The 250,392-nt window shown below is 43.2% G+C and overlaps 3 protein-coding genes across 21 annotated transcripts; 1 reads left to right on the top strand and 2 right to left on the bottom strand.

Moving 5' to 3' along the window:
• Positions 1–29,539: 29,539 nt before the first annotated feature.
• Positions 29,540–176,206, top strand: WDFY2 (WD repeat and FYVE domain containing 2). Of its 8 annotated transcripts, none has more exons than XM_075128284.1 (14): positions 29,542–29,824; positions 93,851–93,918; positions 101,689–101,762; positions 110,824–110,878; positions 114,937–115,087; positions 116,927–117,039; positions 118,223–118,349; positions 120,243–120,348; positions 125,171–125,272; positions 127,156–127,286; positions 128,596–128,704; positions 138,757–138,828; positions 140,547–140,612; positions 175,595–175,616. In XM_075128284.1, exons 1-13 carry the CDS (start codon positions 29,688–29,690, stop codon positions 140,568–140,570), a joined length of 1,269 nt encoding a protein of 422 aa, XP_074984385.1. In that variant the 5' UTR covers positions 29,542–29,687; the 3' UTR covers positions 140,571–140,612; positions 175,595–175,616. The 8 variants fall into 8 exon arrangements, 7 of the variants coding, with proteins under 7 accessions (XP_048704875.1, XP_048704918.1, XP_074984385.1 ...); XM_048848938.2 differs by lacking the exon at positions 175,595–175,616 and adding an exon at positions 143,032–151,586; XM_048848918.2 differs by lacking the exon at positions 140,547–140,612 and having other exon boundaries at positions 29,540–29,824; positions 175,595–176,206.
• DHRS12 (dehydrogenase/reductase 12) lies at positions 151,811–195,402 on the bottom strand. 9 transcript variants are annotated; one of them, XM_048848994.2, is made up of 10 exons: positions 195,104–195,392; positions 192,368–192,501; positions 187,837–187,919; positions 183,580–183,672; positions 180,806–180,887; positions 162,207–162,268; positions 161,229–161,333; positions 160,338–160,428; positions 159,061–159,198; positions 151,811–155,961 (listed from the first exon to the last, which is right to left on the bottom strand). In XM_048848994.2, exons 1-10 carry the CDS (start codon positions 195,157–195,159, stop codon positions 155,846–155,848), a joined length of 960 nt encoding a protein of 319 aa, XP_048704951.1. In that variant the 5' UTR covers positions 195,160–195,392; the 3' UTR covers positions 151,811–155,845. The 9 variants fall into 9 exon arrangements, 5 of the variants coding, with proteins under 5 accessions (XP_048704951.1, XP_048704970.1, XP_048704979.1 ...); XM_048849013.2 differs by lacking the exon at positions 195,104–195,392 and adding an exon at positions 194,861–194,994; XM_048849022.2 differs by lacking the exon at positions 195,104–195,392 and adding an exon at positions 194,613–194,817.
• A 10,145-nt stretch (positions 195,403–205,547) lies between these two features.
• Positions 205,548–248,095, bottom strand: TMEM272 (transmembrane protein 272). Of its 4 annotated transcripts, XM_048848887.2 has the most exons (7): positions 247,682–248,095; positions 246,562–246,613; positions 244,145–244,226; positions 219,285–219,395; positions 219,002–219,061; positions 214,454–214,536; positions 205,548–210,942 (listed from the first exon to the last, which is right to left on the bottom strand). In XM_048848887.2, exons 3-7 carry the CDS (start codon positions 244,200–244,202, stop codon positions 210,580–210,582), a joined length of 675 nt encoding a protein of 224 aa, XP_048704844.1. In that variant the 5' UTR covers positions 244,203–244,226; positions 246,562–246,613; positions 247,682–248,095; the 3' UTR covers positions 205,548–210,579. The 4 variants fall into 4 exon arrangements, with proteins under 4 accessions (XP_048704844.1, XP_048704835.1, XP_048704854.1 ...); XM_048848878.2 differs by lacking the exon at positions 246,562–246,613 and having other exon boundaries at positions 247,682–248,038; XM_048848897.2 differs by lacking the exons at positions 219,285–219,395; positions 246,562–246,613 and having other exon boundaries at positions 247,682–248,026.
• Between the last annotated feature and the right edge of the window lie 2,297 nt (positions 248,096–250,392).

The raw sequence follows: 250,392 nt of genomic DNA, 5'->3' as shown, positions 1-250,392 counted from the left end.
CAGTAGAGCAGCAACCAGGAGAGGCTGGTGTTAGAAGTGGCTCCCTCCCACTCCCTGCCTGGGTTTCCTCCCTCCGGGGAGAGTGGCAGAATGTGCCGGGGGTGGGGTGGGGAAGGTGCAGTTGCAGGACAGAGCGTCCCCCCGCATGTAACATGCAGCCGGGAGAGTGCAGTGGTGCGGGGGGGCTGGCCCAGGGGGACATGTGACCTCCCCTTTAGATCATGGCCCCCCAGTATGGGGAGGCACCAGTTGTCTATGGGGTGCCCTTGGGGGAGAGGGCGGGAAGGGGTGAGGGTGGGGCCTTGGAGGAAGGGGTGGAGTGGGGTGGGGCCTGGGATGGAGAGGGGGTCGAGCATCCTCCGGGAAATCAGGAAGTCAGTGCCTATGGGCCAGGGTGTAGGATTACACCATGATTCTCAAACAATGTCCAGAAATCTGGAAGAGTAATGGGCAGCTGAATTTATAGATGCATCAATTCTCTGTACCAGAACTAATGTGCCCATGCTGGTGCTGACAGTATTAATGGGGCTTTGTCCTGTCATACTTTTCCGAGGATTCTGGAAATTAATGGAATTGATAGGAGTAGACATCAGGTTTCTGTTCCACTGGATCATAAATGTATCCAAAAATGAGCCTGGGTTTATGCCTTGGTGGGATTAAAACTTGATACTTCTCCAGGTTGGTGGCAAAAATGTCTCTTGTAGGAACACGCTCTTTTAGGAAGACTTGACTGAGGTCCAGATCTTCAAAGGTATTTAGGCTTCTGACTCCCATTGATTTCAATGAATCTCTACAAACCCAGTCTTGACTAAATGAGCACTTTCTGCTGAGTTGATCTGCTAAGTGATTCTGAAAGCCTGGTATATGTACAGCTATGAGATTGATCTGATGTTGAATATACCAGTCACAAATAGTCCTGATGGAGAGGAAGATGATCTCACTTCCCCTTGTCTCTTGACATAGAGCAGCACTGTAGTGTTGTCTGTCAGGACTTGAATTGTTGCCCTTTGGAGGGGGGGGTAGGAACGCTCTACATGGTAAATGTATGGCTATAAGATCTAGAACGTTTATATGTAGATGAGTCTGTTAAAGAACCAGAGACCTTATGTCTGAAGGTGGTCTGGGTGTGTTCTCCATCCCTTTTTAGCGACACCCATTACAGGAGCCGTGATAGGAGATGGGTGAAGTGAATAGGATGCCTTGACATATTTTTCATGTGTCATTCCACCAGAGAAGAGAGGATAAGGCTTCTGAGGAAACTGCATCCTGTAAATTCATGCTGTGTTTTCTTGATAAACTGATTTTTAATTGCCCCATAAGAGGTTGAAGGTGAAGTCTGGCACATGGCATCAAAGATGCAGATAGCTATGTGGTCCAACAGCCTGAGATGGGACGTCACCAAAGTCCTTGGTTGAATATGTATAGGGCCCTACCAAATTCACAACCCGTTTTGGTCAATTTCATGGTCATAGGATTTTAAAAATCATAAATTTCATGGTTTCAGATATTTAAATCTGAAATTTCACAGTATAGTAACCGTGAGGGACCCGAGTCAAAAAGGGGTCATGGGGGTGTCACAAGGATCTTGTTGGGGGATCATGGCATTGCCACCCTTACTTGTGTGCTGCTGCCTTCAGAGCTGGCCAACCGGAGGGCAGCAGCTGGCCGGGTGCCCAGCTCTGAATGCAGTTCCACCGCCAGCAGCAAGGCAGAAATGAGGTTTCACTGCTGGTGGAGGCAGCGCTGCCTTCAGAGCTGGACTCCCAGCCTGCCGTGGTGGAGCTTCCTGCAGCTGAGGGAGGTTCCCGGAGATGGGTCTGACCCAGCCAAGGGAGCAGCCCATGCAGAGGAAGAGGAAGTCCTAGCCCACCCCAACCTGTCCAGGACTAGCAGCTAGTGGCCCTAGCTGGGGCACCCTCAGCCCTGCCCTCAAACCTAGTGCTTGGTAGTTAAAGGGGCCTTGGACTGGCTGTGTGTAGAGGGGGTTGACCACAGCACCCCCCTGACTATGGCGCCCTGGGCAGTCACCCACCTGTAAGGCCAGCCCTGCCCTCCCCCAAAAAATTGATGACCCCCCCTTACCATCCCACCCTCACTTCTGCATTGCTGCTGGTGGGGACCACAGCCTTCAGAACTGAGCTCCTGGCCAGCAGCCACTGCTCTCTGGTCGCCCAACTCTGTGAAATAGTCTCCCCTATAATAGCCAGATTTCACAGGGGAAATCAGATTTCATGGTCCATGATGCATTTTTCATGGCCATGAATTTGGTAGGGCCCTAGATACATATATTTAAGAATTGGTGGAGTGTAGTACAAAATCTGGCCTCTGGGAAATAAGCTCTTGCTGACCCCAAGCTGAGAAGTTAATTTTATTGTTTGAGTGGGAGTGAGAGTGGATGTGTCGTGATTGATTCTGAGGCCAACCAAGAAGAGGTGGCGAACCAGTTATACTGCATCAGTGACCTATTTTGGAGATATGCCTCAAATCAGCTAATTGCTGAGGTATGGGTGAATGTGGAGTCCATAGAGTCAATCAGGGACCTTACAGAGGAGCTGCAATGAATAAGAGGCATTTGGAAAACACACTTGGTGCTGTGGAAAGACTGAACAGTACCACACTGAACTAATAATACCTGTGTGCCACAATAAAATAAGTACCGGTACTTTCTGTGAGGTGGGTGGCTGGACAGATGGAAGCAAGCATCCTTAACTCAAGAGTTCTGAACAAATCTTGGGGGATCTAGGGAAGGAATTATGAATGCTAGAGAGACCAGCCTTGACCCTAAAGTGATGGATGAATGTGTTGAGTCATCTGATATCTAGAATGGGACACCATCCTCCTTTCTGTTTTGGGATAAGGAATTAATAGTAGTAAAACCCCTTGTTGTTGGGGAGAAGAGGGTACCCTCTCCATTGCACCACGTTGTAGAAGGATATCTGCCTCTTGCTTTAGTAGTATCTTGTGAGAGGAATATCTGAAAAGGGACAGGAATGGAGGAGTTGGCAAGGACTGAAATTGAACTGAATAACCCTTGTGTAACAGCAGTTCTAGTTCAGGCATCAAAGAAAGAAAGAGGCGATAACCAAATGGTGGAAGGAAAGGATATAGGTCCTTGTAGATCAGTCTATGTCTTTCGATTGTGGTATCAAACTTTCTAATAGAGCTGTCAAGTGATAAATCGCGCAATTAAAAAACTGTGTGATTAAACAAAATAGATTACCATTTATTTAAATATTTTATATGTTTTCTGCATTTTCCAATATTCATTTAAATTACAACACAGAATACAAAGTGTGTACAGTGCTCACTTTATATTGTTTTTATTACAGATATTTGCACTGTAAAAAAGAAACAAAAGAAACAGTATTTTTCAATTCACCAAATACAAGTACTGTAGTAGTGCAATCTCTTTATCATGAAAGTTGAATTTACAAATGTAGAATTAAGTACCAAAAAAAAAACAACCCTGCACTCAGAAATAAAACAATGTAAAACTTTACAGCCTACAAGTCCACTCGCTCCTACTTCTTGTTCAGCCAATTACTCAGACAAACAAGTTTGTTTACTTTTGTAGGAGATAATGCTGCCTGCTTGTTTACAATATCACCTGACAGTGAGAACAGGCATTCACATGCCACTGTTGGAGCTGGCATTGCAAGATACTCATGTGCCAAAAATGCGCTAATGATATCCCTTTGTGCTTTGTCCGCCATGCCAGAGGACATGCGTCCATGTTGATGATGGGTTCTGCTCGATACAATCCAAAGCGGGCTGATGCACATTCATTTTCATCATCTGAGTCAGATGCCACCAGCAGGAGGTTGATTTTCTTTTTTGGTGGTTCGGGTTCTGTAGTTTTGGAGTGTTGCTCTTTTAAGACTTCTGAAACATACTCCACACCTCATCCCTCTCAGATTTTGAAAGGCACGTCAGATTCTTAAATGTTGGGGTCAAGTGCTGTAGCTATCTTTAGAAATCTCACATTGGTACCTTCATTGCTTTGTCAAATCTGCAGTGAAAGTGTTCTTAAAATGAACAACATCTGCTTAGTCATCATCCAAGACTGCTATAACATGAAATATATGGCAGAGTGCGGGTAAAACACAGAGCAGGAGACATACAATTCTCCCCCAAGGAGTTGAGTCACAAATTTGATTAACGCATTATTTTTTTAACGAGCGTCATCAGCATGGAAGCATGTCCTCCGGAATGGTGACCCAAGCATGAAGGGGCATACGAATGTTTAGGATATCTGGCCCGTAAATACCCTGCAATACCGGCTACAAAAGTGTCATGTGAATGCCTGTTCTCACTTTCAGGTGACATTGTGAATAAGAAGAGGGCAGCATTATCTCCCGTAAATATAAACAAACCTGTTTGTCTTAGAGATTGGCTGAACACGAAGTAGGACTGAGTAGGCTCTAAAGTTTTACATTGTTTTATTTTTGAATGCAGTCATGTTACAAATGAAGATTTTTTTGGTAAGTTGCACTTTCATGACCAAGAGAGTTCACTCCAGTATTTGTATGAAGTGAATTGAAAAATACTATTTCTTTTATCATTTTTACAGTACAACTATTTGTAATAAAAAATATAAAGTGAGCGCTTTACACTTTGTGGGCTGGGGCTGGGGTGCAGGCTCTGGGCTGGGGCTGAGGAGTTCGGAGTCTGGGAAGGGGCTCCAGGATGAGCCTGGGGCATGGATTTTGGGTGCAGGAAGGGACTCCGGGCTGGGGAAGAGTGTTGGGGTGCAGGAGGGGTCTCAGGGCTGGGGCAGGGCGTTGGGGTGCAGGAGGGGGTACGGGGTGCTGGCTCCAGAAGAGAGCTCAGGGCTGGGGCAGGGGGTTGGAGTGCAGGAGGGGGTTTAGGGTGCTGGCTCTGGGAAGGGCTCAGAACTGGGGTGCAGGAGGATTGAGGGCTCCCGCCGAGCGGCACTTACCTTGGGCGGCTCCCAGTCGGCAGTGCAGCAGGGCTAAGGCAGGCTGCCTGCCTGCTGTGGCCCTGCACCACTCCCATAAACAGCCAGCACGCCCCTACGGGCCGTCGGGGGGGAACTTGGCGCCATGCGCTGCCCCTTCCCTGCAGGCACCACCCTCGCAGCACCCATTGGTTGCAGTTTCCCGTTCCCGGCCAATGGGAGCTGCAGGGGCGGTGCTTGCAGGCAAGAGCAGTGCACGGAGACCCCTGCTCTCCCCTCTAACCCCACAGCCTGCAGGGGTGTGCTGGCTGTTTTCAGGAGTGGCGCGGGGCCAGGGCAGGCAGGAAGCCTGCCTTAGCCCCGCTGTGCCACCAGACTTTTAATGGCCGGAGATTGCAATCAGCTGTCAGAGGCTCCTGGATTGACTAGTCGATCACGATCTACTAGTTGGTGACCACTGCTCTAAAGCCTGCCAGAAGCACTCCCTCCTTGGCAATGATGCTCATGGGATCTGCCCACTGCAGCCGAGTCCCATCAACATGTGGCAGAAGGGGAGGGGAGTCATGTCTCCAGGGGCTTCCTCCCCCACGTAGGCCCTGCTCAGAACACAGCTGGGTGAACTCCGGGGCTTATGTGGGTGAAGTGTGTCCAAAGGCGGGTGAAGCTCCTCCAGGCATGTGACCATCAGGGAAGTACAATGAAGAGGACTCCTCCTCCCCCAATCACTGCCTGTCTGATTAGAGAAAGGCGCTGATCATCCTCATCTTGGGTGCAAGTGCCCGCCCCCAACACTGTTTTGCTAGTTTTCTCTTGTTCTGAATTCTGAGTAGTTCCATCTGAATTTACGTACATGTAGCATACAAAATGAGATTTATTTTTTCATTAGCAGTTTATCACTTCTGTGAACATTGTTTCTTCTTGCAATAAATATAGCATTGCCTGTACTCTGAAGTTTGGGAGGAACCAACATGCAATGAAAGAAAGACAGATGTATAAATGAGGCATACATACAACCAGCTGAAGCCTGGCTGAAGTTTCGGGAGGGAAAAAAGGAATCACATCAAAGTGACACTCCAGCAAGAGTTGCATGTAAAAGGCACTGATGAAACATTAAATTTTCTGTTAAGTGCTTTTTGTCTCACATAGCACACCACACCACATAGCCGTGCGTGAAGTTTTTATATAATATGCAAACAACAGTCATGGATCACAAAGGGAGCAATCACTTTTGAGTGAAAGTTGAACATCCTAGTCCAGCTTATTCAGTAAACACTAATAAAATGTTGAAATTAACCTTTTAAAGTTTTAACTTAGAATCAAATAATTAAATGGACCTATCTAAAACTGAGACAAGCTAAAATGGATATTCGGAAGATTTTTCTGACAAGTGACTCTTGAACCATCAGTGGCTGATTCACTGCAGGATTTTACAACACCTCCAGACTGGGCCCTGCCACTGCCTGATTCGGGTTGTTACCTGCACAAATTCTCTGTCACTTGCACACTCTAGGACATCCAATCTCTACCTAGTTCCTAGGGCACAAGGCTTCGACGTCTACCTAGTTCCTAGGGCTCCAGGCGTAACCCGGTTAATTTAGGCACCCGCACTCTTTCCCAGTTTCTTGGGCTTGAGGTGAAAGGCACCTAACTTAACCCCTCTGTGGGCTCCGGGCTCTATTCTGGGTTCCAGGCTCTACTCCGAGCTCCAGGTAAACACCCATTTCACGTGGACTCAGGGCTTAATTTTTTGCGGGTTTACAGGGTCTTTTACCAGTGAAAGAGCCTTACACAGTAATATCGTACTTAACCTCTATTTATTAACAGTCACCAAAACAAAATGCACACGCTACACATACAATGCTCACCACTCCCAATAAGACGGATGAACTTTTCTTGATGGCCAATCAGGATCAGGTCATACGGGGAGGGGGGGGGGGGACGACACGGACGGACTGACTCCAGTTTCTGCCTGAAGTCATTGGCAGGATGTTGAAGTCTGGCAGCTCTGATCTTTGGGCTGTGTCCTGGAGTTGGTTCCCAAAAAACTTCCTTTTGGACCCCAGTTTATATAGTAAAACCTGAGTCCTGCTTAGCTGTACCTTAACCAATCATTTTACTAAAATTTTACTAACCAATCCTAACATATTGTAACAAAATTCTCTAACCTAATCATCCCACCACCTTACATAATTAATTTTGCTAGGCGTATATTATGTAACAGACAGAAACAATCAAAGAACCAGACAGATCATACAGACAAACAATAGAGAAGTAGGGACCATAAAGATAAAACAATAAAGAAATGAGGATTTCACAACCACAACTATTGTTAAGTGATTTCTTGCCAGACAGAATGTTATCAAACTAAGTTTTCTTTAACCATCTTAAGATCTGTTTCTTTATCTGGTGATAGTGGGTGCTATTACCTTAAAAGCAAGATATTGGCTTCTTAACAGCCTGATATTACATTGCTTTAATGTAGTTTAGATGGAATGTGAGGATGTGACTTCCTGCTTCTTAGCTCATGGCTGCTGCTCTCTTAATATGGGTGCAGGCAAAGGCCTTACAATATGGCTACAGGAAAAGGCTGTATCCTTACAGAGTCTGAACACCTTATCATTGCAAGCAGAACAAAAGGATCTCGAATGTTTGCATGCAGTGAGTACAGGTTCTGTCAGCATAGATACGACTGAAGTATGATGTGAGAAGCGTAACTGTTCCTACAGATCTTGGAGAAAAAGCAATGGGCCTAATTAACCACATCTGTCTGATTTTCCAAGGAGAATGTTTGGGAAACACAATAGTTCTTTTCCAGTTTTCTATTACAGTACATTTCCTTGGGATGAATATTCTGTTCAACAAGATGTTATATTCTGCTTTCCCTGCTATCACTTCCACTCTGAAACAGCCTATGTGGATGATACCTTAATCAAAAAGGGTGTGAGGGATTGGATGACAATCTCTGAAAAATTGTCTAAACATGCTGTTTCCCAGGTTCATGTGAAATGTATGAAAAAGTGGCAATGCTTCAAACATAGCAAAGGAACTGGATCAGTAGCAGTGAAGCTTTCAGCAAGTCATAAAAGTACCAATGAGAGAAACTGGGATTACCTTACTAAGGTTTGTGATATTGTCAAATTACTTTTGAAACGTGGTTTACCATTTCAAGGTCACGATAAGGGAAAGGAATCTAAATTGAAAGAGAATTTCCATGAATGTTGTGATTTCTTTTCAAAGTATGATGAAACTTTCAAGAAACTGCAGGCAAGTTAATTTAATTACACAAGCCCTGAATTTCAAAATAAAGTACTGCAGATTTGGTTTGCAAATAAATTATACAGTAGTGAATAAGACCTTTATTTTTTTTTGTAATTGTACATTAGGCCAGGTCATTTAAGACAGAGCAGCTTCCAGTTCATATCAGATACTCAGAAAATCTAGAGATTAAAGAAAGTTTCCTGTGCTTAATCAATTACTTGTCTTCCTGAAATGCAAATGTCATTCATATTGCCATAAAGACAGCTTTGAAGCAGATTGCAGAATGTGCCGATAGTAGTTCAATCTTACGATGGTGCTTCTGTGATGTCAGGATACATTGCTGGGGTTCAGCAGTGAATGAAGAAAGACCATCTGATTGCATGGAACACAAATTCAACCTCGTCCTCATGGTGTACTATAAAGTAAATTGTAGTGCTGTGGTCTTTCTAAATGTACTTGAGAAATTGCGTTCAGTGTTTGTGGAGCCAACCAACCATCAGATGTTTCTTGACGTGCAGACAGCTTTGGGTCTCAAGCATCAAGAGATTGTGCAGCCCACTGATATGCACTGAGCATGTAAGTGGAGAAGTGTGTTTGCAGTAAAAACACAGTACACTGCCATCATGCGGGTGTCTAAAATATCTGAGTGAACAAGGCGAAAAGTGGTCTGTGGAGGCAAATGGCCTTTATTATCACATAACTAGAGTTTCATTCATTGCATGCTTAATTATCTTTCAACATTTTATGAAAGTTGTTCATTTTGCTCACAAAGGACTTCAAGGCATCGATACCACAGTTTCAAGAGCTTCCCTATCATAGAGAAAACGAAAATTACTTTGAGAAATGCAGAAGTGAAGAAGGCTGGAATGATATGTGGAAAAAAATAATGGAGTTCTGTTAAGACCATAACATTGCAGTGTCAGATGAAGACTCACTTCATTCACCAAAAAGAAAAAAAGTAGTAAAAGCCTCGGCAGCTCTTATGGACTTCAGTGTCCCAATAACTCTGGGTCAAAGAAAGTGTGTAGAAGAGGCAAAAATGTATCAGAAACCACCAAGACTGTAACTGTGTCTGAAAAAAAAAAGCAGGTGGCATCAGCAGTTGAACCTTCCTGTTTTGGATGGCATAATTGCAGAGTTAGAGAGACGATTCTCAAAAGAATCAATGGAAATTGCTGAAGCATGTGGCTCACTCATAAGTTTTGATAGAATTGGCATTCATCCACTCTTGCAGAAATATGCAGACCTACTCAACGTAAATCCTCACCTTGCAGCTGGAGAAATGGACATTTTTACCAGTATGGAATCTCCTGTTACTTTTCAAATACTTCAAGAAGAAATGTCTCAGATTATGTACCAAAACTATTACAAACTCATTCAGTTAGCTCTCACATTGCCAGTCAGGATGGCCACATTGGAAGAAAGCTTTTCTGCAATGAGACAGATTAGAAACTGGTTGTATTCAACCATGGGAGAAGAAAGATTTTCTTCACTTAGAAGCTGGTTTAACTGCAAAGCTGATTCCAGAGAACATTGTGGACATTTACGCTAATCAAAGGGAAAGACGATTGCATCTACATTAAGGTAAATACAGTATTTCTATATTAAGACACTGTTTATGTAGCCCTAAAAGATATAGTATTTCTATATTAAGACAATGTTTATTTAGCTCTAAAACCAAAGAGACGTGATTCATAGTTACATGAAAGTGCTCAGTTCTGTTTATTCAAGAATTTGTTTTTATGCTAATGTTGATTTTTAAGTGGTAGCTGGTAAAGATGTCAAATAATTAAGTTAAAATAAAAAATTAAGGGTGATGAACTTAAACTCTATTTGTGATTTCAAGTACATAGTAATTTCAGTACTACTAACAGTTGGTAAATCCAGAAGTTAGACCTATACCTATTATTAATAGTATTAAGACCCTCTAGTCCCCCAAATATAGAAATCAAACCATATCTATAGGGAATAGGTACACCAGCTGATTTCTGTGCAACTAACTCCAAATGCTGATATCACAACACATACATCGGAGGAAGGGGTTACCTTGACATCATCACTGAAACAGATGTAGCTCTTTTTGGCCTCTCAGCTTTTTTACATAATAGGCATATTTATATCTAATATACAGTTTAAATTAGCTAGTGTGATAGTCACTTGTTTTATTTGCAACATAAAGGAACAATTTTAATTTAAAAATCACATTTCTGTCTGAAAAAATATTTTTATACTGTGACATCCTGTACCCCATGTTCACCACTTTAATAAAATTTGATGTATTTTGTACAAAGTATGCCTTATGAGGTATCATTTGAAAACTCACAATCTGCTGAACATCATTGTCCTGTCAAAATGTGTGTAACAACACGGTGTGTAAAGATATGGGATTTAACTGTAAGATGTTATTAAAGTATGTCATAATTCTGGGGAATGCCCATAATTAGTTCCTCAGAGACAACAAAGGACAGACCAACACCCAGCACGGAGAAAGGATAAACAAGAAATATACATTTCATCACTGGGATAATCCAAACCTCACTTACACAAGAGACTGCTTGTCACCTCCACCCAAGCTAGGGTAATCCTCAAAGTGGGGAGAGGGGTATAAAAACTGTGGCCTTCACCTCCTCTCTTCCCGTCTCTCTGCTCATGATATCAACGAACACCTGAAGGACTCTGAACTGGGGGAGGAGTCCCAGGCTGGAAGGAAACCCAGCCTTTGAAATTTACTGCAGCTTCTGGTGATACAGACCTCTTTATTTTTAATTATACTTAGCTTCGTCAGTTAGGTATTAGCTTTCATGTTTATCTTTTCTTTGTAACCAATTTTTAGTTTTATGCCTTATTACTTGTAATCACTTAAAATCTATCTTTCTGTAGTTAATAAACTTGTTTTATCTATACCAGTGTGTGTTTAGATTGAAATGTTTGGGGACCTCCGCTTGAGATAACAAAGCTGGTGCATACACATTTTCCTTTGATGAGATGACAGACTTTCTATGAGCTTGTACTGTTCAGGAGGGTACTGAGCAATACAAGATGCACATTTTTGGGGAACAAGGCTGTAACTAAGAATTTGCTGGTGTTGCCCCGGATGTAATTCATGAGTGGCTAACTAGTAGAACTCAGTACTGTATAGTTTGGATCAAGTTTTGTGCTAATGTCTGCAAATGAGCAGAACTAGGGAGTGGCGGCTCTTACAGCAAAGCAGTGTAAAAGCATCTTAGACTAAAGAATAATGGGACACAGCTGTTGAACAGTCCAGATTGTACCTAGAGAATGTCACACCTACTATTGTGACAAGTAATACCTATTTTATAACTGAACGACGAGAGAAAGAAATCCATTTTTTTCTGTTTTGTTTACTGTATACATTTGAGAGCATATTGCATATAATCATTATCACTATATAGTGAGCCATTTTCCCCATTTGTTTCTGTGGCTTTCACACAACAGCAAGGGAGGAAAAAAATTCTTAATCACAAAATTTGTCTGAGGAACTGAGTAGCAGCTGTAGTATCTGAAGCTATGTAATTTGTTTTCTGAAATGTGGACTGATTGTGTCCAGTTAAAAAGAAGTCTGACAGTCTAAAAAAACCCAACCTTGCAAATCTTGGAGTAACTTTAGAGAATCAGTGTATAAAGATACACTTTTGAAATAAAGCCTTTCTTACTAATGTTAACTTGAAAATGTATACAAAATGGTATTTTTGGTATCAGATTTGTTGTTGAATAAATTTTACATTATAATCCAGTTTCTCCACTTCTTGTTTGATACAAGTGTGATCATAATCCCCTTACAAAATCACAGTATGTTCTTATCAAAATTATTTTGTGATATACTGCCATCTTGAATAGAAGATACGCTATGAGGGAGACTATATAGATCAAAGAAATTAGAGATGGAAATAGAGCTATTTGATTTTGTCCATCTTCCCTGTTTCATGTAGAATATTTTTCAGGATTTTGTTTTATCCAGTTTTTAATAACACAATTGATGAAACTTCCATAGCTTCCACAGTGGAGTAGATTCTTACTATTAAGATTTTTTGCCCGATATTCTGCTTAATGTTTCCTTTCCTTAATTTTATCCTGTTACTCCTAGCTACAGTATACCCTTTTAGACCACTCTAAACAATCCCAGTTTACACTCTTTCACTAGTTACTTGTAGTTATCCTAGCCCTTCGTTTTGCCAGTTGTGCTCCCTCTCTCTCGCGCCATATATATATATATATACACACACACAGTTCTATTAATATTTCTTTATAAATCATTTTTTGTTCTCTAAACTCCCTGTAGCTTGTGACATCTGTATGCTGTCTATTTATTTGTTCACTTTTCCATTACTTTCAGTACAGGGATTTATTTCCCCTAAAAAATTCTTTAGCAGTTCTTAACAAAGCCACATCATTTCCTTCTTACAACTCATGGTAGCTTAGATGGCCATCACAGGGTGAGTAATTCCTGGAAAAGGTTAACCAGAGAAGAATGAAAACCAAAAGTACAACTGTTAACTTTAGGGTCCGATTTTTTTTCAGAGGTGAGGAGCAACTGCATCTCCCTTTAACTTTGATGGGAGTTGCAGGTACTCATCTCAAAAATGAGACCTATCCAATACCTTCCATTTTCCAAAGGTCTTTGGGTGCTGAGAAAAGAACATTGAGAGAGCTGGCTAGCAGTTTTGGGGTTTTTGTATTCTTCAGCCCTATCCTAAAGTACTGACTTCTCAAAACCTTCATCACCGGTTTCCTGGCTTGCAATTGGTGCTGACCAATTTCAAAGGCTGTTTTAGCTTCCCTAGCACTGGAGCACAGTGAAGCTAAATGGCTTTGCAGACTGATGACCTTTGAGGGGGCTGCACTCTGGCGTTCCCTGGCCTGTCTTCAGAGACAGCCAGCCTCATTTTCTTAGGATGGGAAACCTAAGTGTAGTATTTGAAGCTCATGGTGGTTTTTTTTTTTTTTGGTTTTGTCATTCAGAGCCTTTTCATTGTGCTCTGGCTGAAGAATCTGAACCACAATGGAGAGTACATAACTCTGAGGGCATAACTAAGGGCTTGTCTACACTGTGGGATAATGCTCAGTATGGGTGTGTAGTTTGTGAGGTGCACTAATGCGTTACACATTAAATGATCTATGTAGACCCTGTTGTGCACACTCAGCCATGTCTGCACTACAGAGCTGAATCAGCGCTGCTGCAATCGATTCAGCGGCATCGATCTAGCAGCTCTGGTGAAGATGTGCTAAATCGATGGCAGAGCACTCTCCCGTCAATTTCTGTGCCCGACCTCCCCGAAAAGCGTAAGGTAAGTTCGCAGGAGAGCTTCTCCCATTGACATAGCACAGTGTAGACCCTCGATAAGTGGATCTAGCTACATCAACTTCAGTTATGTTATTCGTGTAACTGAAGTAGTGTAGTTTAGATTGATTTACCGCGGTAGTGTAGACCAGCTCTAAATGTTCCCTAGTGCACTTTAACAGCATGATCTATATGGACCAATAAATGCACAACAAGTTAGTGAGGTTTAGAAATCACATGCCTATAGACTGCATTACCCACCATGTAGAAAAGCCCTATCATTTGTTTATCCAGGGATTTCATTACACTCTGGGATTGGACTGCATTTTGACTTTTTGGTATAGTCTATTATCTGAATACCTATTACACATTGCTTTGAGAGACTAAGTTCATGAATGTTTATAAAATACTTGCTATCCTCTAATGAAAGGTACTGTAGAAGTGCACAATAATGTAATTTTCTAACAAATTTTTTTGACTTTTTAATCTCAAGAGTCACCTATGCAGCAATACCTATACAAAAATCAACTAATTAATGATGGGTAGGTGGAGAGACAAATGGACAGGGAACAGATGTCACTGATTTATTTTAATTGCAAATGTGTGTAAAAATTGCATAAATTCATTGTATCTAATCCCACCGTACTTCTCTTCCACCTCCTCTTAATATCAATGATATTAGCCTTTAAGCTCATCTGGGCAAAGGAGTGTGTCGTATGTGCTAAAGTAATATGAATATTAAATAAATTTAAGATTCCTCCATTAATTAAACATTAAAATAAATTTTGAGAATGTTGGTTAAAACATTAAAAGCATGGAAATTATACGGTAATGTAGGTAAAGATTCAAATAACTTTATAGTTCATACATTCTCGTATTTGGCCTTTTTCACCATTCCAGTGCTTTTCCTCTGTTTTTGCAGCTCTGGAGGCAGGATGCTTGTCAGTGATGGGTGACTCCATCAGTCATAAATATAAAGGGAAAGGTAAACACCTTTAAAATCCCTCCTGGCCAGAGGAAAAATCCTTTCACTTGTAAAGGGTTAAGAAGCTAGGATAACCTCGCTGGCACCTCACCAAAATGACCAATGAGGAGACAAGATACTTTCAAAAGCTGGGGGGAGGGAGAAACAAAGTTTGCTCGCTCTCTCTCTGTCTGTGTGATGCTTTTGCCGGGGACAGAACAGGAATGGAGTCTTAGAACTCAGTAAGTAATCTAGCTAGATATGCGTTAGATTATGATTTTTTTAAATGGCTGAGAATGTGCTGAATAGAATGGATATTCCTGTCTTTGTGGCTTTTTGTAACTTAAGGTTTTGCCTAGAGGGATTCTCTACGTTTTGAATCTAATTACCCTGTAAGGTATTTACCATCCTGATTTTACAGAGGTGATTCTTTTTACTTCTATTAAAATTCTTCTTGTAAGAAACTAAATACTTCTCTTCATTGTTCTTAAGATCCAAGGGTTTGGGTCTGTGGTCACCTATGCAAATTGGTGAGGATTTTTATCAAACCTTCCCCAGGAAGGGGGGTGCAAGGTTTTGGTGAGGATTTTGGGGGGTAACACGTTTCCAAATGGCTCTTTCCCAATAATAAACCCGGTTAGACGTTTGGTGGTGGCAGTGGAAGTCCAAGGGCAAAAGGTAAAATAGTTTGTACCTTGGGGAAGTTTTAACCTAAGCTGGTAAAAGTAATCTTAGGAGGTTTTCATGCAGGTCCCCACATCTGTACCCTAAAGTTCAGAGTGGGGAAGGAACCTTGACACCATCCAGCAAAAAGAAAGAAAGAAAGAAGTCTATACTTCCACCCCCATCCTGCAGTTTCTTCAGTTGAGAAGAAAGATGTCCCAGACTAGTTTGTTTTTTTTAAATCGGAGTCAGATGGAGTAATGCCAAGAAAAAAGGCCATCCTAGAGCATCAGTAAAGTCAAGAAATTAGACAAACTTTCTTTGGGGTGCAATCAAGGCATTTTCTTTTAGAGGAGGTTTTGAAAATGTAGTGTGGAACCTTCTCTCTTAGGTACTAAAGCAGCTTTGGCATCCATCTGAGCTACAGCTGAACTTACCCAGCCCATTTGGACTTGAACTGATATCCTCTATGAGATCTCTCGATCAGACCAAACAATGTCAGAATAGTACTGCACAGGATCTCTGTAGCATCTTCATCTCTGATACTTCCTTGGACTTCTTACATTTTATATGCAGGTCAATGGCTAGGAACATGGTGACCATGGGACAACATCTATGAATTAGCTCCTAAAAAGAGGACATACAGGCTATGCCTCTGTTATTCTCCTCTATCTAGAGCAGGGGGAAAGCTCTTTAGATCATCCTTTAAGCATGCCATGTTTGAAGCTGTGGATAAGGAAAATAAATCCTGAACTTCATGCAGACAGAAGAGGGCTTACAGATCTTATAACAAAGTGAAATAGTCATTTTATTTTAGTAGACTCAGTAAGATGTTGATGCGATGGTGGTTTGTTCTCCAGAGGACACTGGAATTACAATAGAGCAGGAAGAACCAGGGCTGGTGTTAACAAGCTGCCCACCCCCAAAAAAGTAGGACTCTTTGAAAATTGTTTTTTCCATTTGTCGGTGCAGCTGTGTCAGCTGGGGAGTAGACTTAAATTTCTTCAGGTGTGATTACCACCTCAAGCAGATGAATGATGAAAGTTTTGAGCAAGGGATATGCTAGAGAATTCTTCAGACTTCCTTGAAGCATTTTTTGTCTGCCTCAGCTCAAATCCAACCACATGCTCTCTAATTATAGAGACTATTGTGCATCTCTTGGAGTTTAGGGAAAGGGAGTCTATCCCAAAAGGAAAGCATCTGGTATTCTTACTCTGCTTTCTACCTAATCTCCAAGAACTCTGGAGGAAATAGTGCTATTCTAGACCTGAACTGCTGAACAAATCCAGTGAGAAAATCACTCTTCATGATAAAAACTCTGAAGACTATCCTGTTGGCCATATCTTAGGGTTACACCATAGACCTGTGGGAAGTATATCTCCACATCTCAATGCAGTCTTCCCATAGAAAACACCTCTTTTTCTTTTATGGTGCAAACTGCTGTCAGTAGAGAGCACTACCATTTGGCATTCCTATCTTACCCAGTGAATTCACTGAAGTGATAGTGGTCCTGATAGCTGCTCCCAGGAAGAGAAGGGTACATGCATATGTATATATATATCTGTATATCCCTTTCTCCACAACATTCCCATTTAGGCATATTCAAGATGACAAGCATTTTAGAACAGCAAACACGTAATATTTCTCCAGCAACATGGCTTTATAACAGTCATCCAGAAAAAAAGCCAATTAAAATGCTAGTTTCTTGCAAAGATTTGCTGACCTGGGCAATACTGTTTGTGACTGTTCCAGAGGTTTCTTCTGTCTCTTCCTGCAAGCATTCTTTCCTATCTACATTGCAGTTTCAGTAGCCCAGGAAATCATGTCCTTTCTAGACTGGTGGACCTTCCCACACATTTCCTAGCATAACAATCCTATTGTGGAACCAGAGACATACATTGTTACCATGGATGCCAGATACTGGCTTGCAGAACTCATTTAGCCAATCAAATAGTTCAGGGATACTGATCCCAGTCACAGTCAATTTGGAGCATAAACTGGTTGCAGCTACCAGAGATTCATCTACAAAAAGCAAGCACTTCCCAGGGAGGTGAAACAATAAAAAAAAAATTGTAAATGGAAAAAAGTTTTGAAAATGTCAAAATGCCCCATTCTGACATTTTTTGAATGAAAAATTTCAATTTTTCATTTCGAAACAACTTGTTTTTTAAAAAAATCTATACTTAAAAATATTAAAAGTAAAGTGTTTGGTAAACTGAAACATTTCATTTTTTTCCCAATTTTTGTTTCAGAATTTCATTTCACAGAATTTTTTAAAATTTTGGCTTTGTCACAATTTGGGACAAAAATCTCAAAATTTTTCATGGGACAGAAAATTCATTTTCCAGCCAGTTTTAGTAGAAACTAGAAAGTCCTATCTGCTGGAACATGCTGCCCCTTTTTAACTACTCTATGTGTGAAATTTTTTTTTATTATTGTATACCTATACAATAAGGCCCTGTTCTGGGTACTTACATAGTTCCAGTGAAGTCAGTGTACCTCCAGGCCAATGCAGGGATCTGCCTGCACAGGGCCCTTGCAGGATCAAGGCCTTAGTTTGTAAATATTTCCATTTTGAAGTGAGGGCACTGAAAAAGGATTATTTTCAAATGTGCAAAGGGGGATAATTTGTAATTAGCTGAACATTCAAAACCTTTTCTTGAACTTATTTGAAATTTAAGGGATGCTTTTTTGTAGTCCTAATCACCCCAATTTTTAGCCAACAATTTTTTCAATGTCCCAATTTAGAGAAGGGGTATAAATATCAGGCTTATAATGTAATCTTGATTATAACATTAATTGTGATGAGAGGACTTTCTTTCCATAATAATGTCCTGCACCAAATAATGCCGTTTCTTCAGCCATGAGTTCTTCAGTTGTTGGAAATAGCTTTTAATTTCATGATGCTGCAGTTGGAGAGGCTTGATTGTTCCAGAACTGGCTCTGATCTTTACCTGTTCATAAACTCTTCTCTCAAGTCAGTATACAATTCATGGTTATTTTCCAAGCACACATCCAAAATGTAAAGGTCAGGAAAGCAAATTAGCGCATCCCACAATCTATGCCCTGCCCAATAAAAATTACATGTATACTTCTCCACTTTTGGTACTGTATATTTTATTCTGTATATTGATTATGTGATTAACTTAACACTTTCCTCTAGATTTTTCTGCTCCTTCCTTACTTTAAGCTAAATTCATATCTCTGTGTTTTTAGGGCCTGATACTGGCACACTCCATGTGAGGAATACTTGTAACATTGATGTAAAAGAGACTACTCCTTGAATAAGGTACAACTCATCATGAAGATGGCAGAATCAGGCCTTTACCTGTTAAACCCATTTCACTCTCAACTATCAAAAATATACAGTAGAACTTCAGAAATGTTTGTAACTCTGAACAAAATGTTATGGTTGTTCTTTCAAAAGTTTACAACTGAACGTTGACTTAATACAGTTTAGAAACTTTACTATGCAGAAGAAAAATGCTGCTTTTAACCATATTAATTTAAATGAAAGAAGCACAGAAAGTTTCCTTACCCTGTCAAATCCTTTTTTTAGAACTTTCCCTTCATTTTTTTTAATAACACCGTACTGTTGTTGCCCCCGCCCCCTTTTTTTTTTTTTTGGTCTCTGCTGCTGCCTGATTGCATGCTGCCTGTTCCAAGTGAGGTGTGTGTTTGACCAATCAGTTTGTAACTGAGGTTCTACTGTATTGCTAATTCCTTTGTACTGTCATTTAACTCTATTTTGTTTAGATAAGTTCCTTATCTATTTCATTACCTTTCCCTTTTAAGTACTTTTTATCTTCCCTATATTCATCTCCAGGTAAAGTCTTTCTTCTTTCTTGTCATTTCCAGTCACACACACTAGATAGCTCTCTTCAGCTAGTTGAAGATCAAAAAGACACTTTCTCCTGACAAGTCTTTCACTGTATGGAAAGGTGTTGTAGCCATGTTGGTCCCAGGATATTAGAGAGACAAGGTGGATGAGATAGTATCTTTTATTGGACCAGCTTCTATTGGTGAGAGAGACACAATCTTTTGACAAAAAGAAAAGGAGTACTTGTGGCACCTTAGAGACTAACCAATTTATTTGAGCATGAGCTTTCGTGAGCTACAGCTCACAGCGCTCTTCTGTAGATAAGAACAAGGTCCTTTCATTCTCAGTTTGCTGTCTGCCTATCTTCAACAGTAGCCAATTAGTAATTCTTGATCGTGGAGTAAGTTTCAATATTCAAAGAGTGAATTATGTCCCAGCTGTCACTTCAGAGTTAACTGACAGCTATTCAGCCCAGTCATGGTCCAGTGCAACAGAGGTAGGACTCAGTCACATCCCTCTGCCAAGCACATACAACCATTGCTTTACAAGCAGTAGGAGTTGGAACATTACACAGGCCCATTCATTTTTCTTTGCAGAGGAACTATGGTGTCTTGTGCCATAATTATGTGTTCTTTTGAATGCACTGGCCCTTTTCCACATTCAGTCACATTCTTTCCATTGCTGCATCTGCTCATTGTTTCTTAATTTCCCAACATTTGCTTATTGAAATCTATTACACTTGTATTAGTGCATCTTACGGTAGTTGCCATTAAAATAAATAGTTTTTACTTTTGCCTAATTAACATAATCACAATATTTCTAAAATTAATATAGCAAAGACTGCTAGAATGTTAATTAGTTTCAATTTTAAATTTTAATAGTGACCATTGTCCAGATCTGTTTGCATGTAGTGTTCAGGTAGCTCATTGTCACTAGTACCAAACTTTCATATAACTGTCATGTTGTGGTCAATTCCTCCTTACTGCCAATAAGTAAGTCCTGGATGGCTTTTTCTCTGTTTGAATTCTGTTTTCTGGATTGTAAAATTATTCTCTGCATGATTTAAGAACCATTTCATGATACATGTTTAGCAAGCAGTATTTATTACTGTTACGCAATAGATGTCTGGATAGTTAATGACCTCTGAGTGCACAGTCCTGTAGTTTCTTGCTCCTAAATAGATGGTCTGGGAATTTTTATCTCTTCTTTTACAATAAATTAGAATTAGTGTGGTATGTGTCCACTTACTAAGATGCAAAAGTGCAATGGGCATAAAAGATTTCCCTCAGGGTAGTTATACATAGCCAGACTCCCCCATGTCCTCCCACTCCCCAAATGTATTGTCCTAGAAGCATGGAACCCAGGCATTGGCCCTCATGTTCTTTGTGTATATGTGTTTTTTCCTGGCAAAGAAGGAAGGAGACAAGTGAAAAAATCTTGAGCAAATAAAAAAATAATTTGGATGAAAGAAAAGATTAAATTAAAAGCCAGAGCTGAAGCTCTCAAACCCCTAACTGGAAGGTGCAAGGGACTGGTCAAGACTTCTTGTGGAGATGGATCTGCTCCAATCGCTTCTCTCCCGTCTTTGATGTAGGCCTCACAGTGCAAGAAATGCCCCTTTCACCACCACCCCCATGGATTAGCCTTGGTTTCTCCTTTGCTTTCCCTTTTTCTCTCCTCCCTCACCCTACACTGGTAGAGGAAGAGCTTTGGCTGCAGGCTTTCTAGGTGTCAGTGACTTGTTATATAAGACTTTTCCCTTCTGTAGCTACCCACAGAAGAGAGAATTGCTGGAAGGGAAACTCATTTCCAACTCCCATCTTGTAGGCCTTGAGGGTTGTTACATGCACGGCTGGTGCAACCACTAGGCAAACTAGGCGGCCGCCTAGGGTACCAAGTGGTTGAAGGCAGCCAAAAGCACGCTCTGGGGAGGCGGTGGAGCGGAGGTGAGCTGGGGCAGGGGGGCGCAGGGAGGGCCAGCTGCAGCAAGTAACAGGAGGCGGCGTGCAGGGGAACCACTCTCCGCCCCAGCTCACCTCTGCTCCACTTCCTCCCCTGAGCACACTGCCCTTCTCTGCTTCTCTCCCTCCCAGGCTTGCGGCGCCAAACAGCTGATTGGCACTGCAAGCCTGGGAGGTGGGAGAAGTGGAGGGGCAGCAGCGTGCTCAGGGAGGAGGCGGAGCAGGCTCCCCAGGCCGAGGGGAGGGGGGGCGCCTCAGGGTGGAGTGGGAGCTGCCACAGGGCTTGCGGTGGCGGGCTCAAGTTGGAAGTTTTGCCTAGGGTGCGAAACATCCTTGCACTGGCCCTGGTTACATGCTAAGGGTTCCTGCCCTCCAGCGGAGGTGCTAGAGCTCTCATAGTGCGTCTTGCTGCTTTGAAGTCTGCTGCCTTTCTCAGTGGTTCCACTGCTTAGCTCTGTGCTGCTGTGGGGAACTTTTCTACTCTAGAAGGAGAGTTCTTTTGACCTCTGAGCACCGTTTGCGCTCAGAAAGGACCTTTTAAGCATCCATTTGCCTCTGTTCTGACTCAGGGCTCTGCATAGGAAGCTGCTGCCTTTCTGCTGTGCTAAATCCCTTATATCAGGCCTGAAATAGGGAGGCTGTTTTGGCTCCAATCAACCTGAACTGCAGGGGACCAATCTGCAAGCTGCTAAGAGAGTCTATGTAAGCTAGCGCTGTGACGGTGCCCAGCTATTAGGTAGGTGTGCAGGTACTTTCATATTTGGTCATAGACTCATTTGATTGAGGGACTGGGATGCTGACTCATCTGCAAAAGAGAAGATGACTTAAAGTGTGCAAGAACATGACTGGATGATCTGACATCCAGAACAACTCTATGCCACAGAGCCCTAAGCCTCCTATGCAAACTAAATCTTCTGCTCTTTACTCTCAAGGTTCCTTTCCATGCTTTCTTTGAAGGAGCCCTTTCCAAACAGAAAGGAGGACAACACTCTTGGTTTAGGAACTGTAAGCAGTTGGAACTGATCTCCTGCCACATTCCTAAATGAACAGATTAGCCTTACTGAGGGTCCAACATCTTTCTTACACACACAGGCAGACATGCAATAATATTTGTGTGGTATAAAGCTTTTCTATACTCTTACAGTAAGGGGTAATCTTCAGGATGATTTGGCTAACTTTCACAGGAAAGAATCCCTGTCCACACAGGTAACAGAAATTCTGCTACAATTGTGTTAGCAATAACCATCCTAAAATGACGTTGACCGTAGGCTGTGTCTGCACTAGACTTTTTTCTTAGAATATCCCACCATTGCTACACCTCACCAAGTGAGCTAGCAACAGTGGGAGTGTTAATGAAGACCACTGTGTTAATGAAGACCACTGTTTTAATCATAATCTTGTTTAACACTGCTCAGAGAAGATCTAGTGACGTGGTAGCTGAAATTCCAGTGGCTGCCAGTCCCTTGTCAGCATAAGAGCTCCCACTGGTGGACCATATGAGTAATAGGAAAAAGTGAGAAATTTCAAGAAAAAAAAAATCGAGTGATCTAGTATGCAGACAAAGGCCGTTGTGTGAAAAGGTCCTTTGAGACTCCGTGGAGAAATATTTTTTTAATTGTTATAGTTAAATCAGAGAAAGATCAGGTACTTAGCACTTCAAAACCATCATATAGTTAGTGCTATGTGTGCAAGAAATTCACTTATTTTTTCAGGTAGATTGTGTGTGCAGTTTCTTTTCTCTGCTTTCCAAATAAGAAGATACACTGTTACGCTTATCAATGACATTCTTATCTTGATAACTTCTTCAGGAGCAAATGGGAAAGGAAGGTATAAAAACAATTTAAAATTTGTCAAGTCTTGAAAGAAAGCCTGGAAAAGTTCAAGAGTAAAGAGCTGAGAAAAATAAGAATAGGTTGGTGGAGAGATCCACTAAAAAGATAATGGAATTACTAACAAAAGTTTCTATAGTGGACAAGGTTAGAGGCCCAAAACTTGAGAAAATATATGGAGATGTGTCAGTGAGGACAGAGAAAACAGGAATAAGACTGCATATAGTGCAAGAACTGCTTATGGAGCAAGATGTGCGAGCCAGGAGTTCTCATTTGCAGCCCACACACTGACACAGCGTCCCTCTTTTTTGTTCCCACATGTACACAGTCTGTTAAGAGACAACAACACTTAATGGTAGCTAAACATTAATGTCTTTGTCTTAGATGAAGTGCTGTATGTTGACACTGAAGACGAGTGCTTTTAAATCTTTTTCTCATAATTCATAACTCAGACTCCAGCTGCACATCAGTTTCTACACATAATACAGAAGTTGGGCATTTTCCACATTTATAAAAAAAGCACACAAAAATAGTGGAATATGGGAGAAAACTGAGTCATAAATCTCATTAAGAGCACATGAGGGTTTATTTTTAGAAAACATATGAGCCAGTATTATTCACTATAAGAATGCTAAAGCCAGCAAAACAAAAATCACAACATAGAGGAAAGCACGTCTGAATGTGAGGATGCATTTTTTTATGCAAGTTGTTTTTTAAAAACAAGTTCAGACAAGTTAGTGCTCCACAGAATAGATGGTCTACAAAGTGGTTTGTTTTGGTCTTTTTCCCCTCAGGAAATTTTGTATACACTTGTTCCCCCATTATCTTTCATTTTTTAAATATTAAAGTTGATATCTCAAATTAAAAGCATTTTATTTAAAAATTTATTTCCAGTAAATTTGTTAAGACTACCACCACCTCTAAAGAAACCAAGTGTGTGGTGCCTGGGAGGACATTTTAAGCACACACATATGCAGTTACTCAGTAAGGGTATGTCTACACTGAAAAGTTTCAACAAAACTTTTGTCTTTCATGGGTACTTAAAAAGCCCATCCACAAAAGACAAAAGTTTTGCCAACGTAAGTGGCACTGTGAACGTGGTTTTGTCGGCAGGAGCACTCTCCTGCCGACAAAGCTAACGCTGCTCGCAGGGCTGGAAGTATATTGTTGGCAAAAGTGCCGACGAAGTACTGACAAAGAGCATTTACACACACTGACTTTTAGCGACAAAGCTGTTGCTAAAAGCTGCGCGGTATAAACAAGCCCTAAGTGATGCTTAATTCAGAGGTTTGTTTCCTACTTTATAATGTCTGGGATTTATGTTAAATTTGTGAAAATGCAGTAACTGGGGGACATTGGAGAGAACAGAAGAGGCTGCTGAATTTGATGGCTATTAAATGGCCATTTGTGGCTCTGCTTGATGCCAAGTGTTTTTACCTTTTTTATGTGGTGGTGGTTTTGTGTATACAAGTCCTTTTGGTTTAGCATGGTGTGATGGTACTTGGGGTACCCAGGACTGTAAGTCACCTTGTTACCCCCTGCATCCAGCAAAAGGGAGTGTTTTTGTGGTAACTGGATGTCAGCTCCCTGATACTGCCAGCCCTTCACCACTCAAGCATGCTGTTCTGGGCTTATCCCAGCCCTTCCTTTGCCTTGCAGGTTAACAATAGGCGCACCCAAATCCCTTTGAATCATGCCTCTGTGATATCCAGTCACTGACACTGGCTACTCTCCGAATTTCCTGATCCTCTGCACTGAAAGGTGCGGGTAACCCTGTAAACCACACAGCACTTGTGAGCACTTAAACAGGATTTATTTAAGAAATAAAAAAAATTTAATTAGGAACGAGAGAGTGGTGAAAACAAGATGTTACTGTACGAAACACAATCATAAAAGCGAACCTGGATCTACACTTATAAACGGTTACCTTTCCTATCTAATAAAGTAGATTTTTCCTGAAAGTTCAGTCCATTGCAGGCAGAGCTGAATGGTTTCTCAAGAACCAGGATCCAAATGTCTATGAAAGTGTCCCCCTCTGCCAAGGTTTTTCCTCACTGAAGTCCCTTTTTCTAAACTATGTAAGACTGAAAACAGTCCTTTGTTTCTGTTCACAGGCAGGGTGAACTCCTGGCATGTTGCAGAGTTTCTTTTCCACCTTTAAGTGGGTTGGATTGTTTGTTGTTGTCTCTGATGGTTTTTCACTGGCTGTTCTGGGATGTGGCAGGGGTAGGCAATAGAACCTAACTTCAGTACTGGAAAAATTGGTAGAAACTATAGTAAAGAAAAGAATCATACACATACATAAACACAATTTGTTGGGGAAAAGTCAACATGGCTTTTCTAAAGGGAAGCTGTGCTTCCACAGCTCTATTAGAATTCTTTGAAGGTGTCAGTCGATATAAAGTACTACTAGGATTTTAAGAAAGTCTTTGACAACATCCTTCGCCAAAGGCTCTTAAGGAAACTAAGTAGATGGGATAAAAGGAAAAGTCCTCTCATAGATCAGTAACTGGTTAAAAGATAGGAAACAAAGGGTAGGAATAAATGGTCTGTTTTCACAATGGAGAGAGCTAAACTTTTTTGTGAGCTCCTGTTGCCACCCTGTTTGTTAGATTGACTCAATTTTAACAGGATGATCCCAAGGCGTGCTGGATTTCCAGGTCCCATTATTTGTTTGGAGGTTCATCAAGTTGCATGATGATGTAATATTAAAATAATCATGCAGCAAAAAAAAGGCATGAACTAAAGTGGCAACACAACATAGACAAATGTTGCTATGTTGTGCTGGGAGAGAAATGTCCCCTCAAACTTACAGAAGTTTCAAGTCTGCAGCTGTAGTTAACTAAAAAATACTGCTCACAGATGGGCTGGGGACTCCATCCAGCTCCTTCCATGCTGGACCACTCCACTTTCACCTTCCTATGCCACTTCTCTAATCCTCTCATGCCTGCCTGAACTCTCGCTTAGGCCAGTGGTTCTCAACCTTTCCAGTCTACTGTACCACTTTCAGGAGTCTGACTTGTCTTGCGTACCCCACGTTCCACCTCAGTTAAAAACTACTTGCTTACAAAATTAGACATAAAAATACAAAAATGTCACAGCATATTATTACTGAAAAATTGCTTACGTTCTCATTTTGCCTGTATGAAATTTTAGTTGGTACTTACTGCTAGGGCTTTTTATGTAACCTGTTGTAAAACTAGGCAAATATCTAGATGAGTTGATGTAGCCCCTGAAAGACCTCTGTGTACCCCAAGGGGTACGCATAGCCCTTGAGAACTATTGACTTAGGCTATGATTACCTGCTTATGACATCTACTTTTAAACCTTCAGATTCTTACTCCACTATATTGTCCAAGAAGCCAGAAGATGGACCCAGAGAGCAAGGAGACAGTGGTGGTAGGTAGGGAATTTCTTTCTGCTGCAGCCCAGGAGCATCAAACAGGATTGCAGATGAGGAATCAAAGAAGGTTTTCTGGTATACTGTCCTGGTGTGAGCACCTGGGGCTTGGCTCAAGTGTATGTAACCACCATGGCCTGAGGCCACCGCTGATTCCCAGAGTTGTGATGGTGTCATCAAATATGTGAATTCAAAAGTACTATCACCAAAAGGTATGTTCATTTCACTCCCACTGGGAGGGGGAAAAAAAAAAAAAAAAGGAGTAAACAGAAGTACATCAGATAGGAAGGACCAAAACTAGTAGAGGGAGAGACATTTCTGTTTACAAACAGCTACAGCAAAATGCAAAATAAAACAAGGACCATTGCTGACTAAAATATCCAATACAAACATTACCTCTCCCATCTTGTCTCTCATTGATGAACACAGATTAAATTATACTGATATTGTACAAACAAAGGTTAATTTTTTCAGAGGCAATCTACTATCCTTATGGAGGAATTTTTCGAGGACATTTTTAATAGTAAGGACCAATGCAGAAATGACTTCTTTCTCTCTCTCTGTTGTATCTTCCAAGAATACCATGCCTGTAACTAGGCTTCGTTCTGTTTCACAATTTACAGTAACAAAATAAAATCCGCAAAACACCCTTGGATGATATCAACAGTTTTATTTCTCTCCATTTGTGCTTTCAGAGATCAGCTGCAAAAAGAATACAAAAGCCTCCACGCTAGCAAGAGAGGCATGTAATGATTTTTTTCCCAAGTGCACATGCTTTTTAGGAAGCAAATATACCACTTGTGGTACTCAGACTTCGATCCAGTATTTTTCTCCCTCCCTCCCTCTTCTGTTTATGGGGTAGAAGCACTAATCACATGGAAAACTGCTGCTTGGTGGTAACTATGGATGAACCCAAATTTACAGCTGCAGTATTGCCTTAAGTCTGAAAAGCCCTTCGGTAGTGAAGAACTGTGACAAAGACATGTTTCATGTGATTTTGCAGAATTCTTGTAATAGATGGTGAAAGTTTGCCTTTAATAACACTGACCCCAAGAGTAAATGCCTTTTCATCAGCGTTAGCACAATATGAATGTAACTTTGGGCAAGTTATTTGACCACCCTGTGTCTCAGTTTACCTAGCAGAAAAGCTGACTAAAAAGCAGAAACTTGCTGGAAACCAGATGTTGGGATTAGGGTGAGTTTCCTGGGGGGAATAAAAATCCCTCCTTCCCCATGAAAGTAAGAAACTGAATTGCAGAAACATTCTATTGATAATACATGTAAATACTGCAGTTGTGTTCGTGCAATTAATTTTACTTGGTGGACCTGTGTTTAATTACACCCCATTGTGCATAATTTTTGAGGATCACTCAGATACTGTTCTCTAGCCTAAATCAATAAAATAACCTTTGTGTGATGCAGAAGAGTAATAATACAAAAATAATTTTAATATAAATGTCCATTTAATATGGACTGACATTTTAGAGTGCCACCAACTTTTACAACAATTCTGCTAATCATTATTTCAAACTTACTCCTTCAATCATAAAATATGAAGAAAGGAAAAAGTAATAGGAACACAAGAGACCCTTGAAATATCTCCCTCCAGTCTTTGTCCTCCCTATTCCTTACAGACATGTATATTACAGATGGTTGCAGAATGGCCAGAAAAAAAAATCCAACGAGCCTCTCAAACCTGTTGAATTAGCTAATAGGAGTAGAAAAGAATAGCAGCAGACCTCTGTGAAGAAAAGGGACATACCTATCTGGTTTCCCATTAGTTGCTGCAACAGGCTACAGTTTGCCAGCTTTGAGAAAGAATGTGTCAAAGGTAAAAGGTCTCAGAATTTCTTTTACCATTGGAATACAGGCTGACATTTGCCCCAGTTTAAACCAGACAACCCAGACCCCACTTTAAGAATGCAGCTCTACTCAGAAAAAGTGCTGAAGTACATTCCTAAAGTATGGTTTCAGAGTCGCAGCCGTGTTAGTCTGTATCTGCAAAAAGAAAAGGAGTACTTGTGGCACCTTAGAGACTAACAAATTTATTTGAGCATAAGCTTTCATGAGCTACAGTGCTTAAGTGCTTTCCTGCATTGGGAACCCAGTCCTGATAAAACTATGAAGAATATTGGATATCAGCTGTTGTTACTGGATGTAGCTGTAACTTGTGATCCTATGTGATTGAGACTCAGTATAGATTAAAAGGCATCTTCAGCTGCTTCCAATCTCAGTAGTTTGAGCACCTTGGCTACTAGGGTCACACTGCAAACACTACCTTAGTGAAGGAAGTTTCTAAACCTACTGAACAGGAGTCTTTAACTTTGAGATTTTCTAATTCAAGTGAATCAACAAACTAAAACCCTTCCCAAGGCCAGCAAATGAGATGATAAACTAGTGACCTATTTGAATCTATAATTTGCACAATATTAATTCTTGTTAAAGATTATTTATACAGAAAGTTCATTGTTTAGTCTTGACAGCAACTCTTTCTGTCATTCTATACCATTATTACAAGACATTACTAGTATTTTTGCAACATGTATGGGCAGAGTTTGGGTCCTGCAGCTTTTTCCTCTTCCACCTATCCTCTCTTTTGCCTTGTACCCTCCTGAACTACTTTGGTGGTCAAACCCCAAATGGTAAAACACCTTTTTCTTGTTATACTTTGCAGAGGAATTAATCTTTCAGTAGGATATTCGACATGTGAAGAAGCCAGAGTAATTAGGGAAAGGACTGATAATTTTGAAGGAGTCAGGTGAGAATCTTTTTTAACGTAATATTTATTTAAAAATAACTAATTAGTAAAATTGATGTTTCTGGCGTCAGAAGGAGGCCCCCCAGCACAAAGGAGATCCTAATTGTGCAGAGCTGACATCCTCATCCATGCTCTTATCCCACATAACTCCCTCCTTCTGGGGAGGGGAGCTTGAATGGAGGAAATGGGGTGGAAGGAACACCCCGACACCAAGCTAATTATCAGCTGCTCTGACCCTAGAAGACGGACTCCATCCAGCCGGCGCAGGCTCGCAGGGAGAGTCGGCAAGGGGAGCTGTAGAGTTTATTTGCGCCCTTCCCCGCCCCCTCAGCAATGGGGCCAGCCCGACCCCAGCCCGTGTAGAAGAAAGGCGGGCACGGAACATGCCCGGGGCTCCGTCAGGGTTGGGCTCCCGCCACCCAAGTACCTTGATGGCCTCAGCGCCGCGATCACCCTCCGCCAGCCGGGGAGAAGGGGAAGCCGAGCCGCGCCTCTTGCGTCAGTCGGTCGGCGCAAACCCCTCCCCGCCGTGCACCCAGGCCGGCTGCCCCGCTCCCGATTGGGTGCCTGGGGCCGCGCGGGGGGCGGGGCTCCCGGAAGTGCCGCTGCCACAGTGGCCCGGCGCGGGGAGGGCGGGGCGCTTTAGTGGCAGGGGCGGCGCTAGCTGCCGCGCGAGCTGCTGTTTTGGTTCCTGGTTCTGAGGGATTCCACAAGGCGCGAGACGCGGCCCCTCCTCCTCCTCCTGCTGCTGCTGCTGCAGACCGGCGCCGCCCCCGTCCCCTGCCGCAGCCCGAGCCCGAGCCCGCCGGCGCTGCCCATGGCCGCTGAGATCCAGCCCAAGGCGCTGACCCGCAAGCCCGTCCTGCTCAGCAAGGTGGAGGGTTCCCAGGATGTAGTGAGCATGGCCGCGATCGTGCCCAAGGAGGACGGGGTCATCAGCGTCTCCGAGGACAGGTACTGGCAGGGGGAGGCGGGCACGCCGCCTCGGCCCCGCCCGCAGCCAGGGCGGCAGTGCCCGGGGTCCCCGGGGAGCGCGTGTGGGTCCGCGGTGATGCTGCGCGCGCGTGCATGAGACGAGCCCACCCGTGGGGCTGGGGTCCCGTAGTGGTCTCCCTGCAGGGGTGCAACGGGCTCTGTGTGCAAAAACTGGGGTGGGAAAGGGGTTGCTCTGCGTGTATCAGACCTGCCCCCGTGGTTAGCAGGGCGATCCGCTCGGTGCTGGGCTGGCCTGTGTCTTGCAGAAGGAGACACGAACGAGTTGCTCGGGCAGAGCATACGCCGAGTAGATTAAATATTGATCAGGCCTATTATGTGTGCACACTGCTCACTCTGCCAGGGAGCTCACCGTGTCATGGTAACTCTGCTGCATCTGACTGGTGTGCATGATTCAGACTACACAGACGTGAGAAAGGATATGTTGTGGTTGATGCCTGGTCAAAACCAATAACGTATCTTTAATTAACTTTTATATCAGAGATTCCGGGATTCCAGATTTGTGGTCACACATGCTAAAATGTTCTGTCCTGAAAATTGAAGTGAGTCATTTTCCATAATATGCTTGTTACTGTACGCCAGAAGTGGTGTGCAAGTCAGTGCCTGACTTTTCCTTTGTCATAAAATGTAGTGGAGGATTTCACAAATGATGCTCCTTGAAAATTTCATGTAAATATATTCACAGAAGCCAAGCTGGATTTTTTTCAGTCCAACATTGTACTTCAGCAGGCCTTTAAAACAACAGTTGCATTGCTGTGTGTGTTGTTTGGTAACTTGCTAAGAAGGAGCTGCTAATGTTTGTAGCAAAATGTCACTCAAATTACTGTAGTCTCATGTTCAATTTCTGTTTATATTATTAAAATCAGCATTCAGAAAGATATGTCAAACTCAGAGTTGATAACAATGAGCTACAACAGTTGCACTGAATAGCCTTTTGTGTATTTTAGTCTTGTAGCTACAGTTAAGTAAATCTGTTAGATTGGGGAATCAAACTTTTTAGCGTTTCAATATGAGCAGTTTATATTATTCGTTAATCTGTGTTTGATGCTTAATTTGTCAGACCAGTTTCAACACATGCAGCTTTTGACAAATCCATGTGAGATTTGTTTTGACACGAAACAGAAGATACCAATGTTGTTCACTGAAACAGCGCTTCTAGTTCTTATCTAACAAAAACATTTCCTGCTAGTTCTTTTAAAAATAACATATCTAAAGGATAAGAAACCAGTCCAATATCTAGTATTGTAAAACTGCTAAACTGTCTGGTATTTTTATAATTTTTATTAGTCTTACTCCACAACATAAAAGTATGTCTTAAACCATCCAATGATGCTTCTTTTCTTTTCTTTTCTTTTCTTTTCTTTTCTTTTCTTTTCTTTTCTTTTCTGAAAGAGTTCAAATTTACCTCATTTAGTGGCATTTCCTCTTACATCTAGAATGGTTTCATTTTGTTAACTCTATAGGAGTGCTTTCCCTTAAAATAAAAAAATGTTCCATGATCCTAATTGGAACCCATATAATAACAATTCTAAAATGTAGTTTCATTGAATCATAGAATATCAGGGTTGGAAGGGATGTCAGGAGGTCATCTAGTCCAACCTCCTGATCAAAGCAGGACCAATCCCCAATTTTTGCCCCAGATCCCTAAGTGGCCCCCTCAAGGATTGAACTCACAACCCTCGGTTTAGCGGGCCAATGCTCAAACCACTAACCTATCCCTACCCCCAAAGTAAAGCTCTATATGATACTATAGCACCACAGAATATCAGGGTTGGATGTGACCTTAGGAGGTCATCTACTTCAACCCCCTGCTCAAAGCAGGACTAATCCCCAATTTTTGACCCAGATCCTGGGATGTCCCCCTCAAGGATTGAACTCACAACCCTGGGTTTAGCAGGCCAATGGTCAAACCACTAAGGTGTCCTTCCCCGCATCATCACACAACCAAAAATCAGTTGACTTATCTGCTCCTAACAGGATTGTGGGTTGTTTTTTTTTTTAAACCAGATTGTTGGCCCATAGGCACTTTGTCTCAGGTTCAGGATTTTCCTTACTTTAGACTCCAGTATTGTCATTAAAAAGAATGCCCTTTTATCAGTGTACTAGTATTGAAAAAGCCTAAGTGTTACCATAAGTTAGTTTCTGGTTACCTGTCTGATACCTGAACTATGCAAAATCTCATTAAAGTTCGTCTATGCCCTGGGCTCCAATAAGCTCTCGTGTCTGTTATGAAAAGAAAACACTTCAGCTTCTTAGAGGCTGGTATACTGTGGAATTGCTAGTGACTGAAAATGTGAAATCCACTTATTTTAAGTGATATGGCCAAATTTCGCTGTGCGAGACGCTGAGTAAAGCATGAGTATAGTAGCAGTTGGCGCATAATGACGTGCTGGATTGATGCCACTGATGTTCTGCGCTGTAAGAAAATACTTCTCAAACATTCTTTATCTTAATAGAGTGAATGTACCTGATATCTTTCCCCTTAGAGAAAGAGAGTAAGGGGTCTTATTGTTTCTTGCACTACTTTTTACAAGGTATAAAACCCCCTAATTTTTACGTGCCAGAATAGCAGCATGACACTGTAAGGTAACATTTCTGTACGCCATGTAGAGATTCTCTGTTAAAAGAAGCCTTTGTCTGAAGGAGCCTATAGTAAAGTGGAGATCTGTAGAGTATCGCTAAGGAACATGGGTATTTAAAATCTTCTGGTATGATGATTAATCTGCCTGTTGATAAACCCGCTTAAAAGTGATTCTTTTGCTTCTTTCTTGCTGATGTTTGGAGTGCTGTTGGCAGTACAGGGTGGATCTAGGAAAACTAGAGGTGCCTTTGTTAGGTAATCTGGAAACCTTCTGACTCTTCCACTTGACGCTAATACATTCTTTCATTAACTACACTTAATTCATTACTTTAGTTAGGAATGGATTTATGTAAGTGGATGATCATTTTTGGATTCATAGCTGAAGTAGTACTTTATTTCAGTTGTCACTACTTCTATTGCAGTTAAGGAATTCAGAGATCTGTGTTAAGCTTTATTTGGAGGACAGCAGCTTGGGAGTAAACTTGTAGCCTTCTTGTTACAGAGACAAGAGCATGGTAATGGAATGCAACAAGTGACAATGTTTGCTTTCATCACTTCAGTGCTATGCTGCCTCCTAGTTTGATTTCCCATTTAACATTGAGTCTCATTCTGTATTGGCTTATGTACTCCAATTAAGCCAATACAGAATGAGGGTCAATGTTAAATGGGAAATCAAACTAGTAATGAAGGTGGAGAGTTTATGCCCGTTTCCTTACTTATGGAAGCAGGTGGTAGTTCTGGCTGAGGTGAGACCTATTATGTGTAGAGCTCTGCAAATCTGTGGGTATCTGTTTTATATCTGCAGATACGGATATCTGCGGACCATGTTTGCGGATCGCAGATTAGATGCGGATAGAAATTTTGTATCTACGCAGGGCTCTAATTATGTGTATCAGTTGTATGTGAGATACTCTGAAATTTATTAATCAGCTTCAGCTGGAATGATTTGTATCCAACATTTGGGATTAGGAATTTTTTATGAATGCAAGAGAGTCATCAAATGGCTCTTTATTCCTAACACCATCAATGTTTAACAATCAAAGCTAGGCTTTAAGGTGGGTGTCTGTTTTGCATCATCTGGCTCTTCATTTCATAAACTGTCTAGGATATGGAGTCTTGATGTCTTTCTGTATTTTGTGCAATGCCCAGAGTTGTGCCTGGGTTCATTGCTTTGTAGACTTTTAACGATCATTTTAAACAATAGCTAACAATACCCTCATGGCTGATGCAATATGAGAACCTGAACAGAATGTACTTTACATGTATAACAGCAACATTCTTAAAGTTGACTCTGTCAAAATAAAGGATGTATTAGTTTATTTTTAAAGTTCTTAAGATTTTTGGTTTTAATTTGGAAAAACATGAAATCTGATGACCCCTGTATTCTACAAAACTGGTTTCTGAATCCTGATCTTAAAGTTGAGATAATGCAGATTGTTAAACCAAAACATCTTCCAGTGTGTCTGTGGTCTCTGAACTGTTTGGGTTAATATTTATCATGACGTGGGATATTGAGGAATGGTATAATGTATATGATGTGGATGCACACTGGAACAAATAATTGTCTAACTTTATTTTGACTTTGTTTTAGAAGAAGTGAGTATACCTGTTTACACTGGTGAAAGCTAAAGCCTATCTAAGAATGTTTGTTTAAATCTGATAAGGTGAAGTTCTGAGAACAAGATTAGAAGCTTTCTTTCACACTGCCCTACCTGCTAACAAACTGCTGGAGCTGACAGCCACTTAGATCCCAACACGTGGAATCCTATATCATACACAGCTTAGATTGAAAGTGTGCCAAAAGCTTTTACACTTCAGGCTAAATATTGGAATTTTTAAGGATCCAGAACTGAATGTCTTGTCATTGGTCTTTAAATTCAAGGGGCTCTGGAAATTTATGATACATATTGGCCAAATTCTCAAACGTGCTGAGCATTCCTACTTCCCATTGACTTGAGAGGAAATCAAGGTGGTTAGAATTTAATTTTTTTTTAAACCAAAAAAATCTGATAGGTTTATTTTTTTTAGAGGATTTTAAAGAAAAATATTTGAAATTGATAACCAATGTTAAGGACTAAACTTAATATCCATTACAATAATTTAAAAAATATAAAGCAGTACATGTTGGGTACCCAGTTTTAAAGAAAGTCAAACCACTGGTATAAGTCACTGGCTAAGAACCTGGAGCTAGAGTTTGTTGAAGTGCTAAACCAGCTTTTGACATCAGTAGCTTTTTCTGCTGGTGTGAGAGAATACTTTCTTTTTAGTCTATTCAGCTAGTTCTTAGTTGGTTCAAAGTTAAGAAACCAATGGGAGTTGAAAAAGCAGAAAAGTTTGTTCTCTTCCAATTTATGAATAAAAAACAGCTGAGAGGATGAGATCTACTAGTTCTAAAATTTTGAAGGGCATAGTGGTTCGAAACTATCAGTTGAATTTACTGAGCACAGATACTTTGAATAAATCAATTTTAAATGCAGGAGAGGTTTTGATAAGAAACACTTTTATTAGAAAGTTTATGTATCTCGCAGTTTTATTTAACTAATAAAACAATTTTAAAGTGATGCTTTTATGCATTTTAATTGTATTTGAATTTCTATCCAAATAGTTTTACACAAATCACAAGTAAAAAAAACACATCATATAGTAAATAAGAAATGCATCATTCACAGTTTCTAACAATAAAAATGTAAAAAAAACAAGGACTGAATAAAAGTTTACTATATTATTACTTAAACAAATGTGTGTAGATGTAGTGTACCCCCCCCCGACGAGTAAAAAGAAGCACAATTTAATGTGTAGGCTACATTTAGTTGCAAATCAGCATGTTTTAATAGTTACCAGCCAAAGAGAATCAGCCTTTCTTTAGGAAAGTAACTTAAAAAGTGCAAATGCAAAACACAGTTTAAAATCAGTGTCTTGAATCAAGGTTTCCTGCTTGCTGCTTTAAATTATTATTAAAATTGGTGATTTAAATAATTTCAATTTAAATCAGACCACTCTGAAAGAGGTTGTGTGTGCTGGACACCTCTGAAATTTAGGTCGTTGGCCTGTCACAAGTTCAAGTCACTGTACAAATATTAAATCTTCACCATAGCATTGTGGGGGAGGTAGCTATCCTTAGCCAAACATTGGATACAGAGGGAGAAATGGATTGACTTGCCCATTTGTCGGGGCTGTAGTTCAGACTTGTCTATATTGGCAAACTTCTGAAGCTACTAGCATGCAGCTTCACCAGTGTTGGGGGTGCTAGTGCAGTCTGGCTGCTAGTGTTTTAATCATGGTGTCCTCTGAACCTGCTCTGAGCAAGGTTGGATATATCGTGGGGTGGTGGCTGCCATTGGTCAGTCTGCACTGTCAGCCAGAGAAGCATGGTAGGAGATCTATACCAACTTGACAGTCTGCAGAGCTTTTCTGACTGTGAACTCATTTCTCTGGACTGTGTTCTCATCTCAGTGAAAGTCCTGGGCTTTAACTCCCATATAGTTGATTTTGAAAACTTGGGAGTTAAGGTCAAGCATTATACCTCTGCTCCATTCTGATCCAGTACTGTAGTCCATAATGGGGGAATCATCAAAACTCTTCATCTGATTTTCTTTGTCATTTTCTAAAATGCAGTAGTTGTAATAACTTAAAAGGAAACAAAACTTGGAAAAGTAATTTTATGCCATAAAGGGTAATAAGTTAGAAGTAAACTATAAAAATAAATGTGTACTAGCCCCCCTACTCTGTTGTGTTGCTGCAGCACCTAAAGGCCCCACCCTTATTGTACTAGGTACTGTATAAACATAACAGATGAAGACCTCTGAAGGTTTACATTCTGAGTTCATATTGGCCTCTCTATTCACTCCACATCCAATGAACTATAAAACATTAACTTGTATTGCTCATGCTGTTTTGCAACTTGAGGTTTTCATCAGGCTTTTTCAATTTAGATCAGCCTAGTTTGACGTAACACACCTGTCCATGGATTATCTTCTGGGCTTGTTAGTCAGCAATTCTGTTAAAGAATTTGTACGGCAAAGGGTTTTGATCTATAGAAGGAATTTAGATTTCCACACATTACTGGTGTTGCTCAATATGGTTGCAGGGAAAGCACACTTCACCATAATTGACATCCACATAACTTTTCAGTGTACTTTTTTGCATGCTTGTGAAATACACTGTGAGGTATTGAAATTTGGCGTTTCAGCTGTTAAAGACTTAGAATAAACTCTGGTTCCTTGTATCTTCTTGGCCATGTCAAGGAAGTTGGGCATATAGTGGCATAGACTATATCTTAAGAATTTATTTTAAATCACACCTGGGAAGTATTTTAAGGAAGAGGTGAACATTCAGTGGTCTGAATGCAGCACCCCAAAAAGAGGATGTGGTGGAGTGCAGTACTGTGCAGCTTAGTTCCTGAATCCATTGCTGCAGTAAGGGTGGTATGCACTAGACAGTTGACCATTGGTTTGCAGTAGAAGTTAAGAAGGAGTGTGCCATCAGTGCAAGATCTGAGTGTGTTGGCAATGGGTATTTGAGTGTGGTGTGTCTTCTCTATACAGGCTTTGTATGAATTCCCAATGTAGTTTACTGCAGAAGTAGTAGTTACTTAAAGCACTATCCCCAACTACAGCACTGTTTATGGGTGAACAAAATGACAGCTCCCTACTCTGAGGAGCTTACAAAATGGGATCCTACAGGGGTCAGTCCTGGGTCAGATACTGTTGAATATCTTACTCTCCACCCTATTATCCATGTCATCAGTATGCTTACAAATTTTGCAAATGACACCAAGCTGGAAGGGGTTACAAGTGCTTTCGAGGACAGGACTAAAATTCAAAATGACCTTGATGAATTGGTCTGAAATGAACAAGATAAACTGCAATAAAGAAAGGAAAAATCAAACGCACAACTACAAAATGGGGAATAGCTGGGTTAGGTGTTGGTACTAATGAAAAGGTTCTGGGTATTGTAGTGGATCACAAATTGAATGAGAGTCAACAATGTGATGCAGTTGCAAAAAAGGCGAATATCATTTTGGAATGTATTAACAGGAGTGTTGTATGTAAGACACAGGAGGTAATTGTCCTGCTCTAGTTGGCACTGATGAGGCCTCAGGTAGAGTACTGTGTCCAATTCTAAGCACCAAACTTTAGGAAATATGTGGACAAATTGGAGCAGTCCAGAGAAGAGCAACCAAAATGATAAGTTTAGAAAACTTGACCTATGAAAAAAAGTTAAAAATGGGGCATGTTTAATTTTGAGAAAAGAAGACTGAAGGGGGACCTGATAACAATCTACAATACGTAAGGGCTTTTATAAAGAGGAAGGTGATCATTTGTTCTGCATATTCACTGGAGGTGGGGTAAGAAGTAATTGGCTTAGTCTACAGCAAGATATTTAGAATAGATGTTAGGAGAAACTTTTGAGCTATAAGGGTAGTTACTCTGGAAGAGGCTTCCATGGGAGATGGTGGAATCCTCATCAGTAGAGGATTCCACAGTAGTCATCTGTCAAGGATGGTCTGGGTTTCCATGGTCCTGCTCAGCACAGGGGGCTGGATTTGATGACTTCTTGAGGTCTTTTCCAGCCCTACATTTCCATGATTCTGTGAAATGGGAAACAATGTATCAATGTATAAATCCTCAGTGGATGTGAGGAGGGAATATGGGGGAATTTAGGGTTACAAATGTGGCAGTTCATGAAATATTTATTGTTATGGACACAATTTGTTGTTCCTTTTGGTATTTTTAAGCTAATTTGATAAATTACAACATGGTGACAGTATTTGGAATAAGGCCCAGGGTGGAACTGAGTGTTGGATGTCTAACCAGAAGAAGTGAACACTGAAAATGGACGTGAGGGAGAAAAGGAGAGTGGATAGCTCTTCTCATAGGGTCAGAAGCTGTTCCAGACATTGAAGGCAGCATGGGAAAAATAACTGTTCTTAATTGACATGTGTGTACCCTGTTTTACTGCCAAAATAGTGGGAGCAGCATATTAGCTGTTTTGTTGATTACTTGTTTGATTATCATGCATCTAGTGAAGTGACATCTTTGACCTTGTGTTGGATCATATTAAAGACGTTCTGTATTAAAATCACAAATGAGTTTGATTCCCCATAGATTAAATTCCAGGGTATTACTAATTAAGAGGTCTCTTGGTTTTTGGTACTGTTTCTCTCCCTCTATGTGTGAAACTTGCAAGCTGCTAATTGTGTTAGTACATTCTAAGACAGTCTGTTCTCAAAGCAATTCACAGAGAGAGAGACTCAAAGCAATACTCTAACAACAGAAACAGCACCCAGAGACTCCCTGCCCTTTTGTTGTATTAACAATTGTGATTAAAATAGAGATAGAGGATGTCTGTGGATGGATGCTTGGTGTGGATAATAACTGAATGATCAGGGAGGTGCCAGCCTAAGAATCCAGTGTCCATCGGCTGAAGAAGGCGTCAAGTGGAAATAACCAGAGGAACCCCCCCCCCCCCCCCGGAGGGCAGACTGGAATCCACCCGACAGCCTCAAGAATGGGAGAACCAAAGAACAAGATAACATCTTGGAGCCATCAGGAATGTGCTATCTGCTGATTGATTCAGCAACAGCATGATGAAGCAATTCCCATAGACTGGCATAGGAAGAAATTCCTATAAAAATAGACTCTAAAAAGTGAGAACTTTGGGGTCTGATTCTGCAAACCAACTTTCAGGAGCACCAGATGAGTATCTGACAAGGCCTTGCTCCCTCCTCATGTCCAGGCCACCTGGCCAGTGGCTTGGCATGAGCAACTCTAAGGCTGGTAACTATGATAACAACCTTGCAGAACCTGTGTGTGTGTGTTTGTATGAATGAATGAATGTGTGAATAAATATGAGATTGAATGGAATGTTATAGCTATAACTAACTGCTTACTATGTTTCTTTCTGTATTCACAATAAATGTGGTATTTTGCCTTTTTCCCTTTAATAAGATCCTGCTGGTTTTTAATTTATTGGTATAACACTTGCCATAACACAAGTTTCTTCACTTAATGCTGCACCATCATGCGTATATGAAATGCAACCACCTGGTGTGTTTGGGCTTGGTGGCACAGCCTGTGGGTGTTTTGTCATATTCTCTTCAGAGCACCTGTAGTGTAAAAAGCAAGGATGTATGCAACACCTTACCCCTGTCTTTCTGATTTCAGCTGTCCAGTTACTACTCTTTGCAGGTCAATGAACACGATTTTTAGTGTGACTGCTATATTTTCATTTCTTAATTACCTGAAGAACTCTTAGACATAGGTGATGGGTGTGCTGTGAGGACATAGCCTTGACTCAGGCCTGTAAGGTCATCCAGGGCAGGGGTTCTCAGGACAAATTTTTTGGTGGCCTCAGAGTGCGTCCACGCACCTGGAGCCCTTCAGCCCTGCTGCCCCGCCTCCACAGGGCTGAAGCCCAAAGCCTGAACCCCCCTGCCCCTGGGAAGGTGGGGAATTCACTGCCTGCCTGCCTTCTCCTCCAGCGTTGTGCCCTAGGTGTCTCCAGAGGGGGGCAAGGTCCAACCTCTGCTGGCAGCCTCAGCAACTAACATCTAAGAGTGACTTGAAGTGGACATATGAAAGGCCTATCCCGGTTTACATATGTGGGACCTGGCAAAATCTGAACTTTATGAAGATGTACATTCCACTTTAATTGGGTAGATGTAGTTTGGGAACTAATGTAGCTCATTTCATACAAAGTTGACTAATGACAATGGCAACTGCAACATCTGTCAGGTGATCTGGATTATATTGATTGACTCATGAGGCAGATCTCATGCAATGATTAAGCTTGTTTTTTGGTTTATTGCCTTACCAGTTAACATTAGCCATAGCAAAAGTGGGAATCCTTCTGGAAGGTATCTAGAAGTTGGATTAGCAATAGGCTTCTGCCATTGTTACAGGGTGAGTTATTCTTCTGTCCCTTTCTGGTCTCTGAGTGCACCATTTCAGGTGGGAGGCCCCAGGCCTTAATTTATCCTGCAGTGGTATTCTGTGATTCTCCCACTCCTAAACTGGGCCCTGGGCTTCCGTACCCTCTGTATCAACCATTGTTATCCTGAAGGTTGGATTGAGTTCGGGCATCTGCAATTCTTCCTTTCAGAAGTCAGTAACCAGTGGTATATCACGATAAACCAACCTTCCTAAAACCAAAGTGATTGTTTTTTTAGCAGTAGGAACAAAACATTAGAGAGAAGTATTAAAACAGTCTACATGCATGCCTGTTTTACCTAATGCGCTGCCATCCTTTGTTGGGACTTAGGGTCTAGCTTCTCCAGGCACCCCAACAGGGTCCTGTGTCTGTATCTGGTTCCCCCAGACATTTACTGCCTTTCTCCTTTTTAATTCTGCCAGAGTTCCTTCATTCTTCCGAGTCTGGTCAAAACCAGTTTTGTAAGTTGAGTGGAGAGGAGGCAACATCATAACAGCTTATAGGTCTTGAGCCATTCTTTTCTTTCCTGACTCTTTTTCCAGACAGCTACTTATTGAGGAAAACCAGTATATTCATACAGGAAACACCCTAATAGCCAGACCAACACAAAAAATTAACAAATTACCAAGCAACTCCAAATCCCTGTTACCTTTCTTTGAATGGTGAAATTAATACTGGGCTCTCATACACAAGAATGGGAAGTGGTGGTAGTGCTGATGTGCCAACATGAGGCAATGAAGGTGTATCACTTTGATAGGATAGGGGACAATAGTCTGATTATACTCTAGCTCACTCCAAATGTTAGGCTTGGAAAGCAAATAGGCCTGTGAAATTGTGAAAATAATTTGCCTTTTACATGTTAGCCGTTTCAGCTGAAGACCCACCAACTCACTTGGGGTCACTTGTATGCTGTTTTTTATCATTTGTAGATAGTGGCTTCCAAAATTAAATTGAAGCTTTAAACAGTTTGAGTGCAACTTCCCTGTCAAGTTTTTTGTGCACACTAAAATGATTAGGGATATTAGGCTTCAATCAGAAAAGTTGCTTGTTAGTGAAATATATCTGTAGACTTAAAATAAAAAAGCAAATTCTATTTAAAGGGACACTATCAGAGTGAAATTTAGTCAACTGTAAAAATATAAATAGTAGCTTAAGGCAGTACACCTGTCCTTGAGGTACCCTGCCAATTTCTTTGATTTTTTTGTAATCCTTTTCCTCTTTAAAAGTTTTTTCTCTCCCCTCTTGCTATTTTTGGAGGGTGAAGGGAAAGGAGGGAACTCACACTAACAAAAGAGGATACAGACTGACTACACAGAGCAAATGCTGTAAAAGGCACAACAAGTAAGCAAATTAGGGGGGAAAGGGATATCTAGGGATAAACACATAACATTTGTCTTTTGTGTGGGGTTCCTATGATGTTGGTGAAGAGACGTGCTACAAATGACCAAGAATCTTTCTTTAAATGTCATCCTTTCTAGGAGGTACTGCACTGGTGTGAGGGACTCATGGAGAAAATAAACTAATATCACAGATATGTCAGTACTTGTGGCACCTTAGAGACTAACCAATTTATTTGAGCATGAGCTTTCATGAGCTACAGCTCACTTCATCGGATGCATACCGTGGAAACTGCAGCAGATATTATATACACACAGAGATCATGAAACAATACCTCCTCCCACCCCACTGTCCTGCTGGTAATAGCTTATCTAAAGTGATCATCAAGTTGGGCCATTTCCAGCACAAATCCAGGTTTTCTCACCCTCCACCCCCCTACACACAAACTCACTCTCCTGCTGGTAATAGCCCATCCAAAGTGACAACTCTCTTCACAATGACAGGTTTCAGAGGAACAGCCGTGTTAGTCTGTATTCGCAAAAAGAAAAGGAGTACTTGTGGCACCTTAGAGACTAACCAATTTATTTGAGCATGAGCTTTCGTGAGCTACAGCTCACTTCATCACTTCATCACTTCAGCTGTAGCTCACGAAAGCTCATGCTCAAATAAATTGGTTAGTCTCTAAGGTGCCACAAGTACTCCTTTTCTCTTCACAATGTGCATGATAATCAAGGTGGGCCATTTCCAGCACAAATCCAGGTTTTCTCACCCCCCCCCACCCCCATACACACACAAACTCACTCTCCTGCTGGCAATAGCTCATCCAAACTGACCACTCTCCAAGTTTAAATCCAAGTTTAACCACCTCACCAACATTCCACACAAAGATGGACTACAAGCTGTCAAGAACACTATCCCCGATAATGTCACGGCTAACTTGGTGGCTGAACTTTGTGACTTTGTCCTTACCCATAACTATTTTACATTTGGGGACAATGTATATCTTCAGATCAGTGGCACTGCTATGGGTACCCGCATGGCCCCACAGTATGCCAACATTTTTATGGCTGATTTAGAACAACGCTTCCTCAGCTCTCGTCCCCTAAAGCCCCTACTCTACTTGCGCTATATTGATGACATCTTCATCATCTGGACCCATGGAAAAGAAGTCCTTGAGGAATTCCACCATGATTTCAACAACTTCCATCCCACCATCAACCTCAGCCTGGTCCAGTCCACACAAGAGATCCACTTCCTGGACACTACAGTGCTAATAAACAATGGTCACATAAACACCACCCTATACCGGAAACCTACTGACCGCTATTCCTACCTACATGCCTCCAGCTTTCACCCTGACCACACCACACGATCCATCGTCTACAGCCAAGCTCTGCGATACAACCGCATTTGCTCCAACCCCTCAGACAGAGACAAACACCTACAAGATCTCTGTCAAGCTTTCTTACAACTACAATACCCACCTGCGGAAGTGAAGAAACAGATTGATAGAGCCAGAAGAGTTCCCAGAAGTTACCTACTACAGGACAGGCCTAACAAAGAAAAGAACAGAACGCCACTAGCGGTCACCTTCAGCCCCCAACTAAAACCCCTCCAACGCATTATTAAGGATCTACAACCTATCCTGAAGGATGACCCAACAAAGCCCACAATCTTGGGAGACAGGCCAGTGATTGCCTACATACAGCCCCGCAACCTGAAGCAAATACTCACCAACAACCACATACCACACAACAGAACCACTAACCCAGGAACTTATCCTTGCCAACTGTGCCCACATATCTATTCAGGGGACACCATCACAGGGCCTAATAACATCAGCCACACTATCAGAGGCTCGTTCACCTGCACATCCACCAATGTGATATATGCCATCATGTACCAGCAATGCCCCTCTGCCATTTACATTGGTCAAACTGGACAGTCCCTACGTAAAAGAATAAATGGACACAAATCAGATGTCAAGAATTATAACATTCATAAACCAGTCGGAGAACACTTCAATCTCTCTGGTCACGCAATCACAGACATGAAGGTCGTTATCTTAAAACAAAAAAACTTCAAATCCAGACTCCAGCGAGAAACTGCTGAATTGGAATTCATTTGCAAATTGGACACTATTAATTTAGGCTTAAATAGAGACTGGGAGTGGCTATTTCCCCTTGTTTTTTCCTCCCCCCCCCCCCCCAAGACGTTCTGGTTAAACTTGGATTTAAACTTGGAGAGTGGTCAGTTTGGATGAGCTATTGCCAGCAGGAGAGTGAGTTTGTGTGTGTGTGTCCCGGGGGGGTGGGGGTGGGGCGGAAAAAAAGGGGGGGGGGTGAGAGAGCCTGGATTTGTGCTGGAAATGGCCCACCTTGATTATCATGCACATTGTAGGGAGAGTGGTCACTTTGGATGAGCTTTTACCAGCAGGAGAGTGAGTTTGTGTGTGTGGTTTTTGGAGGGGGTGAGAGAACCTGGATTTGTGCAGGAAATGGCCCACCTTGATTATCATGCACATTGTGAAGAGAGTTGTCACTTTGGATGGGCTATTACCAGCAGGAGAGTGAGTTTGTGTGTAGGGGGGTGGAGGGTGAGAAAACCTGGATTTGTGCTGGAAATGGCCCAACTTGATGATCACTTTAGATAAGCTATTACCAGCAGGACAGTGGGGTGGGAGGAGGTATTGTTTCATGATCTCTGTGTGTATATAATATCTGCTGCAGTTTCCACGGTATGCATCCGATGAAGTGAGCTGTAGCTCACGAAAGCTCATGCTCAAATAAATTGGTTAGTCTGTAAGGTGCCACAAGTACTCCTTTTCTTTTTGCAAATACAGACTAACACGGCTGTTACTCTGAGATTTGTCAGTATTATTGTACCCCTAATCTGTAGAAGAACTACCTCATAATCAGAGTTAAGAATGACATTTTCCATTGCGGTGAAAAGGATACCTTACATCAGTGGGGACAACTTGCGGGCCACACACGGCCTGTCAGGGTAATCTGCTGGCGGGCCATCAGACAGTTTGTTTACATTTGCACAGCCGCCTGCAGTTTCCAGTGGCTGCGGTTCACCGTTTCTGGCCAATGGGAGCTGCAGGAAGCGGCGTGGGCTGCAAGGCCATGCTGGCCTCTACTTCCTGCAGCTCCCATTATCCGGGAATGGCGAACCGCAGCCACTGGGAACTGCGGGCAGCCGTGCAAATGTAAACAAACTGTCTGGCGACCTGCCAGTGGATTACCCTGATGGGCCACCTGTGGCCCACCACTGCCTTACATCCTTTTTTTGCCTATCAAAAATGGGCCCTATGCTGAAAATTAGTCTGTCAGAACATCTAAAATTGAACTTTGGAAGTGTTTATTGGGTCTATTTACATCTCCCATTGTGCTCAAATATTCTGTATGTTTCTGTAGCCACCAAGGAGACTACTAGTCTTGCTGATACACGATCTCTTTCTTTAAAGAGAGAGAATTTGTCCAGTATAACTTCAGGTTTTTGTGGTTCCCTTGCGTTAGAAATTGGGAGTGATATTTCTTTTGCTGAGGCAGCTTTTACTGCCCTTATTAGCTAAGAATTAATATTCCTCACTCTTGCTAGCTGATTCTTACAAGTGGGAGAAAAACAGGGAAGCTCTTTGCTTAAGCAATCAACTCTGATTTGGGGGAGAAAAGGCCCCTGTAATTGCAGCAGTATGGCTCTCTAAAGGGAAACAGTTGAACAACCTAGGGACGCTAAGTAACATACAGTCCTTGAGTATAGGGAGGTGAATCAGACTTCATACACAGCAAATCCTGTTTCTCTCTTTCATTTACTAAAACTCTCAGTAAATTAGTGGGAAATAACTGATTCATCTGTCCTGCTCTATGATGATGCTCCCAGCCTGTTAATGATCTTTCTGGATTTCTGCAGGGATTTTAGCTCTGTCTTGTCTGACTATTTAACGTAATCAATCAGCTTCACATTGTAATTCAGTTTGGTTTAATCAATCCTCGGATTATTTTAGGCAAAAAGTGGAAGCAATTAAAGACTGGGTTAGTTTGTCACGTTTGGGATTCTGTGGCAGCTTGATATGTTGATCCTTTTTTAAAATGGTAAGGTACATTGAGTCAGGTCAGTCAATCAGTTAGGATGAGTCCCCTCTCTCAGCTCCTTCATGTATATTACCTGCAGAGATTGTGCTCCAAGCTGCACAAGATACAAATACTCCTGTACATTGTCCAAAAGGAAATAATATGCATAGGAGCCAGATGGGAAGGGGAAACATTGCAGAGTATTAACTTGAATATGTATGTAGCTTTTTAGATTAGTACCCATTTTCCAAAACAGCTGGTTTGGCCCCGCCATGCTTTCCTTCCTCTTGAGATGAGTTCCTTATTTGAACATTCTGTGGTCACTTGACATTTTGGGTGAGCATGTAGTCCCCCAGTGGGCAGGAAATCTCTTGGCTAGCTTTCACCATGTTTCACCTGTAAGCTCGGGTGCAGAGTAAAGAAGTTAAAACTACAAAAGCAGGCTATTTTTAAAAAGGACTCCTTCCAAAACTAACTTAATCCTTATTATTCCCCGGTAGCTGTCACCCAGAATGTTTGCTGCTTCTCTTTGTAAAGGTTGGAAGAGGTCTAGTCATCTGCAAACAACCCCCCGAACATCTTTGTGTGATTTTAAGCAGTGGGAGGAAGAATCTGTGAATGAGTGACATAGTGGGTAGCAAAATAGAGGTGTGATGGTGCCCACCATAAGGCATTATGGAAATATGCTTATATATATGACATAACTGGAATATGTTTGATGCTACATACGCCATGTAACATATCTATGTAAAAGTTATAATCTACCAAATCTATTAATCCTATGTGTATGCATGTATTAGTTTTGTATTCGAAGTTATGAATAATGGCTGTGTACTGGCTTGATTTTTTTTTTTTTTAAGTAGCCTTTGCAAAGTATTTGCTCAGCTTCTTGAGAAAGGAATGTGCAAATTAAGTACCCAGTCAAGAAGCATTTAACAAACAATGGATGTTGGAAGGCTCCAATCCACATAAGAAATTTTCCTGAAGACATTCAAGATACACGTGGGCAGTGGCTGCCACTGGTAAGAAACTCAGTCATTCATGGACATGTGACTGGCCTATGTGACTCCAAAACTCCATCTTGGAGCTGGACTTTGCATAGGAGAGAGGAGGGGGTCTCCACCCACAAGAAAAAGTCTACTTAAACCCCTGCAAGACTCTCCATTTTGTCTTCAGCTGGCTAAAGAGAGAGCCTCTCTATCCCCAAGGATACCTGAAAGAAACTGAAACAAAGGACAGTAACTACAGGGGGTGTGAGTGATTGCTGGACCCAGAGTAGAAGGAGACTGGTCTATAAAAGGAAGGTTACTGGGTGAGGATTTTATCTGTATTCCGTTTTATTACTGTACTAGACTTAGATTTGCGTGTTTTATTTTATTTTGCTTGGACTTTGTTCTGTCGGTTACTACTTGAAACCACTTAAATCCTACTTTTTGTATTAAGTAAAAAGTTATTTTATTAATTAATTAACCGATAATATGTATTAATACCCGGGAGGGTGGGGGGAAACAGCTGTGCATATCTCTCTATCAGTGTTAGAGGGTGGACAATTTATGAGTTTACCCTGTACAAGCTTTATACAGAGTAAAACGGATTTATTTGGGGTTTGGACCCCATTGGGAGTTTGGCATCTGAGTGTTAAAGACAGGAACACTTCTTAGGTTGCTTTCAGTTAAGTCTGCAGCTTTGGGGCACGTGGTTCAGACCCTGGGTCTGTGTTGGATCAGAGTGGTGTGTCTGGCTCAACAAGACAGGGTGCTGAAGTCCCAAGCTGGCAGGGAAAGCAGGGGCAGAAGTAGTCTGGGCACATCAGTTGGCAGTTCCCAAAGGGGTTTCTGTGATCCAACCCGTCACAGTGGCGTAGTCAGAAGGATCTGTGCACAGCTGATTGCTTTGAGATACTGGTCGTGATTTTCGGTGAGTTTTAAGTGTGGTGGCTGGAGAACAAAGTGGTTACTGGTTTATTTTCTGTTTGCTTATTTTGGGTAAGGAAAATAAGGACAGAAAAGGAAGCAAAATAAGTAAGAGTGGAGATCAGAAGAAGCTAGAACTGCACAGGTTACAAATTACCCAGAAAGTCTGAACACTGGGTCTCTGTTAACTAAGAAGCCCCTGAGCTGAGTGCATCCCAGTTTCAGTGAACTGCAGAGGGGTGTGTCCCAGCACAAAAAAGCAGGAAAATGACTACCAGTGAAGCAGCTATCAAACTAGAGGTGGCTAGACTGGAAGCAAAAGAGAAAGCAAATTAACATTGAAGACTGATGGAGAGGGAGGAAGCTGCCCACAAGAGAGCTATGGAGGGAGAAACTGCCAGGGAGAAGGCAGAATCAGCCAGGGAGGAAGCTGCCCACAAGAGAGCTATGGAGGCCCAGATTAAAGCCCCAAATCATAAACTGGCTGTTATGAAGTTGAAGAGACAAAACACTTCAGTTGCTGGCTCCACTTCCCCAAAAATCCACAAATGGGAGCGACCGTGTCCACAGTATGATGAATCCAGCAATATTGCATCACCTTTGAGAGACTGTGCACCCTCCATGCGATCCCTGAAGATCAAAAGATGACCACATTGATAGCAAAATTAACTGGCAGAGCTCTGAACATATCCCTTTTGTAGGGAGGATCTTTCCCAGGAGGAGGGTGAAGAATCTGCATTTAAAATGCGAGACCCCTCTCCTGTGGATCAGGGTTTAAGGGAAGACTGGGGGGTCAGATCTCCTGGAAGGGGGCACCGCCCCCAACCTTTTAGGAACAGAAAGTGGGGTGTCCAAAGGGGTTTTACCAATCCAAGGCACTCTATTAAAATATGTTGTTCTTGCTACACTTGTAAGGGATAAAACTGTCTCTTCGAGACAGAAGGGGAAAAATCTCTGCAGGGGTGAAACTTCACAAAGAAATGGGGTCCAGCCCAGAGAAATTCCAGAGGGAGGGGCCGAGGGCAGGCATGGTTGCAGTACACCCTTTCCTTGCCAAAGCCCCAAACACATGCCTGAATTGAAAGCCTTCTCCAAAGAGGCAGAAGAATCTGCCTGCCAGGGGGCAAAAAGAAATGGGAAAATACAGTAAACACTAAACAAACTAAATTGTGTGAACAAAGCCTGTCCACCACAGATTTGCTGTTAATCTTGTGTCTTTTTTGCTAATTCATCTATGGGATAAAACAAAGGAATTCATACTAGTGGTAAACCCTTTAAAGATGTGGGACATACCTGATTTGTGGAAGAAACTGTTGTATATGCTAGGGATGGTGACAAGACAGCCCCACAAGCATGTTACTTTTCAGCCTATACCTGTAAACAAACTGGAAGCTTGGCACAGCAGCAAAAGCATAATAGGCCCATGCTGCTGTGTAGAAGGGGAAACTGAGGCACACCCCCTCATGGCATTAGTGGCTAAATGCCACTCAACACTCTAACACAGTGCTTCTCAAGCTATCTGATATGGGGGACCAGCAATTTTTTTTTCCAATATGCATGCAGACCGGCAGCCGATAGACAGTCCGTGGACCACCACTTTGAGTAGCACTGCTCTAACAGATAGTGTTGTCCGCTTTCTGTTAGCAATACTACACCCCAACCTATTTTCAGGCATCTGGGGACCAGGAACCCCAAAACTGGCTAGAACACTTATGAGTAACATCATATGGTTTAAAGGTACTGAAAAGAAGTGTAACCAAAGACAAACAGGGATTTTACATGTACTGCCTCTGCCATGGACAGTGTCCTAGTTATTTTGCTTGGCAATTCACTTTGTTCTGTCTATTACTACTTGGAACCACTTAAATCCTACTTTCTGTATTTAATAAAATCACTTTTTACTTATTAACCCAAAGTATGTATTAATACCGGGGGGTGGGGGGGGGACAGCTGTGCATATCTCTCTATCAGTTCATAGGGGGCGGACAATTTATGAGTTTACCCTGTATAAGCTTTATACAGGGTAAAACGGATTTATTTGGGGTTTAAACCCCATTAAAAGTTGGGCATCTAAGTGTTAAAGACAGGAACACTTCTTAAGTTGCTTTCAGTTAAGTCTGCAGCTTTGGGGCATGTGGTTCAGACCCTGGGTCTGTGTTGGAGCAAACTGGCATGTGTGGCTCAAGTAACATGTTGCTAAAGTCTCAAGCTGGCGGGGAAAGCAGGGGCAGAAGTAGTCTGGGCACATCAGTTGGCAGTTCCCAAGGGGGTTTCTGTAATCTAACCTGTCACAAGAGGCTTCTTAACAAACAATTCAGATTGCTTATTCTGCTTGAACCACACCTCTGTATTGCTATTTTGCTTTCCTTCAAAGCTGAAATTACCGTTTTAAAAAGGGAACACAATCATTCTTCCTCTTTCCAGACTTATAGGTGACTTAAAAAAGATGAGTTTTTGAAGAGCTTCAAGTTGGTGTTCAGTTCTTAACTATAAAAAGAAAAATATTTTTTATTAATTTTATGTACTGAGTGATCTAGGAGAAATAACAAAATTAACATTTTGACAAAGACCTCTGTGATAAATGAAAGGGGAATGAGGGGTAAGCTCCCTTTTATGGACCCAGCAAGCCAGTTAGCTGTTTTCTACTTGCTTTACCTATAAAAGGTTAAAAGTCTCACTGCTAGGCATAGGTAAAAGGAAGTGAGTGGGCACCTGGCCAAAAGAGCCCAAGACTCCCCTTTTTGTCTGTCTGTCCTTTGTTGTCCCGGAGAGAGGGAACAGGGCAGCACTTATGCTGTAAGAAGCTTGGGGCCAGGTATGAAAAATCATCAGTATCATACCTAGAAACTACTCATTTGAAACCGCACATAGGTGAGTAGATCTGGAAATGTCTAGGAAGACACAGTTAGGTTTATCTCTTTTTATTTCTGTATGGCTTGTGGACTCCTCTGTGCTAACCCCAGATGCTTTTGTTTTGTTTGTAACCTTGAAGCTGGACCTCAAGAAAGTTATTTTTGGTGCTTAATTCTTGTAGTTGCGCCTTTTTTTAAATCTAGCAATAACCTGAGTTTCCAGGTGTTTTTTTTTTTTTAAATAAAATTTACCTTTTTTAAGAACAGGATTGGATTTTTGTGTCCTAAGAGACTTGTGCACATGTTTAATTAGCTGGTGGCAACAGCTGGTTTCCTTTGTTTTTCTTTTTCAGCTCTTCCCCAGAGTTGGGTGAAAGGGCTTGAGAGTACCCCACAGGAAGGAATTCCCAAGTGCACCTTCCTGGGTTCTCAAAGGGGTTTTGCACTTTGGTGGCAGCATCTACCCATCCAAGGTCAGAGAAAAGCTGTAACGTTGGGAGTTTGATAGAAGCATGGAGTGGCCCATATTAATTTTTAGAATCCTTGCGGGCCCCCACCTTTTGCACTCGAAGTACCATGGTGAGGAATTATCCCTAACATCCTCTCTTGAAAATGTGAGAGTCAGATAATATAAATAGTGTGTCAAGTTACTTGGATTCATACATAGAGTTAGAACAGAATATCAGGGTTGGAAGGGACCTCAGGAGGTCATCTAGCCCAAACCCCCTGCTCAAAGCAGGACCAATCCCCAATTTTTGCCCCAAATCCCTAAATGGCCCTCTCAAGGATTGAGCTCGCAACCCAGGGTTTAGCAGGCCAGTGCTCAAACCACTAAGCTAACATAAGAGTTAAACATCCTCAATTCTTTAGGGTGTTAATGTGTGATTGCTTGCATGACGTATTGAAAGGAGAAATTTTGTAGTGAGTAAAAGACTAGAGACTAATGATTTTAGGTAAAGGGTATTATATTAGAGAACAACCAGTAAAAGAATCCATCAGCTCCTGGCTGGTGAAAGCCAGCTAAGTCCTATGTCCATTACTAATATAAACAGTTAGTGCCTCCTTCAGAGAAGCAAATGTTTTAAAAAATGCTAAAGTCCTTTCAGTCCTGAAAAAAACAGTTGACCCCGAAGCCCTCTCCAACTTCTGTCCTATCTGCAACATACCATTCCTGGGCAACATAATTGAGAAAGTACACCAAGCTCCAACACAACAGCCAACATTCATCGTGCCTCATAATCCGGGGTCCGACTACCTCACAGAGATATCTCTAATGGTCCTAAAAGACCAATGTGTTATGGCCATGGAAACAGGTAAGAACTTCATGGTCATGCTTTTAGACCTTTGCAGCTTTTCTCACTATAGACTGCGGAGTATTACTAACAGACCTTACATGACACAGCATGATTAGGTAGTCCAGCACAAGTGACTCCACTCGTTCCTCAACAGCAGAACTCAGGGAGTGGTGATGGACAACTTCTCCTCCTCTCCAAAGGCCCTCACTTGTGGGGTCCCACAAGAATCTATAGTATATATGGGAAACCACTGGGGAGAAGCCATGGGTTCAGCTGCCAATAATATGTTGATGACATTGTTATTTTTATATAATATAGATATAAAATCATTCTCAGCTGATGCAACCACCATCACTATGAAGGTGTCAGAATGCCTACAAGAAATCAGTTCTTGGATGGAGAGCAGCTGGCTTAAGCTAAACCCATAGAAGACCAAGGTGTTGCTTTGAAGAGCTAGCTGAGATGCTGTTTCCATCTTTGGAAGGCATACAACTCTCAACTCTTTTGTCAGTGTGCAAAGCTTCAGGGTCCTGCCTGACTTCTCGCTAAGCTTGAGTGACCAGGTAGCATCAGTTTCCAAAAATCCCTTCTTTCACTTCCAACTTGTTAGGAAACTTCATCCCTCTCTCTGGGACAAAGATTTAGCCACATTTGTCACCTCCAGGATGGATTATTGTATCTGATTTTATCTGAAGCTGAATGTGAAAACAAGACACCAGCTGTTATAAGATGTGGCTATCTTGCTCTTCCTCTGTTTTAAGCCATCATGAACACACCTTATGTTTGCTCAAGTCCTTCCACTGGCTACCAATCAGCTTCCGATGCTAGTTTAAGGCTTCTATCCTAATTTTCAAAGCAATTAATGGATCGAGCCCCAGCTACATTAAAGACTGAATGTCAATCTATGAACCCCAGAGATATCTGTCCTCTTCTGGGACAAAGCAAATTATAAATCTCCAGGTTGAATTATTGGAGGCAAAGAATTTGTGGTCCAGGCGATCTAGCTATGGAACAAACTATCAGAGAAGATCATTTGAATCTAGAGTCTGTCTTAAGGAGATACTGCAAAATCTCCCCCTTCAAAAAGGCTTTTCAACCGTGAAAATAATACCCCTTCTCTTCCTCCCCCAAACACTAACCAACCTATAAAAACCCTGAAACAAATCAACCTTAAAAAAAAAAAAAATGAAGGAAAAAAATTCTTTAAAATGTCCAACACAAACTTTCCTCCTACCCCAGCACAGGAGAATTCCAGAAGCGCCGTGTAGCCCACTAGGGACTTCACTGTTACTGTTGTTTTTGTGCAGAAGGCCTCAGGTCCTGTGGTGGGCAGCAATGTGAAACTCAAACGCTATGTCTACGCTTAAAGCAGCATTCAGGGTACAGGCGCTACATGTTTAGCTACACAGTACAGTGAAAGACAGGCTGGGTCCTTACTTGTCCCTGTGGTGTGTATCTGCTTGCCACAGTGAGGTCCAGAAGGTCTCCACTGCTGGAATCTTTCGCTGAGGTGAAGAAACTGCCTAACTATAGCAGTGGGAGGCAGTGGGACACTATATCACTAAAGATGGCTTGGGCATATAGAGAGCCCTTGTAGGTGGGGTTGAGGGTTCAGGTGTATTTGCCTAAGGTGTGCCTCACTGTCTACACTGGAGGTGGGCAAACTATGGCCCGCAGGCCAGATCCAGCCCCTCAGGGCTTTGAATCCAGCCCATGGGATTGCCCCCCATGGCACCGCAGGCCCCGTGCCACTCTCGGAAGTGGCTGGCTCCATGTCCTTGGGGGAGGAGGGGAAGAGGGCTCTGGGCGTTGCCCTGGCCTCCAGGCACCACCCCCCGCAGTTCCCATTGGCCAGGAATGGGGAACCGCGGCCAATGGGAGCTTCGGGGGAGGTACCTGGAGGCGTGGCAAGAGCAGCGCTTGGAGCCCTGTGCACCCCCTCCCCCAGGGGCCGCGCAGGGGTGTGGTGCTGGATACTTGCTGGAGCGGCACAGAGTGGGGCCAGGGCAGGCATGCAGGGAGCCTGCTCTGGCCCTGGTGCGTGCCACTGCCACCCCTGAGCCACTTTAGGTCAGCGGCACCTGACCGGAGCCCGAACTGCTCCTGCACTCCAACCCCCTGCCCTGAGCCCCCTGTCGCATCCCTCCTGCACCCCAACCCCCTGCCACACCCCTCCTGCACCCCAATTTCCTGCCCCGAGCCCCCTGTCACACCCTGCACTCTTCCTGTACCCCAGCCTCCTGCAGTCCCCATCCTTCCTGCACCCCAAACTCCTTCCCTGAGCCCCCTCATACACCCTGCACCCCTCCTCTGCCCCAGTCCCTTGCCCTGAGCCCCTTCCTGCACACCGCAGTCCCTCCCACACCCGTGCCCTGGCCCTGCATATAATTTCCCCACCCAGGTGTGGCCCTTGGGCCACAAAGTTTGCCCATCCCTGATCTACACTGCTGTTTACACCTGTGTTAGCTGGGCATGCAGTTTCTGTACTTTACATGCCATTGTAAGTGTAGATATACCCAAAGATAGATGGAGTCACAGTGTGTCTCTGGCCCTTTAAGAGGGAGAGGCCAGTGTACCTGTGACTGGTCCGCTGACCCCCAGCTAGGTTTAAGAGAAGGCATCTGGGCCCTAGACAGGGGGAGACTGGGTGAGTCAGGCTTGAAAGTCAGTAAGGAAAGATTGCAGGGAGCAGACGTGGGGCTTTTACTGCCTGAGAGAGAAGCTGCAGAGAGCAGAAAGTTCTGCAGGCCCTCGCTGGGAATAGGGAAATAGACTAGAAGCCAGGAGGCCTGGGTAGTGGGAGGATGAGTCTCCGGAGCAAGAGGAAAGCCCAAAGGTATGCTCTGTGGCCATACAGGGGTCAGGAACCTGGGAGAGACCCAGGAAGGAAGAGAGGCTTTTATTAAGCCTGGGGCAGGTGGACAGTTTGATCTTTTGAACTTTAGGAGAGGACTCTGGCAGTGAGCCTGAGAGCCTGCTAGTCTGAAGGACAACTGAGACTGATGAAGACCCTGCAGTCACACAAGGCTGCGGATCCTGAACATTTTGGACTTTATTTTGTGATTTCATTTTAATATTAATTCTTCCATGACATGGGAGTTATAAGCCTGAGACCGTGTTGAAGTATTCTTTAGAAGCCATGAGAAAGGGAAACAGGAGGTGCTCCAAGATTGTGATCCTATGACAGATGGATACAAGATGAAGAAACTTGTTTTCCTGTGAAACTGGCATTACTACAGAGGAACTAAGAAGGGGAAGTATGCTGGGCTCAAACTTCTGTACCTGAAAAGCCCTGAGTAAACCTTCTTTCTTTATCCTCCACCACCCTCAGTTTCTGCCATTTATTTTGGTCTTATGCTGGTGTGTCCAGCTTCTGAGTGTCATGTTTGATGGATTTGGCTTTTTTCTCCATTCTGCTTAATGTTTCTATAAGTCACCCTCTTTGTTCTCTTTCCAGGTAGTGTCCACATTATCACTTGCTCTGGAAATCATGTTGGGGGCACCCTTAAAGCATGGCCCAAATATGTCCATTGTCGTCATCTTACCATATCTGATGCTTTAGATTGATTTGCTCTAGTTAAAAGAATTTCTGATGTTTCAAGAAACTCTTTCCAATAGACTCTAGAAGATTTTCCACAGGCATTTACTTTGGAATGAGTTGATGTCCTGATCAATCTCTGTTGTAGATTTCCATGATTTTGCTCCAGTATATGAAAGTTGTTTGTTGCTTTTTATAATTCGTTGCTTGACACCTAGCATCGTGTCACTATCATTTCACATCTCACTCCCTAGATAGGTAAAATGACTGACTTCTTCTCGTGTTTCTTCAGCCACTCTAATGGTTACTTTTGGGATATTGATAGCCATGTATTTTGTCTTCTCCTTGATGAACAAACCAACTTGTTTTGCTGTATCTGCCAAAAGCATGGTCTTTCCTTCCATTTGGACTAAGCAGGACAATGTCATCAGTAAGGCTACGATTTAGTCATGGAGGTTGTGGAAGTCACGGATTCTGTGACTTCCAGCGACCTCTGTGACTTCAGCCTGTGGTGATTGGGAGCTGCAGGGTCCCTCGCCGCCTGTGGGGGAAGGGAGCTATGGGGTACCCCTGCCGCCTAAGGCAGCCCCCGGAGCTCCAAGCCACCGTGGGTGGCAGGGTACCTCCGCAGCTCTCAGCCCTAGGTGGTGAGGTATCCCCAAGCTCCTGGCCGTCCCATTTTGTCACAGATATTTTTAGTAAAAGTCACAGACATGAAGTCTTCCATGAATTTTTCTTTTTTTGCCTGGGACCTGTCTGTGACTTTTACTAAAAATATCCGTGACAAAATCTTAACCTTAGTCATCAGCAAAACTGAGGCCATCCATTTCTGCTTTATCACTTGTTCATAAAATTCCTCTGTGGCCTTCTGCAGTTACTTTCCTGAGGTGTGTACAGCTAATCTTAAGTGTACAAAATTAAGTAGAATTAATATCTGTAAGTGCAAAGTGTGTGTATGTATGTATTTGTGGAGGGATGATTAACACCAATTACCATAAATACGGAATAAGCTGCTTTTGTATATAATGTGTATATAACATTCCACATCAACAGTAGCTTATCCTGTATTTATTCTACCAGTCTCCTTACACTTATCCGGACTACATGGAATCTGAAATGTATTGGTAACTTCTGTGTTCTTAGGGGTACATGGCAATTAGTGTTAACCATCCCTCTATAAAAGAAATGCAGCTTTAATCTTACATACCTTCTTCTCATGACCGTTCTATCTTTTGGCATCTGTTCCTTATTCATACAAGCTCTACCACATCATTCTTCTTACCACATCATTGTTCTGTTTTTCCCCCCGTATTGGGTTTTTTCAGGCTTGCATTCTTTTTTGCCAGTCTGAGTGTACACAGTTAGCACACAGTTGTGTGTAAGTAAGGTGAACTGAAGAGGTTTGGGGATGCTTTTTTTCTGAATAACACACATTGGGGGAGAATAAGCATAAGTCATTTGTTTTCTGGATTGTTTAATGCTTGCTTTATATTATTAAAAGTCTGGTTCATCTATTGGGAATGCTGCTGTTGACTTAATTGTGAGCAGGCTCAGACATGCTGTTCTGAAATGAATTGCTTTTAAACTTCAGCTGCGCAAGAATAAAAAATTGGTTCTCATAGGCTTCTGTATCAAGATAGTTAGCAAGAAGTGGGAGGGTGGAGGAGGTGGCAGAGGCAAAAGTGTAAAGGTGCTCAAGATTGGCCTAAGTCTGCTTCTTGTGATTTCAATGGGATTTTTATCAGATGTATTTTTGTAATACATAGAGTTACTACTTAGCCCTACATATGCAAAGCTCGTGTACAAAAGTAAGGTCCTTGCTTTCTGTAGCATTTCATTGTTTTCACTAAGACATCACTCAGCCAAAATCATCCCTGGTTCAACTCTAACAGTTCAAGCGGAATTACACCACGGAATAATTTGAGCGAAGAACATAGAGTAGTCATAGGATAGTCTGACTATCCTTAGAATAGATATTAGAGAATTTGGAAAAGTGACAAGGGATTTCCTAAAAGTTGTATGTACTTTGAAGTATTGAGGAGGATTGTTTCTACCACAGCCTAGTAACATTTTTCCCATAAACCTGTTTTTCATGCTGCACTACAGGGTTCTCCTTCTGTCTCACTCCTTGTACAAATTGAAATTCTGCTCTGTCTCCGTTGCGTCAAATCTAAGGAAAGCAAGAGTTTAACTTGAGCAGTGATTGAGAAGAAGAACCACAGCCAAATGCAGCATAAAAACGTAATTCCTGGCGGGATGCCAGTGATCCAGGAATAATGTGAAAATATTCTACATAAGAGAACAGCCTACATAATTACATACACACTACAATTGTCTTAAGGGCCCTCTCACATCCACATCTCTCTCACTCCGCAGGATAACTGCACTGATACTTTTTCTTGGATATTGCCTGATATTACAATTCTCTCAATGATATGGTATCACTGTGCACTAGAGTAAGAGAATTTCTACCAAGCCTTCAGGTTAAAAGGCTACTACATGTTAACACAGTTTTTGGGTGACACTAGGGTGATCAGGTGTCCAGTTTTCGACCGGAACACCTGGTTGAAAAGGGACTCTGGTGGCTCCGGTCAGTACCGCCAACTGGACCGTTAAATACCTGGTTGGCGGTGCTGGAACATGAAGGCAGGCTAGTCCCTACCTGTCCTGGGGCACTGTGCTGCACCTCAGAAGTGGCCAGCAGGTCCAGCTCCTAGGTGGGGGGGGGCGCCTCCTCCTCCCCTCCACTTACTAGCGTCGGACCTGCTGGATGCTTCCGGTGCACGCACAACGCAGTGACAGGACAGGCAGGATGCCCCCCACCCCGGCTCCTCCACTGTCTGGGAGCCACACGAAGTAAGCCTGTGCCGCAGCCCAGGGCCCCCTCCCACACTCCGAATCCCTCGGCCCAAGCCTGGAGCCCCCTCCTGGCCCCAAATGCCTCATCCCTGGGGAGAGCGAGCCACCAAGGGAGGGGGAGTGTAGGGGTGGGGCCTCAGGGAAGGGGGCAGGGACTTGGGGAAGGGGCGGGGCTAGGATGTGCTAGAAGAAAGTTGGCAAACCTAGGTGACACAATTAAAATGTTGCTTATCAATTCTTTTGGTCTTGCACGAACTGAGAGGAGAAATGGGAGGGCTCTGCATAGCTTATACAAAAATGAGTGCACTGGTCATATGCTGAATAATAGTCATTTTAATCGCAAGTTGAATTTCTGTCACACGAAGCAATGCTCTCCTTAACATTATACTGTATGTCCGTAATAGGAATTTCTTAGCCAAAGAGCATGTCAACAGCCGAACTTAAGACAGTGTTTTTCAATCTTGCATATAATGTTGGTAAATTGGAGAATGAATTGTTTTAGTTTTGGTAACATCACTTAAAAACAAAGCTGCCTTCATTTAGGGAGCATATTGTACCTCCTAGATCTTGAGTAAGTTTTGAAAACTTTAAATTTTAAATGCTCAACCATTGGCAACTGCATGAAGGAATTGTGCCTAAAATATTTAGGCCCCACTTAACATTTTCCAGCCTGTCTTTCTGCAACCATTTTTAAAAATAGCTTATTTCACTTCAAGTCTGTGTGGAGAAAAATGATTTCAATTTAAAGTATAGGTTGTGCCTCGGAAACCTTGAGTTCAACCTGAAGCCTGTTCATCTAGAGGTCTTGGGGTCCCTCACTTAACATTCTAAAGGCTATTCTCTTCCCATGTTAATCTCCTTCTAAATATCTATGATCCTGTTTCTTGTGCTGCAAACATGAGTGACTAGAGTTCTAAGTCATGAATCAATTCAAGGATCTAACACGTTTTAAAAAAAATGTAAGTTGGGTATTAATTACATTCATCTATGTATTTTAATTGCATTGTTGGGGTTTAGTGCATCCACAAACTACATTTAGTTTTCCCAAAGGGCCAACAACTGCAAAGGCATTTTAAAATGGAGGTGAGAGGAGTGAACAGTGAAATCTTTACTCCATCTTATGTCTGTCACTAATGCAGACAGTGGTATTTCCCTCTCATCTGCTGTTAAGGCAAGTGATAGCCATCTGCAGAGAGACATTTTTGTGCCCATTGTCTTGTTTCCTCCTTGCTTCAGCTTCTATGAGCTTCCCAGTTTTCTGTTATTATGCAAGACAGTAGTTGGTACCATTAAGCAGGAATTAGTCTTGTATCACCCCTTGCATCAATATTTGGGTAGAAGTCCTCTCTCTCCATTCTGTTTGAGAGTCTCTGCAAATGAAAAAAAGCTTCCTACTTCATTATACCCTGTTGGATCTGCTCTTGTGTCCAGTAAGCCTATGTAACATCTGAGCTTCCATGTCCTTGTTGGGGGAAATATGACCAATCCATTAGATCAATGGTTCCCTTAAACCAATAGAGATGGCTTGAAAAAGGTATTCTGCAAAGCAGACACTGGTGTGCTCTCTATTAATTTTCCAGGCTTTGTCTTTGCATCATCATCTGGAGCAGCATTAAGGTCGTGTGTGCAGGGTGGTTCTGCCAGACAGGCTTTTTGAACTTAAGATGTAAGTAAAGCTTAAGAAAAGCATCCTCCTAACAATTAAGATTTTATCATGTTTACGAAAAAGAAATCTTCTTTTTCCAGAAGACTGAAATGCTTGAGAGCTGAACAGGCAAGCATTCAGGGGAAAACAACCGTTGGGATTTTTTTGAGTATCAGTAACTACTGTATAACAACAACAAAAATATAGCTATCTCAGCCTATGAGATATCTCAATCTTTATAAATGTAGTGATCCCATTCCAAAATTGTATTCTTTATTAACATTTATCTCTGACATAATGCCAGTCATAACTGAGAATCTGCTACTGTGTGTTCTGTGTATTGCAAGAATAGAGAGCATTTTAAATTAGTTGTTATACAATGTCTAAATCTTATCAGAATATCGAAAATTGGCATCTGTCACACTAACTCTTAGATACCTCTCTATTGTATTTTATGCAAGCTCAAGTGTATTAGATACAATTATTTTAATAATTATGAACTTACATTGATACAGCATTTTTAATTCCAAAGGATCCCAGTGCTTTCCAGAAATGTAACAGGTGGCTACGCAAAGGCATCACTTTATCCACCACTGAAGTGCAGCTGTCTCTGAAATGAAATGCAGCAATTATTTGCTCTTGAGTTAACAACTTTAAGAAAGTGACCATTTAAGACAGGAAGTGAAGTTCACTAGGGCCAATTAAAATTAGGAGTGGGAAGGACTAATGCAATGTCCACCTAAGACAGTGTTTTTAAGGTTGAATGTCAGGTGACTGAGGTATTTCAGCATGCTGTGAAATAAGTGCATTGTAGGAACAAAGGATTCCTTTAGAAAGCTTTTGCTATAGAGCTTCCTATGTTACTGATGAGAGGAATAAGTATTTTTAAACTGATTTTCTTGTCTCAATACTACCTCTTGGGGGGGGGGAGCATTAAACAAAAACCGGAATTTTGGCTTTGAATTCCAGGATTGCTAGCTTGTTGTCCTTCACAAGTGAGATGCAGAGCAGTTCTGGCAAGCTGGAAATGTATGTGCATTTGCTGGCAGCCAGCCTATACTGGGAACAACTTAACAGTAAGAAACTGTATCATTGTATACTGTTCTGTATTAACAAGGCATGTGATTGTAAACATCAAGCATTTTCATGATTTATTAATTTAGAATTGAGCCAGCAGAGAAAGTGGGGTAGGGTGGGGAAAGTGTGCATGAAAATGACTGCTCTTGTTCAGTGTTTCCACTATTGTTTTACGTCCATTTGTGGAATGAATTTTGTTATGTGCACCAATATGGAGCTAGGCTGTTCTCAGTGGTGGCAGATGACAGAATAAGGAGCAATGGTCTCAAGTTGCAGTGGGGGAGGTCTAGGTTGGATATTAGGAAACACTGTTTCATTAGGAGGGTGGTGAAACACTGGAATGGGTTACCTAGGGAGGTGGTGGAATCTCCATCCTTACAGGTTTTTAAGGCCTGGCTTGAAAAAACCCTGGCTGGGATGATTTAGTTGGTGTTGGTGACGGCCCTGTTTTGAGCAGGGGATCGGACTAGATGACCTCCTGAGGTCTCTTCCAACCCCAATGTTTTCACATCACCTCCATATTGGTGCATATAACAAAATTCATATGGTGGGGGTTGGGCCGAGGGGTTCGGAGTCTGTGAGGGGGCTCAGGGCTGGGACAGAGGGTTAGAGTGTGGGGAGATGAGGGCCCCGAATGGTGGTGCAGGCTCTGAGGTGGGGCTGGGGATGAGTGGTTTGGGGTGCAGGCTGCCCCGGGGCAGCAGTGGGGAGAGAGGACTCCCCCCAGCCCTCTCTTGCTGCAACAGCCTCAGGGCTGGGGGAGAGGGAGGTACCTCTCCCCCTGCTGTGGCAAGTTCGGGGCAGGTCCATGCTGGGCCGGCAGGGAGGGGCACCTCTTCCCACCGCAGCCCTGAGCCCATGCGCAGCCGCGTAGCTTAGAGGGAACTTAAACGTACGAGAGTTATGGCCATTCTTGTTTTCTTTTCTTGAAATGTGAAGATAGATGGAATGTCAATGATCCTGTGTAAAGTATTATGCATAAAATTTTCAAATGGCTAAGTAGCGTTGAAAATCAATGAGAGCTAGGCTCCTAAGTCATTGAGGCACTTCTGAACATTTTATCCTCCGTTCCTGCCTGATTGCCATACATATTCTTGAACATACATATTATAAAAATCCTTAGTTTGTTTACTATGCTACATAGATCTTCTTTTTTAAAACAACTAAGCTTCTTTGACTGACTTTGAATGAATAATACTTTGAGTTTCACAGATAAAACATTTCCAGGTTTCAGAGGGGTAGCCGTGTTAGTCTGGATCTGTAAAAGCGGCAAAGAGTCTTGTGGCACCTTATAGACGAACAGACATATTGGAGCATAAGCTTTCGTGGGTGAATACCCACCTCCTCGGATACATGTAGTGGAAATTTGACACCATCAGCTCAGGATTAAACAAAGCTGAATGGCTAGCCAACTACAAAAGCAGTTTCTTCTCCCTTGGTGTTCACACCTCAACTGCTAGAAGAGGGCCTCCTCCTCCATGATTGAACTAACCTCGTTATCCCTCGCCTGATTCTTGCTTGCATATTTATACCTGCCTCTGGAAATTTCCACTACATGCGTCCAACGAAGTGGGTATTCACCCACGAAAGCTTATGCTCCAATATGTCTGTTAGTCTATAAAGTGCTACAGGACTCATTTCCAAGTTGTAACTTTAAAAAACTTTTTCACCCCTCCCTAACTTGGCTCAAGTTTGATCCTGTACAGAAAAGTGAATTGGTAGCGTCAGGGCGATACCCCAGCCCTAAGTATTGAAACTTTTTTGGTTTTGCACAGACATTACATAGCGAGAACCGTCTCATTGGCTCCCTATAACTGCAAAAGCTTGTAACAAAAATACAGTAGAAGTCTGTTATTAATTGAAAAAGCAAAATGCACAGTACATTTACCTTTCTTATAAAAATGCACTAATGCAGATCTTGGTGTGCACTGCAGAATGCATTTTGATATTCCTTGGCACTGTATTCAGTTTCTTATTTACTGCTCACACTTATTTTTCATTGATTGGGAATATAGGAGCCCTCACATCGCAAAAATAATGCCAGCAAATTCTTGTGCATTTTAGCCAAAGTTTGTGTCTTAATAGATTCAGTATATGCACAGATACTGGAAAAGCTGTCCTAAGCTAGATACAGAGGTAACTGTAACTCCTTGTACTTGCATATGCCTAATGTAGGAAATATCTTGAATATTGAAAATAGGGGAGGCTAGTTAACTGCAAATATTTAGAGAGAGAAAAGGTAAGTGAGGTAATGTCTTTCATTGGACCAATTTCTCTTGGTGAGAGACAAGTTTCTGAGAGACACCGCTCTTCTTCAGGTCTGGGAAAGGAACTCCCAGCAGCAAAATGCAAGGTGGAGCAGATGTTTAGTGTAAGTAGCTAGAGCACATTGTAAGGGACCATTCAAGGTAGAGTGGCCCGTTAACACTTCTGCTATCATAGGATGAAAAGAATGAGTTAATGGGTTCCAGACTGTTGTAATAAACCATAAATCCAGTTTCAGAGTAGCAGCCTTGTTAGTCTGTATCTGCAAAAAGAAAAGGAGTACTTGTGGCACCTTAGAGACTAACAAATTTATTTCAGCATAAGCTTTCGTGAGCAGCGATGAAGTGAGCCATAGCTCACGAAAGCTTATGCTCAAGTAAATTGGTTAGTCTCTAAGGTGCCACAAGTACTCCTTTTCTTTTTTCATAAATCTAGCGTCTCTGTTCAGTCCATAATATTTGATGTCTGCAGATATTTACTCAGTTATTAAGGCAACTTGGAATCTCTTTCTCTATCACCATCATTGTACTTCATAAATCAAAGACATGGAGTTCAAATTCTGGAAAGGATGTCAGTTTGTATTAAAAATACCTGCAAGCACAGTGTAAGTCTCCAGACAAGTTTCTGTATACTCGTTTTCAGTACTGTGGGACTGGAAGGAGTTACTGGAGGAGCGAGGGCTGGTGGATCTGTTCATTCCTTTGTCTCAAATGTTGATGTAACTACTACCATCTAAACCTAGTGCTGTATTATAATGCACTTAAAGAGGCCATTGAGACTGAGTATTGCATTACCTGCTAAACAACAGTAGTAACAAAGAAACCGGAATTTTTTTATACCATTCATGCTTTATGACCTCTTCCCAGGATCCACTAGAATTTTTTTGACAGGTTTCAGAGTAACAGCCGTGTTAGTCTGTATTCGCAAAAAGAAAAAGGAGTACTTGTGGCACCTTAGAGACTAACCAATTTATTTGAGCATGAGCTTTCGTGAGCTATGGCTCACTTCATCGTTGCTCACAAAAGCTTATGCTGAAATAAATTTGTTAGTCTCTAAGGTGCCACAAGTACTCCTTTTCTTTTTGCATCTGATGAAGTGAGCTGTAGCTCACGAAAGCTCATGCTCAAATAAATTGGTTAGTCTCTAAGGTGCCACAAGTACTCCTTTTCTTTTTAGAATATTTTTCCTACTCTTTCTTCTCTCTTCCGTTCTTTCCCCTCATTATTTATCATCCGTAGCTTCACTTTTTAAAATTCACTCTCCTTTCCCACCTTACTGTTCCTCCGTTCTCTTTCCTCTCCTGCTCTGTGCTGAGGATTAGCAATTTGAAATTCATACAGACTGGCTGATCTTTTTCCTTCCTCTGACCTAGTATCTTCATGATCTCTCAGAGCAGACACATATACTTTCTAACACAGAGTGTGCTACTAGATATAGATCTCCAGAAGTGAATTAATACAAGGCAATGATGAAGAATGAAGGCAACTTAGAATGGAAAATCTTTGGGAGAGGATGTAAAGTACCCTGTGCATCTGTGGTATTCTAGTACCTAAATCATCAAAATCTACTGGTATCTGACAAATGTTGCCATTAAGAAATTTAAAAATATTACTGCCTGCTTTATCCTATTTCCTAGCAGTTTTTTCATTCCACAACTATTTCCGCGAACCATTCATAGTCCTAACCAGTTGTTGTTGAATTGGTCTCTTTTCTGCTCAAACTTTATTAAAAGAACACTGTTGTTGTGAATAATGAAAACATGCTGGTTGTGGGTATTTGTGTATGTAGTTTAGGCAAATGAGCAGACTGGAAGGATCAGAGCAGTAGATGGCATCAAACGGAACAGAAATATCTTCATTCCTGCAGACTGAGATGATGGGGAACGGAGTGAAGGAGGCTGCTCTTTTGTTGCCTCATCACTTTGAAGTGATCTTTCTGAAACTGTCAATTCCTGATGTGTGAGGAAAGGGGCCAGAAGTGGGTTAGAGCAGTCCAGTTAATTGGGGATACTCACGATTTCTGAAAATGCAAGCTGCTGCAAGGAAAAAAAGTATGATCGATACTAGCAAACCCCACTCTGAAAATAGAGGTTTGGATGGTTTCTTTCTTCAGCCTGAATTGTATATTTTAGGTAAGTGATTTAGACCTAACAGTATGGGGGTTGGGGAGAAGGAGGAAGTAGTCAAATAAGGATTGTTGGTAATTGAGTGCTGGAGCTAAAGCCTGGGAAGAGAAGTAGCCTGGCTGAGGCATGTTAAAGAACAGGAGAGTCAGGAGAGGAATGCTGCTCTTAGAAGCAGTGATGGAGGGAGCTGCTAGGGTTACCAAGAGACTTCTAGATTGTGAATTCTTCCGTGGGGGCCACTGTGGTGAAGCTTTCTATGTTAATACCTTACAGCTAAGAGATAAGAACTATTAGTCAACCAATTGGGATTGAGATTCCCAGTGTTCAGTGATTTCTAATTAAAATTGTTGACCTCTTTGACCTAGCTGTAGCCCCATATACAGTGGTTCTCAACCTTTTTCTTTCTGAGGCCCACTCCAGCATGCTATAAAAACTCCACAGCTCACCTGTGCCTCAACTGCTTTTCTGCATATAAAAGACAGGGCTGGCGTTAGGGGAAAGCAGGTGTTTCTTCCTTCCAGGATCATAAAATATCATGGTTGGAAGGGACCTCCAGAAGGTCATCTAGTCCAACTCCCTGCTCAAAGCAGGAGCAATCCCCAATTTTTGCCCCAGATCCTTAAATGGCCTCCTCAAGGATTGAACTCACAACCCTGGGTTTAGCAGGCCAACACTCAAACCACTGAGCTATCCCTCCCCCCAATACTCCAGACAAACTTAAATCCATCAACACACCCTCAGCCCCCCGCCCCCCCCCCCAAATGGTTGTGGCACAACAAAACAAACTGGGAAATATGAGGGCCTGGTCTGCATTTTAAAAATCAGATCAACCTAGCTATGTTGCTCAGGGCCATGAAAAATGTCACACCCTGAGCACGGTAGTTAGGTTGACCTAATCCCTGGTGTAAACACAGCTAGATTGATGGAAGAATTTTTTTGGGAAAAGCATCTAAAAGCATCTACACTACAGTTCTACAGCGGCACGTTCAGTCTGATTCAGTCTTTCATTCAGGTGTCGCATCAGTGTTCCTTGGGTATGTCTTTAAGGAGCCATTTGTGGAATGGTTGGACCAGTATATTCCCAGGCACCTCATCTGGCTCCCGTTTATATTCTACAACATCAGTCATGAGGGTTCCTGTGTAAAGTCTGAAATAAGCCATTTGTTCCCTTTAGCATTTAGGATCATAACTCTTCTCTGTCTTTTTTTTTTTTCTTTTCCCCATGTCAAGTGTAACTCCTGCTACCTTTTAATAACAAACTTGCCTCACTGCTTCAGTTTGCTTTAATGAGTACTGAGTAAAATTTTTTGATAACTGTCTGTCAAGTGCATATGCCCATCAACAGATTTCACATTCACTTGTACAGCTAGACATAATTCACTCATTAGTAGCTATTAGAGCTGGAAGAGACTTATTGGATTCTAGTCTTTCTCCCTGGAGCTCTTCAGTAAATGTTTTTATGCCTCAGACGCTAGTACAGAAGAATGTAAAAATGAAAATAATGCCGCAGAGTATGAAGGTTCAATAAGGATAAGTGCAGGGTCCTGCACTTAGGACGGAAGAATCCAGTGCACCGCTACAGACTAGGGACCGAATGGCTAGGCAGCAGTTCTGCGGAAAAGGACCTAGGGGTGACAGTGGATGAGAAGCTGGATATGAGTCAGCAGTGTGCCCTTGTTGCCAAGAAGGCCAATGGCATTTTGGGATGTATAAGTAGGGGCATAGCGAGCAGATCGAGGGACGTGATCGTTCCTCTCTATTCAACATTGGTGAGGCCTCATCTGGAGTACTGTGTCCAGTTTTGGGCCCCACACTTCAAGAAGGATGTGGATAAATTGGAGAGAGTCCAGCAAAGGGCAACAAAAATGATTAGGGGTCTGGAACACATGAGTTATGAGGAGAGGCTGAGGGAGCTGGGATTGTTTAGCCTGCAGAAGAGAAGAATGAGGGGGGATTTGATAGCTGCTTTCAACTACCTGAAAGGGGGTTCCAAAGAGGATGGCTCTAGACTGTTCTCAATGGTAGCAGATGACAGAACGAGGAGTAATGGTCTCAAGCTGCAGTGGGGGAGGTTTAGATTGGATATTAGGAAAAACTTTTTCACTAAGAGGGTGGTGAAACACTGGAATGTGTTACCTAGGGAGGTGGTAGAATCTCCTTCCTTAGAGGTTTTTAAGGTCAGGCTTGACAAAGCCCTGGCTGGGATGATTTAACTGGGAATTGGTCCTGCTTCGAGCAGGGGGTTGGACTAGATGACCTTCTGGGGTCCCTTCCAACCCTTATATTCTATGATTCTAAGTCATATTAAAAGAAAATGATAGTTCTAGTCTGTGGGGAAGCAAATCTCTTGGCCCTGGGTAATTGGACCTGTTGTTACGGCCTTTTCCATAGTGGCTTAACTGTCACTATTGGCAGAGTGGTCTGTGTGTTCTCCTCCTCCCTTTCTCCCCTCCCCCCTCCTCACCCTAGCCCCTGGCCCACAAAAAAATTGTGTAAGAAGCAACCCTGTAATTCTGGCTCAACTGCCACAAGCCACTCAGACATCAATTCAGTACTTCCCAAAGGATTAATTCAAGAGACAGCTGAAACATAAAGAACTCCCCTTATTCCCTCATTACCTGCCTCCCTTCCCCCATTTCATCTCATCCCATTCCCCAGCAGATGCTGTGAGCTGATTTCATGCACAAGGAATTACTACTCCAGAAGGTGGTTCCTAACTGCACTGTACCTAGAATTAGCATTTAAAATCTGATGCCAGCTGGGGTCAGCATTTCAATTACAATATGCCTCTAGTATCATCCTGTGGTTTCAACAGGCTGGGAAGTAGCTAGAAGTATGGTCCCCCCCGCCCCCCTGCCCCATTCAATCACCACCCACAGCAAGTACTGCATAGGAAAGTTGTGAAGTAAGGTTGCAAGCACTCTGTCAAGTAATATAGCCATATACTTATATTTTGCGGAATGAATCACTCCCACTTTTCACAATCCATTGTGAAGAAAAGGTCTCAACTCTGACAAAGATCCTCCAAGTAGCTCCGTGGGTAACCCTGTGATCTCAGTTTTTATAATGAAATGACAGAAGTCATCCTTTTTGTTTCTTTTTTTTAATAGCAGTTTGGAGACATTAACATGCCCTGTAGGGGAAATTGCATCTGTGTTAAGAAATAAGAGGTGTAACAGGAACCTGACTACAAGTTATCTATTATTTGTGTATTTACACTCAGCCTATGGTGGATCTCAAAGAATTGTACGGTGGATAATGTACTCTGCATCTTTACTAATGCACTGACATAACAGTTCAAGCCAACTGTGTAGCGCAGTGCATAAAATATAATTTATCAAATGCTAACTCCCTATACACATTCTGCCAGGCATTTATTGTAATGCACTTATTGATCAGCTTTAGATATGCTTTTCATATATTAGTTCGAAGAGTCTAAGTTAACCTGTTATGTGTCCTGAACTATCTGGGCCACCACTTAACCAGGTTGTCATAAATATAAAGTGAAGGGTAAACACCTTTAAAATCCCTCCTGGCCAGAGGAAAAACCCTTTCACCTGTAAAGGGTTAAGAAGCTAGGATAACCTTGCTGGCACCTGACCACAATGACCAATGAGGAGACAAGATACTTTCAAAGCTGGAGCGGGGGAGAAACAAAGGGTCTGGGTCTGTCTGTGTGATGCTTTTGCCGGGGACAGAACAGGAATGGAGTCTTAGAACTCAGTACGTAATCTAGCTAGATATGCGTTAGATTATGATTTCTTTAAATGGCTGAGGAAATAAGCTGTGCTGAATAGAATGGATATTCCTGTGTTTGTGGCTTTTTGTAAATTAAGGTTTTGCCTAGAGGGATTCTCTATGTTTTGAATCTAATTACTCTGTAAGGTATTTACCATCCTGATTTTACAGAGGTGATTCTTTTTACTTCTATTAAAATTCTTCTTGTAAGAAACTAAATGCTTCTTTTCATTGTTCTTAAGATCCAAGGGTTTGGGTCTGTGGTCACCTATGCAAATTGGTGAGGATTTTTATCAAACCTTCCCCAGGAAAGGGAGTGCAAGGTTTTGGTGAGGATTTTGGGGGGTAAGACGTTTCCAAACGGCTCTTTTCCAATAATAAACCCAGTTAGACGTTTGGTGCTGGCAGCGAAAGTCCAAGGGCAAAAGGTAAAATAGTTTGTACCTTGGGGAAGTTTTAACCTAAGCTAGTAAAAGTAATCTTAGGAGGTTTTCATGCAGGTCCCCACATCTGTACCCTAGAGTTCAGAGTGGGGAAGGAACCTTGACACAGGTGGATTGTGGTCTTTTGGGATACTGATGCCATCTTGCTCCATACTAGTAAAAACTATGTTATTAGGTTTAAATGTGTCAAGCAAAACCAGAAACTTTAATTATTTTTAAAGTGTCTCAACTTGAATATCTGGCTTTGGTAGATATGTCTAAAATATTAAAATGCACAATAAATAGCCATAGCCTGGTTAAACAACAAAAAATATTGTTCAGATAATTGTCTGCAAGATGGTAAACAAATAAATCCAACAGTGTTAGGAATCATTAGGAAAGGGATAGATAATAAGACAGAAAATATATTGCCTCTATATAAATCCATGGTACGCCCACATCTTGAATACTGCATGCAGATGTAGTTGCCTCATCTCAAAAAAGATATATTGGAATTGGAAAAGGTTCAGAAAAGGGCAACAAAAATGATTAGGGGTATGGAATGGCTGTCATATGAGGCGAGATTAATAAGACTTGGACTTTTCAGCTTGGAAAAAAGAAGACTAAGGGGGATGTGATAGAGGTCTATAAAATGATCACTGATGTGGAGAAAGTAAATAAGGAAGTGTTGTTTACCCCTTCACAACACAAGAACCATGGGCCACCCAATTAAATGAATAGGCAGCCGGTTTAAAACAAACAAAAGGAAGTATTTCTTCACCCAGTGTGCAGTCAAGCTGTGGATCTCATTGCCTGTGGATGATGTCAAGGCCAAAACTATAACTGGGTTCAAAAAAGAACTTAGATAAGTTCATGGAGGATAAATCCATCGGTGCCTATTAGCCAAAATGGTCAGGGACACAACCCCATGTTCAGGGTGCTTCTATATCTCTGACTGCCAGAAGTTAAGAACATAAGAATGGCCATACTGGGTCAGACCAAAGGTCCCATCTATCCCAGTATCCTGTCTTCTGACAGTAGCCAATGCCAGGTGCTCCAGACGGAATGAACAGAACAGGTAATCCTCAAGTGATCCATTCCTTGTCACCCACTCCCAACTTCTGGCCAATAGAGGCTAGGGACACTATCTCATAGTCATTGATGGACCTATCCTCCATCAATTTATCTAGGTCTTTTTTGAACCCTGTTAGTCTTGGCCTTCACAGCATCATCTGGCAAGGAGTTCTACAGGTTAACTGTGCATTGTGTGGAAAAAAATACTTCCCTTTGTTTGTTTTAAACCTGCTGCCTATTAATTTCATTTGGTGACCTCTAGTTCTTGTGTTATGAGAAGGAGTAAATAACATTTCCTTATTTACTTTCTCCACACCAGTCATGATTTTATAGATCTCTGTCATTTCCCCCCTTAGTCTTCTCTTTTCCAAGCTGAAAAGTCCCAGTCTTATTAATCTCTCCTCATGTGGAAGCCGTGCCATACCCCTAATAATTTTTGTTGCCCCTTTTCTGAACTTTTTCCAATTCCAATATATCTCTTTCGATATGGGGCAACCATATCTGCACGCAGTATTCAAGATGTGGACTTACCATGGATTTATATAGCGGCAATATGATATTTTCTGCCTTATTATCTATCCCTTTCTTAATGATTTTCAACGTTCTGTTTGCTTTTTTGACTTCCACTGTATATTGAGTGGATGTTCTCAGAGAACTAGCCACAATGACTCCAAGACATTTCTTGAGTGCTGACAGCTAATTTAGACTCCATCATTTTTAAGCACACATGACGAAGACAAGGCTGAGTCATGTCAAATCCTCCTCCTTGAAATGAAAGTAAATGGTAAAACCAAAGGAATTCTTTCCACTCCATCATATTCATTGTTTACATTCAACGGCCAGCTTGAGGGACTAGAGATGGGCTGTCCTCCAGGAAGCCTTGGTACACTAGTTAAGCAGACAGGCATTTTATCTAGGAGAGCAAAGCCTTAAAGATAGCATGGTGTGGCTCATAAACTAGATATGTCCATCCCAAATAGACATGTTCACCTCCCACCATAATCTTAAACTGGGTCAGAGCTATCATTCAGTGTTCCCAAAGGTATGGGGTGGTGCACAACGTAGTCCCTACAAACAATAAAACATATTAACGGTGGGATTAAAAAAAAAAAACCTGCTTCAGGGTTTTCTTAACATATGTAAGACTTTTGTGGAAAAATAGTAGGTGGCCATTAGAAAATATAAAGAAATTACTTTTTTACACACAGCTGTAAGCATCCAACCTCCCCCATATAACATCTTTGAGTATCTTTCTCTTGTGGCTAACTGTATTAAGATATGCAGCTGTATTTTCCTGCACCTATAAAACAATCAGAAGAAATAGATAATTAGTTACAGTAATATAGTGCATTAAATACTAATATTCTCATTTGTGTGTAAAGCAAGAGAGGTAACTAGTTTTTCAGTTCATTTATATAGTAAGGTTAAAAGCAGATAAACAAGCTGTTTACCTGCCCTCAAAGATGTTCAGGCTCTTGTCAGATTTTTTTCCCCCCAAAACCCCTCATTTCAAAGCTGTGGGAACACAGAGAAACAATTTTCCCTTCGATTTTTTTTTTAAGCTTTCCATCTCGTGTATACATGGTTGCTTACTACATATAATACAAATGCTGACAATATAATTTCAGAATTTAACAAAACATGCATGTTCCTCTTTAGTTTTGCCTTACAAATCCTTATAAAGATGTTGATCCTCTTTCTAATACACTAGTCACTCTAAGCTCTTCAGAAGTATTCACAATAAAGTAGATATCAGATTTAACATATAAAAGAGTCCCTTCCTCAACCACTTCAAAGAAGTGGTGTGATATGGTTATAATACTCAGTATAGCAACTCTTCTGAACTATGATGTTGCAAATCTTTGCACTGAGAGTAGGGACCAAGAGGAGATGTTTCCATATCCAAGTGATAACATGGTTGTACCCCTCTAAGTGAGTGTGTATTGTGGCTTCTGGTGTGCTGAGAGAGAAATCTAGCCAACGTTGGGGTCTAAAGGTACATCTGCCTTTGTGATCCAGTCTCTTATTTTCCTTCATAACATTGTGCCTCTGCTCCTGCATCTCTTCCAGCATAGTGTGAATCTTCACCATTGATTGCATTGTGTCTAGACAGTGTCATAAATTCCCACTAGAAGCTTAATTTATGACTTCTGTAGAGAAACTTTGGAATGAACATCCATCTTTTGCTGCAAGTTAAACTGTTGACATTCTCTCTAACAGTAATCTGTCATTCTATTCTCAGTGCATTACATTTTAAAAAGGGATGTGGCTAATTTGCATGCAGTAAGTTCAAAAACATGAGATTAAATTGCAAGTAGGGTATCTAATGAATTCATTTTTCTATAGAGTGAAGCATGCATAAATGATAAAGTTTTAAAACCAAGTTCAGTAGCCCATAATGGCTCTGAAGAAACTGTTAAAGATTCACGTCTCTCTTCAGAAACATCTTGATAAACAGACTGACCCCATACACTCATTGTTTTAGTCTCCTATACCATGGGCTGTGTAGTATTTTTGGCTTGCAAATAACTGATCCAATAGACTTCTATAGTACATTTCCAGTAAGTTACTGATTACACAGCAAGCCTGCATGATCATCTAAAGAAGCTTTTTTAGTAACTAAAGTTACTCAGGTATTTAAATTGGGAAAGGAGGAGAAAGTGTTTGGACTGAAGCGATCCCTCTGTCCTGTGGGCTTACTTTAAAAGTGTTTTTTAAAACTTCCGGAGAACAAAACTCTATTGCTTTCTCTTTTGCCCTGTGTACACTTAAGGGTTCAGTGTCTCTTGCATATATCAGCACAGACCAGACTTCTACTTCCCAGTTGTCAAATCCTGGAAATTATAATAGAATCTGTCGGACCCTTGATTGTGGCAGTATGACAAGCACAGGTGTAACTTCAATCTAAAAATACATCTGATAGTAACTAGCGTTTACCTTTCCATCTTACAGTATTGACCTTTGTCTGGCATGTCTTTTCATTGTACTTTCTGGTCCCATGATAGATTAATAAGCAAAACGAGGATATATGTTATGAAGGGCTTAGCTATATTACAGCATTGGTCATGACCAGGAGACAAGACTCCTACTCCTGGACCTGAAGCATTCTAGGCACATCACAAGAATGACTTGGCTGGTCTTTACAGTGACACCATCTCTAGTGGATGTTCTGTCTGAGAAATAAACAAGACGATAACTGCACAGAGTATAAAATACACTGTCAGAGTATAAAGTAGTGCACATCTTGATACAAATTTATTTAATTCTCCTTCCGTTCCCCCCTTCATTGCACAGTATCCGAACTGGTCAAGTGCAATCAGTTCTCTGCTGCTGTCTTTTTCTTTCAAATATTAATGAGTTGAGACTGAAATAGTGGTAGGAAAAACATGGACAACTTTCTTTGCTTGCAAAAGTTAACCTGGTCATAATATTTCATTGTCAAGTTCTTTTTTTTTTTTTTTAAAAAAGAGTAATTGATCCATACTGTCGTTGGGTGAGACTCTGACTTTGTGCTACATCCATACACATACAAGGTGGGCCCCAGCCTTGATAGTATTCTAGGTGCCAATGTAACAGAAATAAAACAAATGTAAATCATAATCATCATGTCATTTCTCTTTATTTAAAAAAAAAAAGTAGGAACCAGTTCATTGTTCCAGTGGATAAAACATATCTGAGTGGAAAAATCAATATTTCATCATTTTTTGTGTAGCCAGAGGCATAGTATTTAATAGGTAACTGAATGTAGGGAGTGTCTCTCTTATGTTTGCTGGACAAGTGAAAATTGTATTCTTTGATCACCTTTACTGCAGACCACAGAAATACAGTGTTCAATAAAGTGTTGATTTGGGGTCTCTATATAGTCCTTTTAAGATAATTATTGAGGGTGGAAGAACAACTTGTTCTGGAACCTTCCTGTTCCCAGAACTGTGATAAGGAAGACCAATACAGAAGCCTCATTGAAACCGTTGTGAAGCTTTGCTCTTTTAACAAAAAAGTATGAGATCTATAAACTTAAGACATATTTGATGGCAATCACTTAAAACCCTTGTCTTGACTGCCTCCATGTGCAGGCAAAACAAATTTACCACAGCTGCCTTGTTTTGGAATGTGTTTAGCCAATGGAATATCAGGGTAATATGCTGGGACTACTTCAGTAACTTAAACTTTTAGTGGCTACCACTTTGCAGGGCTTTACAAGTAGTGGCTCAATATCTAGTCCTCACACTTGTGCTCTAAAGTAGGTTAACAAGTTACTTTGTCCATTCTGAAGATTAAGAAACAGACACAGATGTCTTGTAACATGCTCCAGGCCCCATGGGAGAGACTATAGTACAGTCAGAATCAAAACTTGGAACTTCCCGACTCTGGATTCTGTGCCTAAGCAACAAGTGTACACCAGCTCCAAATATAAATCCTTTTTAGTTTTAGTGGTTATCCCAGAAAATCTTCTGTTCTATGTACCCAGAAAAATAACAGGAGAAAGTGAAAATGAGATTGTGCTATGCAATTGCAAAAATGGGATGGCTGCCATTTTGGAGGGACACGTAGTTTTCCTGAGCTGTTGTATAACATGCAGCCTGTGGGTCAAGTCACTGTCTGTGTTTTGGCCACTTTTACTTGGGATATTTGTTTCAAAAGCTGTTTATTTTCTAAAGAAAGATTTATTACTTAAATATAGGAATGTCTATTTCTTTTTTTCAAATTTTAAATACAGGGGATAGTTATTGTAAGACAGCTTTCTATTGCCAAGGCCATGAAACTTTAGTTCTAGATACTGAAACTTTTCCAAGTCTTTGGCTGTTGTGCAATCTGCAGTTACATTTTAGTGTACAGCAACATAAATTGGCTGGGAAAATATCTTACACCGCAAGACTCGAGTTAGTGTTGTGTAAGCTGAATGTGAACTTGCAGCTGCTTCAAAAATAGAATTTGAGCACACCAAAAAATGATTGAACAGCATGTTGCTTTTACAGTGCCTGTCTGCTTGGTGAATGCTCTATTTCAGCTGGAATATTTGTATTAGTAAAACTAATATTTGAACTTAATGTTGAAGTACTTCATATAATTTAACTAAAAACTAGAATTCTCAGGTTCCTTCTTAAATCTCACAACTGTCTATACAACATTTACCTTCATCCTTCTAACATTCCACGCCCAATTTAAAATAGATTAAACTGAATAAAAATGAAGGAACTAGCAAAGTGTATACTGTGCAAACACAACTAACCTCCATGACCTTAGTTCATGTAACTGGCCCTCTTGGGTCCCATCCCCTTTTGCTTGTTATCTCGCCCTCTGTCAAGTCATGCTGGTCAATGACTTTAGTGGGACTATTTATGTGTAAAGCAAAGCAAGGTGTGTAAATTTGGCAGAATTGGGGGACTTGGTTAAGATCCTTAGGGCAGAGACCATATCTTCTTAAGAACATAAGAATGGTCATACTGGGTCAGACCAAAGGTCCATGCAGCCCAGTATCCTGTCTACGGACAGTGGCCAGTACCAGGTGCCCCAGAGGGAGTTAACCTAACAGTTAATGATCAAGTAATCTCTCTCCTGCCATCCATCTCCACCCTCTGACAAACAGAGGCTAGGGACATCATTCCTTACCCATCCTGGCTAATAGCCATTAATAGACTTAACCTCCATGAATTTATCTCGTTCTTTTTTAAACCCTGTTATAGTTCTAGCCTTCACAACCTCCTCGGGCAAGGAGTTCCACAGGTTGACTGTGCGCTGAGTGAAGAAGAACTTATTTGTTTTAAACCTGCTGCCCATTAATTTCATTTGGTGGCCCCTAGTTCTTATATTATGCGAACACGTAAATAACTTTTCCTTAATTCACTTTCTCCACACCACTCATGATTTTATATACACCTCTATCATATCCCCCCTTAGTCTCCTCTTTTCTAAGCTGAAAAGTCCTAGCCTCTTTAATCTGTTCTCATATGGGACCCATTCCAAACCCCTAATCATTTTAGTTGCCCTCTTCTGAACCTTTTCTAATGCCAGTATATCTTTTTGGAGATGAGGAGACCACATCTGTGTGCAGTATTCAAGATTTGGGCATAGCATGGATTTATATAAGGGCAATAAGATATTCTCCACCTTGTTCTCTGTCCCTTTTTTATTGATCCCTAACATCCCGTTTGCTTTTTTGACTGCCGCTGCACACTGTGTGGACGTCTTCAGAGAACTATCCACGGAGACTCCAAGATCTTTCTCCTGATTAGTTGTAGCTAAATTAGCCCCCATCGTACTGTATGTATAGTTGGGGTTATTTTTTCCAACGTGCATTACTTTACATTTATCCACATTAAATTTCATTTGCCATTTTGTTGCCCAATCAGTTAGTTTTGTGAGATATTTTTTGAAGTTCTTCACAGTCTGCTTTGGTCTTAACTATCTTGAGCAGTTTAGTATCATCTGCAAACTTTGCCACCTCACTGTTTACCCCTTTCTCCAGATCATTTATGAATAAGTTGAATAGGATTGGTCCTAGGACTGACCCTTGGGGAACACCACTAGTTACCCCTCTCCATTCTGAAAATGTACCATTTATTCCTACCCTTTGTTCCCTATCTATTAACCAGTTCTCAATCCATGAAAGGATCTTCCCTCTTATCCCAAGACATCTTAATTTACGTAAGAGCCTTTGGTGAGGGACCTTCTCAAAGGCTTTCTGGATATCTAAGTACACTATGTCCACTGGATCCCCCTTGTCCACATGTTTGTTGACCCCTTCAAAAAACTCTAATAGATGAGTAAGACATGATCTCCCTTTACAGAAACCATTCTGACTTTTGTGCAACAATTTATGTTCCTCTATGTGTCCGACAATTTTATTCTTTAGTATTGTTTCAACTAATTTGCCCGGTACTGACGTTAGACTTACCAGTCTGTAATTGGCAGGATCACCTCTAGAGCCCTTTTTAAATATTCGCGTTACATTAGATATTCGCATTACATCTATCTTCCAGTCATTGGGTACAGAAGCTGATGTAACGGACAGGTTACAAGCCATAGTTAATAGTTCCACAATTTCACATTTGAGTTCTTTCAGAACTCTTGGGTGAATGCCATCTGGTCCCCGTGACTTGTTACTGTTAAGTTTCTCAATTAATTCCAAAACCTCCCCTAGTGACACTTCAATCTGTGACAATTCCTCAGATTTGTCACCTACAAAAGGCGGCTCAGGTTTGGGAATCTCCCTAACATCCTCAGCCGTAAAGACTGAAGCAAAGAATTCATTTAGTTTCTCTGCGATGATTTTCTTCTTCTTGAAGTGCTAAACATGTTTTTGATACATTAAGTTTATCAGCTCCAGCTATTAAAATTTTTGTTGACTACTTGTGATAAAACACATTTACACAAGAATTACCATTATCAGAATTTTTATTATTATTTTATTGTGCCACTGGAAAACACAGCCTAAGACAAAGGATGGTGCTAATGTCCATAGCTGACTAACAGGCAATCTCAGGCCTTTTATAGGGTTGTAGGCCTGACTGCCACCGGCTGGATCTGCAAGATAGGTTGCAGGAGAAGCAGTCATATGCTAAAAATGAGGACAGTTGCTGAAATACAACTATCGAGTCTTCTGAGGCTAAGACAGTCTCCTGTGCAAACTGCTTCAGAGAGTGATGTCCATCTGGCGTCCCTACCGCATGTAAATAGTTAGTGTTGGAGACAACTGTTTTTGAAGAGACACACTGACTAGAACAAGGCAGAGGAAACTATGTTGTGCTCAACATCAGTCTCCCTTCTGAAATAGACTATTTCGGACAAAAGCCAGACCGATGTCTAGCATACCACCACAGAAGACAGCTTTTTGTGTTGATCCATGTTATTCTAGAACCACATAACAATGCCATATCAGCAGTCTTTTCTCACAACTGCCCTCTGTTCCAGTCTCCTTCTTATCTCATCCATTCCCTGTCCAATGTGCAGGAGGCTGTCCCTAGTGCAAATGTTACCCGGCAACCTAAAGAGGCTGATTGTGAGGTGAAAAGACAAGCTGACGTTACTCCTGAAGTGGATCGTGAACAACTTGAAAATAACTGAAGCTGTAGATCAGTTCATGGCCAGATTCAGACACAAGATGCACTCCAATTCCCATAAGCAGCATTGCAGGATAATCAATAACAGATATGATTTTGGGGGGAAATTGCACCATAGCAGGATGCTACAATATGCGGCTAAATGAAACTAAGTTGAATTTCTTAAGAGTGACAGACACTCTTTGCACCTGGGTGGAATGTGAGGGAAGGAGAAGACAGACATCAGACAATAGAGAGAGGTTGGCTTTTCCACATACAATGAAAAGGTGGCCGGAGACCATATTTCTTTATATTAACGTAACCAGATGATGGGTCAGATACCATGACTGATTGAATGTTCTCCTGTGTTTCTTCTCGTTTCACCGGTCTATAAAGTGGTCTCTGTGGGGCATAATCAGCATTAGATAAATGGCTCATGATGTGACATTAAATTCTGTTTTCAGTGTTCTGTATGATGGGGGAATGGGAGAGCTGATAAGAAAATGCGGATGTTAGGAAGAAACTCTGGTACAGCACAGAATTACCATGGTGGTTGGGTCACCACCCAGAACACTGCCATGGTGATGGACCACATTTGATGACACTGCTGCTAGCCCAGATGTGGGGAGACTGTCAAACAATGGGGTTCTACCTCATTAGGTGGAGATATCTGTGCATATGTGCTGTCAAACCATCTTTGTCAAATTCTACATGATCACTCTCCCAGGCCTTGCCAACACTAGGGATTTGCCCCAGATACAGCTGTCAGTGACCAGTCACTAGTTAGCTGTACTAATTCAAACTCCTGTAGACAGATGGAGCCTCTAAGCCACAATTTGCATGTATTTAGCTTACCCTGTATGCAAGTAGGGATAAGCTGCATTAGTGCAACTTTTGATTGTTTTATTAGTCTACATTAGAGGTTTAAGAACATAAGAACGGCCATATTGGGTCAGACCAATCGTCCATCTTGTCCAGTACCCTGTCTTCTGACAGTGGCTGGTGCCAGATGCTTCAGAGGGAATGAGCTGAACAGGGCAATTTTTCAGTGATCTATCCTGTCTACCAGTCCCGGCTTCTAGCAGTCAGTCTGACACCTAGAGCATGGGGTTGTGTCCCTGTCCACCTTGGCTAAAGGTCATTGATATACCTATATTCCCTGAACTTATCTAATTCTTTTTTTAACCCAATTATTCTTTGAGCCTTCACAACATCCCCTGGTAATGAGTTCCACAGGTTGAATGTGCATTGTGTGAAGAAGTACTCCTTTATGTTCGATTTAAACCTGCTACCTATTAACTTCATCAAGTGACCCCTGGTTCTCCTGTTGTGAAGGAGTAAATAACACTTCCTTATTTACTTTCTTCACACCAGTATGATTTTATAGACATCTGTCATATCATCCCTTAATCGCCTCTTTTCCAAGTTGAATAGTCCCAGTCTTTTTAAATCTCTCCTTATATAGAAAATGGTTCCATACCCTGAATAACTTTTGCCCTTCTCTGTACTTTTTCCAATTCTAATATATCTTTTTTTGAGATGGGTTGACCAGAACTGCACACAGTATTCAAGATGAGGGATTTGTATAGTGTCATTAATATTTACTGTCTTATTCCTTTGGTGTAACTAGACTGGTGGCTGGAATCCCCAGTGTAGACAAGGTCCTAGAGTGGGTAGGATTTGTTTGGACAGTCAAGTAAAATCATCAGGTTTTTCTTCATTGTTTTCAGGATAGTGAGGTAAACTTTGTGCAAGGATTACATTTTTCTTAGGTTTGGAAGGCTGTTTTATCAGCTAGAGTATTTTCAAAGAGGGCTGTTGATTAATTGCAGTTAACTCACGTGATTAACTCAAATTAATTGCAATTTTAAAAATCGCAATTAATTGCACTGTTACATTTCAATTGGTATTCTATTGTTAAATATTTTTGGATGTTTTTCTACATTTTCAAATATTGATTTCAGTTACAGCACAGAATACAAAGTGTAGAATACTTACTTTATATTTTTATCATAAATATTTGCACTGTAAAACTGATAAATATTTTTCAGTTCACCTCATACAAGTACTGTAGTGCAATCTCTTTATTGTGAAAGTGCAACTTATAAATGTAGATTGTTTTTGTTACATAACTGCACTCAAAAACAATACAATATAAAACTTTAGAGCCTACAAGTCCACTCAGTCCTACTTCTTGTTCAGCCACTTGCTAAGACAAACAAGTTTGTTTACATTTATGGGAGATAATGCTGCCTGTTTCTTATTTACAGTGTCACCTGAAAGTGAGAACAGGCGTTCATCTGGCCCTTTTGTAGCCAGCATTGCAAGGTATTTACGGGTCAGATATGGTCAACATTGGTATGCCCCTTCATGCTTCGGCCACCATTCCAGAGGACATGCTTCCATGCTGATGATGCTTGTTAAAAAATAATGCATTAATTAAATTTGTGACTGAACTCCTTGTGGGAGAATTGTATGTCTCCTGCTCTGTGTTTTACCTGCATTCTGCCATATATTTCATGTTATAGCAGTCTTGGATAATGACTCGGCAAATGTTGTTCGTTTTAAGAACACTTTCACAGCAGATTTGACAAAATGCAAAGAAGGTACCAATGTGAGAGCTCTAAAGGTAGCTACAGCACTCGACCCAAGGTTTAAGAATCTGAAGAGACTTCCAAAATCTGAGTGGGATGAGATTAGCATATGGAGTATAATATGACAAGGGTATTAACAGCTGAGAGTTGGCTCTGGTTCCTCTTAAGGCTAAATCTTACCACTCCTACAGACTTGTGTACACCTGAGTAATCTGGTGCATATGCAGTAGGGAATGAATGGAATACGCTGCTTGTTTTGCTAAGCAGTATAAATGCACTGCTTAATGGACTAAGTTTGGGCTTTCATATAGGAAATTTTTGATAATGGTTTAACTTGCTTGTTTACTCTGGATAATTTTGCAATAAGGACAAATCCACAAGACCCTAAGAATGTTTTTCAGAGTACAGTACATGAAAACTGACACATTAGACTTTAAAAATAGAATAGGTCTCATGAGTCAAAGAAATGCGCCTTCTTTAATGCGTTGTCATTTTAGATGTTCTAAAAGGACTGCTTATGAACAAAAACATGTTTTCCTCAAGTGAGATCAAATGATAGTGGGTTTCCTTAGGGAAAGGATGATTCCCTAGCCAAGATTGAGAGATCACCCTGCCACTCCTGTGTTCCTCTCTACTTTCTGAACTAAAGCCTCTGAATTTGGAGGTAATTGACTACGCTGAAATTCTGTGGCAGGTTACTTTATTCTAAAAGAGAAGGAGCTAATGGGAAAAAAAAATTTGAGGGATTTGCTGATGTATTTTACAAAATGTATAGTTCATACCTCAACAAAATAATAAGGTAGACTTCACAAGAATGTTGAGTTTTCTAATCCTGTCTAGTCACTTTTGCTTTTTTTTTTTAAATGAATATTTTTTTCTAAAGACTGCAATAATTCATAATTGCTTTGAAAAGTAAAGACATTGCATTGTAGACAGAAGTGTCTGTATACATCAGTGTGGCATTTACTTACTTGCAGTGAGGAGGAAAATGTTGAGCAAGGGGCCACTGATCAGTTTGCAGCTATGTAAGCACAAAATTCCCTCGATCTGTTATGAATCTCATATTTTGGATATACAGTTGTGCTCATGTTCACAACAGTGCATGCAATAAGAAAAGGGGGAGGGGGGATTATGTTGCATTAAACTTTCTTTATACCAGACACTGTGTCAATGAGGTTATATGCTGGAGCATTCTAAACACCTCACATAAGTACATCTCCTCTTTAACATTAAAGACTTTTAATTGTGCTAGAAACTTTAGCAAATGTCTCCATGTCCAATTTTAATGAAAATAATTCCATGACTCTTATAAAAATCAAAAGGAATCCCAGCAGCTTGAGGGGAAAATACAGGCAACCCCCCAGCTTTTTTTTTTTTTTTTTATTTAATAAATTTACAGAATCATTCCTTCTGAACCAAAACTGAGATGATCCAAAACTCTCTCTATATATGGTGCATTAAGTGCTGTGATCTCTAAAGGAATCTCCCATTCAGGTAAATATTAAATGTAGAAATAGGTGTGCCAGGATACAAGAATGTGACCATCTTAGGCTGTATGCCAATGCACAAAATACATCTGTATAACTTGCTGCATACATAGAAGGGTATGAGTAGTACAGTGAGCTTGCTTGTCAGGGTAGTCTAAAATGTACTAGATAATACTGGAGTAAGTCCCTAACTTTGTGTTTAGTATGGGTCTGCATATTTTAAGGGTTTTTTTGGTAGTGGATGCTTGAATAATTTTAACACTTGCTTTATTAACCTGTAACTAAGTACACATGGAATAAAATAGGATATATTGTCCACATTTATGTGTCTACCTTAAACCAGTAATTGATTTGGTTGAATCTGCTAACCAAATCCTCCTCTGATGACTAAAGAAGAACCTAAGACAATAAGTATATAATGATGAATAGCTATGCTATTGTTTCCTAGCACTTAACAATAGTCCGATGTTGAAGTCCTTGCTTGGTCCATATTGAGGCACGTTCTCCCTGATTTCACAGTTTTCTGGAGTAAAAAGTAGTGAGTAAAGACCTTGGAGTTTGAGCTGGTAATTTGTCACTTTCCAGTGAAAGTTGCTATAAAAAATACAAAGCCTGGATTGGGTCTGTACCCTCCCATCGCCCCCACTGCAAATATGCAGGGCCCTTCCCCCCCATTTTATTGATAGAAGATTTAAGCTTTCTCTTTTTTTTTGTGAATTTCAAAGTAATTTGTCTATCTCCTGTCACCATCTCTCACTTCTATTCTTGTGTCCTCTGTCATTATTAACTCTCTCATAGAAATGGAAAAACTCCCTGCCACTGGTTACAAGCCACTGGAATTAGGTTACAAATTAGTTGCTGCTAACCTAAATAACCTTCTGTTCCTCCAGAAATCTCCTAGAGGCCAGCTCTTATTAACTGGCAGGGGCCATTCTCACCTCACATCTCTCACTCAAAAGGTGGATGGAGCAGGTCTGTACTGTTAGTCTTTGGGGGAGATGTTATGATACTGTAGTATTTTTTTGTAAATTTATTTTGCTCAGTTTCTTTTTCTTTCTAACGACAGGGATCTCTGTCAAAGATGACAGAATTATCAGGGTTCTGGCTTAATTTGAAATGCTATTATCAAGAGCAACGTTTTCTCTATCTGAATATGACAGCAGGATAAAGCTTTTGTGGTGGAAGCAAACATTTCAGTTTTCACTTCAGATCAATGTGCCTTTGTGAACACATCTGCATTGTCGCTGATGGATATTTTTTAGTGATTTTTTTTTTTAAAGATTTCATTTTGTTAAGGCAAGAAAAGACCTAGTCCATGGAGGTCAAAGCAGGCTTGCAAATACATCTATCCTATGAGCACAGAAAACTGTGCAGTTCAACAAACCTTGGATACAGCATTAATATATCCTATCCTAAATTGCCTGTTATATTCTGCCCAAGTCCAAGTAGACTTACTCCAATCAGGCAGCCAGTAGCTGAACTTTTAAGTAGCCCCAAATAGAGTTCATTGTTGTCTCCTCTTTGGATAGTACTGGGGAGCTTTTCAAACACTCTTAAGACAGATCTTTAGTCAATACAGCTGACAGAGGGCAGTTGTATGTCTGACTGCATGGTATTATCTTCACTGAAAGATCTTTATTCATTTTGAAGGAGCTGTCTTCCAGCTCAATAATACTTTTGGAGCTAGAGCTGTAGGCAAACCCATTTACATTTTTAAATTTGTCTTGCTTCCAAGATCCCCTGGGCAGCTTTACCATAAATGGAGATGGAACCCATTTTGCTCCTAACATTGAACTTGACATTCAGTATTGAATTTTTCACTTTGTAAGAGGGAAAATTCCAAATATAATGCAATGGTAATTATCCAGCATGCATTTCTCCCACAGCACATGGATGCTTCTGGGTACGGAGCCATATCCTGGCTCATTCTTTTTCCTCTGAATTCTCCCTAATACACTTGAGCAAGTGCTGGATCTGGTATCAGTTGTTGGTCTGCCTTGTCTCTCCCTCAATCTCAATAGTCTTAAGAAGCTGCTTTGTCTATACTGTTTTCTTTTTTCAGTATTAAACTTTCTGTAACAGTCTAGAACTACTAATGGTGGTATGTAACCTATCATTTAAATTAGCTATCTTCCAGTCATCTGGTATAGAAGCCGATGTGATGCCAGTTTTAAAAAGGCCTACCTCTGGAGTCTTAACTTCAGTACCGGGCAAACTGGTTGAAACAATAGTAAACAGTATTATGAGATGCATAGATGAACACGGTTTGTTGGGGAAGAGTCAACATGGTTTTTGTAAAGGGAAACAATGCCTCACCAATCTATTAGAATTCTTTGAGAGGGTCAACAAGCATGTAGATATAGCAGAGGTGGGCAAACTACGGCCTGTGGGACTGTCCTGCCCAGTCCCTTAGCTCCTGGCCGGGGAGGCTAGTCCCCAGCTCCTCCCGTGCTGTTCCCCCTCCCCTGGAGGTACACCGCAGTACGGGCAGTGCTCTGGCTGGCCGCTTCTGCCAGGCAGCATGGCTTGCACCCTCCCACCCCCAAGGCTTTCCAATAAGCCTATCCTGCCTCTCTGAATGGCCTGGTAAGGGGACAGGAGGTCCCGGGGGGCAGACAGGGCGGTTGGATGGGCTGGAGGTTCGGGGGAGGGGGTGGGGGGGTCAGGAGACAGGGAGCAGTGGGGGAAGGATAGGGGGTGAGGTCTTCAGGGGGCAGTTAGGGACGGGGGTCACGGGAGGGGGCGGTCAGGGGACAAAGGGGGGGGGGTGTTGGATGGGTCGGGAGTTCCAGGGGGCAGTCAGGGGACGGGGAACAGGGGTGTTGGATAGGTGTGGGAGTCCTAGGGGGCCTGTCAGGGGGTAGTGGTGTGTATAGGGCTCGGCGCAGTTAGGGAGCTGGGGGGGGTTGGATAGAGGGTGAAGTCCAAGGGGGGCAGTTAAGGGTGGGGAGCCCCGGGAGGTTAGGGGACAAGGAGCCGGGGGGGGTTAGATGGGTCAGGGGTTCTGAGGGGGGCAGTCGGGATGGGAAGTGGGAGGGGGCGGATGGGGGCAGGGGCCAGGCTATTTGGGGAGGCACAGCCTTCCCTACCCGGCCCTCCATACCGTTTCGCAACCCTGATGTGGCCCTGGGCCAAAAAGTTTGCCCACCCCTGAGATATAGTGTGCTTGGATTTTCAGAAAGCCTTTGAGAAGGTCCCTCGCCAAAGGCTCGTAAGCAAAGTAAGCTGTCATGGGATAAGAGGGAAGGTCCTCTCATGGATCAGTAACTGGTAAAAAATAGGAAACAAAGAGTAGGAATAAATGGTCAGTTTTTGTAATGCAGAGAGGTAAATAGTGGTGTCCCCCAGGGGTCTGTGCTGAGACTGGTGCTGTTCAGTATATTCATAAATGATCTGGAAAAGGGGGTAAACAGTGAGGTGGCAAAATTTTCAGATGATACAAAACTACTCAAGGTAGTTAAGTCAAAGGAGACTGCAAAGAGTTACCAAGGGACCTCACAAAACTGGGTGACTGGGCAAGAAAATGGCAGATGAAATTCAATGTTGATAAATGCAAAGTAATGCACATTGGAAAACATAATCCCAACTATACATATAAAATGGTGGGGTCTAAATTAGCTGATTGTGGAGTCATTGTGGATAGTTCTCTGAAAACATCCACTCAATGTGCAGCGGCAGTTAAAAAAGCAAACGGAATGTTGGGAATTATTCGGAAAGGGATAGATAATAAGACAGAAAATGTCATATTGTCTCTATGTAAATCCATGGTATGCCCACATATTGAACTGGTCACCCCATCTCAAAAAAGATATATTGGAATTGGAAAAGGTACAGAAAAGGGCAACAAAAATGATTAGGGGTATGGAACAGCTTCCATAGGAGGACAGTTTAATAAGACTGGGACTTTTCAACTTGGGAAAGAGACAACTAAGGCTGGGGGCGGGGGGGGGGAGGGAAGGAGGGGTATGACAGAGGTCTATAAAAGCATGACTGTTGTGGAGAAAGTAAATAAGGAAGTGTTATTTACTCCTCATAACACAAGAAGTAGGGGTCACCAAATGAAATTAATAGGCAGTAAATTTAAAACAAAAGGAAGTTTTGACTGTGCGTTGTGTGAAGAAAATCTGTGGAACATTTTGCCAGAGAATGTTGTAAAGGCCTAGAATATAACAGGGTTCAAAAAAGAACTAGATAAATGTAATGGAGGAGAGGTCCATCAATGGCTATTAGCCAGGATGGGCAGACATGGTGTCCCTAGCCTCTGTTTGCCGGAAGCTGGGAATGGGCAAGAGAGGATGGATCACTTGATTACCTATTCTGTTCATTCCCTCTGAAATGCCTGGCATTGGCCACTATCAGAGGACCGGATGCTGGGATAGGTGAACCTTTGGTCTGACCCAGTATGACCATTCAATATCTGCATGAAATTCATGGTGACACAGATCTCTACAGTAAGTGGGGTGGTTAGAGTGGGATTCTGATTAGCATGTAGGAAAGGAAGGTATGTAAGAATCTCTAGAAAATCCACATACTTTCTGCATCACCTTATCTTCAGAGGGAATAGATAACTAATTTGTTGATACATCTGGTACAATGCTTAGAGGATGAGGCATTTGTTTGTTAAAAATTAAATCCATGCAGCGCCAGAAATTTAAAGGGTAAGTACCTGTGATCTTAGATCGTCAGTCCTTGTCCCAAAGAATTTATATTGTCCCATGTTTTGTACAGTCCCTGGGACCCTGGTGCAATACTGGGCTCCTAAGTGCTATTGCAATACAAATTAAAAATAAATCTCAAGTGTTTGGGCAGTGATGCTGACTGCCCCTAGTTTGGGTGACTATTTTACAAGTACTAAGAAAATGAAACTCTCCATGACAGACAACTATCCAGACATACTGAGGAAGCTACACTGGAAGGTGTTTTTTTTTGTTGTTTTTTTTAAAAACAGGAAAGTCACCCATTTTTCAAACTTCCTCCTATCTGGGCTATACATTTTTTTTATTTTATTTATTTATTTTTGGTCCATTTCCCCAAGCAGTTCCTCAAGAATGTTTGACTTTGTAGATGTTCAGTTGCAAAAAACCTTAAGGTTACTGCCTCATAACAGCACCTTCACCCTGTAACTCCCCAGAATGAGACTTCAAAACACCAAACTCAAACATTTTAGGGGGGGAAGAGGGGAACTGCAGGGAGCAGAGAACACAGCAAATGCACAGTTAAGGTGGGCCACCTTATCTCTTTAATGGAAGTGTTAGAAGAAAACAAACCAAAGCTTAAAACACCCCAGAATATGACCATTGAGGTAGCACTTACCACACAACATACTTAGACACCCAGCAAACTTGGCACCTGTACAGATGCCACAAAGAACTCAAAGTCCATGTGATACTGTATCCCTTCATAGTAAATATTTGCCATTATTGGAATCTCTTACAACAGAGTCCACAATGTTAAAGTGCACACAACTGAGAGACAATGCTTAGACGCTTTCTATATGGTTAGATACATCCCACTCAAGAATAGTATCTGCCATTTCCCAAAATGTGATCATGCAGGATGCTAAGGATAACCCAGTCACACATAGGAGGGGCTTTTGCATCTCAGAGGATTGACACACCACCTGCTTACCATCCATTGAGCTTACAAGATCTTGCAGGTCAGAACAGAGGTGCACTGGCAAAGATACCTAAGGAATTTTGCATTTTGCCTGCTTGCATTGCACTGGGTGCTAAGCATTGCTCTGACTCCCTTTAACATATTATCCACACTTAAAAATTAGGCTCTGACATCTGGGAAAAGTGTCTTAATGGTCAAAAAATATTACACAACTTCTTGACTCACTTTATTTAATAGTCTAGTCAAACAGAGTAGTTGGACTGGGGATGCATGCACACACACTCTTGCATAGAAACTGGAACAATTTTGTATTTAAAAAGCTGCATTAAAATGAAATAAGATTTTGTATCACTTTAGTATATAAAGAGTGCAGTCTCACTCCTTTGAGTGGCATAATTGTTCATTTTATGCAGTTTTTCAATCTATAGAATGCACAAAGATCTGTCATGAAAATATGATGAAAGTAGAAAAGTATCTGTCATGAAAGTAGAAAAATATCCATTGATTCATGGAGTGTACTCAAAGTTTTTTTTGTTTTTTGTTTTTTAAATCACTTTGCTGGCAGCAAAATATGACTTCACTTTCAAAGGGACAGTTAATTTCCATGGTAATGTGACTTGCATTCTAGGGCAGGGGAAGAATGGATTTTGATGTAGGTTGGTACTCTGTTATACTTCAGTAACTAAGCAACCAGCAGATATACTTTATGCTTTATTTCCATAATAAATGTGTTTAAACTACATTTATTTGTGCTTTGCTTTCTTATGAGGTTTTTAAAATTCTGGGTTTAATTTCTGGCAGACCGTGTTGTACCAAGAGGCTTACAAAAATGTGCAGAATGTAGGCTGAAAGTCACTTACAGAGGATAGTTTGGCTCCTCCCATGCTCTAAATTCTTGATGCTAAATATTTATTCTGCTGCCTGAATTCTTTGTAAGCAAAAGAAACTTCTGAATAAAGATTAAGGGGTCCTGCTTCATTTCTGTTCATTCAGAAATGGCCAGTGTCAATGTAAATAAAAATATTGTAGATAAGCCATCTATTAGAGATGATGATTACTGAGGTTTTTAATAAGGCTCCAGTACTCTTCAGGGCACTACTGATTTAAAGAAAATGTAGCTTTTCAGCAAAGTAATGCAGCCCCCAAGATCTGAGTTCACTGCAGTGTTTTCTACTAGTCGAAGATGGACTGAGTGCCTTCTCCTATTCAAAGGATATTAAACTGCCAGGATTTATCATTATTCAGTAGCTCTCTAATAACTAATATAATTTTTTTAAAGTACAAACTAAAATATAAAGAATAATTTAAATTAAATGTGAACTTGGTTTTTTGCTGCCGGATTTGATGCTGAACACTGAGAAGGGAATTTTGGAGAACCAGATTCAAAGTGTCCATCTGTTCTAATAATCTAAATGGTGTATTCTAGAATCTCCTATAGAACTTTCCATTTAAAAAGCCTTGCAGAATAGGGTATGACAGACGGTCCTCTGCTAGCATAGTAGTGGTAAAACTGGTACTTCTAGATATGTGGGGGACTATCCCAAAATAAAAATATTCTGGGGGATGATAAAAGCAAATTCAAGGAAGACTAGGTTAAAAAATTCATCTGAACATAGCCACCTACTTGCTGGCAGTCAGTGAATTTCCAGATGAGGTAGATCTTGGCAGGTTTTGATTGCTGCTTGTCTTTCTATTGTTGCAGGCTGGTAGAAGCTTTATGTACACATGCTGTTGTGATAGTACAGCAAAGTATGTGACATTCTTGTCACAAACATACAAACCTAAAATTTAACAAAAATACGCCATACTTGTGTGATGGAGGGGCCAACATACTGAATGGATTACAAGGCTATAGGTAGGGTGACCAGACAGCAAGTGTGAAAAATCAGGACGGGGGTGGGGGGTAGTAGGAGCCTATATAAGAAAAAAAGACCCCAAAATTGGGACTGTCCCTATAAAATCGGGACATCTGGTCACCCTAGCTACAGACCAGGTTCTTTGTGGGGAGGCCACAGATAATCTAGCAGGGCCCAGAAACAGATAGAACCCTTTGGCCTCCCAGGAAACAAGCCTGGAGCATCAAAAGTAGAAGGCTAGTTCTTGGGTCTGGAAGTGGTTGAGCAGCTCAAATGCTGTACTACAAAAAGTCTGCTCCTCAGAGCTAACAGTACTAAGATCAGTGTATGCCTTTTAGTGGTGTGTGTTTTGACACTGGTCTGTTTGCTGCCTTTTTAAACACTTCTCTACTCTGAAGAGTAAGGGAAACCAATGACCGTGTTCGCTGCCTGTTTAAGTTTTACATCCTCCTTGCTCAAAAGAGGGAAAACCATTTCAACTCTCAGCTCGCTTGAAGGCTTTGCTTTAACGCTCTCCCAGAGAAAAGCAAGGAGTTTGTTGAATGAGGAGGAAGAAGTATGCTTAAAGGCAGGAGCATTTGGGAAGCAAACCTGGAATGCTACTACAACTCTAAAGAGCAGGGATGATTGGAGTTTGCTCACCTCGGTGCTAAGGGAGTGCTAGGAGATCACCATGTGACCACTTAAGTACCATTTATTAGACCCTAATAAGACTGTTGCTAAACTAACTAGCCTAATGTCCTCCACAAAAATCGGTCTGCAGTCATCACAATGGCATATTGACCTTATTTATGATTGTCTAAATTTACATTACCCTAGCATACCTGTTAGGTTTCTGTACTGACACTGTTAATAGCTGCTACTTGGTGGTTTGTACCCATTTCTGTATACTGAATATTGTGTGTGCAAGTTGTGACAGGGTCAGGCCAGATGGCTATAGGAGATTAATAGAAGGCAGATATATTAGCCCCAGACTAAGTAGGTCCCTTTTCCCTGGGTAAGGTAACAGGGAAGGTTCCAGAACAATCAGGAACCTTCTGGAAACAATTAAGACAGGCTGATTAGAACACCTGCAGCCAATCAAGAAGCTGATAGACTCAATTAAGGCAGGCTAATCAGGGCACCTGGGTTTTAAAAAGGAGCTCACTTCAGTTTGTGGTGTGCGTGTGAGGAGTTGGGAGCAAGAGGCACTAGGAACTGAGAGTGAGAACGCAGACTGTTGGAGTACTGAGGTGTACAAGCATTATCAGATACCAGGAGGAAAGTCCTATGGTGAGGATAAAGAAGGTGTTGGGAGGAGGCCATGGGGAAGTAGCCCAGGGAGTTGTAGGTGTTGCACAGCTGTTCCAGGAGGCACTCTAGACAGCTGCATTCCACAGGGCCCTGGGCTGGAACCCGGAGTAGAGGGCGGGTCTGGGTTCCCCACAAATCCTCCCAACTCCTGGTCAGACACAGGAGGAGTCGACCTGGACTGTGGGTTCAGAAAAACGGCCAAGCTGAGGGCTGCCGTGAAGCTCTAAGATAAGCAAATCCGCCAATAAGCACAAGACCCACCAAGGTAGAGCAGGAACTTTGTCACAAAGTCTACTAAAAAATTGATTAAGAGGAGACCATGAAATAAAGGCAGTTCCATTTAATGTTAATAATTTGTATTACCATAGTGCCCAGGAACCCTAACCATGGACCAGGATCCCATTGTGCTAGACACTGTAATAACACAGCAAAAAGCAGGTCCCTGCCACAAGGAGCTTAAATCTAAGACTATGTCTATGGCATGAAGCTTTACCAGTAACAGTTCTGTCAGCATATAGCAGCTAGCATAGCTATTTTGGTGGAGGTGTGTTCACATTTGGCTGCCTTTGCTGGTGCAGTGAGTCCCCACGGTGCCAGGTTGTATCAACAGCAGCTGTGCCGCACTGTGGGGAAGGCATCCCATTATCCCCATCGCCACCATCTGGCGCATTACTTTGTGGGATATGTTTGCAGGAACACTTGGTGATACTGAGGGAAATCAGTGCTCTCAAGGAGTTGTGGGAGTTTGGGGTCAAGTTCCCACAATTCCCTCTGGTCCATCTTGATATGTACTGTTTTTCTCATGCCAGTTTTCAGTCTGTCCACCACCTCACTGGCAAGCATGCATGCTGAACAGATCAGCTGAGCTCTTGGTGGCTGCTTACAAAACAAATCAGTCACCCTGTTTCTAATTTGCGGAACCACAGCTACGAGTGTGGCTGGCTGTGCGACGCTACGAATGAAAATACTAAGGGGAAGTGGATAATGTGGCTATTGAATGAAACTTGGCCAGCTGCTGTAGGTGGCCACTGGCAGTTCTGGGCCCATGCAGCAAGCACAAAATGGTGGGATCAGATTGTGATGCAAACCTGGGATGACCAGCGGTGGTGGCATAACTTTTGGATGCAGAAGGTCACATTCCCAGAACTGTGTGCTGAGCTCACCCGGTACAGGCACACCAAAATGGGAGCTGCTTTCACAGTTGAGAGAGTGGATGTGAGATGAGACAACAGATGGATATGGATAGAGGAGTACAAGGAAAGAATGTGACAATGTTGGTTAGCATGATAGACTGCAGTGTCAAAACAAAGTTGATTGATTTCCTTAAAATCTGTCAGGGTGTGTCTAATCCTTCACTTACTCATCTATACATGGCAATTAAACCTAAAAAGGTAATTTTAACCTAATGCATATCTTTTGAATAGTCCAAACTATAAGTCTTCCACTATTGACACTAACAAACCACCTCAGGTATCATTTTCTGAGTAGGATATGTTCCCAAGAGCTACATAAGGGGCATTCTTAGTTCAGTATATTTGTGTAATGTCCCAAGTCTATAACTCTCTGAATTATCTGATTTTTATGAATCTGAGGGGCACTACAGTACTGTGAGCCACTCCCAACCTTTGAACAAGAAATTCTGTAGTTCAGGTAGAGCCACCCAGTTTGCATACTATGAAATGTCCAGGTATCTAAAGGATGAATAACAATTAGATAAAAATTCAAATAATGTTGGACTAAAATCCATGTAACTTTCTCCACCTCCATACAACATGTTCAACCCTTTAAGTTAACTTTATAGCTGGTAAAAGGTGACAGATTGACAGTACTATGGACTGAATTCTGCTTTTCCACCAAAGGGGTACAGCAGCGCCACTATAGTCTCCTCCACCGCAACCACCCAGCCTCTAGCTTCATCCATGAGCTGGAGGGAGATGGGTCTTTGGCCTCTTTTTTAGGAGCCCTTTTGATTAGAATGTGGTTCATGTTGCTAGTAATTAGTTGTCATTGCTATCTTAATGACTGATGGATTAAATGAAATGTCTGATGGATTATATGAAATGTGTTTGTGGCCTTAGTCCACTTCCTAGTTGGCAAAAGTCAACATCAAAAATGCTATCACAGATGCCAGATAGTTTCAGTTATTATGGGGCATTCAGCAGAGATACCAAGGATTGGGATGGGCATAAAGAATTAACTGTCACCTTATCCCTAGATACAGTTAGTGATTGAGGCAGGCTAGCAGGGAATCATAGGGATTCTTGTATTTTGTTCTCTGGGCAAAATATTTTAGTTTCAAAGGTTATTTGTCTAGTAATTCTAATTAGCACTCACTTGAAAATTAATATGAATAACTTATTTTTCCTCTACAGAACTATCCGTGTGTGGCTGAAGAGAGAGAGTGGGCAGTATTGGCCTAGCATATACCATGCAATGCCATGTAAGTATTTTGGGATGTTCATTGTTTACTGTGTATTTGCCAACTGACTTCTTTGGGTCTGGACATGTACCTCTGAGCTTGTGACCTTTTTGGGAGCTCACAATTGTACGCTAGATACTATGCTTGAGCTAAGTGTCTAGGTTCTCTGAAGCTTGTTTACCAAGTTATGAACCAATACAAAATCTCCTGTCTTTTTAAAATGTAATATACATTATTTGATATTTTATAAACATCTCTTCTTTGTTTCTATTACTAGCTGAAGTGCTAGTAGTAGTGATTTCTTTCTAAAAGCAAAAGGCACAGTCCCTCCCCTGAAGAGTTGACAATCTAGTTCAGATACATGATGCAACAGTATGAGTTGAAGGTGGTGTAGGGAGTTCTGCAGAGGAAGTGGTGTCTCTCTTTTGTTGAGAGGGTCTAGAAGAGAGGATTGTCTGGTATGTGAGAAGAGGGAGGATATCCCCAGAGGTAGCATCAATGAAGATACAAAGAGGAGAGTAGGAGAAGAGAATGCATTGGGACTGGATTGGATAGCAATTTGAGATGAGCTCAATCTTCTGGTGTATGGGTTCTGATGGCATAAACAATTAATTAGATGCTGGGTAAGTGATGTGGCCACTCTGTCACAGCAGCAGCATCCGGAGATGTCAAGCACATCCATCCACCATCAGTGAGCTAAATAAAGAATGAAAATAGAAAGAAGTGAACAGAATTATAGACAGGAATAGAGTTTACAGAGCCTTGTAATTAAGGGGAAATCAGGAAAATCAGTAATGGGATTTAAAGTAGGCAGTGATCTGATCAGAACAGTGGGAAAAGGTGTGCTTATTTTTAACTAGACATCCTGGAGGTACAGGAAGGTGGAAGTTGAGGGAAGCCAGAGAGGAGAATGTTACAAAAATTAAGGGAGGAGATGATTGTGGCATTTGTCAGAGTTAAGCAGTAGAGAATGGAGAAGAGTGTGGGTTCCATAGATAATGATGTAGAGGAAGATCAGAAATGGATATTGCCAATGGAAAGAGGAGAAAAAGGGTGAGAGACACCAAGTTTCTGAACTGGAGCTGTGAGGGAGGCTAGCAGAATTTGGCTCCATTAGAAGGGAGGGGCAAACTGAGGGTGCGATATCCAGGTATGGAAGTTGGAAAGACTATTGGAGGTGAGTAAAGAGTAGGAGAGAATTCATGAGTAGAGGGGAAGATCTGTGTGTAAGGGAAAAAGAGTGGAGGATGGAGGACAAAGTCCTGAAGGACATTAATGGAATACTGGAGAGGCGAGGTGAAAGTGCAGCAAGAGGAAACTAGAATCGCTGAGTCTGGTGATGAATGAATGCTTGAACACTTTTATATACAAATGTAATGCAAATCACCAAAAGCCAGGAAACTCAGTGCAGTCGAAAATTCTGCCATTAAAGGGTCAGTCAAGACTGAGGAGTCTCAAGTAAGAACCTTTCAGATTTCACCCCTTTCTCCTATAGCACTATAACCTTTAAAATGCTTACTGGGCAAGAATCTGGTATTGGCTACTGCAGGATACTGTTCCTATAGGCCAGTGGTCTTCTCCAGTGTGGCAAATCTTAGCTACCTTCTAGAGAAGGGTTGCATTAGTTGTAGGGGGAAGTTTATAAATGATGTACACAACAGGGTGGCATGACTTCTTTGGTGATGCACCATGTTAAAGTCCTGTCAAGCTGCTTACTCCTTAGCAGATATGGCTCCTTAAGTGAGTTCACACAGATGTAACAGAAGTGGGGAGTGATTTTTAGAGAGGGTACAAGATCTAAGGCAGGTTTCTGCATGGAAACCCTAGGGAGAAAGCTTAAGCTGAGGCTGGTTTGTGTTGTGCTTATGAGTTACCAATAAAGAAGAAAACATTGGGATGGGTGAGAAGGGTAAGTTTGAGCTAAGTGTGTGGGGATTCTATTCAGAGCTGGGTGGAAACCCACCCTGCTTATAGTGTACTGAAAACCAAAACTATCCTGTGAATCTGAGTTATTAACATGTAACGCTCTTCCCATCTCTCTTCCTCCCTCAGCCTTGCTCTCCCAACCAGAGAATATTTACATGTTAAGTTGACATTTTAATACTTGCTGATTGACAGACCCATCTCTTTACTGGGAAATGCATTGTACCTACTCAGTGTTTAGTTCCCCAGTAATGGCTTGTAAGCTTGGGGTCTTAGTACAGCATTGTTGTATTGATAGGTTACTGACATCCTGCAGCAGGAGTATGCTATATTTTTTGACATGTTCCAAACAAAACAAAACATGCTCAACAGGGGAAACACCCCAGTTACCCTATTCGAGAAGGATTCCAGGTGTCCCTGGCAGGCCGTTTCTTCTAACCCCCATCTGTGTCCATGGGTGAGCTCGTGGGAATCTCGGTGCTTGACTGGTCTTTATATTCCGGTATGTTTTTGAGCAACATACTGGCCACATACTCTGCTGGGGTAAAACTAGGTAGCTCCATCAAAGTCAATGAAGCTATGCTGATTTATAACAGCTGCAGTTCTGTTAATCTGACCTAAGGAGTTGTGTTCCCTTAGCTAGCTCTGTCCGCTAGGACATCTGTTCCAGCAATGGCATTCATTTGCTTTGGCTAATATTGATTTCTTTAAATATTTGCATACATTTGTGTTTAAGATTTTTGTTACCTCTGCTCAGATCCCGTAGATCCAGAGGGTTGGGTTTTGTGTGTCTGCAAATGGTGGGTGTCCTGAGAAAACACTGGGGCATCTCATTAATTCTGTCTCAAATCAGTTCTGAGCAGGGCAATTGTAGATTTTCCTCTGTCTCCCTGTTCTGATCTTTCAGCCCAATTGACCTGTGGCATGTGAATCCTGCCGCCTGCACCACTTGTCAGGCTGTCTGAAATGACTCCCAGTTATGAGTGCCAATTTCAGGTCAGACTGTCAGGGCATATACGCCAAATTGGCGATATAGTCTACAATTAGATTTCACCAAACTAGGAACAAATATGCACTCCTGATCAATCTGTTAGTCTTACCATTTAGTCCCAAACAGTCCTTTTAGGCTCTTCAGCCTACCTTGCCACCGAGACAAGCTGGACTTTGTGATACTGGTCACTATACCAAATATCACATCTCATTAAGTGACTCCCAACCCCAAAGGGTCCGTCACTTACCCCAGGTCAATGGATACTCTTGACATCACACCAAAGACAATGCTGGCAGCCAATTTCTGTAGTAAACCTAACTAAAGGTTTATTAGTTTAATAATTAAAAAAAAAAAAAAAGAAATGAGTTATTGTGAGGTTTAAAGCAGGTAACATGCATTAACAGGTAAGTCAAAGTTTATAAGTCTACAATTCTTAACATTTTAGTAATCTGCTAAATTTCCAAAAGTTCCTCAGGGTTACCCAGAGTAATTCTAGGGATCCTTGTCCACTTGTTTAGTATTCCACCCTGTTAGCATCCAAAACAGTTCAGAGATACATGTTCAGTTGCTGAATCCATTCCTGTAGCGTCTTTCCAGGGAAAGCAATCTGGCAGGTGTTTTCATTCACAGCATGAACTCTTCTTTTACTGATTAAATATAAACACAGTGACACGTGCTTTGAAGTTAGTGACATTTTACATTTCTAATGCTCCATTCTCGTATGATGAGTAAACATAATGTAAGCGCAATGTGATAACTGGGAACAATCCTTCATTAGTTTTCATGAAGTTTACACCTCAAGAAAATTCTCATCTAAGTACTCTCTCAAAATTTTTGATCTACGGTTAATTAAGTACAGGGATATACATAATGTAAATCGACAGCAATCAACAGATTGTTGATAAGTGAAGACCATATCATTCACATTTCCTTTGAAATAAATTAACACTCAAGTGAATTAGTACGCTTAACGTTTCTTTGATAATCACACACAAGTAAATTGGCCTATTGCTCTGCCCTGAGCTGGCCTGTCAGCCTCACCCCACCCCCAATTTTGAGGAACATCTTGCACCATCCCCCTCACCCAATATCTTGGAAAACTTTGGAACTATTGAATATGAGTCATGCTGTTCTATCATTTCTTTCTAAGTACGTTCAAGTATAATCCTACGGCTGTGGGGTATTGCCTGCTGAATTGACACATTGTGTCTTTTCTATATCACTGTTTCTGAAAGCTATTGGATGAGACATGAGTGATTGTCGCTCCCACTGCCCACACACCTCTTACACCAGAAGTGACCTTGCTACCTGAGTGTGGAGTGGCATTGCTGTGTTCTTCACACAGTTCTTTTTTAGCTTCTCTAGCCAGGAGAAAGCAGCACTGGAGCGGTGACTGTCTAAGAAGACTGGTTAAGGATGTAGGTGTGGGAAAAGATGTCTCTTTGCTACCAGAATGTGCTGAAATCCCTGCTCCCAAGCATAGCCATCCCACTAGCATCACAAGAGGAAACAGACAATGAAAACGCAGACTTAAGAAGCACTACTGATCTATATGGCTAATAGGGATGGACTGAAAAACAAGCTAATATAGTTCTCATGTTCACTACATGTTAGTTGGCTTAGCAGCAGGCTTACAATGGGCCTCTAAAAGATAACTACAGGCAGCTCATCCTCCTCATGCACATGCATGAAGGCTTTGTTAGTCTTAAGCATTTGAGCACTGTTTAACCTTACTTTTGCCTGTAAATGGCCTTAAGATTATGAAAGGGATACAGTCTAGCAAAGAGAAATATACTAAGAGTGCAGAATGGATTATTACTGTAATAGAGGAGGGTGGAGTTTCAGTTATGTACCAAGAGGTAGCCTGCTCTGCCTATCTGATGTTAGTTTTAATGGTTTCAATACAAACTACTGTGATCTCGGGGAGAGTGAAATACGTTGTAAATGAGGATATGCGTTAGGTAGAAAAATGATCACTTTTAAATAAAATCCGTATTGGTTGAATCCATATTATTATCCTAGGGATAATAATTATGTAAAGCAGTGGTTGCCAAACCATAGATCACAATCGACTGGTCGATCCTGGAACCTCTGCCAGTCGATCGCGATCTCTGGCCGTTAAAAGTCCTGCGGCACAGCGCAGCTAAGGCAGGCTCCCTGCCTGCCCTGGCCCCGCGCCACTCGTGGAAGCAGCCAGCACGCCCCTATGGGAGCAGGGTTCTTTGTGTGCTGCTCCTGCTTGCAAGCACTGTCCGCACAGCTCCCATTGGCCACTTCCGGGAGCGGTGTGGGGCCAGGGCAAGCAGGGAGCCCGCCTTAGCCCCACTGCGCTGCCAACTGGGAGTCACCTGAGGTAAGTGCTGCCCAGCGGGAGCCCGCACCCCAAACCCCAACCCTGAGCCCCTCCTGGAGCCAGCACCCCAAATCCGCTCCTGCACCCCAACCCCCTACTCCCTCCTGGAGCTTTCACCCCTCACGCCTCCTACACCCCAACTGTCTGCCCCAGGCTTAGTCCAGAGCCCCCTCCCACACTGTGAACCCCTTGGCCCCAGCCCAGATCCCACACCCCCCCCCCCCCCCCCCGAACCCCAAGCTCCTATCCCAGCCTGGTGAAAGCAAGTGAGGGTGAGCAAGAGCGAGCAACGGGGAGGAAGGGATGGAGTGAGTGGGCGGGGCTTTAGGGAAAGGGGAGGGCTTCGGGGAAGGGGCCGGCTAGATCACTTTAACTATATTGGTACAATTAAAGCAGTTCAACCCCCTAGGGTGAATGTAAATAAGCCAGTAAAAAGGTGCTTTATATGAGAAAGGGGAATCAGGTGCATTTACACTATGGGTGGTATGAATAGAAATAGTTATACTAGGCCTATGTTGTTTAAGTGCTTTTGAATATTTATACCCAAAAGTGTTTTGTTTTTTTTTGGTCAGCTCCATTACTGACACATTGTTTATATGTGTTTTGGAAAAAGCATGACTTGAAAAAACAATGATTTGTCAAAATCTGATTTTCTGTGAACTGTTAATGGTATTTGCAACGGTAGTAGAAGTTATTTAGATTAGACCGTAGCTAGCACTGGACCTAAACTGTAGGGTGAGAGTGGTATTAAGGATTTTATATAATCTGGTATGATACAAATGTTTTCATGAAGTTTCTTTAAAAGAATAATCATTTGCCTTAAACACTGCCCTGCAGTGTTAGAAATCCAGACATAACAGCATTGTGCCAATGCACCAGTAGTTGAAATGACCTCTTAACAGAAGGTGAAACTGACCAGTTTCGTTTCACTGCTTTGAAATTGCTTTAAATCCACTAAGTAAATGGCAAAATGATGAAAAGTAAACTTTTCTATTTACCAGTTTCACTTTGATAATCTCTGGTGGTGTTAGTAGCACCGACAAAATACTTTTCATTGTGACAGCTTCCTTTTTTAACTGAAGCCTTTTTTCTTTGTTCGTTGAACATCAGGTTAGACATTCCAAAAAATAAAGTGAAAAAACAAGTAATCAGAGCCACTCTCAGTCTACTTGATTGACTGTCTGTCTGTGCTCTTTGAGTTTCTGTTGCCATAAATTATTCTGTATTCTCCCCTCAGTAAATAAATCAATACAATTCTAAACTCCATATGGTGGTGCAATTTCAGTTAAATGTCCAACACAAACTTTTTTGTATTGTCTTTTCTTCATTTGATTATGCCACGAAATAAAGAACATGGAGGATCCACTGGATTGATGAATGTTTTGATACCAGTCTAGAGTGTGTGTTTAAAACAGTTGAGAAAACAAGTTGCAAATATATAGGGTATTCACTAGTTATAGAAACAAGTGCACACACCTAGTTAGGGGTCAGGGGGAGGGCTACAAAAAAACAGAACAGGAAAATCCAGTGAAAAGCAGTACTAAAAATATTTAGTTATTTATTCCTGTGTTCAATATAAAATTAATGGTAAAAATCAGAAGGAGCAAGAATTCCTGGCCCCTCTGCTAAAATTGCCAGTTGTAATGTCGAACTTGTCCTGCAGAAACTTGATTGAAACTTCAGCTACAGTATTAAGAGGCAAAAAACCAAAACTATCACTACACACCTAAATTGGATTAAAAAGGCGGTTTATAAACCACGAGCAAATAGAACCCTAATTCTTAATAGAAAATTCTGACTCTACACCAACATGTTAACATCACCAGATTCTCAAAAGAGCCTAAGAAATCTTTTCAAAAGCAAGTTGCAAGAGTATATCCTGAAAATTTGTAGTGTGGTAGTTGTCTAGGATAATGTGTTTCTAGGGTATTAGATGGAATATTTTTATCATACTTTTTAGTCATTGGTTACGATATAATCTATTTATAATAGAGATGCTTGACAACTGTAGTTCCATTATGGACTATCAGTCTTTAATTTTGTTGAAACTCAATGACATTTCAGTCCATAGGAGTTTCCTACTTCAAGAATTTAAACTGATGGGATGTAAACCTTAGAAATAATTTCTTACTTTATAGCTGAAGATCAGAAAATGTAGAAAATTAACTTCAATCATTCTGTTAAATCCACAAAAACTTTTTAAAACTGAAATGTCTTTAATATTCTTTGAGGGGTCGGTGACCCCACAACTGCTCTTGTATAACATTTTCTGTTTAAATAATTTAATTGGGGGGGGGAAGTGGATCATGAAGTAAGGAGTAGTTATATGTCTACTCATTTATTTCCTGATGTAACAGGGTTTATTGAATAGCGTTGCAGGAAGAGTATGTTTATGCTTTTCTATCATAAGGGGTAAAATAAAGAATAGCATCGTAAGTGTGTTAACTAGATAGGGACTCCAGAGCTTCAAGATCAATGAGAATCATGGTTTTGTTAACTTCATCAACATGTTCATTTTTTTCAGCTCCATGTTCATGCATGTCTTTTAACCCGGAAACAAGAAGGCTGTCCGTAGGTCTAGACAATGGTTCAATCTCAGTAAGTACATATAAATAAGATTTCCCATTGAAATACTTCCCTTTTGAGAAGTATGTATATATTATTGTGCTGAGGAATTTTAATTAGCATTGGCTAAATGACAGACTAACATTGATCCTAGCTACTAATGACACTGACCGCTCTAGTGCAGAAAACAGAAGACCCATGACAAATTTCAAACTAGCTGCTATATAAACTTGAGTTGGGTTTAGAGGAATTAGGGAACTAAACAAATTGTATGGGTTTACTTGTCCAATAACAAGTTTTTAATTTACCAACTTTGATCAAATTATTAATCACTTGTCTAAATTGGTCTCTGAACACAGCAAATGAGCGTAAAGTTACTCTCAGATCCATATGATGCATCTCAACTCATACAGCTAGCTCTTTATATGGAATGTATAGCACTGTTTCAGAGCACTGTACAAAGACTGGTCCTGGTTACCCTCTTGTTAATACAATGTCATACAGGTATAATTCTCCTTTGTGAGAGACAGCTTCCTTCCATGGAGTCCGTTCTGATTTACAGCAGTGTGAACGGGTCCATTCTCCTTCAGTAACTTCTGAGATATGTATTCATGCATGTAAAGAGTTCAGAATATTGAAGCAGAGATCTGCCATGTGGATCAGAGGGGTCCCACTATTGCCACTGGATTGTAATTATTATGGAAACTGTTACTTGGGGGTCTGACGAGACTAAAAACTGTTTTTAGGGGCTCAGGTGGCAGTGGTGGTCAGAGGCATTCTGTCATTCTTTCAAATGAGAATCCTGGTACAGTTATCTGTAGCTTTGACATTTCACGGTCAGACCTTTGCCATGTGCTTTACAGGGGGCCATATCTTAACATTGATTTGGAAGCTGGAACAAGTGCCAAAGTTAGCCCACCTTCTTGGTAAGCATGGTGTCCTATAGAGAGCACAGGGCCCCCGTGCTTTGGGACCTGCCCTGGTTACCTGTGAGCTCTCTGGTAGGTTTTAAGGTGCTGGCTTTGCATTATGAAGCCTGAAATGACCTGGGAACGCCTGCCTGAGACTGCATCTCCCCATTATATTCTGCTACAGCTGCAGTCAGCAGAAGTGCAGATGCTAAATCCTCATTAATCTAATACAGAATGAGGAGTGTTCTCTGTAAGGGCTTCAGGGAAGCGTTCCCTCCAGTCTGATCTAGTTTGCATTTGTCGTCTTTCAGCACACACTGCACTTGTTTCACCTGGCCTTTGAGAAGAGGGACGGGGTTAATATGCTGACCAGCATAATGGAGTGTTGGTATTTTTGCTCCAGAGTGTGTGAAAGGGGGGGTTGATTGAACTGTGTTTTGAGTTTGTAATTCTAAATAATTGACAGGGCACTTGGATCCTCTAGGAGGACACATGTTGTTTATTCTAAAGAAAGTAAATTGAGAAAAAATATGCTGTTTTTAATCTAAGAGATTGTATTTTATTAGGTTTGTTGGTATAGGGCTACATCTACACACACATTCTATTCTTTCAGGCTATTTTTTCCTTGTGTTGGCCCTTTAAATGCTCTGCCAGTACCAGCATGTTCTACTAGCAGCAACAGCAAAAATCAGATAGCATACAGATGTTTTGTAATATTCCCCCAACATCTGAATTAGTCAGGCATTCAGAGGAATATCTGATGGCTGCTTTCTGAACCATTAGCAGTTATGTTCTAAAATAATTCTAAAATGTTCTAAAATATAGAACAAAATTTCTGGGAAATATTCCAAGATAACCAACTTTTGACTCAAAGTCCAGACTATTTCAGTACAGGGCAGGGAAAAAATGCTACTTTCAGAAATAAAGGAAATGTGTTAAAATACTCTCTCTACGTGCACTTTCAAAATGAGACTGATTCCAGTAATATGTCTGGCATTTTGGTGAATGGGGTAGTGTATTGTAAGAAGGAGGGTGTTTGTATATAGAGAGGCTGCATTACTGTCAAAATCAGTAGAGGGACAGATGTTCCACCAGAGCTGGTGAAAAAGAGCTGGAAGACTGGTGGCTGAGATGAATTACTGTTATGTTTCCATTTAACTTAACCTCTAGCCAAAAGTTAATTAGAATCGTTCGCCCATTTGTCATGGAGTAAAACGAAGTGGATGATAAACTTCCCTCCTTTCGCTCCTAGAAGTGACACAAGTGGTTATTTTCAGCCTTTATAACTTGTCAGCTTGGAAGTTTAAATTTATAAGCAGAACCTTTAGACAAGATGACAGATTATGAGTCACAATGATTGATTTTAATCACTGCTAGATTGCATACTTCCTTAGGAAATGGTGGCACTTAAAACAAAATCATGTTGTATTTTCTTCTTGTACTCCCATTTTGCAACCCCTTCCCCAAATCTTGGCCTGAAGTGGGGAAAGCTGTTTTTGAAGAGTACTTCTCATTCCATTGCTCACTCCAAATCTTTAGGTCTATTTCAGGTCCCTTAGAAGCTAAGGGACTCTTCCCTCCAAAAGCAAACTTTCTGCTCCAACATGAAGGAGAATTAAGCTTTGAAGGAGATGCCAGTCTCCCACGCAAGTGGCTGTGAAGAAGAAACCTCCTTTTTTATAAAGGTATCTTAAAAGCTCTGCCTCCCTTAATGGTAAGGACATTTATACACTATAACTTATTCTCCTACTGTTCTTGTATGCAAGCAAAGATCTTGCATGAACTCAGGGCTTGTCTTCATGAGCACCTAATGCATGGCAGGCTAATATATGGCAGACTTACACTCCAGCTTGATGCAAACTCGGCATTTGTGTGGACGGCAAGCCCTCAGTTGGGCCTCAAGGAAAAGATCCCATCAAACACCCCATTCAGAACAATGACTCTTTACCATCAGGAAGAATTTATCTTAACATCTTCTATCATTTGCTCCTGCTAGATATTTAGAGACTTAGTCGTATGAAGCACTTTCAATGTCTGTAACTGAATAACTGATGATGGCTTGCTCACCCAGATTGTGGCAGTTAGAATATCTCTTTCCTCTAGAGGCAAGAAGATTAAATCGTAGTTTACGTCACCCTCCTACCCTGTTGATTCGTATTCTGTACAGAATACGATACTTCAAAACTTGAGATCTTAAACTTTATTTTGTTTCTAGAATATGCCCTGCGAATTCTACTATGCAAACTAGATCAAGGAGACTGTTTTAAATCCAGAATGAAAATCCTACTTCAAATCCAAACTCTGTGCAGCAGCCCCAACTTTCTGCATTTTCTGAAATATTTTAATCCTTAATATCCTTAATCCTGAGCAATATTTTCCGGTTTAAGAAAAAGAAACCACTTTGATCATCTTTCATAATGTCCCTTGGGGGATAAACAAACCTTACTGTTGACTATGCAATTACAGTTATCTTTTAAAGAGCCTTCGTCCTTTTCTAATCCTGAAGCCAATCTGTTTACCCCTGGGGGAATGTACTAACTAACCCACTCCAATAAAAATGCGGTCAGCCACCCTTTTAAATAAGAGTCTAAGATGGAACCTACCTCTGGATATCTGTGTCCAAACTGTATCGTCTGTCAAGTGGGATTATGAGATCCTTGAGCCGAAGTCCATTTTTTCTGCCTCTTCTACAACACTGAACACTCTGTTGGTAGCTAAAATAAATAATGTGTGAGGATAGTAGATTCTGAATCTGCTCATCGGATGTCAGGAGAGTACTATTAGGATGCCTATGTGGCCAAATTCAAGATTTTCAGATGGGAAAAGATTAAAATGAAATTCACAAAGGATGTTACTTTAATTAAAATTTTGAGGGAAAATATTGGCCTCTCTATCTCAACTTCTATTCAGAGGTCTATCTGTGGCAATGCTGATGCCTATACTGCACCAAATAAGACAAAATCATTCTTGCCTACTCAAGATTCTTCTCCCCAGTTCATGAAGGCTTTTGTAGTGGATTCAGCACTGGAACAGTCTTCCAAGGGAGTTTGTGGACTCCCCATCATTGGAAGCTTTTAAGAACAGATTGGGCAAACATCTATCAGGGATAGTCTAGGGGTACATAGTCCTCCCTGAGTGCAGGAGGCTGGAGTTAATGACTTCTCAGGGTCCCTTCCAGCCCTACATTTTTATCATTCTGTATCTAAAACCAAATCAGACTGATGTTTGAAGGGTTCATCATAGCAAACAGTGTAGGTAAGAAGAGTCTATCAGACTTCTGAAGAGCCCAATTACCTTGCCAACCAAAAATTTGTTTATAGCAGCAACTTCCATCCTGATAGGCAGTATGTGTAACCAATGTGGGCATTCAGAATTGTAAGTAGATGTGGAAGAACTCTATTTAAACAAACAAACAAACAGCTTTTTGTTTACAACCCATTGTTGCTAGCCACAGAAGAGCAACAACCAGCTATCTTGGGGTCCATCTTTGTCAAATGTATCCGCCTCCGATTTAAGTAGTGATAGGTCCGATCCAGATGCATTTCCCTAAACACACATGCACCTCGAGTGGTCAATTAAGTGTTGCCAATTTAGTTGTTTTCCAACCCCCCCTGTAAATTCAAACACCTCTTCTAATTTTGTCAAGGTTCCTCCCCCACTCTGAACTCTAGGGTACAGATGTGGGGACCTGCATGAAAAAACCTCCTAAGCTTATCTTTACCAGCTTAGGTCAAAACTTCCCCAAGGTACAAAATATTCCCCCCGTTGTCCTTGGACTGGCCGCTACCACCACCAAACTAATACTGGTTACTGGGGAAGAGCTGTTTGGACGCGTCTTTCCCCCCAAAATACTTCCCAAAACCCTGCACCCCACTTCCTGGACAAGGTTTGGTAAAAAGCCTCACCAATTTGCCTAGGTGACTACAGACCCAGACCCTTGGATCTTAAGAACAATGAACAATCCTCCCAACACTTGCACCCCCCCTTTCCTGGGAAATGTTGGATAAAAAGCCTCACCAATTTGCATAGGTGACCACAAACCCAAACCCTTGGATCTGAGAACAATGAAAAAGCATTCAGTTTTTTACAAGAAGACTTTTAATAAAAAATAGAAGTAAATAGAAATAAAGAAATCCCCCCTGTAAAATCAGGATGGTAGATATCTTACAGGGTAATTAGATTCAAAAACATAGAGAACCCCTCTAGGCAAAACCTTAAGTTACAAAAAAGATACACAGACAGAAATAGTTATTCTATTCAGCACAATGCTTTTCTCAGCCATTTAAAGAAATCATAATCTAACACATACCTAGCTAGATTACTTACTAAAAGTTCTAAGACTCCATTCCTGGTCTATCCCCGACAAAGACCAGCATATAGACAGACACACAGACCCTTTGTTTCTCTCCCTCCTCCCAGCTTTTGAAAGTATCGTGTCTCCTCATTGGTCATTTTGGTCAGGTGCCAGCGAGGTTACCTTTAGCTTCTTAACCCTTTACAGGTGAGAGGAGCTTTCCCCTGGCCAGGAGGGATTTCAAAGGGGTTTACCCTTCCCTTTATATTTATGACAAATTTCAATTCCTGGGGAAAGGACTGAGGAAATAACCCTTACAGTTTGTGGCAGATGTGTTCTGAACTTTGTGGGTGACCTCTATCTTTATGATGGACGAAGCCAGAAAGTTGCCTAACAACAACTGGAAATCAGTTGCTTTTACAATAGAACCATATTCCATGAAAATAGCAAACTAATATAGGGTTAGAAAAATGAACATTTACCTTTGTAGAGTTTTTAAAAATGAAATCCAGTGTTCTCAAAGTGGAGACTAAACAAAACATATAGGTGCAGTAGGCATGAATTTTGTGAGCAGGGCACTCTATATTAAAATACCTGTCCATTGGAGCAACCAATTCAATCATTTTTGACAAGGATAGGGGAATGAAAATGCAGTAAAAGAAAACAATGGTCAAAAGTCAGAAGGGAAGCAGAAAATTAAAAAAAAAAAAAAGTTGGGGAAACACCCAAGAATGTATAAAGGAGAATACAAAGCAAGAATGAGATGTAGCTGTGGATTTTGTATGGAAAGGAAGAAAAGATGGGTGAAACACAAAGATAAATACTATGGATTGTGTTCAGGTTAATGGAACCTTCTTATACATTGCACCTCCTGTTTTTAAGAAAGGAAAAGGGGGTTAAAGTTTGTGTATAATGATAGTTTGTCTATTTTATATCTCTGTATTACACAATGGATGGATATTTGCTAGTATTAAAGCATAACTAGGTAATCAATACATTGGTAATCCTTAGTCCGTTTTCACCTTTGCTAGACAGTGACCATAGTATTCCCTATACCAGAACGCCATAATACTTTGTTACAAAAGCATTTGAAAAGTCTTTCACTGAAGACTAGTGATTAGTATGGTCATGTTTCAGAGTCGCAGCCATGTTAGTCTGTATCTGCAAAAAGAACAGGAGTACTTGTGGCACCTTAGAGACTAACCAATTTATTTGAGCATAAGCTTTCGTGGGCTACAGCCCATTTCATCGGATGCATAGAATGGAACATATAGTAAGAAGGTGTGTGTGTGTGTGTGTGTGTGTGTGTGTGTGTGTGCAAAATATATATATATAATATACACATACAGAGAACATGAAAAGATGGAGTAAGAGGCTAATTAATTAAGATGAGCTATTATCAGCAGGAGAAAAAAACTTTTGTAGTGATAATAAAGATGGCCCATTTAGACAGTTCACAAGAAGGTGTGAGGATACTTAATATGGGGAAATAGATTCAATATGTGTAATGACCCAGCCACTCCCAGTCTCTATTCAAACCCAAGTTAATGGTATCTAGTTTGCATATTAATTCAAGCTCAGTAGTTTCTCGTTGGAGTCAGTTTTTGAAGCTTTTCTGTTGCAAAATTTCCACCTTTAAGTCTGTTACTTAAAGGCCAGAGAGGTTGAAATGTTCTCCTACCAGATTTTGAATGTTATGATTCCTGATGTCAGATTTGTGTCCATTTATTCTTTTGTCTAGAGACTATCCGGTTTGGCCAATGTACATGGCAGAGGGGCATTGCTGGCACATGGTGGCATATATCACATTTGTAGATGTGCAGGTGAACAAGCCCCTGATGGCATGGCTAATGTGTTAATGTGTTTGTAACCTTTGACTGACAGGCTGTAATATTCATTAGTCTGACCTCAATTTTAGTAGATCATATCCAGTGCCTTGGTATAATGGCCTCTTTTAGAGGAAGATTGTTCTTTTACTATGGTGAAATGGTTGTCTGAGAGGCATTTTACTGTAGGCTGATTTTGGATTAAAGTGGCCACCATTTTAAAGAGTTAACATAGACCTACAGCTGCTTCACAATGAGATCTGAGATTACCCTGGTTATTCTGTGAAATTTAGAAGCTATTGGGAAACATTGGCTTTTTTAAATAACAAGCAAGTCTCTAGTCAAAAAATGGCTTTTATTATTTTTATATACAATATACTTTGCTTTACAAATAAGATTGTAGCACTAGTCTACCATTCATTGTTTTGGCAGTTCTTGCAAATTGGATACCCCAATACTCTGTAGCTTTTAAAACTTCATTTATTTTAAACATTTTTACTTATAGTCTCATTTTCCCCCTTACTCTGTGCTACCTTCACCTATTTCAATCTCTATGATCCTCTCCCCTTTCACTGGAGTCACAATAAGGATGATTTTCCCCCCATTGTCACTGTTACACTTTTTTTTCTCATGAAGTCTCTCAACACTTGCTGTCTTGTGAACTTTTAGCTTTCTTTCACTTGCTCATGGGTGTTGACTAAGCCTGTACCCATTTCATGCACCTACAGTATTCCCCATGAAAGGACTCAATGAGCTTCAGCCCCAAAGTTATGCCATACTGCCTGAACGTGTCACCTTCACTTGTTTTTTGTCTAGTCCATTATAAGTCACTTTTTTAGTGTCTGTGCCCACCTTCAATCTGAGAATGAATTCATGTGATCCTACCACAAAGCACAAACTCTGAGATCTGGGTATTAGACCACTGCAATCCAGTATCACAAGACTTCTATCTGATTCTTTTCATTGAGGTCAGTTAGTTTCCCATATTTTGATCTGTTCTTTCTCAAAACGCAAGCAGACGAAGGACACTGGTGCTCCCTGTCAATAGTAACGTGCGTGGGGTTTGCTGCTCTGTGTTCCAAAGGCTGGAGACTGTTCCTCGGGTTTTCTTGAATGCTGATATTTTCATAAATAGTTTTTAAACTGTTAATGTAGCTGCTGCTGCTGCTTTTTAAAATCAGCACAAACCTGAGCAGCATTGAGAGGCTGACAACCTCCTCTGATACGAATGCTCCTGCAACTGGCAAAACAAGTGCTTGAGACTGAGGATCCAAACCACTCCTCCTTTCCCACTGAGAGAGAGCTTGTAATAATCCATGGCATCCCACATGTACACAGATTTAACTGTTCACAGCCTCATGTAAACACCAAAGAAGGAGAAATATTGAGTTTAAGGATGGTAAAATGGGATATAGAATCACCAGTGGTATGAAATTAAGCAGAAGGAAATATGGCCTTAATATCTATGAAAACTTCCCAGCACACAGATCTGTTGAGATTTAAAACTAGATGGAACACAATGAGGAATAATCTATCACTGGTAAGGGTTTGGACAAGGGCTGTTGCGTCTCTAAATTGAATTAGAGGTACCTGGGCTCTGACCTATTTTTAACCAGGAGAGGGCAGTAGTATACAGAGACACACATTGAATTGAAGCCCCAGTCGGCTTGAGAAGCTAAAGTACTTGGGATGCACTTGATTCCAGGTCTCCCATTCCCTGGCATGCATGTTGTTGGCTAATAGCTAAATCATTAACTTGGGCCAGCTTGCTTTTAAATTTTTTGGTTGCCAGTTTTTCCACCTCCATTTCATTCAAAGTCACTATTGTGAAATCACTTATTGGGCAGATTGCAAAGGTGAAATACTCTGCTAGTAGTCAAATTTACTAGTCAGTTACTTATTTTAAAGGAAACCATTTATTTGTATTGGACAACAAAATACATATAATAAAGCTAGTGTTGAATTTGAACTTGGTAGAAATTTTTCATTTTATGTAAATTAAAATAGAGAACAGACTTATTTGCAAATATTTCACATTTCTAAACATTATTTTATTTTTAAAGGAGTTTATTTTATCAGAAGATTACAACAAGATGACACCAGTGAAAAGTTACCAGGGTAAGAAATGCAATCAGTCTTCGTTAGCAGAGTTATATTTTACGTTTGTTAATGTCATCAATTGGTTTTTCAAAAAAACAAACCTTTTTCTCTTTTGCCGTAGAAAGGAAGAAAGTGTTATTTCCTATAATTCTTGATTTACTAATATAAAACCTTGGTTTGTCATTGGATTGATACTATACTGTGTTTATGCTGAGCTTACAGGAGTGAAAAAAACAATGACTTGTTTAAAATGTTTTAGTCAGAAATGTGTTGGTGTTTTTTTTCCCCTGGACAAATTCTTTAAAATCCAGTCTTTCTATCTGAATCTTGGGCAGTCCAGCATATCTAATGAAGTGATCTAAAAATCCTGTCCCCTTTTATCTTAAATGCCCACATATATTTAGAGACCAGTCTCTCATTACATTTTGAAGTATCCATATCTTAATCCAAGATCAAGCAATATTAATCCATACCTTCCACCTAATAGCATTGTAATGTTCACTAATGGGCTCTTCAAAAAGACCTAGCTGTCCTTACTCTTGTTTAAGTCATAAAAGTGTTTTATACCAGTATTCATTATAAATTCAATGTCAACGGATGACTATTGTGTAGTCTTTTTTTTTCTTGTATCTCTTCCTTTGACATGTAGGTAATGCTATACTGCATGGTATAAGTATGGTGTTTCCACATAGAAACCCTTAACGCTGTTAGTGTTCAAAAGATGAATGTGAATTATTTCAAAGTTCTGTGTTTAGAAAGGTTAAAAATAAGACCATCATTCCTTCAAGAGATGATGCTTTGGGGGTCACTTTGTTACATAACCCTGAAAGCTTAAAAAGAATCTGGATCTTCAAGAATGAAGATGAAACACACTTTTGTGCTTTAAAAGTCTTACTTCAGATCGCTTTCACTTAAGCTCTCTGTGTGTTATAACATCAAGCAAGAAAATATAAGTAGGTTTATGTTAATGTGTACTGTACACAAATAGAATCAAAGTAAGATGTATGTGCATATCTTAAGACTCTGGATTGGTGTTAATTATAAAAAATCTTGTACTGCGTCATATCTTCTGACTAATGTGCTGTTAAGGCCCTGATCCACTTACACACATGCCTTAGTTGATTTAGATTAAAAATGTCTCATTGACTGCAATGGGACAATAAGCTTACATGGATGCTTTGGAGGCTGCAGGATCAGAGCCTAAATGAAATTCATTGGTTGGGGAGATGAATAGTGAGCTGAAATCTTCCTTGTCCTGCTACCCTACCACCTTTCTCAATGCCCATACATGTGTCTACGTTCACATACACTAATGTGTACATACAGATTTCTTGCTATTGCTGAATTAGTGTTCAGTACTACCATTGCGTGAGAATGCTGCAGTATGATGCAGTGTAACTGATGCAAGGGAAATTCTCATATTTCCCCCACCCATTGCAGCAGGCTTACCAGAGGGGGACCACTCTCTGTATCTCAGTGAGATCAATAGATGAAGGCTGGCACTTCTGACCAATTAAGTACAGAGTGTATTGCCTTAAAAAAAAAATTCAGTCAGTCTTATGTGCTCTCAGTCCCACTTCCATGGTTACAAGATGGGTTTGGAAGCCTATAGGAATAGGAGCGGTCCAAACTCTATTGCAGGTTGGAGCAAATGCAGCTGGATGGGACATGTTCCTGGTACAGCTTAAGTTTTAGCCCATTTGCTACAGAAGTTTGGAGGCCACTGTTAGAGCCACATGTGTTAATTGTGTTACCAGGCCATGAGGAACCTGATCTTGAAAAGTGGGGAATCTAGTGACAGATGTTTACACACATTTTACACCCTTGACTAGAACTAATCCCTCCATAGGATTCAACAGACAGTATGCATATATTTGTGTAGTGTATGCAACAACAAAAATCTGCCAGTCTTTATTAGAGGATTGTGTTCTGAGTAATTTTGCTTTTTTTAAAAAAAAAAAAAATCTGTTTAGAAAACAGCTGTAAAGATATTTGATCTCTGTCCAGTGTCAACTTTCACATAAACTGATACAAGCAGCCTGCTTTGCCTGATGTATGTCTCAAGGTCCTAGAACTGTAGTAAACCAGTAGGTTTGTGTATTGAGGAATATGGCATTCACTGTTATGATACAGCTGGGAATACATCTGTAAGTTTTTTTTTCAAACCACTTTTTTTTTACTTAAATCAGCACTTCACAGTTCAGCCCAGAGGTCACTGATTTAAAGAATCAATGATAGGTTGAGCTCTGTTTCTTAGGTTAAAAGCTCTTGAGGGTTTTATTTATGTAGGAGTACAAATCTATTTGTTCAGCTGTTTTATTGATACTGACCAGCTGTGATCTTTATATAGCACATTTTTCAACATCCTGTTTCAATAATTTTCCTGTGTCATATGTGTGCGCAGTTTTCATGTGTACTGTTTCCATCTCACCTGTAACATCAAGTGGTCGGACAGCATACCAAAGGTGCCCCTGCATGACTAGCATTAAATCTGTGATCATAGAGGGGCTACTTGGCTGGTCTGGTCACCTCGTGTGCCTGGATGATATGACTCCCCAAAGCCATGTTTTATGGACAGTTGAAAACGGGAGCACATGTGCTAGGAGGCCAGTGAAAGTGAAAAAGCACAGTCTCAAAGCTGACCTAAAGGCTGACCAAGTCAACACAAATGCAGAGGAAACTGCTGCTGCCGATGGCAGCAGGCCTATTGGTCTGCCATTAAAGCCATGGAGAACAGCAGAACAGAAAACGACAAAGATAGGTGGGAGTAAAGAAAGCAGGCTGTGGCAAAAACATGCAGCCACATCTGCCTGGCGTGCAGACTCATTTGCAGACTCATTTGCAGATCCCTCATCGGTTTCCATTCGCACAAGGAGATGCACTGAAACAAACTGACTCTGATTTGTCATCTGTGACCAGGATTCCAACAGTGTGTGCACAGTGCTAAAACTCTTCTTTAGTTTAAGGCTGTGTCTACGCTAAATCTTCAGAAAACCTGTAATTGCACTTCCACCTGTGCAGTCCCACCAGTGATAGTAATGGTGGGAGTGTAGACAGGGCATGGGCATTTGTACCACTAAGTTATCTAAGCCTGCTCATAAAAATCCCAGCCTAGAGCCCTGCCCATGCTAGCATTCCCAGTGGTGATACTACAATGATGGGATTTTTCCTGAACAATGCAAGTGTGAGCAAAAGTATATTACAGTAGAACCACAGAGTTATGAACACCTCAGGAATGGAGGTTGTTCGTAACTCTGAAATGTTCATAACCAGGGCCATCCCTACCCATGCGCAAAGTACGCAGCTGCGTAGGGCACCAGGAAATTTGGGGCACCACATTTCCTGCTACGCTGCGCAGCTGCGTACTGCTCCGCCCCAGCCCCGACCCCACTCCCCTGAGGACTGCAGCAGGTGTCAGGCCTGCACTCACTGGCGGTAAGTAGAGCGACCCGGCCCCAGCCTGCTCCACTCCGCCAGCAAGTGCTGGGGCGCGGTTTCCCCCCTTCTCCCCAGTTCCCTCCCCCCACGGAGGCCTGGGGGGTTGTGTAGGGCACCAAAATGGCTAGGGATGGCCCTGTTCATAACTCTGAACATTTCTAAAATGTTACACTGTTTACAACTGAACATTGACTAAATACAGCTTTAAAACTTTACTAAGAAGAAAAATGCTGCTTTCCCTTTATTTTTTAGTAGATTATATTTAACACAGTACTGCATTTACTTGGGGGGGGGGGGGGGAGTGTCTGCTGCTGCCTGATTGCATACTTCCAGTTCCAAATGAGGTGTGTGGTTGACTGGTCAGTTTGTAACTCTGGTGTTCATAGCTCTGAGGTTCTACTGTATCATACAGACATAAGGCTGGCAAGATTGGGCCGTTACATATGTAGTTAGTCACATGGCCAATCCTGTTAGGACATCAGTTAGGCTTACAGGTGTGAATAAAGGCTTGCAGGATTGGATCCTAGAATTGGTTTGGTGGGATGGGATTAATGTTCATGGATTTTTTTGGATAGCAGATGAGTGACTCTCTTCAATGTTATATGTGTGTGTTGTTGTTTTTCTGCTTGATTTTCCAGCTCACCAAGGCAGGGTTATAATGATTCTGTTTGTCCTGGAGATGGAATGGGTGTTAAGCACGGGACAGGACAAGCAATTCACATGGCACTGCTCGGAGAGTGGGCAGCGGCTCGGAGGGTATCGCACCAGCGCGGGGGCCTGCGGCCTGCAGTATCCTTTGTTAACACCTTAGCTTTTCTCTGATTCTTTTGTCTTTGGTACATCTTTGTTTAAAACAGCCATTTTCAGGCCTCCATCATCTTACCCATCTACATTCAAAACCTTATAAGGAAATAATTTTTAAAACTCAGTTAAAAATTGTCAGCCCTCATAGCTTTGTCCTCTTTATACATGAGGTATATTTAGATTTAAACATTTATTTTTAAAAACTCCATGGCCTATTCATTCTTAAAAGCTACATCCTATTGTGGTCTCCTTAGTAAAATAGAGATTGATGGGAGCTTCCTTTAAAACACGCTTTTTCTTTTGGGAATTATAATAGCAGCAAAGTAGGTCAGTGATCAGGTCCGTGTGTGTGTGTTTGTGCACACGCATGGCAAAAATTAAATGACCTAATATGAAATAATGAGCACACATCCTCTACCTTGGAACAGAACAGTATGCTTTTGAAATGTGGGCTCAGCTGGAGAGTAAATGATTCCTAAAATGTTATTCTCAAACAGGTTAATTCTCCAAGATCTGCCCCTCTCTGCCTGACAAAAGAAATGTCGACTCTCTCCTTTTATCAGTGATACATTGTAAGTTTAAAAACTGTCTTTTAGAAAGACTAACACAAAGGAGATTTCAGTCAGTTGTTAGTGAAACTGTACTCTGATAGTGTCTACAGCGCAGTAACTGCTCCTTTTACTAGTTCATGAAAACCTAAAGATCAAATTGACTTGAAACCAATTTCTGTACAAATAAGTGAAATTGACCAGCCTTTTTGCCCTGTCCAGGCTGAGTGAAATGCAAAAAAAGTGTAAACAGTGAAGAATAAATTCCACTTCTAAAATATTTGCCCTCATTAGTGTTAAGTGTCGATTAACACAGGATCTTGTTGTCCTTTCTGCTGGATGGTTCCCTTTGGGGGTCTGGGAACTCTTCCCACAGCTTGGATGCCATTTGAACTGGACCCTTAGATCATGTCAGAACGGCCGCTCCTCTGTTTGTATTAACACCAACAAATATAAGTAATAGGCTGGTAGCACTAACAACCCCTTTACCCTGTTAATTCCAGACTCTGTTGTCTGCTGTGCCTCTTGAATTCAGAGTACGTAGTTCTTTAGGTATGTCTACATTGCAGAAAAAAAACACCCGACAGCAGAGAGAGACTCAGAGCCTGGGTCTATAGACGCACATTTGTAGGGTTTGCATTGCGGTGCTAACAATAGCCATGTAGACATTCCTGCTTGGGCTGGTGTTCAGGTCTGAAATTCAACCCCCTTCCCAGGCTTCAGAGACCGAGCTCCAACCCGAGCAGGAACGTCTGTCAGCTATTTTTAGCACCGTAGCACAAGCCCAAGTCTGTACCTGGCTCTGAGACTCATTGTTATGGGTTTTTTGCTGTGTGAATGTACCCTTTGATTACAAAAGACATTCGTGCAACGCAGCCTGTCAATGCTAATAACCCATTCCTCAAATATCTGAAGTGCAGCTAAAATTAGATTGAGGGGCTATAACCTGTCAAAACGGATTATTCCAGTAATTGATTGTAATCTCGCCATGTTTAGACCACACTTCAGGATGCACCTGTTCAAACTGGCAATTCCCCAAATATGTCATAAGACACAAAGCAGGTCTCTCAAAGAACAGCCACTGTCACCTACTTAAAACCATTTTAGAAGGAGGGAGGAGTCCTCTTCCTAGAGGTAACTGATGTGTCTATTTAAACAAAAAATCAAGTAACTGCTATGTAACTTCATAAAAATGCAACATAGTCTTATAGATACATCCTAGAATTCAGAACCTCTGTCTAGGCTTTATAAAAGATTCCTCAATGCTTTCAATCAGATTTGATGTTGAGACCCGACATGTGTTTATAGGTGATCATTCTGGGCAGGTAACGATTCTCAAACTGGAGCAAGAGAACTGCAGCCTTGTCACAACATTTAAGGGACATACAGGTAAAGTTTAAGGTTAAATAATCCTCTCTGGTTCTTCATATAGGCTCTGCATTACCATGGGATGAACTTTTTGAAATTTGTAAGCAGCTGTGATGGTTTGAATTGAAATGTCTGTATTTTGGGGAGCACAGTAGATGAGCTTAAACTGTCAACAGGTAAAGGGTGGTAATCCTGTATTACTAAAAACAGGAGAGAAGCCAGACTTAAATGGTGAAAATTCTGCACCTTAATTAAAGTACTTTGGTGGGAAAGTGCTGCAACAACTAAAGCCCTGATAGAGGAAGACCTTAGTAGATAAAGTCCTGATCCTGCTAACACATGCATGTGAGGATTCCCATTTGTAGTCAATTGAACTGCTTAAGGTTTAGAACGCTATGCGCAGTGTTTCCAGGATGTGACAAGAAGCATGTAATGAGTCGATGTTTAAAAGTACAGTACACATTGCAGGAGTTGACTGGTCACTTTGCTCTTGGGGCTCTCTTACAAAACACTTAAAAGCATTGTCCTTGTGGTTGGTGTGTTAGCCCACCATATAACAGGTGCCTATGGAGAGCGGGGTTGATAGCCCATTCTTGATTGATCAATTTCTTTTTCCCCTATGGCCATTCTTTGGCCTCAGTGGACCTCCATATTGGCCTACCAGTCCACTTCAAACCAGTCAGCTGGTGTGGAGGGTGTGGGAAGTGTTTTGACAACCCTCAGATTTATTAGCTTTGAGGCAAGGCTGCTCAGTTCTCATGCTGCAATTTTTGTGGTGGCATCGCCTCTCATTACTCCCCAGTGTCTCCACTGTTAATCACAAACTCTGCCTGCAGGGTGTGGAGATGGGTGGCCACACAGCAGCTCTTTGACCACTCATGAGGTGACTTCGTATCCCAGGACTTGTTTACTATTCATTGGGCTCAGCCTGCACGAGCTACAGAGCTGGGACTGGGCTCTGCACCAACAGAAACACAGGATTAGAATTTGGCTCTGGTTTCCTGGGCTTTTCAGTGGGGCTCATTCTGTGCCAGACCTTTCAGCTGGGAAGTTCTGCAGTGTGGAGGTGCACGTGCAGGATGTGTTGGACGTGTTTAAACTTAAGTCACATCTCTTTAAATTGGTGAGACTCACTTTTTATTACATTCTTTCCTTCCACTTTCAGTTGTAATTAAATAACTGTACTGTCTTTCTCCTGTTTTAGGTGGTGTCACCGCACTTTGTTGGGACCCAGTGCAGCGAGTTTTGTTCTCAGGCAGTTCAGATCATTCCATTATTATGTGGGACATAGGAGGAAGAAAAGGAACAGCCATTGAATTACAAGGACACAAGTATGTTTGAAGAGTTTTTCCTTCTCCTGTGTTTAGGGGAGAAAAACAAAATTCAGGAGCCACACTTGGAAGCAGAACCAAGGAGTATATTCTTATGTCTATGCATGGGATTTATGTGAGACTCCCTGTATCTTTGTATATTACCAATATTAACTACGTTTAATGAAAGGTTGTTTGCCCCATAGGGTTCTATCTTCCCCCCTTGAGGGAACACAGGATTCAGAGTACCAGCCTCTTTAACTCCATGCTAACCAAGTATTTTTTTAATGTGAATGTATGTAGAATCCATGCTGTACCCAAGGTGCTCTGTCTAATTAGCCATCATTTGTCAACGTGTTAAATGCGCGTTCCTAAGCATCAGCAACTGAGCAAGGCAGAACTGGCTCCTGCTATTGTAAAGGGGAATATGCTAGAGGTACGAACCAGACTTAATAGACCCAGAGAGGAGAGGATGACTTGGTATTTGTGGTCTAACACAATATTAAAGACTAATTTCACACATGCTTGCTTTTCCTACCATTGAATTACTGTGACTGTGCAGACTGACTGTTCAAAGGCACTTTCTGCTTGGCTGGTTGGGCTACTTTGATTTCGTGGTTCTGTACCACTCCAGCAGTGCGTGCCTGGGACTTCCTCACTGAAACACTCAGTCATTATGCCTATTTATATTAAAGCCAACTGCTGCGTGCCCTGCTGTGGCTTATTGTTGTAGCGTCACAGCATCTAACACGCAGGCAAACCTCTGTATCTTATTTGCAATATGACAGTGTTGGAGAACGTGCTGGTTCAGTGATGTAATGCATTGCATTAGATAGAACCACAGTAAAGATAGCATTTCCACACAGTGCTGCCTTTGAATTGGTAAGTTATAGATATGCAGTAGTGTGGCGCTGTTCTAAATTGCCTTCTAAAAGCATTGCTACATAGAGGAGCATCCATATACAAGATAAGGGACCTGTATTAAAGCACTTCTCAGTGTGAGCCTGGCTTGGTGTCAAGCAGTGCTGGTGCCAAAGTGTGGGGTGAAGATTCTGACCTAATGTCAGTGTGCTAAACCACCCCCATCTTGAAGATCCATTTCTTCTGGAGCCCCCCCCCGCCCACGCCCCCCAGACCAGTGCAAGAAAACAAAGTGAGCTCAAGTAATTCCTTCCCCCTTGTTATCAGTGTCTTCTTTCTGTGCCTGTCTCCTAGACAGTAAGTTTTCTGGGCCTTGATATTTCTCTCTTCTATAGAGCTGAGCACACTTTTTTCATGCTTGACAAAGAATAATAAAAGGAGGAATAGTCCATTTTTCTAAAAACCTTTAATCTTAAAATGTTGGGAAGATCTGGGGCAGCAGCCTTATCAGTTCTGTTCTATTTGAAATTCTTTTCATTTGTTAGTGTTAGATTCGAATGCTCACAGCAGCACCTTAGGAAGTATTTTTCTCTTCAAGTTGCCAGATAATGCTGGGTTTTTCATTGCTTCGTTCACAGGCACTGTGTGGGGATTTAACAAATTAACCAATAACTGACACATTTGTTCTGAGAGAGAGCGAGCACTTTACCATAGTGCTTATAGGTATTTGGGACTATGTTCTCAGAGGTCATTCAATTACAATGCAACCATGGCTTTCAGGGAAGCTAAGATCTCCAACCTAATTAACTGGAAAAGCAATAGTTATGTCTGGAAACTAATCTTGTTTTAAATCCTCCTCTAATAAGTGGTGCACTACCCAATGGGGACCAAATTGACAGCACAGTACATAATATATAATCTACTAATTGGAATTGTAGGACTAGTGAATTTTATACATGAATGAGCTGAGAGAGAAAATATGGCAAACTAGTTTACTTTGCCTTGGGTCATATCTTTAAACCTTTGACTAACTGATGTATGTTTCTTTTGCAGCGATAAAGTTCAGTGTGTCTCCTATGCTCCCCACACAAGACAGCTCATCTCTTGTGGCGCAGATGGTGGAATTGTTATCTGGAATATGGATGTTGAGAGACAGGAGGTAGATATCTATCTCTTGCTCAACCTCTAAGAATCTGGGGCCTTTCTAAAGCATGTAATTTTGAATCTGATTGGTATCTTTTTAAAGGTTAGAAAATAAACTAGTGTTTTAGGAATGCTCCAGTTATACATGTGAAGATGTATGGCTTTGTGTGTGATCTAGTGGTTCAGGGTAGTTATGTAGCAGGGAGTTTGTGTTTTATGTATGTTACTAAAAATTTTGTGCTCTGAGTGCTCTGAAAAGTGACTCTCTGAAGAAGGCATCGTGATGTGTTCTGCTTGTGTTTTTCAGTGACTCCATAGGATTTAGTTACAAGTGTGCAAATAGGATTTTTGTTCTCTTATGCATCAAAATGATTGTTTAAATTTCAGTCAGTTACACTTGTGCAAAACTTAGTGGTAGTGGGATTACACCAAAGGCCTAATGTAATGTTTTAGCAATGATGGGGGTGGGGGAGGAAACCCTAGTGAATCAAATCTCAGTTAGTTTCCAGGGCTGTCAGTTTACAAGTAAAAGGATGGATGTTTGATTTTTAAACAGGTGGTTCTGGAAACTCAAATTGCCATTTGAGTTGGGTTTTTTTCCCTACCTTTGCCAAAAATCACTAAACTAGGCCCTGGGTTACAAATGTGTAATCTCACTACTGCTAATAGTTTTGGACAGGTGTAACTGATTGGCAATTAATAAACAATTACTTTGATGCATAAGAGAATAGAATCCTCCTTGCACACTCATAACGTATTGGCTCTCTATGGCTAACAACATAAAAAGTAGTAAAACCTTACTCTGTGCTTTATGTAGGCTTGAGAGCAGCCTCAGTTTTGTAGTCTCTGTAGCTGTAACAGTGCTGACCCTTAGGAGTAGACAAGGGCATGCAGGGTTTGCACTCACTGAGCTCATGTTTTGTACTTCCTTGTAACTGGGGTAAACTCCGAATAAATCAATCATTACAAACTTCAGTTTGTCCTTGTCTACCATATGGGGTGTAACTACACTTAACTGCTGAATTGGCCTATTTCTGGAGTATAAACAAGGCCTTAGTCACTGAAGTAAGGTCATCTTGATCTTCAACTATTAGCGGTAGATATGTCCAATGGCCTGCAATGGGATTTTAGATGGGGTGGATCTAAGTTACTACAAAGAATTCTTTCCTGGGTGTCTGGCTGGTGAGTCTTGCCCACATGCTCAGGGTTTAGCTGATTGCCATATTGGGGTCAGGAAGGAATTTTCCTCCAGGGCAGATTGGCAGAGACCCTGGGGTTTTTCCCCCTTCCTCTGCAGCATGGGGCATGGGTCACTTGCTGGAGGATTCTCTGCTCCTTGAAGTCTTTAAACTACGATTTGAGGACTTCAGTAGCTCAGACATAGGTGAGAGGTTTTTTGCAGGAGTGGGTGGGTGAGATTCTGTGGCCTGCGTTGTGCAGGAAGTCAGACTAGACGATTACAATGGTCCCTTGTGACCTTAAAGTCTATGATTCTATGTGACTGAATGCCTGCAATGGGCAGTTCTGAGTTACATGATGGCATTTTTAGTCATTCTGTAGAGTGGAACTACACTTGAAAGGGACACAACCCACATAAAAACCTCACTTCTGTGGGATTTTTTTTTCACTACTCTCGTTACTAATGACACCTGAGATTGCTGTACTACTGTCAGCTATAACTTTTGCACCCACTGCCTGTCTGACTATTATTTGTTGTTCTACCATATGTGGAATATACAAAGGGACCATCACTTGAAGAAGAAAGAGGTTACCTACCTATAACTGGAGGTTCTTCATGTGTGGTCCCTATCTGTATTTGCTACCCATCCTCCGTTCCCTCTGTAGCCGATTGACTGATTGAACTGTGGTAAGAATGGAAAACTGGAGAAATGTCAGCCTGTACCACCCTTTGTGCCTGTGGCTCAGAGCATGAGGAGGCCAATGGACACTGCTTGCAAAAAAAACTACTCGGGCGCATGGTGCACATGCATATCCCATGTGTGGAATGCAGATAGGGACCACACATCTCAAAGAGACTCCAGTCCCAGGTAACTCACTGCCCTTTCCCTTTTGGTATAACTTTAACATCCAGAAATAATATGTTACTTAATGTTTTACAAGGCAACGACAAAGGTTTAAAATGAAAAGCGCTTTGTTATAAAACAAACTGCTTTATTGTGAGAGAGTTGGTTGAAAAGTGGGTAAGAAATATAATTAGCTAAATGAGTGTTTAGCATCAGGTGTTAATAGATATGTCTATATTGGCTCGTTTTTGTTGTCAGGAGGGAGTGTATATATATTGCTACATTGACTCCAAAACACTAATCCTTAAGATTTTAGTATAAAATATTTTGCCTTGGGCTCTTTTCTGAAGTGCTTTTTTTCTTGAAATTTTCTGGTTGTTGCTTTGGTGGCATTTTTCACTGATTAGATTTTCCACTTGATGTGTGTAGTATTCACTTTGATATTAACACTTTACCATGTCTCTGGAATTGCACAAGGGAGGAGGAATTAAGCCATTTCATATTTTAATCCTTATAAATGATTTTATCTTTCAGTCTTAAAAGGCCATAAGAAAGGAACATTTGAAAGAGAATATAAGTTGTATCCATTTTACTACTGAGCAGTTACTGTCACAAGCAATATCTACCTTTTTCAAATGTTGTGCTTCAGTGCATAGGAGAGGAAAACCTTATTTTCTCAGAACACACACCTAATTAAAGGCTTGGCTACTTTTAGAAAAGTAGACAGTGGGGACTTACCCCTAAAGCACCTGCACTTTTGAAATAACCTAACAAAACAAGCTGCAGTTCAGTTTCTTTACGACTCGTTCCATCATAGGGGGCTGGAGTGAAGGCTTGAGTTTAAGGATTTCATCAGCCTTCCCTTACCTTTTTCCTTTTAAGAAACTCCATCATAATCTAACCTTATTTAACCACAGTATTGTGCTTTTCATTCCTTAATGTTTGATACCCAAGCAGCTAGTGCATCTTCTGAAACCATTCCAGTTAGTTGGGGTTTGTACTTAATGAGGCAGTCTTTTAAACAGTCCTCTTCTACACCCAATAGTCAGGAATGGGTGTGAAGTGTTTTTATATTAGAGCAACCTTGCAAAAGGTGAGGGTGAGGGTGGATGCGAGAATGCAGCAGGCAGCAGCAGCTTCAAGGAGGGGCTCTACTGGTGGGGAGGCAGGAGAAAGTTAAAGGATAGAGAGAGGGAAACATGAGGGGGGAAGCTGCATATTGGAGAGGAGTGCCCCTGCTTCCCAAAGACAAACCAGTGTCAGGGAGGTGGGAGCGCTCCTGAAGAGCTCAGGCCCCTGCTAATACAGCTGCTATCACTTAGTTGTTTCCCTGTTGTCTTCTGCCAGCAGGGGGCATGATAGCAAAACGGGGTCCAGGGAAGCATTAGTTTACCAGACTTCCCCTCCCAGTAGAGAATTGAGTCCTCATCATCACTCCTCACGCTGGGGCTTGGGTGAGGGTGACAGTCTATTGAGGATAGTCTTTACTGAGGTTTCTCCTGGGGGAATTTTGCACCAAAAAATTAAAAATTCTGCCAATTATATTTGTCAAAATAACACTACATAATCATGCCGGTTACAATTATTTTTGTAATTTTTTCAAAATACCTGTCAGCAACTCTGTCTATAACAATACAGACATACACAAAAATCCCCCAGGAATAGAGTTAAAGAAACCCCTATGTTCTTGTTTCTCTACCCCCTCCCACACAGAGCCCATGCGGGGGGCTCTTCGGCCCAGACAATCACACCCCCTACCCTCCTAGAGCCCAGGGATCCAGAGGGAGAAACAGCCTGACGCTGGGTCCTGGGGTTGCACTGAGTTTCCTGCACACTGTCTCCTTCCTTCAGGGCATGCTGGGAATGGCACCTGGGGGGAACCTTCCAGTTCCCTCCCCCTCCCCCTGGCCTTGTCTTCTGTTTGCGAGCTGAACTCTGCCAGGTCCAGTCGCCACTAGTGGTCGCCAACATTTCTGCAGCCCATTTCTGTGGTGGGGAAAGTGTTCTGCGCACACAACATTAATCTCGACAAAATTCTGCCTTGCGCAGTGACGCAGAATTCCCCCAGGAGTAATTCTTACCCACTTCACTCACAGCATGATGAGCATAGCATTAGATCAAACTGCATTAGAAAATACAAGATTTTAGAAATAAATGCTAACTTTAGTATATAAATGTAAAAGTAGGATAGAGCCAACTTTCTTTTTGTTCAGGCTTGTTCAGGATCTGCCTGCCACCCCCACACGTGTGACTTGAAACACAACAGTCTGACGGCAGGAGGTTCAGAAAAACCAATTACAATCAAAAAGATTGAGCAACATTTTCAAACGTTGGATGTTTAGGCACCTAAAAATAAATGACCTGGTTCTAAGTAGTGCTGACCACCCACAAGTGGGTCCAGGGAGAGTTTCAGGAGCCCTGGTCTGAGTCTCAGGAGTGCCAAGTACCTGCAACTTTCAGTGGAGCTAGTTGTGAGTACTCAGGATCACACCATTCATTTCAGGCATCTGACTTTAAGCATCCATGTTTTTGTCAAATGTTGGCCTTTTTTTCAGAATAGAGTCCTACTTTATGGTGTGAAACGTTCCTCCTGTGTGAACTTTCAGAACACAGCAAAATACATCTTGGGGCACACTTCCATTTTTTTTTTTTTTTTTTCCCCAGTGCACCTTCGGCTGAAAAAGTGTTTTTCTAGACAGGTTCAGCATACCGCTGTTTTAATTATTGCAGTAGAAGCCACACGGCTTGTTCTGCTGTTGAATTCCTACCTGAAGCTTTTCTGCCTATTTATCATAACCCTTTTGTGTGTTACAGACACCAGAGTGGTTGGACAGTGATTCCTGTCAAAAGTGTGACCAGCCTTTCTTCTGGAATTTTAAACAGATGTGGGACAGTAAGAAAATAGGCCTTAGACAGGTTTGTTCTGTTTTGTATTGATGGAATAATTTAAGAGAACACTGTATCTGGTAGTTCAATGACATATTTTAACACTTTTCAGATATATAGAAACTTGTTTAACTTTTCTGTTGGCTGCTTGGTGATTAAAGGCATTTAGCTACCCTCATGCCAAAAGAGGGGGAATGGGCAGGCAAAGGCCTGGTGATGGGTGAATATCTTGGCCCTCACAAACAGAAGCACTTTTTGCAATCCATTTCTATAGAAAATACATATTGTACATTGGCTTGCGTAAATTTTGAGTTGCATGTGGGTTTAGCCACATTAATCTCATTTAATATCAACAAGAATATTCTGTACAAACAAACGTGGCCCAAATCTCACTTCTGAAGATACTGATGGAACCAGTATAATAGTCGACTAAAAAGGTCATTGCTTTCCATTCCGAGGCAAATGTCCATAATTGCTATTCCAACTGCCCAGAGTTATTAGCAAAACTGGTCTACAGTTTGCAGTGTGAGAAAAATGGACAGTGTTAGGTAGCAATTGTCACATTGCCAAAGGCAAAAAGAAAAGGAGTACTTGTGGCACCTTAGAGACTAACCAATTTATTTGAGCATAAGCTTTCGTAGCTCACGAAAGCTTATGCTCAAATAAATTGGTTAGTCTCTAAGGTGCCACAAGTACTCCTTTTCTTTTTGCAAATACAGACTAACACGGCTGTTACTCTGAAAATTGCCAAAGGCGTTTCCAGGCCTGTTTTATTAGAAAGGATTGTAAAAAAGCTGAGGAGAATCTGCTCACTTGATTTTAGATGGACAGTGTTTACATGGGCAATGTCAGGCATTCAGTTTAATACTGAGATGTAATCTGGCGCTCCAACAGTAACCAATGCAGCGTTCCAGTATTACAAAGCCAGCAGGGAGGGGAAACTCGCTGTCCCCTATAATCCTAATGTATGATCCCAGAGCCCAGCTCAGTGTGTGAGATCCTACTCTGGTTTGCTTTGCGTGAAGTATTGCTGCTCCTTTTGTTGAGACTGAAAAAGTGGCAAAAGGGACCACATTGAGCTGCCTGTCAGGAATGTATATTTGCATGTGTGTTCGTATCTGAGATCATATTTGAAGAGGCAGAAGGATTTGCCCAGTGTCCTGAAGGTAATTGTATAATACTGATAAAAAGATAGTAGTCTCCTAATGATACACAGGCAATTCTCGTAACACTGATGTGCCTTGCATGCATTGATTCGCCCACACACTAATGAGAATACTCTTTTCCCCCTGCACCCCACGCACAAAAGAGAATATCCAGTCAGAAGATTTTTGCCTGGTCAAAACACCAGGCTGAGAAATGGTTCCCCAAAGATGTTTAGTCTAGCTAGTGATACAGACTAAAGTAAGTAAAATAGCTGTGATCGAAATTCACCACATAATAATATAACTAGCTCTTATGTAGCTCTTTTCATCCACCACTCTCAAAGTGCTCTAAAAAGGTCAGAATCCCTGTGCCTCACTTCCCCGTCTGTGAAATGGGTATAGAGGAAGCGATTTGGCCAAGGTCACCCAGCAGGCCGGAGGCAGAGGCGGGACCAGAACCCAGCTCTCTAGTCCCATTTCGGTGCTCTGTCAACTAGGCCACACTGCCCCCATTTGGCCATCGATAGTTGGCTTACGCCAGGTGCTTAGCTGATGTAGTTGTTAGTGAAAGGTAATGAAATGCAAAATTGAGACTAGTTTTTTCCTACTATTCAGCTTTTTCTCCTTCTGCCCCGATTGGGGGTTCAGAGAATTTGCTTTGGCCCCAGGTAAGTTCTGCTGAGGCGAATGGGTGAAGTTAAGAGGAGATCACTGCTGTGCTTTGCTTTGTCCATTCTAACCAATCCTTTTTCGGCTTGCCTCTTTCAGCATCACTGCCGGAAGTGTGGGAAAGCAGTGTGTGGCAAATGCAGCTCTAAGCGCTCCTCCATACCTCTGATGGGATTTGAGTTTGAAGTGAGAGTCTGCGATACCTGTCATGAATCGATAACGGATGAGGAGTAAGTCTAAACAATGAGCCCAGTTGCCTCAGAGGAGGCTTAATGAGTTACAGAACTCCTCAAGGTGTACTCCCCTGTACTGCACTCTGCTCAGAGTCAACCAGATGGGAGTGTCACAGAGCTGTGCAAAGTGCTTTCTCCTTTAAGAGGTCAGGCCATCAGCCTCCATAGCTATGTGTAGAGCTGGGAATTAGTATCCTCCTTTATATGACTATAGTGTTCTTGTGCTTCATTTGCTGTGTTCAGTTCTGCATACCTCATTACTAGAAAGAGAGACAGTTTGGAGGGATCAGAGGAACAGCCGTGTTAGTCTGTATTCGCAAAAAGAAAAGGAGTACTTGTGGCACCTTAGAGACTAACCAGTTTATTTGAGCATGAGCTTTCGTGAGCTACAGCTCACTTCATCAGACGGTAAACATCTGATGAAGTGAGCTGTAGCTCACGAAAGCTCATGCTCAAATAAATTGGTTAGTCTCTAAGGTGCCACAAGTACTCCTTTTCAGTTTGGAGGGAGTTCAGGAAAGAGCAGCAAAAACGTTCTGGCGGCCAGAGGAATTCATTTAAATAGCTCCTAATTTCTCTTTCTTGTGTGTAACTTGATGCAGTGTCCTGCTGTTTGGAATACCAGGACTTGTGGTACACATCTGTCTTATATCTGGGGATGCTCCCAGAAATGGAGTGTTGGGAGATTTTTGTATCTCTGAAGGAAAACCTGTAATTCCAGGGAACTACAATCCTTCATAGGCTGTGTCTGTACTGCATGGTCCTTATGGTGGCATGCAGAGTACATACACTGCACACATCCCTAGCAAGGTATAAATAGCAGTGTAGATGGGGAGGCACTGCTTAGATGAGTAAAGACCCCTGAACCCTGTGGGTATGTGCCCTCCACAGCTCTCTACACTCCCAAGCAGTGCCTGCCCCCTCTACACCACTAAAACCAGCAGCGTAGCATCCCGCTGCTTCCCTATCACATGGAAGACTCTGGTAGCAAGGAAAGGCTCCAGTCGCCGCAGCAGCAGCTCTGCCAGAGCCTTTCACTGACACATGTAGCTTCACACCACAGCATGGGAGCAGCCCACCTTTCACTGCGGCGTGTAGCTACATGCCACCACTAGTGGTGTGCTGTGTAGACATAGCCATAGAGAGACCATGAAGCCATCTTCTCTCACTCAGTAATTAAGTTGAGTCACTGAAGAAAATCAGTTCCTTACATTAGTGTTCAAATTCTCATTTCTTCCTTTGTGAATAGTTCAGGACAATAGTGCAGACGCTGTCTCCTTGACTCTTGATCTTTGATCTTCTTTAGACGTGCACCCACAGCCACTTTCCATGACAGTAAGCACAACATTGTCCATGTACACTTTGACGCAACCAGGGGATGGTTATTGACTTCCGGGACAGACAAGATTATTAAGGTAGGACTAAGGAGACTGCTTTAGTTCATTTTCTGTCTTTTTTTCCATGTCCCTTCTTCCTCCCACATGATTTCAGGTCTAAGTCCCCCTTTCTTGTCAATAACAGACTCATGGTCTAGGGAATCTCTAGGCTTTCATCATACACTGCTGTTTCTCACCAGATATTTTTCACAGCCATTCAGAGATTGTTTCTGCCCAGTATGGATCATCAATGCCCTTCCATTGGGAGTTGTGCCTGCCTTTCACAAGCAGGTGCCCTCTACAATGGAATTGTTCAATCAGGGAGTTGGTACAAAAATTCTCGATTGTCACCCTGTCGATCAGAAAGCTGTGTTGATGCAACACGTTCTCCTCTCTCATAAGTGTCTGGCCTTGTCTTGCTGCCGGCATCGCAGAGGATGAGAAGATTGTTTCAGATTAAACTGGTCATTCTGTGCGTGGTATCCACCAGGCTGGCTGGGACACTGTTTTTTAACTGACTAATTTTACATATAAGTCAGTAAGTTCCTTTGTGCCTTTCCAGCTGAGTAAGGACAATATTATTTCAAACATATGCTATCTATTGTAGTACTCATACTAACAAGGGAGTTGATAAGAAAATAATGTGCAAGACTAATCTGAAATGCCAGTTTCTTCTCGGAGTGCTTGTTCATGTTCATTCCATATTAGGTGTGTGTACTCGTCACATGCACTGGTGCCGGAAGTTTTTCCCCTCACTGGTATCTGTAGGGGACCAGCTCTGGCACCCCCTGGAATGGCACGTGTTTGCCACAGTATAAGGGGCACCACTGTCTCCTCCCGCCCTCAGTGCCTTCTTCCCACCAGTGACTGTGCTGGAACGTTCCTTTGCTTCAGCAAACCTTTTCTTCTGTAGAACTGTTCGTTGCAAACCTTTCTATTGGACGTACTCCTTATGGAGTCAGCACTGACACCAACACGGGAACAGCCGAGATCAGTACCATGCTGTCTGTATGGAGCACCCTGTAGGTACTGTTGTCAGACGGCAATCCACCTCCCTGGCACCGCCCAGTAAAAAGAGGAAGACCAGGAGAGGTCGGTCGCTTGCTTGCAAGGGCAAGGAGAAGGCAGGAGGCAAGCCTAGACCCATGAAGGGCAGCTCATCGCCTCCAAGTGGGAGTCAAGCCCCGGCTTCAGTTGTGCAGATTAGCCTATCCCGGGATGCGCCGGCCACTCTGGACAGTGGCATGGGAGTCCAGCACCTGGCAATGCTGTCCACCCCGGAGGCCCTGCAGGTGGCGCAGGATATCTTGTCCCTGCCGGTGCTGCCCACAAAGGTGATGACAGCTCCCAAATCAAGGGGTAAGCTTGCCTTTGGACCACCATCTCGATCCCCGTCAGTGTGGCACCACTCGCCACCTCAGGGAGTGTCCCACCAGTGCTCGCCTGTGCAGAGCCACCACACCTTGGACGTAGGGGTACCTACCAATTGGAGCCCTTGGCGCCAGTCTCTGGACTCCGGCCATCGCTCTGCGGGCTGTATACATCATACCTCTGGCGCCTGATGCTGACCTACTGAGGCACGTTCATCCCCGGTACCAGGAGCGTCGCTCGCCTTCGTATCGACGCCACTCCAGTGGAAGCCTCCATCGGGACTCTCAGTACTGGTCACTGGCCTATAGTCAGAGGTCACCATACCAGCGTCAACTCTCGTCATCGCGGCGTCAGTCACGTTCTTGCTCCCGCTCTGTGGACCGGCACCAGTCGGGAAGCATTCGGCATGGATCACCGGGGTATCATTGTGGATCCTCTGAACGCTGACGCCGGTCACCGGGATCTCAACGCAGCGCATTGTCACCCATGTACAGATCCCACTCGGAGCGTGGCAGTGTATGCAGCCAGGACTGAGAGGCCTGGTCGGCGTTGTTGTGGTCCCAGTCTCCAGAACATGGCCCTCCATCCCTGGCTCGGAGTCGGACTAAGAACCCCTGCAGGCAGGGCAAGGTCCTCCATTGGCACCGCCAGCACTATTGTTGCCCCAAGATCAATGGCCCATGCCATGGCACCATTGGAACCCGGGGGGGTTCACACAGCCACCACAAGAGCATAAGTCAGTGTCGGGAGTCTCCGACACCCTCTGCCACAGTCTCCTGCCCACCTGAGATGGAGGCCCCCGGGCATGGGACCCTCCCAGGTGCAACAGACAGGAGAAGAAGGCCATGCCAAGCAGGGCACGGAGGCAGTGACTCCTGCTGTATCTGCATTCACTTTCTCATCCCCGATGAGGCCATCATGGGACCCCCACCTACCGTCCCCCCGGATGACACCAAAGCTCATCAGGAGCTTTTGAGGAGAGTAGTCTCGAACATGGGGCTAGAGACAGAGGGGCTAGAGACAGAGGGGCTAGAGGAGCCCTCGGACACCCTATGCAACTTCCTCAGCTCAGAAGCCTCAGCTAGAGTCACCCTGCCAGTACGTGAAGGGGTGGCAAAAATTACCAAGGCCCTCTGGCAGACTCACTCATCGCTACCCCCTATTTCCAAGCGTGCGGAGTGAAAGTACTATGTGCCTGCAAGAGGGCATGAATATCCTTATACCCACCCTTCCCCAAACTCGTTAGTAGTGTCTGCAGTCAACGAGCAGGAGAACCTGGAACAACTGCGGGCTACTCACAAAAATAAAGAGGTAAAGAAATTGGACCTTTTTGGGAGAAAAGGTTTATTTGTCGTCAAGTCTGCAGCTGAGGGTGGTGAATCATCAGGCCCTATTGGGCTGCTATGATTTCAATATTTGGCAATTGATGGCCAAATTTGCCTATTCCTTCCTGGAGAACCACAGAGAAGAGTCCCAGGCCATCCTGGTAGAGGGGCAGGGAGTGTCAACGGCGGCACTGCAGGCAGCCTCGGATGCAGCTGATTCTGCAACGTGAACCATGGCTTCAGCCATAACGATGAAGAGGGCGGCATGGCTGCCATCCTCGGGCTTGTCGATGGAGGTCCAACAGTCCATCTAGGACCTCCCCTTTGATGGTCAAGCTCTGTTTGGGGAGAAAACAGACGATAAGCTAAACAGGCTGAAAGACTTGGCTTACCCAGGTGTCGGGGTATCCTGATCTACCTGTACCTCAACAATTGGCTGGTCAAGTGTCACTCCTGGTCCCAGGTCCAGGACACGGTCGTGATACTGCTGAACACATGCAGGAGACTGGGCCTGTTGATAAACAAGGAAAAATCAACATTAGTCCCTGTAGAAAGAATAGCGTTTATCCGGGCAGTCCTCAACTCCACCAGGGCAAAGGCGTTTCTGCCAGACGACAGGTTCCAGATGATGAGAGACCTCGTCGCTGGAGTCTCTGCGTTCCCTCTCATGACTGCCAGGGTCTGCCTATGGCTGCTGGGCCACATGGCGACATGCCCGTATGTCGTCCGCCATGCGATGCTCCGGATGCAGCCCCTCCAGCAATGGCTGGCTATGGTCTATGCCCTGTCCAGGGATCACCTGGATAAGGTTACCACCATCCCACCAGAGGTACTCACCATGTTGCAACGGTGGACTAACCCCAGAATGGTCCTCGATGGATCCCGTTCAATAGCCCGCATCCTTCGGTGTCGCTGATATCGGATGCCTCAGACCTCAGCTGGGGAGCACACCTCGGCGCAATGCAGACGCAAGGTACATGGTCCACAGAGGCGATGATGTTGCATATAAATGTCAAAGAACTCAGGGCGGTTCGCCTAGCCTGCGGGGTTTTTCTCCCGCAGTTAACCGGCCGAATGGTTTAAGTGCTGATGGAAAATACGGCCTTGATGTTTTACATCAACAGGCAAGGGGGAGCATGCTCATCTGCCCTCTGTTAAGAGGCAAAAACAACAAGAAGTCCTTGTGGCACTTTAGAGACTAACAAATTCATTTGGGCATAAGCTTTCGTGGGCTAGAACCCACTTCATCGGATACATGGAGTGAAAATACAGGAGCAGATATAAATACATGGGGGGGTTGCGTTACCAAGTGTGAGGTCAGTCTAACTCACCCCTACTCTACTTGCCCGTACTCTACTACACTGATGACATCTTCATCATCTGGACCCACGGGAAGGAGGCCCTTGAGGAATTCCACCAAGATTTCAGCAATTTCCATACTACCGTCACCCTCAGCCTGGACCAGTCCACACAAGAGGTTCGCTTCCTAGACACTACATTGCTAATAAGCGATGGTCACATAAACACCACCCTATACCAGAAACCTACTGACTGCTATACTTACCTACATGCCTCTGGCTTTTATCCAGACCACATCATACGATCCATTGTCTATAGCCAAGCTCTAAGATACAACCTCAGTTGCTCCGATCCCTCAGACAGAGACAAACACCTACAGAATCTCTATCAAGCGTTCTTAAAACTGCAATACCTACCTGGTGAAGTGAAGAAACAGAGTTACAGAGACAGAAGAATACCCAGAAGTCACCTACTACAGGACAGGCCCAACAAAGAAAGTAACAGAACGCCACTAGCCGTCACCTACAGCCCCCAACTAAAACTTCTCCAGCGCATGATCAAGGATCTGCAACCTATCCTGAAGGATGATCCCTCACTCTCACAGACCTTGGGAAACAGGCCAGACCTCGCTTACAGACAGCCTCCCAACCTGAAGCAAATACTTACCAGCAACTACACACCACACAACAAAAACACCAACCCAGGAACCAAACCCTGCTATAAACCCTGGTGCCAACTCTGTCCACATATCTATTCAAGGGACACCATTGTAGGAGCTAACCACATCAGCCACACCATCAAGGGCTCATTCACCTGCACATCTACCAATGTGATATATGCCATCATGTGCCAGCAATGCCCCTCTACCATGTACATTGGCCAAACTGGACAGTCTCTACGCAAAAGAATAAATGGATACAAATCTGATATCAGGAATCATAACATTCAAAAAACAGTAGGAGAACACTTCAATCTCTCTGGTCACTCAATAACAGACCTAAAAGTGGCAATTCTTCAACAAAAAAACTTCAAAAACCGACTCCAGCGTGAAGCTGCAGAACTGGAATTACTTTGCAAACTGGATGCCATCAGATTAGGCCTGACTAGAGACTGGGAGTGGTTGGGTCATTACAAAACCTAAACTTAACTTCCGCAATACTAATTTCTCCCTACTGTTACTCACACCTTCTTGTCAACTGTCTGTAATGGACCACGCTCTTAACACTTCAAAAGTTATTTTTCCTCCCTTGATATCCTGCTGTTAATTGATTTATCTTGTTAGACTGACGGCACACTTGGTAAAGCAACCCCTCATGTATTTATATCTGCTCCTGTATTTTCTCTCCATGCATCCAATGAAGTGGGTTCTAGCCCATGAAAGGTTATGCCCAAATGAATTTGTTAGTCTCTAAGATGCCACAACGACTCCTTGTTGTTTTTGCTGATGCAGACTAACATGGCTACCACTCTGAAACCCTGTTAAGAGGCACTCCACCCATGGCATTTCTGCATCCCGCATGCAGTCCACCTAGATGCCTATCAGCTTCCCAGCATCAGGAACATGCTGGCAGATCGCCTCAGCAGGTCTTTTTCTCACCACAAGGGGTCGCTCCACTCAGAAGTGGTCCAGATGCTCTTCCAGAGGTGGGGAACTCCCTAAGTGGGACCTGTTCACCACCAGACAGAACAAGAAATGTCATCAGTTTTGCTCCCTGCAGGGCCTTGGCCTTGCTTTCCCAGGCACCTTTCTCCTATCCTGGTCGGGGGTCCTGATGTATGCATTCCTGCCCATCCCACTTGTCAGCAGAGTCCTGTCAAAAATCAAGAGGGACAAGGCTCGAGTCATTATGATCACACCAGCATGGCCACACCAGCATTAATTCGGCACACTGTTGGATCTGGCAGTAGCTCCCCTCCATTCCCCCCCCCCACCCGGGGCGACCTCCTGGACCTTCTTTTGCAAGACCACAGTCACCTCCTGCACCCCAACCTCTCCTTCCTCCACCTCACAGCGTGGATGCTGCATGGTTGAACCCAGAGGAGCGAGCCTGCTCCAGGGTGATGCAACAGGTCCTTTGGGGAAGTAGAAAACCCTCCACTATAGCAACTTACCTGGTGAAGTGGACGAGGTTCTTCCATTGGGCATCTGAACATAGCGTCTCCCCAGCGTGCTCTTAGAATCATAGAATATCAGGGTTGGAAGGGACCCCAGAAGGTCATCTAGTCCAACCCCCTGCTCGAAGCAGGACCAATTCCCAGTTAAATCATCCCAGCCAGGGCTTTGTCAAGCCTGACCTTAAAAACCTCTAAGGAAGGAGATTCTACCACCTCCCTAGGTAACGCATTCCAGTGTTTCACCACCCTCATAGTGAAAAAGTTTTTCCTAATATCCAATCTAAACCTCCCCCACTGCAACTTGAGACCATTACTCCTCGTTCTGTCATCTGCTACCATTGAGAACAGTCTAGAGCCATCCTCTTTGGAACCCCCTTTCAGGTAGTTGAAAGCAGCTATCAAATCCCCCCTCATTCTTCTCTTCTGCAGACTAAACAATCCCAGCTCCCTCAGCCTCTCCTCATAAGTCATGTGTTCTAGACCCCTAATCATTTTTGTTGCCCTTCGCTGGACTCTCTCCAATTTATCCACATCCTTCTTGTAGTGTGGGGCCCAAAACTGGACACAGTACTCCAGATGAGGCCTCACCAATGTTGAATAGAGGGGAACGATCACGTCCCTCGATCTGCTCGCTATGCCCCTACTTATACATCCCAAAATGCCATTGGCCTTCTTGGCAACAAGGGCACACTGCTGACTCATATCCAGCTTCTCATCCACTGTCACCCCTAGGTCCTTTTCCGCAGAACTGCTGCCTAGCCATTCGGTCCCTAGTCTGTAGCGGTGCATTGGATTCTTCCGTCCTAAGTGCAGGACCCTGCACTTATCCTTATTGAACCTCATCAGATTTCTTTTGGCCCAATCCTCCAATTTGTCTAGGTCCTTCTGTATCCTATCCCTCCCCTCCAGCATATTTACCACTCCTCCCAGTTTAGTATCATCCGCAAATTTGCTGAGAGTGCAATCTACACCATCCTCCAGATCATTTATGAAGATATTGAACAAAACCGGCCCCAGGACCGACCCCTGGGGCACTCCACTTGACACTGGCTGCCAACTAGACATGGAGCCATTGATCACTACCCGTTGAGCCCGACAATCTAGCCAGCTTTCTACCCACCTTATAGTGCATTCATCCAGCCCATACTTCCTTAACTTGCTGACAAGAATACTGTGGGAGACCGTGTCAAAAGCTTTGCTAAAGTCAAGAAACAATACATCCACTGTTTTCCCTCCATCCACAGAACCAGTAATCTCATCATAAAAGGCGATTAGATTAGTCAGGCATGACCTTCCCTTGGTAAATCCATGCTGGCTGTTCCTGATCACTTTCCTCTCATGCAAGTGCTTCAGGATTGATTCTTTGAGGACCTGCTCCATGATTTTTCCAGGGACTGAGGTGAGGCTGACTGGCCTGTAGTTCCCAGGATCCTCCTTCTTCCCTTTTTTAAAGATTGGCACTACATTAGCCTTTTTCCAGTCATCCGGGACTTCCCCCGTTCGCCACGAGTTTTCAAAGATAATGGCCAATGGCTCTGCAACCACAGCCGCCAATTCCTTCAGCACTCTCGGATGCAACTCGTCCGGCCCCATGGACTTGTGCATGTCCAGCTTTTCTAAATAGTCCCTAACCACCTCTATCTCCACAGAGGGCTGGCCATCTCTTTCCCATTTTGTGATGCCCAGCGCAGCAGTCTCTTCTCTTGGAATTACCTGCTCCTCCTGAAGAATCAGGGCCTGGCCCTCTCTTCTGTCAAGTTTCATCTAGCTGCCATCTCGGCTTTTCATCTGCCAATCCAGGGTAGATCGGTGTTCTCACATGAGATGTCCTTCAGGTTCATGAAAGGCCTCGAAAGGCTTTTCCCTCTCGTTAGGGATCCTGTCCCGCAATCGTACCTCAATCTTGTTTTCTCCAGACTCACAGGTCTGCTATTTGAACCCTTGGGCTCTTGTTCCCTTTCTCACCTATCGTGAAAAGTCACTTTCCTTGTGGCAGTGATGTCGGCTTGACGAGTGTCGGAGATTAAAGCCCTAAGCTCGGAACCACCTTACATGGTCTTCTAAAAAGACAAGGTGCAGTTGCAACCCCATCCGACCTTCCTGCCAGAGGTGATGTCTTCCTTCCATATCAGCCAGGACATCTTCCTCCCGGTGTTCTGACCTAAGCCGCACAAGACTGATGAGGCGAGGTGGCTACACGCCTTGGACGTCCACCATGCCTTGGCGTTTTACCTGGAGCATACCAAAACCTTTCGCAGGTCGATGCAGTTCTTCATCACGACAGTGGACAGGATGAAGGTCCTTTCGGTGTCCTCTCAGAGGACCTCCAACTGGATTACCTCATTATGACGTTGTCTGATTAAAATATAATTATGTAAGCCATTATTTCTATCACTGTGTTATACTTGCAACAAATCTTATACAGACTAAAAATCGTGGCTAGAAGGGGTTAAACAGCTTGCAGGCTGGATGACCCAAAGCCGACCTTTAAAGTCATGCTAGAAAGGTATGGGAACTTTGAAATGCAAATCTGTGAAGTAATACTAATTGTGTGTATCTTGGATGCTACCCATGTAAACAGACAGTTCCTGTTTGTCACTATAACTATAACATGAGCAAGCACTCGAAGAAGAAAAGACAGTTACCTTTTCCGTAACTGGTATTCTTCGAGATGTGTTGCTCATGTCCATTCCATGACTCGCCCTCCTTCCCCACTGTCGGAGTTTCCAGCAAGAAGGCACTGAGGGTGGGGGGAGCTCGCAGTGACCCTTATACTGTGGCATACGCGCGCCACTCCAGGGGGTGCCAGAGCTGGTCCCCTACGGACACAGAGGGAAAAACTTCTGGCACCAGTGCCTGTGACGAGCACACACAGCTAACGTGAGTTGCTCATGTCCATTACATCTCAAAGAACATCAGTTATGGAAAAGGTAACTGTCTTTTATCCTGGCCAGTCCTGATTCAGGTCATGGGCCATCCACGAGCAAGAAATTCATAAAACCAGTCACTTCACTGAGCTTCATACCTGGAGCTCTGATGTGGCAGAAATGGGGGAAATAAAACAGTACCTTCTTTTAAAAAAAAAAAAAAAAAAAAGAAAGAGAGAAAAAAAAAATCCAAACAGCTGAAGAATTGAAGGAATTGTTCTGTATCCTTGTGCCTGAAAAACTGAAAATGTGTTAAGTGCTAATAAGTGGTGTACAGCCTCAATAGATTGCTAGGGTGGAATGTTTTTGTCTTAAGCAAATGTCTCAAATTTCATTTAAAAATACACTGTAAAGTTCTCATTGCACAAAAAATCATTGTACAAATTCTGTCTTCTATACACCACCCAATTGCCTTGGCTGTTTTTGTGTAATAGTGATGGACGATAGATTTTGTCACCTGTGCAACTTAAAAATAATTCTTACACTGAGACCTTGGGTGCATTAGCACTAGTAAAACAGAGGTTAGCTATCTAGATGTAGCTTACCTTGACAAAAGGAAAGGACTATAGCTCATAATCCTAGAATCATAGAATCTCAGGGGTGGAAGGGACCTCTGGAGGGCATCTAGTCCAGCCCCCTGCTCGAAGCAGGACCAATCCCCAACTAAATCATCCCAGCCAGGGCATGCTAATCAGACATATAAGCAAAAGTGCTGTGTTCTTGGTTTTATGTTTTGGCTTCTCGTAATGAAGGATCTGTTTTAAGTTAAATGAGTTAAAACGAGGTCAAACGTTTTCAAACCTTTGGAGAAAATGCTTCTCGTATTAACAGAAGAGCACAATACTTTCCCCTAGGCGATTACATGCATTCTTGTTGTTTTTAACAGTTGTGGGATATGACACCAGTAGTGTCTTGATGATACGCCCGTGGAACTTAAAGGCGGTATTTACTGAAGAAACAGATTTCCTAACTCTAATCGTATTGCAGAAGATAAAATGCTGCGTGTACATGGCAGATAAGGAAGGAGCTAACACATCTGTGTTGATTTTTCAAGGCATCGGCTCGATCAAGGTTGAACATTTGCACGAAGACTCTATTTCAACTTGTTCTCAAAATATCCGAGAAGGTATTTTTTTAACTAACGGTTTGTACGATCGGTTCAGTTATTTTGAGTTTATCTGGAAAATCTGTGTGCCGTGCAATTTAGTTTTTATATTTCATTACGTTGGTATACTTGTTGCTTTGTGTGAAAGGGTTCTTTGTTTTGTGTCTGGGCTTGTAAGAAAGTTTCCAATCGCAACATACTGTACAAAGCTATCAGAGCTCCCCAGAGAGAGTACCTATTTATTCTTGATGTTTTTGCTAGCAGCCTCTTCCGTGGAGCAACTTTGAGCAGCACCTTTTCTTACTGCATCGTAAAGGATCTGTGGAACCATTGCACCTTTCCGAAAAGGGCTCTTCCATCTACTTGTTCTAGCAAATATCACCTTGAGATGGCATTTTATTGTTGCATAAGATGAAATTCAGTTCCTTCTGTCTCTTCCCTTGCCACGCAGGTTGCAAAATAAGGGGCTGGGTTGCTTAGCAACTAATCTTACAATAACTGAAATAGTTTTCCAGCCCAGAGCATTAACAAGGAGTGTCCAGACCAGTTTGAATTTGATGAGGCTGCACAGGCTGCTTCAAATTAAATTGGCAGCAGCTTGTAGAACTGTGGAATTGTATAAAAGGGCATCTAAGCAGGCTTGGTCGGGCCCAAACAAGCCTGTTTCTTCCTCACAAAGCATCATGTCAGTGTTTACGTCTGTCTCTTTTGCTAGAGAGAATTTAAACTTTCCCATTTCCGCTCCCCACCCAGTTATTTATATTTATTTTAAAATTGCTGATGGTTTTTATTAATCGTGTATATAGTCCAGAAACTAATGTGGCTGACTCACACCATTGTCCTGCTGTCCGGTTTGGCAGTTTCTTTTTAAAAATAAAAATGATTAAAAAACCCACCCTGGCCCAAAGACCTTTTTAAAGGGATATTGTCGAGGTTCATAGGTGGGGGAAATTGTCCTCCTTCCACAGAGGTCCCATCTGGAAGGTCCTTGCTTTCTGGATTCCTGAATGTTTCGTTTATAAATAAATTATTATGGCCATGCTTTGAAGAAACTAAAAGTGGAAAGACTGCAGCAGGTACTGCCGGACCTTTCATATGGGGCCACTATTTTACCCACCACTATTTTACCCACCAAAATGGAGGAGAACCAGAGACTCCAACATCCACAAGGTAGGCACCATGATCTGGGGACATGGATACACAACTGGTAATCAGCAAGTCAGTGGCACAAGCTAGGTCTTCCATGTGGCCTTGAAGTGACTTGCCCCTCTCTGTGCATCATTCCCCCACTGTAAACTGGAGTGTAATGATACACACCCACTTTTGTAAAGCAGGCTGCGGATTTCAAGTGCTGTAGTGTGCTATTATAGCTCTGCAAACATCTACTCTTGCCCCTTGCCTGCAGTAGGCAACTTTCTTTTAAAGTGGGTGAATAAAATATAATTAGTTCTTCACCCATCATCAGTTGCCCTAGTAAAGGGTGAGTGAGTAGGTGTGTGCGCGCGCCAGGGCTGGTCCATCTTCCTGATAGTTCTGTGCTTTGCATTATTTGCTCTATATGTATAGGTTTGCCAGTCCTCATATTCTCCTTTTTAAAGTGACCCTACTCTCGCTTTATTGGACATGCTGCCAAGTATCTGCTTCTCCTCTAAGCAGCCCATTTTAACATATATTTTCAAACATGATAAAGGCTTAGCTAAAAGCATCTTTTCTAATGTAAATGTTAATTCTTTTGCAAGCCATCCTGCTTTCTCTCATGGTAGCTGGCTGCTGATTTTATCCTCGCACTGGAAAACCTTTCAAAGGTGGGTCATTACACCCTGTTCCATATTGTATGATGACTAAGGCTACAATTCAGTCACGGATATTTTTAGTAAAAGTCATGGACAGGTCGTGGGCAGTAAAGAAAAATTCATGGCCAGTGACTTGTCCATGACTTGTACTATATACCCCTAATGAAAACTTGGGCCAGGGGTAATTTTGGGGGGTGGGGCCACCATGGGTGCTGGGGGCGGGCACGAGCACACAGCCCAGGACCCCCGCTGGTGCTTCGCGGAGGGGAGAAGGTTGGCAGGGCTGGCAGGCTCCCTACCCGGCTCCGTGTGGCTCCCCGGAAGCAGCCGGCATGTCCCTGCAGCTCCTAGCGGAAGGGGAGGGAAGGCCAGAGGGGGCTTCTGTGTGCTGCCTGCCCGCCCCACGAGCACCAACTCCACAGCTCCTGCTGGCCAGGAACCTCAGCCAATGGGAGCTTCGGGGGTGCTGCCTTCAGGCAGGGGTACTGCGCAGAGCCCCCCTGACCCCTCTGCCTAGGAGCTGCAGGGACATGCCAGCTGCTTCTGGGGAGCTGCCCCCCGCCCCAGGTAAGCGTCATCCCGCACCCCAGCCCTGAGCCCCCTCCCATATCCAAACTATTGTTGTTGATGGGCAAAGTCACGGAGGTCACTGAAAGTCCTGAAATCCGTGACCGACATGCAGCCTTAATGATGACTGAAATTTCTTCTGCTGAAAAAGCTGTGCAAGATAACTCAGTGGTTTGCCAATGTCCAAATGCTTGTTGCTTAGCTGGGGTGAAACTGCTCAATTATGCTACTCCACAATACCTTGGAAGGGTCGGGCTACTTTCCTAAAAACAAGATCCACTTTGCTGCTGCTCTGAACAAGTATGTAGCGGGATGGGTGCAACATCCGGAAATACTGGGCAAAGCAACTCAGACCAGTATCTTTCTTTCGTAAAAATGTGTACACTTAGCTTTGGTCTACACTACAGAGTTAGTCAGTGTAAGGCAGCTTACGTCGACCTAACTCTGTAAGCGTCTACGTTGGTGGGAGCTACTTTTTAATATCAGTTGCCCACTACACTGACTTAATAACTCTACCTCCAAGGGAGGCGTAGTGCTTCAGTCAATGTAGTTAGGTCAAGGCAGTGTCAGTGTAGACACTGCGTTGCTTACATCGCCTGTTGCTGCCTTTCAGAAGCCGTCCCACAATGCCCCGCACTGACAGTTCAATCAGTGCAAGTGCTCCTGGTGAGGACATGCACTGCCAACACAAGGAGCGTAGTGTGAACATGCAAAAGCAATTTAATTACTGCGGTGGCTGTACATTGACAGCACTTAGGGCAACTTAATTTTGTAGTGTAGACATGCCCAAAGATAAACACTAAGAGGGCAGTTCAGCATCTGGTGTAAATTATAGTTCCATTGAAGTCTGAGGCGCTAACAATTTACACCAGCTGAGGATTTACCCCTGTGTCTTTTAGCCTCTCCCTCATAGGCGCTGTAAGTACAAATCCACCAAACAAAAAATTAAGCAGAGTTTTTACCCTCCAAAATGGAGGAGAACCAGAGACTCCAACATCCACAAACCCCATTTGGCTGTAAGAGGGTTTGACTGTACTGTGAAAAAAGACTTCTCTGCAAATTGTAATGAAGTCCTCTTCTTGATCTTTACAATTTAAATGCTGTGGATGAGAGACTGAGAAATCCCATTTTGTGGGTTGGTTTGTTTGTTTGCGTCTTTGTGCCTAGAAAAATTTCTGATTGGGCAGTTCAGGGTTCAGTCTACTAACAAAAAGAATTGTCTTGTCTGGAGGATGCATAAGAGTTAAAGGGGGTCTGTTCTCCTCTTGATGTAATCACATAGCTCTCATTGGAGCTACGTCTTGTGTATGTGAAGGGGAAAATAGACCTGTCTCACTTGAACTGCAGCTCCTTTATCTCCCAAATAAAAGTACAAGGATTCGACGGTGGGAGAGTTAAGAGGAATGTCCAATCTCTGGGATAAGAGTTAGGCCTTGTCTACACTATGGGGGGAGATGGATCTAAATTACGCAACTTCAGCTACATGAATAATGTAGCTGAAGTCTACATAGCTTAGATTTACTTACTGCGGGGTCCACACTATGCTATGTCGACGGAAGACACTCTCCCATCGACTCCCTTGTGCTTCATTCCGGTGGAGTACAGGAGTCGACGGGGGAGCCATCTGTGGTCAATGTAGTGGGTCTTCACTAGACGCACTAAATTGACCGCTGATTTATCAGTCGCCACACGTCTATTCACCCCGTAAGTGTAGACAAGCCCTTAGTATCAGTTTCTTTCGGCCCTTTGATCAGCATGGATCACAAAATTCCCGTTGCCTACTCCATTCTTTCAGTTATAGCTGTGAGGAGAAACCCTCAGTGCAATTAATCTATACAATTATCCTTTTTCTTTTTATTTGAAGGTGAGCAAAGGGCATCTTTCAACAGGGATGTTAAATTACATCCTAAGAAGTACAAGCAGAAATCCTCCATTTTCTTGGGGTAGTTGATTACAGTTACTGTTTATTTTAGTTACAGGATTTTTCCACTGCATGAATGCAGAAAACACTAGCCTTCCTCCACTCTTAAATTTAAATTTATCAGATTTTCATCGATCCTCTGTTAGCTTTTTTTCCCCTTCAGGGAATCTACTCAGTCTGTGTGGCTTAAAAACCAGTGATTACTGCAATGCTTACAGAAAATAAGCCCCACTATTATTGTACATTGCACTGAGAATAAATGAATGTGTTGGCAACTGACCTGAGGCAAGATATTAATGTAGCTACTTGTGTTCCTGCTCAGTACTGGTGAGTAAAGAAAGATATTTTCGCGGTGTGGGGTTGGAGGAGAAGCTGAGAAGAGTGGTGTTTTTCACTAAGGTAGGAACTAGAAATGAGATGAAATTAGGCAAAGGAAAATGGATGCTGACTACTAGCAACAGTTTTCTTAGATAACAGCAGTCGTTTCCCGAGGATAGAAGAAACAAACTCATTGCATGGGTCATTTCCAACTGGACAGAGGGCTAACAAACCGTACTGCAGGGAAGAATTCTGCAGTAGTAACAAGAGACTAGATGATCCAATAGGTCTCTTTTCTCTCTATTTTCTATGACCTTATGGTGATCCTGAAGCTTTTTTGACCTTGGTATCAAGCAAGAAAAAAAAAGGGGGGGTGGTCCTTACCACCTGGTGTGATCCTTGAAGTGGTATCAAAGGGGATAATTGTTAAAGCTTAGCCCTGGCAGGATTGTTTAAATATATACAGTATTGGGCAGAGGGTGGGGAGCATATTTCCTCAGTCTTGGGTTGGTTTGCTGAAGAGAAGGTGGGATGTCAGACATCTGAAACCGATTCTGTGTAGCCCCATCTAGTTGCAGAAAGAAACCATTGTTTTAAGCAAACTAAAGGAAATTATTGTATGTTCTCATAAGCAGATTGCTTCGTTTCATAAGACTTAAATGTAGGTGAAAAATATTGATATGATTTTTCTTAGCCCAAAACATTAGGGCTGCTATAACTATTATTTTAGAATACTGTGCAAGAATGTCCTTACTGTTTACAAAAGAGCTTGGGGAAAAAGGACCAGATTAATTATTAGCATTTAAATCTTTCTATTTTGTAGTATGTAGGAACTAACTGTGCAATGAATGTGTACATATTCCACGTGAGTATCCTGATTCTTTACAGGAGACTGCATTAAACAAATGTTGCATATTTTTTCAATAAAGCCTTTTTCATCTTTTCACTATATGCTGTGCATACACTCGGATATGTTTAAAACAAAAACCACAACCCTAATCACATTTCTAGGAAGAAATGCTGACTTCCCTGAGCTCTAACTTGAAGTGGTTTGGGCATAAGAGATAAGTATCACTTTATTATATACAAGCTTGCTGATTTTTGGATGAGCCAAAAGTCTGGCAAAGCACTGTGTGAGAGCAGATATGTTACAGAATCACTTGTGTGCGGTGGGGCCAGATGGAAAAGATGGGGCCAGATTTTTCCTCATGATCTCACACATGAATGACAGTGGGAATCCTGCATGCATTTGAGGAAAAAACTTTGCCTCCCGCTTGGGACCAATAAAGACCCAAAATTGTAATCAAGATTCAAAGAGATTCTCCCTTAATTTTGTGTGGCTACTTCAGTATCTTCACTTGGATGCGTTTTTTTTGTTTGTTTGTTGCACTTTTTTTTCCCCAGGCATCTCTGAATTTCTCCATTCTGTTTATTTGTGTTCAGTGAGACTGAAATCTTTTCCTGTTGGGGACAGAACTCAGAGATCCATTGGCAAAATAATTCTCTCTTTCAGCACTGTTTTCTTTTGAATGTTCTCACACTGAATTAAGAGTGGAGTTGCATAATAGTCAACAGGATACAAAGCTGAACCCAGTTCTGCTGTTTTAGCCTTCTTTATTAATCACAGCATGCCCAGAGGTCCCTGTCAGGATCGGGATCCCATGGTGAGTAAGGATGGTCCTGGTTGTTAGTGCTAGCCTGGGACTTTGGAGACATGGAGTTCAATTCCCTGCTTTGCCAGAGACTTCCTGCGTGACCTTGTGCAACTCCCGCAGTCCCTCTGTGCCAAAGTTCGCCATCTGTACAGTGGGAGCTATAGCATGGGATGGGATGGAGAGAATACATTAGACTGAGACACTCCAATACTACAGTAACGGGAGCCATATAACTTAATATTTTGTGAACAGTCAGGACTTTCTTGAGCAGATCTGAAATGGCCCTTGCCATTTCTCTAAGAAGATGAATAGCACTTCTGTGTCCCTCTACCAAGAAATTGTCACTGGTAATTACTTGGGATTGCGGTTCCCAGTCAGTGGAGTACTGATGAACATGGAAAAATGGAGTTACGTAAATGTAGATAGACAGGGATGAAGTGGACCCCTGGTGTTCAGGGTAGAGTAAAATCAATAGTTTGTCTTTAACACTGCGCATCTGGTCACTTACAGCACATTCGTAAAACTCATTCCCTCCAGTTTGGGCCTTGGTAAATGTTCAGTACAAAAATAATATTGCATCAGAGATAAATATGTAGCCCTGATGGTTCCTTAAGACTAGGACAAAAGCATACGAGCCACTTGATGATAAATTGCACTTACCAGGCATCCATGTGGTAATATTTCTGCCTTAGAAAAGTTGATTTTTATTGACCAGCTAAGGGTATGATTCGTTTTTCCAAAGGATGAGCATTGTTTTTCACTTTCCCTTTATTTTATTCAGTCTGTTCATTATGTTGAGCAAATAAAGCTCTTGCTTACCTCAGATTGGTAAGCGATTCTACTTGGTAGTTTATAATTCTGTTTATAATCCAGCTACCACTTTGCCTTGTGGTTCCTATATGTAAATGCATGTCTCCAAGATGCTTTAATATGTTCTTCAGCACGAGTTTTAGCAATTTACTAAATTTATTTCCATCAAAATCTGTCTTTAATCTCTCCATCCTCTTGCTTTGTTTAATTTTTAATAGGGAAAATTGAATATACAGTCTCATCTGATATACATCTGCCTGTTCTCTCTATGCCGAAATAAAACTGACTTCTTCTAAACAATGAGTGAACAAGGTCATTCTTTAAATGAGATGGGTTTTCACTTACCACACTTGGAAGGGCCTGAGCAGCCAATGAGAGTAGGATATGTGGGCTGCCAGATTCTTAGCATCTTCTTGATTGGCAGCATAACTTCCCAGCTCCCACTAAGGTTCCAGAACTTTTCCTGACTGAACTTCTTGTCTTTACTTATTAAAGAGTTAATAGCAGACAAACTGGCAGAAGCAGGAAAAACCCAGCTTTTTCTGAAAGCTCCTCTTGTGGTGATGCCCAGGTACACAGGCTCTACAAGGTCTCCCTTTATTTTATCAGCCTGTCTTCCCCATTTGATTAAGCAGCTGAGTGGCATATTGGTGTGGCTGGGGGGTCTTTGACCAGGTTAGCCACACCAGCCCATTATCTAGGGCCTGGTCTACACTACAAACTTAGGTCAATGGAAGCCGCCTTATGTCTCCCTAATAATGTATGCCTCTACACTACCAGGTCTCTTCTGCTGACCTAACTCACCTGTAATGTCGACTTAATGACTCCCCCTCCGCAAGAGGTGGTGTGCTTACACAATCCTGTGTCAACACTGCCTCTTTGTCTACCCATCAACATTGATGTAAGTCGACTGAATTGGCCTCCAGGAGGTGTCCTACAATGCTCCTTTGTGACCGTTCTGGAGATGGTTTTCAACTCCACTGCACAGCAGCCAGGTACACAGGAAACCGCCCCTTCCCTTTTAAAGCTCCACAAACTTTTGAATTCCAATTTCCTGTTGGATCAGCGTGGAGAGCTCACCAGCCCAGCTGATCATGGGGATTCAAATGCACTCCAGCGTGGAGTACACAGGAGGTGGTGGATCTTATTGGTCTGAGGGGAGAAGAGTCTGTGTAGGCACCGCTCTGATCCAGCCGAGAGAGACATCTACGAGAAGATCACATGGGACATGGAGGAGCAGGGCTATAGCAGGGACACGCAGCATTGCCGCGTAAAAATCAAAGAACTTCGGCAGATGTACCAGAAGATTAACAGTCATTCTGGTTCTGCACCACACACATGCTGCTTCTACAATGAGCTGGATGCAATTCTTGATGGTGACCACATCACTAACCCCGAATGTAGCGTGGATATCTCCCAGGAGTCTGAGTCCTGGGCCACCTCAGGCAACAACGAGGAGGATATTCTGGACAAGCAAGAGGAGGAGGAGAATGGGAGACAGGTGAGTGGTGGATCCATTCTCACAGAGAACCAAGAGGTATTTTTAACCCCAGAGCCCAGCTGGTCGCAGGACAGCATGGTGGCCAAGTGTGATGCCAGGAAAGGCACCTTTTGGTGAGTATGCAATTCCAATCAAACTGTCGGGGTTACATTCTCTTATATTTTATGTTTAATCGGAAGAAAAAGTGAGGTTCAGTGGGTATCTGCTTCCCAGTGGCCACTCCTGCTACACAGACTGTGCGCCCTGGAAAAGACTGTTTCTGAGCACAGGGAACGGCTTTATGAGCAGGGGGTACGCTAGATCTCCCAGGATCACTGTTAGCGTTTCAACAACATCAACGCTTATTTTGTGATCTGGAAAGAGTCCCTGCTTGCAGCTTTCTGAACAAACCTATGTTCCTAAAGATGCGTGTGTCATGCACCGTTCTGGCCATCCCATGTTCTGTCCATCAAACTGTGATCCACCAGCACTTGCAACGCCATTGAAAAATATCCTTTATGGTTTATGTACTCTTTTTGGCTAGGTGGTCGGCTGCCAAGATAAGGATATGCAGACTTCTATCACCCCACTGCGGCTCGGGAACTCCATTGTGACAAAACCATCCACTATGTCCTGCATGTTGCCCAGAGTTCTTGCCCTTCTTAGTACAATTCAATTAATGGCCCTGCACACTTGGATCACAACAGCTCCCACAGTGGATTTACCTACTCCACATTGATTCCCCACTGACCAGTAACAGTCTGTCATTGCAAGCTTCCACAGAGCCATCGCCACTCACTTCTCCACTGTCAGAGCAGGTCTCATTTTAGTGTTGCTGCACTTCAGAGCTGGGGAAAGCTCTGCACAAAGTTCCTGGAACGTGGCCTTTCGCATTCAGCCGTTTTGCAGCCACTGCTAGTCATCGCATAGCTGTGTAATGATGTGATCCCACCAGTCAGTGCTTGTTTCCCGGGACCAGAAACTGCACTCCACCGTGTTCAACTGCTGCACGATTGCCAGCAGCAACCGGGAATTGTTCTATGGCTTGCAGCAGGGCTGCTTGAATGACATCGCTGTATTCCATGCGGCAGCTCCTGTCTCCGCTCTGGAAATACTGCAGGGTAAGGCGAGGTGTTCAAAATTCTCACAAGATTGTACAGCTGAGTGGGGTCCATGGCTAAGCGAAGCTTTCGAAAAAAGACTTGAGAAAGTATAGGCTGTTTGCCATTCATATCAGGGGAGGGAGGGAGGAAACTGCATCATGGAAGGCCAAAGCCATGTTCCCATTTTCCCCCTGCGACAATGTTTTGGTCCCAGGAGGCATTACAAGCCCTTCCTAAAACCCTCTGCGGCTAGTTGCACTGTGGGATAGCTACCCCGGTGCACTGCTAGTGAGAACGCACTCCACCAGCACAATGAGCACGGTGTGGACATGCACAACTGACTTAATTACTGTGGTGGCTGGATGTCAACTTAACTTTGTAGAGTAGACATGCCCAAGGATTCCTTCGAGGCTGTTTCCTTTGGAGCAACAGGGCTTGGTGTTTTTAGGTAATCCTTAAAATCCAACAGTAGTAGTGGGGGGCGGGGGGGAGTCTGATAAAGGTTTAGTTTTGCCAGTCAAACTTCACACTCCTAGCCCAAAAGAAGAAGAACTGTGAAGAGCCTAAATTGTTCAATGTTCCCTTCTTCACCTAGCTCTGCAAAAACTAGCCGCTGTGGAAACTTGGACTGATTGGGGCTCATCCTGTTAAACAGTGCCACCTTCTGGACTGAGCTATAATGTCTCCTGATCAGCTGCTGTTTGTCTTCCAATTTCTTTGACATTGGGTACTGTAGAAATCCAAATACTTGACTTTCCACTACTGCAGACTTTGGCTCGTCTGTCCTCAGATCTTTTTAAAGCCTGCCTTATGTAGCCTATCAGATTAAAAGATAGCCTTGTTGAGGAAGAGAACGTGCTATTTTTTTACCTGTAAATGTTATCTGACGCCCTCCCTTTAGGAATTAGGTCTGTGAATCTGCATAGGGGGATATAAAATATTGATACTGCCCTACTCTAGAAATACTTCTTGGGTTTGGACACGTTTATACTAGTAATCTGAGAAATTCTCATTTTATACATAGTATAGAAAACTGGCATTTCAGAAGCAGGCAAATAATTGTAGATGGTACTTTGTTTCCTTCAAGTAATTATAATGAAGGTTCTGCACCATAAAATCTTTTCCGGTTCAGTGGTACGTGCTACAAAAATGTGTGGTCACTACAAAGTTACTGGATGTGCCCTCCACCTGCTTTTGAGAATAACAGCACCAAATGTGATATGGTATCATTATTATCGGCAGGGCCCTGGTGCTAGAAGGCAGCCTACTTTGTTTACAGTTGTTGTTTACAGGTTTTTTAGTTAGTCTTAAATTTTTACACGGAACAAGTTTTCCCCCGATGCAGTATTCAGGACAGGGACGGTGTCAACTTGAAAAATCACCTGACCATTATTACATGTCACAGCATTCCTATCACAGAGTTAAGTGTTCAAGTTTGCTTCCCTGGGTGGTAGAGCTCAAAATGCTGTATAATCAGTTCTGCTGTAGTGTTGATGGTGCGTGCCCATCTTCAGAGTCTGCAAGGGGTGGTTATCATCTAAACAGGAACATGTGTGTCTTGAGCAGGTGCAGGGGAGTAAGTGTAAGTGTGGTTAATGGTGTTGCTCTCTGGCCTGTGCAAAAAGACTATTTACATAAGTAGGAGCACAAAGCCCCTTAACTATTGACCAGGAGCTCTTAAGAGTCAGGGAAAATATAAGGACTTCATGGGGTTTTTTTCAAATAAGCCAATTAAAGGTAAGTTTGCAGTGTATCTTGGAAGCTAGCATCAAAGCTCTAGCCTGATTGTAGGAAAGGAGTTGAGGTGAGGGAGACCAGCTGTATTGGCATTACAGACTCAGGCTGAAAGTTACATACCCTGGAAAAATAACATCATCAGTTCACTAACCATTTATGTTGCCTTCCTGTGTCTGGCTGTTCAGTTTTTGGTTTTTAAAGTATTGAAAGTGCATTGTTTAACAAGTGCTGGTCCTCTCTGTCTAGGTTGGATATTCTGTCACTAGTGTCTCTTGCCACTAGAATTTAAAATGACAATGAATGTATTTGCTTATATGACACGTATAACCTAATGTGCATTATATTTTAAAATAAAGCATCTCACTTGCTTCATTATTACATACCTCAGTCAACCTTGTGGTGAGGAAAAAGGAATGTTTTTAAAGGGGAGAAGAATTGTGTTTAAATGTTGCACTAAGTGAAGTATAATGCCAATTTTATGAAAAATTACATATTTGGTTTTGAATTGCTGCCCTAGACTTAATTGTTGATCACAAATGCATTTCAACTACAAAATATGACAGCTGGCATTTTCCTACACTGTGACTAAGTTTTACACTAACCTGATTTTGATCCTTTCCAATTATAGCCTATGAATGGAAAGAAAGTAAAAGGGGCATTTAAATATGGAATATGGACCAAAAGACAAGTGCACTTTTTTAGTTTTATGCGCTGTTTTAGGTAGCTTACATTATACTGACTTCTACATGGCTGCAAACTTACTTTAGCTAAAACACTCTGAAAAGTACACGAACATTAAGTTAATCTCTGTAGCCTGCTAGATTAGGAAATGTAGCTACTGCATATGCTTTCTGTTTAAACGCTTGTCCAAACAATGCTTCAATTTATTAAATTACCTGGTATGTGTAACTTCGTCTCCACTGTTAAATCGACGAATGCCCTCTGTTAGTGGTTATCCACTATGCATTTTGGAATCTCTGTTTTGAAACTTTCCCTTCAACCACAACAAAGCTGGCAGGTGTGAAGGATAGTGTTCAATCGCTGCAAATTGACTAAAATATATTTAGTTCCCTAAGAACATTGACACGCACATGCCATTAGTCAGACTATTACAGAATGGGGGGGGGGGTTGGTTTTTTTTTACACTGGTAGTAGGAAATTCCAGTTGCACAGGAATTTGGCTTACTAATAAGATTATTCAGTAATGAGAACTGTGTGTAAGTTCTGCAATTAATGTACCATTAAAATGCTGCTGAATGTGATAGTTTCCCTTTGTCTAGAATTTTCCCTCCACAATTTGCCATCTTTTCAGTAACTATTTAACCATTCAAACAGTGTAATAGATTGTTAATGTAAAACCTAAACCTGTGGGAAATAAATGTCTGTGCAAATCTTCATGTTGTACAGTTTCACTGTAATTTGTATGTGAGAGAGAATCCAATTCCCAAAACATTCTCTTTAGCTCTCATACTACTTACTGCTTTTTAGATTATTCTTTACCAGGATCCTCTTCAATGCTACAATAACCTTAAAGTTATCTATTGTCAGAGGGCTTTTCCTCAACCCTCCCACTTCCATGGTTCTTGTCACACAGACAGCAAGCAGCAAAAGACCAGAAGTCGGAAGAGCAGACAATGCAATGTTTATTGGTGTTAGTTTCCAAGCAAGCGTTTTCTGAAGCCCTTCACACCAGTCAGGTTTATCTCGATAAGCCGATAGTCTGTTCCCCAGTGCAAAGAAATTTTTCACTCCACACTTATACCTTTAACCCTTCCAGAGATCCTTTCCAATATATATAAAAGCATCAGAAATATATAATGTTGGTGTTTACCCAGGGGACCCCCAGGGGCAGCCATATTGTGACACCGTTCCCAGCTCTGATGCTACCCTGCGTCCCTCATCCCAGCTCTGACGCCACAGAGTGTTTAGCCCATGTCCCCCATCCCAGCTCTAACACTGCAGAGCATTTACCCTGTGTCTGTATTCCCTGTTCCAGTTCCTTCCTCCCATTAGCAAGCATGATTCCAATTTCCTCTTCCACTTCCTGTTTGACCCCAGTTTATATAGTAATATTCTCAGCTATATCTTAACCAATCATTTTACTGAAATTTAACTAACCAACGCTAACATATTGTAACATAATTCTCTAACCAATTGTATCCCACTACCCTGATTAACTTACACCTAGCAAAATTAATTCTACAGCAGACAGAAACAATTAGAGAACCAGACAGATTAACAATAGAAAAGTGGGGGCCATAAAGATAAGACAATACAGAAATGAGGGTTCCACAACCACTGATAAGTGATTTCTTGCCAGACAGGATGCTATCAAACTAAGTTTTCTTTAACCATCTTAAGATCTGTTTCTTTATCTGGGGGTGATGGGCACCATCAGGAGAGGATCATCTTCCTAACAGCCCAATACCATCTTATTTCAATGTGACTGATTTGCGATGTGAGGATGTGACCATACACTTCCCAGCTTATGGCTGCCCCTGCTGCTTAGCCAAAGGCCTTAGCCTAAGAACAGGGTCTCAGGCTATCCTAGCGGGAGAAGGCCCATACACAGGCAAACTTGTGATTTTGATTCTTTGTTTTATACCTCTATAACTAGCTAAGTGATAAAAATACACCTAAATTCTTAAAGTATAGACCTTTACAGGCGGGCCTGAATATCTAGAGTCTAACATCTACTACTCTGTATCTTGCTAGAAGCTTGTTATACTACAACCTCAGCTAAGATCATGTTTTTGTTTGACTGTATTTCCACGTATATAGAGAGCAGACTGGAAACACAAGTTTCTTAAATCAGTCGGTGTTCAGTCCTAAATTGGATGCTTTTGAACACAAATGTAAAGGGCTTTAGGGCATACTCCTTTTTGACACTATGTGCACGTCACACAGCTGGGACACCTTTTTTGTGAAAGTCTCCTTAAAGGTTTAAAATCTAGACATTATTTCTCCTTTTGGCAGTAGCATGGCTGCAAGGTATCAATCTTTGTATAGCCCAGAAAGACAGCTTGCTCATTTTGATATCTCTAGTAATCTATGGCCTTGTCTGCATGGCAGCAAAGTGGTCTAGAGGGGGTATTATTTACAGAGGACTCTAATGCAAACTAAATACCTTTTAGGACATGCCAGCAGTGTCTACATTGGGCAGTTAGTGCTCTGTAACTACCTCCTTTAAGGCTTTCTACACTGCAAACTAGAAACTTTTTTACTCCTTTTCTTTTTTTGAAACTAGAAACTATATAAAAACTAATTTAACAGTCTCAATAAGGTATGCTAGAATAATATGTTTTGTAACTTTCAAAGGTTTGTTATAAAATTTCTGCCAAAGACTGTTGTTGCCTATAGTCCATCAAAATACTGCTATTAAAAATTTGCTGCTTTTTTGCAGTGTGGCTGTGTCCATGTTGCCTTAAGCAAGCCAATACGTGTCTGAATTAGGTAAAGTTCATTAGTTCCTCATGGTCACACTTCAATTGTCTGTTTATTCAGCATATTCCATCAATTCTGAATGTACACAGCTAAAATTAATTTAACCCCTTGTAACCTTTCATTTACCTCCCATGATTAGCTGAGTTTGCATGGATGGCCTTACACTCAACTGACCGGCACTCTGTCTGTACATAACATGATTACTTCTGAACACAGCATCCTATCAGTTCCAAAATTTCAGGAAACTGTCTAGACAGCCTGTAGCATGTTCCCCTGTGCATCCTCCCCATAGAGCATGAACATGTTGATAGCCTGAGTGACAAAAGTAATTGCTCTACCTGCTGGATACAGGAGCTGGATACTTAGGAAATGCTTGTACTGCAAAAAAAACAAAACAAAACACACAAACCCACAGCAATGAGTTTCAGAGCCCAGGTTAGCTAATGCAGGCCCATGCTACACTGAAAATAGTGTAGAGTGTAGCATTCTGAGACCTGGTGACAGTGGGTGGGTCTCAGAGCCCAGGCCCCAACCTGAACCAGAATGGCTACACTTACTTTTAGCCCTGTAGTGCAAGCCTGAGTCAGCTGACCTGCCTCTGAGGCCCTTCCCCCCCCCCCCCCTTCAACACAGAGGTACCCTTAGCCAGCAAAAGAAAAGAGAGAAGGCTTCATTTTACCTCCCTAACATTGTGCCTGTGGCAGTGGGGGGACAGAGGGCTTGGGGGGAGTGGAAAAACAAGTTCAAGCCTGGTGTGCAGGGAGAGGGGGGATGTACTCAGATGCTGGTATGGGAGGTATACAGAACCCTTGCTAGAGGGATTTCAGTGAGTCCCTGAAGTGGAGGGTGGAATGCAAGTAGCCCTATTGCATGCAGTATTCACCCACGAAAGCTTATGCGCCAATATGTCAGTCTATAAGGTGCCACAGGACTCCGCTGCTTTTACAGATCCAGACTAACACGGCCACCCCTCCGAGGCATGTACTAGTTTCTCCTTTCCTTCTCTTGCATTGTCATTACCATTGCGAAAGGCAAGCTCCCATCCAGATTAGGTTTTCACTTTGGTATGAGGCTCTGTGCTTTCCTAAATCAAAGCTCCAACCCCTGGAGGCTGGAATGGAATAGTATTTCCTCCCTGTTCATTGAGTCAAGCAGCAGGAATTTGGCAACAGCTGCAGAGCTGCCCACACAGAAAAATAGTGATCTGCTTCCTCTTGTTTGCAGAAATTGGTTCACAGAAAATCTCAAGGCCTTAAACCTGACTGTTTACATGAATTGTTTAACACTTGCTGGTTCAGTTAAACTGATCTAGACCTTTGTAGGAGCAGGCCTTATGAAAGGAGACACTCCAAACTGATTGCAGTCTACAGCCCCATAAGCAGACTACTCCCCTATCCCCATACTCTATACAGGATAGAAGGTTTTTACCTATAGAATACAGCATTTAAGAGCACTTGCTACATGGATAGAGGGAAAAGTACTGGTTTAGCCTCCAAAGCAGAAAAGTAGCTTGTATATATAAGATCATTTACAAAATCAGACTGAGAAGAACTATAACAGCCTTCCCAAGGAGCAGTCTAGCCCTTCTGGTCTTGGACTAATCACTGTCTAATGCCCAAGCACTCCTGACCTTTATTTTTCACCTCCATACCACTCCTCTAGGGGTATAAAGCAGTGGTTGAGTTACAGGTGCCAGGGGAGAATACTGACACTATCTCCACTGTCTAGGTTTTGCTGAAGTCTAACCAAGCACTAACTAACAGGTTGTAGCCACACAAGTTTATGGGGCAGTCACTAGGAAATAGAACGTTAATTAGTAATGGTGCTAGGCTTCAAACTGCTTCTTACAGGCACATATGGATAGAAGGAAAGGTACTGGTTTAGCCTCCAAATGCTGAAATACTTCCCCCTGCTGTTTCCTTTACATACTTGAAGCAAGGTGCATGTACCCCAACGTACGACAGGACATCTGAGATCATACTCAACTCCTCGATGGCTTATGCTATTTTATGAAAGCCTGCAGTAACAGCATACATTACAACTTGTTAGTCAAAAGGTGAACTGTATATTATTAACAGTATATTAATTGTAGCAAACTCGTTCTCTTCCCCTCATATTTGTAACAGGTGTAATACAGTCCTGCTAGTATTGTAATTCAAAGCTTCATTTCTGTTCAATTGGGTGGTGATAAGTGCCTACAGAAGATGTGATCAAGTGGGTTTAAATTTCTGGGAAAGCTCTTCCAAAGCTTCTATTAGCTTCTCTTCCTCCTCTGGTGAAGAATATGTTCTGGCCAGGAGCAAGTGAGTAGAAACAGGTTGCCGGTCTGGGGAGGAGAGAAAGAAAAGAAAAGAGAAAAGAAAAGAAAAAAGAAAGTAGTTAATCTTTCATCTCTCCCAGCACAAAGTGACTCTCTCTCTCTCTTAAACCAGAAACACCAATGCATTTTACCTGCGCACAGAATGATCTTGAGGCCAAAACATTTCCGCAACATTTAAATTCTGTACTTTAAAAAAATATTACTTCATTTATCAAAACAGAATGCACTTCTACTAATTTAATTTTGAATTAGGTACCCAAAAGGTCTGTTCTTGTGAGACTGATTTTATAGATAAGATAAGGACTTGCTTTTTGTAGCCAGACATGAGAAAAAGGCAGGCCCTGTTTACAGAGGAATTAGCCCTGATTTTAGTCATTAGTGTAACTGTATCAGTGCAGTGATTTGCACTGGTGGAGTTTAGCACAGTTTCAAGCAGCAAAACAAACTCTGGCTTTCCTTGTTTTCAGGATGGGGGTTTGCATTTGTGTAGCTATTCCACAGGGTAGAATTGGGTTATTTTATCCTTAAAATACAGAGCTTAGCATTAGCACTATGGAATTAGCTTGCTAAGCACTCAGCCTTTTGTCAAGAGAATAAACTGGTTCTCAATCACAATGCTTGGCCAAACTTGCCCAATAAGACATTCCTTCCTGGTTGCACGAACCTGAGCCTCCTGGTTCAGTCTACCACACAGCTACACCAGTAGAGCACCATGACACAAGGGATAGTACTAACTTTCCATTCCAGATTAACTGTAATTACATACCACCCACAAAGAAGCTCTAGGTCTTTGCCTTAACGCAAGGACCGTGATCACAGATCTTCGTAATGACTTTCTATTTTTTTAAAAAGCAACCTCCGATCACTATGGTGCATTGGAGGAGTATTTCTCCTTCAGCAGTATTGCTAGAATGTTTAGTGAAGTCCAACTTCTGAAGTGGCCAGTTGAGCAGTAGAAAGCTAGTTTATCTTCACCATAGTTACAGCTGCCGTGCTGTAAGCAGGAAGCTGTGAAGAGCTACAGGGTTGTGTACTAGTCTGTTTTGTCATCCATCCTTGCACAAGAATTCAGTTTCAAACACTGTGCTGAGCTCTAGTGGAAGATTTCTATGAAAGCACAGGGGCCTGCCTCATATCCTAAGAGGATAATTTCCAGAAAGGTGAAAATTGTCAGTTGCTTGTGAAGTTAGCATAACAACTCATTGTACATACAGCATTACATCTGTCCACGCTAGGCTGTGTACAGGAAACCAAACATTAAGAGACGCGCTCACTCTTCCTTATGGGGCAGCAATCAATACTACTGGGGGAAGAAAAATATTTGAGAGAATTAGCCTACATGGATACCTGGGAACTGTAGTACTCTACCAAGCCAAAGCTATGGAGGAAACAGCTTCCTGCCTGCCTGCCTGCGCGCTGTCCTGTGAAGTCTCATGAGCAGAGGGGAAGGAATTATTTGAGCTTAGGCCAGCCTACTACCAACTCCCTTCCCTTCCCTTCCTCAGCAAAGAAGCTGACTGGGGTTTGTACTGAGTATCGATACTGAACAGAATAAGGAAGGTGAAAGATAAGCAGGAGAGGAATGGAAGCAGAACAGCTGCATATTAATCCAGTTTGGGGGTATTTCATTTTATTGTGAGTTGGCAAATAGCTCTCAGGGAACTAAAACAGTAAGGGATGATAATGCACTATTCAGAGTCAAGAGGGGAACCAAGGTGCTGTGCCTGACCCTAAGGGATGATGGCACAGAGAGCATTTAAAAAACAAGTGATTTTCCCAGAGTTGTCAAAAAGAACTGAGCCACTGAGTCCCAGGGTTCCCCAACTGACAAAACAGGGAACAGAGCGTTACTGGGGGCAGACCCAAGAATCTTCGCTCCCCTCTCTAAAGCTGCGGCCCTGCCAAGTGCAAAGCTCATGGGAACACACAGCTCTGGTCAACTTTGAGGATTACAGTCCCGCTGCCTGTTTGCTAAGTCAGTGGGGCAAGCTGGGCAAGGATGAGCTGATGACCCAGAGGAGATGACGACGACGTAGCAGAAAGCATGGTTGGAGCAGACAGAATAGAAATAAGAGGGAGGAAGAGAGATTAAGGACGAAGAAGAGGCAAACCCCTGCTCTACAATGAGGCAGAACACTTGTGTGTGTGCCATTTTGTGCATGAGCCACAGACAAATGAGTCCATCTGAAAATAAATTCCAGTCAGGTTTATGGGCAGCTGATTCAAGCCTTTAGTTTACTGCTCTTGAGGGGTGGGGGACAGTAAAAATCTCTTCATCAACTTTTAAAAACTTGACTAAGGGTCGGTCTGGTACCTGTGGAGAGGAGGGGTCCAAACTTCCCAGATGCCCCAGACTGAATGTACAGGTTGAAAGCAGGCCTTTGTCACACCCAGGAATGCGGGAGGGGGCTTTCTATGGAAAGGGGCCCCAACTCTGGCCTTTCTCCCACATCCTAGATCTGCACTACCCTTAGAGCAGAGGCATTACAAAACCGCTCCTGCTTGAGCACTTACTGTGTGAGTGGCCGAATGGGAATGTTCAAAGCCCTTTCCCACCATCCTCTGCATTAATCCCCCCTGTTCACCAACCTAGCTGCACTTCGATTTCATCTCAGAGTCTGCATTGTTCACACTAACAATCCTGACTCCACCACAGAACTTCAGAAAGGACGACTGTGCACTGTCACCTGGGCACTGTTAATGTGAACAGGAGAAAGAGGGGAGACAAGTGCCCTGAAAATGAATGCAACTCCTCAGTACTCTGTACAGAAGGCAACAGTCCATGGACATCGCTGCGGGCTCACTTGGCTTTGCCACGTCTCTGTCTAATCATGTGCAGAGCCAACTTCAACCCAGATGTTTTATCCAATCAGTGCCAGCCTGGTCGAAAGGGCAGGACCAGCAAAATACCGTCAGTTTGAACAGTTCCATTAGTTATGCAACACTGTGCTTGGCCTTTGGAGTCACACATTATAAACAATTTCAGGAACTATTTTAACCCTCAACGTAAGACCACTCTGGCCCTTCGGCAAAATCAATAATTGTACAATCAGTGCAGTAATAGCACTCTTTCTTCAGGTTCAGTGTATGAAACTGCCACCTTACCTTGGAAGAACAGGCCGCTTGTTTGCTTAGCTGCTGCAGGTGAGACTGCCAGCCACACCACTGTATCGGCTCCCTGAGCCTCTGTGCGCAGTTTGTTCTTCATTTTTTCATAGAATTCTGGCATCGCTGATCTCACCGCTACAGTGAAGAATAATGTAAGGGTGGTGAGTCAATCAAGGCTTTTTGCTAAGGAGCTTTTTAAAGGTTAAAATGGTAATAGTAGTGTGAAAACCAATGACCTTTTAAAATCAGGGAAAGGAGACACTATTGTCCCTCGGATGGCAGAGTTACTGTGATGTTAGGTTGCCAAAAGATGAACCAGACATTTCTCATTGTTTGGACTAAAGTGTACAGAGACAGTCAAAAGGCTGAGAGACTAAGAATCAAAAAGAGGGAGAAGTGTTCCCCAGTTCTGTTATTTGGTCCTGTTCAAAGTTGACTGGATGCAGAACGTGAGAAAACAAATGATGGAAATATCTGGGGATTTAGCTCTTATTTTCATTGATTTTATGATGATGACTATGCTAGAAATAATGAGACTGACTTTAACAAGTATAGTCCTGAGTTATTGTATAAGCACATAGCAAAAAAGCAGACGTGGAAAATAATATTCCCTAAGCTACACACACTGCATTTAAACTGCTTAAGCGTGAAGTTAAATGCTGGGCAAGGAAAGATGAAGCCTATATTTTCAATCAGCAGAAAACTGCAGGAGGGTGTGGAGAGTCACATGATCAGAGGGTGTTGGGGAGCTCCCTATGTGGCAGTATCAGCCCCTACATGTGTAAAGGGATATTCTGAAGCCTATTAAGAAATTACATTCTACAGAGTGTAAAGATAAGGGAAGGTGACTAGACAGTGTCCTTTGATCGAGGGTGGAAATTCTTCACCATGTATCAATCCCCTTAACAAGGCAGAATAAGCTGAAATCCAAGGGGGGTTGAACTATAGGGGTGGTGTGGGTGAGCAATACAAGATACTGAAGTGCACAGTTTGAACTGGTAGTTTCCAAGCTCTACCGCGGGGGGCTGGGGGGGGGTGGGAAGGAGGAAGAATTGCGGGAGCGGGTCAGACTAGAGTCGAGACCTGCATCCCCAGCTCCATCTGATCTCAGACTCCCTGTAAAACAGGACAGCAGAGGGTTCTAAAACGGCCACTTTCCAGAAATTTAAACTGAACAGATCGGTGGACCTGTGAGACAAATTTACAGTAATGTCATATTACAATTCAATTTTAGACTAAGACTGGAAGGGGTAAGTGTCTTTAGCAGACTGTACCTGGTGTATCTGCCCAACCAGGATGCATGGCAGAGAAATGGATGTTTTTGTGCACCTTAGCCCATTGTTCTGTCAAGACTACTTGCTGTCTCTAGGATACAACAAAAAATGCCATACTGGAAAAGAGCTATGATCCATTTAGTCTGTTATCCTGTCTCACAGTAGCCAATTCCAAATACTCCCAATACACCCATAATGCACTGTAATTATCAGGTGGCAGGCAATATGGAAAATACCTGTACCACTCATACATTGGGGAAACAGCAATCCGTTAGATAATGTTAGAGAGACAAGGTGGGTGAGGCCATACCTTTTATCAGACCAAGTTTTGTTGGTGAAAGAGACAAGCTTTCGAGCTCGATAGAGCTCTTCTTCAAGATAACGTTGTCAGAAACCACTGTAGAGTGGTAAAGGCAACCTACTTACGCAGCAATAGGTATTAACCCTTAGGTTTGTTTTTTTAGTAAAGCTTTTTGCTAACGTAAGTTCAGGAAGCTTTCATTCACCATCTTCATTTTCTGCAGGCTAGATATAGAGGTAGAAATGGAATGAGAAAAAAAACAAAACACTAATCTAGGCTAATTTTCTGCTTAACCCCCTCTATAAAATATTTGGGGTTGGGTCAAACTAAAACACTCCTATTGCTCTCACAAAGTGTAATCATCACCCCCTCCGCAAGCATCTCTGTAATCTTTACTGTAATAGGCAACATTCATTTCAGTTCCAGCAGGAGATGAACTGTATTGATAAGAAAGGTTGCATACTGCACTATATCTAGTTTAGACACAGTGAAAATAGCCATCCGATTTGCAGTCTACTTTAAAGGAAGCTGTATCCCACTGTCTGTCTGATCCAAGTTTTAGGGTTTACTTTCAAATCCACATACTGTACCTTGTTTTGGGCATAGACCATAGTACCATCAAATGTTATGTTTTCGGACTGCAAATCAGATACATCTAATTTCTGAACCAACATCCCTCCTGAAGAGACAATTATCTGTAATAAATTAAGTGAATGTAAAAAGCCAATCCCCCACGTTCACTGAGATTGTCTTAAGGCCCACTAATGAAGTTACACTGCATGCAAGATTTTTCTGTTCTACTCTTTTTACACTCTGCCTGTAGAAGAGGACCATCACACCTGTACCACAAAGCGTACCTGGAGAGCTGACAAAGGAAAGGTCAAAAATGGGAGTAGATCCTCATTCAAAATGCTCTTGGCCCCACTAGGGACCTGCTCATGTTTTTATCTTATCACAATCGCTAATAAAGGGACAGAACAGGGATAGACTTTTTAATTCACTGATCCAGGACCAGCACTGGGAAAAGCCAATCAGTTTTTTCTTATTTAGATACAGGCACATTAAAAGGCCTGACGTGCATTTCTAATCCTGGCAGGTTACAAGACAGCAAACCTGAAAATACAGGTGGCAGCTCATTTATTAGAACATTTTTCAATTATTTCGTATAAATATTGAATGCTTCATAATAAAATGTCCCCTTTTGCACCAAAGTGTAGAAGGCAACTTTAACTCTACGCTCCTGTTATAGGTGTTTTACTGTGCTGCAGGAGTTAATATGGTGTAGAGAAATAGCAATCTCTGAATAAGGTATTTTATCTACTTCACTGGCCACTGTAGCTCCTGTGCCATTTAGAAAGATGTTACAAAACAGCAGGATAGAACTCAGATTTTGAATGGACAATGACTATTTATTAGAGTCTAAAAATGTGCTAGGCACATGACAGAAGAGTAACAAGTACCAGGGCAGCAAACATCATGTACACAATCAAAGAGGAAAGAGACATTGCCACAAAACACAAAAGGAGTGTAGTAAAAACAACAGTTTAAAAAAAGCATTATAAACTCACAACTCTGGGATCATCTTCTTTTTCCAGCAAAGGCAGTAGAGCAGTTGTAAGAATGTATGCACCTAAAAGAAAGGGAAACAAGAACATTTCACCAAAAACAAGTTGCTCCAAATACTGACTAATATGTAAAAACCCTCCATTTCTCAGCCATTTGGTATAAAGAATCAAGAGTCTTAATAGGTCTCTGACTTTACAAATTATGAATAAAATGTATGTCTTGTTCATCATTACAAAGACATATTCAGAGTACAAAGATTTTTTAAAAGTCTTTTCTATACAATATTAGACTGCTAACTACATTCTAGTCATAATTCTAAAGACAATACAGTTTACTAGGGAAAAAAACATGCCAGAGACAACTCACAACTGTGGCAGACAGACATTTCTACTTTCTCCCCCTAAAATAACTTAAATACCCCCATATTCCAATTACTGCAATTGAGTGTTGTGCAGAAAACTGCCTGCTCGTTTACAATGAGGGGTAAGTGCGTGGCGGGGGTGAGTAAAGCGGGGGTACCATGAAGGGGAGAGGGTGTGTGTGTCACTGCCTGTTGAGGTTGCCTGACACTTCATTATAAAACCCCGTTTTCAGTTGCTGATAAATTGGCCAAATTTTAACTGTTTGAAATTTACAATGCTAAGTGCCTGCCTCAGGCTTTTTGTTTTTGTTCCCCCCCTGAAGACAATTCAGCTGTTTCCATGATCAAAAAGGTAGAGAAAAACATGTTTTGCCAAGTTTAAATTCTGGAGCTTTTTTATTTGAGAGGCACTAGTGCCCTAATGCTCCGAAGCAGGAACTTCAAATTTAGCAGTGCGTGGCCAGTGAGTTGAGGATGTGCCTTTTGCCATCTCTGTGAAAATCTGGCCAAATCTGGAGAAGTTACATGCTTTCATGGGGCGGGACCAGGAGAGAGAAAGGGTTAGGAATCACAGCTTGCAAATACTCAGACAAGACTTGCTAGAACACAGCTAAAAATCTCCAATATTCCATCCTCAATGGGCAGCATGCTCCAGCCCGTGTCTGAGCAGGTCTTTCCCTGCAGCTGCAGCTCTGGGCTGCTGCAGGCCATGTCAGAACCAGGGACCTAAACTGAGAGTAGGAAGCCTTTCTCTCCTGTGCTCTCAACGCTCCATACAGCTGATGCCCCGGCAGTGAAAAGGAAGCTGACTGATTCCAATACAGAGAGAGGATAAGTGATGGACTAGGGGAGGAGGAAAGTCAAGAGAATTAAATTGGAACCAGGAACCTAGGCCAGAGGAAACTAGGACTGGGAGTTTTGGCAAAGGAGGGGGAAGACAGACTAGCTGGGCAAGAGGAATGGATGAAAATCATGGAGACTGGGACCAGGAGCAGCCATTTTGCTGCATAGGGCAATAACGTTTTTGGCACGCCCTGCCAAGCAGGCAAGCCAAAAAAAGTGGCTGGCCAATCAAAGTGGAGCAAAGACAGAGCGGAGCAAAAATATAAAAATAGAAAACACCCCAGCATCACACCAGTTCAGTGGCCTCGAAGTTGGTACCTAGGGTGATTGCCCTGCTCACCTAGCCCTAGAACCACCCCTGACTGGGACTGTAGAGAAGAGGAGTCTGGGATAAGGAGCAAAGGGCAGGGAAGAGACAGGAGTGGGACAGGGACCAGTTGTGTTTTTTCACACCCAAGCGAGAAAGTTTCAGCACTGTAAAGTGCCAGTGTAGACAAGGGCTAACCCTTGTTCTCTAGTTCTATGAAAATAAACAAACAATTTTCATATGAATTAGTGAGGCCACATTTTTCACTGTTATACAGACAAACATGTTTCTTTGCAACTCAGAATGATCTCAACACTTTTGTGGCTGAAAGGTTGCAATACAGCACATTGATCAACATGTTACAGAATTTTAAAGTATTACATTCCACTTGAGCAATCTGCTCAGTACCCTTGTTCATCCATAACAGATCTAACTTTTCCTATACTCATTTGGACCCCCATGAATAATTAGAACACACAAAATAAAATCAAACAAAGTGAATGCACTTGAATGAGTTAGCACAATCTGTCTTGAGCAAAAAGTACAAGCAGAAGCTGTGGTCAGTAAGGAAGAATGTCAGTAACAAAGGAGAATGTAACAGTCTCTCACTGCTAGGGACCGGAAGACTGAAAAATAACAGCAAAGCAAGATCTCTTGATTGTCATTGGTTGTTCCCAATGAGTTAAACAGAGCTCTAATAACCCACAATCCTGGTTTAAAAACTTTCATTTTGATAGGGACTCTTCAAATCCAAAGGAAGATCAAATTTGTGTTAACTGACTTCATTCCCAAAATCCTGAGGTGCAGCCCACCTGCCAACACTTAATTTAGTTGTCTCCAGGATTAATTTGCATTTTTAAAGATGGCAGGTTTTTGTTTACAAGTTCTGAAGAGGTGTGAAGATGAAGAGGAACATTGTTCATCATTCAAGGCCTTCGGTCCAGCAAGTGTTTTTAGCCTTGTAAGAGAAACAAATCCTGAAGGCTAAGGAGACTGATTGTGACAAAGGGCTGGCTCATCACGTAAGTTTTAATAATCAACCACTCAAACCCTAATTTATCTTCCTCCAGTTTAAGAGGAGAATTTAATATCAGAATTAAGCAACCAAAGCACAAAAAAGAGTAGAGATTATAGTCTGCAAAAACAGAAATTCAGAGTTGTTGTTCCATGTCGCTGCTTATGCATTTGCTTTGAGGTAAGATGTGAAAATAAAGATTTTGCTCTAGGTGTCATTAGGCAGATGCTGCTACATAACACACTGATGGGAATGGTCAGGCCTCAAAAGACCCAGATCTTCAGCCATTGCTATGTAATTCCCTGACTGGTGTCCCAAGCCTAATTATCTTGATACCAATTACTCCGCACTTTGACACAGAAGTATGGTGTATAATAATCACTCCAGCTGGCACAGACTGCTTTGTTAAGAGAAATAACTCACCCTCAAATAATTAAAACAAGGAATAAAGATTATTTGGTGCATATTCTAGTTGAAGTCTCCACTATTTTAAACCCACATACTTTCAACTAAAAAATTCTTATACAGTTTGACAGTTATGTACAAACACAAAAGGCCAACCTAGTCTACAAAATTCAGCTAACATCACATAGGGTTTTGTTACACGATTGCATACTATAGAGCAAATATTTTACAATTGTGGACAGGCTACAGCCTAAATTGACAGCAATATAGATGTAGAATTTCCATTGAGTGATGGGGGGTGGGTGGGTGGGAGTGAATAAATGGGAAGTCATGCTGCCTTGCAAAATAGTATTATGAATCACAAACAGTAGTGAAAAGAAATGAGGAAAAAACATCCCCTCCTTAAATATTTTGTACATTACTTTCTCCACAGAGAAATAACTGCTAGAATTTTAGTTTGGTGGAAGAGAATTTAGAAAGATTGATCAAGATTTCCACCATTAAGGAAAAGCAAGGCAAAATTTCTGAAACTTAACTTTGAGTTGATTGTGCACTTTCATAATTAATAAATAGTAACTCCACATCTATTATGTTTTCATCTTTTTTTAAAATAAGCCAATACCCAAATATACAAATAACCCACAACAGACTTCTGCATACAGGCACAGGGGAAAGATACACAAAACCAAACTGAACTTGGTAAATACATAAAGTAAAGTATAAACAATACTAAGATCTATAGGAATGAACCATATCCATTAAGAGAAATGAGTAAAAATATTGAACAATCCAAAAACGATTATTAAGAAAAAAGGATAAAACATAGGTTAAGTGAAATGTAGATGGTAGTGAACAGAAAGTGCAATGTGAAATTACTACCACTGAAAGGCATTAGATATGCAGTATCTTAGGATATGTCTACACTACGAAATTAGGTCGAATTTATAGAACTCAATTTTTTAGAAGGCGATTTGGCGTGTCCCCACACTAATGCACTAAGCGCATTAAGTCGGCAGAGTGCGTCCACAGTACCGAGGCTAGCATAGACTTTCGGAGCATTGCACTGTGGGTAGCTATCCCACAGTTCCCGTAGTCTCCGCCACCCATTGGAATTCTGGGTTAAGCTCTCAATGCCTGTTGGGGCAAAAACATTGTCACAGGTGATTTTGGGTACATGTCAGTAGCCCCCCCCGTGAAAGCAATAGCAGACAATCATTTCACGCCATTTTTCTGTGCAGGCGCCATACTGCTTTCAGCAGATGGTGCAGTAGGACTGCTAACCGTCGTTGTCGTCATCCACCGCTTCCACTGCCACTCTGCTCTCCTGGTGGTCTCGCAGGGCCGCTTCCGCTGCAACTCTGCTCGGCTGCCCTTGTGTCGCCATACCACGGCAAGCGTGCACCCCACTCAGCTGTTGTGTTCTGGCAGCAGACGGTGCAGAAGATCTACAAAACTTGTCATCCAACCACCGCTTCCCCTGCGGTCCTGCTCTCCTGCAGACACCATACCACGGCAAGCATAGAGCCCGCTCAGATCACCGCAGCAGTTATGAGCATTGTAAACACCTCACGCATTATCATGCGGTATATGCGGAACCAGAAACTGCAAAAGCATGCGAGGAGGCGATGGCAGCGCGGTGATGAGAGTGATGAGGACATGGACACAGACTTCTCTCAAAGCACGGGCCCCAGCAATTTGGCCATCCTGGTGGCAATGGGGCAGGCTCATGCCATGGAACGCCGATTCTGGGCCCGGGAAACAAGCACAGACTGGTGGGACCGCATAGCGTTGCGGGTCTGGGATGATTCCCAAGGGCTGCAAAACTTTCGCATGCGTAAGGACACTTTCATGGAACTTTGTGACTTGCCTTCCCCTGCCCTGAAGCACAAGAATACCAAGATGAGAGCAGATCTCACAGTTCACAAGCGAGTGGTGATAGCCCTCTGGAAGCTTGCAATGCAAGACAGCTACCAGTCAGTCGGGAATCAATTTGAAGTAGGCAAATCTACTGTGATCCAAGTAGCTAACGCAATCACTGAGCTGCTGATATCAAGGGTAGTGACTCTGAGAAACATGCAGGTCATAGTGGATGGCTTTGCTGCAATGGGATTCCCTAACTGTGGTGAGGCCATAGACGGAACCCATATCCCTATCTTGGCACCGGAGCACCAAGCCAGCGAGTACATAAACCGCAAGGGGTACTTTTCAGTGGTGCTGCAAGCATTGGTGGATCACAAGGGTCGTTTCACCAACATCAATGTGGGATGGCCGGGAAAGGTACATGACGCTCGCATCTTCAGGAACTCTGGTCTGTTTCAAAAGCTGTAGGAAGGGACTTTATTCCCAGACCAGTAAATAACCGTTGGGGATGTTGAAATGCCTATAGTTATCCTTGGGGACCCAGCCTACCCCTTAATGCCATGGCTCATGAAGTCTCACACAGGCAGCCTGGACAGTAGTCAGGAGCTGTTCAACTACAGGCTGAGCAAGTGCAGAATGGTGGTAGAATGTGCACTTGGATGTTTACAAGCGCGCTGGTGCAGTTTACAGACTCTGTTAAATCTCAGCGAAACCAATATTCCCAGTGTTATTACTGCTTGCTGTGCGCTCCACAAGATCTGTGACAGTAAGGGGGAAGATGTTTATGGCAGGGTAGGTGGTTGAGGCAAATTGCTTGGCCGCTGGTTACACGTAGCCAGGCACCAGGGCGTTAGAAGAGCACAGGAGGGTGCGGTGCACATCAGAGAAGCTTTGAAAACCAGTTTCATGGCTGACCAGGCTACAGCATGACAGTTCTGTTTGTTTATCCTTGATGAAACACCCCGCCCCCCCTTGGTTCACTCTACTTCCCTGTAAACCAACTGCCCCCCCTTCCTCCTTCGATCACTGCTTGCGGAGGCAATAAAGTCATTGTTGTTTCAAATTCATGCATTCTTTATTAATTCATCACACAAATAGGGCCAAAGTAGCCCGGGAGGGGTGGGGGAAAGAGGGAAGCACCGGGTGGGGTGGTGGATGAGGAGAGGAGGGAAGGACAAGGCTACACTGCACTTCAAAACTTACTGAATACCAGCCTTCTGTTGCTTGGGCAGTCCTCTGAGGTGGAGTGGTTGGGTGCCCCGAGGGCCCCCCCGCGTTCTTGGGCATCTGGGTGAGAAGGCTATGGAACTTGGGGAGGAGGGCGGTTGGTTACACAGGGGCTGCAGTGGCAGTCTGTGCCTTTCCTGCACCTCAATCATACGCCAGCGCATATCAGTTTGATCCTCCAGTAGTCTCAGCATTGCATCCGGCCTCCTTTCATCACACTGCTGCCACCTCTCCTGTTGCTCCAGCCATCTGTCCTCGTGTTCATTTTGTGCTTTCCTGGACTCTTCCATTTTCTGCCTCCACACATTTCTGCTGGGCTCTTTCAGTTTCGGTGGACTGCATGAGCTCAGAGAACATTTCATCGCAAGTGCATTTTTTTCGCCTTCTTATCTGCGCTAGCCTCTGGGACGGAGATGCTAGTTGCAGCGTTGAAACATTTGCAGCTGTGGGAAGAAAAAAAAGGGAGCTTAAAACTGAAAAAGACACATTAGTCATTTAAAAAAGGAGGGGCTGATGTTTTCGGCTTAACATGCAGCACAAACCCAACTAACCCCCCACACACACACCCAATCCTCTGGGATGATTGCTTCACCCCTCCCCCCACCGCGTGGCTAACAGCGGGGAACATTTCTGTTCAGCCACAGGCAAACAGCCCAGCAGGAATGGCCACCTCTGATGTCCCCTTAAGAAAAGCATCCTATTTCAACCAGGTGACCATGAATGACATCACTCTCCTGAGGATAACACAGAGAGATAAAGAACGGATGTTGCTTGAATGCCAGCAAACACCGGGACCACACGCTGCAATGCTTTCTTATTCAATGATTCCAAACTACGTGCTGCTGGCCTGCCATGGTAAAGTGTCCTACCATGGAGGACGCAATACAGCTGCTCTCCCCAGAAACCTTTTGCAAAGGCTTTGGGAGTACCTCCAGGACAGCTTCATTGAGATGTCCCTGGAGGATTTCCGCTCCATCCCCAGACACGTTAACAGACTTTTCCAGTAGCTGTACTGGCTGCCAATGCATCCCAAGTCTTCAGGGCAAAGTAATAATTAAACATGCTTGCTTTTAAACCGTGTATTATATTTACAAAGGTACACTCACCAGAGGTGTCTTCTCCGCCTTCAAGGTCCGGTTGCCTGGGTTGGGAGGGTATTGGATCCAGGGTGATAAACAGTTCCTGGCTGTTGGAGAGAACGATTTCTCTGCTTGCCTGGTGTGCGCTATCTACCTCGTCCCCAAAATCCTCATCCCTGTTGCATGAGACTCCCCCCTTGCAGGAGTCCACGTACAGTTGTGGGGTAGTTGTAGGGGCACCCCCTAGAATTGCATGCAGCTCATCATAGAAGCGGCACGTCTGGGGCTCTGACCCTGAGCAGGCATTTGCCTCTTGGGTTTTTTGGTAGGCTTGCCTAAGCTCCTTAAGTTTCACGCGGCACTGCTGCGGGTCCCTGTGGTAGCCTCTGTCCTTCGTGCCCTTAGAGTTTTTTTCAAATATTTTGGCATTTCGTCTTTTGGAACGGAGTTCTGATAGCACGGATTCGTCTCCACATATAGCGATCAGATCCAGTACCTCCTGTTCGGTCCATGCTGGAGCTTTTTTGCTATTCGGGGACTCCATGGTCACCTCTGCTGATGAGCTCGCCACACTGACCAAACAGGAAATGAAATTCAAAAGTTCGTGGGGCATTTCCGGTCTACCTGGCCAGTGCATCCAAGTTGACAGCGCTGTCCAGAGCGGTCACAATGGAGCACTGTGGGTAGCTCCCGAAGGCCAATACCGTCGAATTACATCCACACTAACCCAAATTCAATCCGGCGATGTCGATTTCAGTGCTAATCCCCTCGTCAGGGAGGAGTACAGAAATCGATTTTAAGAGCCCATTAAGTTGACAAAAATGGCTTTGTTGTGTGGATGGGTACAGGGTTAAATCGATCTAATGCTGCTAAATTCGACCTAAACTCATAGTATAGACCAGGGCTTACAGGAGGTCCTATATAAAGTAGAAGAGATCCAGGTGGTTATCCACATTACGTCCCTCACTCTTTTCATTCATTCAGAAAGAGGGCAGTGATTCAGTGACAAAAGAAGATTCTTTTTAAAAAAGAGCTAGAGTTCTTAATGCTGTGGGAGTATTTTGGAATGTGTATCCGCATCTAACTCAAGAAACTATAGTTTCAAGGAAGGCAACAAGGAGAAATGAATTGCATTAGAAACGGGTTACATACTTCTGTCCAAAGGGGAGATGTATTTATTTTTTAATCAAAGTGCCACAAGAGAGGCCGGAGTCTATTAAGATCTCTTCAGGCTCTTATTAGGTAGTAAGTGACACAGTGTGAAGACTGTCTAGAGAAAATTAAGCCAGCCACAGCACTGTCCCACAAAATGAGGTTTGTTACAGCAGTAGCTGATCATGCCTTCTGGAGTTAAAGTGGAGTTGTTCAACACATTGACACAGATTTCTTTTTAAAAAGAAACACAGGAGTCTGAATATTTCTTTGGGAGAAATCCACTAGTTTTATTTCTGTAAACTGAACTCACACAATAATCAATGGTGCATTAAATAGTGCTGTTACATCCTTTTCAATAAGTAGACAGATGAGCACAGCTCATGTTTGGAAACTATTTAGCAATGGCTCACATGAGAACCTAGATAATATAGGTTAAAGTTCAGTGAGTTATACACTGCCATTCCAGAGTAGTTGGTATGTCAGTAAGAACACAATATATTTTAAAATAAATTATGTGTGTTAAAGTAAACACAAAAAATACCACACGTTTTCTAATGGTATGTTCCATAATTGCCCCAATTACTCTGAGATCCTCTCATCGATTTATGGAATTTGATATCATGCTCTAATTAGCATCTCCCATTTTGGTAATTCCACACAGTTAAACACACAGCAGTAAAACTGTATGCCTCCATGCTCAGTGTTTTGTGATCACATTGCGAGACCCTCATAATGCTAGAGTTCTAAAATTATGATGATTTCTTATATTGACATTTCTGGTTTCCATCCTAGATTTTGTTGGTTTAAAAATCTCAATTTTAATTTTTAAATAAAATGATTTTTCAATTCACCTGTTGTGAAATAGAAGCTGAAGGCACTCCGATGAAATGACAGTATTGCTGAAATGCGGTTTGTAAATTCTTGCAGAAATTTTCAGTCACTGCAGATTGCACTAGTTCTATAGCAATACATTAGTGGGAAAGCTACTCCCAACCAGTGTCTTAGCCGGCTATGTTGTATTAGGACACCGATTCTTTCTATATAAGGCTACAAAAATTTATCCTGAGCTAGACTACGGATCTAAACAAAATGTGCATCAGCCCAAGTGCCAATGTCCTGAAAGCAGATTTCAAAAATGCCTTCAAGTCAACATTTTAATATGCTACTAGTTAAAACAACCAGATTTTACATACTTAAAACTTGAAGATTGCCAGGATAGAATATGCAAAACTGTACATGAGAATATTCTTTCCTACCTGCTGTACTGCATTTGTATAGAATGACCCAAAAATCTTGGGTTTCAAAATTGATTTATAAAGTAAATTAGGGCTTCTGCAAGAGGAAAAGTGTAAAGCTGCTGCCTGTTTATAATATTAAATTAATTGATGATGCAATCACTGCAGACCAAAATGTCCTGGGAGCATGCCGGAATAGTTTTCTCTTGATGTTCTACTTGGCAATTAGAGTTAAGTTGTTGGTGAAGTTTTTAATTCTCTACCATTCAGACAATGGCAGGCAGCCAACACCACACTCAGTGGAGTTTTCCCCATCTGCCCATGCTTTGCAGCATATCGACAACAGTGTTATTTCAACTGTGGAAAAAGAGTGGGAACAAAAATAATCTTTGCTTATACAGGTTTCAATGGTTCATTCATCTGGTAAATTCATTGTTAAAAAAATGAATGGGCTTGCTCTTGCCACAGCCAAGTATTTTTAAATGGAGTACACAGAAGGTTTTCCTTGAACTGTTTATTTTTTTGAGGCCTCTTGTTTATAAAGTTCCCTATGAGGAGACAGCTACAGGCCAGTTCTCTCAAGCAGGAAATCAGAATTCCAGATTTTAGTACACTATTCTTTAAGGGCCCAATCTGCCAGCCCAGCACAAGAAAGGGGAGTGAAAGGTAGAACGTGTGCGAAAGACAAGACACCGGTTGACATTTCCTTTATACCACAAAGCTGTGCTTAGTAAGGGTTCTCTCTGCCCTGGTATGTTGGGAGGTGATACAGCCAGTGGCTATGTGGATTATTAAACAACACCACTCTAATGTAAGACTTCATCTGTAGATCTCAAAGCATTTTACAGCAGCGGGCAAGTATTCCCATTTTACCGATGTGGAAATGGCGGCACAAAGAGTGGAGGTGACTTGCCCAATGTCATGCAGCAGACCAATGACAGATCTGGGAGCTCCTGAGTCCAAATAGTCTAGTGCCCTATCCACTAGGCAGCACTGCCTGCCAGGATTCACTAGCCAGACCCATTTTGGGGAGAAATGGGTTTGCAAGCTGTAACAGAGGCTAGAGTAGTTACCGTTGAGGAACCGTGCTGCATTCTAGGGCCTGAGAGGAGGATCCTTCCCCATGCCCTACCTATTATTTTGACTGAAAACTGGGAAGAGGATGTGGCTTGAACTATTAAATTAAGAAAAAAACGATAGTGAAGCAAAGGGGGTTTAGGTTCAGTTGGAGTGAGGAATGGAGACTTACTGTATTCTATGAGCATCTCCTCTCAGCTTCCAGTGTGTTTTCGTGCTCCCTCCGCCAGTAAGTGCCAATAAAAATGAATAGATGTACTATTCTCTCATGCTGGAGTGAAGAGACATGACATGTAAAAATGAAGTAAGAACTTCCCTTGTTCCAGTACTTTACAGGCCTTGTTTCAACTGTGAAAGATGGTCTTTAATGCACCAGCAAGCAACAGTGCTGAGTCCTCTATCCATCCGCCTCCACTGACAGCTTACACACGGATTGAACACTGTCAGCTGGGATCATCATCTTGCAGTGGCTGGCTTCAAAAAGGCAAATGCTGACTAGGAAGCCTGTATGTCACATCAGAAGAAATCACTGCTTATCAGTGCAGCAGCTCCTTGACAAAATGGCCACACCACGTACGAGTCCAACCTCTAGAATGAGATTTAAGCTCAACCACATCTGAGACAAAGGACAAAAGCAACAAGAATTCTCTATGTACATATGCTGCTACATAAGAAACCATTTTGAACTGCCTCCAACCATCTATATGATCTCAGCCTATCAACATCACTGGTTAATTGCTGCATTCAGTTTAACACTCATATGTAAGTACTGTTTCTATACTACAGTATTAATTCTACACAGCTGCACGGCAGTCACTACGGATTGATCATTCTTTTACTTCAATTGTGTTCCAGTAAATAGAGCACTAACTCTTTGTTGTCTAGCTGGTAACAAGGGGCGAGGCATTAAGAGCAATAACAGCTATACAATTACAATGAACCACACAGTATTTATTTCTACTGTGGTACTGCCTACAGTGCCACTGTACTATGAACATATAGGAAGACCGTGCCTGCTCACAAGTTTACAAATCAACAATTTTAGCTTAGACACTTTTAAAAAAAGCCATCTAGACACAAAACCCAATTGTGTGCAAGTGTGCACTCTGCCCACCGACACACCCCATTTCCCTTTGCCCTACCAGCTTTCACTCATGTAGAAAAGTAGGGCCAATTCTAGAAACTTGTATTCACATGAGTAGTCCTTACTTAGCCCTGGTCTACACTAGGAGTTGAGGTCGAATTTAGCAGCGTTAAATAGATTTAATCCTGCACCCGTCCACGTGACGAAGCCCTTTTTTTAAAGCTTAAAGGGCTCTTAAAATCGATTGCTTTACTCCACCCCCAACAAGGGGATTAGCGCTGAAATCAGCCTTGCCGGGTCGAATTTGATGTACTGTGGATGCAATTAGGCAGTATTGGCCTCCAGGAGCTATCCCAGAGTGCTCCATTGTGACCGCTCTGGACAGCACTCTCAACTCAGATGCACTGGCCAGGTAGACAGGAAAAGGCCCACAAACTTTTGAATTTCATTTCTTGTTTGGCCAGCGTGGCGAGCTGCAGGTGAGTGCAGAGCTCATTAGCGGAGGTGACCATGCAGAGCTCATCAGCAGAGGTGACCATGATGGAGTCCCAGAATCACAAAAGAGTGTCAGCATGGACCGAACAGGAGGTACGGGATCTGATCGCTGTATGGGGAGAAGAATCCATGCTATCAGAACTCCGTTCCAGTTTTCGAAATGCCAAAACATTTGTCAAAATCTCCCAGGGCATGAAGGACAGAGGCCATAACAGGGACCCAAAGCAGTGCCACGTGAAACTTAAGGAGCTGAGGCAAGCCTACCAGAAAACCAGAGAGGCAAAAGGCCACTCCGGGTCAGAGCCCCAAACATGCCGCTTCTATAATGAGCTGCATGCCATTTTAGGGGGTTCAGCCACCACTACCCAAACCCTGTGCTTTGACTCCTTCAGTGGAGAGGGAGGTAACACGGAAGCAGGTTTGGGGAACGAGGAAGATGATGATGATAGCTCACAGCAAGCAAGCAGAGAAACCGGTTTTCCCCGACAGCCAGGAACGGTTTCTCACCCTGGACCTGGAGCCAGTACCCCCGGAACCCACCCAAGGCTGCCTCCTGGAACCGCCAGGCAGAGAAGGAACCTCTGGTGAGTGTATCTTTTTAAATAGGATATATGGTTGAAAAGCAAGTGTGTTTAATGATTAATGTGCCCTGGCATTCGCGGCCAGTACAGCTACTGGAAAAGTCTGTTAACGTGTCTGGGGATGGAGCAGAAATCCTCCAGGAACATCTCCATAAAGATCTCCTGGATGTACTCCCAAAGCCTTTGCAAAAGGTTTCTGGGGAGGGCAGCCTTATTCTGTCCACCTTGGTAGGACACTTTACCACGCCAAGCCAGTAGCACGTAGTCGGGAATCATTGCAGAACAAAGCATTGCAGCGTATGCTTGCTGGCATTCAAACAACATCCATTCTTTATCTCTGTGTGTTATCCTCAGGAGAGTGATATCATTCATGGTCACCTGGTTGAAATAGGGTGCTTTTCTTAAGGGGACATTCAGAGACACCCGTTCCTGCTGGGCTGTTTGCCTGTGGCTGAACAGAAATGTTCCCCGCTGTTAGCCACGGGGAGGGGGGAGGGGTTAGCCACGCAGTGGGGGGTGGGGGGCGGCAAAATCCTACCTTGTAACGAAAGCACATGTGCTATGTATGTAATGTTAACAGCAAGGTTTACCATGAAAGAGTGTACCCATTGTTCTATAAAATGTGTCTTTTTAAATACCACTGTCCCTTTTTTTTTCCTCCACCAGCTGCATGCGTTTCAAGGATCTTCTCCTTCCCAGAGGCTAGCGAAGATTAGAAGGCGAAAAAAAACGCACTCACGATGAAATGTTCTCTGAGCTCATGCTGTCCTCCCACACTAACAGAGCACAGACAAATGTGTGGAGGCAGACAATGTTAGAGTGCAGGAAAGCACAAAATGACCAGGAGGAGAGGTGACGGGCTGAGGAGAGTAAGTGATGGGCTGAAGAGGGCTGAAGCTGAAACGTGGCAACAGCGTGATGACAGGAGGCAGGATTCAATGCTGAAGCTGCTGGAGGATCAAACTAATATGCTCCAACATATGGCTGAGCTGCAGGAAAGACAGCAGGAGTACAGACCGCCGCTACAGCCCCTGTGTAACCAATCACCCTCCTCCCCAAGTTCCATAGCCTCCTCACCCAGACGCCCAAGAACGCGTTGGGGGGGCCTCCAGCCACTCAGCCACTCCACCGCAGAGGATTGCCCAAGCAACAGAAGGCTGTCATTCAATAAGTTTTAAAGTGCTGTGTGGCCTAGTCCTTCCCTCCTCCACCACCTCTCCCGGGCTACCTTGGCAGTTATCCCCCTATTTGTGTGATGAATTAAAGAATGCATGAATGTGAAGCAACAATGACTTTATTGCCTCTGCAAGCAGTGATCGAAGGGGGGAGGGGAGGATGGTTAGCTTACAGGGAAGTAGAGTGAACCAAGGGGCGGGCGGGGTGTTTCATCAAGCAGAAACAAACAGAACTTTCACACCATAGCCTGGCCATTCCTGAAACTGGTTTTCAAAGCTTCTCTGATGCGCACCGCGCCCTCCTGTGCTCTAACGCCCTGGTGCCTGGCTGCACGTAACCAGCGGCCAGGCAATTTGCCTCAACCACCCACCCTGCCATAAACGTCTCCCCCTTACTCTCACAGATATTGTGGCACACACAGCAAGCAGTAATAACAATGGGAATATTGGTTTCGCTGAGGTCTAAGCGAGTCAGTAAACTGCGCCAGCGTGCTTTTAAACGTCCAAATGCACATTTTACCACCATTCTGCACTTGCTCAGCCTGTAGTTGAACAGCTCCTGACTACTGTCCAGGCTGCCTGTGTGTGACTTCATGAGCCATGGCATTAAGGGGTAGGCTGGGTCCCCAAGGATAACTATAGGCATTTCAACATCCCCAACAGTTATTTTCTGGTCTGGGAATAAAGTCCCTTCCTACAGCTTTTGAAACAGAGTTCCTGAAGATGCGAGCGTCATGTACCATTCCCAGCCATCCCACGTTGATGTTGGTGAAACGACCCTTGTGATCCACCAGTGCTTGCAGCACCACTGAAAAGTACCCCTTGCGGTTTATGTACTCGCCGGCTTGGTGCTCCGGTGCCAAGATAGGGATATGGGTTCCGTCTATGGCCCCACCACAGTTAGGGAATCCCATTGCAGCAAAGCCATCCACTATGACCTGCACATTTCTCAGGGTCACTACCCTTGATATCAGCAGATCTTTGATTGCATGGGCTACTTGCATCACAGCAGCCCCCACAGTAGATTTGCCCACTCCAAATTGATTCCCGACTGACCGGTAGCTATCTGACGTTGCAAGCTTCCACAGGTCTATTGCCACTCACTTCTCAACTGTGAGGGTTGCTCTCATCTTGGTATTCTTGCACCTCAGGGCAGGGGAAAGCAAGTCACAAAGTCCATGAAAGTGCCCTTACACATGCGAAAGTTTCGCAGCTCCTGGAAATCATCCCAGACCTGCAACACTATGCGGTCCCACCAGTCTGTGCTTGTTTCCCGGGCCCAGAATTGGCATTCCACTGCATGAACCTGCCCCATTAGCACCATGATGCCCACATTGCCAGGGCCCATGCTTTGAGAGAAGTCTGTGTCCATGTCCTCATCACTCTTGTCACCGCGCTGATGTCACCTACTCACCCGGTTTCGCTTTGCCAGGTTCTAGTGCTGCATATACTGCTGGATAATGTGCGTGGTGTTTAATGTGCTCCTAATTGCCAAAGTAATCTGAGTGGGCTCCATGCTTGCCGTGGTATGGTGTCTGCACAGAAAAAAAGGCACGGAACAATTGCCTGCCATTGCTCTGACGGAGGGAGAGGCGACTGACGACATGGCTTACAGGGAGGGCCTGACGGCATGTACCCAGAATCACCCGCAATAATGTTTTTGCCCCATCAGGCATTGGGATCTCAACCCAGAATTCCAATGGGTGGTGGAGACTGCAGGAACTGTGGGATAGCTACCCATAGTGCAACGCTCCGGAAGTCGACACTAGCCTCAGTACTGTGGAAGCACTCCGCCGAGTTAATGCACTTAATGCACTTAGAGCATTTTGTGTGGGGAGACACACACTCGACTTTATAAAAACAATTTCTAAAAAAACTACTTCTATAAATTCGACCTAATTTCATAGTGTAGACATACCCTTAGGAACAGTCTCACCGAAATGTGAATTCAGGCCCCTCGGGCATAAGGTCTTTGCAGCAAGGATCACGTCATGTTTGTTCTGTAAACTGCCATGAACATTTATAGAAATAAATAAAGAGATAGCAGGACTACCCTATTTTCTTCAACAGAAAAGGTTTAACCTTAACAAAACAAATCTGGAAAAGTCTGGCAAGCCAAACAATCATAAGCTGGATTATGTAATACACAGGCATGATACCACACTGCAAAGCCAGACTTCAAACATCCCAGTATCCAGCATAAAACAGTTTGCTTTTCTATTTTTTTATTAAACACTAGAAAGTTCTTACTTGGCCTACCATTGCACACAAACTTTAGATAAATACAATTTGGGAATGTCTCTGTTCTCCTCAGGATCACTTTCAGTGACTCAGAGCTCTTTAAGGAACAGTAATTCTTTTGCTTCACACACCTGCTGTGCCTTAACATTTTCTAACGAAGTACAGCACATGAAGTGAATTAGAATTAAAAAGTCTTAATTCTTAACAACTAGGTGAGAAGGAAAAAAAATCTTCTGATGAGGAATGGAGAGAGAAAAGGAATATAGTGCAGACCCTTTTCTTTCTACAGTAGCCAATATTAGAATTAAAAAAAAAAATTAGTAACCTTTATGCAATACATCCCAGGACTCAAAAAAAATAAGTCAAGGGGAAATGTCTCTAACCTGGATTTAAAGACTTCACAACATTTTAGACCCCAAGGCAGACAATGCCACAACTGATGTACATGTTATCTAGAGATCAGATCTGGCACACTGACTAAAATGTTGCAAAGTTTTTAAATCCTGTCATGTCCTGAAGTCTTGCACAATTACACAGGTATTACCAGTAGACCGCTTCATTAGACCTGACCTAAGAGGGATAGATGAGATAAGGCAGAAGCAGGTCACTAAGGGAAGACAGATGAGATGCCTTGCAAGTAAGGCAAGATTTTAAACACTATTAATTCCTAAAAGAATGGATGTATGGTTCCAATTTCCACAAAATACAGGCAATTCAGAGTTACAGTTCCCTCAGGCACCATAATTCACAGCCTCTTGGACATATGTACAGTTGTATTCTGCACTGTAAATGTTAACTAGAATCTATGCAATATGGTTGACTTACAGTTTGCAGTTTACCCTAGTTGTGTGTGATACAAATCTATACTAGCTGATGTACGAATGTGTTTTATGGCAATTAGTTTGCTGTTTAAAAAAATGAAAAGTAATTTCACATTCAAACAGCTGTGTTTGTTTCAGTGTGCTTGTATCTGGAGCCATTGCATCTTAGTGATTTACTGAACTGTTTGAAAAAGTGCAAGGGGTTTAAACTAGTTTAACTGAAAGACAATTTCTTCAGAAAGGTCAGAGGTGCTTTTATTCTTTATTATAGAGTAGATCCAGGGCAAATCTAAAGTTGAAATAACAAACCCTGCTTTGAGTTTTTAGCACAAAAAGTATGGAAAGTGTAGCTGAAGAAAAATGCATTCCCTCCATCAGCTCCAACATTTTTGAAAAATGTTAGCCCAACGAACGTAATCAGACTTAAAAACAAAAATCTCATTGACATGCAAGTCAAGTATGAGACATTGCTGCCCAAATATGGATTTTCAAAAAGGTAATCAGGAGCCAGAGAAACAGAGCAACAACAGTGTAAGAGTAAAGTCCAAACAGGGCTTACTACCTCCAACCCCTTAGATCCAGAACTGAGCAGGTGACCCTATCTGGGTGGCCCGGGACTCACCCAACTCCATTCCCAACCGACATGGGTTTGGAGTGTGGGACAGAGAACTGGCAAAGTCAACCACCAGGGATGCTTATTATTCATTATTTGTATTACTAGGGCACCTAAGTGCTACAATCAGGGACCAGGATCCTGTAGTGCTAGGTGCTGTACAAACAGAATAAAAAATATGGTCCCTGCCAACTGCCCCTAAAACAAACACTTCCTTTCACAGAAGTGATTTTTGCAACCCCCTGAACATCAGTGATGACTACTTTCTTCATTTAAAATCTGGACATTTCCCTCTGATTGCCTGCTTACTCAGACCTCTTCTGCCCTTCACCCTCAGTGGCCCTCCCCCCCCCCCAACTCTTTGTCTGCCTTCCTATGTTCCCCCCACCAGTTCGTCATAATGTATTAAACACCACATGGAACTCTCATGGCCTTTGCCAAGCATTACCCAGTCTCTCTGCCTGGATGTTGCATCCCTTCTCTCCAACCTTTACCTATTTTTATGTGTGGGGATTTTTTGTACAGCTCTGTATGACTGAGGCCCTGATGTCAACTGGAGCTTTTTGGTGCTACCACGGTACTAATGTGTCATCTTTTTAAAAAAAAAAAGAAGAAGAAAAAAAGAAATATACTTGAATGTTGTAAGAATCATCTGAACCCTAAGACAGCTGTTAGAGTGTCTTGCAGATCCTGCAAAGAAAGGCACTACAGAGTATCCTTAGCAGAGCCAATGGGAAAATTTTCCACTGAAATTTCAAAATGGTTTAACTAGCTTTAATTGCTATGCGCTATTCTCAGAGCAATGAACAAAATATGGGGTCAGTATGAGAATATTATGCATATGGGAGAAACATGAGACGTTACCTTCTGTACAAACTGTATATTTTTTGCAATATGAGTCTAATCCTCCTACTCTCAATTCAAGAAGAAAACATCCTGCACAGCTACATGAGACTATGCCTTTCTATAAACAAAAACAGATGCACAGGAGTACCTTAGAGTCTTATCTAAAGACTGCTGAACTCACCCAAGGTATTTGTAGCAAAGTTCTTTTCAAGTCCATCCTCTGTTAGTTCTCTTTTGTTTACCATGCAGCCTGCATTGTTTATCTGCAAGACACAGCTCAGTATTAAAAAACAAAACACACACACCCTGCTTTTAGTTTGATCTCTGGTAGTGACATGGTATGAAATTACAGCTTGTTTCAATGCACCAGGGTGTGCAAATTGCAACTCCAGCTATGATAATCTGCCCCTGACAGTGCAGTTGCTGTGTGAAAACAATCTTCACAAGGAAGTGTAATACATTTCATTGAAATCTGATAAAATTAACTGAACAAAACAAGATTATAAGAGCCATCAGACATCATGGTGCCTTACTGCAGTTAGTTTTTGGCCCTTTTGCACACAATGAAGTAATGTGTGATTCGCAGAGCATAACTATTACAATACAAAAGCATGTACGGTAGTTTATCAGTTTCATCTTAAAGATCCAAATGACTCCACATCAGCACAGCTATGCATTTATGTATTCTCAGTTTGTTTCTTCTGTACCAGTGAAAAGTCACTAACATTTTACCATGTTTTGGTTAAGAACTAACAAGTGGTATACAGGTAATGTGTGTTTTCTCCATGTGACTCCCCATACTGGCTCATCTCACCTTCTGGATTGAGTTCAAGCTTCTCATCCTCCCTTCCAAGGTCCTAGAAAAAAACACCCCTACCTACTTCTCTGCTCATTTCCTGCTACTCCCCACAACCTGCCCTTCCCAAACACTCCATTTGTTCCAGCTGCTTGAACAGTAAGACACAGCCCCTGTCCCAAGGGTTGTATTCCAGAAGACACTAGCAATGAAGATCATAGAATCATAGGACTGGAAGGGACCTTGAGAGGTCATCTAGTCCCTTCCCCTGCATTCAAGGCAGGACTAAGTATTAGCTAGACCATCCCTGACAGGTTTTGGAGATTTTTTAAGAACAGGTTAGACAATGATGGAGATTCCACAACCTCCCTCGGCAACTTATTCCAGTGCTTAACCACCCTGACAGTTAGGAAGTTTTCCTAACATCCAACCTAAACCTCCCTTGCTGAAATTTAAGCCCATTGCTTCTTCTCCTAGCCTCAGAGGTTAAGAAGAACAATTTTTCTACCTCCTCCTTGTAAAAACCTTTTATGTACTTGAAAACCATTATGTCCCCTCTCAGGCTTCTCTTTTCCAGAATAAACAAACCTAATTTTTTCAATCTTCCCTCATAGGTCATGTTTTCTAGACCTCTAATCATTTTTGTTGCTCTTCTCTGGACTGTCTCCAAGTTGTCTACATCTTTGCTGAAATGTGGCACCCAGAACTGGACACAATACTATAACTGAGGCCTAATCAGCGCAGAGCAGAGCGGAAGAATTACTTCTTGTATCTTGCTTACGACATTCCTGCTGATACATCCCAGAATGATGTTTGCTTTTTTGGCAACAGCGTTATACTGTTGAGTCATTCAGCTTGTGCTCCACTATGACCCCCAGATTCCGTTCCACAGTTCTCCTTCCTAGGCAGTCATTTCCCATTTTGTGTGTGCGCAACTGATTGTTCCTTCCTAAGTGGAGTACTTTGCATTTGTCCTTATTGAATTTCATCCTATTTACTTCAGACCATTTCTCTTGTTCATCCAGATCATTTTGAATCATAATCCTATCCTCAAAAGGACTTGCAACTCCTCCCAGCTTGGTATCATCCGCAAACTTTATAAGTGCACTCTCTCTGTCATTATCTAAATCATTGAAGATATTGAACAGAACCGGACCCAGAACTGATCCCTGCAGGACTCCACTCATCATGCTCTTCCAGCATGACTGTGAACCACTGATAACTACTGTCTGGGAATGGTTTTCCAACCAGTTATGCACCCACCTTATAGTAGCTCCATCTAGGTGATATTTCCCTAGTGTGTTTATGAGAAGGTCATGTGAGATAGTATCAAAAGCTTTAGTAAAGTCAAGATATAAAAATGACCAGAAATGGATAGGAAGGACCAGGATGACAACAAGATCTCACGGTCTCCCACCAGACATGTACACATTTTGATGAGTTTGTGTCTTATTCTTTAATCTTTTTGCTTTCCTCCATGCCACCCCTTACTGCTTACATCCTCCTTCTCAAATTCAGAAGTAAGGATGAGGAGCAAGAGGAAGAGCTAACAAGAGGGCATGAAAAGGTTTCAGGTTAGGGGTACTACCCACTTACTCCTGTACTCTGCCCGCACCTTCCACACAAACACACTCCACCTTCCAGGTCTTTGGCAGGTAAATTGCACTAATTTAGGCTCTGATCCTGCAACTGCATCCATTTGGATAGACTCATGCAAAGTTCTACAGAAGTCAAAAGCGCTCTGTGCCGGGATCCATCTTTATGGACATTGGTGCAAAACTAGGGCTTTAGATATTACCTCTGCCTTTAGTCTCCTCTGTGCCAACCAATCATCAGACAGGAGAATGGGAGTAGAACAATAAGGGAATTTGCCAGGCTGTTTCCGTGGAGTGAAAGAGGAAATGAGAGCAAAGAGGTATGCAGAAGCGAAGGTGTGCAGGGCCCCGAAGGCTGCAACAAGGAGCTTTGATACAGAAGATGAGAAATCTATGTATATGAAAAGGGGCTGGACAAGATCAGAGAAGTGGACTAGGTGGATTATTTTGCAACAGAATTATACACAAATTAAGACTGCAGAATTAGAGAGGTTAGACTATTAAATGGAGAGATACAGATGAAAGACTCCAAAAGAGGTACACAATTTAAACTTGCAAACTTACCAAAACATTTAACTTATGTTCAGTCTTGAATTTTTCAGCAAACTCCCAAATTCCCTTGGGATTAGACATATCCAGAATGTGCAAAAAGATACTCTAAAAGAAAAAAGGAATTATGTTACAACCAATATGGAAAGTCAGTGCTCTTGATTTTCATCTAAATGGGATTTAAAACTAGCTCCTGAAGTTATACGCAAAGATGCTCACACAAGGACCTGACCCAAGCCATCTGAGGTCACAATGCACAGTTTGGTGATTTAACTCTAGCCCCTAATAACATGGTGACAAAATTATACAGAAAAGCTTGCAAAATGGTGCACAAACTATGCATATGGCAGTTATCAGCGTGCTTTCATGAACACATAAAAATAGGTGTATTCATCTAGTCAACAAAACTCAATCACATAAGCCTCCAAACTCTAATCTATTCTTACTATAAAACATGTTAGATCTTCCAGCATTGCACTGGCAAAGCATCTTCCATTCAAAGATCTTGTGGTGCCTTACAAGCATAAACTAATTATGCCTCGCAACCCCCTGAAACAGATGTAGCTAAGTCTTACTCTCTCCATTTTATAGAAATGACGACTGAGAACGAGAGAGGTTAAGTGACTTACCCTACGTCACACAGTGTCTGTGACAGAACCAAGAATACAATCTAGATTGCCTGACACCCATGTTCTAACCTTCCTCTTCTCTGTATCAAAGACTACGGGTTCTTCCTGAGAAAGCTACCATTTGATCATTTTTACATTACTAATTATGAATCTGCATGTGAATAACTCCAAAAGTTACACTGTAGACAACATTTACTTTTTTTTTTTTAAATCCTTTGAGAAAACTGGGACTGTCTCCATCAGAGAGGACTGACCTTAGATCATGGAGGTAAGAATAAGACTGGGATGTGGAGACTGGGATTCTGACAGGGAGACAAAGATGGGCTGGGCAAGGAAAATGGAACTGGGAGGAGAAGCCTGAGGGGTGGAGGTTGAAACCAGCTAGGTGAAGAGATTGGGACGGGGCAAGGAGCAGGACAGTAATGGGCTGGGAGGGATGGTGCAGACGAAGTCATGCCTTTGGGGAAGAACAGGGGCAGAAAGGTCTGTGACTATTAAGAACACTCCCTCCAGAGCGTGGAATGGAATCCTAGATTCCAGAATCCCAATGTTCCTCTACTGTCATCAAATATCTATGAAACCCACTGGCAAAATGCATCATTACCTTCTGGTGATGGTCCAAACAGAGGAGGACAGCGCACTACTGCTATCAGTTATTCCACTAACTCAAGTAGCAGAGATCTGTGCTATGGAGCTAAGCATTCCTGCCCTGCTGATGCCCCATACAGGTATCAATATGATACCACATCATGGAATTTCCCCCCCCCGGCACACACACACTTTGTTTAAAAAAAAAACAAACAAAAAAAAACAACCTAGGATATTACACACACAAAGCTATGTTAACAGAATGTTATTAATGCCTGAACTAAGGTTGCTTGTGCAACCTTAATTCATCCTCCTTCTGTGTATGCATTACGATACATATGGAATTACATGATCACATACTATCTTTTCCATGGTACCCCCTCATTCAGTGCACAGGATACATGGCGCTCACTGAACGAGCAGCTACTCCGTATTGCGTTTTACCCTCATCATTGAATGTAGGGCCTCATGCCTTATCTACAGCGCACTGTTCAAACCCTGCTCTGAAGACAGAATTATTAGTTTCTTGCCCCTATAAAGTGACCCCATTGCACAGACAGGGGATGCAGGCAGAGAGATTAAGATCAAAAGCATCCACTAATTTTGGGTGTCTGATATGAGATGCCTAGGACTTGATTTTTCCAAGCATTACACAGCCCTTTATACAGCTCCCATTGACTCCAACTGCAGCTACAAGTGCTCAGCCCTTCTGCAAGTCAGACTTTCAAGGGGCTCAAATTGAGCACCCAAAAAATGAGGAACAAAAAAAAAAAAAAAACACACACACCCCTGGCTACCTGGCAAAAAACTTACTGCAAGTTCCTTGCCCAGCATCATATAGGACCGGTGTGGCAGGGATAGAATCCAACTCTCCATGGCGGCATTCAACTGCCTAAACTATAAAACAATCCTTTCTATTCCTGCAATCCCCCACCTCCTCTACTACTTACAACTTCAGCAACAAATGAGGCAGGGTTCCTACAGACAACTATCTCCCCCACTACACAATCCCAATTCATCCACAGGGCAGATCCACCCTGTGCACTGAATGAGGCAGGGCTCCTGTGGGAAAAAAAAAATAGTGTGTAATAATGTAATTAAAGACTATTGCAAAGCATATTCTTGGGGGAGGGGAGCGGGTAAAACAAGTTAAGGTTGCAGAGGCAACCTTAATACTATCATTTCTTAACCTTTGAATGCTTGACCTATAGTGTTTTTAACTTAGTTTTGTGTGTGTAATTTAATCTGAACCAGTGGTCCCCAAACTGTGGGGTGTGCAGGAATGTTCAGGGGGCACATAGCAGGGCCTGGGCCAGCCCCCACGGCAGTGGGAAGGGAGCACTGGCCAGGCCCGCTCTATCCCCAGCCACAGCTCCTCTCCGGCCCCTTCTCTGCCTTCATTCCCTCTTGGCCCCCAGATCAACTCCACCTCTAGCCCCAGCTCCTCCCCCAGCCCCAGTTCTACCCCCAGCTCTGCCTTCAGTCCATGCTCTTCTGCTGAGGAAGCCTTTGCTGTGCAGTAATGGGAAGGGGGCAGACAGATTCCATTACTGGTAAGGGGGCGCATGAGCACGACAGGAAAAGTTTGGACAGCACTGACCTAAACTGAATTGGGTTGACTGTTGGTGCTCTCATAAGTAACAAAACCGTCCTAAAATAAGGTTATTTTTAAAACCTCTGTTGCGTAATGGTCAAGCACATGGAAAAGGCTGTAATCTTCTTCCAGAGCAGAATCACAGAAGATCAGCTGGGTACATTTTTTTGCACAAGAGGACTTGAGGACTGTTATATAAAAAAGTAATTGATATACAACTATAAGCAACCAGCAGTTTTCAGAAGTGACACTCAGAGTCACGTCATGACTATCCTGCACTATTCTGAAAACAATGTTAAAGTGGTAGGCATGTAATAAAAACACTAATGAGAATGGAGCACATGAAGGGAAAACTTTTGATGAAAGTAAAGTCTATATACCACCAAACCCTAACTTCTGAAATATTTTCTACTTAGCAGATCAAAAGTCCTGTGTTTTAAATTTACTTTGATTAGTTAATATGCAAATTCCTTGCCAACACAATGTCTGTAAATGTATGTTTCACATAGCATAATGGAGTTTCATTTATGATGTTAGAAGAAAATCCAACCCTCCTCATCCCTTAATAGCTTTCAGTCTCAAAACCACCACCACAAGTAATCTTATGATGTATCCCATGATGAGGCATTTCCAAGATAATATGTATGTGTTCTATGCAAGACTGAAAATAGTCACTGAGAAAGGACCTCCTCTTCTACCAAATCTTTTCTTTAAACACTCATTATGCAAGCAGAAAGAGAGACAGATGAGATGCTGGGAAAATCAGAAGAAAGGATTTTCATTTTTATTTGTATCACAGCACTAGAACCCTAGTCATGGTCCAATGTGTTAGGTGCTGTACAAACAGAACAAAAAGAGGTCCTTCTAACTTCTAATTCTGCTTCCCTGAAATAATCATGTGACCGGATTTTTTTTACTTTTGGGTTTTAGCTCCCTAGCACAAGACAGCTCAGGATTTCCTTATCACACTGTTCGGTCACAGATTAAAAGGACTTGAAATTGATTTCATATTTTCTGCACAGAAGGTTTTATCCAAAAGAGAGTCCACTCATGCTGGCAGAGAAGGTTGGAGGTGATTTCTGAGCATATATTCCCATTAACAGTTGTGGGAGTAGGATTACAGATCAATACTGACACTCAAAGAACTTTTCCTGATACCTTAGAGAAATGGTCTATACCTCTTCCCCTCTGAACAATTCCCTCAAGGTAGCAGGTTTTTTCCCACACTGGAACCTATGTAGAAGTTATCTAGTTATGTAACACTTGACCAATATGCTAAAAGGAGGTTAACGTCCTATGGGGAGATGGTCCTCTTCTGACAGAGCATTTATAGGGAAGGATGTCCTTGCAGACCCTCCATTAAGATGAAAGTGGGTGGGATAATGCAGAGAACTACTTATAAAATCTTTTAAGACTTACTGTTGGCAAAGTGCTTAACAAAAAACTCAATACTAAACTCACCTGATTACCAGTTTCTGTTGTTATTTCTCTTTTAGCTTCTTCAGCTCTCTCTGTATTTCGGCAAACCAGATGAAGTGTGCCACCTGGTGGAATTCCATAAGAATCACAGTTAATTAGGTGTTAAGTGAATGGGTGTGGGGAAAGGTAAGAGTAACAAAATGGTATTTGATTTTTTTAAATACAAGTTTCCACACATTCCAAGAGGAATATCTCTGGAATCATACCAGCTTAAAAAGGGAAAGGGTGGGGTATGACTGTATCAAACTGTGAGTTGTTTGCAGTGTTGTTGTAGCCGTGTTGGTCCCAGGATATTAGAGAGACAAGATGGGTGAGGTAATCTTTTATTGGACGAAATACTTGGGTGAGACAAGTTTTCAAGTTACACAGAGCTCTCGTAGCTTGACTCTTTCACCAACAGAAGTTGGTCCAAAAAGAGATATTACCTCACCCATCTTGTCTTTCAATTGTCAAGTCCATTTTGTACCTGTGTTGAAATATTGGCACTGTAACCACATCAATTTGGACTTGCCTGGGGCAGCCTGTTATGCTGCACTCCAGATAGCTGACCTTCTCAGGAAAAGTGTTTGACACCTCACTGAAGGCCATCCCTGAAAGTCATCAAAGTTGCAATCTAGGGCTATTGACTTTGATTGCCTCAACTACTGCATCCCCATAGTACAAGGCCTTTCTACACAGAGGCCTGCAAGTGGGAGGCAAGCATGGTTGGTGGATATGTAGCTTCAGTTTGAGTACAGAGAAGGAGGCCCTATATAAGAGCAGAGTTCTGCTCTGTACTGGGAGCTGACAATCACCACATGAAAGGAGAACTTGCAAGACAGAGGGGGCAATACAGACACTGCCCAGCCCGAAACACTGACGAACGATGGACTAACAACAGGGGGAAGATCAGACTGGGAGAGGGGGTGTCTCAGGACTTTTGCTGTTTTCAAAGATCTGTAATTCATGTGCTTTAGTCGTGGTTAAGAAATTCCTTTGCTAAATCTGTGTTCTTGCTTTCCTGCCATATTGTCCTTGAAGGGGTTAAATGAGTCAGTCCAGAGAGACCACAGTCTAGGTAGATCTCCGAGGGTGGGGGGGGGGGAGTGGGTTTCAAGTGACTGTGGGCTTGGGAGGTGTGACTCCAGTTTCAGGGTCTAGGGCAGCTGGAAGGCAGCATCACACATCCCAGGAAGGGCATCAGACATGAGGTCTGAGCCTGGGAGTATATTTACAGCTAGAAACAGTGACTAGACTCCACATAGATCCAGTTGGGTTGGAAGCACATGGTACCCAGCAACTGGATCCACTCAGACTGCTGACCATACACTAGGTTACAGGACAAACTTGTAAAATTGAAGTGTATTTGTATTCCATGATTTGCTTACAGGGATCCTTAATCCCTTTGATATGTACAAAACATTACCACTTTATCCAGTGGAAGTCACCTAAGGCTCTCCTGTCACATGTAAGGCAACTGTTAAGACTTCAGGCAACACAGAGAACAGAATCTACACAGAGCTCCAAGCACACCTACTCCTTCTTTTCATTCTATAAGCAAAAATATTTTCTCAAGTAAGCACCACAGGATCATTATGACCTCTCAAAGTCTTAGGGATAAATCTAATCCCTTCCAAAGACTAGACCATAGCTAGTTCCCACTCAAATCACAAGCTTTGGGTAGGAACATGGTATAAGAATAGTAGTTGAAATTTTTTTTGCATGCAATCAAGTAAGGCAGTTGCTATGCAGTTACTGCTGACTACTGTACAAATGCAATTGTCTCACTGTTACCTTGTCCTCCCCTCCTTTTGTTGGTCTTATCTACCTGTTGTCTCCTCACATTTTAAGACTATAAATTCTTTGAGGCAGTGACTGTCTTACTTTACTATGTGTCTGTACAGTGCCTAGGACAATGTTGTCTTGATTTATGATGGAGACCTTTAGACACCACCCCATAATATTTCTCAACTGCATGTTTATCAATATAATTTGTGGAGGCCCTCCACTCATTACTTTTGTTTCATGACCAGTTCTCATGGTAGAATCTGCTGAAGAACCATACAAGGTGCGTAAACCCCAAATATGTCCCTCTGAAGACAGCTGGGTTTCATATGAAACATCCTACCCCTGAAGATGGGAGCTAGAATGTTTTTAAAAACAGAATCCTGTGTTCAGGAGGATGAACACTTTTCCAGTTAAACTTCCATGCAACAAACTCCTTCCCGTATGATTGAGAATCCACACTTCATTAACATGGTTCAGTCATTAAGACCAGGATACAGTCCACCCCACAGAGCAGATGCTGCAGGCAAACTGCTGGATAAAGTGTACGAAAGAGAAATTGAGCAGTGTGTAAAAGGACTAGAGGGTGAAATTGTTAACCTGAGTCTTGATGGATGGAGCAATGTCCACAATGATCTTGTTGTATGTGCTTGTGTGACAACAGAAGGGAATACCTTCCTTACAGAAACAATTTACAGATTAGGAACTGCACACACAGCAGAATACTTACAAGAAGTAGCAGTAAAAGCTATAACAAACTGTGAAAAAAAATTCAAATGTCTAGTACGCAGCTTGATCACAGACAATGCTACAAATGTATCCAAGATGAGAAGAAATTTAGAAGAGAGTTCCAAGCTAACAACATACGGGTGCAGTGCTCACTTGATGCACCTCCTAGACAAAGGCTTCAGTGTTCCAGAAATAAAGGCAAATGTTGTTGAAATTGCAAAATACTTCTGTATCAACCACTTTGCAGCAGCTGCTCTGAAAAAAGTGCAAGAAAGCAAGCTAACTCTCCCACAAGACGTGCGATGGAACTCAGTAGTGGACTGTTTTGAGTACTAAATCAAGACCTGGCCTTTTGTGAACAACATCGTGAAAAAATAGATGGCACCGTCACACCCAAAGTTCTCAACATTGGGCTTCAGAGAAATGTGGAACACATGCTGAGTACCCTGAAACCTATTTCTGTAGCCTTGAACAAAATGCAGGGAAATAGCTATTTTATTGCTCACGCTGTTGAAATTTGGAAGGAACTGAGTGAGATCTTAAAAAGAGAAATATGCAACGACGGAGTTGAATTACAAGCATTAAAAAAACCAAATGGGACATGCACTATCTCCAGCTCATTTTCTTGCAAATATTCTCAATACTCAGTACCAGGGTCAGACCTTAACTGCTGAAGAAGAGGAGTTAGCTATGACATGGACATCCAGCAATCATCCCTCCATAATGCCAACCATAATAAACTTCAGAGCTAAGGGTGACCTATTCAAGAAATATATGTTTGCTGATGTTTTCAAGAAAGTCACACCAGTGAACTGGTGGAAGTCACTTAAGCACTTGGATTCAGAGACTGTTGAAGTGATAATCTCACTTTTAACAGCAGTCGCTTCTTCTGCCAGCGTAGAAAGAATATTTTCCTCCTTTGGACTAATTCATTCCAAACTGAGAAATCGTTTGGGACCTGAAAAAGCAGGAAAGCTTGTTTTTCTTTTCCAGGTTATGAACAAACAGGAAAATGAAGGTGAAAACGACTGAGTTAGCTGCAGAAGCCAATATTTTAAGTTTCTCATGTTGACTTGGCTGTCAGTCAATTTAATATTTGTTTTTTAAATGTTTCATTTAACTATTTTAAACAATTTTAACAAAAACAAACCTGATTTTAAAAAACTTTAATGTTTAACTAAATTCAAAAATTAATATGCTTGTTTTGTTAAATTATATGTTTGCTGTTGAAGAAAAGAAATCCAGAATACATAACATTGTTGTTTTAGTTAAATAAAACAATTTAAAATGTCTGTCTGTTGATGTTCTCCTCCTAATACAGCATGGCAAGAAAATCCTCCAAATGTGATTAACCTGTTGAATTGGAGATATTTATGAAGTCATTGGGAGGTGAACTATCTGCTTCAATTACCTTTGGTAAATGAAATAACCAATCATTCGGTTTCTGATATAGCTGTAAAGCTAATATGAAAAGTTTTCAAAATAAATCACTTTAAAAATGTATAGTGTGTACCTTCTAAAAATTAAGCCTACATCTATATCTATTCAGGTTATAACAACCAACAAGAATGCACTTTTATGTAGAAATCCATGATTAAATCGAGTCTTCATGACCAGTGATTTAAATCATGATTTAAATCAATTTGATTTAAATCAAATCCCCCCTGGTAAAGATCCCCAAAAGGTTAACATTGGCTTAGCTCAGTGGTTCTCAGCCTTTCCAGACTACTGTACCCCTTTCAGAGCCTGAAGCCCAAGCCCCTGCTGTTCAGGGCTGAAGCACATAACTTAGCTTTGCAGGTCCCCCAGTGGCGTGGGGCCCCAGGCAATTGCCCTGCTTGCCTCCCCATAATGCCAGCCACGCACTTGTGACCCCCCAAACCTGTCCAGTGCCCCCTAGTGGTTCATAATCCCCAGGTTGAGAAACCCTGATCTGGATGAGTTAACTACCCCCTAGAAGACCGCTGCGTATCCCTGGGGGTATATGTACCCCTGGTTGAGAACCACTGCTTTATCTCACCTCTCTTTGCTATCTCCGTTGCAGTTGCTTTGCCAATACCACTGTTTGCTCCAGTAATCATGAAGGATCTTCCAGTTACGTTTACCTCCAAGTCTGCCGGAACAAAGTGTTTGGATGCAGAGTCATAGCCACTCCTGAATAAATCAATTAAAAGACTTGTAAATGACAGAATATTTTGTATCCATAAAAATACAAAGTCTTCAGTGGAAGAAGGAAAAAGGGAATCCACTACCTGGACTCAATTTAACTACTTATTTATTTTCTTTAGCTTTCTAATAAATATAACAAGTCCCCATCTATTGCTCTAGGAGTCTTCCATGTAACATTAAAAGGCACTGATCAGCAAGAATATGTGGAGAATATACACAGCTGGGAAATCGGTTTTACAATGTGAGTGTGTTACACACACACACACACAATAAAACAAGAATCAGAATTTAAGGCCAGAAGGGACCACAAGATCATCCAGTCTGACCTCCTGTATCTCACAGGCCCCCCAACACCACCCAGCACCCATACTCTAAACCCAACCACCAAAGTGAGACCAAAATAAATGATCCCCACCAGAGATTAGACTACTATGTGACACAGGCAGAGAACAGGCAGAACCAAGGTGCACCAGCGCTCAAGGTCCCTGCAATGGCAGGGAAATGATCAAATGAGATCTACTCAGATAACCCTGGCAAGTCACCTGTTTCCACACTCTGCAGAGGAGCGTGAAATCCCCTCCAGGTCACTGCCAATCTGACCTGGGGGGAAATTCCTTCCTGACCCCTGGTAGGAGGCATTCAATGAAATTCATAGATACTAAGGTCAGAAGGGACGATTATGATCATCTAGTCTGACCTCCTGCACAACGCAGGCCACAGAATCTCACCCACCCACTCCTGCAAAAAACCTCTCACCTATGTCTGAGCTATTGAAGTCCTCAAATCGTGGTTTAAAGACTTCAACGAGCAGAGAATCCTCCAGCAAGTGACCCGTGCCCCATGCTACAGAGGAAGGCGAAAAACCTCCAGGGCCTCTTCCAATCTGCCCTGGAGGAAAATTCCTCCCCGACCCCAGATATGGCCATCAGCTAAACCCTGAGCATATGGGCAAGATTCACCAGCCAGATACTACAGAAAATTCTTTCCTGGGTAACGCAGGCCTAATGGCCTGTGATGGGATGTTAGATGGGGTGGGATCTATTTACCATGAATATTTAAAGATCAATTAATTACCAAAATCATGTTATCCCATCATACTATCTCCTCCATAAACTTATCAAGTTTAATCTTAAAGCCAGATAGCTCTTTTGCCCCCACTGCTTCCCTTGGAAGGCTATTCCAAAACTTCACTCCACTGATGGTTAGAAAACTTTGTCTAATTTCAAGTCTAAACCTCCCTGTGGACAGTTTATATCCATTTGTTCTTGTGTCCACATTGGTGCTGAGCTTAAATAATTCCTCTCCCTCTCCAGTATTTATCCCTCTGATATATTTATAAATTACAAGGTAGGAAATTAAAAACCAATAAAAGGAAATGCTTTTTCACACAATGTGATTGAACTGGTTGCCATGGAAAGGCACTGAGGCCAAGAACTCAGCAAGGTTTGACAAGGGACTGAACATTTAGATGGATAGCTGGAATGAATGGCAACCAACATGTTATATGGGACATTAAACCTCATATTTAAGGGTTTAAGACAATCTCTTATTAGAGATCAGGCAGAGACCTACATCAGGGGCAGATTATCCCATATCTGCCTACTACAAGGTTCTTACACCTTCCTCTGAAGCAGCGGATACTAGCCACTGTCAGAGACAGGGTCCTGCAGCAGATATCCCTCAGTCTGAGCCAGGGTGGCAGTCCCTAGGTAGGGTGGCCAGATGTCCCGTTTTTTATAGGGACAGTCCCATTTTGGGGGACATTTTCTTATATAGGCGCCTATTACCCCGCCCACCCCCTGTCCCATTTTTTCCCCACAGTTGCTATCTGGTCACCTTACCCCCCAGGCAACATCTGCTCCGCAGCCTGCCCATAAAGTCATTATCTATCTGGGTGGGGTAAAGGGCTAGGGGAAGGAGCTGCCAAGGTGCCACGGCTTTGCCAGGGGCTCTTTGTCACGCGGCTCGCTGCCCGGGCCCGGGGGGCAGCGCGCGCCTGGGCCGATGGGGGGAGACCCCCGGGCTGCCGAAGGGTTTCGCAGGCACGGCGGGGAGCCCCGCTGCCGTCACGTGCGCCCAGCAGCCAAGCCACAGACCTTCGCGGCTGCGGGCCTGCTCTGTGCTCGGTCGCGCCCGGGTCGCCCTCCGCAGGGTTTCGGCAGCTGAACCCCCACGCCAAAAACCGAGACCTGCTCCGCTGAAGAGCCAGACCCAGCCCGAGCCGGCCCGGCTGCCTCGGTGCCTCTGACAGAGGCGTGCCCCCGCTGAAGACAAGCGGCCACACCCGCCCGACGGCTCAGGGCACGGCGCGGGAGAGGAGACCCCATGCGGCAGCTTTGCCTACCAAGGCTGCAGAGGCCACGGGCTCGCAACCAGCCACGCGCCAGGGCGCTCAACCGGGCCCCGCCCCCCGTTGCGGCGGCCTCAGGGTACAGAGCCCGAGGGCGGGGGGCCGGGGACAGCCCCGACCCCCCCCCCAGGAGCCCGGCGCGCCCGCCCGCGGGCAGCGGGAGCCCCCTGCTCGGGCAGCCCCCGCCAGAGCTCGGGGGCCGGCGGGCCGGATCTCCCGCCCCCCAGCGGCCGGTACCTGGTGTACTCCCGCAGCCCCTTCAGGAACCACACGGTGTTCCGGTACCAGGACATGGCGCCGGCGCCCCTGCCCCTGCTGCCGCCGCCGCCCGGCTGTTGTGTAAGCGCCGCCCCGCCCCCGGGGTTAGATAAGCCACTGGGGCCGGGAGACGCCCGGGCCGAGCCGGTCGGGCCCTTGGCAGCTCTGGGGGGCTGCTAGCGGTAAGAGGTCGCGGATTCCTACAGATAGAAGGTCTGACATCCCCGCCGGGGGGGAGAAAGCGCTGGCGGTAGGAATTAGCGTCATCCCATTGCCGTCTCACAGCCAGCACATCCCTCTAGTTTGCTGCAGCCACGGGTCCAACTTTGCTAAAAAAAAAAAAAAAAAAAAAAAAGGGGGGGGGGTATTTCAAGCAGTCTCACATGTGAAACCAACCTGATCGCTTTCTTTACCGCTTTAAAAAGCCTACAAGCAGTAGACGTGGTATATCTTGCCTTCAGTAAGGCTTTTGAGACTGTCTCCCCGGACCTCATAAACAAACTATGAGGAAATGAAACCTAGATGGACATAACGATAAATAAGATGGGCATAACGAGTGGGGTTCTCCAGGGATCAGTTCTGGATATGTTTCTGTTCAAAACCTTAACGATTGAGATAATGGCATAGAGAGTACACTTATAAATTTAAGGTGTAGAAAACATGACCCAGCTAATGGCATGGAGAGTACACTTATAACGTTTGTGAAAATTTAAGGTCTAGAAAACATGACTTATGAGGGCAGTTTGAAATATGATAACAGTTTTCAAGCATGTACAAATAAAGTAGCTTTTTACAAAAGCTATTTCTTACAATCTATAGGTATCACTAACTGCTACAGAGTTACATTTCTACATGTAGCAATTTCACATATACTATAGTGCAAGAAACTGCTATCTGTAGGCATTTGCTACATCCGGTAGCAGTTTAATACAATCACAGTTTCTTACAATCTAAACGTATCGATAAGTCATACTGGTAGCACATTCCTACACGGAGCAGTATCCTTCACTACACCCACAGCTCTCTGCGGGAGCCCGCGGCCTGCACTGCCGCTGTCTGGCACTTTTTGGCGCACGGCGGTGGGGTCTTGTCGCTGAGGGCTCGTGTACTCTGGACAGGCAGAGACCCCTGCGCGGATACACACATGTCTCCGCATCCCATCCGCGAGCCGCAAAAATTACGTACAAATCTCCGCTGATATCCGCGGATTTGCAGGGCTCTACGGTGCGGGCCAGGCTGAGGCTCCGAGGCATCCCCCCCATCGGAGCCTGTTCGGGGAGAGCCAGGCGGGTAGCTGTGTGGAGCCCCAGAAGACCCTCCACCGCTTGCTCTGGGCAGGGAGCCCAAGCAGCCCCCGGCCCGTATCCCTGCCCCCCAGTGTCCCCCCTGTCCAGTGTCCCTGCCCCCCAGTGTCCTCTCTGCCCAGTGTCCCAGCCCCTCCGCCCAGGGCAGGTGGAGGGACCCAGGCTCCCCACAGCTGCCAGGGCAGCTCTCCCCAGCTCTGGCTGGCGGGAGGGGCAGCTGGGAGCTTCAGCCCGGCCATGGTAAGCGCTGGGCAGGCAGCTGTAGGAAGCCACAGCAGACCTTCCATCTGCCCTGGGCTTGGGGCCGAAGCAGCCCCCCGCCCAATGTCCCTGCCCCCCAGGCCTCGCACCCAGGGCAAGTGGAAGATCCATGCCTCGGTTCCTTACAGCTGCCCACCCATCTCTTACTATCAGAGCCCTGCACGGATACAAAATTTGTATCCGCATCCACGCAGCTATCTACAGAAATGGTCCACTGATATAAAGCAGATACCCGTGCATTTGCAAGGCTCTAGGCAAGCAGCGCGCAGCTGCGGTGGGCCCTGACATGGCCGAGCCACCTCTCTGGCTAGCGCAACCTTGGGAGGACTCAGTAACAATCAGCTGGGCTTCTTGCTGGGAGATCTCCCCGGCTGTTCCACAGCACCCTCTGTGGCTTTTGACACAGTTGCTAACCGTTGTAATAGCAGGTCCCCATTCCTGGCACTGGGGAATGACCTCCCAAGCTACATAGCGAGTCTACATTATGGTTAGCATGGATTTTCCCTCTAGGGTGCTTTTGGTTTTTTCCCTTTAAAGTACTATTTAGCCAAAGATACTTAGGCATTGTGTTTTGCTATTTGATGAGTAAAAACAGTGAGGCATCCTTGTGGCACCTTAGAGACTAACAAATTTATTTGGGCATAAGCTTTTGTGGGATATAACCCACTTCATCAGATGCATGGAGTGGAAAATGCAGTAAGCAGGTATAAATATACAGCACATGAAAAGATGGGACTTGCTTTACCAGTTGGGGGTTCAGTGCTAATGAGGCCAATTCAATTAGGGTGGGTGTGGCCCATTCCCAACAATTGACAAAAAGGGGTGAATATGAACAGAGGGAAAATTACTTTTTGTAGTGCTAACGAGGCCAATTCAATCAAGGTGGATGTGGCCCATTCCCAGCAGTTGACAAGAAGGTGTGAGTATCAACAGAGGGGAAATTATTTTTTGTAGTGACCCAGCCACTCCCAGTCTTTATTCAGGCCTAATTTGATGGTGTCAACTTTGCAAATTAATTCCAGTTCTGCGGTTTCTCATTGAGACACCACATGCTACAGGCCATTACTCTCTGATCCCACTGAGGGGTACCAAAAGAAACTGCACCATCTGCTCAAGAAACTCCCTGAAGAAGCACAGGAACAAATCTACACAAACATCATTCTCATGCCAGGGAGCGGAGTCGGGGCACAGGGTCTCGCCCTGCTCTGCCCATCCACCCAGCGCCCCAACCAAGGAGCAGGGTTGGAGCCCGGGGGCACCCCAGCGGGAGCACTGGGTGAGCGGAGTGGGGCAAGGAATGCTGGGAGAGGGGCCGGGGGGACTGCAGGCAGAAGGGGTAGGGAGGGGCCTCCACTTGCTCTGGCCCAAGAGCCCCACAAAACACTAATCTGCCCCTGGACATGATAACAGTTTTCAGATACATAAAAGGTTGTTACAAGGAGGAGGGAGAAAAATTATTCTCATTAACCTCTGAGGATAGGACAAGGAGCAATGGGCTTAAACTGCAGCAAAGTCAGTTTAGGTTGGACATTAGGAAAAACTTCCTAACCATCAGGGTGGTTAACACTGGAATAAATTGCCCAGGGAGGTTGTGGAATCTCCATCATTGGGGATTTTAAAGAGCAGTTTAGACAAACACCTGTCAGGCGTGGTTTAGATAATGCTTAGTTCTGCCATGAGTGCAGGGGATGGAACTAGATGACCTCTCGAGGTCCCTTCCAGTCTTCTATATGATTATATGATATGCACACAGGGACAAATTAAGGTTGCATGGGCCTTAACTACAGGTGGCACAATAAGCTCTGCCTATAGCTATGTATTTGTAAGGTATAAAAGGAAGGCTATATGACAGTAACTTATGGAGCTCAATAAGCAAAATTGTACACCCTGGGGTGCCATACTGACATTATGTGAATGGGAATTTTTAACACAAGGAAAACAGAGCATTACCTGGGCTTTACTTACATTAGCATCCGATCAGAAAGCTCCCATGGTGTGCCACATTTTAATGCTAGTTAAAAAAATTTGTTATTCTGGACTCTTGTAACCATCAGTGGTTAACAATATACTGGAAAAAAGTTACATACCACAGCTGTTTACTTAGGTAGAGCTATTTGAATTCTTAGAGGAGAATACAGCTTAAGAGCAAAGAACACTAGCAGGGGAAAAAACCCAGAACTTTCTTTAAGGAAATTTGACAAATCTGTTGGTGTTTTATTTCCTCTTATTATTAACTATTCTTATTAATTTTATTATTATTACTTGTTAAGCACTGAAAGTGTGCTTGGTTCAATATAAGACACAAGTGAAGTAATGATCCTTCCTCTGAGGAGATTGCAGTCTGAGTCCCTGATCCTGCAGTATGCAGGTATATATACCTGTGCCCATGCAGAGCTGCTTTGAAGTCAACGGGTCTTTGTGCAGATGCAGGGATCTGCCTACATGTAACACGCTGCAGGTTAAAACATTGAGAACATAATCAATGAGACTCTGGCTAATTTAGGACCAAGGTACTATCAATAGGAGTAAGGATCAGGGCCGGCTCCAGGCACCAGCTTTCCAAGCAGGTGCTTGGGGCGGCATTTAGAATGGGGCAGCAGTCCGTGTCCCTCAGCTGCAATTCGGCGGCAGCTCCGCCGCTCTTCCCGCCATGGTGGCTTGTGGCCGCAGCTCCGCCGCTTTTGCGGTGGTGGCAATTCGGCGGCGACTGCTTCGGGTGGCAAAATTGGTAGAGCTGCCCCTCGTAAGGATAGTAGAATCTGTCCATGAATATTGAAATATCAGACACAAAAATACATTCGGACACCCAAAGGATGGGACTAGCTTAGAAGGGTTTTGTTTTTAAATAATAATGGGTGCTGACAGCATTTTACTGACATGATTTAGCACTGTGGGCTTCAAGGAAGATATGAGTTGTAAGGAGGGATTTGAATGAAAGATGGTGAGCTCCTGGCTCACTGGGACATGAGGAAATTCTACAAGAAATATTCTGAAGACAATCAAATTTTAGTATTTAACATCAGTACTTTGGGATTAGCCTTTCCCCTTGAACAAATGTACATGTAACCCTTCTGCCAGGTGAAGTTGACAGCAGTAAGGGCTGGATTCAATATCTAGGAATTCCTCTTAACAATACAAACAGAACCAGCTTGAGCCCTCCTCACCCAGTAATCTAGGAAAACGTAACACCAGCCCTGGGTGCCTCTAAAAGGCAGCACTTCCCCACTCACAAGCACTGAGTCTAATCTGCTCTCTCTTTAAGTGCTAGAAAGGGGAAGGTCAAATGATATCTAGGACTCCTTAGGTAGAGCCTACACTACTGGCCAGAAACAACTATACCTGTCCCTATTCCCCACCCCCAAATCTTCACTGGAGTTTGGCATCTCTGCCCACTACTTAGCAAATGAGGTTCAGTTTAGGGTGACCCCTCTAAATTGGGGCATGCTAAGAACAGTTCTGCTGATTATTTTGGAAAGCAGCTCCATCATGCTGCGCACGTGGGCAGAGTAGTCATGGCTATGCAAACATGGTGCTCCTGACGTCTTTATCTCCAGTGCATCACTAGATGCCAGGGCAGAGCTCATTCAGAAGCTGCTTACATCGCTTTAAAGAGTTTTTGGAAATAGAAGTGTGCATGCAGTAAATGTGGGTGCACGACATAGGAATTCGTGCTTGTACTTACCTTTGCATGGGTGGCATCCCAATTCATGTGCAAAAATCCCCCAGCATATTTTACACAATAGGGCCTTGAACTCTGTTACTATTTTTATTTTTAACAGCATCATTTCAGCTTGCTTCACCCAGCATTGCTTTGCATTGCCAAATTACTCAGCACCTTCTAGAATCTGAAATGGTTTTCTAGCACCTGAGAGAGTTCAGTGTTCTCAACATATCACAAAGCTTCACTCTTGTCTTGTTATTCCCCAAACTGGAGATTGTTGAGATTAAATTGAGAGCCCTTTGCTACTTCATTGCAATGCTTGGATTAGCAATATTGGTATTGTGCCAAAAGAAAGCAAGAATATGACTGCAACAAGAGCTGGCTTCTGCTAGTAAAGGGCCTGACCTGCCTTACTCTCATAGGCAACATTTCCATTGGCATCAGTGAAAGGTTCTCTCTGCACATTGCCTGCAGGATTGGATGCTAAATCTTATACTTTACTCAAATGGATGGATACTTTATAACTAGACTTTTTTTTTTTTTTTTTTTTGAGTTTCAAACATTGTGAATCATTATTTGCTTTCTGTTTCTTTTCATTGCAGATACTATTTAGGGCCAAATTCAGAAACCAGTGCATGTCCTGTGCTGGGGAGGGGTGATACACACACAGTCTATTAAGGACCATTGCACCAGCCAGAGTGACTATGGGTGATGGTGTTTCACCGTATGTCATGTAGCGAAGTTCCAAGATCTGGCTCAATAGTATGAATCCAAGAATCTCTGGGGCAGTGCCAGATAGGGTCAGGGCAGGCATCCCTTTGCACGTCCATGGAGACTTTGAGATGGTATGCTGGGGTATTTTTGCCCATCCTGGTGACATGGCGGAAGAGCATGCAGGTACTGCTGTTTGATATGATGAACTGCTGAAGGGAGGCTGGATCTCTGCAAGATTGTGACACTTTGCATAAAGTCTAACTGCTTTATACTCAGTGCATATGGAATGACTTTAGCCACTTCGAGTCTGCCTGTAGGAGGGCCCAGGTTTCTGACCCTTATGGCAATACAGGTAGTACACGGGATTTGATAGATCCTGAGCTTTGTCTCAGCACAAAGACATTTTTGCATCCATAAGCAAGACATGAACTTCATGCAAGAGGTGACAAAGACCTGTTTGCTGAGAACATCTGTGTCACAAGCCAGAGTTCCCTCACCCTAGATTCTGACTGCAAACAGTCCTTATGCACACCAGTGGCTAGTTCGACACTAAGTGCTTTATTTACAATGTGCTTTGTTCCCTACAGCATAAAACTTGCCCCCAAGTCTTTACCTACTGCCATGGCACAGGGTGGGTGAGAGAGAGAAACCTCTCACCACCTCTCTGAGATCTTGGGCTCCTCTAGCCCTTCCTTCCCTTTCCCTACTGTTTCTTCCTGCCACTCAACTGTTTCCGGCTGACAAGCTGAATCACCTTGTTAATTGGTTAATCACCCCATGCTTAATCAATTATCTTGTCAGTTTGGCCTAGGTGAGGTTGTTTGCAAACTGCACAGAGTGGTGAGTCAGCCTAGACCATTCACACTCTGTCACACACCTCCTCCCTTTTCTTTTCCTCTACCAGGGTTTTTTCTTTCCTCCCTCACGCTCTACGCATCGATGAAGTGAGCTGTAGCTCACAAAAGCTTATGCTCAAATAAATTTGTTAGTCTCTAAGGTGCCACAAGTACTCCTTTTCTTTTTGAGAATACAGACTAACATGGCTGCTACTCTGAAACCTTTCTTCTGGAAGTTACTGTCCCCTCTCATGGTCAAGTCTTCTTTCTGCTAGCTCTCCGGAACTTGTGTGGAGGCCTCCTCCATCTTCCATCCGCAAAAGATGCAGTCTCTGATAGAGGGGTAACCCCCACCTCTCTGTTCCTGCCCACCTGTTCTCACACCAGGCAGGGGCAACCTTATACCCCATGGGACTCCTCTGCTTGTGAAGTCTTCTTTCCTCCTATTTCACCCAGGTTACTTTCAAAGTCCACCTCCACTTGTTCTTGTCCTGAGTCCCTCAGGCCCTCAAAATTTTTGCTTCCCATTATGCCTTCCTTACCTGCCACATTTTGTTCTACATTTTCCCCCTTTTCATTCTCCTCCTGGGGTCCTCCCCAGGGTTTGTGACTTGTCCACTGTCTAGAATACTATGATCTTCATTCTCTAGCTTCCCTTTTGCTTCCTGTCTTATTATTTGACACCTTTCCTGTTCCAGTCCTGCCTTTCTAATCATTTGGGTTTCCAGGTATTCTTCCCCTTCCTTAAAAGAAAAGGGTTCCCGTCCATTGCAATTAATACTGATTGGGGGAAGGTCTTGATTGCGCCCACATGCTTCCAATTAAATGTTCCCCTAACCTCCAAGGTACTCTGGCTACTGGATAGGTTTGCTTCTCCCTATGAATACACATCAGTCTTAGTTTTTTTCCCAGCACCATGCAATAGGGCTTCACCCATATTTTCCTGACCAACAAGCATCCTGCAGTGGAGTCTATCAGGCCCATCCCTCATCGAAGCCCCAGTCTCACAAAGATGGTGGATGTCTATTTTGCCTGGCCTCCAAGGTTTTCTGTCCACCCGCAGAACTCAGCAAATTACAATCCATATAGGGACAGTCTTTTCAAATGTCCTGCACCCCCACACAGGTAGCACATGATTTGTCACCACATGGGCAGGGTTTCCTTCTTATCCTCTCTCTTCTTTTCCTTGACCATTGAGGACTCCCTGCCTTTCCTTCCTGGGTTGTGTGCTTGAAATGGATGGGTAATGTTGTTAGGGATACCCTCCACCATAAATTCCTCCATGAATTTGGTGGTAGGTTGCTGTTTATGCACCCAAACCTTAGTTGCCCTCAACGAGACTCTGTAATAGTTGCTCCAAAATAAGAGGCCATGACCTCCTCAGTCACTTGGTTTCAGCCACCTAGCAGCCAAATCTGGTAATTTTGGGGTGAAGGTCCTCAGTCGTGTCTGACCACCTTGCCACTCAAAACATCTGTCTGAACTGTTCTGTAGCCAGCCACAATCAACCTAGGAAGGCTGCTTTTTCAATATCATAATCGACTGCTTGCATGTCACTCAAGGCCATATAACTAGTCTTGTGTTCAATGGATTCAGTGGAAGTCTGTCAGCAACTTGCGGGGAGGCACTTACCACTTCTCTTTGCAAGAGCGGAGGCAGAGAATCTGGTACATGGATAGAAGAGGCATGGCCAAGCCGTGGAGCCTTGTGAATAAGGCTGAACTGCTTATGATAGTGCAGGAAGAGATGCATAGGCCAAAACACTTGACTCTTGAAACACATGATGTGTTTTGAACAGCAGAACATTTTCTTTGTTTAGGGCTTAGACAGCAGAGAAAATGATAAATCTGTCAGTGGCAACTGTCAGCATCATTGCTTTCCAGTGAATAGACAGAATTTCCCCAGAACAAAGGCTCTTTATTCATTAGGAATTCATGTGATGGGGTGCTGTCAATTTAGTCAGCCCCTCCTATGACAGCCTCCTCTCTTTCTTTTCTTTCAGTCATTCCAGCTGATACAGGAAACATGTAAAGAGACACAGGCAAGTCAATTTTTGATAATCTAATCTTCCCAGAAATTTCTCTCATGGTAAGTGACAATCAAGCCACACTTTTCTTAGAAAAGGAGTACTTGTGGCACCTTAGAGACTAACCAATTTATTTGAGCATGAGCTTTCGTGAGCTACAGCTCACTTCATCGGATGCATACCGTGGAAACTACAGAAGACATTATATACACACAGAGACCATGAAACAATACCTCCTCCCACCCCACTGTCTTTTGCGAAGACAGACTAACACAGCTGTTACTCTGAAACTTTTCTTAGAATAGGATTTTGTTACATTTCTTCATCGGAAATATGGGTTGGATCCAGTAAGATTTTGTGGGCTTTCATCTCTTATTAACCTCTATGGGAGTTGAGGGCCTGGATCACCTCTCAAGATCGGATACTATCTCATGATGAGAGTGCCTGCTAAGACTCAGTCCTGCTCTGACTGAAGTCAATCGGACTTTTGCTACTTCTGTGCAAGTAGGATGAAACCCCTACTATTACAGCAGGAAGAGTGGAAATCTTCTCATAAACCCATCTCCTAATTGCATATACGTTTTTGTATATCTCTTTATATAGTATAAAGTATCCTTTATAAAGAATAAGCTGAGTAGTTTATTTTCATCTTAGAAAAATACATTTTTAGGCTATAAAGCCTCAATATTTTAATTCCTATTAAAAATGATTTTGAATTCAGTAAATTAGACATCACCTCGAACACATATTATATTGTCATATCGGTAGTTAGTACTTTCCCCTAATTAGAATTTCGCTGTACTGATATTTCCTTTAGTTATCTGCGTTCCTCCCCACCCTACCTTTCTTTTTCCATAAAAAATTATCATATATTACAGAGGGGCCAATCAATTTCCACGATCTGCCTTCAGAGGGAACCCTCGGTGTATAGATCCTACTGCTCCCATGCAGAAAAGGGGGCCAGCTGTTTCTGCAGCAATGCCCTCTGATTCCCATGAAGAGTGCTATGTGGATCTGGGAGTGTACGGGGGGACAGGGAGCAGTACTGTTGGGCTGAAGGAGGAGTGGGCAGGTCAGTAATGGAGCTGGGAGTGGGACACATCCCCTCCCCCTCCCAAATACACACACTTGACATGAGGACAGAAAGAGAACATCATGACCCAAGCAATATGATCATTCTGCTAGGTTTTATATATATAGTCACTGCTGTTAGTTTTCCACATTATGGTTCTCATCCAAAGTCAAATGAACTCAATGAAAGTCTTTCCATTGACTTGACTGGGCTTTGGATCAGATCCTATACCAGGCATAATGACTGGCTTACTCAGAATTCTGCTATAGTTCATTATTATTTCTGAAGCTGTCAAAACTCGGTGGAGTGGAATATTGTGGCTTGATCTTTACCATTTAGACCCATATGCTACCCTACATACACATATGACTACCCTTGACATCAGTAGGGCAACATGCAGCCCTTAGTTTATATGGCTGCTGTCACCCATGTGAAAATAACTAAAGAAATGCATTGCAGTGTCTGTTCATGAGCAATCCACATGCTACGATGCTGGGCCTCGGATAACTACTTTAATTTAATCAGCGCAAGACTATGAGTGAGACCAAAACGTTTATAAAAAGTTTTATTTCATCAACATTTGAGAAAAAACAAAACCCCAACAAGAAATAAAGCAGCTCTTTTGTGTGGTGTGTTATAATTCTGAAATTACTACAATTTACCAAATATTAATTTGAAATCCATGCAAATCATAAGGTATCAATGCAGTATGCAAAAACAGGCAGCACTAATATAAAAGATTGGGTCCGCGGTACATTGCTTCCATTACTTCAGTAAGGAGAACAGAGGTCTTGATTCTCTACTGTCTTGAACCTTGTGGACTCATTTAGGGCTCAGTCTTGCATGGGGCTGAGGCTAACCCCACAAAAGGAAATAGATGGCTAACTGCCACTTTATAGGACCATTACGAGTCTTAAGCCATGAGAACAGAATTTGTATTAATATTGGCACATTATTGACATAATCCATGCTTGTAGGCTGCTGGCCTGGCTCCCCAATCCAGAAAAGAACCAGTGCCACCCCAGGGTCTTTCGGGCCCTTTTTCTCAGGGCTTCATGTATTCATGGCACCAACAACCTTCAGCAAAACCCCCAGTTAAACAGTTCAGCATAAATCCAACAGCTAAACCAGGTCTTTTCCCCTGACCCCGGGGCTTCCTTGGGAGAGTCTCGCTGCACTTAGCAACTCTTCCCTAGTCCTCTCACAGGCCATCTGCCTGGGGGCCCACCTGCCACAGACACCAACGTCTGGTTCTTGCTGCAGCTCAGCTCTCCAGCTTAGCTCTTTCAGTCTTTATAGGAATCAAGTGCTTACCAGGCAATCCCCTGACCTCTTGTAATCTGCTAGACTCCAACCTGTTCTTAACCAGGCTCTGCCTCAGAAAAATGCTGGCTGGCCCCTAATCCCAAGAGTATGTCTACACTGCATCTGGAAGCAAGCCTCCCAGACCTGGTCCACAGATTGATGCTTGCGCACTACAAATAGTGTGTAAACGTTGTGGCTTATGACAGAGCTCGGGTTCTCAAGACTGGGGGTGGGCTCGAGAGCCCAAGCGCCAGGGCCTGAGCAAGGTCTGCACAGCCATTTTTAGCACGCTAGTGCGAGCTGCGCTAGTGTGAGTCTGTGGACTTGGAGGCTTGCTCTCAGATGCAGTATAGGGGCAGCCCACCCCATTACGATGTGCTATTCAGAGCCTATATGATGGTGTGTTGTGGCACAAGGGCTACCTCAGCATGCTTGGGGTAGTTGCATCAGCACCCGTAGGACTAAAAATATTTTATGGAAAATCTATTTTAGAAATGTTTTTGAAAATTGTATTGGTTCTATTTTGTATCTCTTTGCCTGTAAAGCCAAGGTATTTGGAACATGAATCCAACTGTTCACACGTCAGAGGGAGAGGAAAATGATAATTAATACATTTTAGACAGCTCTGGAAATAACCTAAAATAGTTTTTCTAAATGTACTAATAATGTGGTTTTTAAGTCTGATGTCTTAAGACCTTTAAGGCTTGGATCAAGTGCTGTGTGTTGCACTGGAAATCTACTATCATCCCTTTTCCATGGTATAAAGTTCCTGTTTCAAACCTGGAAGGGGTAACATAATGCCAGACCTCAAATCTGCTACAGGACTGAATTATGTCCACTGTTCATCTCTTCATGGGGGCAGTGGGGGTGCAAGGAGGATGGGATTCCACATTTGTGGGAAAATAAGGAAACATTTATCTGGCAGATTGTTATACTGCTGTTGGGAGCTGCTGCACAGGGCTCTGGAACGTTAGGCGTAATGCCAGTGAAGGTGGATTAGTGGGCAGAGTGAAGGTGAGGTGATCAAAAGTATATGATAAATGTAATTTACCACATGGATATCACCACAATGTGTGTGTATGTGTGTATTTTCATAACACACAGTACTATGAATACTAATATCGTACAGGATATCTCTAGCCCATGGAAATCATGGATATTTTTCCTTTAAAAGCTACATTTATTTCTCAAGAAGAGAAGATGATTTAAGAAGCACAATTGCAACTGATTTCCTCTACTGCAATCATAATGCTGGCTGGTTCCAAAGAATTAGCCTAATCGTTTTTTGTTTCATTTCAAGAAGAAATTACAGATAAAGAGGGACATGGCTGATTTTCAAACTACTGTAATTTTATCTCTTAAATTATAAAATATTCAAAATGTGAACAAAAGGTGTATTTTGTATCTTCAGTGATTCAGCTTTGGGTTGCAAACTTGACAGCTGTTATAAACTAAGCAGGGTTAGGCCTTGCTAATACTTGGTCGGGAGACCACTTGGGACAACCCAGCATGCTGAAGGAAGGGCTGTTGGTGATTGTGCATGTTTAAATCTGACTCAGTAGTGGACCAGTGCCCTAGCCCGGCTTTGGAGGCATTCATGTGCAAACCTTGCACCGCGGGCAGTCATTTATTTCTGGATAAGACTGTGCAAACCACTATCAAATCAGAATTCTCATCTCATAATGATGATAGTATTCACACTTGCTCTGCAACACCTGTGCTGAGCATAAAACACTACCTGTCTGATTTTGGAGCATTTTACATTCACTCTGCAAAGGTGTAAAATGACCACAAAAGGTTCCAGCTGCTAAAGAATCAGGCCCAAAGTGAAAGACAGTTGAGAACCAGTCCTACTGTCTTTTGAATGAGACTTAATAACTTGTGGCCATTAAAGATCCTAGGAAACTTTGCAAGGCTGGGAACTGTTAGCACTGGAGTCTTCTGTCTTATGAATGTAGATTGGGTAACTATCTTCTGCCTTTTTAAATTCCCAATGCAGTGACAATTGAATATGATTTTTTTCTTCACTTCGTGTCATAAGATTTTGTGTAATGTTGTTGTGCACTGTTAAACAGCTGCTGTGTGTGACTCAGAGGTGATTGCACTTCAGTAGTGGGTGAAGGGATTCCTGCTTCGGTAAAATTTGTAAAGCACTTTGGGATCTTGATGAATGAAAAGTGCTATACATGTAAGATGAAATTATTCAGATGGGATGAACTGAGTTTTATGGAACAGATCTGTCTGCACTGGAATCCAAGGGCCAAAACTATGAGTCAGTGGAGCACTTGGGTGGCTGGGTGGGGGCAATTCTAGTACTCCATCCGTGGCAAGAATGATGCCTAGGCAGTGTAAAATGCCCCCAGAAAGACTGCGGAGAGTGTGGTGAGAAGGAAGTCTTGATACACTTTTGGAAAAGTGTGGCTCATGCTCCTCTGCTGGTTCTCTCTTAAGTGCATGGAACAGGGGAAGGGATTCCAGTGCTGCCAGCAGTGTTACGTGTCCCTATTCCCTGCACTCCTGAGCATAGTCAGTCAAACTAGAGCTGCTTTCGAGTGGCTATAATGGACTGGAGAATTTTACACTTGATCCTAACTTTAGCTCTGACTTGTTGGAATAAATCACAGCAGCCGGGCGAGAGCAGCCTCAATAACAACTCACTACCCGGCCACTTAGTAGACTATTGCGCCGCTTGTCCCACTTCCTATTTAAAATCAAACTCTGTGGAATGACGTGTGATCATTTTCTAACATGCACTTCTTTGTGCCATGGATTGAGTTATAATCAATAACGACTCAGTTGTGCCCCAAGACACATAATCAACTGCCACTGACTTTATTAGGAGTTGTGTGTTCATGGCTGAAGGGAGAACTCTTGACTAAAACTTGAAGCAAAGTTCAGCCTTGGATCCACAAATGAATGGCTAAATGGATCAGAATAAGCTAGGGGGTATTTCAAAGTTTGAACCGCAAACAGAGGTTCATTTACAAACACCTAATTTTGCATTATTTCTATGTGGTACAAGGGGAGGTTGTTGGTTGCATGGTATTTAATAAAAAGAACATCCAAAATGCATGTCCACATTTTGTTATCTTGGTGCTGTTGAATGCCTGCATGTTTGAGCACAGGTGTGAAATCTAGGCAGAGGGAGTACTCTGCTTTGATCATCTAAGGTAACTGCTTCAGAGTGGTAGCCATGTTAGTCTGCATCAGCAAAAACAATGAGGAGTCCTTGTGGCACCTTAGCGACTAACAGGTAACTGTGTAAGAGCAAAAGCAGCAAGAGCACTTCACATGCATTAATCAACGGAAAAACAGCATCTACCAGGACCAATAATAAGTTAGTTTCATTACACCCCACAGGACAATTGCCTCCATGCATGCTGGTGCTTCTAAAGTGGATACTTCTGCTGTCATCACATCCATCCACTAAGTATAGATTTACACATGTACATCATTAAGGGAAACAAATCAAAAGGACCCCCTGAAACCACAACCAATCCACTGCCAAAGTAAACACATTCATCTGTAATACTGATATCATGCCCCACATCATTCTGAAATTGTCACACACCAAAAATACTAAAATAGTCAATTTCCCTATGCACTTCATCAGGGGGACTTTAAAGTACTCTTTGTGCTACCTTGGTGCTGTTAAATTATATTGTACAAATAGAGAAAGTAAAGTTGCCCCACATAGACTTTGCTTCCCCTTTTTTGCTCAGAAGGGAAGGATGATCTTGTGGTTGAGGCACTAGACTGATAGTCAAGAGATCTGGGTTCAGTTCCTGGCTTCCTGTGTGACCTTGGCTACATCACTGAATCTCTCTGCGCCTCAGTTCCCCATCTGTAAAATAGAGACAATGATACATCCTCAAAAGGCTAATGGATTTGAGGTGCTCAGATACCATGGCGGTAGACCACATGCTACCTATAGAAACTGAGAGGAAAATGTATTACGCTAAAACAGAATCCCTAAGGGTCTAAGAATAAGGTTTGAGAGGAGTTTTCTGTATGCAATTCTCAGCTGATTTCGACACTTCAAATGAAACCCCTAAAAAAATGGATGTAAAAGTTAGCAGGAGAGCAGCTTGCCATCTATAGCAGAAATTTTACATTACTATGATGTATTATATTAAGAGAGCCAGATGGCACTGGCTTGCACAATTTCCTCAGTATAGTTGGCTGCTATTATACACATACACACTGGTAAATTATTGCCTTTTGGTTTTCATTGGACACCCTTTACCTAACAGCTGTGGTTTAGTTTCTATGGCTTTTAATCATCTTCTGCAGCATATCTTTGCCTAGAAAAACAATATATACAGAAGCTACAAAAGATAAGCAAAAACAGCACAGTATGGCTAATGATAAGAACTCCAACAGCAAAAATGTACAGGGTTTTATCACAATAATCCTGGGGCTGGTGGAAAGGTGGAATGAAATTTGGCAGGTAGACAGAAAACACCCAATAGTTCCCAAGTATGAACCAGATAAAGAGGAAGAGGCTGAGCGTAAGATGGATGTAGTATTTGTGAGCATTCTGCCGCCATGGATATTCATCATCGTCGTCATCATCAATCACGACAGATTTGGAAAGCAATTGCCTCATCCTGGTGGAGTCATAAAGCAGAAGAGTCACCTGTATGTTGTAGAGACAAAGAAAGTGAATAAACAGAGCCACTGGCTTTAAGGGGTCAACTCTGTGAGGTGCTGAGCCCTCACCTCTTATGGACTTCAGCAAAAGCAGGGAGCACCCAGCACCTCTGAAGAACTACTCAAAATGGTCAGGACTGGCCCCTATAAAAGCATCCAGCAAAATTAAAACAATAATGTGGCACATAGGTGCCAGCTTCGTCCAGGCCCAGGGGTAGTCAACCCCCCACTTTGCCCCAGGCCCTGTCCCCATCTGCTCCCTTCCCCCAAGCTCCCACTCCACTCCACTCCACTCGACCCCAGGCCCCACCCTCACCCCCTCCCCACCCTTTCCCCCAAGTCCCCGCCCCGCCCCGCCTCTTCCTACACCTGCCCTGCCCAATTCCGCCTCCTTCCCTGAGCTCCCTGCTCCTCCCCCTTTCTCCCAGAGCCTCCTGCACACCGCAAAACAGCTGATCATGGTGGGTGGGAGATGCTGGGTGGGAGGGGGAGGAGTTGATCAGCAGGGGTCCCCGCCCCACCTCTTCCTACCCCTGCCCTGCCCAATTCCGCCTCCCCTTCCCTGAGCTCCCTGCTCCTCCCACTTCCTCCCAGAGCCTCCTGCACGCCACAAAACAGCTGATCATGGTGGGTGGGAGATGCTGGGTAGGAGGGGGAGGAGTTGATCAGCAGGGCCGCCGGCGGATGGGAGGCGCTGGAGGAAGCTGGTGCCAGTGGGTGCTGAGCACCTGTTAATTTTTTTCTGTGGGTGCTCCAGCCTACAAAACAGACACTGCATCACCCTAACTACACCGACATAAGCCTTATGCCTCTCACTGAGGTGGGGTTAGTATGTCGGTGTAGGAGGGCACTTACATTGGTGGGAGGAAGGCTGTAGTGTAGACACTGATATACTTAGGTCAACATGAGCTGCCTTATGTCGACCTAACAATGTAGTGTAGACCAGCCCCAAGTAGAGAATTCACCACCAATTTGAGGTTTGTGCCCTGGTTCTTAACAGTCTACCCTGAGGTTGGTACTTATGCTCTTGAGCCACTGCAGGACAGCTTGGCAAGGTCCATCTATGGCTATTAGCCAAGATGGTCAGAGATGCAACCCTATGCCCTGGCTGTCTCTAAACCTCTGACTGCCAGAAGCTGGGACTAGATGACAAGGGATAGATCACTCATTATTGCCCTGTTCATTTGATCTGAAGCATCTGTCACTGGCCACTGTTGGAAGAGAGGATACTGGGCTAGGTGGACCGTTGGTCTCACCCAGTATGGACATTCTTATGTTCTTACGCATGAGTATAACTGAGGATGGAATTGAACCAACTGGATTTAAGCTGATATACAAGGTGCTATTGAGGGACTATGTTAAAACATGAACTATTCTAATCAAATTATTAAAATCAAGTAGGTCACCACATTACAAAATATAGGCCCAATCCTGCTTCCAATGAAGCCAAAGGCAGAGCCCTGACTGACTTCAGTACGAGCAGCATTGGACCCATGTATAGGGTCATTTTTAATGAGAATTGATGACAGGCTAATCACTAATGGATAACACAATTTTATTACTAATTAAAATATTTATTAATCTCTGGTCAACAATATTAGGAGAGTGTCAAGCAATCATATCAAATTGTGGAAGTCAGCATTGTTGATGAGGGTCTCAGTTCATTACAGTGAAAAACTCCCCGTTCCGATTTAATTTTCCCAAAGGAAAACTTAGCTGTTATTAATCTAACCTTCTGATTATGCTATCGCTGCAGGAAAGTCCAGCTGAGCAATCAAATGACGGAGCATTTAACTGGTGGAATTCATGCACAGCAAATGATTTCTAACAAGCTTAAGTACTTTCTTTTCCCCATTCACTTATTTTGGTGAAGATACTGACCACAGCCCCTTGATGCGGACTATTCATTTCTCATTAGTGGGACCACATACTGAATCTATGTTGGGCAAGTGTAGGGTGTGTAGAGACCTCTTAGCAAGGGGGTTCTCTGTCTGTTCCCTCTTCATTGATCCTGGCACAAAAAAGGGGCAAGAGACATACATAAGAGGAGTGTAGCAGCATGCAATGCTACTGTTCTCAGGTAAGAGCCTGGCAGCCTTGACTTCAGGAGAGAGGCTTCCTTTGCCTGGAACATTAGTTTCTCACAGCAGGGGACTCCTACCTCAATCAGATTCTCCCTGGAAAAGTGAGGGAGACTAAATGGAATAGTTAATTGGGAATACCATACCATAGTCTCTCTTTACACGACAACCATACCTGTGCCAGCAAGCAACTTTGTGACATAGTTGGGGCGTCTGCCATGGGTTTTTGTTTGCAGTGTAGAGGGTCCTACATGGTTATAGATTGTGTTACAGCATTACAGTCTCCATCATTACCTGGGATGTCATCCAGCTACCGGGACAACCCTGTCAGACAACCACACACTGGCACAAGGAGACTTGTAGAATAGCTCAGACCAGAGAAACAGCTTCACTATTTTTTTTGTTCAGTTTGTGTCTCCTCAAGAGAAGGAGCAGGGTCTGAGGAGTTGGGGGATTGTTAGAAGAGATAGAGCCTGATTCATTATTGCCCTGCATCTGGTGTAGTTATTTCCACCAGTGCAAAGTGAGTGCATGGAGTGTGTGAAATGCAACCGTTCTGATTTGGTAGTATTTTATGCCCACTTTGCATTGGTGGGAATAACTACATACAGTGCAGGGCAAGGTGAATAAGGCTCATTGACAGCTGAGTTCCTCTCTGGTCAGCCTCCAAAGCAGGGGCAGATACATTTCAGAACAGATGCTGACTCTGATTGTTACGTCCTGTTGACTAAATAAAGCTACCTGTTTTAATCTAGCTATTATTTAAGTGTTTCAGTTAATTCCTGGAGAGGCTTCAGAGCAGAATCTTCGCCTCTATGTCTAGGGAGCTCAGACCACTAGTACAGGATTTCCAGCCTTACAAAGTTTTAGCATCATTTACATGCAGCATGTGATGTTACATTACTCACTTACATCTGTGCCAGCCACTGAGATTGTTACCTGGTTCACCTGTCCTCATTGATAAAAGAAATAAAATTCGGCCAACCAGAAGCCATTGTCCTCTTATGGCTCAGATGTTCTCTGATTGGCTGAGATACACAATCACTTTGTTCTCCTGAATGCACCAGCAGGGCAGTCATGGTACTGTATAGTGAGAAGTTATTACTTTCCTGTGCTAACATTCATTTATTCATTCTAGAGCTATCATTTGATAAAACGGAAATCAAATCATTGTAGCAGAACATTTCTACAGGAGCAATGCCTCTTGCTTTGGAGATTAATGTGCCTATTCTGTGGTACAGAAAGGAATTATTATCCTGTGATAACATGCAGTTGCCTTGACATTAGCTGTCAATTAACCATAAGAATTTAATGTAAATTCTTAAGTATCCTGTCTGAACACAGCTCACTTGAAACATACTTTGTAATGTCAAAGTCTTGGCACGTAAAACATTTTTCATATACAATGCACAGTACCTTTAAACTGCCGACAACACCACCCACCAACAGATATAAGGGAATTAGTGGTTGAAGTGGGCAGTCTTCCAAAAACTTCATTCCTGAGTACCAAAAATATAATATAGTTTATTACCTTAAGTGGCCAAAATGCCAGTATATGCTTTACAGAAAAAAATAAAGATGCAGTAAGTGCAGTGTGGTGCTTACACATAAGCTTCTGGTCCAATTAACATGAAGGTCCGTGGGACAGAATTAAATGGGCTTTGCATCAGACACAACACAAATGAGGATAATGAACAAACAAAAAGGCAGGGAAGGGAAGAAATAGAACAAAGGTCACAATATCAAGATTATGGGGTTACTCATTTGAGCCAGGTGCATGTTTTTGTGGCTCTGCTCATCTTTTTTTAAGTGTATTATTAAATATAGAGGTGGTCAGAAAAATTCAATTTCAACAAACTTCGGATGGACCCTATGCTGTTTCCTGCCAGATCGTCTGTCCAGCTCCTCAGCAGCCTGTGAATCAAGACTCTCAGACCTTGGAAGCACTCCCAGGGCTCCACTGGAGTCTGGACAAAGCGCGGGAAATGTGCTGTCAGGAACAATCCTGCATGGTCAGGGAGATGGACTCTGATCAAAAGGGTCATTCCATCTCTAACTTTGCTTTTTGGAATTTTTCATTCCTACTTGTTAAAATTTGAAAGTAGATAAATAACCAAGTGGTTGAAAAGATCTCAAATTTGTATAGGTAGGAATTATTGGCTGTTCTTCATGAATATTGATCTGCACTATTATTTGCATAGCTACAGATCTGTTAATATTAGATAAATATCTAGAAATTCTCTCTTTGACTAGGGCCAAAATGATTGGATGTACATCAATAGTTGGATCAATAGAAATCAAGTCATTGTGAGAGATCATTGGAACAGAATGTTATCAGAGAATTTGAGTCCCTTGCTTGGATAATAAATGTCTGCATTTTGCCTTGACATTTAATTTGCCTTAAAATGCCTTTGCAGATCTGTAGCTGTCGGGAACCATTATCCTGTGACAACGCTGTGACAACACTGACAGTCTCTCTTAATTTCAGCAAGTCATGAAAAAAGGAATCTGTGTCTGATGTGGGAAGTTACCCCCAGCTCTAGGCTAATCGCACAGAATAAATGCCACATTTTCACTTTGAAGTTTCATACATTAAAATCTATTACTAGAAGGGGGTATTAAAAACAAAAGGTCAGATTCTAGCCCCCACTCCATTTTTGAAGGCTGGCTGCCAATGTGTAAATTATGCCATGGTGTAAATGACACCTCCCTGCGCTAGCCTGGGTCCCTGCAGCCCTGTCACATTTACCCCACCACCACTCTCCCTTGGGGGTAGGCAACAGTTTTAGGTGATGGCCAGGTCTATATAGGAGCTCAGGATAAGTTTTTAAGATAGGCTGAATCAATGCATCTCCTGATTGTCTGGGACATATAGTCTCTGCAGTAGCACAGCCCAATTTTGGGCTGTGCTGATACCCAGTGGGCATAGAGCTGAGGCCAGGGGCAGCATAGACCCTTGGCTGGATCTGGTTCATAGGTTATGGCTACACTGGAGCTGGCAGTGTAATTTCCAGCTTGGGTACACAGATCCGGGCTAGCTCTAATCGAGCTACCATGCTAAAACTAGAAGTGTAGCCATGGTGGCGCAAGAAGTGGGACGGGCCAGTTGCCCAAGCACAATCCCATCTGAGACTCTATGCGCATACTCGGGGGGAGGCTTAGCCCCTCTCACAACCATGGCTACATTTCTGTTTTTAGCGTACTAGCAGAGCTACAGTGGGCAAGTCTACCCGAGCTGAAAATCACACCTCCAGTGCAGACACACCCAGAGTGAAAGGCAATAACGTTTAATGGCACCATCATCTTAACCAGAAGAAGATCCTCACTGCTCTAACCATGCCCTTGCCTCCAATTGATTCTGTTAGCTACTGATGGCATCAAGACTCCATGACAGAGCCTTGGTGCTGGAACCTCTGGTAGCTGAAGCAGCAATCAAGTCTAAATAAACTCATAGACAAATACGGGTGTGCAGGGATAACTAAACCTGAGAGCATAGATCAGTAACTTAAAGGTAAAACAACATTACAGGAATGTGGTAATTACCCCCAAAATAATTAGTACAAACCCAGGAAACCCAGAGTTATGATGAAACTCAAAGAAATCCAGACAGCTTAAGAACAGAAATGCACAACTGAGGCATCCAAACAATGCAAACCCTGCCCTGTACTGATGCATGGCAGTTGCTCCTGGGGGTGGACGGGACAGGGGGCGCCGTCTTGCGCTGCCCTCACCTGTGGTTACCACCCCCAAAGCTCCCATTGGCTGTGGTTCCCCGTTCCTGGCCAATGGGAGCTGCGGGGGGCAGTGCCTGCAGGTGAAGACAGTGCACGGAGCCCTCTGCCTCTCCGCGCTCCCCGGGGCTGCAGGGACATGGTGCCGGCCGCTTCTGAGAGTGGTGCGGGGCCAGGACAGGCAAGGAGCCTACCTTATCCCTGCTGCACCGCAGGGCTGGCAATCCTGCAGGCTGGATTGAAAGCACTCATGGGCCGGATCCATCCCGCGGGCTGTAGTTTGCCCTCCCCTGCAATAGCCATACAGCTACGATCAGTGCGTTTAGTATATGTTCCCAGATTAGATTAAATTGACTTTTGAAGACACTTTTTCTTTCCCTTGTGGTATCACTAAAAGATTGAATTAAGGTGCCTGAATTGTGCATTTCTATAGCTGCATTCAGTACTCTGAGAGTGAGTACTGTAATTTTGGGAAGGAAATGATGCCTTGTTCATGCATAACATAGCTATTGCCCTGGCTTCATAGACCCTCACTCCTGTAGTATCTGAGCCCCTCACATTCACTACAGGGTTTTATCCTCATCACTCTCCTGTGAGGTAGGGAAGCACTATCTCTATTTTACAAATGGGGAACTGAGCTGCAGGGTAGACTAAGAAACTTGTTCATAGTCACACAGGATGTTGTGGTAGAACCAGGAACTGAATCCAGGTTTCTTATATCTCAGTCTAGTGTGCTATCCACTAGGCCATTCTTCCTACTTGAGTCCCTGCTTTAAGTGAAAACTCAACTTAACTTTAACTATGGAGCCTTGACAAGCCCCTCCAGAATAAGCTTGTTTCTTGTTATGACAGACTTTCCCCTTCTTCCATCCTGACTCCAAAGAAGGCAGGCTGGTGAGACAATGAAGGTAGAGAATGAGGATCTTTCAGATTTGGTTTCCAGCTGACAGGGTCTGTCCCTACTTGTGGGAGACTAAATCCATATTGTACATTCAAGAAAAAAAATCAGAACAGGTCCTCATTGAACTCTCTAAGTCTGGGGATGGACCTGCAACCAATAGTCTCCTTGTTTAAAATAGACCAAGAAGCAAGAGTCTGAAAGAAGGTATTGGAGCACTCATACTTCTCAGTGTTCATAAAAGTACTTTAATTGTGAAATTATTCCTATAGTGCAACCAAACCACCGTAGGAAAGAGCAACATTCACTTTTTTGTTTGTTTAGTTTGTAGTAAGACCTGAGTCCAGCCATACCCAGCCTTCTTTATACTTAGAGGCATGTGAATTGTGTTTGAAATGAATATTTTTTCAACTGCAGTGGATCAGAAAGAGCAGTTTACTCTTCTGGCTGTTTGGAGGTGAATTCATATATTGGACATATACCGTACAATGCTCTCTATTTTGTTCACAAGCAATTCAATGACTTGCACAATGTCTTTTATTCAGGATACAAGTTCTGGGTGAAAGTGCCTTTGTACCTATTTCTTGCTATTTATTATCAGTATTAGTATTATTTTAGCACTTATTTGGTGCTTTTCATCTTCAACTCAGGTTCCAATAACTGGGCCAAATCCTGCTTAAGTCATATGAATAATCCCATTGGAGTCAACAGGATTGCCAAATGGGTAAGGTCAGAAGTATTTTGCCATTAATTAAGTTTTCTGACACTGCTGTGAGGTAGATAAGAAAATTAAAAGAGCCACATTTCATACATGGAGAAATTTAGGAAAAGAGGTTAGATGGTTTGTCCAAAACTACAGAAGGAGTCGTTGTCAGAACTGGGATTAGAAGGCCAGAATTCCTGATTCCCCATATAAATGGCTGCTGTAGTCGTGCATCTGAAGCCTGGATATCACCCCAGAAGCTTACAGAGTGAAAAATAATAGTGGAAGGGATGGAGTTTATCATTATGAGTCTGACTGTCCCATTCAGTGTGCTTTTCCCACATAACTCTGCCAACCTGCTTTGACAATGACCGGCATACCCCATGCCAGCTCAAGGAATCGCCGAAGCAGATATCAACAACCATAGCAAGCTCTGTGGTGGTTTTATGATGTGGACAAACAGATGTAGTGACAAGGATGTAGTGTATGACGTGGACAACCATATTTGGTGACATCACTAAAGTCAGGTACACTTGTCAGATTCAAAGTAATCTTTTCACAGGTGGCATTGCTATATGACTATATAGTACCACCAAGCTCCTCTCTTGAAACGTCTTTGATAGCCAGCTTACCTGTAAAAGTCATGGACAGTGGTAAAGCAAGGAAAGCAAGAAGCCCAAAAATAAAGCATGCTGTAAAGAAACAAGAATGGTGGGTTATTCATCTGGCAGTATTTCAAAAGATACCACATCCTGTTTAATATGTCCCCTTGCACCACGTGTGTGGACAAGGAGTGTCCATAATCCAATGCAATGAGAGCTTCATTTGGATTGAGTGGAATCGGTGATGACTGGGTTGTGGTGTAATTCATCTGCTGACACTGAATTTTACAGTGACACGTAAAGTGCTCACTACCTTGGAGCAGCCAGTGATAGCCTATTCCCCATGGGCCTGGATTCCTTTCGCTGAGCTCTGCGGGCTGCAGAGCAGGCACCATACCAGCACTGGGGGTGGCTTCATCATCTTCTGCAAAAGTCAAGCATTCATTTTCAAAATATTACATTCCTAGCCTTTGCAATGGCAACAAACATTTTCAACATGCATCCCAATGCAGCAGTGTCTGCCTATCTGTGCAAGACATCAGAAACAATTGCAGCAAGATAAGTGTGATCTCTCCCTATTCTTATCAATAGGGGTCAACTCTGCAGCCTAATGATGGGCATTCAGCATTGTTAAAGTGAAATTCTGCTCTGCAAAGTAACTGTAAAAATGCTGTTATGGAGTTCCAAGGGTTACATGTTGCTCAGGTTGCAAATAGATCCCAGTGGTGAGTAAGAGCACTAAAAGAACACAGAGGTGGCTCGAAGGATAGAAAAAGGCCATTGAGAAGAAAGGCAGTATGATGTTCCTTTGGAGGTCCAAGTTTGCCAAATTTGAACCTTGAAGTATACATTCACGAGTTGGTTTGGGACCAGCCCCACACAAAGCAAACTGTCAAGGTTCCTCCCCCACTCTGAACTCTAGGGTACAGATGTGGGGACCTGCATGAAAAACCTCCTAAGCTTATCTTTACCAGCTTAGGTCAAAACTTCCCCAAGGTACAAAATATTACACCCGTTATCCTTGGAATGGCCGCTACCACCACCAAACAATTACTGGTTACTGGGGAAGAGCTGTTTGGACGCGTCTGTCCCCCCAAAATACTTCCCAAAACCTTGCACCCCACTTCCTGGACAAGGTTTGGTAAAAAGCCTCACCAAGTTGCCTAGGTGACTACAGACCCAGACCCTTGGATCTTAAGAACAATGAACAATCCTCCCAACACTTGCACCCCCCCTTTCCTGGGAAATGTTGGATAAAAAGCCTCACCAATTTGCATAGGTGACCACAGACCCAAACCCTTGGATCTGAGAACAATGAAAAAGCATTCAGTTTTTACAAGAAGACTTTTAATAAAAAATAGAAGTAAATAGAAATAAAGAAATCCCCCCTGTAAAATCAGGATGGTAGATATCTTACAGGGTAATTAGATTCAAAAACATAGAGAACCCCTCTAGGCAAAACCTTAAGTTACAAAAAAGATATACAGACAGAAATAGTTATTCTATTCAGCACAATTCTTTTCTCAGCCATTTAAAGAAATCATAATCTAACACATACCTAGCTAGATTACTTACTAAAAGTTCTAAGACTCCATTCCTGTTCTGTCTCTGGCAAGAGCAGCACACAGACAGACACAAACCCTTTGTTTGTCTCCCTCCTCCCAGCTTTTGAAAGTATCTTGTCTCCTCATTGGTCATTTTGGTCAGGTGCCAGCGAGGTTACCTTTAGCTTCTTAACCCTTTACAGGTGAGAGGAGCTTTCCCCTGGCCAGGAGGGATTTCAAAGGGGTTTACCCTTCCCTTTATATTTATGACACGCCCCCCAAATCTCAGCTAGGGTGAAACACTGGCTGGGATTTCTTCCTGGAGCTCTAGGAAAACCGAGTCAATAAGACACATGCATCTCTAAATATACTACCAAGTACATAAAGACTAACAATATTTTCCACATCTCAAGGACGATTTTAACCAGTTGATTCTGGGAAACTTTCACGGGAGAGTGCATCAGCCACTTTGTTAGAAGCTCCTGAGATGTGTTGGATGTCGAAATCAAAATCTTGGAGAGCTAAACTCCATCGAAGAAGTTTTTTGTTAGTTTCTTTGACGGTGTGAAGCCACTTCAGTGCAACATGGTCGGTTTGCAGGTGGAAACGCCGTCCCCAAACATATGGGCGTAGCTTTTCCAGAGCGTAGACAATGGCATAACATTCTTTTTCAGTGACTGACCAGTTGCTTTCCCTCTCAGACAGTTTTTTGCTGAGAAACACTACAGGGTGGAATTCTTGATCAGGTCCTTTCTGCATTAAAACTGCTCCCACACCACGCTCGGACGCATCTGTGGTTACTAGGAACGGTTTGTCAAAGTCTGGGGCCCTTAGTACAGGGTCAGACATGAGTGTCGCCTTAAGCTTGTTAAAGGCCTTCTGACACTTTCCGGTCCACTGAACAGCCTTTGGCTGTTTCTTTTTGGTTAGGTCTGTCAGTGGGGCAGCGATTTGGCTGTAGTGCGGTACAAATCGTCTGTAATAACCGGCCAAGCCTAAGAAGGATTGAACCTGTTTCTTTGACTTTGGGACAGGCCACTTTTGGATAGCATCCACTTTGGCCTGTAGGGGGCTGATAGTTCCTTGACCCACCTGGTGTCCAAGGTAAGTCACTCTGTTTAGGCCTATTTGACACTTCTTAGCCTTAACAGTTAGTCCTGCCTCCCTTATGCGCTCAAGGACTTTTTGTAGATGTTCCAGGTGGTCTGCCCAGGAATCCGAAAATATGGCCACATCGTCAAGGTAGGCGACTGCATATTCTCCTAATCCCGCTAGGAGACCATCTACAAGTCTTTGGAAAGTGGCGGGTGCATTCCGCAGCCCGAAAGGGAGTACATTAAATTCATACAGCCCGAGATGTGTGATGAAGGCTGACCTTTCCTTGGCAGATTCATCTAGCGGTACCTGCCAGTACCCCTTGGTTAAGTCCAAGGTAGAGATGAACTGGGCCCGTCCCAGTTTCTCTAATAGTTCATCTGTGCGTGGCATGGGATAGTTGTCTGGGCGAGTTACAGCATTTAGCTTACGGTAGTCCACGCAAAAACGTATTTCCCCATCTGGTTTGGGAACTAGAACCACTGGAGATGCCCATGCACTTTCAGAGGGGCGGATTACACCCATCTGTAACATATCCTGGATCTCCCGTTCTATAGCAGTTTTAGCTTGAGGAGACACCCGGTAAGGTTGGACCCTAATTGGGTGAGCATTACCTGTGTCAATGGAGTGGTATGCCCGTTCAGTCAGTCCTGGGGTGGCTGAGAACGTTGGCGCGTAGCTAGTGCACAGCTCCTGGATCTGCTGTCGCTGCATACGCCCAAGGGTCATGGAGAGGTTCACCTCTTCCACACCACCAGCACATTTCCCTTCGAAGTAAACACCTTCAGGCCACTCAGCGTCGTCTCCTCCCTGGGCTGTAAACTGACAAACCTTTAATTCTCTGGAGTAAAAGGGCTTTAGAGAATTAATATGGTACACCTTAGGCTTTCGGTTGGAGGTGGGGAATGCTATGAGATAATTAACAGCTCCCAGGCGCTCCTGGACCGTGAATGGCCCTTCCCACGATGCTTCCATTTTATGGGCCTGGAGCGCCTTTAAGACCATGACCTGGTCTCCTACTTTGAAGGAACGCTCTCTGGCATGTTTATCATACCAGGCTTTTTGCTCTTTTTGAGCATCCTGTAAGTTTTCTCTAGCAAGGGCTAAAGAGGTTCGGAGGGTGTTTTGTAGGTTGGTTACAAAGTCCAGAATGTTAGTTCCTGGAGAAGGTGTAAATCCCTCCCATTGCTGCTTCACCAACTGCAATGGCCCCTTAACCTCACGGCCATATACAAGTTCAAATGGGGAAAACCCTAAACTGGGATGTGGTACAGCTCTGTAGGCAAAGAGCAACTGCTGCAACACTAGGTCCCAATCATTGGAGTGCTCATTTACAAATTTACGTATCATGGCCCCCAAAGTTCCATTAAACTTCTCCACCATGCCATTTGTTTGATGGTGGTAAGGAGTGGCAACCAAGTGATTTACCCCATGAGCTTCCCAAAGGTTTTTCATAGTTCCTGCCAGGAAATTAGTCCCTGCATCTGTGAGGATGTCGGAGGGCCAACCTACCCTGGCAAAAATGTCTGCTAGTGCCTGGCACACACTTATAGCCCTGGTGTTGCTCAGAGCTACTGCTTCCGGCCATCGGGTGGCAAAATCCATGAAAGTCAGTATGTACTGCTTTCCTCTGGGTGTCTTTTTCGGAAAAGGACCCAGAATATCCACAGCTACTCGCTGAAATGGAACTTCAATGATGGGGAGTGGCTGGAGAGGGGCTTTGACCTGGTCTTGGGGTTTTCCCACTCTTTGGCACACCTCACAAGACTGGACATAGGTAGAAACATCCTTGCCCATTCCCTCCCAGTGGAATGACCCCCCCAAACGGTCTTTGGTCCTGTTCACCCCAGCATGGCCACTAGGGTGATCATGGGCTAAGCTCAAGAGCTTGGCCCGGTATTTAGTTGGAACTACCAACTGTCTCTGAGGATGCCAGTCTTCCTGGTGTCCACCAGAAAGAGTTTCCTTGTATAAAAGTCCTCTTTCTACAACAAACCTGGATCGATTAGAAGAGCTGAGAGGCGGTGGGTTGCTCCGTGCCGCCGTCCAAGCTCTCTGGAGGCTTTCATCTGCTTCCTGTTCGGTCTGGAACTGTTCCCTTGATGCTGGAGACATCAGTTCCTCATGGGATTGTGGACCTAGGCTTGGTCCCTCTGGAAGCGATATAGGGGATGGAGCTGTTTCTGTTGACTGTGAACTGCTCTCCGCTGGTGCACTATGTTGGGATTCAGGCTCCGGCTGAGCCTCTTGTGTAGGGTTATCGGCTGCTGCCAGTTCAGGTTCGGTGGGGCCTTCTGGTGTTGAGGTTGCAAGTACTGGATTCAGTGCTGACACGGGGTCTGGTGTTGGTTGTTCGGCTGGTTCCGGTTCTAGGACTGGTTCCGTCTGGGTCTCTGGGACTGGATCCACTACTGCTGTTGCAGACATTGGCCTGGGGTCCGGGTCCATCACCTCTGACTGGGTCCTGATAGAAGTTTCCGGAACAGAGCTAGGCCTCACGGCTTGTTTAGCCTGGCTGCGGGTGACCATTCCCACCCTCTTGGCCTGCTTCACATGATTGGCCAAGTCCTCCCCCAACAGCATGGGGATGGGATAATCATCATAGACTGCAAAAGTCCACATTCCTGACCAGCCCTTGTACTGGACAGGTAACTTGGCTGTAGGCAAATTGAAAGAGTTGGACTTGAAGGGTTGAATTGTCACTTGGATCTCTGGGTTGATTAAATTGGGGTCCACTAAGGAAGCATGGATAGCTGACACTTGTGCTCCGGTGTCCCTCCACGCGGTGACCTTCTTCCCGCCCACACTCACAGTTTCCCTCCGCTCCAAGGGTATCTGGGAGGTATCTGGGCCTGTGGACCTCTGGTGTGATTCCGGTGCAATGAACTGTAATCTGTTGGGGTTCTTGGGGCAGTTGGCCTTTACATGCCCCAGCTCGTTACATTTAAAACATCGTCCAGCTGACGGGTCACTGGGGCGAGGAGGGCTGCTGGAGAACGGGGTGGTGGGACGATAAGGGGTCTGGAGGGTTCTTTGGGAGGTAGGTGGGGCTTTGGGCGGCCCCCGGTAATAAGGTGTGGTCTGGGGTGGTCCCTTCTGGTCTCCGCTCCAACTGCGACCAGTTTTCTTCTTCTCTGCCACCTCCACCCATCTGGCTCCAATCTCTCCTGCCTCAATTACAGTTTTGGGTTTCCCATCTAGGATGTATCTTTCTATTTCCTCAGGAACACCCTCTAAGAATTGTTCCATTTGCATTAGGAAGGGCAAATTTACTGGAGATTCAACACTTGCTCCTGATATCCAGGCATCCCAATGTTTCACAATGTGGTAGGCATGTCGGGTAAATGACATGTCTGGTTTCCACCTTAGGGCTCTGAACCTCCGACGAGACTGCTCGGGTGTTATCCCCATTCTGACTCTCGCCTTGGATTTAAACAGTTCATACTTGTTCATGTGTTCTTTAGGCATTTCAGCTGCCACCTCAGCTAAGGGTCCACTGAGCTGCGGCCTCAGCTCTACCATGTATTGGTCAGCAGAGATGTTGTACCCAAGGCAGGCCCTTTCGAAGTTTTCTAGGAAGGCCTCAGTATCATCGCCTGCCTTGTAGGTGGGGAACTTTCTGGGATGGGAAGTGGTACTTGGAGAAGGATTACTAGGGTTTGTTGGGATATTCTGCTGAGCCTTTATCTTCTCCATCTCCTCCACATACTTCCTCTCTTTTTCCTTCTCCTCCAGTTCTTTGTCCCTTGCTTCCATAGCTCTCCTGTGAGCAGCCGCTTGGTGTTGTTCTGCTTCTCTCGCTGTCTCCCTTTCTTGTTCCTTCTTCAGCCGCATGAGTTCTATCTGTCTTTCATGTTCCCTTTGTTTTTCCTCAGCCTGAAATTTGGCTAATTCCAGCTGTAGTCGAGCTGAGGATTTGGTCATTCTAACCTCTCTGTTTTTAACTAACTTTACCCCCGAGGTTTAGAAATAAACAAACAAAACTTGGCTGTAAAATTTTGCTGTGCTGGAATAGAATACCTATTCTCTGATAGTGATTGTCAGCCTACAGAAAAAGACAATTCCCTTGTCTCTGCTCTGGGCCCAATTTAAAGCAAAAAACCTCCAACTGCTTGGAAACCTGCTTACCCAGCCCAAAGAAAAAGCAAATGGGTAGAACACACACCCCCTATTTACTTTTAGGAAGAAAAGAAAAAAAAAAAAAAACAATGGGTTGGAAGACTGTGAATTTCCCTGCAGGAGTTAAGTACCCTGCCTCCAGGCAAAAAAACCTGCAATTCACAAGATAATCCCCTTTTGTCTCTGCTTGGCCAAAGTTTCAAAGCTGCTTTCTGGACTTTCTTTCCAAAGAAAAAAAAATTTCCTTTTTAAAATCTGTATTTCTAGTTCAAAAAATCTCAACTGGATCTCAGATGATTTCAGGTTAATCCCACCACTGTGCCACCATGTCAAGGTTCCTCCCCCACTCTGAACTCTAGGGTACAGATGTGGGGACCTGCATGAAAAACCTCCTAAGCTTATCTTTACCAGCTTAGGTCAAAACTTCCCCAAGGTACAAAATATTACACCCGTTATCCTTGGAATGGCCGCTACCACCACCAAACAATTACTGGTTACTGGGGAAGAGCTGTTTGGACGCGTCTGTCCCCCCAAAATACTTCCCAAAACCTTGCACCCCACTTCCTGGACAAGGTTTGGTAAAAAGCCTCACCAAGTTGCCTAGGTGACTACAGACCCAGACCCTTGGATCTTAAGAACAATGAACAATCCTCCCAACACTTGCACCCCCCCTTTCCTGGGAAATGTTGGATAAAAAGCCTCACCAATTTGCATAGGTGACCACAGACCCAAACCCTTGGATCTGAGAACAATGAAAAAGCATTCAGTTTTTACAAGAAGACTTTTAATAAAAAATAGAAGTAAATAGAAATAAAGAAATCCCCCCTGTAAAATCAGGATGGTAGATATCTTACAGGGTAATTAGATTCAAAAACATAGAGAACCCCTCTAGGCAAAACCTTAAGTTACAAAAAAGATATACAGACAGAAATAGTTATTCTATTCAGCACAATTCTTTTCTCAGCCATTTAAAGAAATCATAATCTAACACTTACCTAGCTAGATTACTTACTAAAAGTTCTAAGACTCCATTCCTGTTCTGTCTCTGGCAAGAGCAGCACACAGACAGACACAAACCCTTTGTTTGTCTCCCTCCTCCCAGCTTTTGAAAGTATCTTGTCTCCTCATTGGTCATTTTGGTCAGGTGCCAGCGAGGTTACCTTTAGCTTCTTAACCCTTTACAGGTGAGAGGAGCTTTCCCCTGGCCAGGAGGGATTTCAAAGGGGTTTACCCTTCCCTTTATATTTATGACACAAACTGTAGGGCGTAGTCCCCAGGTAGCTTTGCACAGCTCAGCCCTGCTAGTTCGAACCCCCTCCTCATGTCTCAGTGCACAGGGAGGATGGAGCCCCAGCACCTTTAGCAGCTGCGCTGGCATGCATAGGTATTATATAGCATGTCCGATTCACAGACCTCAGCGTGCTTTCCAACTGAAGGTAAGAATTATTATCGCTATCTCACAGAAGGAGAAATGAAGACACAAAGGTGTAATAACAATCAAGAGCAGTAACAGATCTGGGAACAGAATGCAGCTCTCCTGACTCCTAGTCCTGGGCTCTAACCACTGGACAATGCTACCTCCCATACACTACGTTAACTTTATTAGCTGTGTACTGAGGTCTGAGCTCTTACACGTCACTCCTTCAGCCCCAAACATAGTGTATGTAACATATCCACTAGCTGAAGGTATTTCGAGATGAAGAAAGCACTTCTGTTTCTTCATCCCCCCTCCATTTTTTTTCTGCACCATCCTCTCTTTTTTTCTCAAACACGGCCCAGTGCAGAAATTCTCCCTGTGTGTCAGGTGTCTGCAAAGAGGCCTACACTTGGCTAAGCTCTTTCAAACAGCCTTTATAGACAGCCTCTCATTAAAACAATTTTGCACAGAATCTTGCACTTCACTGCATGCCAAGTTCTATACTAGGACCCTCTCACTGTTCCATTACCCAGATTATTATTCTAATGCACTGGAATGATTTTCATTAGAATTGGGTTGAATGCTAAATCATACCCATGAACACTACTAGTTGCCTAGGTAACCCCATTGACCTAATATTCCAGAGAGAACAGTTCAAGTGTTCGGTATTGAGTTAACTGTCTGGAGTTTAAAGTAAGTAAGTAGCATGACTAGTGTAGCAGAATGTAGGTCATCTCTCCCACTGCCATTTTCCCTGCCCAGCCCTCTCCTGCACTCACCACATGGGTGCAGAATAAAGAGGACCATATGAAGAAGAATCATGATTCTTAAATGTGCAATGGATATTCTCTATGATCAGTTCCAAAGAAAAACCGCTGGACTAGACTCCAGTATACTCTATAAATGGCTTGGCGGGGCACGTGTACGTGCACAACTGCACATCTGGCAGACAGGTGTTTGGTTTTGTATTTGCCTGCTTCCTATCCACTAGCCTGATTTTGGAGGAGGAAAGAGGCAGCAGGGACCACTCAGAGAAAAAGAAAGTTAATGAATTCTCTTCCCTAAGCAGTCACTGGGAATTTATTTCCTCATTATTGCCCCATTCAGCCTCATGCTCTGAGAGCTCACATTGGAGGTGCAGATGCACCCTCTGGGGATGTTTCCAGGTTCATGTTTAACAAAGTGAGACATTCAACAATTGACTATACAATTGGCAGGGTTCTGCAGCCAGTCACAAAACTTCACTAGCAGCACAAAAGATTGTTTTCCCTTATACTTGTGGAGTTTTCCTCTAATGGCACAGATAGATACTGGCTGTTTTGTCTAGGTTGTGCTGCCCCTGGCTGGACTTAGGACAAATCAGTGGAAAGTTAGGAACCTAAATACCTTTGTGGATCTGGGCTGAGCTGCCCAGGAAAATCTTTTTTTAACTGCAGTATGCAAAGGTAGCACAGACAGTGCCATGCTCCTAGAGCTGGGAACACCTCTGTTTTTACAACAGTTCATGGAAGTGAAATGGCAACATTTTTGTGTTGGTGTCCATATGTCCTCATACCTGGGAGAGAGAAACTCACCCTCTGGATCCGACCCCTCATAGCAAGTGGCAAGAAAAGGAAACTTGTGTTCTGGGAGCACACTCACTGGACGCCTGATTTTCCAAGGTTGGCCCAGAAGAAACTGTGTTCAGGGAACCCATACCTGGAACCTGGATAACTGGGTGGGGAGGTAGGTAGTCAAGAAAGCCCCTTACTCTGGGAATGTCTCATTGGATTGCAGGGAGGAGGAGAAGTTTGTTCCTATGTGTCTGGCCCAAAAGACAGCCCGTTAGTGGAGAAGGCCTTCTGTGTTTGGAAGTGGATGACTAGGAAGAGCTCATGCTCTGGGAGCCTGGAAGTGCAACTAGAAGGAAGCAGCTGGGTTAGGTTCTGCCCATTCTCTGAACTTTGTGTTCAACAGCAGAATCTGAACTGTGGGAGTGGATGCTGAATTCTCAGGCTCCACAGTGACTCTGTCTGTAGGCAGAGCGTAATGGAAGCTGGGGGAGACTAAGCCTCCCCAAACCTGTGCTAATACTCCCCAACACAGCCCCAGGGCCAGGCTGTGGCGGGGCTCAGAGCTCCTCCAGGGGGCCGGGGCTCGGGGAAGCTCAGGCTGGCATGCAGAGTGGCTTGGGCTGGCCAACTGGGCCCGGAGCTCCTCGGGCCCCAGAAGGTGAAAGTTGGGGCAGGGCCTTGAGTAGAAGGGGCAGGATAGGGGGCTAGCCTCCCCAAATGTGTGGTTCATGTGCCACCCATGACTCTGACCCTTTGTCTAGCAGAGTTACTAGTTTCTGATCTGTCTCCTGTTTGACTCTCTCCTTCTCTTCTGCCCTCTGATGATTTGAGATCTAAGCTGTTACTTTGTCCCTAGCATTGCCATTGTACCACCGCTCTCCATCCTGCCATTCCTCCCCTCTCCTCTCCTCCAGCACGCTTTTGCTGTCTCTAGTTACATGCTGAGGCTTAGGCTACACAGCTGACCCCTCTCTCTCATCCTGTGAAGAAAATGGGTTGCCGCAGAGTACTTACATGACACCAATTCATTTGTGGGCTCCTTAGCCTTTATTGTGTTACCATGATAGTTTCAAGAACATTTGAGGTTTCACATTATCTCAAGCCATTAGCGTTTACTTCTTTTAAAAAAAATCCAAAATACAGTGCTAAAATGACAAGCTAAATAATGGTTTGCTTCATGGTATGTGTCAGAATTTTCAAAAGTGGCTGAGGAGCACAGCCCATCCACCCACCTTTCTTAGATATCACGATGACATGCATGTAGTATAAGAACCCAGGTGGACTAGGTTATAAGCTGTCCCGTGTTTACCTGTCATGTTGCTGGCCATACTTTTACCATCACTCCTAAGTGCTGTTTGTTCGATAGTCTGCTGCCTGTTTTCATAGGAGTCTGCAGCAATCTGCTAAGAGATTGAAGGGATCCCCTTGACAGGACACCACCAACATCCAGATGAATTCCATAATTACCTAAGTGTTTTGCTATAGCACTATGAACTCATCAAATGTAACTGTGGAAAGTGGCAATGTAATGGGGCTTGGGTGCACAATGTGTAGATACCTGTATTAATATTTTATTGCTTCCCAGTAATTAAAACAATTCTCCAGAGCAAGGTTAGGGATTTAGAATGAAGATCTGAGATTGTTGGGTGGGAGTTGGTGTAAGAGTGTGTGCATGGTGTATGCGAGGCCGGGTCTACACTACAAAGTCAAGTTAACATAAGCCATCTTGCGTTGACCTAGCTGTACATATGTCTACACTTAAATTTGTCTCCCATCGTTGTAAACTCCTCATTACACTCATATCGTAATGCCACCTCCCCATTTGGCATTAAGCCATGGTTAACGTACAGAGGTCGATGCCACACAAATGTAGACACTGAGTTACTTGTGTTGACCCTAATAGTCCTCCAGCAGCTGTCCCACAGTTTCCCACACTGACCGCTCGGGTCACAATTGTGAACTTCGCTGCCCCTTAACAGCCACACAATTTTTTGAAATGCCTTTTCTTTATTGTTCATCTTGGTGACCACACCCAGCAGCTCTTCCCTGTCGTGTGCAACTTCCCAGCTGACCATGCCCGTTACACACGCTAGATGCACTCCGACTTGGAGAAGACAGGAGATATTGGCTCTCCGGCGCCTGTGGAGAGAGGAGGCTGTGCAAACACAGCTATGGACCAGCCATAGAAATGTGGACATCTATGAGAAGACTGCATTGAGGCGGCAGGGTAAGGTGTAGGACTGGAATCAGCAGCAGTGCCAAGTGAAAGCAAAGGAACTGTGGCAGGCATACTAGTGAGGCCAACAATCAATCCAGTGTTAAGCCACAGACCTGCTGCTTTTACAAAGAGCTGCATGCCAGACTTGGTAGAGATACGCCCTCACAACCACCACCACTCTGGATACCTTTGAGGAGCCCAAGTCACAGGCCCCTGCCATGAACAGCGAGGAGGAGGAGGATGGGGGACATGCAGCCAGGGATTCCAGCTATGCCACAAGGCAGGACCATTTCAGACTCCACTGCAGTCCAGACAGTCCTAGCAGTTGAGCACAGGCGAGCCTGAGGCAGGGGAAGGAACCTTGGGCATGTGTGTAAATTTATTTCCCATTACAGTGATGGCTCCTCCAACTCAGCAGGACGCAGCCCTCGACTTTTCATTAAGTTACTCCTACTAGACCAGGTGGCAGTACAACAAAGGGAGGTAGCGTTGTTATCTGCTTCACTTCCTCTGAAAAGTTAGGCCAGAGAGCCATGCAGAGCAGTTTGTTTAGGTACACAGAGATCCTCCTGAGAAATCTTGATGAAACTTTCATGGAAGTACTCTGCAATCCTCTCCTGAAGATTTCTAGGGATGGCAGCCTTATTTCTTCCTCTGAGGTAGGACACTTTCCCATGCCAGTCAGCGATAACTTCAGCTGGCTCCATTTCAGTACCCAGGCTAGCAGCATACAGGCCTGAGTGGCTTTGGGATGCCAGCAGCAGCTGTGCTCTCTGTGCCTATGAAGGTGATATCTCCCTCCTGAGGGTAACAATCACCACTGCCTGCGGAAAATGGTGCCAGTATTCAGTGCCAAGCACTCCGAGGCAGAAGCATCAATAAACATGTCTAGTATAAAGCTTTAGGGGGAGCAAGGGAAGGGAGTTCTGAATCTTAACTTTCGCTTTCCACAGCGGTACCTCTATGTATTTTGTCTGTAGCTGCTGCCTGCTGCTTTTTCAGCCTTGAGGGGTTCCCCCTCCACCTCCACAGAACACCGGAGCCAGATAAGGAGGAGAAAGAAGAGGACTCCAGATGACATGTTCCACAAGATCCTGCAAGCCAGTGCTGCATCAGACTGTGAGCAGAGGGCCTGAAGGATAAACACTGCAGACTGTATGGAGAAGGAAAGACCAAAGAAGAAAAAGGCCCAGGAAGAAAAAGAGAGGGAGATGCACTAGGACATAGTGAGGCTTCTCTGACAGCAAACACAGATGTTAGAGACTCTTATGAACCTACAGGTTCAGCAAACATGGGCTCACCTCCCTTTGCAGTACTCCAGTATAGCATCTCCATGCCCCCCCGCACACACACACATGCACACCCCCCTCAACATTGCACATGGCATCAGGGTCTGCATCCCTACCCCTACCACTCCACACCAGGGGACAGTAAGAACAACCACCACATCACATACACTGACCTGTAAGAGCCACAGTTAATGTATGTGTAGCTAAAATAGACTTGACTGTTCCTTCCTCTTCTTTAATTTCTGTTCCATAAATGTATTATGTATTTGCTTTTAACTGGGAACTGGGAGGTTAGGACCTGGGGGCAGAGAGAGAAGCCCCCGGGAGCTGGGGGGGCATAGAGGGCAGCTGGGACTAGGGGACACAGGGAGGAGCCCCTTGGGAGCTTGGGGACTGGGAGCTGCGGGGGCATGGAGAGGGATTTGGACCTGGGGGGCACAGGGAGGGCCCCCCCAGGAAGCTGGAGGGCTGGGACCTGAAGGCATGGGGGGCCCCCTGGGAGCTAGGGTGCAGGGTCAGGACTCCCCCAGACTTACTGGTCTCTTTGCCCTGCAGTTTTAGATCCCTTCCCACCCCCCACTTCCCCACACCTGGAAAAGGCCAGCAACTTCCAGCTCCCATTGGCCAGCTGAGAAGCCATGCTCACCTTCCATTGGGTGGCATCGCTTTCATTCAGGCTACCCCTGGAATGAGGAATGGCAGGGCTGGGACAGTCCCAGAGGGTGGCAGGGAAGAGCGTCCCAGCTTGCAGAGTGCAGAGGTGGAACTAGGAGCCAGGTTGGGAAACCAGGTTGGGCAGAGGGAAGGGGACTGCCACTCTGGAGCAGGGAGGCAGGTGCTGTTAAGCTCTTCTGATAGCCCTTGCGTCTGGCTGTTCAAACTCAGCAGACAGCTGTTCTGCCTCCACCCTGGCGTCCACTTTTCCCCCTTTGCTTCATAGATATTTTACAGGACACAGCAGGCAGCTATAACCATTGGGATATTTTTCTCACCAAGATCCAATCTTGTCAGTAAACAATGCGGGCATCCCTTCAATCTACCAAAAGCGCATTCAACTGTCATTCTGCATCTGCGGAGCCAGTATTTGAATCTTTCCTTGGTGCTGTTGCGCTGGCCAGTGTACGGCTTCATGAGCCAGGGGAGTAAGGGGTAGGCTGGGTCCCCCAGGATCACTATTGGCATTTCAACATCACCAGTAGTAATCCACAGTTGGGAAAGGAAGTCCTTGCTTGTAGATTTTTTAATAGTCCTGTGTTTTTAATGATGTGAGCGTCATGCACCTTCCCTGACCAGCCAACACTGACGGCAGTGAAACGTCTTCAGTGATCCACCAGTGCTTGCATAACCACAGGACAATAGCCGTTTCTCCTGCTGTACTCTGGGGCAAGATGGCCTGGTGCCAAAATAGGGATGTGTGCGCTCTCTATCACTCCACCACAGTTTAGGAAACCCATTGCTGCAAATCCATCCACTATGTTCTGCACATTACTGAGAGTCGCAGTCCTGCATAGCAGGAGATGATTAATGGCCCTGCTCACTTGTATGACAATGACAGTGGATTTTCCAACTCCAAAATGATTCCCCACTGACCGGTAGCAATCTGGCGTTGCAAGTTTCCGCAAGAGTGTGATCGCTATTCACTTCTTCACTGTCAGTGCTCCCTCTCATTTTGGTGTCCCTGCTTGGGGGCTGGGGAGAGCTCTGCACACCGATCCAGGAATGTGACCTTGCACACTCAAAAGTTCTGCAGCCACTGTTTGTCGTCCCAAACCTGCATTACAATTTGATTCGACCAGTCAGTGCTAGTTTCTTGGGCCCCGAAGCCGTGCTCCACCATTTGTAGCTGCTCTGTGAACACCACCACCAACCTTGAATTGGTTCAGGCTATGTCCCACAGCAATCTGCCCTCCAGGAAATCAGTGGGTTCCTTGAGACTCTTCTTGCAGCTCTGTAAAGACTGGAAGATCGTGCATGCTGTGCTTGGGACACTCATGACAATAGTGCAGAGCAGTGCTGGCTCTATGCTTCTGTCAGAGATTGTGGATCGCAACCAGTCCTGCGTGGGTTTGTGGGATTTTCAAAATAGGCATGAAAATGATGGGATAGAGATGGCATTATGGGGAGGAGAAGATTGCATGATGGGAATTTCAGCCATCAGTCCCAGTTACCCCAGCACTACTCATTCTTGCCCACCATGCATTGCCAAAACTTCCCAAAACACAGTGTGCTGGATGGTGGCACACTGGGATACTACTTACCCACGGTGCACCACACAGTGCATCTAAACAAGCACTCCTGGTGAGCACTCAAAGTGCTGATGGAAGAACTCAAGCGATATACTAACTGCAGCAGCTGTATGCCAAAGTCATTTGCATCAGCAAAAGTCTGTAGTGTAGACATGCACTAAGTAAGAGACATAAGAGAATGGCTGAGGGGATTTAATCTCTAGGTTACCAGTCTGTAATATGCTTGACAGACAGGGAGACTTGGACACAGGATCAGAAAGCAAGTCAGTGGCTTAGCTGGGAATAAAATGCAGGTCTCCTGATTCCCAGCGTACTAACCATGCTGTTCATTTACAAAATATAATTAATGAGTTACCCTCGCAGTGGAGAGATAGGTATTTATTATGCTCATTTCCTGGATGAGGAAAACAGGTGCACAGAAAAGTGAAGGGACTTGGTCAAAGGTTGCACAGGAACCCTGGTAGAGCTAGGAACAGAACAGAGATTTCCTAACTCCCGGGTCTGTGTTTTAAATATACAATCATCCTTCCTCTTGAGCTCCTATCCTCTGATGGCTGTGACCCAATTCACTGCCCACTGCTGACTGTTCTAGTGGTGTATGTTTAATGAGTAAGTGGTCTCAGTACAGATGCTAAGTGGACATATATCCACACCACAAAAAACATCAGCACAACTGTCACTGTGTTGGGCACCTGAGAATACAGCATGCAGTTCTGGGCATTTTAATAATAGAAAAAGGTCAATTAATCAGATGGAATTCAAAGGAGGATGGCAAGGAATCTTGAAGGGAGTGCGTTATGAGGAACAGAATTTGATCCCGTTAGCTTGGCTAAGCAATGACCAAATGAGATACGATAAGTCTCTGAAGGGCGCAAACACCCAAGAGGAAGACTGGCTATTTGGGGTGGTCCTAGAGGTATAAATACAGTACGAGAAATGGGATTAGGGTGACCACACAGCCCATTGTGGCTGGGACAGCCCTGTTTTTAAGCTCCGTCCCGACTTCTTTTTTTAAAAAAAAAAAAGCAAAAATGAACATTTGTCCCGTTTGCTCTTCCCAACTGATCAGTTGTCAAGAGCAAACAAACATATGCCCAATTTACAAAAAAAGTCTGGTGCACCTCCCGGGGTTGGGGCAGAGGAACATCGGGGGGAGCAGCGATGTGAGGTGCCAGGCAGCGGGTCTTAGGGGTCAGCCCCCGGTGGCATGGGGCTCAGCCCCAGCCGGTGCGGATCTCAGAGGTGGAGGGTCAGGGGGTCAGCCCCAGCCCAGGGTGGCATGGAGCTCGGGGGTGGGGGTGGGGGGTCAGCCCCAGGCGTGGGCTGTATGGGGCACTGAGCTCGGGATGTGTGTGTCAGCCCTAGGTTGACCAGACAGCAAATGTGAAAAAATCAGGAGGGGGGGGGGATGGTAATAGGAGCCTATATAAGAAAGACCCAAAAACTGGGACTGTCCTTATAAAATTGGGACATCTGGTCACCCAAGTCAGCCCCATTCCCAGCCAGTGGGGGTTCGGGGATTAGGCCCAGCCATTGGTGGCATAGGCATGGAGCTCGGGGGGGTGTGTGGCTCTGGTGAGCCCTGTGGGGGGTGGCAGTTCAGGCTTAGGCGAGCCCCAGGTGTCCCGTTTTTACTTTAGGAAATATGGTCACCCTAAATGGGATGAAATTGAGCAAAGGAAAGGTTACGTTGGAGATCAAGAAAAACATCCTTATAGTGAGATCTACTAGTGGAATAGTCTTGCAGGGGAAGTTGAGAAGTTCCATCCTTTGAGCACTTGAAAAGTGGAGTAGAAAAACCATCCTAGGATATCCTGCAAGGAGCAGTCCTGCACTGGAAGGAATGTGGATTCATAAATCCAATAGGTCTTTTCCACCTGTAAACTTACATAACGCTATGATAATATGTAACAGCACAATCATTTTACAGTGTAAAAGAAATTGGTTTGATAAGGTTCCAATCCTGCAAATATGTGATTTTACATACATAAGTAGTCACAACAGGTGAAATTCACCTCTGTGCAGAGAGACAGCATAAAGCCTAGGCATTGGGGGGGGAAGGATAGCTCAGTGGTTTGAGCATTGGCCCACTAAACCCAGGGTTGTAAATTCAATCCTTGAGGGGGCCATTTCAGGATCTGGGGCAAAAATTGGGGATTGGTCCTGCTTTGAGCAGGGGGTTGGACTAGATGACCTCCTGAGGTCCCACCCAACCCTCATATTCTATGATTTATTTTGAATGCGTATGTGAGACTTAAGTGGCAGTTAGGCCTTATACTGGGGTATGCATATGTGAGAATTTAATTCGTTGTACATAATTTGTGTTAGTGTTTACAGGCTTGGGCCCTAAAATCATTCACATATTTTCCACATAATTCTGCAGGCTATCTAAATATGCCAGGTGACACGAGCTGGGCCCACCTCTGAACGTATGTGCTCAGATCCTATGGTGAGGAGTGTCTCATAAATATGCTAGATGATATTAGAGTCATAGATTCCAAAGCCAGAAAGGACCCCTGTGATCATCTACTCTGACCTGCTGTATGTCACAGGCCATAGAACTTCCCCCAAATTAGATTGTGCCATGAACAGTGCACCGGTACTTTCTGAAATGATGCTCTTTTCCCTGGAGGCTCTGGTTCTCCCTGTCTCTTGATTTTAAGCCTCTCTCTAAATTAAGTTTATTGTTCATCAAAAGATCCCTTAAAAAAAATGGACTCAAAAGCAGGATGACAGGAATATCCTTTCAAACAGCTTAACGACAAGTCCAGGACTGATGAACTGGCTGCATGTCTGGGACACAAGCTGATCTTCCTTGGTGAGTCTGGGATAAAAGTACCGACACTCCTTCTAAACCTCGGTGTTATTATTGTCAGTTGGCTAGGTTCTGACAGAGTAAATGAAATCCACAGCTGGGCCTCTCAACCTTCCTGGCAACCCTGCCATCCCAATGGAAGAACAAAACTCAGAAGCCTGCTTTCTGCCCTTTAAATTTTTTTTTTAAGTATGGATTTTTCCACAGCCCAATTTCCTAGCTCCTCATGCTCCTCTTCTCCCTTCCTGAAGACATTAATTGTCCTTTATTTTCTGTGGAGAAGTAAAGCAAGGGTTCACTAAACCAAAACAAGGGGACATTTGCTTCTACTTTGTTAGTATTGATGAAGATGGAAGGGCAAGTGTTTAATTAACCTTTTTTTCCTGGTTGAGCTCAAGAATGGACTGTCACCCAGGAAAGAACAGTGAAAGGACCACTGAGGGGGCTGAAGATTTTAACTGCCCATATGGTAGCAATGGGGATTTCTTAATTAAGTGTAAATTATAACAGTTAGGTAATTGACTATTGGAACACTTTACCAAGGATCATAGCAGATTCTCCATCACTGACCCTTTTAAAATGAAGATTGGATGTTTTTCTAAAAGATATGTTGTAGGAATTATTTTGGTGAAGTTCTATGGTATATATTATATAAGAGATCAGGCTAGATGGTCACAGTGGTCCCTTCTGGCCTTGGAATCTATGACTATGAATATGATGTGTATCAGTTTGTCCTGACATTAAACACATCTCTCTGCAATGCAATAATAAAAGCATCTTCTTTACATTAAGAGTGCAGGTGAGGTAAGGAGTCATCCCTGAACTAGTTTCAGAGGAACAGCCGTGTTAGTCTGCATTCGCAAAAAGAAAAGGAGTTCTTGTGGCACCTTAGAGACTAACCAATTTATTTGAGCATGAGCTTTCATGAGCTACAGCTCACTTCATAAGATGTATCAGATCACTTACATCTGATGAAGTGAGCTGTAGCTCACGAAAGCTCATGCTCAAATAAATTGGTTAGTCTCTAAGGTGCCACAAGAACTCCTTTTCTTTTTGCATCCCTGAACTAGAACCTGATTAAGCCTCCTGCTGGGATGAGTCATTCCTATGCTAGGCTCCAGCCAAGCCAGGAGCTGGTCTTGTGACTCTCCGGGCAGGCATATAAGCCTCATAGGGGAAAACAGCAGCTGAGTCTGTTCAAAGTCGTTTCATGGCTCAGAACAATCATTTGCCTGACAGTGGTGACAAACTGCACAGGCCTCAGCCTGCCCCACCCTAGCAACCCAGGACCTACTTTTGCCTTGTTCCAGACCTGTTCTTGACTCCAGATTCAGCCTGTCCCTTGGCTTCAACCAGTAGGCCTGACCATCCTCGCTTCAGTGTCTGACAGCAACTCTAATACTGGACAGCCAGTTTCCATTTAGCTATAAAAGGTTGTTTGTTCTATAGTAATAGCCCCTTAATTGCTAAAAATCACAATATGATTGATGCTTATATATCTTATATCTGAACAGGATTTTAGCAGTAACCGCATGAAGAACTACAGTATATCATCCATTTGCTTTGCAATACAACTGAAATTGAAAATTAGCTAATTCCTTTTGGCCACTTAACTACAGTTCGCCTTGATGCTCTGAGCCTAATGCATTGTACCAAAAAAAAAAGGAATTTCAGATGCTGTGCTGGTATGCTAACCCTTTAAAGATCATTAAATCATTAGGTTTATATCTGGCATCAGAACTGGCCTCTTCATGAATGCTTTCTGAAAAATATTTAAAGGGCAATGAGAAATGTGAAGTTGAGAATTAATTAGCATTTGGGTTTTAATTAATGGAAAAATCCATTTTGGAGGCACCAGTCACACAGCTGACCCATAGTTAAGATTGGGTGGAGTTTTGCACTTAAATATAAAGAAAAGCCACATCTTAGAAGATTAAAGATGGAGGAAGTCTGACAACTCAACTCAACCGCAGTGCCAGAATGCAATGGGCCCGATTCTGAGCTGCTTTACACTGGGGTAACTTTACTGACTTCTGTGGTGTTACTCCTGACTCAAGCCAGGATGTGTGAGATTAGAATCAAACCTATTTTTTAATTTTAAAAAGGGTGACTTATTCCATCAGTCACCCCTGAAGCCCTGGTGGCACTAGACCACCAGCAGAAAATAGTAACGTTTTGATTGTTTCTGTGGTCGGAACGGAAGTCTGACAACACACTGCCTCCGCCCTGTGTGTCCTGAAATCCAGAGAGGGGTAAAAATAATGGCCAAGATTCTCTGCTGTGCATGGTTTCCGCAGGGGGCAACAGAGGTGGAGAGCTGTCAGGTTGCTGAAGCATCTTGTTTCGTGATGCAGTTCTGAACCAGCCACTGCCCTGGTGGAGTTTAGAGCAGTCTGGGGGCTTCTCTAAACTGTGCCAGATGTTCATAGCTCCCAAGCAGCCACTTATGAAATAAGCAAAGCCAGAGCACAGAGTGCTCTGGACACTCTCCTCACTACTTCTTATGCTCTTTATTGGTGGGGGTGACATAGAAGCTCTATGTGAGCTGGGGACTGTCCCCACCAAGTGAATCCTCAGCCAGTCAGTGTGGACGGGTCTCTGCTTTCTAGTCCCTTTGTGTCACTGAAGCAATGCAAAGAGAAGAGATGGGAACAGAGAATCTGACTCAGCAATGGTGCCTACAGTTCTATTTCCTCAGAGTGGGATCTTGTCAGATTTTACGACCTAGGTCAAGTCTGGCCTGGCCCGGCCCTTACTTAGATGACAGCCCTCTGTAACTTGGTGGGGTTTTTCACCTAGGCAGTTGGTATCTCCTCAGGGGAGGAGTTAAAATTCAGTGTGGGCTCTTGCTAGAGTAGCAGTAGAATCACAGAATATCAGGGTTGGAAGGGACCTCAGGAGGTCATCTAGTCCAACCCCCTGCTCAAAGCAGGACTGATCCCCAACTAAATCATCCCAGCCAGGGCTTTCTCAAGCCTGACCTTAAAAACTTCTAAGGAAGGAGATTCCACCACCTCCCTAGGTAACCCATTCCAGTGTTTCACCACCCTCCTAGTGAAAAAGTTTTTCCTAATATCCAACCTAAATCTCCTCCACTGCAACTTGAGACCATTACTCCTTGTTCTGTCATCTGCTACCATGGAGAACAGTCTAGAGCCATCCTCTTTGGAACCCCCTTTCAGGTAGTTGAAAGCAGCTATCAAATCCCCCCTCATTCTTCTCTTCCGTAGACTAAACAATCCCAGTTCCCTCAACCTCTCCTCATAAGTCATGTGTTCCAGTCACCTAATCATTTTTGTTGCCCTCCGCTGGATGCTTTCCAATTTTTTCACATCCTTCTTGTAGTGTGGGGCCCAAAACTGGACACAGTACTCCAGATGAGGCCTCACCAATGTCGAATAGAGGGGAACGATCACATCCCTTGATCTGCTGGCAATGCCCCTACTTATACATCCCAAAATGCCATTGGCCTTCTTGGCAACAAGGGCACACTGTTGACTCATATCCAGCTTCTCATCCACTGTAACCCCTAGGTCCTTTTCTGCAGAACTGCTGCCGAGTCATTTGGTCCCTGGTCTGTAGCGATGCATTGGATTCTTCTGTCCTAAGTGCAGGATTCTGCACTTGTCCTTGTTGAACTTCAGATTTCTTTTGGCCCAATCCTCTAATTTGTCTAGGTCCCTCTGTATCCTATCCCTACCCTTCAGCGTATTTACCTCTCCTCCCAGTTTAGTGTCATCTGCAAACTTGCTGAGGGTGCAATCCACACCATCCTCCAGATCATTTATGAAGATATTGAACAAAACCGGCCCCAGGACTGACCCTTGGGGCACTCCACTTGATACCCGCTGCCAACTAGACATGGAGCCATTGATCACTACCCGTTGAGCCAGACAATCTAGTCAGCTTTCTATCCACCTTATAGTCCATTCATCCAGCCCATACTTCTTTAACTTGCTGGCAAGAATACTGTGGGTGACCGTGTCAAAAGCTTTGCTAAAGTCAAGGAACAACATGTCCACTGCTTTCCCTTCATCCACCGAGCCAGTTATCTTGTCATAGAAGGCAATTAGATTAGTCAGGCATGACTTGCCCTTGGTGAATCCATGCTGACTGTTCCTGATCACTTTCCTCTCCTCTACGTGCTTCAGAATTGATTCCTTGAGGACCTGCTCCATGATTTTTCCAGGGACTGAGGTGAGGCTGACTGGCTTGTAGTTCCCAGGATCCTCCTCCTTCCCTTTTTTTAAGGATGGGCACTACATTTGCCTTTTTCCAGTTGTCTGGGACCCCCCCCGGATCGCCATGAGTTTTCAAAGATAATGGCCAATGGCTCTGCAATCACATCTGCCAACTCCTTTAGCACTCTTGGATGCAATGCATCCGGCCCTATGGACTTGTGCACATCCAGCTTTTCTAAATAGTCCCAAACCACTTTTCTCCACAGAGGGCTGGTCACCTCCTCCCCATGCTGTGCTGCCCAGTGCTGTAGTCTGGGAGCTGACCTTGTTTGTGAAGACAGAGGCAAAAAAAGCATTGAGTACATTAGCTTTTTCCACATCCTCTGTCACTAGGTTGCCTCCCTCATTCAGTAAGGGGCCCACACTTTCCTTGACTTTCTTCTTGTTGCTAACATACCTGAAGAAACCCTTCTTGTTACTCTTAACATCTCTTGCTAGCTGCAACTCCAGGTGTTATTTGGCCTTCCTGATTTCACTCCTGCATGCCTGAGCAATATTTTTATACTCATCCCTGGTCATTTGTCCAATCTTCCACTTCTTGTAAGCTTCTTGTGTTTAAGATCAGCAAGGATTTCACTGTTAAGCCAAGCCAGTTGCCTGCCATATTTTCTATTCTTTCTATACATTGGGATGGTTTGTCCCTGTAACCTCAATAAGGATTCTTTAAAATACAGCCAGCTCTCCTGGACTCCTTTCCCCCTCATGTTATTCTCCCAGGGGATCTTGCCCATCAGCTCCCTGAGGGAGTCAAAGTCTGCTTTTCTGAAGTCCAGGGTCTGTATTCTGCTGCTTTACTTTATTCCTTGTGTCAGGATCCTGAACTTGACCATCTCATGGTCACTGCCTCCCAGGTTCCCATCCACTTTTGCTTCCCCTACTAATTCTTCCCAGTTTGTGAGCAGAAGGTCAGGAAGAACTCTGCCCCTAGTTGGTTCCTCCAGTACTTTGGGGAAGGGTTTGGAATGGGGGCAGGGAAGGGGTAGAAAGAGGTGAGGCAGGGCCTCATGGAAGGGGTGGACTGGGGGGTGGGGCCAGGGGCAGCAATGTGAGGTGTCAGTGATGCAGCCCTCGGGCCAATGCCCTAGTCCTCATGTGGCCCTTGTGGTCATTTGAGTTTGAGACCCCTAGTTTAAAGTAAAGGCACTAGGAATTTGGAGCACAGCACACAGAGACATAGCAGAAGCCAGGTTAAGGATTTGGTTTTCCTGTTGGCCACCCCCATGCCATGAGTTGGGTCTTATGCTGTGAGGAAAAAATTTCTCATAAAATGTACAAGTGCAACCTTATTTACCCTGTGATCACCCTCTTACCATGGCTTTTGACAGGGCTTGTCCACCACTTGTCGCTAGCACAGAACACAGTGGCATGTCTGCTCACAGGACTCAGGAGCAGCCAAGATCACATTATACCCCCCTCCATATTCTCTCTTTACCTTGACACTCTTAAAAATCATTCTGCCATTTTACAGATGGCCTGGGCCTATGCAATTAAAGGCTTTAAAACCAACAGGGCTATATTGGAGAAATCCTCCATTTGTGTTAGTAAAATCACCATAGGGCCTAGGAGCCCCAGACATGGATCAGAACCACATTGTGCCAGGTGTGGCTCAAACATGGAGCCAACAGATGGTCCCTTTCCCAAAGAGCTTACGATTTAAGAGAGACTTGTCCTGGCAGGTGTTTGAGTCTAATATCATGTGATTTTTTGGGAGTCTGGTCATTGTACTTTGGATCAAAAGCTGGTTGTGATTTTGCTATGGGGAAGTCACAGGGTAGGAGATTCATTCCCACAAGATGTCGACCTGGACTATTTTTTATAGGTGTTCTCCATTGTAAATCTACAGCAAATCATGTGTAGGACCCCATTTGAAAAGAATTACATTAGATATGGCTCTTCAGTGCAGTACATTGTAAAGTGTTAAGGTGATTTTGATTTCCATGCAAGCACCACAGCAGGGGAGTGCTTTATACATACAACTGTTAGAACGTCTGTCAGTCAATCTGTCTCTCTAAAACAGACACAAACAACAATACTTCAGCCCGGGAAGAAAAGTACTACATCCAATGGAAATTGTAGGGGGAAATTAGTTAGGCAGAATGTATTTATAATATGTAATTTGACCAGGACACTAGAGTTAATATGCCTTGTGTGGCCATGGGTTCTTCCATACCCAGACCTCAGTTTTACAGTCACATCTGGAGTACCAATGTGCCTCTTAACACCATGCTGGTATGTTGGTTTAGTGTTGACTCAGAAGGCAGAATCAGAAGTTTGACATTCTCCCATCTATGTAAGGACCAGGACCACCTGTGTTTAGGACCCAATCTCGCAGCATGCTGAGTCCCTCCTGTGAGGTGCTAATTGATTTAGGTAGGAGTTGTCATTACTCCGCACCAGGCAGGAGTAGACCATTTGGGCTTGATCCTATGCCCAGAGCCTCCATTGACTTATCTGGGTTTTGGGTCAGGCCCTTAGTTTGTCAGTTCTGGTGAGATCATAGCAGAAGGTGGTACGGCTGCCTAAACTCTCATGCCCTCAACTTGTAATGAACTTGGTATTAGCCCATTTTTCTAACTGTAGTAACCACAGGGCCGTTTAAGTAATAGAAGGTGATTATTTCTACAGCTGTGACTTACCGTTGCTAGCAATTTTAGATATGCACCGGTGACAAGCTTTCTCCAGGCCAGCAGCCATTGGTGATCACTGTCTGGTGTAAATCTAGAGATATAGAAATAATAAGGGTATTACAATAAAAACAACTTATTAATGAACTAGAAATGATGGGTCAGATTCACTGCTTTGCTTTAGCAGCTTTGCACCTACCCCAGCCACCCAAAGCAGCCGCACACCCAGATTGCTGGAGCAGAACCAAGTAGCCAGAGCATACTAGCAAATCTAACCCCACTACAAACCGAATGTTATAGGCTTGATTCACCTCTCACATTACACTGGTGTAAATCAGGAATAATGCCACTGAAATCAACTGTGTGACATGGGTGTAAGAGGAGACTGTATAGAAAAAGAGTAGCATGCATGGCAAAAATGGGGAGTGATGTGGGGGGTGCACAACTGGGTGTGTCTGAAAAAGAGGAATTCAGTGCCATCCACAGAGTGCAAACACGGCACTTTGCTAACTGCTCCCCTTTGGCCTTGCTGCTGCTATTAGTCAGGAGCATTCTGGCAGCCAGACAGCAGAGCTTTCGTTAACGCAGGATCAGCTCCCCCTGCGCTTCCAGTCTTGCTCGTGTCTTTATACTCTGTACTACGCTCCCTGTCTGCACTGTGCAGGATCAAGGCCACCATTAAGACAGTGATTTTTAAAAGAGTAAAATTGGTGTCCATAATAAATAAAAGGGGATACATTTAAAAAGTCATTTGCCAGCAATTTTTACACAGTTGTATCTGTGTTACCACCCTTCCTCCACTCTCAGAGGATGCTACTGTTTTATCTCAGAAAATGCTGTGTGGTACCTGTTGGCAAAAGCTGACTCTTCATTTGGCCACAATAAGATGGCTAGTCAGAAGTGACCTGATTCTGGGGGAGTTCACTCCATCCCCTCTCCCCTCACACTCAGCATGCCACTAAACCATCCTGGCTCAAAGATACTTCTGAAGAAGAAATATTGTGCTTTTGGACTGCAACAATGGACAGGTTTTTAAATGAAAGAAACTGGCAATGAAGTGCACTTAGTGGGCAAAGGTGGGTGGAGGTAACAATGTTGTAGTGGTAGGTTGTATACAATTTTCAAAATGCTAGCAAGACCCCCTGGCTCAAAACAATGCAGAGCAAAAGGCTTATTAACTCTTTACCAAAGTATATACTTTTATAAAACCAAATGAGAGGTCTGTTTTAAATGTAGAAAAGGATGGATTAAATTGAGGGCATTGGTTGTAAGTTTTATTCCTGAACAATCCAAAAGTAGACCTTGCTTTTAGAAACGAGACATGGCTAGTGACATCCATAAAATGGTCTCATTAAATCACTTTGGCCATTATGAGAATATAAACACCCAATATTTTTATTTTTTTTAAAAGCAGACAATGCAAACAGAAAATACATTTATAGTTGTAGTTTTAGCAAAAACTACTTAACCTATCCTTTACAATGCATTAAATTAAAAACAAAAACAAAAAAAACAACCCCACCTCTGAATATCAAACAACAAGGAGTCTGGTGATACCTTAAAGACTAACAGATTTATTTGGGCATAAGCTTTCTGCATCTGAAGAAGTGTTTTTTTACCCACAAAAGCTTATGCCCAAATAAATCTTTCTTCAGATGCAGAAAGCTTATGCCCAAATAAATCTGTTAGTCTTTAAGGTGCCACCGGACTCCTTGTTGTTTTTATGGATACAGACTAACACGGCTACCCATGAGACTCAGTATGTGTGATCATTTCTCCTTCTAGTGGCTGGCCTCAGCAACTACAGCCATCCTATTACATGGCTAAAACTGAGTTCTGCCCAGAGGGAGAGTTTTTAAAAAAATGTAAAGACATAGTATTAAGAAAGCAAAAGGCATGGTGGTTTCATAGGTACACACGCAACAGGGCATAAGCACATAACCTCTAGATAATTTCACCAGATTACAGGTGATATGCACCCATTTATCAGGTTGGATCTGAAACCCGTATGATTGATCTACTTTGGAAAGTGCTATAAAGTCTATGGGTAAACATGCCAAAAGACTCCTCTCTGCAGGATTGTAATGCATATTAAGGACAAAAGCATTTACTGTATGTATTAGCTATAATAGATGTGAAGGAGCAACTCAGTTGCCAGGCAAATTGAGGGATAATTTCCTTTGGAAAACTGCCATTACAAGAAATTAAAATTTAAATGACCACTAAAAACTACACTGAATCAATGCAGAGTGGAGAGGCTTATAGAATGCTAAAGTAATGCAGATAGGCACCCTCATTTTGCCCACAAGAGATATTGCAGGGGGTCTCAGAAAGTCACCTGATGGTACACACAGTACCACAGGTAATGAAAAACCCAGACACAACTGGGTAAAGTTAGAGACAAAGGCCCACACTGTGATCCTCCTTACCTCAGTTTTATGCTGGTGTCACTTCATTGACTCAAATGGAATTATTCTTGTGCTGCACAGGTGTAAGGGAGAGCATCTCGAATCAACAGGACAAGTTATTCAGCCACCATGGGGATGGTTACAGTAGCTGTCAAAGCAGCTGCATGGCCCTATATGAGGAAATTTGGCCGGTGGACCTAACAGATCCTTTGGTCACTCCCTGGTCTGCTGTTCCCATGTGATAGCAGAGATGGAATCCATAGAGCAGAGCTCCAGGGGATATATTCTCTCTCCACATCCTGCTCAGTCTCAGCACAGCTGACCTGCTCCAGTCCCTCTTCCTTTTGTGCCAGCTGAGCCGATGGAGAGGGGCCAGAGTTGCCCCAGAATGTTGGCTTCAGGGGTGGCTCGAACTACAGCAAACTCATGACACGCTAACACTTTCTCAGATATTGCTCCCCTTGTTTTAAAACTGTCCCTTATTCCTCCAGGCAGTAATGAAAAGTCTCTGTAGCTCAGACCCATCTGTAAACCCAGCCCAGTCCACTCTCAGCCCTGGGTAGCTTTAACTGAACTGGTTTGCTGCTGTTGGTTTCTGTCCTAACCTTACATTTTCAGAGTTGTGTTCACCAAAATAAGAATGATCCTCCCTCCTGTGAGCACGCCTGACCCCTCCACATTCATAAACCCCCCTTTACAATGTTTCCATCACTAGTTATCCAATTAAAGAACAGAGTCCAAATTGGTCTTATATTATTTGATTGCTCAAAATATACTTTGGCTGCACAAAATAAGCTGCACTTTCAATCAATTCCAAACACCTCACACTGTTGAGGAATAAAACAGGAAGACTCTAAATTCTCAGTCCACTGCACTGTAGATCTATAATTCCTGATAGCTCAGATAGCTTTGCCCCAAGACCCCAAATCCTTCAGCAACCGAAACACGTTCATCTCACTGCACAGATTGAGGATTTTTTAAATATTCGGAAAACCATTTCTACCATACTGGTTTTGCAGTCCATTTCTTCCTGACAAAGTACAAAATGCTACATTGTCCTTTATTATGCAAACATTCCTGGCAAATCAGCATCTTTCCAATGAATCTCATACCTGAAAGAACTTATGTGCTCTCAACTCACCTTGTTAAACCAATGGAAGTCTGAAATGAGAAACCACAAAATAGATTCTTCAATAAAAGTATATTGTGAAAGTCAGATCCTGTGTTACACTATAGTCATGCTCAGCTTCCAGGGACTCTGCTTTCAGTTAGCTGGCTTTAAGTGATCTTGGCTTCTTTTCATTCCATCTCTTTCTCTCTGTTGCACACACCTTCTCTCTATCACTACTCAAACTCCTCTGCTGCAGCCAGGCAGCAACTCTGCTGTTTCTAGTTGTGAGGAGAACGGATTATAATTATTTCCTATACACTCCCACATTCAGCTTGCTCCTTAACCCAGCAATTGCAGGGTTTTACAGTGCCATCAGGGGGCAGCAGAGGAGCCCACAGAAGACTTGTGAAGGTAAAAGAAAAGATATTTTCTTTGCAAAAAATCTTTCAGTAGATTTGGTTTATCCATAAATCAGCAGCTAGTAGCTGATGTCTGGTTTATTTTATGGTACCATTTTGTCCCTTTGCAATGGCCTGATGTAGTCCTCTGCGATTTACAGAGCTGCCACATACACAACTTTTAGTGTTAGCTACTGGATGTTTATTCCGGATATCCTATACTACCTCCCTAGAGATCTGTTTTTTGAATAGTTACTCACCATGTTCTCTTTTCATTAGCAGATGCCTGTCAGAAATCTCAGGTCTAATAAGTGCTGTGTCACTAGCTAGAAAGCAATACCTTTTGTACAACAGGAAACTATGTTTGACAGATAACTCTCTCTGGGAGCAACTACAGCATTAATGAAGATCTACACATATTTAGGGCCTGTTATAAAAGGCTTTGCAAAAAAGGCTACCAGCTGTCAAAATCATTAGGGAACTGACAAAATACCTGCTAAAACTTTGGAGAAACAATAGTGAACTCAGCTCTCATGTTTGCACATGTTGAAGCAAAGCTAATAGCTATGCATTAGGAGGAGGATGTCCATGGTTGGGTTTACAGGGGAAAAGAAAATTGCATTGCTTAAAGATTTTGTTTACATACAATTGGTCTAATATATACAAAAAAGAATGTATAACGTAGTTTCATTCTGAAGGAACCCAATGGTCTTTAAATGTGGGTAGATAGTATAGAGAGTATATTCTGTGCATAGTACAGAGGCCCTGATTCTGCAATCCTTACTCATGTTGATTAATACCCATCTGAGTGCTCCCCCTGAAATCAGTATGAATACTGGTAGAGCAAGGTAAGATCCCTACAACTGTGGCCATTGATATTAGTAATTCACCACTGAAATGCAGCCACTTCTGGTATGACCCATGTGCTAACAATACAACACTGCACAACTATTTTTAGTAAGAGAAGGGAAGCACCAACTGAAACAGCAGTAGTTTGAATTTAGTTACCAAAGTTGGAAGTTAGCCAGGACATCATAGTGCTTAAAAGGTAGGAATAGCAAGGTTTGGGAGGAATTGTTTGGATTAGTCCAAGCAAGCATAACTAAGAAATCAGATGCAAATGAACAAAGAAAAATGTGAGTTGAATAAAATTTTATATCAGGAATAGCTATTAAATTGTGGAATAGAATCCCAAAGGAAATGATAGAAATTCTTTTGCTTGAATCTTTAAAAATTAGACTGAACTTGCAGTTGGGAGCAAGTCTGTATTGGCTAAGGGGTATGCAAAGTTACCTATGAAGTCTTTGCCATCTCCAATTTCTAGGATTTTAGCTTGACTTCTAACCATGACAGATGACTGTGTACAAGGGACACAGAGGCAGAGTAAAGGAAGTGGGTGAGTGAAGCTAATTTCTAGATACCACAAGAAGCTGTAGAATAGGGAAATCTTCTCTTTGCTAGACAGCTGTCTGTTATGGAAATCACCTGCATATCTGACATCTGTTAGCACCTCTGTCAGCTTTGCCAGCAGAGAGACAGAGGATTGAATTGGTATGGGGGCTGAACTACTTTTGCCCCTAGACATGTTCCTTTCTGAACAAGATTAAGGTACAGCAGTAGGGGAAAGCTTCCATGGCAGCTGTCTCCAATGTAATTGCAGTATTGCTACCCCAAATGCTCCAAAATCATAAATTAGCCCCCTGACATTGGCTTAAAAGCACTAAGATTTTTTTAAAAATCACTAAGGATTTTTCTCTTTATCTTGTTTGAAACTTTTGGTGCACTCAGGTCACCTTTTCTCCATAGCTATGAGGCCTAGAAACCAACTTGGTTTTCAACTAACTCTTAGATTCTCAAGTAATTACATGACTCTTGGAGATGAGGCCCCAAGAACAACACTAAATACCAAAAGACTTGCAATAAAATTGCAGGAATTGGCAGCACTGTAATTGTTCTGTAGACAGAAGTCTGGTTTCCCAGATTATCAGTACAACCTCTTTCATGAGCAATCCAGTCAGTATAGGGTACGAACAAACCTAAGGGAAGAAGTTAACAATTGGATGGGGAGGGGAGAAGGAAAATATGGTAAATTTCCAAGTAGAATGTTCCTCATCTTAGAAGCTAGGACATTTTAGTGAGAAAGAAGGGGCGAGAGAGGATATATTTAGTGTTTCATTAAATCTGTAGCAGGAAACCAGGTAGGAGAGGGCTGCGGCAGGTTATAGGAAAAATTCAGAGAGAGTAGTTTTAAGGGTTGTTCTGTTTTCCTTATTAAAATAAAGGAGTGTTTCAAGAAAGCAACTCTTCCTGGGATTCTTTGTCATGTAACAATGGTAAAGGAAG

Source organism: Caretta caretta, chromosome 1, assembly GCF_965140235.1.
Source record: "Caretta caretta isolate rCarCar2 chromosome 1, rCarCar1.hap1, whole genome shotgun sequence".
NCBI classification, from domain to species: domain Eukaryota; kingdom Metazoa; phylum Chordata; order Testudines; family Cheloniidae; genus Caretta; species Caretta caretta.
Note: the sequence above shows the minus strand (reverse complement) of the source record. Positions and strands in the feature narration are given on the sequence as shown.

Excerpts from the sequence above, each read along its gene's own strand:
- WDFY2 (XM_048848918.2), top strand. The coding sequence starts at position 29,688 with ATGGCCGCTGAGATCCAGCCCAAGGCGCTGACCCGCAAGCCCGTCCTG. Across the intron at positions 93,919-101,688 it reads CATATACCATGCAATGCCAT|CTCCATGTTCATGCATGTCT; the intron begins GTAAGTATTTTG and ends CATTTTTTTCAG. Across the intron at positions 127,287-128,595 it reads GAATCGATAACGGATGAGGA|ACGTGCACCCACAGCCACTT; the intron begins GTAAGTCTAAAC and ends GATCTTCTTTAG.
- TMEM272 (XM_048848887.2), bottom strand. The coding sequence starts at position 244,202 with ATGGCTGCTGGCCTGGAGAAAGCTTGTCACCGGTGCATATCTAAAATT. Across the intron at positions 214,537-219,001 it reads ACTGTCCATGACTTTTACAG|GAATGAAGTTTTTGGAAGAC; the intron begins GTAAGCTGGCTA and ends TTTGGTACTCAG. Across the intron at positions 210,943-214,453 it reads GTGTTGTCGGCAGTTTAAAG|GTGACTCTTCTGCTTTATGA; the intron begins GTACTGTGCATT and ends TACAACATACAG.
- DHRS12 (XM_048848994.2), bottom strand. The coding sequence starts at position 195,159 with ATGTCCTGGTACCGGAACACCGTGTGGTTCCTGAAGGGGCTGCGGGAG. Across the intron at positions 162,269-180,805 it reads CTTTGCTACAAATACCTTGG|GTGCATACATTCTTACAACT; the intron begins GTGAGTTCAGCA and ends CCTTTCTTTTAG. Across the intron at positions 160,429-161,228 it reads TGGTCTATGCCCAAAACAAG|AGACAGCAAGTAGTCTTGAC; the intron begins GTACAGTATGTG and ends GTTGTATCCTAG.